Below are 288,358 nucleotides of genomic sequence, written 5' to 3'. Positions count from 1 at the left end.
GTCTGTACGTTGAGTATGGAGCTGGAGCCAGAAGGATATTAGCCTAGCTTAGCATAAAAAAAACTGTAACAACATTTTCTTAAAGGTGCTCTATATGATATCTAGAGCATTAATATAGCAGCAAACAACTATTGTCTATGTAAAGATATAGAGGAGTAATGTCTACCTGAGCAGAGAATGAAGTCACTCTCCCTCTGTGTGTGTTGTAATCAGAGCTTCTCCCTCCTTCTCCAATTACATCGGCACTAGAAATGCTACCAATCTCACATTTATTACCTTTAAACATGTTGAACTATTTCTCTGAGCTAAGTCTTTCCCTTTGCTTCTAGTCTTCATGCTAAGCTAGCGAGGCTAGCCTGCTGTATTAAGCTCAGTACTCAAAGCACAGACATGAGAGAGGCGTCGATCTTCTCATCTAACATTTGGATATCAAGCAAACAAAAGCATTTCCATAAATGTTGAACTATTCCATTAACAACGACTGGTAAAAGGGAACCCATAATGCCCCTGTGGAGTTGTGTAACATCGATGGAAGTGAGACTCAGACCCCCAACCCCCCCCCCTCCAATGAAATGCATCACTATAACTACTAACCTCTGTGTATAAATCCATTATGAGGGGAGAATGAGTACATTATATAAGCTGTGGCATTTTATCAGCACGTCTTTCACATTTTTCTTTCACATTTTTTGGCGTTTACTCTTCTGCATACATTCAATACCTACACTGTCTAACATCTCTTAAAAGCCATTATCCCTCTCTTTGTGTCAAGATGACGACTTGCGTTCATACTGCACTTTTGTCCGCATGGTAATAGTGGTTGCTTTGCTCCTTTGCCACCTTGCATGTCGTGAAGTAGCGTGTTACAGTCCAGCCATTAACATCTCACTTACTAATACTGACGTCGCTGCAGCCGGATCGCTTTCCTTGCCGTCGGAGGACACCTGCTTGTTGCAAACAGCCTAAATCACACCATTTAAGGTCAAAACAAAAGGCTGAGTTTTGGTCAGAAAAAAAAAAGAAAATCAGCATTTGGATTGGAAAGAAATGCCTGGTTTGAGCTCACATTTGTTTCTTGTAGTTTTTCTGTACTAATATGAGGTGAGGCTGCCAAGCTGGGTCTCACTACTATTACAGACCAGTAACACCAGGACAGTATATTCGTCTGCACGCATTTGAAGTGGCACATTTACACAAGGACCAAAGGTGTGTTTTTTTTTTTTTTTTTTCTAAATCATTCCTTCCTATCACATTCCCCAAAATAATTCCTGTCATGGATGGAGATCAACAAACCGGTCCCAGTGAACCGTCGGGCCCTTCCTGTGCCGCGGCGGGGCTTTGCGTCCCGCCGGGTTGCGTCCTGGGCTACGCCGTGCTGCTGCTGGAGCAGGGGGTGCTTTGCGTGCTGCCGATACTGTGGGCCGCGCTGCTGTTCTCTGAGGCCGGCAGGGTCTTCTGGACCTGCTGTGTGCCAGCTGTCTCACCTAGAGGGAGGGAGGAGGGGATTGGACCAAAGGGAGATAAAAAAAAAAATGTATATATATTACAGAAAGGCAGCAGGAACATGACAAATCGGTTTGGTTAACATTACAAATTGCACTCCTCTGAGATGCTGGAACCTCCATTGTTCCTCCGTGCTCTTACATTTTAAAAGAAAAGAAAAAGTACTGTTTAATCTCCTGCTGTTTACTATGACTGTCACTACTTGACATAAACCTTACACTTTAGTTAAAATAAAAGTCTTTGTCCCGTTGTTTTGTGTGTGGATTCACACATTCTTACTCTCGGGAAAAAAAAGAAGTTTTCAGTAGAAAGCACTTGACAAATGTGCACAGTAATGCAAGAAGAACTCTGGACTTCATTTGCGCTTAACTTTCTCCATTTTACAGCGTAATCTGCCACAGATTCACAGTGTGTTCAACTGCGGGGGCCCAAGACATGTCACCTCAGTGAGCCCAGAAACAAGCGGTCACATCCTATCTGACAGATGACATTTTGAACCAAAATAGAAGAGGGAGGATTCGCGTTCACGGAGTTCATTTCTTTAGCTATCTGGATTCAATTAGCCTGGCTTTAGTAGATAAAGCAGAACAAACATAGGACAGGGCCTTCTGACTCGAGCTCAAACCACTGACTGGTTTATTGTTCTATGTCTAAATAAGCATCGCATTTTGTTAGACTGTCTGGATCCGACGCTTCAGATGAAGAGGCAAATAAAAGTGCTTACATTTTGTTTAGAAAAAACGTCTCTGAAAGACAATGAGCAGCTTTTGCAATCAAGCCAAGTCTGTGTTTAATTTGAGTATTTGGCGCGGTTATTACTGCAGTCTTTTCCCTGTTTGCTTCCAAGCTTTATTCCTCCCTGACAATTGGAGAGCACACAATAAGATGTTCTCTCTTTTAGACACAAGTTTTCCAATCGATAGTTTAGTTCGTACTAAAAGTTGTGCTTGCACGTATGACAGGCATATGCATCCGCAGGCGATCTTGCATCCCGCTCCCTCTTTGGGGCCCCTTCGTTCTGCTAATGTTTACCAGAGCAGAGCTGCCAGCGGTCTTTCTTTCACAGGACCGAGAGCTCTACAAAACAAAGGGATTCACCTCATCTGTTTGAGGAAATATAAATTTCCAAGTCCAATATTATCTTTCTAGATGGGAGAGATAAAGGCTGCTTTTATGTCACAGAAACATACTGTGTATGAAAACTCTGCATGCAGTTGTTGCAAAAGATGTCTGACTCAGGAACAAGAAGGCTGACTTAAGCATATTCTCAGCCTCTCTTGGCACAGTCAACACTCCAAAGTCTTAATGTGTTGTGAAAAAATGTATATGTGTGTGAGTTTATTAACCCTAAATAAGACTGGAAACATTCATATCTCCTGTGTGCAGTGTGGACGAGCAGCATCAGATTGTCACGCTTAAATAAAAAATGAATCCATTACTACATGGCTCGAGGAATACAATAGCAGAAATCTGGACTTCAGGAACAAATACAGAGACGACTAGAGTGTTATCAGGCCATTAAATATCGTTATCGGTCGCTATAAGCACCATAGATGTGCCATAGCGGATTTCAGAGCAGATCATGTGTGAAATGTCTCCTTGTGTGATTTATTCAGCCTGTTTTCACAATGGGTTAGAAGTTTTCATTCGTATGTTATTTCACCATTGGAGCAGAGGTGAAGAGCAGATCTCTTGGCAGACGTGACGGCAGCCCTGGCAGAATGCAGACCTACTGTACTGTACATGCCAAGGTAATGAGCAAAATGTCAAATAGTATATTGTGGGGTGATTTTTGAAGCATTTATACTTCTAATTGCCTTATATGGAATTAAACTGTCATGGATACAAAACCTCAAATATAGTGCCAATGGGTATGTAACTTAAAAAAAGTTTCTTCTTCCAAAGGCCGGGAACATTGTCTCAGACCCTGAGGGGATGGACCCAAATCGGTTTTCATGTTTCATCACTCCAGTACTTAAAATACACCCTGAACTGATATTTTTGGTGGTTGTTTTTCGGGGATCTACATGACTTGGGGGTTTACATGGAACCGCCAATATTGCCATGTAAGGTCATTTCAGCCAAGACGCCCAGCTCAGGCCTATTTTAATAACATCAACAGGAACATGTTGTGACCGTCTTTCCAGAACTTCTATCCTTACACCTGCTGCTCTGTACATGTTTCCTTCTAATATCTTTGGAAAAGCAGCAAAAAAGGCACTCTAGGAAACCCATAAAGTTGAAATAAAGTGGCTTTCTAAAGAGGAGCCAATACCAATATTGTGATAAAGATAAGGGCACTAAAATCTGACAGCTGGTCTTTTCTGCTACATGAAAATCCTGTTCAGTAAAAACTTATATACATATGTCACTTAGCATGACTGTAACAGTTTAGTTCTGACAAGTGTCCGGATCTTTGATACTTTTACAACTATGAGGGATGGCCATTTAAAGCTGGAGTAGGCAGGTTGGAGCAAACATGATTAAAAAAAGTTCTTTTTATAAAACGGCCACTATATCCTGACAGTAGTGCATGAATAATCTGACAAAAAAATCATGTGCCTCCGTGTCCTCTGGTGCTCCTAATGGCATCTGCAAGATTTTACAGACTGGAGGAAACCAACCAATCAGAGCCGAGCTGGAGCCTTGCCCTCTCTGAGCGGCTGTCAATCACTCACAAACTCTGATCAAACAGTCAAACTAGGCAGCGCTGGTCAAATATTGACAGCAGCCTCTGTCGAATGAACCACCAATAGGAACGCTCTCTCTCTGAAATGACCTGTGATTGGCCAAAGTCTCCCGTCACGGGCTAGATTTTTTTAAAGCCTGAAAACAGAGCCATGAGGAGGTGCAGAAGTCTAGTTTTCTCTCAGAACACTTGAATTACAATATGCTGAAAGGTTATTATGGAATTTTTGCCCAATGATGCCAAAAATATTCTGCCTACTGCAGCTTTAACGCTGCCCGACTGTGAGCTTCTTTCAAACTTGTCGTAAACTTAAACACTCACGTTGTTGTATTTTCTAAAAGCACTGACCTCTAAAGTCAAACATCCTCACCCCCTTTATGAAAGATGGTGAAAACATCAGCCACGGGGCAACAGGTCAATGGCATGGCGGATCACCATTCAAGCAGCAATGAGAACAGGGCAGCTCTATGCAAACGGTGAACTCAGAGGGCTGCTGGGAGCACACTTCCTCCCAGGGGTCGGCCGGGGTCGGCAGGCTGGGGACGATGGGGGAAGATCTTGGCATCTAATGGACAGATTGTGTGTCTTTTCCTGCGGGGCCCGCTGAACCCAACAAGGGGGATTTCCAACTCGTCTCCAGCCATTGTACCGAGAATATTCGCTGACCACCCCGCAGCTCCCAAAACAGTCAAAGGCAGGAAAGAGAAGAGCCCTCGCTGCTGACCAACAGGATATATTTACAGTAGAGGAGTCAATCTGTTATTGTGAACTGGCCTCTGTCAGCAGCAGGATGTTTGGCATTCCCAGCGGCACATTTCTGGCACCGAGGCGCTCGGACATTCCTCCGCATCTTATCTTTTCATTAATGTAGAGAGGTGAGCCGGGGCTGCGGAGCAGCAGGTAAAGGACCTACCTGTGTGCGAGTAGATAAACCACAGGGCTCCGGTCAACAGAGCCCCGATCACAAAGGCTGCGAAGGCGATCCCCACCACGGTCGGAGTGTCCAGCACGTACAGCGCATCTGAAACAAAGCAGCACACAGTTCATACATGATGACAACTTGGAAATATCTGTAAGCTTAACACAAAGCCTATGGAGCCCCAAAGTGTTCAATATCACATAAATAATAACATGAATAATGTCATGAATGTATGAATAATGAGACAAAAATTTGTTATGTAGGCGAATAATTAAAAAAATAGTACATTCACAGAGCTTTTACAAAGGTGCCGAATAAAAGTATGGCTTTTTTCTAAAAAATATTATGATTGTGAATTAATCATTTTAATAATTTTGACAGGTCCAGAATGTTTTGTTTATATTAGGGCTGTCAATCGATTCAAATATTTAATTGCGATTAAACGCATGATTGTCTGTAGTTAATTGCGATTAATCGCAAATTAATTGCAAATTAATTGCAAATTAATTGCAAATTAATTGCACATTTTTATATGTACAAAATGTACCTTAAACAGAGATTGTTCTAGTATTTAATATTCTTAACAACATGGGAGTGGGCAAATATGATTGCTCTATGCAAATGTATGTATATATTTAATATCTGAGATCAATTAACAACGCAAAACAATGACAAATATTGTCCCGAAACCCTCACATGGGGTTTGTATGCGACGATTTTCGAAAAATCATCGACTAGTTCCCAGTGATTATCGAATAGTATTTTTGCTTGGAATGCACATCCCTAATCAGAGGATAGTTAGACATGGGTGAACAAACAAACTAGCAATCACTTGTTGTGAAGTGAATGCAATGAATGAGGAGGGGGTGAATGCGATAATGTTATCAATAGCACCTTTAATACTGAACACTTTGAGGCTCCATATAATACACATACATAGACACACATGATGAGGACTACGACAGTGAGAATAATTGAGTATGAAACTTTTGTATAATAACTTACCCTCCTCAGGTCCCTTTGTGGGGTCGGCTGCTTTGTAAGAAGGAGTAACTGCAAAATAAAAACAAATAATGTCATTTTAATGTATGCTGACCATCATACGTACTGTACAGAGTGATGCACAGTATACACTATCAATTTTAATTATTCATAAAGTCAGCCCCAGGCCAGCGGATCAGCAGATTACTGATATTGTCCGCTGTTGATAAGCAATTCTCTGAGGAATGTGACACAGAAACCTGAACCGGGGAAACGCTGGAAGAGAGCAGCTATTCGTCCTAAAGGATGAACCTACTGACTCCCACTGACCAGTTTTATTTCGAGCCATCTGGAAGGCTTTCAAAAGTGAACTTTAGCTGTAATGATGTCTTAACAGACAATACAAAGGCGCTTGTGTACGGGCAAAACTCAAGAGGCCATCCTGGTACGTGTCCAAGACTCTGGCACAATGGGTGCTATTCTTGGACAGGACACCTTTGAGTTTTCATTTCGCATAATGGATGATGACAGGTCATCAGGGAGGACTTTAATTATTTCAGAGGGGACGATGGCCAGAGGACGTCCTCTCTGACACCCTCCACCCCCACCTCATCGCTGCAGTGTTATGTGTCCCGTGTGACTAAGACCGCAGAGATAAGGCTTTCAGTCGCACACGCGGACGAGAGAGGAAGAGCAGGCTGAACAGCAGAAGACAGTGGTGTGTGATGTTGTCTTGTAAACTTGACTTAAAGATTGTTGCATGTGGAGAACTTTACTCTCGTCTAGGAGCGCCCTATCAAGCTGAAGCCTCAATGTGCCTTTTCAAATAACGCCTTGATGTCTGTGGGGAACAATACCCTGCTGTCAGGTCTTGACTTTTGTCCACTATTTTAACAGAAACAGACAGCATCCCAGAAGTTCAACTCATGTTTGCAGCTTTAAGACGTTGCCAGAACCATTCAGATATCTCTATGAACGTCATTTATTTATACAAGTTGGCTTGCTATGGAATGAGAGAGCATGTTTTTGTTCAACTCTGACCTCTCCTCAGAAACCACTGATGTAAGACCCTTGACGCTGGTTGTCCGTACTTCTAAAGCCGAGTGCAGTTGAACTCAAGACAGTTCAAAGCCTGTCACAGCAATGAGCTTGGTCCATAAGGCCATTAGCACCATGTACAACTGATAAGATATAGTGGTTTTATATAGTTACACAGGGTTCTCTTAATGTATCTGCTCACACATCTTTCTCTTCAGTATACACTGTACTGAAAATGAAAACTGTAAAAATCTGAGGTGTGGATGATTTATATTTTGTTTTATGGCCACAATCTGCTGAGGCACGGATCCAATCTCATGTATAAGTAGAAGGTTTTCTTTTTCTTTTCAATTTTAAAACGATACGTTTTGAGTTTAATGATAAATTCATGATATTCACGTAAGCTTCTTGACATCCGGCCAGTGAATACAGTAGCCCATAAGAGAGAATTTAGCAGGTTTTAAGGTGATAAATCATTACAGATATCCATCACAAAAATCAGATGAGCGATCTAAGCACATTCACTTATAAACTATATTTACTATACTGCAGTTTCAGCCTGTCCAATACATTTTACCACAATAATAACCCTGATATTAAAAGTTTACATTCAATTCATTGTAATGTAAATAAACTAGGGCTGTCAATCGATTCAAATATTTAATCGTGATTAATCGCATGATTTACCTTAGTTAATTGTGATTAATCGCAAATTAATCACATTTTATATCTGTTCAAATCATACCTTAAAGAGAGATTTGTCAAGTATTTAATACTCTTATCAACATGGGAGAGGACAATTATGCTGCTTTATGCAAATGTATGTATATATTTAATATCTGAGATCAATTAACAACGCAAAACAATGACAAATATTGTCCCGAAACCCTCACAGGGGGTTTGTATGCGACGATTTTCGAAAAATCATCGACTAGTTCCCAGTGATTATCGAATAGTATTTTTGCTTGGAATGCACATCCCTAATCAGAGGATAGTTAGACATGGGTGAACAAACAAACTAGCAATCATTTGTTGTGAAGTGAATGCAATGAATGAGGAGGGGGTGAATGCGATAATGTTATCAATAGCACCTTTAATACTGAACACTTTGAGGCTCCATATAATACACATACATAGACACACATGACGAGGACTACGACAGTGAGAATAATTGAGTATGAAACTTTTGTATAATAACTTACCCTCCTCAGGTCTCTTTGTGGGGTCGGCTGCTTTGTAAGAAGGAGTAACTGCAAAATAAAAACAAATAATGTCATTTTAATGTATGCTGACCATCATACGTACTGTACAGAGTGATGCACAGTATACACTATCAATTTTAATTATTCATAAAGTCAGCCCCAGGCCAGCGGATCAGCAGATTACTGATATTGTCCGCTGTTGATAAGCAATTCTCTGAGGAATGTGACACAGAAACCTGAACCGGGGAAACGCTGGAAGAGAGCAGCTATTCGTCCTAAAGGATGAACCTACTGACTCCCACTGACCAGTTTTATTTCGAGCCATCTGGAAGGCTTTCAAAAGTGAACTTTAGCTGTAATGATGTCTTAACAGACAATACAAAGGCGCTTGTGTACGGGCAAAACTCAAGAGGCCATCCTGGTACGTGTCCAAGACTCTGGCACAATGGGTGCTATTCTTGGACAGGACACCTTTGAGTTTTCATTTCGCATAATGGATGATGACAGGTCATCAGGGAGGACTTTAATTATTTCAGAGGGGACGATGGCCAGAGGACGTCCTCTCTGACACCCTCCACCCCCACCTCATCGCTGCAGTGTTATGTGTCCCGTGTGACTAAGACCGCAGAGATAAGGCTTTCAGTCGCACACGCGGACGAAAGAGGAAGAGCAGGCTGAACAGCAGAAGACAGTGGTGTGTGATGTTGTCTTGTAAACTTGACTTAAAGATTGTTGCATGTGGAGAACTTTACTCTCGTCTAGGAGCGCCCTATCAAGCTGAAGCCTCAATGTGCCTTTTCAAATAACGCCTTGATGTCTGTGGGGAACAATACCCTGCTGTCAGGTCTTGACTTTTGTCCACTATTTTAACAGAAACAGACAGCATCCCAGAAGTTCAACTCATGTTTGCAGCTTTAAGACGTTGCCAGAACCATTCAGATATCTCTATGAACGTCATTTATTTATACAAGTTGGCTTGCTATGGAATGAGAGAGCATGTTTTTGTTCAACTCTGACCTCTCCTCAGAAACCACTGATGTAAGACCCTTGACGCTGGTTGTCCGTACTTCTAAAGCCGAGTGCAGTTGAACTCAAGACAGTTCAAAGCCTGTCACAGCAATGAGCTTGGTCCATAAGGCCATTAGCACCATGTACAACTGATAAGATATAGTGGTTTTATATAGTTACACAGGGTTCTCTTAATGTATCTGCTCACACATCTTTCTCTTCAGTATACACTGTACTGAAAATGAAAACTGTAAAAATCTGAGGTGTGAATGATTTATATTTTGTTTTATGGCCACAATCTGCTGAGGCACGGATCCAATCTCATGTATAAGTAGAAAGTTTTCTTTTTCTTTTCAATTTTAAAACGATACGTTTTGAGTTTAATGATAAATTCATGATATTCACGTAAGCTTCTTGACATCCGGCCAGTGAATACAGTAGCCCATAAGAGAGAATTTAGCAGGTTTTAAGGTGATAAATCATTACAGATATCCATCACAAAAATCAGATGAGCGATCTAAGCACATTCACTTATAAACTATATTTACTATACTGCAGTTTCAGCCTGTCCAATACATTTTACCACAATAATAACCCTGATATTAAAAGTTTACATTCAATTCATTGTAATGTAAATAAACTAGGGCTGTCAATCGATTCAAATATTTAATCGTGATTAATCGCATGATTTACCTTAGTTAATTGTGATTAATCGCAAATTAATCACATTTTATATCTGTTCAAATCATACCTTAAAGAGAGATTTGTCAAGTATTTAATACTCTTATCAACATGGGAGAGGACAATTATGCTGCTTTATGCAAATGTATGTATATATTTATTATTGGAAATCAATTAACAACACAAAACAGGACAAATATTGTCCAGAAACCCTCACAGGTACTGCATTTAGCATAAAAAATATGCTCAAATCACAACATGGCAAACTGCAGCCCAACAGGCAACAACAGCTGTCAGTGTGTCAGTGTGCTGACTTGACTATGACTTGCCCCAAACTGCATGTGATTATCATAAAGTGGGCATGTCTGTAAAGGGGAGACTCGTGGGTACCCATAGAACCCATTTTCATTCACATATCTTGAGGTCAGAGGTCAAGGGACCCCTTTGAAAATGGCCATGCAAGTTTTCCCTCTCCAAAATTGAGCAAAAGTTTGGAGCGTTAGTCACTTCCCAAGTATATTTTATACACAGCAGTTTCAGCCTGTCCACTAGATTTCACTAGAATAACCCTGATATTGAAAGTTTTATTTTGAAGCAGATTACATTCTATTCTTTGTAATGTAAATAAACCAAATTTATTATAGGATTTCTATCTTCTTCTTTTAGTCTTTTCAGACTATACTGAAGTAATACTGCTTGTACTGGTGTAATAATACAATCTGCACCGCCAACCTATCAAATAAATGATACTTTTCAAACTTTTCCTGAACGTTACCAGATTACAGTAAAATTTATTGTGAGGCTGTAAATCTACTTGCGATGGCAGGCCTTTGAGGCTGTTATGTTTTTCCGTGCACCAAGTTGGCCACAAGTGACCCTCTTTGATTTGTAGATTGAGTTTAGTTCTTTGGGATACTGTCCAGTTCAGAGCCGCGGCCCTTGAAAAGGCTGCTTGTTTTGTTTGCCATCCTAGCATAAGAGATGCCTTTGTGTTATAAAACACGGCCTTTGAAATTGAGGTGTGTTTTTTTCACTGTGTTTATTGCATATTTGTGTTTACTCAATGTGTTCCATGGAAATTAAACCCGCTGTACTGGCACAGTGGTGTGGGCAGTGCCTACTCTGGGCTGGTTTAGCTCACTCACTCATTACTGCATGTTTCAGAGTCTCTGGTCACCGACATCTTCAGCAGCAGCTTCTCTAACATCGACACTGGACCGTCTGTACTAAAGAGTGACTGCATCTGTATCTCTGCCCAGCTGGGAAACCCTGTGTCCAATTAAAATGTAATACTTCCACCCAATTCTGTTCAGCAATTTTCTGTATAACTTTGACTACTCACGCTAGAGCCAGACTGATACCAGATGTTTGAGGCCAATACTTACAGTATATCGATATTTGCAAGTTTAAAAAACAAAAATGTGAACAAATCTCTTTTTTTTAAGATAAAATATAAAATAAACATTTTGATAAAAAACTTCTTTAAATTTGGTTGAAGAGTTGTGGCCAATAGATCTCCAAAAATTAATCAATGAGTTGTCCACTATTGAATTAATCGCCGACTATTTTGAAAATCGATTTGTCAGGGGAACGGGGAGAGGGACGCAATTGCAGACCAAGGGAATATAAAAGTTAATCCCGAAGGTTAACGCAAGCGATTGAAAGGGAGAGGGGAAACACCAAATGAAAACAGGCCTAAAAGGAAGGCTCCCTACACTCAATATATCTTGAAAAGACTAAAACGAAAACGCAGCTGCCGAGCAGCTGACTAGACTATAAATGAAATAAAAGAACCAGCGAAGGCAGGCCACACACAGACCTAACCCACTCTAAGAGACTCCAGCTCTGAGAAGAAGCTAAATGGTGAGCAAATCCCGCAGATATATAGGTTCACGTGGTACTTCTGCAGATTCACACACCCCTATACAGATAGAGCACAAACAGGACAGCACTCTCACTACCTCTGACAAAGAGACAATGAGTCAGCACCTGAGCACTGAAACCAGGGGTAGATATACTGTAGGCTTCAACTACCTGATCCTCATCAGGGACAACTAGGCTCCACAGCTGCCTCTCCTCAGAGATAATGAACCCAACCAGCCTGCTGAGTGGCAAGTGACCCTCACGATTCATCGGTTTGAGCAAAACATTTTCTGATTCAGCTCTGAGTGGGATATTTTCCAGCTGAAAAATAAACTTGTCAGAATGGGCGGATCCAAGGGGTCAACCCTGGAATTGGATTGGTCATCCCAGATGCTACCTCAACATTTCTGGCACAAAATTGTCTCCTGCCTCCTCGCAGGGTGAGCGCTGAACCCTCGAGTTGTTCCTATTACCATCTTTCTATGGAACTCATTGGCTGAAATACAATCTGGGAAACTGCCGGCTATCGTCTGACGAGGATTTAGCTTTTCATTGGATTAAAATTAGCTTAACTAGCTAATGTTACTTGTGAAACAATCCAGTCGTTCACATTGTCTCAACTCCAGTCTCACGTCTCAAGTTGCTAATCGGACTTCAAACATGGAAATGGAAGTCTTGGCCGATAGCTGAGACCGATAACTGAGATTCAGATAGCTGAGAATCTACTTATCAGCCGGAGTACAAACCGATAAAACACATCCATAAGAAGCTTAAACATGCCGATATCGGCCATGCTGATATATCGGTCGGGCTCCAGCTCACACTGATTCAAATGATGCCATTTACTGTATATTAAACCCATGAGTCAATGAAGTTGACTTAAACTGACCACAGGTCTCTTGTTGATGTCATTGCTCAGAGGGGATGCTGATTTGAAAAGCTCTGGCGGTCCACCAGAGATCGGGCACTCATGATATCACCCCATCTCAGTTTAGGTCATAATTAGTAAAATGTGAGGCCTCCCTCCCCCCTCACATCTGCAAGCTGCTCCCTCCCTCTGATCACACTCACAAACCCCTGAGACTCCGCAACACAGCGAGTGAATGAACGAGCGGCTAAACAAGTGATGATGGAGGGGCCTTTGGGCTCTGGCTGGACTCCCAAAGCCAACAAGAGGACCTCCACTCCCCTCTCTCACACACACACACACACACACGCACACGCACACGCACACGCACACGCACACGCACACTCCTCCCTTCTCCCCCTCTCTAGTAGAAAGGAGAGGCGGCCACAGTGAAGGTCCTAAGTGAAAACAACTGGAGCTCGTGCTGTATGACTCCTCTTTTTCCACCTCTCCCTCAGCATGGACGGGTCCAGAGCAGCCGAACTGGGCCTCAGTGTTAGCAGCACACTCCCCTTTACTGCATTCAACCACATCCCAGTATGTACACACACACACACACACACACACACACACACGCACACACACACACGCACACACACACACACACACAGCCCAAAAACTTGTGTACAGACGTTAATGTAAACAGACACACGCCAAATGTGCATTCACGCGCACCTGCATACACACTGCATACACACTGCATACACACTGCAGTTAATGATGACCATATGTGGGGAAGTGATGTGCAGTGTTTTGCGGTTTTGGTCTAATCTCCAAGTATCGGACCTCAGACCCGCTTCTCTCCTTACTCCAGTTTCCTTGTCACACTTTATACACAAAACAATGGAAACCAGAGCATAATGCATCATGTGTAGCGCTGATAGAAACCGAAACACGGATGAGAGTCATGTTGAATTTCTGGCTTGAGGTCTATAAGTAGGCGTGAAACTAACTAACCTGTTTCCTCTGGTTTACCATCCACCACGACCAGCGGTTTGGTAGATATCTTGGTGTTCATCATTATCGCCATGATGCTGTCCGCAGAGAGAGAATCGCAGGTCTCGCCGGGTTGTAAGCACTGTGTGGACAAAATTGACCTTGATTTAATACTACAAAAAATGTACAGTGTCACTCTGTAAAAGGCTTTTCTGCTCTATGCAAAAAAAAATGTTTTGTTGAAGAAAAAGCAAACATTCACATTTCTCAAGCTCAAGTAAATGTCTTCTGTCATACCTGACACAAAGTAAATACTTGGACATTAGGGCTGTGTATTGGCAAGAATCTGGCGATATGATACGTATCATGATACAGGGGTTCAGTTCAATATATTGTAATATATTGCGATACAGTAAGCAAAGCGATATACTGCGATTTAGCCTCAACTTTAGCACTACTTTTTTGAGGTGAATAGGGGTCAAAAATGTTTTTAAAAAAAAGTAGAGTAAAGTGCTCGCAAGAGATTGTACGAGTTGGACAGATAACACAGTGAGAGAAAAATGAAAATGATGGCTAAGACAAATGATTATTTTGTTCTGCAGCTGGACACTTGGCAAACCTCACGTTGATTCATGTTTCCTGATACCGAATGGCTCGGGTCAGCCAGAGTAAAGATGGTGCACTGCCACTACACCGACTTCAAATCTTCTCAAACAAAAACAAGACTACATACCCCTGGAGAGACCAAATCATGCAACATGCAAAAGAACAAAAGCCATTTGGAGAAGGTTACACTGCATACCCGCGGTAGTAGATGGTTGCTCTGGCATCTCTTGGAGCACAGGGACATCTCGCAGTGCAGGAAAAGCAGGGCATTGTTGAGCTTTGAGTTGAAGGTGAAGCCGAAGCTTTTCCTCTCTGCCTGTGCGTAAGGGACAGGGAAGTGCCTCCGAGGATAGTACTTGACGGAGTCGTCTGTCGGGCACACCGTCTCGATGAGGGTGTAGTCTGAGGCCACTCTGGGGTTAGAGTTGGGAGAAATGAAGCACGATGCGATGGTGAACCCCAGCTCCGGATCGGATGCGGCTGATGTGACCTGAAGCGTGAGAGAGAAGAAAAACAGACAGAATTTTTCATTTGCAATGGAAAGCCTCTATGTGCAAGAAAGACTGAAGTCTTGATTGATGAGTGCAATTGTTTATTAATGAATAAGAATGCAGTGCTACTCTGATAAGCACAACACTATCATTTATACTGCTCTTATACTTCAGTTTACACTGAATATGAAAGTGGTATGAATCTTCTCGTCTAAATCTCAGCAAGAAAGCGAATAAGCTCATTTCCCAAATTGTCAAACTGTTCCTTTAAAGCTGCACTAATCAATATTTTATACAAATAATGGATCAAATGGCATTACTTAATGTGGAGGTGATTGTTCATGGTGACAAACCCAGTTTTCCCGTCAGCTCTACGAAGCTTTTAAGCATCTTTCAGCTCATTGATTTGGTTTTTACAGACGCAATTTTAATGCTCAGTTCCCTCGCATTGACCTGTGAAGCCCGAGCCCTTTCCCCCGGAAAAAAACGGCTAAAATAAGGAGAGTGAGTATTGGACTTTTTTCTTCATCAGGTGGAGACAAAAATGACTCAAAAAGAATGCTAATGTCTGTTGGATTGGAACCAATTGTTTGCTAACACATAAGTGATGTCAACGGCAAAAAAATTCTTTCAGTAGTATTTCAGTCAGGATGGTCGTAATATCTTTCCATCCATAACCATCCCTTGAGTTATTATTCCTCGTCTTTCCTTCTTTTTGAGTGATGGTATCCTCATTGAAAAGGTCTCGCACACACAGAAACCTTTTGTAACCAGCTGGCTCTGCGTTCAAGCTGTCAGCGGAGCACCTCCCGCTGATATCATCATAAATCATCTTGTCAAAGGACCTCAGAGTATGAGTCTTTGCCATCTCTTACATGACCTCCAGTAAATTGTGTTGTGAAACAAGGATTTTCGAGCCAGCCAGACAGGATACGGAGACACGTAGTGAGAAGATACGAAGAATATGAGGGGGGTGAGAGTGAGTATTAGCTTTTTAGCTCCGAACAGACAAAATACAAATTGACCTCATGGATGCTACACTAAGAGATCAGAGCAGGAAGAAGTTCCAGACGGAGAGCGCACTGAGCACAGTTTACTGCTATAATGCCGTTTTACACCAATCACAGACTTTCATCCGAAAAATTTGCATAGAAATTTTTTTTTTTTTAAATGATTTTGTTTGTCCTTATGAATGAAAAAAAAGTAATTAAACAAAAAAAAAGTATTTCTGATTCAGAAAAAATAATCGGACCTCGATTTCAGCAGATTTTCGCCTGCATAAATATATGTTTGACCAGTGAAATCCTTTGTCCCAACTGATCGCCATCATTCTGCATAATAATTAGCCATGTGCTTCTGTTTGTTGCACGGAGAGTGGGTATTTTCAGAACAATGGGCCTTGGAACAACAGAAGTTTGTTTTCGGGGTAACGGACTGTCAGACAAATGGGCTTTTTTCAGTCCAATGGGACATTTTTAGACTAATGGTGTTTTGGAATAACAATGGGCCGTCCCCTTCTCAACACCCAATAATGTACGACAAACACTACTACCTCAACAACCAAATGAAGGATAATAAATGGCTTGAGATGGCCCAGCAGCTGGGATACAATGGAGATGGTTATGTAGCTGATATGCACTTGCTAACATTGTTGGTCACAGAACGGGGTTAGCCACAACAGCTAACATTAGCATCACATTTGGGGTCCGATTAGTTTATGTATTGTTTAGTTAACGTTAGCCCCTTGTGGACACAGGCACTATTTAAGAGGAAACTCATTGGGCCTAATTAATGAAAATAGAACAAGGCAATAGTTTGCATAGTTGTCATGCAGAAAATTCGCACATGGATTTTCCGTATTCCCAAACCGCATTTTCACATCACACTGGTGAGAAACTAATTGCTTTTAAACTGCAAAACACACATGACATGTACTCTGAATTAATGTATTAGAAAGCATACCTCCACAAAGACTTGCTGCTTTTGTGCAACAGTGTAGAAGGCCTGTCGTGAAGGGTTGTTGAACGGCAGCGTGTCGTACAGCTCCATGTTAAACGTCATGTTGCTGTCCGGTTTCCTCCCCGGTCCCGGTACGATCCTGGGAATTGTTGCCGAGGTTTCCTGTTTCTTTCGGTACGTGCAATTGAACTAGGGAGGAGAATGAGACGAAAGCCAACACAAATATCAGACATCTGATTCCACTGCCGAGAACCCTCACCCTGCATGACTGTGTGTCAGCGTTTGACCACATTAAGATGAATCAGAAAATGGGGAAGAACATAAGAACACACTGTATGAACAAGAACAATAGGTGGGAGACGAGGGACGGATGAGACAAAAGGAAAATAAATCAGTAGAGGGGAGAAGATGGAGAAACATCAAAATGGAAAATGTCAGGTCAAGTTCATAAAACAGACATCATGGAGAGATTGCGAGATGAGTCTTTACGTGCACCAGGGGACTCTGGGAAATGGAGTTTCCCCAGAACTCTGCATGATTCACATAGAGATGGAGATTGGTCTTGTATTGTCAAACTTTCGCCCTGCATTGAGATGCAGCTCTCACAGGGACAGAACCACAATGATTCTACTGTCTTACCGCTATGACGGACTGGTGCTCCGTGGGCCCCGTAAAGGTCCTCTCTAACTCCGTCGGGTCCCTGGGGAACAGCACTTCTCCAGATTCCTGATCCTCATAATCCGAAGGCCCGCCACTCCCATCCTTAGCCTCAGAATGACTTATCAAAACCTGCAATCCACAGAGGAGTCCGTTAGTCACACAACCAAATCCACACCGGTTAGTAAATGAAAGGAAAAACCTTCACAAAAATCCTTTCCAGACTTTTAAAACAGATCCAGTTGTGAATATGTTGCTTAATTCCGTGTGTACAGTAAGCCAAAGTCACGGAGATTTGAATCTTTGAGAGGAGTTGCCAAAAAATCATTCTGCAACCAATGAGTTGGATTTAAAATGTGGGAATGTCCTGTGGCTTCAGCAGTGGGACTCATCCTGGACAGGAACATTGAAACATACTTTTCATTTCTCAGTAGAGCAGAAGAATGTCAGAGGTCCGACATGAGGACACGCTGCTTTAACAAAACTCAGATTTAACGAGGTGAGAGAACAATCTCGACGACACTAACAGTGTTTTTCTCGAGTCCGCACTAAATCAGCTAGTTGACCTGCTGTTGGTGCCGCGGCTGAATTAAATCAACATGTCACAGGACAGGAGAAACAACAGCCAAGACGGATTATCTTTGATGTGAAGGGAGCTAGACAATGACATTTTTCATCTCTTTTGACTAAGAGGTCAGAGGTTATCCCTGCATCCAAGTGCAAACACAAAAGACAACCTTGGACTTGTGCCCAGGTTCTCAATCTGCATTGGACAGAAAATGTGTTGTTCCAAATTTCCCCCACAAAAGATCTCAAAAGGTCGGGGAGGAAGTGATTCATCCTTGCTTGTTAGAACAAACACGCTGGATGAATGCATTCCATAATAATGAAGACAACTGAGGGGTGTCAGATGTGAAGGCCCATAAAAACACTCCCACACTGTTCACCATTACATGATAATGTACTTTAAATCGGTCATACTTTTCCGTTTTCTATTCATTCAAAAACAAGGTTAAAACTATTTGTGGGAAAAAAGCGTTTACGCTTGAAGCCTCTGAGTGGGCGCTTCCTATCAGCTGTTGACGTCTGATAGCCGACGTTGCTAGGAGACGTGTTGTCAACTTCCGTGATGCTCTACTGATTGGAGCACGTCCTTTCCCCCCCCCTCTTTTTCAGCAAGCCCACATAGCCTTGGTTATGCACAGTCAGCAATTTAAGATGTTTGTATTCCATTCGGAAAATGGAAGCTGGCCAGCTGTGCTAACTAGCTTCCACTCGGAAAACTGACTGTGTTGGAATTGAGGTGATATTCGTAATTATTGTTGGTGCCCACCCACTCAGACACTGCACCAATAGGTGACCAGATGAGTGTGAAATTCAGAACAGGGGAGTTGGGGTGGTCATGTGGCCACAGTGGGCGTGGCCTCCAGTGCATTACAATCAGTGTCAACAAACAGTAGTAATAATAATTGAGGTATTCTTTTCTGCAGACTTTGCAAAACGCTTTGTTTGGATCTTGTAAGGCAGCAATGATCCATGGGTACTTCCTTCCCCACTCTTCCCGGTACCTGCAGTAATGTGTTTGCACTTTGGCTGGATGTTCACTGTCAGTGATGGATGGTTTAATTTCCCTCCGTGAATGTTTCAATTCAACAACGTCATAGCTCTACGTCACCGCTATGCGTAGTTGTTTATCAATTTGCTGCACTACTGTGCATGACTAAAAAAAACACTACAACAGCCATAATTCATGTGGGCTACAGTGCACGTCTGTGGTCAACACCAAAATAATGTTTCACAATGATTGGTATTTAATGTTTTATGAGGCTATAATGACGCCTCACAGCAAGAGGGTTGCAGCTTTGAATCCGGCTTGCGGGCCTTCTGTGTGGAGTTTGCATGTTCTCCCCATGTTAGCGTGGGTTTTCTCCGGGGTTCTCCGGTTTCATCGCACAGTCCAAAGACATGCAGGTTAGGATAATTGTTGACTCTAAATTGCCCGTAGTTGTGAATGGTTGTCTGCCTCTATGTGTCAGACAACCATAGTCTGATAGTCTGGTGACCTGTGGTTGTACCCCGCCTTCGCCCAATGTCAGTTGGGATCAGCTCCAACCCCTCCACGACCCTGAACAGGATGGAAAGGCTATAACTAATCAAAACTCGGATTTAGTCTAATTTTCAGGACAAACAGGACAGTATTTGATTTTGGATTCTGGACAACTGCTCCAAATTCTTGATTTTCCTGAATTTTTTGGGACGTCTGCTCACCCTGTGCACCAATTATATTGCTGACATAGTCAATTGGAACCAAAAATTCACGCCCCATGGAGAAGAGTAGCGCTAATATAGAGGGTACTATCACTGCAGAAAAATACATAAAACTTCTCTAAATATCTTCCTTTTCCGTAATTACACATTTAACCAAATAAGTACACAAGTCAGAACACACACCGTGGATGCTGACTGCTTAAAAAGGAATATATTTTCATTTCAGTTTAACTTTAATAACAGTTTCTTTGTATTTACATGATATACTTCCCCTTTTCATGGTTCAGGTTTTAAACTAAAAGGTAATAATAGGTATTGTACTCACAGAGTTGATGTGAAGGGCCATTGAGCTACCCTGCATGGGAAACACGGTGGTCAGACAGCCGTTCAGAGGAGTTTCCAGTGTGTAGTGGGTGGCATTGACTGTTGCTTTGCAAGCTGGGTCTTGGAGCGTGAGGTTGGCATGAGCAAACCCTTTCTCCTGAGGAAATGTCAAAAAATGGCAACATTGGATGAAGATCAAAAAAACTTTTCCTTTATTAACTCATTTTCATAATTAAAAAAAAAAAAAAAAAAGGCAAAGCGGTTGTGTGAGACTTTGAGTTCCCAGGAATAAACAAATCCCACAAGGTGGTCTAGCTTCAGCACCAGCTTCTCCTAATTACAGTCTATGCCAGTTTCCATTCTGTGATGTGGGCTGACTGCGCAGTCCCCGTGTTCAGACGCCAAATGCTGGGAAACGGCCCGCTTGCTTCAATGTCAGCTTGTGTTTAACAGGCATTTAAATAAAAAGTCATAGAATAATGACAACATCTCTCATTGTACTTACCAGTATGTCTTGTTATTTTACTTTTGTTGACCTAAAACTTGAAGGCCGACACATAAGTGACCTTTAGTTTCGTCATTTCCTATCATAACCACACTGACCATTGTGGTATAATACATACGTGCACACTTGAGACACTTTTCAGATATCAAAAACCAACATGGAAGTTTATGTTGGCATTTTCTAAGACATTCATTCAGCTCCCTAATTGGTCCTGACAATATTATTCTCTTTGGGTGTCTTTCATGTTTGTTGTTTTCCGTTCTTCTTGTCACAGTTTATCACATCAAGTCTGTGTCGCAAGAGCAAATGTGACTGATCGTGAAACAATTTTCAGATGTGCATCTTGAATTGCATTTCAAATCATAGATGTCACTGGATTAAGTCTGGTTGGGAAACAAAACATTAGATTTTGTTCTTTGATGGAATAAAAGTATTATCAAGCATTAATTATGAGAATGTTATCTGTCTGTTATGTTTAACATTCGAGGGGATCATTCCTCAACTGTTTGCTTCTGTGCTATAACAACTTGTTGTTTAATCGATTAACTGATTGAATAAATAATAATTTAATAACAATTTTTCTAATAAAATACCTATAATTTGCTGGTTAGAGCTACATATGGTCTGATCTTCTTGATCTTCTCTGTTTCGCATCATTATGAAATGAATACAAAAATGAATAAATTAATAGTTTTGGTAGTAAATCCTTTTAGCTAATGAAAATATTTGATAAATAATTATTTTTTATGCCTAGTACCTTATGTTACATGATATATAAAATTGTTTGTCTGGGTTTCTGGTTTAGGTTTCCTGCATTTTTTTAATGTTATTTATGTATTATGTATTTGGACCTGTGCTATAATTATGATGAGAAAATACAATTACTAAACTATTGAAATCAGTGATTAGTACGTTTCTAGGCAGGATCCATGATGGATAAAATCATGCCGTCCACTCACTTCCAGGCTTTCTTTAGCGATGCTGATCACCATCCTGGTCTCCTCACACTGCACGCTGTGGCTGACACTCAGGACGCCCTGATGCTCCTCGGGCTCTTCGTTCTCCCAGGGCCGGTCGTCGAGGCCAGGGGGCAGAGGCAGGTAGGGCAGGTAGGACAGGCCGTCGGACGCAGGTGGAGGGAAGGGAAAGGGCAGACCGGAGCGTCGGGTCGCGGCTCCCGTTCTCGGATGAAGACTGGAGTCACGCAGGATGGAGAGCTCTGGAGGCAACATGCTCTCCAGAGGATCCACCACATCTGGAAGTCACACATTGTCAGAACCTCATGAGGCTGATTTTACAGGCAGGGAAATTACACAAGGCTACGACTATAAATCCATTTCACAATGTCACACTAGTTTCTTTATGAGGACTGAGAAATATGCAATGTTGTGTCACAAAAGTATTGCAGCAGCTGCTAAAATGTATGTCTTGCGTATAGTATTCTAGCTATAATTTAACTGAATACACTATTTCTATTTCTGCTTCTGCACAATATAAAGGTTATACTGATAACATTTTTATGTTGACAAATATATATAAAAAAATAATAATACATCCACAGAGCTTTTAGAAAGCTAAAAGTATGGCTTTTCCTAAAAACAATTATTATGATTGTGAATTCATAATTTTTAACATTTTGACAGGTCCAAAATGAATGTTTTGTTTATATCTGTGGAAGATATCTGAAGTTTGGTTCCCACCCAGGCTTGCAAGGCCGGCTCTAGCCCTTTTGGTTCCCCTACCCCCGCCGCTGCTCTACGGTTAGGGTTAGGGTTCAACCCCCCAGAACCTTAACCCTAACCCTGTCAAATGCAACGCACATCAGACAATCTGCACATCACAATGGCTCTTTAATTTACAAAAATTAAGATTTTTATTTTCATAAATAACTGTTTTTTTTTTTATATAAATAAACAATTGGTCTCTGATATTATTGGCTTAAAAGTGAGTAGTCAGTTTTGCTACAACAAGAGTTACAGGGGTGAAAAGTGTTCCTTCTTTCTTTTTCTATTTGTTAATTTGTTACCTCAATGCAAAAAATGAGGAAGGGCGCCCACTGGCATTTTTTAAATTTTTTATTTTTTTAATATATATATATATTTTTTGTTTTTTTTTAACTTTTTTTTTTAGATGGCGACCAGCTATGTGACCTATGCCCTAAGCTGGCCCTGAAGGCTTGTGAGCCAACAGTATAACAATGTTGGTATCACGTGGTATCAAGCGGTAATCAAGTGATTTGACGGTAAGTGCCTGGCAAACCACTTGTTGTGAAGTGAATGCAATGGAACGGGGGAGGGAGAATGCATCATCTAGTGGCTGAATGTTATCAATAGCACCTTTAATTCAGAGGATGTCTCTCCAGCTTACCTGGCTCTCTAAGTCGGACAATGAAGTGGTTAGCCACAGGAGTGCTGGTGTAAGACGTGACTGGACTGTAGCCATTCTCCCCTGCCCACTTGATCAAGGCTTGTGACCCAGATGGCAAGTGCTGCTTGGGGGATTTTGACACTCGTATCAGTCTCTCCGTAGTTGAGCTGAAACTCACGGTATCAGATGCCTTTGGAAAAGAAAGCAGAGGTGTAATTTACATTGTCTTATTGTATGTTTTCCATCAAAAAGAACAAGTTGTCATTTACGTGAGCTCCTTTAGGATCTTCAGAAACACATGATTTACGATTCCACAGATATTCAACTTCAAGTACAGTCCTGCTCGCGCTCTGTGTCAAGTGTGAATCGTGTATGAGTGGGAGGTGATGAGCGTGTCACCAATCAATCAACGCTGACAAACCGACACGTGAGTTTGCTCCTAAAATTCGTGTCCTGCCCTGCCACGTACACTCCCTGTGTGAGGGAGTTAACGATTCGTTCTCACAGCCATTTCCCACACATTCAAGTCTCTTGAGCAACGCTGAGGAGAAATCGCTTTGTGACAGAAGCAAGGCCTCGGTTTTTACGAGGCTATCATATCACATAAATAGTTGTCACTCTCCCAAACGCTGGTTGCACAAGCACAGCATCCTGTGTGCCACTACTGTCAAATACAAGTCAAGATGTCAGCTATTTGGGAACAAAGAAATGGCTCAGTGTTTAGACTGACCGTCCTTGTGTGGTTTAACATCGATGATAATGTGCGGCAGCTGCTAACCAACCATTTAAACACACATTCACCGTGTATTTTGGCACATGTACATGTATTAAATGTTGAAAAACTTCTGAGTTAAAATATAGTAGATGCTACAGAATAGAATTAGCATTGGTTTTAGGTGATTACCTTTCAGTTTGTGTCCCCATTTTTTTCCACATTAAACAGTGTCTTCCTTTGTTAAGTGTGCTTCCACCAAACTAAACCCTGATATGGACTCCCACACACTCTCAGCATGTTGCCAGGAAGTATGGTCTCTGTAGTGTACAACTGATGCCACAGATGCTGAATTGATGTAATTGGTTTTTGAAAAGTTTTCATGTTACAGAGCATGTAGAAATGAGAAATCTATAGTAAAAAAAAAAACATAGCTGATGTTTCCACGTTTCTCAAATATAAGAATTTTCTATGTTTAATATCATGGTAAATCAAATATCTTTGGGTTTTAAATAAAATAAAACACACAATTTGAAGATCTCATCCTGGGCTATGGAAACTTGGGCATTTGTCAATCCAGTAGTTGTTGAGATATATCAGTAAAAGACAAAAATGTCTGCCTCATCTTGGTGCTAGAAGTCAGCGGCTCACCAAAGTCAATAGGATTCATCCTCTGTGGACCATGAATGTCTGAACCAAAGTTTACACCAATCCATCTGATAGCTGTTGAGATATTACAGTCTGGACCAAAGTGGTGGCCAGACTGACTGGCAGACTGACATTGCCATCCATACAGCCATGCTAACAACGATCTTCATTCCTGACCCAAACTGCTTTATTGTTGTACAAGATCAAAAAGTGAATTGGGTATAAGAAAACAAAAATCTGTTATGACTATAGACTGTATATAAGAAGTGGATGTAGTCACCGTGACGTCAACCATTGGTTTGTGGACTGCCGTTTTGAAGCCTCTAGTTTGGCATTTTGGCCGTCGCCAACTTGCTTTTTTGCAACCAGAAGTGACACGAGAGGTTGGAGTACAACTTAACTCTGAATAACACATTTCTAGGCGACCAAAATGTTACAATTAACTTTCATGAACTGAAAACACACTGTGAAAGGGATAAAGTTGTAAGACGAAAACACGCACAAGCAGAACTCCCAGACCGGACAACGACGTGGTAGCGACCTGTCAATCACAAGGTAGCCACGCCCTAAAGCATCCCCTGCTTTATGGTCTATTTGACTCTAAATGGGACCATAATTTACTAAATGAACATCATGCTGTATTGAAAAAGACTTGAAACTAACGATTGAGTCCATAAACTCATCTTTACAATGTTTACTGAGGTAATAAATCAAGTGAGAAGTAGGGTCATTTTCTCATAGACTTCTATACAATCAGACTTCTTTTTGCAACCAGAGGAGTCGCCCCCTGCTGGCTATTAGAAACAATGCAAGTTTAAGGCACTTCTGCCTTGGCTTCACTTTTCAGAACCTTACAATCCATTAGTGTTGAAGTAAGTACCACAGGCTTTGACCTGGCATCACACTCGCACAACCTGACTGACTTACTGTACAGCAGTGACCAGGCAGCTGTACAAACACACCGCGCCTGTCAAAAGTGCAGTGTCATGGCTGCAGCAAGCCCTGTAGGAGTATCAGCATTACACAGTGAGGAAACACAGAACCCCTTGCACTCCTCCACTGAAATCAGGACGTAGCTTGCAACGGCAAACTGACGGGCAACGAGACTCCATCACACCGTAAATACCGAATGTCACCAGACAAATGAAATATTTTAAGAAATGCACAACAAGTTTTAATGCACTGAAGAAAGACAAGGTTTAAAATTCCATCCCTGGAGCAATTACGGTGGTTGGACGACTGCCAATTCCCCATCGACATGATCTACAGTTAAACTTCCAAAGTGTACATACTGTAGAGTGTCATATTCTTATCGTTCCTAAGGGTTCCTGAGAGACTTGAGTAACACTGATGAAGATTTAATATCAAAACTGTGTACTCGTACTTGGCGCTGATGTGTATAAAACCCTATTTCTATGTAAAGGGCATTCTGATATATTGCAGTAATTAGCCAGTGTTTGTCTTTTGTGTGTGGCGAGGAGGTCCTAACAGCTCGCAGTTTAAAAAAAGTGCCTAAAGCAAGCGCTGCTCGTATTTCATCTAGTGACTGATGGGAAGCAGCTCAGGCTCTATGTGCAGCTGAAGTACAGCACCAGCCTTGGCTCTGAAAATGTGTGATGATGCCCCCGCCAACTGCCGCCTGCCCCCGGCTCTCTGAATGTGATGACAATCCCCGGAGCTGCCACAATGAAATTTCACAGTTCTCCCGAACCTGTTATCCCCACCCTCTCCTGCAAGCGGGGGACCAGGCGCCGATTCAACACACATTCTGGTGTGAACAAGTTTTTGGTCATTGGTGCAAAGTGATGACATTTCTGTCTGCGACGTGACTCGCGAGCCACGAGTCTATAAAAGGAAAAACCTGAATGGAGAGCTTTTGTGTTTTTGTCACGCTGCTAGCTTACCACTACATCCAGCCTGCCGATCACACTGTGGGCCTTGATGACCCAGTTGACAGACTTGGCGCACTTGAGCAGCAAGACGACGTCGCGGTGCAGCGGGGCATCGTCCTCCAGAGGCCGTAGATCTACTATGACATCCACCTGGAAAGCACTGCGGAGAGGGATGGGGGGAGAAAAAGAATTTTGGACGGTTAGGTCTACGTAGTGTTATCGTGCCTCCTGTGTCTGGCCAACTAATTAAAGAGCTGGATGCATTCCCAGAAGAAAAAGCAGACATATGCGCTACAGACCAGATAGCAGTGGAGTGAGATACGGCGCAGTTACCAACACACAGATTTGCGGTCTTTAGGGCAAACAGAATAATCACTCCACTGGGGGAGTGAGGAGATTATCTGGCAACCTGGATGTTGAGACAGTGTTTTGAAATATCTTTCTCAAAAGAACACCACTAAGTGAACACCCCCCCCCCCCACCTGCTTTCATGTGAGTTCCCATCCAAAACAAACTCTACAGAGATTAGAGAGCGTCTTGACCTCAAAAATAAACTATGACAACACGTTTTCTCGGCTTCGGCCGCTCACCTGCTGGAGTTGGGGGCTTGGAGCTCAATGATGTGGACTTCTTGGTCCTTGTCGGGTCCAGACAGGACGCAACCCTTTGATGTCTGCGGCTCATCGTAGCCGCCCAGGTAGTTCAGAGACAGGAACTTGTTATCAATATTGCAGGTGTCAGAAAACAGTGGATCTGAAAGTGGAGAGATGTTTATGTTACTGGTTGGGGGGGGGGTTCTGTGAAGCTATTCTGATCCCTCAAAAGAGGCTTTTTGTTACCCCTCCACCACAGGGGAGGTCAGAGCACGAGGTCGGCTACAGAACAGCACCCCCTGCTTTCGGGAGGAGTTCAACGTCCTGCTCACGGAGACTTCAGTAGGGTGGATGTTTGCTTTGACCCGGTCGTTCCAGCTGAAATACAGTCTCCCTGCTCACCTCACCACACAGCGCTGCAGCTGGTATTCCCATTGTCTCAGCCCTAACTGTAAACCAGCCCTGTGTTGGAGGTTGTTGGTCGTGCTCTGCTTGGCATGACCTGTCTTCTTATCAACAGGGAAATTTCTCTTTTGGTTTTTACGTGAGAAAACTAAGCAATGTTTTTTTTTTTTTTACCAGAATTCCTCCAGAATAACAGGACAAAAATATTCATAAACACATTTTATCAAGTGCTTTTTCCTCCACTTTTACGGGTGTTCGAAAAAGTTGTTAATTGCTAAGAAAGTACCAAAGTTACACCCCTTCTCAGCACTCAGAGAAAACACAAGACAGCTGCTTCCTTATTTGGCAAACAGAACCTCGGACGCAGTGTAAACTGAAGGTTGGCACCTTCCTTTCCGGAGCTCTTGTGGCACTTGAAAGAGCTGAGGGGAGACCTTGAGTTAGGAGGCAGAAAGAGAATCTGTCCGTCTTAATGAAACACTACTGACGATGTGAAGGAGTGGAAATCTACAGCTCTTTGCTTGAAGTAAACATCATGGCACCCTGGGCTTTTGCCAAACCACAGCCCCCGTAATGACACAAGCCAAACGCTTGCAGGCTGAGCAACCACTCTGTTCTCCACAGCAACAAACAACATAGAGCAGAAAAAGGGAACTTATCACCGGCAGTAGTAGAGCCATTATTTCTCTCCAGACACGAGTTTTGTTTTATTTCCATGCGGTGAAAGATGCTCATTAAAGTCAAGACGTCCTGTCTGAGAGCTGATGCAACGTGAAGTTGGACGTGCAGTCTGTTCACTGTACGGACCGGCCGGTGGAGAATGAAGAATCGAAAGTCCACGATTCAAACATGTGTGAAGATTAATCATAGTGTCCCGGGAGAATCCCACAGTGCTTCCTCACTTCAACCCCCCCTCAACTTATTTATAGGAAAATGTAAAAGCGATGATCTATCTCCTGCTTACCTCTGCTTTTTTTCACATGTTGTTTGTTATCTTTTGTAACCTTGTCATATTAGTGAAAACTATGAAAGTAAAACCACTTGGCAAAAGAGACAGATCACAGACATTTCCAAGGATTTGTATCCAAGGAAAAGATATTGTCAGAGACTATCTGCCAATCTGTCTGAAACCAAATTCAAATGCCAAAGTCTTAAATAGCAACATGCCTAGTTTACAGGTTTTGTTCAAATCACGATCCTGGCTTCATATTTTAGTTTCTGTAACTTTGGCATATCTATTTGTCTCCCACTAAAAACCTTATCACACATGAAGTACAAAAATAAGTCCAAAAACTAAATCTCACAAACAGTTGGTCAATTAATTACAGATAATAATACTGATGATGTCATTCATTATGTTAAAGGTACTCTTCGTTTTGAGGAGTTTTTGACGTAAAAAAATTGTTATGGATGGAACAATGTTTTTTTCACGAATGGGTGCATCATGCATGCGCACAAAGACGGGACGCTTATTTCACGCTTTCTGGTGATTGACAGTTGGTAGCGATAACATGCAAATAAGCGTAGCAATGCTCCCGCGGAGGCAGTCAAGAAGAAGACAGCCAGTTATCAGACATGGACATAAATATTTAACCTGACGTGCCAGATGTTTTTTTTGGCACAGAACCATCTGAGAAGCCGTCATTGGAAACTGTTTGGAAAAGAGCAGGCACTTTCAAAAAAATGCTTAGCAGGTAATTGGATGAACCATTCATCAATCAAACTCTTGCTGAAGCCAGTCGGGAGAAGAGCGAAAACACCTTTCCCATGGAGAAAAGCCTTCAGTGCCGTTCTTTGCTCTTCTTTCAATGAAGAAATACTATTGCAGCATCTACGCTAACCTCTTCAGGAGCTCTGTGTCGTCTCACACACACCTAATCCACACCCGTAGTTGCCAGTAGCTCCTCACAGGACGCTGATTGGTCCGTGATCTGGCTTGCCGGACACAAATGCATTACTTGATTTTCGTATGATATGTGATTCCGTGATTCTCGCATGATCTTGTGATATCGTGAAAATCCAGCTGCTGTGCAAGGTAAATAAATATTGCACGATTTAAATATTCAAAAGATTGGCTTTGCTAGTGTCTTACAAGGAAGTAAATGCATTAAATATGTTTGTTAGATCTCAGGTATACACATAATGTGTTGTGTTGTGGCACCTTTAAGTAAGGCAGTAGTTAACATTTTTATGAATAACTTCGAATTACATTATTATTTTTGAACTCACTTTTTGTTATGCAGCAAGATGCTCCAATATCTAATACAGAAACCTGTGGTGTAAATATGAAGCATCTAATATGTTCAGTTCTGGTCTTTTCTCTTCATAAAAATGTGTCTAAACACAGATAAATGCCATGCAGTAAAATGTGACACACATATAAAAAGTAGCGCAGCGACTAAGTATTATTTTCATTATCGATTATCTGCCGAATATTTCGTCATTTAATCAATTAATCATTCGGTCTGTGTCCATCACAATTTCAAATTTTCCTGTTCAAAATGGCAGAAAATCCTCATCTGGGAAACTGGAACTACAATAAGGCATTTTTAGCATTGTGCTTGAGAAATGATCAATTTTGTGGGCTAAAGGTTGGAGAAGTGAGCTTGTGACCAGGAGGTCGTCAGTGCAATCCCTGGACCGGCAGGATAAATCTGTGTGGGGAAAGTGAAAAATCCAGCGCTTGCCCCTTCCTCATTACCACCACTGAGGTGCCTTTGAGCAAGGCCCTTTAACCCCAACCGCTCCAGTGGAGCTGCTCAGTGACCAGCAGATCAGACTGTGGTTGTACTGGACAGCTTCCAGCTGTGAAAGTGTGTAACTGTGTGAATGTGAGCAGGGCGTTCCTGCAAAAGAGAGGCTTCCTCTCAGTGAAACTTTCCCATATAAAACCTTTATTTATTTGGGAAAGGTTTTAAAAAAAATAAATAATAATAAATTAATGTTTTTAAAAAATAATAATTAATACAAAAATTAAAAAAATATCAAAATAGTTGAAGATCATTTAAAAAAATATATATATATTTATTTATTATTTTTTTAAAACCTTTCCCAAATAAATAGAGTTTTTAAAAATAATACTCATGATAATTATTATTATTATTATTATTAATAATAATAATAACTGTTTTTTTTGTAATTCAGCCAAAATACTCAAATATATATATATAATCTTTGAACTTTCTTTATATTTATGGGGTCCAATACTTCTTAAGGCTGTAAGAAACCACAGCTCAGAAGTACCGCAGGTAGCCTGTTAAATAGTGTGAAAGGGTGAATGCCCGTTGAGGGAAGGAAATTCTTTTCCCAGAGTAATGCATGTAAACCTTGAGCCAGGGTTCAAACACAAAAATCTAAGCAAAGTAGTGGGAGCTGAAGGGGAATGGGGAGGCGTGCCCGAGGGGCCGAGAGCTATGTTGGGAATTTTGGGAATCTAGCACACACCTTCTCCGACTTTGATGTAGATGTCTTGAGTCATCCTGAGCTCAGAGAAAGAGGTGACTGCCTTGTACTTCTTCTGGGCCCAGTTGAGGAGGTGCTCGTTGCCATGGGGAAGGGTCTCCTTCTGGATCTGGCAGGAGAGGGAGAAGTTTCCCGGCTGAAAGTGGACCTCCGAGCCCTCGGATACCTTGAGGAGGGGGAAAACACAAGAGCGTTAGAGGACAAAAGGGTTGCTGTGATGTGCTGTTATCTCACTTCTGTGATAGTCGAAATACAGGAGAGATAACTACATGTTCTCTATTCAGCTTTAGTGATAATAACTGACAATAATTGATCAAATATTCTGTATTTCACATAGCAGCTCAACATTTCAAGATTTCCGCCAACAGTGACCTCTCTGTTGAGAAGGATGTGCACATAAAAGTCAACCGCAGAAGAAGAACCTGCAGGCAGACTGAAGAAAAGAGCTTGGCCTTTCCAAAATTAAACCTGCTCTCTAAACATTGGTGAAATCCATCCTTCACACTCACATCCCAGCCGTTATTTCAAAGCTTCTACAAATATGCCCTGCGTATTTTTACACATGTTCCTCAACACAATAAGGTGTCTTGTTTCCAGTGTTTATACGGTGTGCTGCGTCGTAGTGCGTCATCGCAAATGTGTAGCTCTGAATGACCACAAGGGGATAAAAGAGAAGACACAAATACGTGACGCAGACAGGACGGCCAGTAGGTGCGCGCACACATTCATAAAATATAAACAGTCACAAAAAAAAAGACAAAAAATGAGAAGTCTTAAAAATATGGAGGGCACAGAAGTGCTGATTTGCGTTTGGCAGGAAATTGAGGAGGGACCACCCCTTTAGCACTTAATGGAGCTCGGCCCATATGCTTCATTTCACAGAGATAAACATTTGCATGTGCTGAAAAACCTACCGGACAACCGAAATGAGTCCAAGCAAACGGTCTAGACAGCCTACCTCATTTTATTTCCATGCTTGTTTTTCTTTCTCCCTAGGTATCCTATCTGTATGCATGAGCTGAGACAGTGCTGGCAGGCCCAATTAAAACATTAAATCCATTTGGATCCAAGAGGAATACGCAAGACCACTTCTTTGTGATGATGAAATGAAGCTGTCCCCTAACTTGCAATCATGCTCAAATGATAATAGAATAATATCCCTTTGGGGCATTTGGGTTTTTAAGACAGAACTGTTCAAAATTCCCTCATGCGCAACATCTGCCTGACCTTTGGACGCTCCTCTCGATGTTCCTGGCATCGTCATCAGAGGCGGTAAATACTGGGAGCCTAGGAGACGGACTCTGTCGAAGAAATTCAGGTTGATTTTTTATTTTTAGTGTGTTTACTACGGCGAGAAGGAACAGAAAGGAAGATGGCGAAGAGGTGGTACCCTGAGCCAATGAGGAGGGGCTGGGGTTTCTTCGCTAACCTTGCCAAGCTCAGCAGAGTTTATCAGTTTAATTGCGGGAATACGACTGTAATTAGTCGCAAAGAATTAGAGGGGAAAGCCTGAAAGCCAAATTAGCTCCAGGCCTTCCAGAGAACTGAAAACCTCAGGAATTCGAAACAGGGAAGTGAGGGACTCACTGTGGGCTTTAACAAACTCTCTCCCCTCTCTCTCTCTCTCTCTCCATCTCTCCATCTCTCCATCTCCTCTGTTGCATGCTCAGTTGACAGACCCAAAATACTCATGGCTCCATTTTCCTGCAGGGGCAAAGCCAGAGCAAGGGCAAACGCAGTGTTTATGCAATTTTCCTCGGTCTCAACTCTTTTGCATGTAACCCCCGTTTAGTCGTTTCCTGGAACTAAACAAACATTTGTGCCAAGATGGGAAGAGAGGTGCAGCCGAGGCTGTGTTATGCTGATTAGGTGGCGCGGTGGAATTTTGGAGATCATTTTGGCGCGAAACTGCATTTGGGTTAAAACCTGTTCAGACCACCTCTTATCGCAGACGCAGGGCGACTTTTAAAGGTTTTAGTTGGCAGAGGTACACGCACAGAGATAAATGAAAATTGGAGCAAATGTGGAAGTGCCTTAAACTTGCATTCTTTCTAATAGCCAACAGGGGGCGACTCCTCTGGTTACAAAAATAAGTCTGATTGTTTAGAAGTCAAGTCTTATTTCAACACAGCATGATGTTCATTTAGTAATTTCTGGTCCCATTGCCAATAGACAATAAAGCAGGGTATGCTTTAGGGCGTGGCTACCTTGTGATTGACAGGTCGCTACCAGTGTTGTCTGTTCCGTGTTTTCATCTTAGAACGTTAACCCTTTCTTGCCTGTGGTCACCAAAATTGCAAAGATTCGCTGGTCACGCCCGCTTGTGTTTGCGCCCTATATCAGGAAAATAGAGCCCTTAAAGTGCTAGAAAGCAAAGAACAATTTCTTTTCATGGGCTTAAGTGGAATAAATAAATATAAATAAGTAGAATATATAAATATAAATATACCATAGTACTTACTATTTACATAAACTGTCACTCAATACTGTTACTTTAGTTGCTAATGTACTCACATTAAGCAAAAAGGTCCAAGAGTAGAGTTCTTCTGAGCTGCAAGCAGCACCCCACAGCCAACTAAAGCATAACCTCACTCTGTGAAAACAGAGCTCATCTCTTATTAAGCAATCTGTTGCCATTACTGCCAGAAAGTGTCTTTAAGGTAGATTTTGTTAGCTGTGAAGAGCTTGTAATGTGTTCTGACGTTGAAATACATGAAAACTGGATCTAACCTCGACTTAAGAGGAATTCGGACTTGGCGGTTGAGTGCAAACAAAGAATGTAGCGGAGAACTTAGTCACATACCATGGGGACTGAGACTCATGCTTTCATGTCAGTGATGGTAGAAACTCATGTACTTGTGTTTGTAATGGCATTTGCAGGCAGTCACGTTATTTCAACAACTCAAATGTTAACTGTTGTCTTGACTAATATGAAAATAAGTTTCTTAGTTCAGTATTATATCTAGTTAAAGTACTACTCTGTCTTTTAAATTGTAAGATAACACCTCTATTCATTATATATTGTGATAGAAACACATCTGTCAGCACCCTTCATGGCCCAGAACATTTAGCAGTACACTTTCTGCCTGTAAGCATGAACATATTACGACCATATGAGCAGTAAAAAAAAAAAAAAGATGAAGGCATGCCAAATGTTTGAGATCAATTATCATAGAGCTGCAATCCTCCACTGAGCAACACCCTGAGCCTGGGAAATCGCAAAGGGCTGTTTAGAAATTATGAGGTGTTGCAAACAGACGAGGGGGGTGGAAAGTGCAGAAAGGGTCGATAGAGAATATGAGCGTGCAACAACTCTCTGGCGATATTAATGTGATAAATGCTTCTGTGGTTCATTTGATCTCGTCTTCACTTGATGACAATGCAAATGTGCAGCATCTTCCTGTGAACTGGCAGGCTCTTTTGTGGAGAAAACAACACCACATGTATCAGCGCCACTCGGGAGCGTCCCTCTGCCATTCCTGTATCCGGGATAAAAACCCGATAGTGGCTACCCATGGTTTCTATTAACAAATACACGAGGGAGTGCTCGTGTGTGAGAGCGAAAGAGCTCATACTTTGGGCCTTAATCTAACGAAAGAAACACTGGAGTGAAAAAGGCAAAGCTTGGCAAACAAACAATAGGCAACGCAAGCCAACAGCAAAACTTTACAGTGTTGTTCCATCCAGAGTTGTAAAGCATTTGATCCAGATCAAGCCTTCAGAGCAGAGATGCAACACAGCCCTCCCCCCCTAACCATGAAAAAGAAATATATACACTTGGCCACAAAGTCAACACAGCGCACTCTGCACATGTGTCTCACTTGGAATCCCAGTGTCCCTTGGTGAAATACAATTTGGCATGATTCCAATGTTCATATTCATATGTCATTTTAGACCCCTGATGATTCCTGCCTGCTGCTGATTGACAAGGAGTAGAGCGGAGAACATGTTTTACAACAAAACTCTGGATTCTGGCATTTTAAGAGGCGGCAGGGTCCGGCGGCCAACAGCAACAGTGTGCTCAGCGTCTCTGAAGCGTTTCCAGTCAGCCCATCTGTGTCCACGGAGCCCAGAGCACTGGGACCAGGAAACAAGGACTGGCAGGCCCAAATCAGAGTCCAATTAGCCCCAGGAAACTGCCTCTCCAATGGAAAGGCACAGTGAGGGAGGTCTGGCAGTGGCTTTCTGTTCTGAAGTGTTAAGCTCAAAACCAGTTCCTCTTGACTCTGTTACTGTTGGGATCTCACCACAGCAACTCCTCCACCTGAAGGGCACGGATCAGAGAGTGTGGGAATTGGCAAGGCCACTAATACACCCAGATTTCGGCATGTGTGGTCGTGGCACATACTTACTTTTAACTGACCGTTCGCTGAACGCCTCGCCCCCAAATGATTGTCCAATTATAGTTTAGCAACCGTAACTAGGCGGAAGTGCCAAGGTTTGGATTTCACCATATGTTGGAGCGGTGTGCAGAGACTCAAAAACAAGAGCAAAACTATCATGGAAGGAATGGATCAAAAAGTGTGCTTACTGGCCCTGACGTAACAACATTAACTAACTACATATGTCTTATTGATCACTGACTGGTAAGGATACTGACTTTTGCCTGAGACATAGCCTGGAGCCACGGCCTTTTAGCATGATATCATGTATAAATACCAATCAAGTGCATATGTCAGACCCCTTTCACATGGTTCTCATATTAGAACAAGACAGCTGGTAACACAAAAAAGTCACCCAGAGATGGTGTTTTAAACCATCTCATGCTGCTAATGCTAGCTTGATTAACTCTGTCTGAAACCAAGGAACCTCTGTTTTAAAAGTTACTATGAATTTGTGGTAAAAATACCCCCATTAGTATTATAAACTGCATATCTGCTGTGCAAGAACATGAAGAACGGAATTGCATTTCTAGGCAACCACTTGGGTCCATGTTTACTTCCTGTCAGCTAACGTCATTCACATTACGTTAGGTTACGTCCGAAATTCCATACTAACATGCTATTTATATACAGTATGTCAATATGTGAGATTTTTTAGTATGTCCGAAATCTTAGTATGAAACCGTTATAATGCAAACTGCATACTATTTCCGGTGAAATATTACAGTATGCAAACACTGGACAATACACCAGAATAAATATCCCACAATGCAGTGCAGTAGTAATGGTAGAGAGTTCTGTAACTTCAATAACACTTAGGTGTAAGATTTCACTTTGCTATCGCCGTAAGATAGTTTATTAGATTAGTTCAGACTTTATGATTCCCACAAATCATTGTTTGGTCACATGAGGCTGATACGAACTGGCCGTCTTTCTAAAAATCACGAGACATATCAATAGTAAAAATGAATTCCTTAAATTTTACTTTTATTTTAAGTTATTGTCTGAAAAGCGCCGCACGTGCAGCAGGTGCCTAGTTACAAAAATTCAGAGGTGCACAACCAAGTGTTGTGACAACTTGCGTAGCTGTCGCGCTTTACGCAAAATACGTGATGATGTCATTTTTAGGTTTGCGCACCTTTTGCGCCAGGGAAACTACGGCAAGCATAAACCAACTCTAGTGGATGTTCAATTGCATTTCTCATTGATGAAAAGAGCGAATCAGTGGAGAGAAGTTTGTTGTTTGTCGTTGTGGTATCTGAGTGGTGAGGCATGTTAAGGAGGTGTCACTGTGGAGGGAACCTGAGAACCTGGCTGGGACTCCTCTGGGCAGTCAGGCTGGTGGATAAGATAGCGACAGCTTGCGCTGCCAGAGGGCTCAGTGCTGTCACTCAAACACAAAATACTTAACACCTTATTCAGCGGGGGCCCCTGTAGTCAGTCAAAGCCATTAGCTCAGCTTTGTCTGGCTGCAGAGGCCTCCTTCTTCACTGCTGAGATTCCCTTTATCTCTCCTCGCCCCACTTCAAAATCATCATGTGTCAGACTAGTATCACACAGAGGGGCCGACAGAGAACGCTAATACCTCAGTTTTTCTCAGAAAATATGTCTTTGCTCCAGTCAGATTAATAGCTGAGCATGTGTAGCTACTGTAAATTATTACTGTAGAAGATACCCATTCGAGGAGAGATGTATCTCATCATGTAAAAAGTATATTCAGAGCAGCTTGTTTTCATTAAAAAGTAAAAACTCATTGCTCTGCAAAATCACTGATGTAGAACATCATTAGACACACAGCTACAGCTCTGCCTGGACTGTGGGCCTTAATGATGGTTGTCAGCTGTTTTCTGTCTGCCACCACTGACAAGGGGAGACATTTACTGTGATGCCGACCTGCTGCTCTCTACAGACACAGCCCTCTCACTGGCCACATATTATCACAGCTTAAGGAAATACAAGCAGGCCAGATGCACATCCATCTGCATGAAATGCTGCAGTTTCCTTTGACATGAGAGCATTTATTCCCATTACTACAGGAAATAATAATTAAAACGACTGCTTGGCACTCGGGCCTCATGTCTTCATGTACTTCTCTGAAAGCGATCCTACTCATGCACAAGAAAATTATTTTAAAAAAGGGGAACTCATCATTTCTTTAAATTAGGGCGGTCAAAGTTAACGCAATAATAACGCGTTAACGCCACAGATTTCTTTAACGCATTTATGCAACTTGCAATTTTTAGGTTGTAGAGCGCTCAGTTTTAAAGCTAGAGTGAAGATACTGGCATCATATGAAAAATCTAAGGAATCCATTGTCAACAATACTAGCTTGTCGTGAACGAGGCTAATTGACGTTAAATTTTGGCAAGGAAAAACTGCTATGGCCATTTTCAAAGAGGTCCTTTGACCTCTGACCTCAAGACATGTAAATGAAAATGGGTTCTATGGGTACCCACGAGTCTCCCCTTTACAGACATGCCCACTTTATGATAATCACATGCAGTTTTGGGGCAAGTCATAGTCAAGTCAGCACACTGACACACTGACAGCTGTTGTTGCCTGTTGGGCTGCAGTTTACCATGTTATGATTTGAGCATATTTTTTATGCTAAATGCAGTACCTGTAAGGGTTTCTGGATAATATCTGTCATTGTTTTGTGTTGTTAATTAATTTCCAATAATATTATTATGTATGTATATAATATACACTATACACTCATCTGCATAAAGTAAGCATATTCGTCTTCCGTCAAGGTACACTTTCAACAGATAAAAAATGCTAAAATTAATTTGCAATTAACTCTAGACAATCATGCGATTAATTGCGAATCAATATTTTAATCGATTGAAAGCCTGACTTTAAATGCAAAAAGTTTAGAACTGCAGATTTTCTAAATTTCTCTAAGAATCCTCTTAGAAGAAACATTTATTTGGATGCAAGATGAGTGAATGTTAGAATCCTCTCCTTTAATTATGCAACCCTTTTTAGTGTACAGTAATCAGTCTCATGCAGAGGGGGTGATTTATTAATATATCTGCTTCAGTCACATGTCAGATAAGCCTAAAAAAAGTTCCATATGGTCTAGATTGACGCATATTATTTCTCTGGCTGCTCTAAACGTCAAAGGGGCTGAGACAAACAGAATATGTAAGTGGAGCACAAGGCTCTTTATATAATAATAATAATATATATATGCGTGTGTGTGTGTGTGTGTGTGTGTGTGTGTCTGTGTGTCTGTCTGTCTGTGTGTGTGTGTGTGTGTGTGTGTGTCTGTGTGTAGATGAGCCGGTGCATAACACAAGGGTTTTGCAATCCGTGAATGTTTTTCTCCGTGTCACATTAGCTTTCACGGCAGGATGTTTTGCGCCTGAGAGGTAAGCAAGAAAACACTGGACCACATATGGAACTCATTTGTGTACCTGATACTGCATTCTTGGAGAATGCTGTGGTGTTAACATACAATTGAAAATGATTACTTCTGGGAAGCCAAAAATACAGAAAAGCCTTCAGAGCATATAAGGGCAAAGAAAAAAAAAGTTTTCATGGCAATATATACGGCAGTGTAGTTAAGCCAAGGCTGAGGCTTGTGGGTCTCATTTTGCTATGATTTTCTCATGTGATACATAAGCTTTGAACATGGGCACTGAAGCAGTCCATTTTTACATTTTTTATTAAGTTTCCCAGCGGCCCCCTGGTGCCTTTACTAAAAAAGGCAGGCTCTCCAGGGGACCTGGCTCCAACTACACTGAGCTATAATCCCTCCTCCTCCCCCATGTGTGCTCTGGTCCGAACTCTGTGGAGCTATTTTGATATTGTTGACAATTTTAAAGTGAGACAATGACTACGTTTACATGCACACTAGTATTCCACTATTATTCCGAATTTGACAATAATAAGGGTCATGTGAACAGCATATTTTGTTTGGATGTTCTGAATGATGCCTTATTCCGAATGGAGCACTTTTCGATTAAGACGAGTGGGATGTGCTGATATTATTCTGATCTTAGGAGTGTTCTTTGGACATGTATAGAGCGCATTTGGAATATGCGTCTTACTTGGGTTTGCGACACACGACCTCTCGCCTGTTTGCAGCCAGCTCTGTGCGTTGTACACAAACCAACTAGCCGAAAGTTTGCAGAGATGTATGCTCAAAAGAAAAGCCCACATTTCTGGTCGGGAGGAGAAACACACCTACTTTTAAACATTATGAAAGACTTGGATATCAACAGGTTTTTAGATATGTACAAATATCACAACAGCAAGCTTTTCAAGAAGGTTTCTAAAGGAATAAAATAGGGAGGCTGTGTTCGCACGGTCGTTCAAGTACGCCACCTGTTTCGTTAAACGGAGGCTGCACAGCTGAATGTAAACGGGAATATCAGTGGAATATTCATTTTCATTAACCATGTAAACAGTTTAGTAGGATTATTGTCTTTTTCGGAATAAGGGCAAAAGCCGTAATGTTTTGTGCATGTAAACGTAGTCATTGTAATTTTTAAAAGAAGAAAAAAAAGACTTTCTTTCTCTTACAAATGAACAGTTCAATTCACAGACAATAAAACACACAATTTCTCCAGTCAGTACTAATAAAGTGTTGCTGCTACAGCCTTAGGAGATTATGGCGGCTAATGTTAGTTTATGTTCATAAACTTGACCTTAATGAGTCAGTTAGCTGATTTTATGACTATTCTCTACAAGCTCATGGATTTGTCTCAATCGCGATGCTCTCCTCTCGTCCGTCCGTCTCGTCTAGTGCTCTGTTACTGACCGCGTTGTACACTACCTTTTGTATACTACAAAATGGCAAACTCACTATATAGTCCACTATAGTGAGTAGTGAGTGATTTCGGACGAAGCCATAGTCTCTCTAAGTCAGTGACGACAACTTCTTTTTCGAATGAGTGTCTTGCTGATGTTACACATCTGGATCAGTTTCACCTCAGATTGGAAACCAAATGCAACCATTAACATTATCATTATTAACAAACAAATTGGCAATATAATTCAGGATTTCAGCAAATATCAGAAGGTGAGGGATCAACTCCTCACTCAGCAAAGCTTTAGTGGTTTAGTGTTTGCTGCCACACATTCCCCGTTGTTAGGGTTTTTCGTGGTATACGGATACGCCCTGTCTGATTTGAACAGCTGCCAAGCTATCAACAGGACCGTTAAAGGGGGGAGGGTGAGGGGAGGGAGGGAGGGAGGCAGCGGGGATACGGCCCTGTGGTTATAGAGTGTGAATAATGCTGACGAAGCACGTTACATCTTTTCACATAAACACATTTTACACCACGATGTGAGGGAGTGATACTGTTTAGAGTTTGGTTAAAAAGTGAAAACTCTCACAGTAACATACTGAATCATTTGACATGAACAAACAGTATTCATATTAATGAAACTAGCACTAAACTAAAACTAGTTCCACAATTATCTTACTATCATAAAAGAAAGGAAACGCTAAGAATGCATCTGCACACTTCTGAGAAGAGTGCACATCTGTAGCTAAGTAAGCATGCACTGATGAAACTGATGTATGTGTATACAGATTAGAGATGAATGCCTCGCCACAATGCAACGTTATCATGGGAAGCTTCTTGTGGAGTGTGGAAAGGCCTCCTCTGCACATTTAATGTACATCACTTTCCCTCAGAGAAGGAAGGCTACTGAAATGGCGGTACGGTTTAGCCCGCGAGGAAATTAATACACAGTTTTAGGAAGTAGGATTTAAAGGCTTTTGGTGATGCTGGACTCACATGAAAGGTACGTTGAACGCCCAGGGCCAGGTTCTCCGCCTTGATCTTCCAGATCAGTGGTTGGGGGGAGTTGAGCACTAAAACCAGCGGCTTCTGGTGGCGCAGCAGAGACTGGATCGGCTTCAGATGCAGCTCAACCTGGTACGGCAAAAGAAAGGGATTGTAGTCACATAAAGGAACAACACACACAAAGTGTAAACTGAGGAAGAGATAAAATTCACAACACGTCACGTGATCCCATTTCACGCAGCCACACCGTGCAAATGTCAAAGCTTTGATTTTTCTCATGTTCACTGAAACATACAGTTACTATCCCGGTGTAATTGCAGTGCTGTAGATTGTTCTTCTTTATCAGGCTTTGTGGTTGTTTATGTACTCACTCTGTTGATAAACTCACAAAGACGGCGCGCTGTGTTCTCCCTAAAAGGCACTTGCTTAGCTCTGATATGTAGCCTCAGCGGGATCTGAACTTTCACACAGTGGAGTCTTTGTTAGCGGAGGGAAAAAATAGTAAGGGTCCCTGTTACCATCTCTACAGCATGCAACCATGCCGTTGGTTCTCAGACTGCCATTAAAACTGATTTTCACAGTCTGGTTGTGAGACGGGGAAAACAAACTTAATGTTTTGGGACCTAAAATGTTGTTTTCTTGTTTTCCAGTTTTAGACTTGTCTGGACCATTTGGGCCAAATCTAGTCAGGTGGTTCATGACCAGAGCGTGAACTGAGCTCAAACTCATCTCAGGAAAGGATCTGGCTTTCCATCGTGCTCTTTGCAGATAAGCACAACTTCACTTAATTGCTAACATTCCCATTACGCAAGAGATGTTAAAAACTCTCAATTGTTCTCTCTTGCCTTGATGAGAAGTGATACTAGATGGTATGGTGGTCTGTCTGACACTCTTCTTTAAACCTCCTCGACTCTGTATTCCCAGACTAATCATATTAGCCCCATCCTGTGTGTCAGCACTAAAAGCCTGTAAATCACTAATTCAACCCATAAGGATTCACATTAGATGTTAAAACAACCCCTACGGTAACTTAATCAAACACAGCTCGCAAAAATATTGGCCCTCCGCTTTTATTCAACAAATACAATAAAGCCTTTAGGGTTCCACTGAAGCTAATAATGGAACAAACGATCTGTAATTATGATGGTGATTGTTAAAATGCGCTGACAGTTTCATATTAGGAGTATTTGAACCATAGAGAACATTCAAGCCGATAATTTGTTTGGATGTAGTTGAGGCGTGTATATTATCAAGATGAAGATCTACATCGTTATGGAAACCATTACCATTTTTCTGGTGCGATGCTTTTTTACACTCTTACTCTCTTTATTTCAGTCAATACAAAACAACAATCAATAATCAACAAACTATATAGTACTCTTTTAGACTGAAGGGTAAACCATTTATGTAATAGTCTGGATCAGTGCAATTTTCAAATAGGCTCTATACCAAATTAATAACAATAACCTAACAAGTAGGAGAGGGGAAAAAAAATCTATACAGCATAGTATCGCAATATTTTGCATGACAATATTGTATTGATACGGACGTCATTTATCAATCTTAGATTATATAAACTATTAACCTCTTAGCAGTCCGACGGTCCGCTGGTGGGCCCGGCCGCTATTCTGTCTTTCAGAGATTGTAGCGGGAAGAACGCTACATAACGCTCCAAAGTTACACTAAACTTTGCCGAGGAAAAACTGGTATGGCCATTTTCAAAGGGGTCCCTTGACCTCTGACCTCAAGATATGTGAATGAAAACTCTGAGATGAGCGGAGTGAAAACTGTATCTTATTAAGAAATATGTTGACAAACCGCATAATTTGCAGTTGAAGAAATGTAATAAATTACCTTTCCAAGATTTTGAACCCAAACAAACCCACCCCAGTATGTTGTTCAGTGCTTCTAGGATGCAGACCATAAATACAGGCCTTCAGTTTTAATTCATAGACAATAATCACCATTCAAATTTCCATATTGGTCAGAAAAATTGCAATTATCTTGTCAGTAGGCAAGTTATGAAAAATACAGCTCTGTAAATCTCTCTCTCTCTCTCTGCAAGCCGACTGTACGCCAGACTCCTGTCTCCCTTAGAACAGATCTATTCTTTCCAGTAATGTGTGATTTTTATCTCCTGGCAGATACGCTGCGTTCAAAGACTTGTCACTGTGATGCTGCATGAAGCCGTTTAACAAGAGACACCGACAGCACCGGCAGAGTGAACACGAAGCATCAAAGCCTAATTATCAGTCCTCCGCAGATGTGAGCCCTGGAGGAGAGCAACACACACGAGTATTTAGCGATGCGGTCTGTGAAAGTGCTGCACAAATCATTAAAAAGTCCCTAGGAGAGAAGAAAGTGGAAGAAATTACGGAACGGTTATCTATGAGGCAAACTGGATGGTGATCCAAACAAACAGATCAGAGACTCACTGCTCTCTTTTTTTTTTTTTTGCATATTTGCTTCCCCCTTTGGTCCAGACTGTGGAAAAAGCGCATGCATCGCTCCTCTGAGAATAACAACAACCAAGATATAATCATACCTGGCTTGGCTTTGAGGCCCTGGCGGCTTTGAGAGATGGAAGAGAGAGGTTAGAAGAAGGATGAGAGTGAGAGAGAGAGAGTTGTAAAAGAAAGAGGAATTTTAAACCCAGACAGAAACACTTCCAGAAGACGTGAGTCACCTGAAAACGCAGGCATAAACAGAGCGCTGAAGTGAGGAAGCGCCAAGAGGCACTGATGGCGAAAAAGAGAAAACGGTGGTAATTATTATCTGCTGTTATTCAAGTTTAGCAAGTAAACAGTGATAAGCTAGATCAGTTCTGACCAGAGCTGGGTTGCACAATGCAAGCGATGATCAGCACTCAGCAGCAGCTGGCGTGCATCTGCCCACGGAGTTGCCGTCAGGAGGTTTGGTAAGACTGGCAACAGACCCTGTCACACAGCCAGGGTGTGGAGAGAAGAAGTGCAGAAACACCAGGCATCCAAGTGCCTCTCATAATGGTGTTCGCAAGGATCAGGTGACGCTGAGTTGTCCCTCTTGCAGCTACCTTCATGGGACCCTGCGGAGCTGGGTCTGCCGGGAACAGGAGGCCACGCCTGATTGATTATCAGGAGGCTGGCACAGGGATTTGGATGTCCAGTGTCCATTACAGTTACTGGACGCATTTGCCAGCAGCCACGGATGGAGGCTTGTCTAGACCTATCGCGTTACTGAAATTACACTCCACACAAGGGACGACAGCTGTAGCGGGAGGCCCGTCACTGGGCATACCAGTAGTGGTGATGGTAGCGTGTGTAAACAATGGAAATGTTAAAAAAGAAACAATACAACTCTAAATCAGCTTCGACAACAAAAATAGCGCCAACTGGAACCCGAATGATGAATCACACACCATCCTTTATTGTATAACAAAGCCACATGGTTAGATTTAGAACGCACTGATGTCCGTGACACTGTAATTAAAACGGGTGATTTGTTTGTCCTGTCTCGAGCATGTGGTTGCAATTGCATGACCTTTTCAAGCCAACTAAATCACAGTGAGTTTTTCAAGTGCGCTTCTTAAACACCGTGCATCAACGTTGCAATGCAATACTTTCACAATATTGCGGCCCCGACAGTGTATCCAGCCCTGCAGTCAGGGCTCAGTATCAGCTCGGCTCAGTGTCCTTGCAGTTTCCTTTATTGACAGAGCTGATTAAGCGCCTGATGATCCCTGTTGATTCAGAGAAAACCCAAAACATCCTTTAATTAGGCAAAAAAGTAGTCTAATCTAGGAACACACTCTCCCTCCCAGGAAATAATAATGAAAGAAAGCACAGTGTATTATGACATGAAACAGAGACATGCTGAACAATGTCAGAATAACAACTTGCATATTTTAAAGCCCCCCTTCAGTGTATTTTGGCTTTTCTGTGATATTTCATATTTATTTGAATGATTTCCTGACAATGTTGATGAGCCACACTGCCAACATTTTTTTGACAAATAACTTAATTTTGTGCTCTGTATGTCTGTATGTCTGTCTTTCTGTTTGTCTTTCAAGTTAGTTAGCTAATTTAATTAGGTGTAGTTAGACAGCCTCACATATTGCATTATCTAACTGCAGGTTTTCATTTTATTTTCTAGTTTCCTCCACCTTAGTTTAGTGTGTTATTCATTTTCACAATGGCATATGTGTGTGCAATCAGCGCATTGGATTACACGAAATCCCACCGGCAGGATCAAATAGCACAACGTACTGTCTCTCTCACTGGCTCTCTTCTTTACCGTCTCCTACTGGAAGTAAATTAACAGAAAGCAGCCGATGCCGTACGCCAGTGTTGTGTCCGGCCACAGCGCACCACATGACGGATCATAGACACGCTGCTCGCCATTTGAAATGCAGTTTCGGGATGTTTTGGAGGTTTGTCGGCCTCTAACGGGTCCGGACGCCGGGGAGCGAACAACTTTCAGGCCAAGAGAAAACAAGAGAAAAGTCCCGTTAGAGAAATAAACAAATCACAGTGCAGCCTGGTGCGGCCTGGTGCGGCCCGGTGCAGCCCGGTGCGGTGTTGGTGCTGGGAGCTGAGGCGAGAGCAGCCGGTGCTGGTGGACGGTGCACCTCTGAAACGTTCCGAAACTGCATTTCAAATGGCGTCTTGTGGTGCACTGTGGCCAGCGTGCGGTGGTGCGGCACCTCGGTGCAGCAGCAGCGGCCGCCTCGCCAGGAGGAGAAGATGGTAAAGAAGAGAACGAGTGACAGGGAGTCGGTGTGTTGTGCTAATTCTTGTCTTATTTGTGGTCTGATAAACAATAAATTCATCAGATTCAGTGCCATATAGCTAGCTGTTTTCCAAGCTATTGTAGCCGGCTTCATCTAAACTTGGTTGAAAAACGATGCAATCTGGTCGGTTTCTCTGTTTGAGAAAGAAACGAAAAACAGGAAGTAACACTGGCTGGAGGGCGGCTTTAAATAGGAGACATTTAAAATAGATCAATATCCAAAATTATAACAATAAACAACACTAAACTGGATAGATAAACTTCTGCATGCTAAACCCTGGAACACTGCAAAAGTTGAAAACAAAGAGCTCTACAAAGAGCTGAAAAGTCACGGCTCCAAGAGGAGAACGGCACACTGCCTGGGACCAATCCTACTGTGTTATCTGATGCGTGTGTGTATGTGCGTGTGTGTTGTCTATCTGGATCTTGGTTCTTTCTGGATCACTGAGGGTGTACAGAGGGAAGGGGGGAGCAGGACCAAAACCTGTTGACCGCTCTTATCAGCGCCACCCACATATTTGAGTGCGATGGGGATGCTACCTGGAGCCTGATGGTAATCAGTCTGCACTCAGCTCAACGCCGAACTGCAAGAACGGCAGCCTGGAAAGACGTCAGAGTGAGGCGGGACCTCTGGATAGCAATCTCTGAGTGATATGGCAGAGTGGCAGGACATGCTGAGGAGAATAATACGGCGTCGAGGCAGGGGGGGACGGGGTCAGGAGGACAGATCACGATAATCCTCTGATTAGATTAAAGTCAAACGGAAATTAAAACACATTTTTGCAAATTTATTATTAACCCCTGATGATCCGCCAAGTTCCTCGCCAATAACTACATTTTACAATATTATACTTGAACACATCATGATAACGTTATAATTTACCTTCTCCCAATCATTTTTACTGACTAGAGCTTGATCGCATCATAATGTAACTCGATGCAGCTTCCGTTAACATTAACTGTTAGCTCCGTTATTTACCCAAGCAGGACTGTGGTGCCCACCGGCTGCTAACAGCTAACGTTACTGGCTCTCCACCTGTCAACACAGATTTGTTGTTCGCAATGAAGCATAATCAGGGACATTTTCTATCGTCACCGGTACCTACGGTGCCTCTACTGTACTGTTAAAAAAAACGAGTATCATCACGTTTTTAAGAATTTTGGCATCGACTTGGTACCGAAGTATCGCTTCTCGTGACATCCGTACTCCAGAGTGAGAATATTTGGTTCCAACTGACGATGTCGGTACTGTGATTTCATTGGTAATATCTGTGTACGCAGGCACAAATAATGGTTTGTAACATCACTTAAATTTAAAATGCCACACAGCCAGTTCATTTGCTGATGTTTTTATACCTTGCTAAGTCCCATTTGTGATTTAAGCACTTCCTATGTTGCTATGTGACTTTGGATGTTCCACCTTTATCAGTAGAACTCCCAGGAAAAAAAAAAATTGTCCTAGTGAACAAAAAGTGTATGACTGTTATGACATTCGATAAGCCTCAAAAGCAAGTTTAAATAAAAACATTGCTCGCTTCGTGTGTGCAGTTTGTCTCATGTGTGAGCTCTCCTCTTATCTGACGCTGTGCTCTCGCCAGCTGTTTGTGCCCGGTGAGCTCCTCCAGCCAGTCACTCATACAGTCAAAGATATCTGCAAATTCCAGCTGATAAAACAATCATCTGCTCTGCCTCACCCTGATTCAGAGCCAGTGGCTGTGTTTGATGTTTGCCTTTGGTAAACTGATTAGAGAAAGATGGCAGATTGCAGATATCACCGGCCCCTTATGTTTATTTTCTACCCTATCACCCGACTGTACCCAGACGGGCCTCTTGTTTTGAGCTGCCTGCTTTTTGCTCCACAGTTTGCAGTGACTGGGGAACTACTGGGTGACTGCCATAGTGCCGAGCTCTGCGGCAACGCACATGTGGTGGAGGTGATTTGTTCGCAGGGTGCAAAAGGCCACTTTAACATGTGACAGAAGGAACATGTGGAAAAATGTTCAAACTTGATACCTACACCGTTGAACCAAAGCTGGGGGAGCAGAAAAGAACACCTCAGTATGAGGTCATTGTTTTGGTAGAACTAAAGTGGCAAAACACCAACACCTTCAGGTCAACGGTCAACCGACAAAAAGATATTTGGCCTCAAAATCCCGAGGGGTTTAAAGCTGGGATGGAATTTCAGCAGCAAGTCTAGTCTACGCACAGCTTCCTCGGACTGTAACTCTCATTTGTCCTCTTGCTCTAGAAGATTACATGTTTCTTATATAACCTAATTGAAATTTGTGAAAATGATTCTACCATTATTAAAAACAAAGCCCCAACCTGGCACTACATGCTTTACTGTTACTTGCCAGCCCAGAACAGTCACTTTACTAGTCCCTCTTCCAGCATACTGGCTCTCAGCCTGGCCTGTCTTTTATTTAGAGGCCCACATGGGTATTAGAGAGAAAAGGGGCTTCTGTTACTTTGATCAGGACCACTGGAGCTGAGGAAATCATCACTCTTTTTTCAGACAAATGTGAATAACACTTTAATAGAAAAAAAAAAGATTGTCCAGGCGAGCCAGTGTCAGTCTCAGTACTGGTCATTTTATGGAAAGGGAGAGTTAGGAATCTATGAAACAAACAGCCCACTGTCTAAAAGAATCGTTGAGTAAAAATCCAGAGTATGTATGATAGAAAAATTGTTGGTTTGAAATTGCAAACCGACCAAATAAAGCCAGTCGACAAATCTCCCTCATTGTGGTCTGGCAATGCTTAGTGGGCATTGTCTGGGGTGGGTGACATTTCAAGATTTAAAAAAGAACGGACAAGTGCCCTCAGTTCTTGACGCAAAAGGACCAATGCACCAAGAAAAACTCTTCTGGAAACATTACGTTGCTCCTGAACTACACAGTTTCTCAAATCAAGACAAATGTTCTAGCAAGAGTCTGCAGCCCAGCTAGCTGCTCTGTCATGCTGTAATTAGGCTTTGAGCTAAATGCTAATGTCGGCATGCTAACATGCTCACATAGACAACAAAAAAAGTATATTGCCAAGAAGTGAAAGTCAATTGTTCGTTTCATTGCACAAGTCCACTTAGCGTTGGTAAGCCGTCTGTCCTTTTAGAACATTCAACATTTGGCAAGCTAGGCTAACTAGTGTCCACAAAGTACGTATATTGCCAAGAAGTGAAAGTCAATTGTTATTTCCACTGCAACATCAGCGACCAGCAGCAAAGCTACGCTTCCGCCATTTTGGACTGAAAGCGACTACTGGACGCCAGTAAAACGTCCACCTAAAAAGTTCCGTACAAAAGTAAAACAAAATTATTTCTTTTTTTTTCGTCATATTTTACCGAAATGGCCTGTGTTGAACAATAAAATATTATAAATATAATAAGTGTTTTCAGTCCAAAATGGCGGCAGTGGCTGTTGTCAAGAAAACACTGGAGTTTTGTCTCTTTGCTTCTATACTCTTTGATGACTCTGCTAACGTGCTGATGTCAAGCAAGTGTAATGTTTACCATGTTCACTTCCTTAGTCTAGCATGTTAGCAGCTGAGGCCGATGGGAATGTCATACATTTCTCAAGTATTTGGTCGTAAAGCAAACTATTTGACCAGCTGAATTGAGATATTGGTAAAAATGTACATGAAATAACGGCGAGTATACTGTAGTAGAGGCAAAAGTAAAAGCAGACTGAACCCATCATGACCATTACAAATGATGATGTCAATTTCTGACTTTATCAGGGTTTTGCATCATCAAACTGATTGTTCAGGAGACGAAACCAATTTACAATTTCATTATGTCATGTTGATACAAGAGCCTAACAGCTGTTTGTTATTTTAAATCAGCAGCACCTGTATTAAATGCAAGTGGTTCTAAACATCACACTTTTATTATGGATACATCCAGAACAATAAAAGGAAATTCAATCATACGGCATTAAACTTCTTTCAATCAACCATGGGCTGCTACACTTTCACCTCAGCAGATCTGAGCACATGGCTCGCACATCACTAGAATACTATCCAAAATATTATTGTGGGTATTTCAAGCTTCAGGCTACTTGAATGAATGATTAGCATATTTTCTCCTTCTGTTGTGTTATTCTACGCTGACTGCCAGCCCTGTGAATGTGAGCAGACGGAGCACTATGCGCAGTCACTACTGAGGTGTTCTGTTGCACTTAATAACTCAGCTGTGGTGTGTGTAGATTGGCCGGGAGCCAGAGTGTGTATTCTGAGTCAGGTCCAGCTGTGCATTTCTTTCTGTGGATAACAGTTCATAGCCCTTTAGTTAATACCCATACTGAATGGGTTCACTGGTGCAGACAGGAAACAATTCATTGCTCTCACGTCTTCACTGGAAATATGGACAAACTGCGAGCCGCGACTTTCACACGTGGATGTGAAAGAGATGTGAAGCAGGCCTCACACGTCGTACTGTAGCTGCAGGATGTGTGTGTGCCTGTGTGTTAAAAATGTCTCAAATAGACCATGTGATCCCCTTTGTCCGCATTAGTCCACATACACACCATGTGCAACGGCACAGTTATTGCCTTACCTGGTCAAGGCTTGGCTTTGCGGATACTTAGTAAGGAGTCACTGGGGCACAGCGTGTTCTCCAGCAGCCCCCTCAACCCAGACAGCCAGTCCAGCACAGCCAAAGCTCAGCCACAGGCACCTCTTGTGCTGCAGGCCATCGTTCCAAACATCCAAATACAGTCTGTTCTGTGGGCCAGACACCACTTCCTCTCCCCCATCAGCAGAGGTGAGGAGGAGAAAATCTACATACTCACAGACTGACCAGGCACCTCTCTGCTGACTTTGGAAATAACTAAGCAAAGGATGCAAACACGGAAAAAGAGCCATCACTGAGAGTGAACTCAATTTGGACGCTTCCAAATCTGACAGCTAAAAAATTAAAGGAATAATTCAAAATTTTGGAAAATACAAAACAAAAATGTTTTTTGAAATGACTGACACATGCGTCATGTGTTGCTGGACATTCGTAGGAAAACGCAACAAAGAGGAATAACTTTTTTGTAAGATATCATATGAACAAGCCCCCAGGAAGTGTGCCGGTCGACATACGGACTTTCGTAGTGACCAAACGGCGGTACTGCAGCTTCCGTGTCAGTCACGTGATGCCATTGGGCCCAAAAATACTTTTTCCCATAGACTTACATTGGGAAAGAGACGTCTGTAAATCAGCGGAACATTTTTTTGAAGTGAATCAACTTCCCAGTACGAACACTCTAATAGCATTTATTTCAAAAATTTAGTTTTTAAAGTTGTAGAATGCACTAATAGCTGAATCCAGAGTCATTTCCCTTCCTCCGTTCATGTGAGTGAGACCCAGACCGAGGCTGGAGCGCCAAGCCGTGACGACGGCGTGACGTTGGGACCCCGTGACCGAGTCATGTGTCCGAGCAGACGCTACTGCGCTTGTCCTTGCCCAAGATCTGCAAAGATACGGGTACTTTTCCAGACGGAAGTGGAGCCATTTAGGCTTCATGCGCCAATAAGCAACTCTCATTGGAATGACCGGGGCCCCGCCTCCAACGCTGTATCCAGTTCTTTTAATACATCCATGCATACGAACCGTTGAATGAGGATACATTGTATTTTTAACATGTTTTTGTATGGATAAAAACGGAAATAATATTATGTTGTTAACTAGTGAGCTTCAGAGGTGCTGGTATTGGAGGGGCTGTTACCTTTGCACTGAACCAGGGTAGCTGTTTCAAGTTTTTGTGCTAAACAGACACGAGAGTGATATCAATCTTCTCATCTAACTCTTGACAACAGCAGTGTATAAAAAAAAATCCCAAAATGTAAAACTATCCCTTTAAGAAGGTGCCCTTTGAAGGCCTCAGAGGCTAACTTCAATTTAACATTCAAGTTTGAATTCATTACATTCACCAAAGAGGTTACTCCTTATGATCTCTGGCCCACTTTACCAAAAACATCTAAAGCCTAAAACAACAAAATACACACTGGCAACAAATTCAGCTGTATACATAGGAGCAAAAATAGGAGTGACTTGCACAAACTGAGCATACAGATGGACAGAGGAGAAGTGATTATCCTGCAAGAGTGGTTTGAGAATTTTATGTGGGTTCATGTTTCACCATGAAACTGGTGTGCTGTTGGAATCCACTGTAACTCTTGTAACTTTTCCTATGCAAAGGAACAAGCTATAAACTTTTCAGAGCCACCTTTCAAGCCTAAAGGTGTTACTATTTGATATTCAAAACTCATTTTAAATGGATTATCCCTTTAAAGAGAAGTGGTTGTGGAGGTTTACGGTTTGTTTTTTAGGAAGTAAGCTCAAGAAACCTTCCACTGGAAAAAATCAACGTCCTTACTTCCAACTGGAATTGCTTTCACTTTGATTCAGAAATGAGGAATATGTTTCCTGCTTTAGGCTGGAACTGGTCAAGGATAAACAATAAAAAGCACTGTGGTCCTTTTTCACAGCCTCTTTGGTGAGAGCATCCTTGCCCAAATGTGGCCAAGGATGTTAATCATTTTAAGATCGACTCTGTTTTAAGTTGTAATTCCTTTTTTCCACTGGATTATCACCTCCTCCTGTCACGAAAGATCACAGATCAGGTTCAGATTGTGTCAACGAGACCGCAGTCTGACGCACCGTGTGCCCTCCAACGCAGTCTTGTTGAAGGCTAAGCACTTGTGTCCGAACAGGCCAATCTGTGCCCACGATCCAGGTGCAAATGCAATCAAGGACCAGAGTGGGAGTGGTGATGTTATCTCATCACTCACGGAGCGAGCTTCTGCCGGGCCACCTAATCTCCACCAGAGCTGGAGTGACCTTCAGCAGCCAAGGCTGTAGGCAGAAGAACAGACAGCTGGATGTCTGCCTCCTCCGCAAAAGTCCTCACTTGACCATGGAGGTGACGGGTTACCAACAGCTGGATAAATTGACGTGAAGAGATGGATTTCACAGAAGGTTTTACTGGACTATCTATTACAGCTATGCTGTGAGTGGTCACTTACAGAGCTAATTATTCTATACATCTGGTAAGAAAGAATACAATTAACAATGTAAAATGAATGCATGTCCAAATTTGTTTAATTTCACTCACGCACGTTTCCCTCTGCTTTAAATCCTAATAAATAAACTCTGTAGAAGACTGAAAAATATTAAATTTGGACAAAATAAACATACAAGAATCCCTTTTACAATCAGTCTCTGTCAGTTGACTGTGTTGTTGAACCATTATTTGCTCCATCACTACCAGCAGAAGGGTCTCTTGAGAGCAAGTGAAAATAAGATTTAGACAGCCAGTCTCAAGGGTTGTTACAGCTTCAACAAAAAATATGGTTAAGATTGTTTGACTTTCTGAAGTGTCCTTGTTGGAACAAGTTGAAAAACAGAAAAAAAATTCTTTACGTCAAAAACCTGTACTGTATGGACTTTGTCTTGCACTCAACAGTCTGTCCCATAAAAGGCAACTGGTTACTCAATGTGCAGACAGCATGCAAAAGCAGAAACCAGCAGGGCAAAATGGTTTAAACATTGGGCCTAATTTGCCTTATTACTAGGACTGTCAATCGATTAAAATATTTAATCGTGATTAATCACATGATTGTCCATAGTTGATCGCAATTCATCGCAAATTAATCACATATTTTGTATCTGTTCAAAATGTACCTTAAAGGGAGATTTGTCAAGACTTTAATACTCTTATCAACATGGGAGTGGACAAGTATTTGCTTTATGAAAATGTATATAACTGGAAATCAATGAACAACACAATAAATGACAAATATTGCCCAGAAACCCTCACAAAAATATGCTCAAATCATAACATGGCAAACTGCAGCCCAACAGGCAACAGCAGCTGTCAGTGTGTCAGTGTGCTGACTTGACTATGACTTGCCCCAAACTTCATGTGATTATCATAAAGTGGGCATGTCTGTAAAGGGGAGACTCGTGGGTACCCATAAAACCCATTTACATTCACATATCTAGAGGTCAGAGGTTCAAGGACCCCTTTGAAAATGGCCATGCCAGTTTTTCCTCGCCACAATTTAGTGTAAGTTTGGAGCGTTATTTAACCTCCTCAACAAGCTGGTATGACATTGTTGGATGTGTGTTGGATTGCAATGTGTCTTTTGTAATAGGATGAATCCATCGTGATGTCAATGCTGAAACAACCTCCTCCTCAGTCCTACATAATGTCAAAGATTGTAATCAAAACATCTGTCAAATCTCAAATGTAAAAGAAGCCCTGTAACTGCTTTAACTCCTCATCACATCACATTGTGTGGAGCAAACACGAGATATTACAACAAAAGACAAATCCTTCTCATTGTTATGACCACAGAACACTACCATTTAAGTTCATAAGCTCAGCCACAGAAACCAGAGAGTCATTTCGTTATTAACCTGCTGATGCAGCATACTCGCACACACTGTGCTTCTGTATATTTGACCTTGGCAACAATTAAGCCTACATCAGCAGCGAAACTGCAATGGCAAGTCTATACATGCTGCTTTTCACACTGCTGTGACTGAGGGGGGATGGGAACGTGGGACAGCGTTTTCGAAGGCCGTGGGCCCGTGATTCATCTTTAAACTATGGCTATACTCTGAGGAGTCTTGCCGTGAGACAAGCTATACAGCACCTGAGGACAGGGAGTGGTTTAGAAACCGCTATCACCCTTTGGAACACTATCAGGAGATGTGCTGACAGTTTGATGAAGCGGTTGGAAAATCCCTCTGTGCAGACATTTAAATGACTGACTAATCACTGTCTTGTTTTTCACTCTCTAGAAAGTTGTGTGTTAGCTAAGGTAAGCCCATCTGATCATGAGGTTTAGAACAAGTTTATTTAACCAGAGCCTCCAATGACAATAGCCATGTTTCCGTTCAATTGTTAAGTGAATTTTAAGAGGATTTTTGAAATGTCGGAAAATAGAAATATGAATTAGGCACGTTTCCATCTACTGGGTTGGAGAAAATGATGTAGGCTGCGTAGTAAGTTGGCGCTATAGGCTACGCATGGCTGTAATCTGCCAGTAAACAGAGTATAAGAAGTAGTAGAGGTCGCGAACCAAAAACAAAACAAGTCGGCTTGGCCATCTATACCATGTGCGATAGAAAAATGGAGAGAAGTCTTCAGGAATTTGTTTCAATTGGGCAAGTTTTACTTGTTCTTTCAAGTCAGCTAGTACTGGCCATGTTTCATGTTGCCCGAAGGCAAAGAAATATATATCCGGGAAGACGCCAGACAGCAGAAACAGCTGATCAGTCATGTGAGTAAAATGTTCGGTACGTCATAATTTATTTGGCAAATGCATTTCCATATTCCATTAAGTGCATCAACTCTTTTTCGACAAAGACAAAAACCACCTCAAGCGAGTGTAAAAACTTTTTTGCGCAATCGAGGAAGTTTTATCAAATTTCGCCGTTTCCATACAGCTTAATCCAAAATCGAAATGCACATAAAAATAGATGAATGGAAACATGGCTATAGACGCCTAAAAATGAAATCCAACTGATATTTATTATGCCTGGTCACACAAGCATTTAAAACAGCAAAGGTTTTCACCAAAATCAATGAATTTGCCTGCGGGGTCGTGTAAATCTGTACATATTTGTCACGTCAAGTTCAACTTTGGTGAATTTTGAAATGCAAATTTGCACCGTTGACCATTAGCAAGCCGTCTTGACAGTGCTACCTTTGAGGGAATAGAGTTGAGGGTAGAGTTCAAAATGGAGGAGAGTGTCACAGCTTAATAAACTGTGTTGCACCATTCACTTTTATTTACTTAATCCTCATCTGTTAGAGTATTAACTGCTCCACAAAAGAGGCAGTTAAGAGACAGGAGTCCATGGTGCAAATACCAACTTATTGTCCCATTAGAGACCGCAACATTGAGTTTGCAAAATAAACAGTCAGAAAGCTTGCTAGCTCAGAGGGCTTTTATTGTCCTGAAAACCAAAATGCCAGGGGGAGTAAACGGGGCAGTATAGAGAAAATAGAAAGAATCTTGGAACAGACATTAGCATGTTCCTGTCTTGCAAGCAAATAATTTACCTATTAACCCTGCGATAATCCAAAATCAACAAGCCTCTAGTGCCGCCTATTTTGTGGATGAACTTCACTGGGCCACTCTAGTGTGACGGGCGTTTACCACCTAGCTTTGTGGCACGTAGCTTCCTCTAAGCAGACGGGAAAAGGACTAGCAGCCATTATCAGAGTCACTGGTTAAAAATAGAGCAAACAAGGGCAGTGGAAATAGCAAGTGCAGCAGCAGATCTTTATCAGGCTGAACAATAAAGTCCTCAGAAGATGAGACGAGGTGGAAGGCAGATCATGTCTCACTGGGCTATATTAGTAATGTTGAAAAAGCAATAAAAGCTGTCTGCCTATACTGATAGTAAATATGGGTTTAGAGAATTGTTGAATGCTTCCCTGTGAACTATTTCGGTTTAAAGAGTAATCTTGACTGTTTTTATTGAAGAGTTAATTATGGTGGTAGACAATATGAGTTTCACTCAGTATGACTCACTTCAGCCGGGGTGTTGTCTGGTCCCTCTGCAACATGTCCTCTCAGGTTGATGATGTGGACCTCCTGTGGGAGGCTGGTGGTGCCTCTACTCGCGCAGCCTGACAGGGCGGTGAAGCTCCTCGACGTGGCCTGCACCGGGTGTCCCATCCCCACCGGCAGCAGCTCACATGGGCTGCGAGACAACGGCCCTGCGGTGAAGAGAAGAATGCTGTATGAATCAAAATGCTACAGTAATGCACAGGGATTCAAAAGTCATGTCTCACATGATGTGGACTTATTTATGTAAATCATGTATGGGCTCTTTCTTAGTGTACACAGTAACGTCCCATGGTCGTAATGATCTACTCCAGATAAGAGTCATTTGTCTTCTTTTCAACACGTAGAACTTGGAAAAACATGTATGTACAGTATGTATGTTGTAAGTTCAGGAAGTCCTCATTCTGGAAAGCAACTAGTACCACCACATTATACATAAACAGAAACATTCAGCAAATGCACTTTTTCTCAGTCCTCTATAATAAAGGTTTTTTCCTCTGGACAATGTAGCGTGTCTCAGTCTGACCACCTTTAAGCTGAGTAACATGTGAGACATATAATCAACACACGGCAGTCCAATTATAATTCTCTTCAGGCAATTTCAACCATTTTTACTTTCCTTGAATGTTCAAATTTGACCTTCTTTAATGACTTCGGAGGAGAACCAGACTTTACATTCTCGGTCTTGTAAAGATTGGAACCAACCATAAGCTTTAGCCTTTACTAGTTGCCTTGGCGATGTGACAAGATCCTGGACAAAGCATGTTCAACACTACAGTAATGATCCAGTTCACACTGTCCAACTCTCTATATGTCATACGGTACAGAGCATCACAGTGTATCTGATTGGTATCACAAAACTTAAATGAGCAAAAACGGCCATTGCAAACGGGCTCTAAAAAGGTCACATGTCAGAGGTTCTTTGTTGCAACAAACGTCAGAAGTCCTTTTTGTCTTTCTGGTCACATGGACATGAGCTGACGTGGAATCGTGATGAGGAAATGTTTGAATCTTTTATACTGCGTGCGTGTTTCTCCTTGCTGCAAATAGACATTCTCAAAATTCTCCATTTTCTCCACCCATCCGAGTCCTTCTAGTTAAAAAAAAAATGTATGTTCATGGACAGGCAAAAACCTGCCGCATGGAACCCCCGTAAAACGCTGCGTCTGATTGTGTGACGTCACTTTGGCTGCATAAATCTAGCAAAAACTCTTTAGCCTCCTCATCTCTGCTCGAGGCCAGAGACTCAAGGCTCTACATTAGCTGCTACTATCATAACACACCTCAAATCTCCAACCGGACTGTCGGCAGTCCCGTTGCATTGTGGGTAATGTAGGCGCCAGATTTTGACAAGGAAGAGGAATGCGTGGAATAAAGAAGACAGTCTGACAATGTTAAATAAATGAAACGCTAAACTGGTGCAGAGAAGAAAAAATAAAGAACAATGTCTGTGAAAAATGTCTTTCTTCATGATAACTACAACTTGTTTTCAAAAACTGTATTGACGCTGGGAATTGGCAATTGTATGAGTTATGTTATCGGTAACTGTTAATTATTAATTAATTAATTAATTAATTAATTAATTAGTTAGTTAATCTCTCATTCACTCTATAGAGCTGTAACGATTAATGGATTAGTTGTCAGTCAACTATTAAATGAATCACTAACTATTTTGATATTTGATTAATCGGTTTGACTATTTAAAAAAAAAAGTAAAAATTCTCTGAACCCAGCTTCTTAAATGTGAATATTTTCTGGTTTCTTTACTCCATTGTGACATTGAACTGAATATCTTTGTGTTGTGGTGGATAAAACAAGACATTTGAAGACATCATCTTTGGCTTTCGGAAACACTGATTGACATTTTTCACCATTTTCTGACATTTTATAGACCAAACAACTAGTTGATTTATCGAGAAAACAATCAACGGATTAATTGACAATGAAAATAATCGTTAGTTGCAGTCCTACTCTCTAGTAGGTGTTCTCATTTCAATCACAGCAGCTACGACTGCAAAAAAACAGTAACTGAACCTGGTCGATCAAGCAAAGCAGCACTCAGCAGGGTGTGCGGACACTGAAGCTCAGTCAGTCGGCTCTCTGTCAGTGTTTTGTCTACGGCACAGTGAGCTGCAATGAACAGTTCAGTGATCTGTGAACGTTTGGGCTACTTGACTTCAACAAAGATTCACCGATGTTTACAGGATGGCACTTAACATCCACATTTGCTCTTGCGTGATACGGAACTTCCCTCTCAGCCACAAGCTTTCAGGTGGTTAGCAAGCTATGGTGTAAACTTCCTTTACGTTTTAATATCTGCATGACCCACTTAATCACATCCAGGGTGTAACTCGCAAATACACAAGATGAAGTCAGGGTGGCACAATAGCCCAGATCTGAGGTTTTGTGCAAGGCACCGAACAGCTCGTTTCCATTAGGGTGTCATGTAGACGATGAGAACATCCATGGCCAGCCAGGTTTTTTCTCGGGGTCAGACCTTGTGTTTTTACCCCACAGCCTTGTGCCAGCCAAGGCCTGCTCACATTTCAAACACATCGGGCTAAACACGCAAATGCTGCCAATGGCAATCAGATGGAACATTTGGAAATCATTAAAGTCTGAGTGAAAGACAGTTAGATAACAACGTTCAACTGACTCCAAAAACACGGTGCCTCAACAGCGGGGTACAGCTAGGGGGAAAACTTTTTTTTTGCTCAGAACACATAGCTATTGTTTTCTCTTTCCGTGCTATCCAATAAGCCTATGTTCCATCAGCATAAAGCCAGAGATTATGTATGGCATAGCTAACCTCTTCTTGTTGTGAGAGAAAAAAAAAAAACCATAGGCTTTATTGTTACCATATTTGTCTCTTGAGATAAATCCCGAGCCTTTGACAGATGTCTCAACCTGAGCTTTCTGCTGTCTCTTGTTGCTTGTGAATCACTCCAAGCCCCAGATAGATTAACTCTTATTGGGAGCATACATATTTTAAAGCATGGCAAGGTCTTTCTATGGCGATAAAAGGACCAGGCTTAATGGCAAAAACCTGTGGTGCATCAATATTTCAACCCCCGCTTAAACCCCTCCTCCCTCTTCCTCCCAAAGGACTGAAGCCTAACCATGTCATCAAAACCTCACTCCCACAAACACGTCTGAGGGCACTCCAACTCACTTTTTCCCCTCACACATGGAGAATAACAAACAACTGCCAGACAAACAAAGAAAAATGTAGTTCTTTCTGGGAGACTGCCAAAAGATTACACTACACGTTGGGCAATGGTCTGATTTTTTTTTAAATTGCTTAAAAATACAACAGAAAAGGAGGACGTGGGGAAAAAAAGGTACCATATGGATAGAAAAGTAGGGCATTCAAAGATTCATGCTTTTGTTTTTGCTGAGCCTAAGAGAGGTAAGTCTGTCTGCTACTTTGCTCCAGAGCAAGAAATCTCAACAAATACCGGCTATAGGCTTCTTTTATGATATTTTTCATAGCTTCTCATTGTCCACAGAAGACGATTCCAGACGATTTTGATGACTTCCCTTCCCCATGACTACCACTGAGCACTATGTTGCGGACAAGAGGAAGAAGAAAACAGCCCTTCTGATTTTTATGATGCTGTGGTCGTTCCTCTGGTGCCATTCTTACCACCATATAAAATGGTGCTTTTGTGCGATTCTTTGTAGAGAAACTCAAATTTACAGATCTGTCGAATGAGTGTTGGTCGACTAAGCATTTCTTGGGTCTAGGGCAGCCATAGAGCTGAGGGAAACTACAGAGTTTTATGCTAATACATAGTCATTTGAGCCATTGTTATAATAAAAATATTGATTATAGCAGCTTTAACTACAGGTAATTCCATAAGAATATCACAGTATTTGGTTCGGTCCATCCAATTATTCAGGATTGTGTGGTGTAGTGAACACTGCAGCCTGTAGGAGCAAATAAAGTGAGGATTTAGACTTTTATTTTTTATATATATTTGGTGTTTTGTCAAATAATCTTTTAGAATCAATAAATTAACTAATTTATGTTTACTTTATTAGATCAGGTTGAGAGAGGTTTCACACACAACTTTCACTGCAAATGACTCAATCATGAGCTATGAGGACAAAAAGTTGTTTCACTATGATAATCTAAATCTATGAACCTGTAGCATAACCTATAAACCTTTCAAATTAACCGTTAAGATGACACATAGCAGACAAAGGCCTTCATCACTCATTCAATTGTTCTTCTAATTCCATCACATATGCTTTTACCATCAGCTGACGCCATCATCGGACAGAAAAAGGTTTCAGGAGAAAAAAAGCTGCTGTTGGCCCAGCCTGCCACAGCTTTGTGTCTTCTGTCACCTTGTCTGTCTGCCTGTCTCCCCCCTGCTCCTGTCTCCCCCTCCTCTCCAGCCATGTTCCCTCGGTCATCGATGGAGTACAGAGTATGTCCTGTCCAGCTGCTACTAGTGCCTTTTAGCCGGCCAGGCCAAACGCCCACAGCAGAGGAATGAGAGAAGCTGTTGTTCAATCTGCCTGAAAAACAAGTCCAGCCAGACACTCTGCAGACTATACCACAAATAACCGCCTTAACCCAACAGATACAGCAAAATCTGATACTCCAGCTGTAACAGTGATCTCTAAAATTTATTGAAGGTCTTCAGACAGATGAGAGCACCGACCGTAAAAGATGAACGGCAGAGAGTGTAACCCTAACTACAGTGGAGAGCGCAAAAAAACTCAAAATCTGTTGTGTCCATCTAGACCCCTTTGTAGCCTGCAGCTTTGGTACCTCAATACCAAATTATTGTGGTAAACTGTAACTGTACAACTGTATTGTGGTAAGCTACAAACTAATATATCCAAACCTCAGCTAATTACATGAAAATGATCTATTACCAAGACATAATTGCAGTGCACTTTTTGGGCTTGACATTAATTTTGAAAACACTGGAAGGAAGCGGTGAGATGCTTCATTTCCCCAAGATCGGGCAAAATCTGATCCGTGATTTCCTAGTACTGTTCGTGGCATAAAGATGAATGATCCTATACCTTTATTATACCGTACATCAATCTCAATCCAGTCAATACTGACCCTGCAGCCAAACTACAGTAAACAGCAGGAGAGCCATACCAACCAATGTCTTAACTTTGAATCCTGACGATTCATTTTGTTAACATTCTTGGGACGGGAGCCTGGTTCTCATAGAACTATGTGTCATGTTAAATCAGCAACAGCGAGGCTTTAGGAAAAGCTAACATGGACAGGACAGCCAGATCCTGATCCGACCCAAAAGACTCAACATCAACAATCTCATCATCGCCCCAATCCCACCCCCCAGCCCAGCTGTGAGGTCAAGCTACATTCACAATTCATATAAATGTAACTATGATTTGAACGGTTACATTAGATTTTGACTCATGTAAAAAAAAAAAAATTAAAAAAGGATTTCAAAGCTTTAAAGTTGGAACTGAATGTCAGTAAATATCTGTTTTGTTGAGATTCAAGACACTCCTCTCAAATGTTAGCTGCTCTTTCAGCTTTGCATGCTGGGATTTTTGCCACTTTTAACCGGGGAGAGAGCTGAAAGGAGGAAAGGAGGAAAAAAAACAATCTGAACTAGACACTTTAGGAGATGTAACAGAGCTAAGTGGGGCGTTTCTGATAGATGGCATAGCTGCAGCATCAAACAAAGGATCAGAAATCGATCAGACTTTATTTAGCCAACAGGGCCTTTACAGTAACAAAAGATGCTTGTTATCTGCCGCTATCCAGAAGCCTGCAGATCAGCTCGGGGCATCTCTGCGTGTCCACAATCAAACTAAAAGGTGCCTTGAACTTTAAAGTTGCTCTTACAAAGAGCGAGGACTGTCTTCATTGAAGTCAGCAGACAGGCAGCATTTAAAAATCTCTCTGACAAATGTCACAGGTGTAAAAACCACATGTAGGAGTGTAGGAGGAGTTTGTGGTTTTAGCTGTGAAAGTGAGAAGTTTAGAGGGAGATTTCTGAGTGGAAAAATGGAATTTCATCACCACTTTCAGTTTCCACTACAGTTTGCCCAAACCACTTTATCTTAATCGTATCTCTTTATCCTAATACAACGTACTGGTTACCATGATATACATAAATATTTTGCTAAAACATATTATACGTCAAATAATAGCTGTTTGACGAAAGTTTTTTTTACCAGATACTGAGTAAGTATTGAATCCTGTCACACATTGTTACAAAAGACCCTACTGTATAATAATTCCACATTTTATCAGGCTTATTGTGCCACATAGATGGCTATCAATTGCTAGAATTAGGCATTATAGTGAATAGCAGCTTGATGTGGATATCTGATCAGGAATAAATAAACTGGGAAATGCTAAATTTCTGTGTGCCTGCTGCTGAAAATTGGCAGTTGAAACATTTGAAATAGTTGAAAAACTGCAAAATGTTGAAGCAGGAGTGGAAGTTAAGTGCTGTAAGAAGCTGAAGTTTCAATATATGTGGAAGCACTGAATAAAGTTGGAGTATTATTTAAAGTGAAGGTGCCGAAAAATAATTGAAGACTCGGTTGAAGTTCAAGAAATGGAAGTGTCAGTGAAGTGTAATCACTGAAATCAGATGATAGTTAAAGACTAAGGGATGAAATCAGTTAAGGTTGGGTGATATGACAGTATATACCGTGCGACGGTATAGAAATGTGTCCACGGGTAGAGAATCGTCATTCAACCGCGGTAGCAATTCCTCGCCAATCCAGTTGCCCCGCAAGGTAATTTGGGCAGACATGGAGGAGGAGAGTGAAGATGAACCAAGATGAGAAGAACTCTGGTTACATGATTACCAGACAGTTCCACGCTGTAGTTTAATTTTGACACTGATTGAAATCTGGCTGGTATTTACTTGTATCTGATAACCTTAAAACCTGTAACACTGAAATTACTGTTCTCAGGAACCTTAAAGCTTCCGTTTTGAAAGTACGAGTCTTTTGTTTAACAGTTTCTGGTTTTTAATTCAAGTGTTGTCTCGTGTGAAGCAGTTATTATTATTTAGTTATTACACGGCTGTGATGATGCTCTGATTGGTCAATCACGGTGTTCTGCGGTCTGTAGTTTCTATATAACAGACCGTTGCTATGGGCGCAGTTCTGATGTCGGACTCTGGCGGACCGTTTTTGTGTCAAAATATTGATTTGTTCAGTAAGTAGCCGTGTAATAAGCGGGATAATTCAGGGCGATAAGAGACCCCTACAGGGGATTCTTTCACCGCAATGACCGGCTCACTGTACATTATCCCTTACTTATAATAATTATTTTATTTGTTATAAAATTACATACTGTATAATGTGATAGAAGATTTGGCCATAAAGCCCACCCCTAAAATCAGTCAAGCTGTCAGTTGAGACATGTACTGTTGAAAGCAATTAAAATGCCATTTGAAGAGTAAGATGAAAGCAGTGGAAATATCAGTTGAAGAGTAAGAGATGAAAGCAGTTGACACGTTAGGTGACGTGTAAGTGGTAAAGGTAGTTGAAATTTCATTCGAGGTGGGCGCACTGGAGACTCTTTCAATATGTACACTGTAAGCAGTTGAAGTGTAAGATCTGATAACTTCAAATTAAAATTCACCTTGCAATATGCACATAGGTTTTAATTTCTTGAGAAAACAGTGGCACTATATCCGTTACATTTTCTTTATTGGTGGTTCATCTATGCACAGGTCATGACCTGGGTTCCCCGCAGTGTGACTCATTCCACGCAAGAGACTTAAAGGACATGAACATGAAAGAGTAACACTTGTGACTGGCATGTACCTTCATCTACCTCTTTCCCCCCTAACCACCCACAGTTAAATGTTTATTTCTTCAGTTACGCCTTTTTGGTGGACTAGCACTAGATATACACAGACTGGTTCTAAGAGCAACACGGGATATGGCACTACGAGACCATGTGCAAGAGGGATTTATTTTCTGTAAAAAGATACTAATTATAGTCTTATTATTTTACATTGCCGACAGTGCATTTAGGCTCGACTGTGATAGTGTTGGAGGTAAGACAGGAAGTGAAGATAAATCCAAGTTAAGGAGAGAGAGACTGTATAAATACTCACATTTGATATATTTAAACAATGTGAGGTCCAGAGAGTGATGTCACTAGACACTTTTCACATTCTTTGGCAGGCTCCTTTTGGACTATAACCTCTTTTATGATTGAATATCTCTTTCTGATTTGTTGTATTCCAGACTATCATAATATGTGATCAAATGAAGGTGATTAAAAGTCTTGCTTTCATTTTTACACCTTTCACCTGACTACAAGCTCTTCAAAGTGCAACCACGTTTTATTTCAAGGGAAGAAACCAATCACTATGTAAATTGACATTATGCAGACTACCGGTGGTCTTGCAGTTCTTGAAAATGATCAGTCTGAACCAGTTATTTTCAACAATTGTGAAATTAGATGAGACAAGAATTACAAGAACTTTGGGGAATGGGAATAGAGAAGTAGGGGGGCCTGGAGCCGGAAAAGAAATAATGCTGTAATGAATTTGTAATTTTGTGTTTTTTTTGTGTTCTGTGTTTGTACTTCCACTGAATATATCCATATGAGCACTAACACTATTCTTTCAAAAATTGAGTAAGTATCTATTTGGACACACTGAGTTGTAATTTAGCCCGTCACTTCCTGAGAGCCTCCCTGCCGTTTTGAGACGCGTAACCATGGTAACCCGTGCCAACCTCATATCACCAAACAATGATTTGTGAGAATCCTAAAGTCTGAACTAATTTTAAAACTCTGTTACGCCTAGCAAAGTGAAATCTTATACTTACACTTAAATTGAAACATTATTGACGTTACAGAGCTGTCCGCCAACGTCTGTTATGAACATTATCACTGCATTGTGGGATATTTATGCCGCTGTAGTGTCCAACATTTGTGCAATGTAATATTTCGCCAGAAATAGTATGCAATTCACGTACTATTGGTTTCATACTAAGGTTTCAGACATACTAAAAAATCTCACATACTGTTTTTGCGTATTAAATAGCATGTTAGTATGGAATTTCAGATGCAACCACTGTATCATCAAAGCTTCTATCAGTTTCAAAGTTCTGGTTGAACACCAACTTTACTACTTCATACTTTATTCAGGACATAAAACTGGAAAGTGGACCATGTATATGTATCTTTAAATTTCAAATTGAAAGACTATAGGACCCTCCCTGTTAGGTGCTTTTATCAGTACAGTCTTCTCCTATCTCACTAGAGATAAACGCCTCTGTTTCCAAAGAAAGCACTTTGTTGCCGTCCACACTGCGGCACTGAGCCAAGACTTGGGTACGGGAAGTGATGTCAGTCTGTGTGCCAGTTAGGGACAAATCTGATATTCCCACAAAGCCATTTCCGAACATAAACAAACAGAACCTCCTCCCTGTGTGTGTGTATACACATCCTCGTAGTTCCCAGTGTTAGCATGCAGGCTAAATGTGTTTCTCCAGATGCACAAGAAGGTCAGACAGTGAAGATTACCTCGCACATGTCAACACACAAAACTATATCATAATTCCCTTTCAGAAAAAACAATGGAGAAAAGGAAGACAATAATGAAACTTAATGCATTTTCAATACAGTTGTCCAATAATGCAAAGCTATAATAAGGCCATTTTAATTATAATAAATATATAATAGCACAAAGGGGCCTCTTTGTTTCTATATACCTCCTATCTACCTACCTAAGATATCCCAGTTCCCATATGAACTACAGGATTAAATGAATCCTCTGGTCTCCTTTGTTTTTCACTGCAGGGCATGATTCCCATGGACCATGAACTATGCAAACCCGTTTAGGGAACATAATATTCTGCCCGCTTTTGTTTTCCTAAGGGGCTTTGGACTACAGAATCACTAGCTCTGCAGTGTTGACATTAGCGCAGCCCACTAACCCCTGAACCTTGAGCCACTACTACAGGAAGTGAGTAAAGCTTTTCATAAGGGTGGTGTAGGTTCATTTCATTGGCCTGCCTATGAAAAGGATTTATCTCTTGAAGGCATAAGAGGAGGAAGCTGGAATGGGATGAAGGGAGGAGGCGTGTAGGGGTGAGCCCAAACTCCATTAGGGAAGTCGTAAACTCCCCCATCAAAGTGTGAAATCTGAAGACACGTATCCTGCAAACCTCTCTGGAACTCAATATCAACCCAAAACACACTTTATTGGTCATCGACCATAATTTTGTCGGCTGGCAAATAATTGAAATAACAGCTAAAAGGCAGGAGTTTGAATGGATTATATTTTATCTATATGCAGGCAAAGCTTTTTACAGTTTGTAAGTATATTAACAGGTGTTTAGACAATAAATTACGTCGCTGTGGATGTAAAAACTTCAGCAACAGTGAAGGCACTGAACACAAAGAAAACAGAGGGCCATTAAAATGCATCTCGCTCATTTGCAAGGGCGTAGGTTTAGGGCTGTGTATCAGCAAGAGTCTGGCGATACGATACGTATCATGATACAGGGGTAACGATTTAATATATTGCGATAATGTAAGCAAGGCGATATATTGGGATTTTTGAAATTTAATTTTAGGAAAACTGTCGTAGTATAAAGAACACACCCGAAATAAACCAATTTAGAATAGGCAAAAATAACACCTTTATACTGCATGCAAAGAAAAAACTGCATAGTTTTTGCCCCAAACTGCATGTGATTATCATAAAGTGGGCATGTCTGTAAAGGGGAGACTCGTGGATACCCATAGAACCCATTTTCCTTCACATATCTTGAGGTCAGAGGTCAAGGCACCCCTTTGAAACGTGAATACTCTTTCCTGCATTGCATTCCTGGTATACTGTGATATGAATTGCTAAATTGCCTGCTTTGTTTCATTACCCCTGTTTTTTACATGTTTAACCTAAACACTTTTCTGTTACTGACAGTGAACCTGGTTATTATTCATCAGCCCTGACAGATAAAGTGGGCACCTGTTGGTAAACCATCACCATTAGTTGAAAAGAAATACTTGACCAATTACGAGCGGCGTCAGAAGCCAGAGGCAAGCGGAGGAGATGGAAGTGAGTATATTTCTCTCTACGTCTAAATGCAGACATAAATCAGAGAGCTTTGAAGACATGGATGACAAGGCTAATTCCCAGAGGAACACAGGAGCCACTGTGTAAAGTGAGACAGCTGAGCATGTGTGCATATCACTAAAGACTTTACTGGCTGTGCTGCCACTGTACGTCTTTACTGATGGGTGCTGACATGTGCTGTCTGGACCTATAATATCAAAGAAGAAAAAAGTTGTCAGCACAGTCGCGAAACAAGAACCGGCTGTTCGAGTATCTAAAAAGTAGTAAATGGTTAAGACCAAGTATCTATGTCCAGTATTAGTAAACTAAAGCAGTATGTTTCTATTAGTTAAAACTACTTCGAGGAACTTTTATTTTGTGTTGATTTGGCGGTCCCTGTGGACAAAAGCGGTAGTGTTTACGAGCACCAGACTCCCTTTAGAAAACCCCTAATTTTACTCCAATAGGGTCTGACAGTCTGCCCAGCGCAGTCCTGGTTCTGGTTCTCCCGTGCCCTTTCTAGTGAACCTGCATGATTTCGTCTGATTTCGCTGGAATCCGACACGGTGGCACCTATGACAAGCATTAAGAATAGCTATATAGAAATATCCAATCTTCTTGCTGATGGTCTTGTTTACTTTTGTAGGTCATAAGGAGGCATCAGTATTAAATTGACACTGTTTGATAACCAGTTAAAAATTCCTCACAGTAACTTTAAGAACGTGAAATATATGTTTTCATAATTCTTCATGAGGGAGCGCTCTCAGATACTATTGAATTATTGTCACACCCTGAGTAAAACCGAAACAACTGAAGGCTTCGTTGGTAATGACAAAGGTCAGAGTGTAAATTGTAGCTCCCACAGTGTAGTAGCATTATTACACAGTGGTTAAGGTTTTGACCAGACATGACTTTGTTGAGATACCATAAGTGGACTGCATCAGCCATCAGCTCACCCTGCACATTGTAGGCAGTACTTAAAGTACCCGAGCAGAAGTGCCTTTCCTGGCTAAACGGGCCGATGGAGAGGAATGTCTGTCCTGCTGCTCCAAGGGCATCTCACTCATCAATCATAGATGCCTGCAAAAGCCATGTTCTCTGACAGCAGCTTGGTGGGGGTTTGGGAGCAGCCGCTTAATCTGCATTCACAGAGATTCGAACCCAGTAGGGGATGTTGAGAGGCGTGCCCTGGGGTCACTTGTGTTGTCCAACTTGATATCAGCCTCATTTCATTTGTGTTGGATCATCTGCCTTGTCAGAAATCCTCAGCGTACAGTATTTAATATCATCCACCAGCAGCGATGGAAAGTCAATATGTCGGACAGGCCGGGGTAAAAGGTTAGTTGAAAGCTTGAAGGACGATTGTTGAGCTACTGTCTTTAAGTCCGGAAATTCCAAAAGCCGTAGCATGTAAAGATGTTTGAAAACATGTTGCAGAGCCTACACAACACTGTAAATCACAATGCACTTACATTTGCAGTTACACTTGCACATTGTCATGTTTGAGGCTGTTCTCTGTTTATAGCTGTACCTACGAAAAGTGATGCACTGTCATTCGTATATATCCCACGAAGTATAAAGTGCAACAAATGCCGCGTAGGGAGGAGGTTGGGGTGGATTGGGCGGGTCAAAAAACACCAGGCTTCCGCCCAGGAGACCGGTGAGAAACCAGAAGTCAACGTTGAATTGTTTGTTGTATCTTCCATACTTAAGTTACACCACTTCTGGTATTATTTTAACCACAAACCAAGATCTTTTCCTAAACGTAACTAAGTAGTTTTGTTGCCTAAACTTAACCAAGCTGTTTCCTGTGAAGACGAAAGTTTATTTTGAAAAGACGGAGCGGAAATGCCACGAGCGTCACGTTGCTGGAAAACGCACATAAAATGAGGAATAACTTTTCATAAGATATCATATGAACTGTGATATAAGATATCATATGAACTGTTGCATGAAGATACGTTGCATCAAGTTTCAACTGGATGATCAAATGATATTGTTTCTGGGTATCAGAAAGAGCCATATTTAGCCTTATTTGTTCTAATTTAACATCCAAATTGAGATACACCAAAGTCAACGTTGATTTATTTGTTGTAACTTCCGTACTTTAGTTACACCACTTCCAAAGTTATTTGAACCCAAACCACAATATTTTCCTAAACCTAACTAAGTAGTTTTGTTGCCTTAACCAAACCATGCTGTTTCCTGTGAAGACAAATTTTATTTTGAAAAGACTGGAGCGGAAATTGACACATGCGTCGCGTGTTGCTGGACATTCATAGGAAAACACACGAAAAATGAGGAACAACTTTTCGTAAGATAACATACAGACCATTATATGACAGTACCTTGCATGTCTCAACTGGATGATCTAAAGCAATTTAATATTTCTGGGTACCAGAAAGAGACATATTTAGCTTTATCTGTTCTAATTTAACATCCAAATTGAGATACACAGACACGCAAACCCTTCCATACCCATAAGTTTGGGCACACTGATTTGTTTAGGGGCATGTGGGAAGGATTTTGCTAAATCAATAACACCAAGCACATTTGGTGCATTGATGTTTTTTCTTCAAACATCAATCAAATAGCATCTCAAAACGATGTCCTTCCTGTGATCCTGTGATATTTTACAAAAACATCATCACTCAGATGCAATAATGGGGGCCTTTGAGAAGCAGCAGGTTGCCATCATCAAAAAGCAAAGAGTGAGACAATGCTGGGCCTTTGTGCCAGTGTGTGAGCCCAGTGTGAAGGAGCCAGAGAGGTGAGAGAGGGCAAGGCAGACACACAAGCTGGAGGGGACTACATTCCTCCGGGGTTCTTCATCTTCAGGAAAGGGAGGGCAGAAGAGAAGAATGACTTGTCAAATGCCATGCTGCCTCGTGTTTTAACACGTACAAAGGATGCTGGGAAGGCCTCTTTACTGGACAGTTCACGAACGGAAAGAGTGATGAATAATAGGTTTGTTTGAACAGTAACCAGGCAATAAATACACTATGAATAGAAGCTCAGTAAAAAAATACATAGATAACAGATGACTTACATGATGTTGAGGTAATGCTACAATGTGCAACACTACTAAATAGTCATTTATATGAGAGGATTTTTGTTAGTTTCTTTTATTGTGCAGATGCTTAAAATAATGACAGGGCTATATTTCAGCTACTATAACAGCCTATTACAGTGCTTTTTAACCACTGTAGCTAATGGTTATTTTATTCCTACAACAAACAGACCACAACTACTGTCTCTATTATCTGAAATCATATTTTGAAAAACAAGTGGAAAAAGAGAGCATTTCCAAGTGTGTGTGTGTGTGTGTTTGTGATCTAATCCAAATATCTAGGGGCAAAAACAGGGCAAAGTAAAGAGCCTGCTGTCATTTTTTGGACAGACAATCCTGTTTTCCAAAGGGCCTTTCCAAAATTGGGACATGGTCTTTCAGCAGGACTCATCTGGTGGAAAAAGGAGTAGGGAAGGTGAGGCCCCAGGAGGGGCTGCTCTGATGAAAGACACCACCTGGAAGCCTTCAGCTAGAATCCCATATTAGGACTTTATTTTGCAGATAAAGAGTCACGCAATCAAAAGTTGGCAACTTTGCAACATGATTATGCAACTAAAGTTCTAATAGACTCACACTGGTTATGGCTGAAAAGTAGAGCTGTCAAAGTTAACGCAATAATAACACAAGTTCAAGTACTAACTTCTTTAACACATTAATGCAATCGATATTTCGGAGGTTGTCTCTAGAGTGAAGATCCTGCTATCATATGAAACTAGAAAACCTAAGGGATCCATTAACCATGTCATATTAGCTTGTCACGAAGGAAGTTAAATACCAATCCAAACTTACACCACATTTTGGCAAGAAAAAACTGGCATGGCCATTTTCAAAGGGGTCCCTTGACCTCTGACCTCAAGATATGTGAATGAAAATGGGTTCTATGGGTACCCACGAGTCTCCCCTTTACAGACATGCCCACTTTGTGATAATCACATGCAGTTTGGGGCAAGTCATAGTCAAGTCAGCACACTGACACACTGACAGCTGTTGTTGCCTGTTGGGCTGCAGTTTGCCATGTTATGATTTGAGCATATTTCTTTATGCTAAATGCAGTACCTGTGAAAGTTTCTTGACAATATCTGTCATTGTTTTGTGTTGTTAATTAATTTCCAATAATAAATATACATACATTTGCATAAAGCAAGCATATTTGTCCACTCCCATGTTGATAAGAGTGTTTAATGCTTGACAAACTCCCTTTAAGGTACATTTTGAACAGATATAAAATGTGCGATTCATTTTTGTTTTTTTAAACTATGGACAATCTTGCGATTAATCGTGATTAAATATTTGAATCAACTGACAGCCGGACTGAAAAATAAAAACTACATCTCAATCAATACAACGTGACAGCACAACATTGTTTTTTCTCGCTGCTTCCGAAGGTTATCTGAACAGAGGGAGTCCATATTTTGGACAGTTACTCTCTCTTTCTTCAATGAAGTCACACTCTGCATAACTCTCTTAATCCAACTCTCCCCAGCTCAACTGACTTATGTTTTTTTTTTTTTTACATATGGCTGTGGAACACAATGGAAAACGCATGATCGCCCCAGCTGTCTCCCATTACTGGCTTTGACCGAAATTATTTACACGCCTGCTTACTGGAACTATGGAGAGAGAGAGAGAGAGAGAGAGAGAGAGAGAGAGAGAGAGAGAGAGAGAGAGAGAGAGAGAGAGAGAGAGAGAGAGAGAGGGGGGAGGGGGCGGGATTCGGTTTACTCCTTCACATTTGCGTAAGCGTCCTCTTATGATGGAGTGAGCTGGACGAAGACACGAGTCTATCCGTAAAGACCCGTCTGCTGCAGTTCGTTCAGTTGCTTTTCCTTGTGTGAGTAAAAGCGAGTCACAGACAGAGTCAGAGAGTCAGAGAGTGAGTAAATATTCCACAATCTGTTTTCTACACTGCTGTTAATTAAACGGGGGTAATAGGGTAACCTTTATCCAATAAGAAAAAAAGATATAAACAGGGCCAGCATGGCCGTCTCCTCCTTGACAGCGCTGTTAAGATAAAGGCCTCGCCATGGGGGAGAGCAGACCTGTAATTAGACACAAACGGGACTCCCGTTGCTATGTAAACATCCCAACCACTGTGCCTAGCAGCACACTGCCTCTTGTGCTGTGCCGTGCTGCGCTGCTCCGGCTCCTCGCATGAATCACAGGGCAACATCTGGTTTAGCGCGCTGGAAGGGACTCTGTCGGTTTGGCACGCTGTACGTGTGTGGAGTGTGTCGATTTGGACCAGACGACCCACGCCTGCGCCTGCCTGCCTGCCTCTTTCTCTCTCTCCTCCCCCTGGCTACCCCGCCTCTCAGATTACAGCGGTTGCACAATGCCTTTTGGCAGTCCCCCCTCTTGCTGGCCCTATGAAAAAAGCATTGTGGATATAAAGACGAAGCTTTTGCTCAACTGCGGGGGGAAAAAACAATAAAACCGCTTTTGGCATCACGGTGACTGCTGTCTGCCAAAGAGTATACAAAAATGCAGACATGGAGAAAGTTGTTTACTTTACTGTAACAAGTTATGCGCTGTGAATATGAGCACAATTCAGTTCCCTTTTCCAGTTATTGTCTTATTTAACAATACCGTTGTAGGACTACGTGGTTCCAGAATGAGCAGCCAAAGACAGATTCCCACTAATAGCTCCATCGTTCATCAAGTAAAATCAGGAGAGTACTTCTGCAATCAATGATGCTGGTGTGTTTTTCAGTGAGTCACCAGCCTGGCGTTGTGCTTCCAGTATAACCACCATCCTGCCGGCGCTGTTTCTGGCAAGTGCCTCAAATTAATATCTGGCGCGGCTCCTGCACGACTCTATTTCACAGTGAAACCCAAACTCAGCCCAAATGTCCGCGATATATCCTTCACAAAATAACTGTTTTGGCAAGCTGAGGAGACACAACCACAAAATGGTAGTAAGTAAGGATGTGGAAGAAAAAGTTATAAACAGCGAAAAAAAAATAAAGCAACAGAGTGAAGCAGCAGAACTGAGCCTTAAAATATGGACGTCAAGGTGCTCTCGGTCTGACTTTTAAGAGTTATGGGAGGCCCAGATCCTGGATAGCATTACGCTGAGAGAAGACTCATTGCAGACTAATCTAAACATTACGTAAGAGCTCTCCTGACAAGTTTAGAGGGCAGATGTGACTGTTTACACAGATGCTGCGAGATGATAGAAAAAGAGAGAGAGAGGTGAAAGATAGGCTGAAGTGGTGGTGTAAAAAAAAAGATAAGCTTACCACAGAAAGGGAAAAAGTTAATTTGGCCAAATGGAGGTGGAAGAATGTCTTATAATTTTGAAAATGTGTTTATTGGATGGCCTTTTACCTTTTCAAAAATCAACTCAAGAGCATCTGAAGGTTTGTCCGTAAATCACTGAGTGCACTCACTGCCAATGCACTTTGGGGGAAAGGGCATGTGGTTGTCCAACTGTAAATATCTGTCCCTTGTGACACAGTAAAACAATGCGTTGTGCCGTACGAGGAAGAATTTAGAGGAAAACTTACGTGACTGCATTGTGTCGGAGATCCTGGCATTGTGGGAGAAATGATGTTTGCTCTACCCACAGCACATACTGTAACTGACTACACCGCTATTGTTTCAGTAAAAGTCAGCTCTCTGGAGTGTAGTTCAATCCTCCAGAGAATAGAGAAGAACTTTAGAAATAATAACCTATGGCGGCAATCAGACTGAGAGCAGGCAAAACGCGAACACTGTTTTGGAAGCGCTGGCGATGTGGTGTGCTTCCTACCGGGTAATTATTCCTGCGCTGTACCGCGGAAAAACAACATGGGATGTTGCAGAATGAAGCTGGAGTGAGTTCAAGTCCGAAAGGCGTACATTGTGAAAGCAGCCTCTGTAAACAGGACATCTTGATTTGAAAAAGAGGAATGTACACCAGATTCTCAGTGTGGTTCATGACAGATCGTTGCCAACTTGACAGATTTTGGGTCAGTTAATTGAATATTTTGGTCAGGCGATGAAAACCGCTGCTGAGTTTTGAAGCCAATGTGGAAAACAGTAACGATTCCTCTAATTAATAGTGGCCAGCTCCACAACAACTCGAAAACTCCACCCACTTCTGGACAGATATGACCCCAACTTCTCACTAGAAACAGAACATTTATTTCTGCAAATAAGAAATTAAATGTGCATTTTTAAATAACCGTCATCAAGTATTGGGAAAAAATGTTGAATGATCATTTTCAAGTGGCTGGCAGGAAGTGGATACTGTTGAAATCTAATTGGCCAATCTTGGTGTTCATCGTTGGCAGTTTGCCTGATGCAATGAATTTCCCTGATTTCTTGCATTTTTATTATCATGCCAAACACGTTATTATGTTAAAGCAATAATCTGTTACATATTTATATTGTTTTTTGCCACTCTAGCAGCAGGGCTCTATGGCAATGTTTGTTGGTTAGTCAGCCAACTATCATTATTATTATTATTACAGATATTATTGGTCACCAGAGGATGCGTCCTAATGACTTTGGTGATCCCCTGACATTTCATCCAGCTCCGCCAACAGGCTGACATTTTTGGTTTGGCTTGAAAGGCTTGCTTTAAAATGTTGTACAAACATTCACGGTCCCCAGATGATGCATCCTAATTCAATCTAGCGTCACAAACATTTTCGGTTCAGAGTGGAAAGTATCCACGATTATTAGATTGCCATAAAATTCAGGTCCCCCAAAGGATGAATTGTAATGACTTCGGTGATCCTCTGACATTTCATCTGGTGCTATCATCAGGTCAAAATTTCAATTTGACCAAAATTGTTTGTTTAGGCTTCAGATTCAGCTGTACTTTTGCAGACCTACTACTGCAGACTCCTAAAGCCTTGATTATTCTCCCAGACGGACGCATACATGGACAGCTGCGGACACATTAGTAGTTCTGTTAATACTGTCCGCTTGGAGGACGCTTTCCACACATGCACACTAGATCACTACACTACCATTTGTAGTGTAACTAGTAGTAGTAAGTAAGTATAACTTCAGCTTTAGTCATGTCTCCCTGTGTGGCAGAGGACATTTCCAGGTGTAATAGTCCTGGTGTTAGAAGCAGCAACTTTAAAAGCTATAATAAAGTGAGTTGAATCACTATTTAATTGTATTAAATTATGTATTTTTATGAGCATTATTATTGGATTAGATTATTTCATGAATGATTTCTCTCTTAGCGCAGTGACATCAAAATCAGTCATTGCCTCCTGCATCTCAGCAATGAACAGAAACAAGGAGAGCAATCTAAAGAGGACAGGTGTGACTGTGACAAGTTAAATAATTGATAAGGTATCACAAGTCTAAGCACTCTATTGCTCATATTCACAAGTACCTATTGGAAACGTCCTTAAGTAGCATGCACACCTCTCAAAGTGAGAGGCACAGTATTACTCATCAGTTGGTTCATATGGGGTGAGTTGTGGCAGTTAAGTGACATCATCCAGAGCCTGGCATTAATTGATATGACACACTGATAACGTAGATACATTTCCTGTGTTCACCTTTGCAGCAGTCTACTCGGTTATTTTCTATCTCTCTCTCTTGACAGTTTAAAGGCTGTAAATTACAAGGTATTTGGCAGTATCTGAGCCTCATCCCAGTCAATCTGACAGATACATGTAGGCCCGCTGAGTGTTTGTATTCTGAGATTGAACTTGTCAGCACTTTCTTAAATGTAAATCCCCCTTACTCACGACTCTGACAAGCACTGTCTAGAAAGGCATGCTGGGAGAAACAGTGGAAAATCCCAGGGTTGTCTGACAACGCAGCGCTGCAAGGCTTGGTGCTTAGTCAATATCTTTTTATTCCTGATACCAGAGTTGCATGGGTTTGGCTTTGGCTCCCACCAATGAGAATTAAATTATCTAAAAGCACACAACAGTCTTGTATCTGATAGCTCTATTAGTTTAGCTAAGCAATGAGAGAAACTTACCTGCAGATGCCAGGCAGCATATTGTAAGAAGTAGCAAAGGAATTGGGGATCTTCTAGCCATCCTGCAGCTTCCAGTATGAAGTGTTCCCTCTCTATGTCAGGTGTACAGGAAGTCAGCTTCAGGCCCCAGCTGCAAAGTGAACAAAAGTAGAAAAAGTCAACCACAGGTTGCATTGAGCGTGGACAAACAGCAGGGAACTGGGCTCTGCTTAATACACCCTGTGGGAGTGATGAGATGAGACAAGAGGAGCAGCAGTTTGGAGACCGGGGGATTAATCCGGGAGGGTTAATTGGGGGTCATGCATGCTTCAAAAGGCCGTGCTGCACACACCTTCCCGTGCCCACGGCCAGTCAGAGTGTGTGAGGAGTGAGGGACGGCTGACTGGCTCGCTGGGTGTGAAACACTTCGGAACCTGCCACAGGTTATTAACGTACTTTAATTGAGAGCACCAGGAAACAGTGAATGCTCCACTGGGGTCTTGAGTAAGCAGCTTAATACCGCCGCGCTAATCAGCATGATCTCGCCTAAAGCTTTAACTTTAGTAATTTAACCTCAAACACTGACGCGGCGATAAGTTCATGTGCACTACACTAAGGATGTCCAACATTTTTTGGACTCAAAGGAGTTCCTCTTGATCAAAAAAAACTAAAGAAGTCAAATAAATGTGACATGTCACTTTATGAATTAAAGTCAAACTGAAATGAAAATGTAGTTTTGCTAAGAAATGAGTATACACATATATCCTCTGTGTTTGTTTTGCCTTTTGCACTTATTTGATCAGAGTTGTAATCACCAAAAGAAAGAAATTGAAGTGTAATTTTTCTTGTTACAGCACCCCTGAATATTTTGTTCCAACCGACAAATTACATTAGGCTTACTACAGTTATTTCATTAGTCCAATATTATATATTATTCTGTATCGTGATTCAAATCACTGGGTAATGTGGGAGTGCTGGGGTTGCAGGACTACTTGTTCCTGGAGTTCTGACAGTTTGATCATTTGACATCACCACATCCGGAACCATGAATGAACCATGAGTGAGACAGTTAATGCTAGCTAGACCCCCTCCTTTATAGAGCCAACACAACACGGAGCATTGTGAGAGCTACCAGTGATTCAGCAGGTGTTGAAATAAACATAAACATGAACGCAAAAGTAACGTCAAGTGGGAATCAGTTAGCAAGCTAGGCTAACTAGCTTCCACTTTCCAAATGGACACTAGTTAGCCTGGCTTGTTAACTTCTACTTTCCAAATGGACACCAAAGAGTATAGAAGCAAAGAGACAAAACTCTGTTGTTGTTGTTGTTGTTTTTTGACAACAGCTGCTGCCGCCATTTTGGACTGAATACACATATTATATTTATAATATTTAATTGTTCAACACAGGCCATTTCGGTAGAATACAACAATAGAATAGATATTATTTTGTTTTACTTTTGTGCAGAACTTTTTAAGGCGGATGTTTTGCTGGCGTTCTGTAGTCACTTTCAGTCCAAAATGGCGGAAGTGTAGTTTTGCTGCTGCGCGCTGATGATGCAATGGAACAAACAACTGACTTTCACTTCTTGGCAATATACGTTCTTTGTGGACACTAGTTAGCCTAACTTGCTAACTTCCACTTTCCAAATGGACACCAAAGAGTATAGAAGCAAAGAGACGAAACTCCATTGTTTTTTTTGACAACAGCTGCTGCCGCCATTTTGGACTGAAAACGCTTATTATATTCATAATATTTTATTGTTCAACACAGGCCATTTTGTTAGAATGAGAAAATATATTAGAAACAATTTTGTTTTACTTTTATGCAGCACTTTTTAAGGCGGATGTTTTACTGGCGTCCAGTAGTCGCTTTCAGTCCAAAATGGCAGAAGTGTAGTTTTGCTGCTGGGCGCTGATGTTGCAATGGAACGAACAACTGACTTTCACTTCTTGGTAAGTGAAAGTCTTTGTGCATACTAGTTAGCCGAGCATGCTCGCTTCTACTTTCAGAATGCAATACAAACTGTGTAGCTCGATGCGATGGATCCTCCCAAATGTTGAATGTTCTAAAAGGACAGACGGCTTACCAACGCTAAGTGGACTTGTTCAAAAGGGGGTAAAAATGTCTATTGACATTCTGTCAGGCTGTATAAGGCTATGACATGCTCCAGTCAGTAGCGCACCACGGAAGCTGTCAGTGCGTCTCCTAGTAACACCGCCCCTCAGATGTCAGTCAGCTGCTGCCGTGGGAAAAACCCACCCAGAGGTTGACGCCTAGATGCTGGTTCCACAAATATGTCTAAAGTGGTTTTATCCTCTTTTGACAAATGGGAAAATGTGCACAAAAGCTGCAGTATCATTATCATTTATATTTCCTTACAGAAAAGGTTTGGTCTATGCAATTTTTTTAGTTCAACTTGAATAGTAACTTCATTCTAGTGAAAGTATAAAATGTAGCAACCAGGTTTCATGTTGATGTTTGCCATTTATACACCATTCTATAAAGAGGTCATTTGGATTGGATGAGTTGGATTTGCAAATTAGTTATTCTTGATTTGCAATTTGACCATTAGAAATGAATCATGAATCTTTAAAAAGAAGACAGTAGGTCACTTGTTTAAAGCTGCTAAACAACCTAAATAAAAATAAATACAATATATTAATTTAATTTTCTTGGCTTAACTTAAAAAAGCTTTACAGCAAAGAGGAAAGACATCAGACAGAAAGATATAATTGCATTGCATCAAAGTAGGGCTGGGCGATATGACAATATATATCGACAAAATGATATAAAAATGTCTATCGTACATATTTTTCTGAATCGTTTCTATCGCAATATAGGCCAGGCCTATATACATATTTTTTTCTTTATAATTTCACTTAAAACTGTCTTCAGAAGGCAGAATGGGAACATATACATTCTGACAAATAAGTTTGTATGACCGAAATTTCAGGCCTATTATATCCAAAATAATGTAAGCGCTTCTCCATTCCAATCATCTAGGCCCATATTTTTTTTGCATGTTGAATAAAAGCTCAAAGGAGGATAATTGAAGGATTAAATTGGTACGAATTTATTCTGAAGAATCATTTTAAACAGTGTTTTGTGCTCTGACTGATTCTACATTGTTACAGTAAATAACATCTGACCACATTAGAAAGGTGCGACAACAAATCTGTAACTGTAACTCGAGTCGAATGTCAAACCCGTGTGGTAAAGATGCTTTGACAAGAATTGCACCCGTTCACAGTTTAAAGGCAGCGTATGTGACTTACACGCTACCGCGTGGAAGAAACGTGTGGGCACCCTATTTGACTCTGTGGTGAACCATAAGAGGGTATATGAGAAGTGATGCACAAAGCACTAAGGTGCATCGCTCTGCAGCGCAAGCAGCCTGCACAGGACAAAAGAGCCTTTCAGTGTGTGGCAGCTGCAGGGGCAGGGAAGTCATTTTGGAAGATCATGACAAATATTACACTTTCAGCTAGTCAAGGAGAGCCAGGGGCTTCTGTTTGATTTATGGCTCCCCTTGACCTTCATCTCCTCTCTGACTAAACGAAGGTAAACTGTGCTGCAATACCTTCTGCGAGGCAAAGACCAAATCAAAGGAAAGCGGCATTCAGGACTGAAAGAAAGCAGTATTTCACTCTGTAGGTTAAGACTGGGGTTGGAGATTAAAAGATCTGATGTGAAAGGTGTTTTTATGCTGAGAGATCACATAGGATTTTGAAAAGATTTTATCACAATTTTAACTACCTGTTAAAGTTTAAATTTATGGCAACAAAGCTTACCTTTTTCTAACTTGTTTTGGGTTGAGTGTACAGGTTTTAACTCCATACCACGGTGCTGGTTTTGTTGCAGCAACAACGCAAATCACCTCATGTGACTTCTCTTCAACCCTGACCGTCTAAGCCGAGCAACTATTTCACCCCGGGAAGATCTGGAAAGTACATCAGAACATGCAGACGACCCCAGACTGGACGTACTGCACATTGCCGAAAAACCAAGCCACATACCTGTGGTGACTTCAATGTTAAAGGGTTGGCTTATATCTGTGTCATCACGTATGCATACGCTGCGGTTAAGTGTTGTTAGGTCCACAGGGCATATATGTTCCCGTAATCACAAAGCCATAAGTGAAGAGAGCAGCAGCACAAAAGGCTGAGGCGCTGTGAGTGTGTGTTACATGCTGGTACATGAGTAAGATTTTAAGACTTACTAATCTGACACTATTTGCGTCATAAGTCATCTTGGCGTTCATGTGGTCCTATGACTTGGTGAATGAACCTTACATGAGCTCTTCTATTAGAAGCTCAGGACAAACAAACCACCAAAACTCCCACTCCTTCCTTCACAAAAGCACCTCTCTAACTGACTGACTACAACTCTTTATCACAGCCTTATTTCTAACACAGCTAGAGACCCTGTGCCCACACACTTCAGTACACTAAAACACCATGCCGTATGACATTGTGGACTTGAGTTTACACCCCCTGACACACCGGTGCATGATGTGCACATTTGCCAACTGAGTCACCATGCAGACAGATCCTTTACACTTGCAGTAGTTATAATACTTCATGCATGTGACTTTAAAGTATTAGTATTGATATCCAATGTCTTAAATTAGAGCTGAAATGATTAGTATATTGAGAGAAAATTAACATGCAATTATTTTCAGAATCATTTAAAGGAGCAGTGTGTGTGATTTAGTGTCATCTAGTGGTGAGGTTGCAAATTGCAACCCCTCTGCTTCCCCAAGCGTGTCGGAGAACTACGTGGTCTTCAGGTAATGTAAAAAATGCAAAAGAGACTCTCTAGAACCAGTGTTTGGTTTGTCCGTTCTAGGCTACTGTAAAAACATGGTGGAGCAACATTGTGGACCCGCTCCCTATGTAGATATGAAGAGCTCATTCTAAGCTAACGAAAACACAATTCTTAGTTTCAGGTGATACACTAATGAAAACATAGTTATGAATATTATTTTCAATTTCCGCCAATAGATCTCCCTAAATTCTAAACACTGGTCCTTTAAAGGTACAGTGTGCAGGATTTGGTGGCATCTAGAGATGTGGTTGCAGATTGCAACCAACTGAGCACCCCCCTGCTCACTCTTCCCTTTCCCCAAGACTGTGGTAACGTGAGCCGCCGAGTGCAAATCCGTGGTAACGCCGTTCACCTCGCTCAAATGCCATCCTTACCATAATAACACAACTTTAGGAGCAACAGAAGTCAGACAGCATGCTGGCGGTACCACGGTTTTCCCCTCTGCGGCTCACCTTACTGCAGTTTCACAAGCGTGTCGGAGAACTACGGTGGCCTTCAGGTAATGTAAAAACGTGAAAGGCTCTCTCTAGAGCCAATGTTTGGTTTGTCTGTTCTGGGCTACTGTAGAAACATGGCGGAGCAATGTGGATCACGGACTCCGTGAAGAGGACCCGCTCCCTACGTAGATGTGAAGGGCTCATTCTAAGCTAATGAGAACATGATTCTTTTAGATCCAGGTGATTATTCACTAATGAAAACATAGTTATGAATATTATAATCCATTTTTGCTAATAGAGCTACCTAAAATCTAAACACTGGTCCCTTTAATTGTTGCAGAATTTTTTTTTTTTTTGCAAAAATTACACATTTGCTTCTCAAATGAGAGGATCAGCTGTTAAGCAATTTGACAACATCGCCTTGGGCTTTTTTCATTGTTTTCTGACATTTCAGACTAAACAATTCATCAATTCATCCGATCAATCAATCAATCGATAAATACTTAGCATACTAATTTATATGTATATAATAATTGTTACTTGCAGCTCTGTATTAAATACAATGTATTGGTTAAGAATGTGGCTTCCAAAAGTTTCTTCCTAAATACCCCTGGACTGGCCACTCAGATTTGATAAAATATCCAATACACATGCATCAATATCCTACAGTGTTGATTCCTTTAGTGCAACACACATCAGCTAGTTAACATTGTTAGAAGAAGTGCTGCTGCTTCTCCAGAGTCCAAAACAACTACCAACATGATCCTCTGTCACACAACTCAATTCGTGGTTGTAAATACACAGCAAAAGTCACCTCAACACCTTAACTGCAGCCGGTAGTTTCCACTGTCATGTGCAAATAAACCAATTCCTGTTGACTTGTCCTGCTTTAATCTAAAAACATTACAAGCTGTCAGTCGTCAGCAGCTGGAGCAGCCCTGACCGAGAGAGAGCATGCTGTTCTCTATGTGTGGAGGGAACACCTCTGGAAACCACTGGATACACGTACTGTACACACTCTGTTTACCTGGGAGCTTCATGTTCCTATTCTCTAATAAAACGACACCAAAACAGTAGAAAAAGTGGATATAAACATGATCAACTATAAGTATAACAGCCTTTAGCTTCAAGAAGGTAAAAGCAAGAAGCTGCTTGTCAACGCGTTCATGAGACAGATGTTCAGCTGGATTTATGGGCGGAGAAGTAAACACAGCTAGCTGGAAAACATTATTCTTATTTTTGTAAAGTATTCACAGACACCGTGTACACAATGACAGTCTTCTGATAAACCACACTGTTCCAGAAACGAGCGATCTAACTACCGACAGCGTTTAGCTTGGAGAACTTACCATGCAGAGTCTCCAGATAAATGCACAAGTCAACTTGGTTGAAGTTTAAAGTTGCTCCGGTCCGGTGGATGCGGATACTAAAGTGGTTCTTCTCTCGGCTGGACAGTCACAACATGCCGGTATTTTCGGGGAGAAACGGCTGTGAAGAAGCTGACGTGATAGCTTATATTAGTAAAGTGTGCATCAACAGCCCCTCTCGCTGCTAGTTTCAACCAGTTTACTACTATCTGTCCTACAGTATGAGTCTCTTACTGGGGGCTTCATGTGGAGGCGGAGCGTAGAGGAGGAGGCTGAGCTGCTGCTGCTGCTGCAGGGCTCCTCAAAGCGGGGTGCACGGGCTCCTCAGGGGTCCCTGCAGGATTGTCAGCAGGTCCTCCACTCACTTCTTCTTCTTCTTATTATACATTTCTAGTCCAGGGGTTCTCAACCTTTTGTTACTTGGTTTACATGGTTTTTCCTATTCAAGGTAATATAAGGTGATGTAAAAATGTTCATTTATGCACAAATTCAATTTATAGACTATTGTGAATTGGATCACGATTCGTTTGTCATTTTAAAAAAGTGGGTACTCATGTCATGACCTCTCCAAAAATGATATTGTGACCCCCCCCCCCCACCCCCCCCAGGGTCTCCAGGAAAATTGTATTAGTATTTTAAAGCAACTGTATCAATATCACAAATAAAAAGAGCAGCCTACCCCCTTTGTATTGTGTTAGTGATACTGTGAGGGGCTGTGGGGGAAATCTATTTAGCAACATTTACTTTTGAAAATAAGTTATATCAGTTGTAGCTGTTATTTACAATTACAATGAAAAACATGGCCAACAGTGGCATAAATACAGTGTAGATTCCATCAAGTATTAATGAAAATATGGCATATTTTCTTAACACTATTCACTCATCTTACTAAATGTGCAACAAAACTCAAACATTCTAACCACTATCACGCAGATTAAGAAGTTTTGCCATTTCCATTTAATTATCAGAGGCGTATTTTTAAAGTGTTCAGTATTTCAATGGAGATAAATCATATCATGACCTCACCAAAAGTGATATGGTTTACAATTTACAATTGTTTATTATGTTAGATATATAAAGTCTTCCATTTGTGCATGAAAAGATTTCTTAAAAAGAAAGGAAGAGGAAAAAAATACAGGTGTGAACAGATTCACGTAAATGTACTTCAACGTTCAAGTAAAATAGTGATAATGATATATGAAACAAAAAAAATGCATGCGTATAAATATGCACATACGGAGTGAATGCACCAGACTTAAACAACAGTGAAAATACAGAATAATACATATTTCTAATGACATATTTAGTTTTCATTTGTGGCAAAGAGCCCGTTTGAAAGCCTGCACACTGGGACAGCATTGAGGCCCACTTCTGATAAATAAACAATTTCCAAGGACCACCTTCCCAAATAAATGATAAACTGGGCTATGAATATGTGTTATGCTACTGTCAGGTGTAATGACCCACATAAATGTTCAGCTTACCCTCACCCATCACTGCCTGCCACTATGAATCCAACGTATTCAAGGTCATATTTCCTCACCACACGCTGTGGAGCTTTTACTGGAGCAAGGTTTGTTTCCAATATCACTTTTTAGTTTAAAAAACACTCCATTTTGTGTCACAGCATCCAAGAACGTTATGTCTGTAAAGAGGAGACTCGTGGGTACCCATAGAACCCATTTTCATTCACATATCTTGAGGTCAGAGGTCAAGGGACCCCTTTGAAAATGGCCATGCCCGTTTTTCTTTGCCAAAATGTAGCGTAACTTTGGAGCATTGTTTTCGTGCTCTTCCCGACAAGCTAGTATGACATGTTAGTCTAGTTTCATATGATACCAGTATCTAAACTCTAGCTTTAAAACTGAGCCCGCTACAACCTCTGAAAGACAGAATAGCGGCCGTCAGATTTTGAAGAGTTAATTTAACCATTTGGAAGTACCTCCGTGGCCCACTATATGGCACTCTGAAGCCCACCAGTGGGTCCCGGCCCAGTGGTTGAGAATAGCTGTTTTAGTCCACTGTTAAGAACGCATGACTGTGTCCTGTCTTAGCATTCATTTACAGTGCAGACAGATGTGCAACTCTATACAAAACTTCCAACATGTTATTGTGTAGGGGTGCTGCAGGTCACTCTTATCACAAGAGGGGCCCATGGAGTGATCTCTATCTATATGGGGGTCCTTGATGCCAGATTATGGGAATGTCTGGCTCTTGTTACTAATCATTGCACACTTATCGTGTCAGCTGAGCACTGGAGCATCTATCGCTGCAGAGAGAGGGCTTAAATATCTCAAGCTTTGTTGGAAAAATTATAATAGGGAATGTAGGGCGATAAGTCTGCATGGAAAATATAGAATTCTGGTATTCATTTTCATTACACCATTTTATTACAAATATATGGGGCTTTTACGTGACTGGAGTATTTATCAATCAATCAATCAATCAATCAATCAATCAATCAATCAATCAGACCCCCCCCCCCCCCCCCCATTCAATAATAACAGCATTCAATTTAAAAAACAAAATAGAAACAGGAACTGATGAAAAACTTGCATAAATCTCATCAATTTACTGTGAGAAACACCAGAGGCAGGGTGAAGACTCTAACTTGGTATACCAACATATTACAATCAGCTAAACAGACTAGAAATACATGAATAGATAAATACATAAAGTTCAATTAAAGGCCAGCCTTAAAAGGTGAAATACAATAAATAAATAAATAAATAAATAAATAAATAAATAAATAAACAAATAAATAAAGCTAAGTTAAAAGCCAGACTAGAAAGATGTAAAATACAATAGATAATTAGACTGATGAATAAATAAAGCTCAATTAAAAGCCAGACTAAATTTATGCTACTTTACACGTCTTCTCCTCTACTGTACTGCATTTATTTGACAGCAGTATTTACAGATTAGTTCATGAAATACAAAGCAAAATGTTTCCAAACAGTATGACTTGAGTACAGGACAAAAGTGCCCCAAGATATATTTTCTATTTGTTTACTGTACATTTTTAATGATGTTTACACCTCTTCAAAAACAGTGCAACATTTACTGAACTACATTTTTATATTACATTTTCAGAATTGAAAATGAAAATTGACATCATAAAAACCCTGTTATTGGATTGGTGGGGTACCATAGACAAAAACAAATCACTATGAAAGAATGCTGTCATTAAAAAAAAGTTAAACTAAAGTATATTAAAGTTGTTAAAATTAGTGCCACATACCAAATTCAACATTAAAATGCTGCGTACACAATAATGCATCACTAATAATATAATAATCATGATAATATAACACTGTGAGAATAATGACTCTTTAACTTTTGATACTTGAGTACATTTCGCTGATATTTTTACATAAGATTTGGAATGCAGAACTTTAACTCATAGTGTGGTGTTTTTACAATGTGGTGGTATTTATTTAGGACCAGACACTTTGTGTGTATTGTGTGTGAACAGGTATGAGTGCAGTGCTTTGCTTAGGGATACAACTGTTGGTGTAAAGAACACCGACTGCTGCAGGGAGCCAACCTGAAAATGTTAGGTTGAAGATGTAGCGAACTTTAACTCCCAGCTATCTCTTGGCAGCTGGACTTTATCCATCCAGACAGTATTCATATCCATTGAGAATATACATTTTTGTTAGCCTATCCCCAGTATTTTAATGCAACAGTATCAATATCACAAATAAAAAGAGCAGCCTGCTGCATACTGCACTTTGTATTGTGGTGGTGATACTGTGAGGGGCTGTGGGGGAAATCTATTAAGCAACATTTACATCTGAAAAGAAGTTATATCAGTTTTAGCTGTTAATTACAATTACAATGATGAACATGGTCGACAGTGGCATAAATACAGTGTAGATTCCATCAAATATTAATGAAAATATGGCATATTTTCCTAACACTAATCACTCATCTTACTAAATGTGCAACAAAACTCAAACATTCTAACCACTGTAGGGCAGATTAATAAGTTTTGCCATTTCCATTTAATTATCAGAGGCATATTTTTTAAAGTGTTCAGTATTTCAATAGAGATAAATCATATCATGATCTCTCCAAAAGTGATATTGTGACCCCTACCCTGATCTCCTCAGGGTCTCAAGGAAAATTTTATTAAACATTTGTTTTTGTTTGTTTATGGAATAATTTGTTAGTTTTCTTGATTGACCTGATTCTGCTTTTTTACGGGGTAATGACCTTATTCCAACATACAATGGCCAAAGGCAGGGATAGAGTCACTAAACCATCACAAGGGCTAAAACAGAAAGACAATCATACTACGAGACAGTTTGGAGCTTCTAATCTACCTGATGTGAACACTTTTGGAATGTGAATATGCACATACGGAGTGAATGCACCAGATGTAAACAGCTGTGAAAATACAGAATAATGCAATATTTCTAATGACATATTTAGTTTTAATTTGTGGCAAAGAGCCCGTTTCAAAGCCTGCACACTGGGACAGCATTCATCATGTATTAGGAATTTCTGGCTCAAATGGCCAGTAAATAAAGCACAACCAACCAATCTGAAAGTCATGTTTCCATATGGAGATTGTTATGGATTTAGTTATTTCACTGTTTAGGTTATGTTTGGCTTCGGAGAAGGGGAAAGCACTTGCCTGGGTTACATTACATTCATTTGGCAGATGCTTAGTTATGCTCCAAGCAACTTACAATGAATTAATTTAAACCTCCATAATACGTGCACTCCACCTCCTATGTGATATATAAATATTATACATTTCCTTTTGTACATTACTGCTTTTGATTTTAGTCAAAGAGGAGTTTTTCATTGTGATCAGATTAGCAAAAGGACAGACATTATTAGGTATGTAATCAAAACAAACATCAGTTGCATATTTGGCTTCTCCCATATTTAAATTTTGGGTGGCTTCTAATATTCTATTATTATCTATATTATATACAGCTCTCTCAAGACATTTTTGTCACCACCCCACAACCCCAATCACAAGCACTAAACTGTATGCAGAATGATTTCCGAGTGTGAACCCAGTTGATTGCATGAGCTGTCAAGACCAACAATGCTTCATCAGAGGTGTCACGCTGCAGTCAGTGAACACGCCACCAAGTAAAACTGCATGGAATAACAAATGATCTCAGTATTACAGCCAATATACTGCATTTTTAGACAATATAGGCTTATATATAAGACTTCTCGTAATGAATGCATGATGGAAAGTAGTAAGAAAATCAAACTTAGAAACTGTAATGTGACCATATTTAAAGGTAGGTACAGGCTGAAAGTCCATTGGACTGAACTCTTGCTGAGTCAGAATAAAAAAAGGAAGTGTGGGCATAAAGAAAACATTAAATTCGACCATTGACTCATATTGGCAGGGTCATTTTATTTGTATAGCGCCTTTCAAATGCAGAGCAAGTGTTTTACATAAAGCAAAGAAATGCATTAAAACCACATTTTAATAAAATAATATGTTTTAAAGGGAACATTTAATTAAAAACTCACTTTTCCAGTGCTTGCGCAAATACATTTGGGTATTTGGAGTGCCTACCAACCCACAAACTGTGAAATAAGACATCCCAGTCAGTTTTTTGTGGCCTGCCTGGATAAGAAAACATGTGATGCAACAGATTTGGCTCCCCTTCCTATGTCACATGCAGGCTCATTAGAATATACTGCCCACGGCTTTAGAACTATCTTTGCAAAGGTTATAGACTGCATATAAGAAGTGGACATACATAGTCACCGTGACGTCACCCATTGGTTTGTGGTGGACTGCCATTTGGCATTTTGGCCGTCGCCATCTTGTTTTTTTTTTTTAACCAGAAGTGACACGAGAGGGCAGAGCTATGTAGAACCGAATGCTGAATAAGACATATTCAGGCCACCAAAAAGGTTATAATTAACTTTCATGAACTCACAAGGTAGCCATGCCCTAAAGCATCCCCTGCTTTATGGTCTATTTGACTGTAAATGGGACCATAATTTACTAAATGAACATCATGCTGTATTGAAGAAGACTTGAAACTAGCGATTGAGACCATAAACTCATATTCACAATGTTTACTGATGTAATAAATCAAGTGAGCAGTACGCTCATTTTCTCATAGACTTCTATACAATCAGACTTCTTTTTGCAACCAGAGGAGTCGCCCCCTGCTGGCTATTAGAAAGAATGCAAGTTTAAGGGACTTCTGCATTGGCTTCACTTTTCAGACCCTGGAGTTGCCCACTGGCTAAGGTGCACCATGAGCCAATCAGACCAGACTGGGCTTTTCGGGAAGGAGTCTTAAAGAGACAGGCGCTAAAACGGAGCGTTTCATACTAAAAATGAATACAGATATATTCAGACAGACAGTATGAGAAAAATACAGCATGTAAATATGTCCTAGTAGAAACCCAAAGTGAACATGAAAATGACCATGATATGTCTCCTTTAATACAAATTTAGAGCACAGTTTCATATAAAGTTGTTCAAAGTGCTTTACAGACTGATAAAACAGTAGAACGTAAGTTATAACAAAGATACAGGCAGAATAAGATAACAATAGGCAAAAAAAAGTAGAATAACTAGTCATCAGTGTGAGAATCCCCTCCTCTTTGTCTCTGTTCCAGCATCGTCTTTGGGAGACTCTAAATATTTGACTTGGGCAGGGATTGTTTTTGGACTGCTGCTGACTGGAGCTGCAGGGAGTTATCAGACGGCCAGAGCGGAGAGGGATCTGCTGCCTCATACTTTCTCAATCACATAAAAAGAGAAATATCCAGTGTTAAAACTTTACTCCAGCTGGCTCTCGGTACTACACTATGACTTTGAATGTTTCTCACTTTGATTTAAAATACCCATCAGTAGCAGGAAAGATAAGATGATTTTCATTGTTGCACATTTTGTAATACTGCAGTTTTTATGTCCTAAATCAAAAAAGAGACACACCTGAATTATGTTCAATTGCAGACTTTCCTTTTAAATCATTTAAAAACCAAACATGCTACTAGACCTCTCCAAACATCTTTAGTTATTTAAACAGACTCCCCATCTTTTACTAACAACATATGGGGCACATTAAGAATAACCTTAGATAGAAAGCCAGCTAATAACAAGCATGCTGCCCCTGTCTATTTCAGCTCTATAGTCAATTTTGAAAATAAGTTTTGATCAATCTGTCAGCATTCCTCCCACCTGCTCACTATGTGTGTATACTTAACAAAGTGTGTGGAATGTACTCACATGTTACAAGCGGTTACGGATAATGAATGAATGAATGAATAATACAATATTCATGCCGGACAACCACACCATGTAATGTAATCATTTGGTAAATATGTGGTTTCTGTTGCCCTCTTATGGATGATGTAGACCAAGGTAATCCTCAGATTATATTTCTTAGAGGTCATCTTTACTGAAGGATAACTAAAAATGTACATATTAGTAGTAGAAGTAGTAGCATTAGTAATAGCAGCAGTGTTGGAAGAAGTGTGTTCCCTTACTTAAAGTGGCAATCTCGAAGATTTTCATTTAAATAAATGTCTGTTAAGTCACTATCTACAAGTAACACAAAGTCGACTGAGCCTGTGACCCACTGATGCAAGTATTGCAATATTTCAACTAGGGCTGTCAATCGATTAAAATATTGTATCGCATTTAATCGCATGATTTTCTATAGTTAATTGTGATTAATCGCAAAAATAATCACACATTTTTTATTCAAAATGAACCGTAAAGGGGATTTTGTCAAGTATTTAATACTCTTATCAACATAGGAGTGGGCAAATATGCTGCTTAATGCAATGTATGTATATATTTATTACTGGAAATCAATCAACAACACAAAACAATGACAAATATTGTCCAGAAACCCTCACAGGTACTGCATTTAGCATAAAATATATTGCTTGCCCAAAACTGTATGTGATTATCATAAAGTGGGCATGTCTGTAAAGGGGAGACTTGTGGGTACCCATAGAACCCATTTTCATTCACATATCTTGAGGTCAGAGGTCAAGGGATCCCTTTGGATATGGCCTAAGCAGTTTTTCCTCGCCAAAATTCAGTGTAAGTTAGGAGCATTTGCCTCCTTCGCGACAATCTAGTATGACATGAATTCCAATGAATTCCTCAGGTTTTCTAGTTCCATATGATGCCAGTATCTTCACTCTAGTTTGGAAACTGAGCCCGGTACAACCTAAAAATCGCAAGTTACGTTAACGCGTTAAAGATATTATCCATCTATCCATCCATCATCTGCTATGATGATGGCGTTAAAGATATTAGTGACGTTAAAACGAATTTGCGTTAACGTGATATTATTGCATTAACTTTGAAAGCCCTAATTATTACATATCCCATTCCTGGATTAATTATTACTAACGTGTTACTGTCTACAGCATTTTGAAGTTGGAGCTGTTTGAGTTGGAGCTAATTCTAATTTACTTACACAGTTGGGTTGTTTAAGCTACAAAAAGGCATCAGATTTTACAAGATCATTGTCGGCTTTATATGTATAATCTTATAGATTGTCTAAATCTGAAAAGCACAGAACATAAAGTAACATACAACTGAAATACTCAATACGAAGTACAGTATTTTAAAATCATCTTGTATACTTGTACATGAGTAAATGTACTTGGTAACCCTCTACCACGGAGTAGCGGAATGTGTAAACCATAGATTTAAAACAGTTGCTGTTTTGTATCTATGGTGTAAACTTTGCTTGTTCCATCACTTGGTTTGAGGAGTTTATATTTATTCTTTCAAAAACAAATAGCTGTTGTTACTCCTCACATTTGAAACATCAGGGGGCAGAGCCTTTTCCTATTTGACCTCCTCCCTCCTGAACAAGCTTCCTGTCATTGTCGGGGGAACAGACACTGTGTCAGTATTTACGGTCCGATTCTAAACTCATTTAGGAAATCTGACAATGTGACTTACCGCCCATTCCTTTCACTTTCTAAATCCCCCTGCCCTTTGTCTTTTATTTACTGTGCTAGTCTTGTGGACTGCCATGATGCATATGTGTCCTCAAATATATCATTAGTGCTCTCATCCTAGAGTTATGGGGGCTATTGCTGACTGACTGTATAAAAATGAATGATATACAGTTTACAAATCTTCAGGCTGCTCAGATGAATTACATCATTTCCTTTGAACATGCAAAGATGTACAGACTAAACCCTTCATAACAGAGTCTGCACAGTCTGTTTCCCTTCGGGAGTGAAATAACATTACGTCACATCACAATGAAATTTCTCTTGTCAATTCAAAACTGCTAATATTTCCAGTCAACCACTTTTGGGTATCAAAACCACAAACCACAACTTTCCACAGGCTTCTGCCATCAAACCTCTTTCGCAGGATATTTTAAACCCCACATTTTTGCCCATGGCGCCATCTTGTGGACAAAAGGTGTAAATGTGTAAAAATGTTATTAGTTTAAAGTCCTGTGATTTATGAGCTAAAATAATGGGTGTTTCAAAAGTGCAATGTTTTCCAAGCCTCTTTGTTTTATCAGTTTGTTTAGTTGTGGTCACAGAAAAACGTTTGAAGCAGTCATGCCCCATTGCTGGAAATAATATTCCCAACACCCCTGATCTTTAAAGTTAAAGATAATAATTTTTTTTTTTAAAGGGACTGTTTGTAACTTTCTAAGCGTATAAATCTACCAGGTCGGGATCCCATGCGCGCTCGCGTGTGGCTGGAGTCCCCGCTCAACTGCCTGCCTGCCTTCACTCACACACCGCGCGCGTTCTCGCTGTCTCGCTCCACCTCTAGACGTGCATGCGCGCATACTCCACACTGCAGAAGAGTTAGTTTAGCTCTGAGAATATCTAGTGAATGTACAGTAGATGTTTGTGCAGAAATAAATGCAGCAGCTCCTCCAGACCAACAGAGGTTTCCCGTGTCTTGTGAAGTGACGGAGCTCCGCAGCGAGAAACGTTACCGTCTCTGACCGGGTACCGGTGTCTATCCTCCGGGCGCAGTCGGGAGGCGATAACCTTTCTCTTCCTGCTTCAGCCCCGGCACCGACCCGCTTTTCCTGCTTCGGCCCCGGAGGCTGAGGCAGGAAAAGCCAACACTAGGATCAGCATTGATTCATGGAGAGACCTCCGTCTGGTCAGCTAACATTACTGCCAAGCAGGTGAAATATAGAGTGATATTGTTGTTTTAGCTGACGTGCGTCACCTCACTATTTTGAGCGATGCTCGTTCACGTCTATGTAGAGCGAGCAAGCACGAGCCCGACGCTGACTTTCGTTGACTTAACAGCCACAGGTGTCGCTGTTAACAAGCATTTCTGAAAGTTACAAATAGTCCCTTTAAATTCTAAAATGTGTTGAACAATGAGGGGACAGTGTCAAACATTTTAGAGACCACTGCATTGATGTTAAGGCTACAACTAGCCTATTAGTCTAAATATGTTGAAATTATATTTTCACTTTTAATTGATGGCAAAGCTACAAGGTCCAAGAAACCAAAATTCGGATTTAAATGTCTATTGTTACAGAATTGAATCAATGGAGGGATTGGATTTATCCTCATCAAATATGTATTTTTCATTATAGCTGGTTTTACCAATCCTTATAGACATATTGTGACAAGTATATCACAGTTAGTAATTCCAGTCAAGTATCCACACCATCATGGGTGAATAGTTATATTAGTTGGAAAGTTGGAAAAAAATAAATTCCATCATGGGCACAGTAAAAGTACTTCGATTTCATTGTTCAGATCATGGATGTATTGAGAGAAACAGTACAAATACCATAATAATACATCCATGAGTTGTATTATTGTAGTATTTCCAGCTCACAGGAAGTAAACTCATGCCTAGTTCAAAGTACTCTGGTAAAATCCAAACACACCCCACGTATTCTAATACTCTGAACTCTCAATTATATTCTAAGAAAACTAATTCTTCAAACTTTTGTGCTTTTACATGTTGGTCATATTGATTACATCGTTTCACATCTCCCGTCTTAATAGTACCGAAAAAAAAAACATTTATAAAAAGGCAGTTATCTTTGAAGCCAGGGGGAGGTGTTACACAATGTGTTTTTATTGCTTACAATTTTTAGTTTTTTTATAACCTGCAAAAAAAGGAAACATATTCAAGGCATATCTCACAATTATCATCGTAAATGCTGGTTTACAAAGCACTAAATGGTTTAGGGGCCAAAATACATTTCTGATCTTCTGCTATGTTCAGAACCATCCAGACCTCTCAGGTCATCTGGATCAGGTCTGCTTAGTGTCCCCAGAATCAAAACTAAACATGCAGAAGCAGTGTTCAGTTTTTATGCACCAGATATTTGGAACAAGCTCCCAGAAACCTGCAGGACCAACTCCAACTCTGGGTTATTTTAAATCAAAGCTTCAAACTTTCCTGTTTGCTGCTGCCTTTTATTAAACCAGATAATTATCTTATATACTGCACTAGAGCTTTTACTCTTGTGTGTTATACTCTATTTTAACTTATATCCTTTATTTTAAACTTGTTTTTATTTTCTAATTTATAATGTTTTAATATTTTTATAACTGTTTTAACTATGTCTTAATGTTCTTTTGCACTTTGTCGCAATGTTCTTGAATGTTTATGTGAAGCCCGTTGAATTGCCCTGTTGCTGAAATGTGCTCTACAAATAAAGCTGCCTTGCCTAACTGTCCTAGTTTATAGGGGTTGGTAGCTTTTGTGTGGTAATTGAAAGCAAGTTTTCCGATTCTGGGTCTCAGCACACGAATGCACCACTCCGCCCAGATCCCGGTCTTCCGGTCCTGTCGGTGCACACAGACACACATTACCTCCTCCGCTGGTAGTCGGAGGAACACCGACTGCCTGTACGGGGCAGACACCCACACTATTGAATGAACAGGAGGGTTGATGACTTTGCACCGATCAGTCAGTGGTCGAATCAATCCATAACACTCCTTCAGTGACACCGCGTTGCCATGTGGTTTTAGAACTCAACAAACATGTTAACCTTTAAAAACCCGAGTAGCTGCACATATCCAGGAGACAGTGGGGTTTTTTTTGCATGAAAGAAAAAATGTTTCGAGCGCCTTTTTTTGTGCAGAAATGCATAAAGTCTTAAAACTAGTATAACATTAGTTACTGCTTTGACCAATCAGTCGTAGAGCCTCGAGCAGGCAGACGGTATAAAGGTGAGGCGGTTGCCGTAGCGACGTCTGCAGCAACCGGAGAGTTGAACGCAAGAGCACCGTGATATCTCGTCAGGTAATGCTAGCACGGGGACATCAATGCTTGCTAAATGACATGTTTTACAAGCGCAGACTTATAGTATGGTAGCTGATGTGATCCTAACAGGGAGGGGAACATTTCATCTGCTGTCATTAGTTGGCGTGGAGCCAAACATCTTCACATCTTCACTGCTAGCTGCTTAGCTACCGGCATGCTAGCTAGATGCTAGAGTGATTGTTGAGTGAAAATGCACCCGATAAGCCGCACTGGCCTTATTGTGGTAGATAAAACAAACCGTGGAAAGATGGGAAATATCTAGTTATTGACAAGGAACCAGTGATAATATAAACAAAATGACTAACGCAGTACCAGCTAGCTAGCTAGCTAGCATGCAGGCTAAAGTGGCTACAGTCGCCCGGGCAACGCTAGCTAGCATTGTTCAGCTTGTTTCATTTCAAACGGTAGCTAACGCGAGCTGTTGTGACTGCATAGGTCACCATGCCGTCATTCACATAATTCGTCGGACGAATTTGAATCTCCAGATTACTAAACTAGCTTCTAGCTTCATTGCCCTGTCATGAGTTAGCTAGCTAACGCTAAGGTGGCTTTAACTACCCGGTGGGCGTGGTGGTGCCTTCACGTGTTGGCCTGAGCACTGTCAACAGCACAGCATGCATGCAGCCATGCTCTCTGCACAACACCATACGTAACATGTGAACAACATATGAGAGAAACCCTTAAATTCAAGCCAAGCTTGCAACACCTGACGCATCTCATTGTATGATTAATGTATTAATTAAGGCTAGCTAAAGGTTTAAGATACTGCTATCACAAATTAACGTTTTTTTTTTGAGGCAGGTGAAGTGATGGTTCACTTTCATGGTCTGTAACATGACAAGGGCACTGACAAATTGATTTAAATGCAACCAATCACACAATGTGTGTATTTGAGGTAATGATGTTATTGTGAGGGTTTGGTAGCTGGACACATTTTTAAAGACAGCCACATATAAGATCAGATATTCCTTTATTATTCCCGCAGTGGGGGAACTTGCAGTGTGCAGCAGCAAAGGGGATAGTGCAAAAAAAACAAGAAGCATCAGCTAACACAGTAAAAACAAGAGTTAAACAAAGTGTAACAAAATATGAACCATTTAAATAGAAGGAAGTGTAAAAATAGGAGCAGCATATACAGTATTGACAATAAACAGACTATTAACAAAATTACACAAGTGGGAAGTGATATTGCAGAGTGAGAATGAATGAATGAAATTCCACCTGTAAATATCAGTTTATTGTCAGTTTTATGAGATAAACCCTTAAATCCAGCCAAACTTGCAACACACTACCGCATCTCATTGTTAGATTGATGTATTCATTAACGCTAGCTAAAGGTTTAAGATACTGGTATCACAAATGAACGTTTATTTGAGGCAGGTGATATGATGGTTCACTTTCATGGTTTGTAACATGACAAGTAGTGATGGGAATTCCGGCTCTTTTTAGTGAGCCAGATCATTTGGCTCAGCTCACCAAGAAGAGCCGGCTCTTTCGGCTCCCAAACGGCTCTTCGTTTTACCACTTCTGCCTTTTCATAATTCAGCCAAATTTAGCGCTGTTTTGACCTATGATTAGTATGTGTGCAGATATATCACTTAAATTATTCAATATAATTATACTAAACCTTATAATTTCCAGAATACGATAATTTTACATGCTGCTTCGTTTCCGACTGTCACTTATCTTGTCTACTATTTGCGCACCACACTCCTCTCTCTTTCTCGCCTCCTCTCCCTCCTGCTCTGTACCTGTATAGACCGTCAGCGCGCCGTGCACCCCCGCCCCTCCCTGCTTGATGGTATGATCCTTGTCTGTCAATACCTGATTGGTCGCACGGACATCATTAACACAACATTCAGTCACCGTCAATGCACGGAGTGCCCGTGGCGTGGAGAAAATTGTCATATCATTCTGCCTTGAATTAATAGGGGGGAAAAAAATAAACAGGTCTCGGATGGGAGCCGGCTCTTATCGTTCACTTAAAAGAGCCGGCTCGTTCGTGACCAACACATCACTAATGACAAGGGCACTGACAAATTGATTTAAATGCAACCAATCACACAATGTGTGTATTTGCAGTAATGGATGTTATTGTGAGGGTTTGGTAGCTGGACACATTTTTAAAGACAGTCCCATATACTTGGGTTTCTTCTAATCTCCATCCTAGTTTTTAATTTAAATGTTAATTCAGATGATTTAGATTTGTGTTGACATGCAGGACCAGGTTTTGTCAGCTGTTAGTGGTTTCGATGATGGAATGCAACAGTTTATACCTTTGTGTTTTCAAATGGCCAAACAACAGAACCAGTGTTTTTTTGGTTTGTCTATAATTAAGTGTTTACCGTGCGGGGGTTGTCTGTTGGTTGGGGTCAAGACAGCTGCCACAGATGTTTTCATAATTTTGGCATGATATCCTATTTAATGGCAGATATGCTGACATTTCCATTTTCTTTGCTTAATTTGTGCATTGCCCTCAGTACTCATGTTCATGAGTGTCAATCACTGATCTAAATGTGCTGAAGCTTACCACATTTACTACAATATCCCTGATGATTTTTTTTATAGCAAAGCGTTTTCATAACTACTTTTTTGTCTGCTAATTGGTAATTTACTTGTCCAGAGTCTGCTGAAGCCTACCTCCTGACTACAACAAATATTTTGTGACAGTCATCATGATGTGTACCAAAGAAGATTACCTCATCATCACAATCATTTTTTGTTGTTTGTTTATTTGTTTCTACCAATAGTTTTAATTAACTGATTTATCATTTAGTTTATGCCCTTCACATTTATTGCTGTTGGTGCCCCAAATTATGGCAAATTGCTTACCCGACCAATAGTCAGGGAACTGATGTTTTCCTTACAGCGATATGACATGCATAAAAGCAGAAAATCCTTTCATGTTAGAAGCTGGTACCAGTAAACTCATTGCAATGTTACCTGATAAATTTAATGACTTAAACTGATTATTAAAATTAGTGAGTGTGAGTACTTCTCTGTCAAATTAATTGACAAAGTGTTTTAGCTGTGGTATGTCCAAAACATGACTGCCTTGTCATAACGCTTTCTGTATGAAATAACTGTGAACGTCAAATAGCATTCGACTCCCAATCTTGCAAATGCATAAAAAAAACTCATCACCAGGTCATTGGGACAGCAAGGCGTAGGTGACTGTGAGGAGCTCGACATTTAGTCGCTGAAGTGTGGATCATGTGCTACTTGAAATTCACTTTGCACCTACATACACCCAACAAAAGGACAAAAACATGATGGGCTGGGCTTCACTGGATTTATACATGTTTCAAAGTATTGTCTTAATTTTTCCTCTTTTTAAAAAAATAAATAAAATGGAAATAAGAAACAGAACTTGCAATGTAAAATTATTTGGGTTGGGTATCAAAGAAAAATAATGTGTTTGTTTGTTTGTTTGACTTGCAGAAGATGGCAGAATGGCACTTCAGTCTTAAATATAAATCTTTTTTTCCTTTTTTTTTTTTTACAGCCCCACCTTTTTAACCTGCTTGGCTACTTGGATCCTTAACCTTTTTATATATAGTTTAGGTGCTTTTAGAAAGGGCTTATGAGAACAAACTCTTGGGCTTTTTCATCAATCTCAAAACTCTTTGTTGAACAATAAACCTCAATTTCCAGAAGGCAGGAGTATTATATATTCTATTATAAGTTTATTCCAAAATGTTACATGTTTCCTCTTGCAACTGCTCAGCAAGTTTTAAAGAAGTGTATGCAAAACATCCTCCAGACTTTTATTGTGACATTAGCTTACGTAATTAAACCGCACAGACAAGTGTTTATGGGACGTCGGTTAATAGGGCTTTTGTTACTGGTACTCCAAGTGCTTGTTAGAAACATGGATCTACAACGGTTCAATGTTTTTGCTGAGCTAAAATGCTGAATGGAACAATGTCTGAGAGATACTCTAGGTGGCACAATTACCCATGTTTAGAAGGAAAGATGCTCCTGAGCATCCACTGTACTCTGTGAGTGTTGCTAATCCACTGGCATTTAAAATATACTATTTATACTGTACTGTGATTTCTTTAGTTTTTCACAGGGAGCAATTAAGTGCACAGACCCAATTAAGGCACATCCAGTCAACAAAATAATGTGTTCAGATTAAATGAATAAGAGAATTGTTGAGTGCAAACTTTAACTTTCTGTTGGTACTTGTTGGTTATTTATGTCGTAGAATCAAACATCGGTTTGAGTGAATAAATCGTGGCTTTTTTAATTTCATAGCCAGTAAGAAATATTGAGCATGCTCTGGCGTACTGTCTTTTTCTTCTTTTTTTAATTGATTTGTTCCAAGTAGATTAAAACCTGCCAGTAGGCATTTTGGACTGTTGTTGCAGGATACATATATGCAGGTGGTCACATCCCACCTCCTGTCATTTATCCTCGTTGCCGGCAACAGCCCTGGATTGAATAGATAGATTTTGGTGGTCAAGGTCACTGTGACCTCACGTCAGTCCCATTCTTGTGAACGTGATATCTCTGGAACGCCTTCAAGGAATTTATTCAAATTTGGCACGAACGTCCACTTGGACTCAAGGATGAACTGATCGGATTTTGGTGGTCGAAGGTCAAGGTCACTACGACCTCATAAGAGGAGAATTCATATGCTAACTGACATTTTCACACAAATGTCTAGTAGGATGAATTGATGACATGGATGTAAACTGCAACATTACTGGTTGACGGAGGCATACAACCGTGAGGTGGTAATTCTAGTTAATTTTAAACTTAAAATAACATTGATGCAGCAGCTATGAATCTCTTTTTCTTATAACTATACTAAAGTATAAAGCAGGCATTCTATATTTTTATGTTGTCAACAAACCCTATCACCAAAAAAAACAACAACTTCCCGATTTCCCTACCCTGTCTGTTGTACTCCGCTCCATCCAATTTGCTCCTATTGGAAACCTGTAAAATAAATGAGTCACAAATAAACTCTTATTTAAATTGATGAGTCATTTCCTAAGACAGCTGGGCATTGTTTTGTTTTTTTGTTTGTTTGTTTTCAGCAAACTTTAAAACGGCAGTAAATAGTGCATTTGTTAGGGACTATTTTCTGCTGTGGATTGATACACATTTGATGCTATACAAACAATAATTGTTATTGGCATCGATAAGCACTATAATTGCTGATCTTGGTCTTTTTCATGGGATTAGTTGGCAATAAGATATTATGCTTGAGGCTACATTAGCTGCTACTAGCGTAACATCTGAATGTTGGACTTGAACGGTTGGCTGTCAAGTTGCATTGTGGGTAATGTAGGCACCAGGTTTAAGAATGTTCGATTTAAGGCAGAATAGGTTTCAGCACTGATGCAGTATAAAGGATAGACTGTAACTGAATTTTTCGGTTTGTTTTTTTCAAAATGTCATCCCCAATATCCATTTTTTACTGAAGCACTGTAAACTACTCTTCCCTCCTTGTTTAGGAAAACGTGTGATGAACACCAAGTTGCAGCAAAGCATACGACAGAACGATTCCCCCTTCATGGCCTTTGGACAGCACAATGTCTGATGTGAAAGTGTGTCCCACTGTGAGTGGAAATCCCCCTCCGCCGGAGGTCATAAATCCCAAGAGCCCTGGACGTGTAACCAATCAGCTGCTGTACCTAGAGAAAGTGGTGATCAAAACTTTATGGAAGCATAACTTTTCGTGGCCCTTTCGCCAGCCAGTTGATGCTGTGGCACTGCGTCTCCCAGTAAGTAATAAGACTGCATCACTCACAGCCCATCTCTAACATGTGGTGTTGTTGAGTTTTTTTTCTCATTCTCAGTTAATCGATAGTATTTCAGCGTTTCAGCCTAAAATTAGGTGCATCCAGACTCTGTCTTGGTGGATAAGTTCCATTAGATTTACTTTTTTTTTAATTTTCAATCAGATTTTGGTGTATTCATGCCAGTGTAATTTTTTGTCTTTCAGGATTATTATTCAATTATTACAAAGCCTATGGATCTGAGCACTATTAAGAAGCGCCTTCAGAACAAATACTACTGGCAAGCACTTGACTGTATACAAGACTTCAATGCCATGTTCACCAACTGCTATGTGTACAATCGGGTAAGAGAATACTATTTGTGATGCTGTCTGACACAACAACATGTACGTACAACTGTAATGCAAAAGTATGTCTGTGAACTGATATAATGTTCACTAATCCCTATTGCTGTTCTGTCATACTGTAATGCAAATGAGCTGGTTCACACTCAGAATTAAGTTTTTTTTAGGCTATTACAGTGCTGAAGATTATTTCTAACGGTTCAGTCGGGATTGGCATAAGAGTACATGCTACATTGAGTGTTTTTATTTTATTGTAATATATACATTTTCTTTCCACAGCCTGGAGATGACATTGTTTTTATGGCACAGACCCTGGAGAAGCTTTTTTTGCAGAAAGTGTCCCAAATGGAAAAGGAAGAGCGTGACGTTTCAGCAATCACTGTAAAGGAACCGGTGAAAGGGAGGAAGACGAATGCAGGTATCTTACACAACAACAGTTCCTTAAGATGTGGTCCAACTTTACTTTTTAATTTTTTTTAATTAGTATGTCATATTGTTGGTCCACACTGTGTAACTGGAAAGTTTGCTCCAGCCAGTGGGCGGTGCTTGGTTTTGGCTCGACTGTAAATGACTGACTATAAAATCTAAAAACATTTGAGGTGAGAAATATGCATTACAGTAACCAAATCTGGATTCATATTTGATCAGCGCTCCCTAGTTTGACAGTTTGATCAGAGTTTGCGAGTTTCGCGAGCAGTGATGACAGCTGCTTAGAGACTGCTCGGCTCTGATTGGTTGTTTCCCTTTGGCACGGTGAAATCTTGCAAATGCCATTAGAGCACAGGAGGACACATATTATCTGTCTCATGCACAACTGTCAGGATATAGTGACTGTTTTATAAAAATAACTTTTTTATCATATTTGCTCAAAGTTACCAACTGCAGCTTTAAATGCCCCAAACACCCGCGAATATTGCCATGTTAGAACTTTGTAGTAACGTCCTCCGGACACTAATTGTGCTGCCTAATTAAACCATTTTAAAATGGTATCTGATTCTTGTGCATGTATTCACTTTACCTTGTGTCGTGCAGGTGCAATAAAGCAGAGATCCCTTGTGTCAGAAGTTGTTCTCCAGCAGACTGTGACAGTCATTCCACCCGATGTGCCTCAATTCATGCCACCCATCCAGCTCTCTGCACAAATTGATGCAACAGTGAGTATTTTATTGCTTTGCAAGCAACTAGCACAGTATACATACTGACTCTAAACCATGAAATAGACTGTAGAGGTGTGAAAACATGCAGAAAAGAGGTTGTTTGTCTTATTGTTACTATGATTGGGTATCATAGAGTTTACCACTCGGTTCTGATGCTTGGCTTGTTATTGCAGTAAGAAAAGAAACCAAAATATATTGACATTAAAATTTAGTTGAATATGATTTTTTGTCATAAATACATACATACATGTTTTCTCCATTGTTATCAAAAGGTAAGATAAATGTTTTTACACTGGAATCGAATGCACCACCAGTAGTAGCTCATTCTGTGGTGGCTGCAATAAATGTTTTTTCATGTAAGACAGACTTTCTCGTTGAGTTTCACAAACTTGAATTGTTCACATGACCAATTACTAATGTTAAAGGATAACTTTCAACCCCTATTTTCCCGTCTTTCTGTCTAAGTGATTAATGGGGACAACACTTTTTTGAAATTGGTCCAGTACTGAGGGAGAATGCTGCAGCTTCCATTAGCTAAACAAGCTCTAATGTAATAATTTGGGGCAACCTGGCACCGTCAGTTTACGCACACTAAAAGTGCTTGTTTTTGCACCCGAGAGGCTCGGATAGTTATTATAAGTGTCACTCACGTTTCCACCGTTGTCTCTTCCGGCAACAAGTCACATGACATAATGACAAACGGAAAGCGGTCCTTTCTATAATGCTAGCACTTTTAGTGGACGTAAACTGATGTTGCCAGGTTGCCCCAAATCATTACATTACAGCTTTAGTGGCTGGCGGTTGCAGCGTTCTCCCTCAATTCTGGACCAATTTAAAAAATAGTTTTCCCCATTAGTCACTTAGACACACAAACATGGAAAACAGGGTACCGAAGTTATCCTTTAAATCACATTGCAGATTCCATAGCCTGTGTTTGTGCTTTGAACCAAACTTTTAAATGTCAAAGTGCTAAACAAATTGTAAATTCTTTGCTGTTTTTGTGTGACCTTTTTCTGAACATCCAGATTAAAAAAGGCTTTAAGAGGAAAGCAGACTCCACAGCCTCCACCACCGCCGTCATCACCAGTTGTGAGGTATCCCCCGCTGAGGATCCTTCAGCACCCTGTTCATTATTCTCCAGGAGAGGCAGTGGAAGGCCCATCAAAGCTCCAAAGAAAGACTTGCCTACCTCTGAGGTCAAGAAGGTCAGACTGTCTGAGCAGCTCAGGTACTGTAATGATATCCTGAGGGAGATGTTCTCAAAGAGACACTATGCGTATGCATGGCCCTTCTATACCCCCGTTGATGCGGTTGCCTTCGGTTTGCACGATTACCACGACATCATCAAGCAGCCTATGGACCTGGGCTCCATCAAGGTAAGATGGTTATGATGATGAGGAGTATATTACATTATTATTAATATAAGTCAGATCAGTTTTATCAGTAAGTGTTATTTCCTCAGAAACAAATGGATCAACGAGAATATGCGAATGCAAAAGAATTTGCCGCTGATGTCCGACTGATGTTCTCCAACTGTTACAAATACAATCCACCTTCGCATGAGGTGGTCTACATGGCAAGAAAACTGCAGGTAAAGATTTTTTTTTTGTTCTATCAGATCTGTATGTTAATACTGAAACATACCAGCTTTTTGGAAAACAGTTGTGTTTTATATTAACTGTTTCCCACCAAATGCATTCTGCGTATCCTCAATGCCTGATAAATGTGTTGAATGTATTTTCCTCTTCATACATCATTTGCAGAATGTTTGGAAGAATTTGAAACCTACATTGTTTACATCCATGTGTGCTTGCTAGCAGGCTTCTTCCTCCTCATTTTTGTTTGCACATTCCTGGCATGTTACCACCACCAACTGTTGATCAGTGGAATAGTGTGAAACCATCTGCCGACTGTTTATCACTTTATCCACATGCACGACATACTAACAAAATTGGGACCCACGCCTATAGTCTTTGCTCCATAGCGCTACTAGTGGTCAAAAACTCCATATGGTACCTTAAAGGGTAACTTCGGTATCTTTCAACGTGGACCCTATTTTCCCATGTGTTTGTTTCTAAGTGACTAATGGGGACAAACATTTTAGAAATCGGTCCAGTAATGAGATATAACGCTGTAACCGGCAGCCGTGAAACGAGCTGCGAGGGCAAGTGAGCAGCGTCAATGTAACGTTACGTACTCCGATTAGTATTGTAAGCATCTGACAGCATTAAGGCCGCCGTCTACAGCACAATTTCAGAAATTGTTGTCTGACCTCAAGTTATGTGAATGAAAATGGGTTCTATAGGAACCCACAAGTCTCCCCTTTAAATAAATATTTGAATCGATTGACAGCCCTAGTAATTAAAACTGGTAAATGCACTGTACAGACTGTAAAGATTGACCTAGGCCCTCCCTAATTTGAAGCATTAGCATCCGTGTTATAATTTCTATTACTACTATAAAAAAACATTTGTGTTTGTATCAACAGGAAGTTTTTGAGGCCCGATATCTGAGGGTTCCCCAAGAAGAGGGTTGTCCCATACCTCATCAGCGAGCTGACAAGGGAAAAGGAGACCGAGTTGAAAGTGTGCCAACCTCAGCGAGTTCTGAAAGCGAAAGCTCCTCAGAGGCAGAGAGTTCATCAGAAGAGGTGTCCATGCAGCTGGCCCATCTAGAGGAGCAGGTTGGTATACACATGCCAGAAGAGAAGTCATTCACTTCAGTGCATTTGACCTAATTGGCTCATTAATGGCTGGCTTTTCAGTTGAAAATTGTCCGTGATGAGCTGGAGAGACTTACGCAAGAGCCTAAGAAGAAAGACAAGTTGAAAAAGGAAAAAAGAGCCAAAGAAAAGGACATCGCTAGACTAAAGCACAAATCCTCGAAATACAAATCGATTGTAGAAAAAATGGCCAACCGGAAGAGCTCTGCTGTGTAAGTTAGCCCCTCCTGATCTTTTCATTAATATGATTTATATTTTATTCTTGTGACAAGTAATGTTGAACTGAGTATTCCACATGTGCCAACATCAGATGTTTTGTATGTATGTGTAGGCATGGCAACAGGCACAATGTTCATGGAGTACCTTTAACATGTGAGGATGAGGTCCCGTCATTACCAGTGACTTACCAGGAGAAGAAGCAGTTGAAACTGGACATCGACAAGCTGCCCGGTGACAAGCTGGGCAAGCTGGTGAACATCATTCATGCCAGGGAGTCCTGCCTGCGAGATTCCACTCTGGAGGAGATTGAGGTTGACTTTGAAATGCTCAAGCCCTCCACGCTAAGAGCCCTGCAGAGGTTTGTTGCAGCATGTCTGAAGAAATGCAACAAAAACGTTTGCAGTAAGTACAGCTCAGTCCTGCTCTGCTTAAAGGGCATTATTATTATTATTTTTAGGTTTTTATATAATTCATTGGCTTCCCAGTGGGGTTCCTTGTGTATTCAAATCTGAACATTCAAATTTTGGTCGAAGTATGTATGTTTTGTTGTGAAAATGCTATTTTCCCACGCTCATCTCTAAAAAAAAAAAAATACCCGCATAACCTGACATAGGTTTTTGCATGATGACGCTGCTACATGTACAGTATATATACATCCATAGTCAGTGTATTAACGTTACATACAATAACTTCCTGTTTGGAGATCGGACAGGTGTACCGGCACAGAAGCTAAGCAATGTACTGCTATTTGGACGCCACGTTGGTTCGGATCCTAAAGTCACAAAGTAACACAAACAAACTAACCGATTAATGCAGCGGTAGACTAGTAACTCACATGTTCTGTGGGGTAAAATGTTTTGTGAATGGAGTCTGGTCTAGCTGCTTTGAAGACCGCGATATGAAGACTGCTTCCATTCCCCGTCAGAAAGGGCTGTGTGACGACAAGGTAAAGCTGTGAAAATACTATAAATATTGTTTTTCTGCTGCCCTTTCCAACGCGAAACTGAAGCAGTTATATCGCTCTCTTCAAAACCACCAGACTACATTAAAAAAAGCAGTAATTTTAACTCACAGAACTCGGGAGTATACATACAACCCCACTTCAAAAAATCCGAACTAACCCTTTCAGTTATTTCCAAACTTAGCCCAGCTAGCTTTGACTCAGCTAGTGCTAGCGTTCACATTATTCATAACCTTATTGATTAGCTTACTTTGGGAACCTACATTGCTGCTTTTTGCTACGGCTGTGTCGGCGTTTTCATTTGGAAAAAAAAAAACGGAACAGAATGTAGATGGGCCCGCCCCTTTAGCTTTGCTCTGTCAGCAAATACACCTTTTTTATTATTGGATTTAATTTGTAAAATGTGCTATTATCATCTCCTCTGTTCTGCAGAAAAAAAGCTGGTGAAGCTCACAGGAGGAGTGCAGACTGGGAAACTAAAGGATGCTGGGACTTCTCAGGTTGCCAGTAAACAGCAGCACTTGATTAAGAAAAAAAAGCCACAAGGTAAGGTCTGAATTTGATCAACAATGTAATCGTCACAGTTGTTTCCATGTGAGGCATTGATTGTAAAAACCTCAACCTTTTTTGTTGTTGTTGTTGTTGTTAACAGCTAAAGTCGTGGCGGCTCCTGACCTTGGCTGCCCTTCACGCCTCAGTGCAAGCAGCAGCAGCAGCTCGTCGTCATCCAGCTCTGACAGCAGCAGCACCAGCAGCCATTCTAGCACTTCTGATAGCAGTGACTCTGAATCAGGTTAGCTGCTCCCCCCGCAGCACTCTGCCCTCCACCTACCTTTGGTTTACCCTTCCCTTCTCTCCTGTCTTAAAGTAAGATACAAGCAATGGGCATAATTCACCTGGGTGCCTTACTACTGCGTTTCCAACCCTTCTCTTGGTTGCAAACTAAATATTAAATTGTTTTGTATTTTTGCACATTCATCTGGTGTTTTCTCTTTGTGTTTATTTCACTCACACTTTAATTTGTCTACATGAAGCACACTCAATGACATCTGAGGCTATTGCAGTGAAACATTTGATAGAGCAGCTGTTTTATTGTAGCGGACATTCATTTATGTCTGATATGCTGAGTCAATGCCACTGATAAGTTAATGACATTGGATAACTCCAGGCAAAATCTAAAGAGTAAATTAAAAGCAGCACTGTTTCACTCATAGAAATAGAATTAGGAGTAGAACGGACATTCCCATTCAATCAACGTAGCAGGATGGTCAGAGTGGCGGACATTTTTATATGTACTGTCGCAATAGCGACCGCTGTAGCGGGCTGACTTCCACATAAACTAAACCAACTTGCGGCATGTCGCGCGCAACAAAGCAGAAACATTGCAAAATGTTTTATTTTTGATATAACAGTTTTGAGAGGACAAAAGGTATGATGCCTGACTCTGTAGACTGTGAATTATTCATGTACATGTCTTTCAGTGCCAAAAACAAAGAAGCCGAAAAGTAAAGACTCTTGCCAGAAAGTTAAGACGAAGGTAAATACAATTCAGTGTTTGCTTACTGTAATCTATTGAGATTCATTGCTGGTTACATTGAAAAGTAAGAATGTCATTTCTTTCTTAAGTCAAAGGTGACTGGTGCTGCCTGTGGCAAGCAGATATCGGAGACAAAAGATTCGACAAAAGCCCCGGTCAAGACTCGTCAGCCTCCTCCTGCTGTGCAGCCCTCGGTAGAAGAAACCAAAGGTCACCCAACACACCGAAACGCAGACGAGACCTGTGATGAGCTGCCTCTATCACCTCCAGGTACTGCTCACATTTGTCCTTTTTGTCCCTCAACTCAAAAAATGCACATTCATTTCACTTATAACAATTTACAGGATCTTTATTTTTAAATTAGTGATTTTTTTTTTGTTTGTTTGGGTTTGTTTTTTTAGTGAAAATGGAAGTCCGTAAGCCTTGGGCATGGAAAAACAAAAGCTGATGCAGCTGTCCATTGTTTTGTTTAATTCGACGTTGCTTTAAAATGACTGCTCCGATGCAAGGATGTCTCATTTTGTTAAATGCCTGTTGCCTCGACTCGTCTCTCCTCGTGTCTCTTCCTCTCCTCCTCCGCTCGCATCTTAGGTGGGAGGGACTATGATGCGAGGAGAGGAGGCGAAGAAAGGGATTGAGGATGTACAAACTGAGAAATAAGAAGAGCCACTTGTGCCAGACAAGCATCAATACCTCCCAACAACTCTGTACTCACAGATCAGCGTTGTCAGCTCCTTTAACAAATACCTCCCATTAAGATTCCTTATTCCTCCTTCACTGATGTAGCTCCACATCAAGTGAACCTTCCTCCTCCAACGTATATTCATCTTTATTTGTCCTATATGCTCAGTGTTCCTCAGAAACCGAAGTTCAGGAAGTGAAAACTGGCTCACTTACTCAGTTCTAATAGGGCTGAACAGGAAACTAATGGTCCAGTCAATTACCGCCCCTATTGCTTTCCATCTCATGCTGCCTTCAGCTGATTTTACTGTACACTAGTTCTCGCTGTAAGTTTGTATGAACACACAGTAGCTCCTTGCCTCTCACATGGTTATATAATGTGTTGAAGATCAATATCTGTCCTTTACTGTTTGACAGATTTGTCTGCCCTCTTATCCCCCATGGCGTCTCCAGGAGTGTTGCTGGACTGGGCTGCCACCAGATTTGAGGTACTTCTGATGAAACGGCAACAAACACTGTTGGCTTTGATTGTTAAAAAGACAACTTTTTTTAATTCCTGTGACACAAACTTCTTGTGATGACTCTCATTATGGGCCGTCACCTCTGAACTGTAACTTTTTAACCACGGATACATGGAATTGCAATGTTTCGGAACCAAAAAAGTTTCATAAATACATTACATATCAGCCTCATATCACGCTTACAGAAACGCACAATGCCACGTGGTTAACGTTGTGAACGATCGGTTAGGTTTAGGCAACAAAACTACTAGGTTAAGGTTATAAAAAGATCATGGTTTGTGTTCAAATAATAGTGTAACAACATAACAGTGCAACAAAGCCACTGTAGTTATGTTTGGGAAATAACTACATGGCTTAAAACCACTACGTTTGTACAGTGAAAATGACACTGAATGTTGTGAACACGGGGCACGAACGATCGGCTGATCGCAAAGTGACTTACGGAACACGAACAGCGTCCTCTTAGATGAAAGCCTTGTATTTGTTGGACCCATCCGCCTCCCCTCCCGCCCGTCCGCTCGGCTATTTAAACTTCGTCACTTGCTCTGACCAAATGCAAAAACGTTGCAAAACAAGTTTATTTAGTGGTAAAGGTTCTATGTGTAATTTCTGCCTCACTGCTAGCCTATTGTATCATTTTGCACTGTGATTAATCTACATGTTAAATTCATGTTGTGTCATACACTAGACCAAGTTGCATTTACATCGGATTTTAAAGGACACCCCTGGCTGTACTTAAAGAGCAATGAAAAAAGACAGCATCAGCCCATTTATTCATTGTTTTACAGTAGATCAGCAGAAATCTCCCTATCAGGTGCATCACAGTTGCTTTATATTAAATAGAGCTCAGCAGAAACACTACACATATAATCTTAAATGGTCTGAATCATAGACTGTATATAAAGATGGATGACGTGACAGCTCCCCAAAGGCCAAAAGAGACGCGTTGTCCATCTATATATACAGTCTATGGTCTGAATCAAAAGTGTTGCCATAACCACACAAAAACTTCTGCTTAAACGCATAAATTGCCTCCGTATTGCCTTATTGCCAATATGTCTACAAATCCTTGACATGTATCTCGGTATACACTCATTATTCAGTTTATTTTAACAACACATAATTAAGTAATTGTACATTTTCAATGCTCCGTGGCAGTTTTTCATAATTGTAAGAAAAGTATTCAAGGTCTATCAGGACGTCAAAGGAAAATATCCAAAAGCAACATGACCTATATAATAGTAGCAGTTCCCTATATACCATGTTATCCTCGCTATGTTATATCAGGGATATTTTTATGTGTAGTGTGTTACACTCATTGTAATTCTGTCTTTTTGGGCTTGAATATTTGGTCGTTGGCTACTTTGCTGTTTTTAAGATTTTAAATGTTCAATCTAAATCTGACCTTTCAGCAGGGCCAAGTGCTGTCCCCTCTGAGAGACAGCCCACTGCAGCCCAAAGAAGAGACCGGGTCCAGTAAGTCACTAGAAGACCCTTACTTTGACATCACCAATTCTTTTTAATTCCTAACCCTTTAGCAGAACACTTGTTTCTAAAGTGATTATGCCAGATTTCAGATACCCTGAGGATTTTCCTGACAGTCAGCTGACTAATGTGCCTTACGCCAACACAGCAAGTAAATCTGCTGAAGAGGGGAAAACCCAAATCCCCAAAAAGGTTAGCATTGTTTAACTGAGTTAACTATGTACAAGTGTTAACATCTCGGGGTGCATTCACATGGTCCTCGGATAGTCCCGTTTCCCCAAGTAGGGAAGTCGTTCTTCTGACTCATTAATAGCTGCTTCCAGTATTTATGTGAGTAAAGGAACTGGCTCAGCAGTACATTCCCTAAAACCACTAAAATATTTCTTTACCTTACTTGTTATCAGTGTTAATGCTAATAAATAACTTTTCTAACTAATCCAGTCAACTCGGCAAGTCGTGTAGCAAAATATTTGCCGCCTTTCCGAGTTGTTGTTCCAGACTGACGTGAATTTTCACAGTTTGGAACTAATTTTTCAGATTATTCCGACACCACATGAATGCAGCATTTTTCCTGAACTGTTGAATGATTGATTCTGCAGCTCAGGATGCAGAGGGTGGGTTGCACCAATAAGGATTGTGTCTGTCTGCACCAAACGGCAGATGGACACAAAGGTTAAGACATTAGCTTATTTAGATTTTGATTTCTGCCGTTTAGTGGCCAGAAACCAAATAATGCAGCTTCAAACCTGATCCTTGTTGGTGCGAGTAATTCGAAATAGATAAATAAACGTGGTGATTTGTCTCGTTTAGGACATTGTTCTGAAAAATGCAGAGTCTTGGGCAAAACTGGTGAGGCAGTCGGTCACTGCAACTGCAATCAAGTCCTCCAAGGAGAGCTTCCAGCAGTTCCGTAAGGCTGCCATAAAAAAGGAAGAACATGAAAAAGCACTGAAGTCACTGAAGAATCTGATGGAAGACAACACGGAGAGGGAGGAGGCTCCTGAAAAGAGCAGGTATTCAGCAAATGCATCAGATTGGCTTCTAAATGAATATTTCAGCATAATTCAGAGTGTCCAAATCCCAGTTTTTGAAAGAGTGCTGATAAACTAAAGGAGTATTTTTCTGTAAAAGCTTGGTGGATGGTATAAAGGAACAGTGTGTAACATTTTGGGGGATCTATTGGCAGAAATGGAATATATAAGATTCATAACTGTTTTCATTCGTGTATAATCATCTGAAACTGAGAATCGTTGTGTTTTCGTTAGCTTAGAGTGAGCCCTTCATATCTACATATGGAGCGGGTATTCTTCACAGTCAACCATGTTTCTACAGTAGCCCAGAAGGGACAAACCAAACACTGGCTCCAGAGAGAGCCTTTTGCATTTCTACGTTACCTGAAGGCCACCGTAGTTCTCCGACACGCTTGTGAAACTGCGGTAACGTGAGCCGCAGAGTGCAAAACCGTGGTATCGCCAGCCGCCGTCTGACTTCCGTTGCTCCTAAAGTAGTGTTATTATGGTGAGGATGGCCTCTGAGTGAGGTGAACGGCGTTACTACGGTTTTACACTCGGCGGCTCACGTTACCTCAGTCTTGGAAAAGGAGTAGTGAGCGGAGGGGAGACTCAGTTGGTTGCAATCTGCAACCACACCACTAGATACCGCCAAATCCTTCATACTGTACCTTTTTAAAAGCCGTTTCACACCAAGCAAGGATTTTCGCTCAAAAAATTCACACGGATATTTTTGATTTTGTGGGTTCTTATAAATGCTTGCACTCCCCTGCGCAACATTCGTGTGGGGGGAAAAAATATTTCGGACGGACTTCGACTTCAGCAAATTTCCAACTGCGGAAAATATGTTTGACTGATGAAATCCTTTGTTCCAACTGATCTCTGTCGTTCTGCATAATAAATAGCCATGTGCTTCTGTTTGTTGCACGGAAAGTGTGTATTTTCGGGGCCTTGGAACAAATGGGCTTTTTTTTCGGTCCAATGGGCCATTTTTGGGACAATTGGTGTTTCGGAATACCAATGGGCCGTCCCCTTCTCAACAACCAATAATGTACGACGAACACTACTACCTCAACAACCAAATAAAGGACAATATATATGGCTTTAGATCGCCCAGCAGCTGGGATACGATGAAGATGGTTATGTAGCTGATATGCACTTGCTAACGTTATGTGTTAGTCACTGAACGGGGCTAGCCTCAACAGCTAACGTTAGAGTTAGCATCTCATTTGGGGTCCAATTTATGTATGTTTTATGTATTCTGCTCTTAATGCAAGCCCCTCAGACATTCTCTGTCTGAATAGGTTTTTGTTGTTTAGAGTAGACACGGCACTATTTAGGAGGAAACTCATTGCAAAAATGGAACGCAGCAACGTGGATAGTTCGCACCAGACCCGATGTGTGTAGTTGTCAATGCGGAAGTGAGAAACGGCATCAAAGAGCGCTACTTCCAATTAAAATGGACATTCTCCTTCTAGTTTGCTGGGCCCATGTCAACCAGAAACAACTCCACAACCTATCAAGAAGGATCCTGATTCACCGGAGAACATTTGTACAGAAGCTACCCCAGACGCTCCTAAAGATGTTGAGCAGCAAGAGCCAAAGTCTCCCACAGAAACAGAACCTCCAACCCCACAGTCGTCGGTGGAAAGAGAGATCGCCCGCAGAAAGGAGCAAGAGCGTCGCAGGCGAGAGGCTGTGAGTACCATCATCCATGTCCATGTGGTATTTAGGTGTTCTGATATTGGTCAAATGGCATTTTTAATAACTGTTGTGTGGTTTATTTTTCTCTCTTTATAGATACCTGTTATTGACATGTCTAGGCAGCGGGACATCATGACTACATTTGAGCTTAACCTGGACTAAAAACAAACTGGGATTTACTTGAAAAAATATAGCACTCTGTGCAAGACCTCTAGGTGTCGTCTCAGTGAATGATTTGAGCTGCTGGTTCTTTCTCGGGCACAAAAGACAACTTCACATCAATGTTCTTGAGACTAGAAAAATAAAATGTTAATTGTAAAAAAACAAACATTCTATAAAATATAAATGGGTGTTGCCCTTAATTTGCATTTGAAATGGATGATGTCTGCACTGTTGGGTGTCACAATTCAAACCTGAATGTAATCTTTAGTGCGTGTTTTTCTGTTCTTTTCACATTCGGACGAGTCCTCCAATCAGCTGACAGTTGTGTATGACCAGCTAATTCAGTACATTCATACACTTCAGTTCAAATGCCACCTTGTCTTGTTTGCTGAAATGTGCAGTGTTATTTAGTTCTTCTGTTAAGTTATCCCGTTTGATGAACCCTTACCACCTTTTTCAGTTTATCCTGACTCAACAATACACTTATTATAGACAAAACAACATACAAAACATTCTTGCACAAAAGTAAATAAAATCTTTGAACAAAGGTTGGTAGGTCCTCGTCAAAGTTCCCAGTGTGGAATTGAAGTTAATAATCGCAGTTCCTTATTTGCTTGACTACTTGAAAATGCCATACATGTGTTACTGTACTGTACCGTACACGCACTGCACTTTGTTGTTCATACAGTTCTGGCTGTTCCAAAGTTGCTATTGGAGATTATAAACATGTTCTGTATGTTACAGTTTGTATATGCTAAATAAATAATAATTTCTTTCTTCTTTTTTTTTTTTTTTTTTTTTTTTACTCAAAATAATAAAGCTATTTTCACTAAGCGACTTGCATCACTTCATCACTTCATCTACTTATAATGGCAAGGTAGTGTAGACCACAACAACCCATCTGATGCAGATGTTCCCCACAGCCCCATCTAAGAATTGTGCATAAGGCCATGGTTTTCTCCTACAAGGTGGATGGATATGGAAGATGGAACCTGCCAAAATACAAAAAAATGAATGAATAAATAAATAAATGACTCTATAAATAAATGTCATTAAATGTAGCAAAAACATTTTTAAATGTAGCCATTAATTAATTGATCAAATATGACATAAATTGATATTTACGTTTTAATGTGCTTCTTTATCTTTGTATTAATTACCTTTTTTATTTACTCTTTTGTTTAATTTTCCCTTTTATGTATTTATGTTTCATCATTTTCAAAATGAGGCAGAAATGTAAAAAAAAAAAAAAATGTATGAAGAAGAGAATACAGAAATGTTTGGGAAAAAGGGTGAAATGCAAAGGGAAATCGTGCACAAATAGATAAATGCATAAATACAGTAAAATAAATACATTTAAAAATAAATGAATAAATAAGAAATAAATGCAAATATAAACAAATAAATATATTTAAACTAAATTTAAAAATGAATAAAAAATAAATACATGCATAAATAAAAGGGAAAATTAAACAGAAGAGTTAATGAATAATGGAATTAATACAAAGATAAATAAATAAAGAATCAGATTAATACAGAAATACCAATGTCACATTTTATCAATTAATTAATGGCTATTATTTTTGCTACATTTAATGACATTTATTTATCAAGTCATTTATTGATTAATTTATTTTTTATTTTGGCAGGTTCCGTCCTCCATAGCTGCCTGGATTATATATATATATATATATATATATACATACAGTTTATCCCCAAATGCTATTCTGCTATCTGTATTACTGGTTTTGATGGTACAAGGGAAAGTATAAAACTCTCTTTTTACACTCCATTTTAATTATTTAAGTAACAGTATTGCTCATTAATGAATTGAGTCATATTTGTGCTTCATTTGGTCAGTGTTTGGACTCCATATTTCGGTGCTGAATAGTACATAGGTCTTAATCTATTACATGACCAGTCAGTCACGTGAGGGAGATTAGGCTAATCTGAAATTGTTTAACTGGTTTATTGTGTGTGTGTAATCTTGTCTCTATCTGTGTTTCCTAACTAAACCATCAACCTGCTCTCCTCTGTGTCTGCTTCACGGTGCCTGATAAAAGCGCACCTGTGACCGCATCACGCCTGATTAAGATATGAATGCGCTGCCAGTCATAGGATAGTCCACCTGCTAATTAAGTCGCGTTGGCAGGTTTATTGTTCAAGAACTGAATGGTGAGACAATTGAAATTACCTAGAGGGACATTTCATTCATTATAATAATAATAATGAGCACGTGTATGCTGTCTTTTGTTGCCATAACAGCAGCGTGCATCCTCCGGTGCTCTGCAGCGATGCTCGGTCTCTCTCTCTGCCGATAACAGCGCCTCTTAGCTGGGCTCAGATCACTGTAAAATCACCGCACCGGTCCGGGTGGCTCATTGCTTCATGTCGGACTTGCCTTGTATAGTCAACAACACCCTCCTGCTGCTAAAACAACCACTGCTGTCACACGCAAGCGTGAAATCTGACGTGATGCTCTCGCTGCCACCGTCCCATTCAGCCTCCTGTCTGTCGGGATCCTCCCTTCAGACAGTCAGTCGTGCGGACGGACGCGCTGGTGTAACAACACATTGGCACATTGGGCATTGTCAGAGGAGCAGTGTGTTTAAACCAGACACAGATCAATAAGGAACTTGATCCGGATCGATTTCCTGCGGCAATGTGAAAAGATGGCGAGAGTGCTCCACAACTTGCTGCTGTTTCTCATCAGACTCGCGCTGCAGATCAGAGTTCTGGGTTATTGGTCGTTGATCTACGGTTATTGCTCGCTCTGCACCATCGTAGCTCTGCTGAAACTTTGGTGGAACATCATCTTGAGGCCGACGACCACCCTCCAGTGGGTGGTCCGTGAGACTCCTCCGGCTTGTCTGAATGACACGTCCTTGGGAACCCACTGTTATGTCCGGATCAAGGTAAGGAAGACAATGATGAGAGGTGTGTGTGTTGGTGCCTGTTAAACCCATTGTGTGTGTGTGTGTGTGTGTGTGTGTGCAGCCTACACTTCTCTCTCTCTTGCATGCTGTAGGATGTTTGAAATGCTGCAACACCTTGGCTGCCGTGTCGCGTCGTGCAGAGACAAACAGGCCCCTGATCTTTGAGCATGATCTGTTTATTTCTGAGACGTGTTTTTCGGTGGATTGGGTTTTGCAGCGCTGCGCTCAGGTGGTGCTGAAAGAACAGCTCCTCCTCCTCCTCCTCCTCCTCCTCCTCCTCCTCACGGCTCTACATGCTGCTGCCAGCCTCTCACTACCTGGGTGTTCAACATTATGTAATTAAATACCACAAGGCATGTCTGTCACAAAACATAAATCCTATAGTGTCAGTGATGGAGGAATCATTCATATCAGTCAGCTACTTAAGGAACTACTACAATATAAACATGTAAAAGTACAGGAGGATTGTCTGCATGATGTATTTAAAGTAGCAAAAATATATGTTCCCTGACAGTTTGTATAATTGGACTATTGATTATTGCATTAAATGCATTTTAATGTTGTAGCTGATCCAGGGTGAGCTCATTTTAATTACTGTATACTCAGTTTAATCTATGACAGTGCATCATATCTAATAAACTGATCATATGTAAAATCTTAGTTTGCAAAATAACTACTTTACTATAGCTGTTGGATAAATGTAATACAGTCATGAGTACAATGTATTCCTCTAAAATGCTGTTAAGTACAAGAACAAAGTAGCAGAAAAAAAAAAAAATATTCAAGTGATGTAGAAGTTCCTCAAAATCAACCAACCCCATCAATTCAGTTCAAGTTCTCATAAGAGCAATAAATCATGTCTATAGCCTTTGTTTGATTTGATGTTACATGATGCAGATGGAACTATAAGACAGAGATGACTTGTAGAAAGTTGTCTCAGAGACTTGAGTTTGTTTTTTTGAGGACAGAATAAGAATAAGCACAGTCAGACAGAGAAAAGAGAAGGAAAAAAAAAAAGGTTGCCATAGTAGCAATGTGTCCAAGATATGCTGCATCTCCAGAGCCCGTATAGCTGCCTCAAAGGACATGTCCAAGCAGGCTGAAAATCGTCCGTACAGTGGCACAGTCTGGCCATGGTAACTGAGGCAGTTTGAACATGCGCTCATAAATAAACGTGCATTACTAAATTGCAGCCAAGTCTATATTTACCCCAAGTCTTAAAACATTCACAGTGTGAGTCAGAAAAATAATCATATCATTGAGCCAAAAGAGGTAGGGGAGGTTGATATCCATTCAAACTCAAAATAACCTTAAAATAAGCACATTTTTCTGTTTGATTGGCTTTGTTTATCGATCTACGAAACACACCCATTCAAGGAATAACTAGTTTATTGATTTTTTTCCTGTAAAGATTATATTGGGCACAAATTATAATACAAAGCAGGGTATATTATATGTCTGCAAACATTTCTGGAAGGGGTCTTTAAGTTTACTGGAACTCTTAGATAATATTCTAGCAGCAACAAGAGAGTGACACGTCCAATATGTACGGTGTTGTAAGGTTGTGATACACTGTTAAGTACTGGTGGACTCAGAGGGGGGCAAGCTGCCTCCCTTGGTGCCCCTATGTAAAAAAAAAAAAAAAACGCAGCAAAAGTGCCCCCTTGGATGCTCCTGTGGTAGATAAAAAAAAACATGATAAAGTGCCCTCCAGGATGCACTTCCAATATGGTAAAGTGCCCTTTAAGGTGCCCTTCCAGTGGAGAAAACATGGTGAAGGGCTATATAGGGTGCCGTTCCAGTGGAAAAACATGTTAATGTGCCCTCTTGGGTACCCTTAAATCGAGAAAACATGATAAAGTGCCCACTAGAGTGCTCGAGAGAAAATGGGATGAAATGCCCTATAGGGTGGCCTTAAAATGAAGAAAACATGATGTAGTACCATATAGGTTTCTCTGCATAGAAAACTTTCTGCGTGCCCTATCCTCAGACAGCCTGAGTCCGCCACTGCTGTTATGTGTTCATTCAGAAGTAAATAAGCTACTCCTGTATTGTTTTCCTGATAATTACATTATTGTGCAGTTATTTCCATACGGCCATACTCTCAGTAATAGTCATTTAAAAATGCTGACTTGTTTCCTATTGTTTCCACTAAGTGGTCTTTAGTTGATGTGTTAATGCCTGAATGTGTGTTTTTCTTTCCACCAGGAGTCCGGCCTTAGGTTCCACTATGTCGCTGCTGGAGAGAGAGGAAAGCCACTCATGCTGTTTTTACACGGCTTCCCTGAGTTCTGGTAGGTCAAAGAAAAAGAAGAAATCAGGGGTGTGGTGTGGGGGGTGTGGGTGGGGGGGAAGTTGCGGCAACAGTAGCAGTTCCACTTCACTGAACAGCTGCAGCAACCCGACTGTAAGGTTATGTTTGTTCAGTTGCTCGGTGTTTGTTACAACGGTCACCTCTCTGAAATTTCCCCTGACTATAACAAATTCTCGAGCTCTAACATTTCAGCTGTACTGTTAAATCTCTCTCTCCACGGGGCTGCAGACACAAATCCACGCCAGCGATGAGTCCTCATTCACAGACATGATTTGCCATCGGCGGGAGGGGGGGGGGGGGACGGGTCCAAAGCATTCAAGATCTCTTCCTCCTGATATGAAATGAAAAATGGTGTTGAGCGTGGCTTCTGGATTGGGGCCAAAGAGGTTGTCAAGAGCTATAAGCCTGTCCATATCTCTAACATAGCATCTAAGCTGCTGACAGGTCAGGGATTAATTAACGGGAGGAAGAGGGCAGCGCTTTCTGCTTCACTTCCCGTATTCTTCACGAGAATGATGAACTGTGCTGAGAGTGACACGATTGGAGGGAGAACTCTTCACACTTTCAGAAAATGTGCTAATTCCCGCTCAGAAATGAGAAAGAGGAGAGTGTATGCGTGTGTCAGAGGGAGGGTGAAGAGGTCTGAGGGGCTTACTTTACTTTAAACCTCATCTTTATTCTAAGATCTGAGGGTTCAGAGTCGGGATCTTATACTGACTCATCAGAATCACAGTCAGGGCTCCGCATCTAGCTTCCCCTCGCCCGGTGGAGGAGGAGGAGGAGGAGAGGAGGAGGAGGGGGATTTCAGCCCTGATGAGGAGCCTTTACAGCAGACAAGATCTTCAATTAGGAAGTCATCCCAGTCCACATGATCAGTGGGCGGATTAGAATCTAAAACAGCTTCTATTATACTGAGATGACCTTCACGCAGCTGGAAAGAAAGCTGAGTGCTAGTTTTAAAAAAAAAGTTTGTGAAGTTAGTTTGTAACTATCTCAAATGAGTACAGCATACGAGTTTAAAGGGGCACTCCACTGATTTTGCACATCATAGTCAGATTGATCGTCCTGGGGAGTACTACTCAGCCTGTGAAAACAGATATATAATGTGTTGTGTGGCTCTAAAGAGAGATTTCTAAAGTCTGAAAATATACCTCTTCAGTATGATGTCATCAGGGTTATCTGGGTTTGGGCTTGGAGACTCCAAAATGTGCACCCGATTCCACTGTTATCAGGCCATTAAATAGGCGTTATCGGTCGCTATAAGCACCATAGATGTGGGTCATTAGGGGTCTACTATGCCTACTGTGTTGTAAAAGTGAAAGCGAAACTTAAAAGCATCACATTCTAACTTGTTGTAAAACGGAATGAAACATTACATTTTGAACACAAACGAAAAAGGCTTCTTTAAGTTTCGGCAACGAAGCTACAACTTCTTTAGGTTTAAGTAACAAAAAAACGTAGTTGTGTTTTGGTTTAAAATAACTGTTTCAAAGGTGAAAGTGAAACTTAAGGCTTTTGAACACAAAGACAACTACACATTGTTGCTTTCACACGGGATGCGAAAAGTCTCCTGGGTGAAAACCCTGTGTTTTGTGTCACATCCATCACCCCTTACCGCCACCCGATATGGAGTTTCATGCTGTCTATAACTACAGCACCTGACTTCCGCTTCTGCTCCTGTCAAAATTACTACAGACGCTAGCGGTCGCTGTTGTGTTCTTTTATACCTTCTTTCAGTGATCTACCATGAGAATAGATGATAAAAACCTATTAGTGGGTGTAATAGGCCCCTATTAACCCACATCTATGGGGCTTATAGCGACTGATAACGCCTATTTAATAGCCTGACATGAGTCTAATCGGCTGTAATGTTGAACAGAAAGCCTGTGTTAAAAACTGGGTGGTAGGAGTTGGAAAGACATGCAGATTTAACCGGCTGGGAGGAATAAATAAAAGACACTGTTGAATTGCATTATGGGGAATGTAGGAACCAGTGTTTTGGGGGCTTGACCCCCAATTCTTTTTTTAATCGGTCTCTTTAAAAGCATAAGGAGTGTCTGTCTCTTCAAGTATGAAAGTAATCTGTTTGCATCTGTCTGTGTGCCTCAGGTTCTCCTGGCGCTACCAGCTGCGTGAGTTTAAGAGTGAATTCCGCGTGGTGGCCATCGACATGCGAGGCTACGGGGAGTCCGACATGCCGCTCTCCAATGAAAGTTACCGCTTCGACTCCCTGGTTACCGACGTCAAGGACATCGTGGAGTACTTAGGTGAGGCGGGAACACGGGAGGAACTGTGTGTCTCTAATCTTAAAATAAATCCAAGGGAGTGGACACTGTTTTGACAGCATCTCAAGTCTAAAATAAACTTGTTTATCAGTCTTAAGCTGTGGACGGCTCTCAGGCGCATGTATGGCATGACAAACGTCCTGTGATTCATTCTTACTGAACATGGGACATTGTGCAGATACAGAGCCAGCTGACTGCATGATAACACTAGCAGGAAACTATAGCCTGAGGCTGTCTGCACACACCAGCATCCACTAATGATTATCTGGCCAGAGTGACATTTTCTGCTCTTTAACTGGCCAGCATATCTCAGTTTAAAAATAACATGTCTTAGCATTGAAATGTCAGTACAAAATCTCTGCGTAGGGGTTAAATCAGCAGCAACTGGGCTTGGTTTAGATTTCTTGAAGACGTATACACTTCTCATCCAAGAAGCTTCTTCAGTTCTGACTGAATGGACACTCTTTCTTTCATCACCTTTCATTTCATTACACACAGTCATTTGATCCATTGTTACTATAAAATGTATTGAGTAGTGCAGCTTTAAATAATGCCACAACAAGTCTATATGTTTCGTAATGTTAACCCAGTGAAAGTCCAGCCCAGAGGAACCATAATGTCCTGTTAATATTATCAAGCGGTTTTTGAACACATTCCTTATTAAATATTTACATTCTCTGAGGAAGTGCTTTAGAGAGAGGTCTTATAGTTAATGTTTTGTAGCTCCTTAAGTTGTTCTAGCTGTCTATGGTTAATTTCTTAACAGGCTTTTCAGAAGCTAAGCACTCAATAATGCATATAGCCGTGCAAATGATTCACTCAACGGTCATTTGAGTGGAAGCGGGAGGCTTGCATTGATCAACTACTGTACTCTGATCTGTGATTGGACTACGGAGCTCTTTTTACACCAGCTGTTATAGATCCACATTACAGCCAGCTTATGTTGCTATACGCCTATCGGAGGTTTGGCTTTCGACCATGCATGGCAAGTAGCATTGCCCTTTTCATTGCCCAGCAAGTATCAGTGCTCAAATGGTGCAAGCAAAGGTAAGAGGATTAGTTTGGAACGGTAATGTGATCAGAATCCCTCAGACGGATGCCCAGACCTTGATCTGCATTTGGCTGTATGTCACGAAATACATCCGTTCGATGGGTGTAAATGTCCTCTGAGGGAGGAAGACAGCAATAAAGAAGTGAGAACAGTATTGATTTTTTCAGGCACTGACATGCTTTAATAAACAGACCCTTCTGCTTCAATAACAAAAGCTCTGTTCATTTGCGTTTTCCTCCAAGGATACAACAGATGCTGCCTTGTCGGCCACGACTGGGGCGGGACCATAGCGTGGCTGTTCGCTATTAACTACCCAGAGATGGTGACCAAACTGATCGTCCTGAACAGCCCCCATCCTTCTGTGTTCACAGGTAGGATTTCACTATGTGCAAAACGAAACGGATCCCCAGATCTTTGTGTTGTGGAAGAAAACCAATTTCCTTCATACTAATTAGAGAGACTGTGGTTGGGCTCTTGGATCATTACCTTAATTATCACCATTAATTAGGAAGTATTATTACTTCAATTCCATGTTTGCGTCCATCTGGCAAATCCTCTTCTGCCTTAAGGGGGAAGACGATAAGAAGCTAATTAGAGGAGTCTAATGTGGAGCTGGAACAGCTGGTTTTACTGGTGCAAACAGAGAGGCAAAGTCATTGACAGTTATCACGTCCAGGATCCCGCAGCCAGCGTGTGCAAACTTGGCCTTTAATTACCATCCAACAACTGAACTCCTCTCTTCTCCTCTCCTCTCCTCTCCTCCAGATTACGCTCTGCGCCACCCGAGCCAGCTGCTGAAATCCAGTCATTTCTTCTTCTTCCAGCTGCCCCGCTTCCCGGAGCTCATGCTCTCCATCAATGATTTCAAGGTGGTCTGTTATGTGTGGGCTGAAGCCGTTTCAAGGTCAAGGTTGTGGCGTTTGTGTGTGTGTGTGTGTGTGTGTGTTGTGTGTGCATGCATGTGGTGTACAGTATGGTGCATGTTATTACAGTGTCAGGCTATTTTTAGGGTATGCATCAGTGTGACTAAACACGTCCTGCTGTGAAAGAGGTTAGTTGTAGTCAACAAAAGGATCAGCTGATATGTGAAATTATACATTATTACCAAATCATATGCTAAACTAGTTAAGGGCATTTTGTCATCAATTAGGTACTCCTGTTGATTTTTTTAAATCTGAACTTTATTGTTCATTGTAAAATGTGCCCTTAAAATCCAGTAATATCCTTTATGATATTGAGATTTAATTACCTCAGGTTTTGGTTTTGAAAATGCAAAGATTAGGTTTTAGTGTTTTTTAGCTCTTGGGTACAAATAAAATAATTTGTTTTTCGACATTTTGGGTAATGTGCTAATTTGCTTTCCTGCCGAGACTTAGATGAGAAAACTGATACCAATCAGTGGGTCACGGATGGCTGCTTAGTGTGGAGGGATGCCGTAAAATATTGATATTAGCATATAATGACAAGTATCTGAGTGACCATATATCTTGACACAATACCAACCTTGATGACGCAGTGTTAAATTATTTTAAAAACACAAGTGTTTTTTCACTTCCTGAAACATTTACCATTACCATGCAAGGTTTCTGCCAACTGCAACAATTTATAGTTTCATATGAGAGTAAATAAGCGTATTTCCCAAAATGTTGAACGTTTCCTTTAATATTCATAAATCTTAAAGATGTGTAGTAATAACGACTTGCAAGGCATTTTTAAATGTCATCTAAGTATTGCGGTAGTTTATATATTTGCTAATTAAATGTACGATTGGATAATGTTCCTTTATGCCTGGGTTGGAGTTTTCAGAAATAAAAGCACAGCATGTAATGTTGTCGAGCCAGCAGTAAGTCAGAGCGCCAGAACTGTGACCCAAGGTCATGAGGAGAACTGTTCTCACCACTGAAGTACCTTTTCTGACTCACAGTACATGGACGTCCTTCTGTAAATGTTCTCTAGTTCAAATTGTACCAGTCCCATAAATTCACCGTAGTGTTTGCTGCTGTCTCTGCTGTATAGGCTCTGAAGGCCTTGTTCACCAGCCGCAGCACTGGGATCGGGAGGAAAGGACGGTGGCTCACTGCAGAGGACCTGGAGGCCTATCTGTACGCACTGTCACAGCCGGGAGCTCTGACCGGAGCCCTCAACTACTACAGGAATGTCTTCAGGTGGGGAATAGTTCACTCACCAAAACATGGATCATGTCCAAGATTTTTCAGAAATAATATATTATAAGTATGTATTATACGTAGTTTTTGGAAGATGTATTCCTATCTTTATCTTAAGTAATGCTATGCTTTATTTTCAGTAATGCTATAAACAATCATGTCATACTAACTTGTCGGGAAGGAGGTTAAATAACGCTCCAAACTTCCGCTAAATTTTGACAAGGAAAAACTGTCAGAGACATTTTCAAAGGGGTCCCTTGACCTCTGACCTCAAGATATGTGATTGAAAATGGGCTCTATGGGTACCCACGAGTCTCCCCTTTACAGACATGCCCACTTTATGATAATCACATGCAGTTTAGGGGCAAGTCATAGTCAAGACAGCACACTGACACACTGACAGCTGTTGTTGCCTGTTGGGCTGCAGTTTGCCAGGTTATGATTTGAGCATATTTCTTATGTTAAATGCAGTACCTGTGAGGGTTTCTGGACAATATTTGTCATAGTTTTGTGTTGTTAATTGATTTCCAATAGTAAAGTATTAAATAGAGTTTTAAATACTTGACAAATCTCGCTTTAAGATACATTTTGAACAGATAGCAGTGGGATTAATTTGCTATGGACAATCATGCGATTAATCACGATTAAATCTTTTAATCGATTGACTGCCCCAATCAAAAGCAGAAGTACTTATAATGCAGAGAAATGATTATTGGATATTAGATTATAATCACTGATACATTAAGTAGAACTGTACTGTTGCAGTTTGAGCTAATTTTAACTATCCTATATACTGTTGTGTAGATTTAATCTGTAACTGTGCATCATATAAGACAAGCATTATACAGTAGCTACAGGAGCAGGTATGCTGTTGCCATAGGAGACCACTTCAGTGTTATTGCAGTACTTTGAGAAGCTTTTCAGTCAGTATCAGTGTTTGGTCATGGTTGGTTATTGTACACTTTAAGTCTATATGATGATTAGTTCTCAAAAACGTTATATATATATATATATTAAGTGTTGTGCATATAGAGACCCTATATAATGTTCTTGTTTAATGCAAACTTAGTAGCGCCATCTACTGTCCGAGCTCTGAAGGGGCAGAGAAGTAAACCTCTCCGACTGTCAAATAAAGTTACATTTACATGCGCCTTCATTCTTACATGTTAAGACTGACTAGCTGGCTAACAAACCAGATCAAAGAAAATATCAGCGCGTGTATTTTTGACATGTGAACTGCACATGCATGGCTGAGCGCGCCATCTGCTCCCTTCTCAAGCAATGAGTTATCTCAGAATAGCTTTTATATGCTTACGTAAAAGAGATACCACTGACCCATGGCCAATTAGTCTCTCCACACGCGCATACGGTACCTAAGCAGCACCAAGGATACAAATACATGAACACACGGCACCATCCATCCATCCATTCATCCATTCATCCATCCATCCATCCATCCATCCATCCATCCACCCATCCATCCATCCATCCATCCATCCATCCATCCATTTTATGTGTCCGCTTGGACAACAGGCTGGAGCATATAATTCCAGCACATTTTGGGTGAGACATAAAGCAACATGAATTCATAATGTAAAATACCCATTATAGTGGGAACTCTTTCAGAAACTTGTGAAGTAATTTAATAGAAACTATAGTGCAGTGCCCATTTGGAACATGTGCCCGTCCAGAAAGGGCCGAAGTTCTGCTTGCAGCGTTGTGGAGAACCGTGGTATGGCTGCTTTGGAAGTGTGAAGTTGATTGGATGAACGATTCTTGAAATATGCCTCATACATACATACACAGACAGAGAATTTGTCCGTTATAGTTAGATGCTGCTGCTACAGCACCACCTATTGGCCAAATGGCACCAAATTTGCACTAAATATCTACACATATCCACCAAATGTGATCGCAAAAGCACAACGCGCTCAGGAGATATGACATTTTTTGTAATATAAGCCCTTGTCCCCATCATTTAAGCTCACTTTGATGGTCAGCTATAGCAAAACTGTTCGGAACATCAACAATACAAAAAAAGTAACTTTTCCCGGCTTGGTCCAGAGATGTTCTGTAACAAATTTGGTGACGATTGCTCAAAAGTTGTAGGAGGAGTAGCGCGAAATCAGATTTGGACAAAATTCAAAATGGTAGGAAATGAATCTAGATGCAAATGGGAGTGGCTTATATGGATAGATTTGTCTGGGCCCACAGAACCCAGAATATAGCCTCCTTCCCAACAAGCTAGCGGGTCCCAGAGGGTTAAAATCTCTCACACAATAACATTTTGTATGCATGACTCAGGTTTTCCCTTTGTCTCCTTAGCGACCTCCCTCTGAGCCACAATCACGTCAAGTCTCCGGTGCTGCTGCTGTGGGGCGAGCGGGATGCCTTCTTGGAGCAGGAAATGGCCGAGGCATGCCGCCTCTACATCCGGAATCATTTCCGTCTCAACATCATATCTGGTGCCAGCCACTGGCTGCAGCAGGACCAGCCTGATATCGTGAACACCCTCATATGGACCTTCCTGAAGGAGGGAGAGGGACGCAAGAGCTACAGGAACTAAATCCACAGCGAGGCCTCCTCCAGCCTCTCCCCCCCCCTTCTCCCCTTTCTCGCTTGCCACACCTGGAAGCCTGGAATATGCCTGTGACACCAAGCAACATAGTGATAATGCAATCATTCTTTAAATCTTTCACATTTCAAATATTTTTTAAAGATGTAGAGGGAAAGAATTAAAGCACACTTCACCGGAGAGGACACTGAGCAGCAGTACGTGGTGTGACACACATTCAAGATGTTTTTTGCACATGACATCCGCCTTAAAGTTTGTCAGTTACAGCATTACAAATGTGCAGCAGAATCTCCCTGTGACTTGTATTGTGTGGTGCCTTTTAACTTCGGAGTGTAGAGATGTCCTGAGAGACTGGGATGTGGCGTTGTCTGCTATACTTTATGTACGTTTCACCGGGTCGCTCCACTCTTCTTCTTCTTTGGGCACAGTCCTTTGGGAGCTATAACTCTCCCACTCCCTTTATCAGGTAGTGTTGTCTGAAGGACTTTTCTTTTTTTTTGTATTTTTTTCCTCAGAGATGATCAAGTGTAGAGAATGTTGTTATCTTGATCTTCCTGTTTAGAAATGTCAGTGTTGGTTGACTATTGTACTCTTTTGTATCTATTCCTACACACTGCATTTTGAAAATTCACTGAGCCAGGTCTACACCGTTTGATTTTATAAATAAACTAAGTGTCAATCTGTTGGACTACATTGCTCTTTATCATTTCCGCACCTGTTTTAAGATAATAATAACCGTGGTGGTGTATTTGAGGCTGTGCCTAATGCCCTCATGTACTCGCTGCTGTCTCTGAACAGTCACTCCAAGCTTTTACACAGAAGAGATGAAAAACATCAGAAATAGTAACAGATGCACTGTTAAATATAGCACAGAGCGGAGTGACACAGCAGTTGATGTTGGTTATTTTGGATCTCAAATGTTTCGATGTTTTTTTCACATTCATATTCCTTTCTGACGTGGTTATATGCCAACAGAAATGTTGATGTGGAATTACACTGAGGTGTGTATTCATCAGTCTTACATAAACAGGTTTTAGTGCTGTGCCAGCACACACACACACACATTCACTGCTGAGCTATTCAGAGATGAGATCATTCAGGCAATGCATGACTTTGTCTGTTTCAAACCAGCAAAAACAATATAAACCATTGTATAATATTGTCCTTATTAGTGGCTTATTGTTTATAATTTATAAAGCTTGAACAAATTATTTATCAACCATTAACAAACCCATTAGTTTCAACTTAATCCTAAGTAAGTGTGCCTTTAGAAAGTTGAACAAATATTGCACCAAATGTCTCTGCAGTAGATCTCACTGTCCAACCAGATTTGACATCTTTTGTGTTTCTTTAATGCTGATTCAAACATTTACAGTTACATTTGCACTGACATCATAGGTGAGGAATAATGCTAGAGGAGAGGCCAATGACATCAACGCCAGTCAGGGGCAAGCTCTTTTGCTGCCTTCATGGGCAGTCGGATATATTAATACTAGCACATATTTTTCAGGTTAGCACTTTTATAACCCTTTTTTGAAGAAAAGAAATGAATATCACACAGATTGGATTGTAAAGATGATTTTCCCTTAATTAGCAATACTAATATTAGCATTAGTTTTCTAATAGATTGCATGTTTTGTTCCATTCAAAGAGGAATGAATGAGACTGAAACGTAAGCTTATGTGACACAGTATATATCAAAATACTTTTTAGTTGTCTATTTTCAGTTTAGATTTTTCACATCCAAACATCCATTATCTGCAACCGCTTATCCTATTCAGGGTCGCGGGGAGGCTGGAGCCGATCCCAGCTGACATTGGGCGAAGGCGGGGTACACCCTGGACAGGTCTCCAGACTATCACAGGGCTGAAACAGGGACAAACAGTCACATTCACACCTACAGGCAATTTAGAGTCAATAATTAACCTACATGTCTTTGGACTGTGGAAGGAAGCCAGAGAACACCTACGCTAACATGAGAACATGCAAACTCCACACAGAAGGGCCCCAAGCCAGGTTTGAACCTGCAACCCTCTGTGTGTGATTTAAAAAAAAAATACACCAAGTTGAATCCAAATCTAACCTCAAAAATAGGCCTACTGGTAGATTCAGATCTGAGTGGCATTGCTCCCCTGATAGAAGAATGTAGACTGAGTTGTAATGTAAGTAAGTAAGTAAGTAAGTATGTGTTTTAAAAGGTGCTATATAAATAAAGCTTTACTTATATAGCACCTTTTAAAACACACCATTACAAAGTGCTTCACACACAAGAAGAAACATTAAACAATGAAAAAAACAAGGAAAAATGACAATATGACACACGGAAACAATGAGAAACAGATCAAACAAAAACAGACAAACACACATGTGGATGAGGCCTATAGAAAGGCTTGCCTATAGAGATGGGTTTTTAGAAGCTGCTTAAAACAGTTCAGAGATTCAGCAGCTCTAATAGACTGGGGGAGGTGATTCCAGAGAGTTGAGGCTAAGAAAAGGCCCGATCACCTTTTGTTTTGCAGTTTGAGCGGGGGATGGATAAAAGGCCGAGATCAGAGGATCGAAGTGTTCGACAGGTCGAATAAGGAACAAGGAGATCAGCAATGTAACTGGGGGCGAGGTCATGCAGTGCCTTAAATGTAATTAGCAAGATCTTAAAGTTGATTCTGAATGTTACAGGGGGCCAATGGAGGGATGCCAGAACAGGGGTGATGTGAGACCGACGGCTAGTTCTGGTTAATAACCTGGCCGCTGAATTTTGAACCACCTGCAGGCGATTTAAAGCAGATTGCAGGTGTAGAGGAAATTACAATAGTCTAATAATAATAGTCTATAATGTGAGGCGTTCCTCTGTGTTCAACCACCAAAGGGCACCTATATCACATAACCTTCCCATTATCACCGAGCAAACCAGTAGAGTTTATTTTGAAAGTAGGAATTTCGAGGTTAGGCGCAGTACCTGAAAGCGTCACTTGAGGCACTTTCTCCGTTCGCACTGCGCATGTGCAGCAGCTTCTGGGGCTGTGATGACATGTCCTCTCCTTCTCCCTTTTGTCCAACCCTGTCCTAGTGTCCTATAGTGGGTGGAGAGCAGCGTGCAGCGGTGATGTCAACAACATCGGTCAGTGGGTCAGCCCGGTAATGAAGGTACTAAAGCTTGTTACCGAGCCTCAGACTAACAGACGAGTATCGGCTGCAAGTCATTTCTACCGGTCTATTGTTCACCACGAGGCGGTGAAGGGTTTAATGGTGAAGAAGAGAACTAGCTCCATAGTAACGGTAGCCCGGGTTACCTAGCTAGAGCTAGAGCTAGCATGCTGCTAGCCAGGAGAGGAGCATCAGAGTGATGTTACTGAGCTCACAGCCCGGAGCAGGTCGGCAGAGAGAGATAATACATGTGTAAGCACAGGTATGTGTGTGTGTGTTACTGGGTGTGTTAAACTTGTTTTAAAATAGAGGGAAGCTGGTTGTTCTTGGTGATGTTATCAGTGGAAGCTAACAGAAGCCGGTGTGTTATCATTGTGGTGTTGACAGTAACGTTGCAGGTAAATATAATGCTCTTGATCACACAATAGTTTGTGCTTTTGTGTCGGGTTGTCGTGGTCATGTCTTCCCATTTTAACTGGTTTTCTTCACACTGGTGAGCAGCAGCGCCTCTCTGGGCTTCAGTGCTGGTAAACGTAGAGTCAGTCTGTGTGGTGAGAGATGGTGCTGCGCTGCTGACAGCAGAGTCTGTCACCTGCTGTAGGGGAGTCAGGTGAAGTTGCATCATAAATATTAAAGCATAGAGTTGCATCATACGTGGCTTGTTGTATTCAAGCAATGTGTATTTATTTTGTAGACGATCTGTCTCTCTGGGCTTCCTCAGACTGTCCCCCACAGCATGCCACTGGGTTTTATCCATCCATCTTCTACTGGAGCTGCTTAACACATTCACAGGCTGATGTCTTTGCATCATAAGTAAACTGGGGGAAAAAAGGTTTGGAAATTTGTGTTTGGTGGATTATTTCTCTGTTGTTACAATGCTAATTGGCATTGTATTTTTACATCGTTGGAAAGCCTGTTTATTTACCTTCACAATGATGTAAATGAATAAAGTGTAAAATAGTCAATATGTCTTGTTTGTTCCTTGTTACTGAAAGAGAGTTCAATCATCCAATCCACCAAACAACTCAAAACAAGAGTCAATTCCAACAGGAGGATACACTGTTTACCCTTGGCAGAGCATTTTGGCAAATTTTTCTTGGGCGCTACCCACATAATCAGCTGTGCTGCTCATCCCACAAATGCATGATCCTTACAAGTTGGACATCATTGTGAAGGTAAATAAACAGGCTTTCCAACGATGTGAAATACAATGCAAATTAGCATTGTAACAACAGAGAAATAATCCACCAAACACAAGTTTCTGAACTTTTTTCCCCCAGTTTATTAAAGCATAGAATTGCATCATACGTGACTTGTTGTATTGCAGCAATATCTATTTATTTTGTAGACGATCTGTCTCTCTGGGCTTCCTCAGACTGTCCCCACAGCATGCCACTGTGTTTTATCCAGTCCTCTTCTGGAGCTGCTTAACACATTCACAGGCTGATGTCTCTGTCTTGTCTCTGTCTTGTCTCTGTCTTGTCTCTGTCTTGTCTCTGTCTTAGAGAACCTAATGAACCATGATCACCACAGAGGCTGCGAGGGAGTTCCAGGCCAAAGAGCGCAAACACAAAGAGCAGCTGAAGAGATGTTTATCATCTGCTTTATCTGCAGACCTGGACAGGTAAGGCATGTGACAGTATGCACTGAACTGCAAAAGGCCTGGGTTAAACGTTGATCATTGGCAAATGTCAATATACCAAAGATACCGGTGTCTTAAAGCTTTCCAACTGCAGTCAAAGCAATACAGGGCTGTAGAATGGAAACAACTCTGATTGTGTCTGCAGCTTCTCTTAGACGCACGTAAATGGTCTGCAATCATCCACTCAGTAAGAGTGAACTTATTTAAAGAACCTGCTGGTAGATCCAGTTTAATCAGGATGATTGCTGTCATGTAAAACATGTTTAAATATAGTTTGACAAATAAATCTTAACTCAAGGACCAATTTTAACCTTTTAATGGTTAAATAATCACATTTGTCAACAATGAAAATAATCGTTGGTTGCCGCCCTAGTTTTGTTACGTGTAATAGTAGTAGAATGGCCAAGGGTGGGGTTTTTCCCTCAGATAATAGGATCAGTGGATCTTTTACAGTTTCACTTCACCGATGACTGGAAGCTCCCAAGAAACAAGCTCACATGGATCCGTTCGGTTCATTGGCTTTTAGTTGATACGGATGGGAGTCTTCCTCTTGCACTAGTGCTTCATCAGTGTAGGCTCTTTTCATCAGAGGTTTACAGTAATGGACATAGTAGCAACATTTGAACCTCATACCGCCCTACTGGCCTTCAGCTGACTGCTTTCTGGGTCACCTAGATCAGTCATTGAGGCGGGACGAGAGATAATGATGGTGAAGAAGAAATGCCTGCCTCAGGACTGTGCTTGTGTTACTGCGAAGTGGAAAAATAGGCCATCAGATTAATCTTAGATATTAGAGGTTGGCCAAGAAGACCTTTGTTTATTGTCTTTTTTCTATGTTGGCTTTTAAATGTACTTTTAATATGAATATTTTGCCAAATTGGCTCTAGGGTTGGGTATAAAAAATCTGTTACGATGCCAATACTGGTACCCTTGAAGTGATACCAATAGAGTACTTCATTCAATACCCATTATGTGAATGAAAGCTGTGTGTGTTTCCCACTGGCTAGCTCACGGAGCTGTTCGTTCCCTCTGCTCCCCGGCGGCTCCAGGCCGTTCTACTCACTACTAATTCTGGCTGTAGGCTATTGAATGTCTTTTTTTTTTCTTTTTTTTTTACATTCAAAGCTTCTATTGAGGTTTTCGGATGAAGCTTCGTATGTCTGTCGTCATATTTTATGATGACGTCACCCTAAAAAAAATCCTCAAACAAAATTCTCAATTTGAATAAAGTGATTCATCAGTCAGTGTTTTTAAATAAACTTAAACCAACTTTTTTTAAAAATCCGCTCTGCGCCCCATCCAATATCCTTCCACTCACGCTCCCCGCTCGCTCGCGCTCCACTCTGCTCACACGCTCTGACAAATAGTACAATTTTTTTCAAGATCTGTGCTCAAAAAGGATTGATTGCAGGTATCGTTTGACTGGAGACGTTTCCGTAGACCTACTACTTGGTACTGGGTTTTGTCAGTCGATACCTTGAAAGTATCGGGTCGGGATTCCCAAACCTACTTGGCTACAACCATAGTTTGTTTGTATTGTTTTTTCTAGTCAATTCACACTGATGCCATGTATGTACATCTTTTTTCTTTAATCACTTAGTAAAGGGTGATTTTGAGGGAACTGCCGCTGATAAAGTGTTGTAATGCATTTCCCCAGGTTGCTGCAGGAGGAGCTGGAGGCTGATGTTTCTCTGTATGCTGGGTCAGGCTCGCTCCGAGCACACAGAGCCGTACTGTTGGCCAGAGCTCCTCATGTCCTTCAGGGACAGACGCACAAAGATCCCACCATCATCCATCTCTCTGGCTATGAGCTGTCTGGATTGAAAGATTTCCTCAGGTAGGCTCAAGTGATTGCTGATTTGCTCATTGCAGCTTCTATTTGCCCCTATAGAAGAATAAAGAAGAAAAGCTTTAATGGCTTTTCTGAATACCACTCATGAAGCCAAAACGCTACATCTGCTTTCTAGTAGGCGATCACCATTTATCCCTCTCTGTTAATGTTACAGTTTCACAGACAGAGGGCGCCATGCACACCACCTTTAATCTGCAGGATTTGCTGGTGTTTGTATGTTTGTTTCTAGGAGCATTGCAAACGCTGCAGCTATTCAATAATAAATCACACATCACACTTTCATGTCGGTGTCGAAACACAAATCCCAAAGTGTTTCTAATCATCTGTAAGTTTCTAGTGTAGCGGTTTCCTTCAAGGCTTTTGCAGTGTGAGTCTTTGATCCACTGATTTGTGTTTGTGTCTCATTAGCAGTTTATAATTAGGACTAGAAGAAAGAGTCTGTCTTGTTTGGTTACACTGTCATGGAGTCTAAAAGTTAGTTCAAAGCTCTTTTACACATGGCAGATGCAACGTTGCTGAGTTCAGGTATTCAGGTAAGACGGGGATGTTTGGTATGCACAGACATATCCTTTTAAAAATGCATGCGTTAAGTTAGTCAGTTTTTAGTCAATCACTAGAAAATTCATTGGCAACTATTTTTATAATAAGTTGATTGTTTGAGTAACTTTTCAAGCCAAAATTGCTTTGCTGCTGGTAATGGGATCCTTTCTGCTTTTCTCTGTTTTATATGATCACGAATTGAATATCTTTGGGTTTTGGACTGTTGGTCGGAAAAGCAATCTGAATCCACTTATTCTCCGGAAGATTTTCTGACACGTTAATGACAAAACGATTGATCAATTAATTGTGAAAAAAATCAACAGATTAATTAATTGATTGTTTTAAACCCACTGCCTCTATATACTGAGAAAGATACTGAAAGTTTGGGCATGTAGTAAGGTCATCTCCAGGCTACGGTTGGGTATCATTGGAAATATGATAAAGGTGCCAGTAACGATACCAGTCAAATTCGGCACCAATATTAAAACAATGCTCTTTTCAATTCCTTGGTTTGAGGAATAGAAACATGTTTTTCTACAAAAAAAAAACGTTCTATATGAAAATATATGCCAAATATCTCATTGCAGTAGCGTTAAGTATATTTTTTTAAGAATATTTTGTATTAGATAGTGAAAGTAGAGGAAAGAGAGAGAGAGATGGGGAATGACATGCAACAAAAATCATTGGCGGGACTTGAACTGGGAATGTTGTGGTTTCATAGTCGGGGCCGTAGACTGTATATAAAGATGGACGAAATGACAGCTCCCCCGAAAAGTGAAGCCAAAACATCTGGATCGCCCCCCTGGTTGCTGGCTGCAGTATAGGTCATAAATCTTGCCCACTTCATGTTAGCGGATGGGACATGGGCCAAACTAAAAATTCAAAGTACACGTCAAATACATATTTCCCAAAGAAGATTTCTGTCATTTTAGGTAGTTCTTATCACGCTGATGTATGTGTTTGATTTGGTTTTAATTATTTGATGCTATAAAAGAGGATGAGACGTCATGATTGAGGAAATTACGATTGATTGGGAATTGTACAAGAGAGGAGATGTAACTTTAACTTTCCATAACCATTATGAGTCTGTGTAATAAAACATGTGTCAATTTATAAATGTAGTTATAGATATATTATGGTTAGTTGTTGTGTCTGTCTAGCCAAACAGCTACCGTGGTGCTATCATGGCAGCTAGGTGGCTCACGCTAGCAAGCTGGGGATGTGTGGATGGGACCTCGATACCGCGGCTCCAGCCCCCCAGATCACTACTGTGCAGACCAAGTGCACTTTTGTACAGTGGGAAGTCAGTCCATGGTCGGGGCCTTAACCCCTGGGTTGCATTAATGCAACTAAGTCACTTGCTTAACACACTTGGCGGAAATAGCCAGGATGCTACAGCATATTACAGATGTCAAGTAGTTAGGGCTAATGAACTATAACAAGTTGTAATTAACTTCATAAGGTTGCCAGTCACTTTATTAAATGCCTCACTGAGGAAAAACAGCAAATCCTGCGCCTGGGCTTCTGTATCACTGAAGTCACACTGCATCAAATGAGATTGTAATTTAAATAAGTGTGAAAGGCCTAGTTTTAATTAACCTTTAGAGTTCCCCCCCCACCCCCTGCAGGCGACTGTACACAGCAGACCAGAGCATGCGCTCGCCTGAAATAATCCCAGACACGGAGGGCTCAGTGCCAGACAGTACTCCGCCTGTTCCCGACCCCGCAGACCTTCATAGTTCCACTGACTCAGGTAAACAGATGAACACACTCTTCCATGGAGGGTTTTTTCTAGGTTATGTAGGTTATGAGGCTCTTCAGCTGCCCCCCCCTCCTTCCGTCCCTCTTCTTCTCATCATGTTATCTCAGTCATAATCCATTTAACAGCTAATCTCATTTGGATCCCTGTTGTTGTTAGTGCTAATTGCAGCATGGCCATGCTGCGGATACTTTTTTTATTTATTTATTTATTCTTTTACCTTTTTTCACTATTAACAGTATTTTTATTAACCCTCTGAGACCCACAATAGACCTGTTTTTGTCTTTTTTAGGGAGGTACAGGGGGACTTTAGGGGGCGATAGCAGGTCAGCAGTAGATGTCACATAGAAGTGGTGAACATCATCTGAAAGCTGGGAACCTGAAAAATAACTTGACATGCAGCTCAGCACTGTGTGTCAAGTTGCTATAGTCATACATCAGAAATAGACATGAATTCTATGCAGCAATTTTTGGGATGATACCGTTTGTTGTTACACAGATTTGGTCCTAAATTATTTTCTTTTGCCACTTAAGAATTGATAAAATGACCAATAATCCCTTCAAAATACCACATTAAGACACTAAGACCTTGAGGAACACCATAGAAAAAGCCATGCTGGGATTTAGTATCAAAAACTTTTGACATTTGGAGATTTCTGCAAGAATTGCATTTTTTTGGCAGCTGTATGGCAAACACTACTGTTCTGGAAACCCCCTTATTGTCAACATACCTAGGAAAGCCATCCATCCTCTGAATGCTCTAGGTCTCTAGTTTGTGGTTGTAAAGTTTCAGTAAAGAGTTAAGTTAAGGGGCTCAGCTTTACAGTAATACCTAATTTATGCAATTCCAAGACTGTTTAGGGACCCCAGTATGCAGAAATATTAAAATAACATTTTAGAATAGGCGAAAAATAACATATTTATACTGCATTCAAAAAACGGCATGGTTTTTGCCCAACTTTGCATGTGATTATCATAAAGTGGGCATGTCTGTAAAGGGGAGACTCGTGGGTACTTGTTATTTGTCCCAGCCTTTCTCTTCATCACTCTCTTCCTCCCGCCCTTCCTCATTATCCATCTCAACTTCCCTCCAGACACTGTTCTCTTGCCAGCCTCGGGCCTCGGAGCTGACCTGCTGGATCTGTACCAGAGGGGAGAGCAGTGTGACATCACCATCCAAGTAGCGGAGCAGGTCTTCTGCTGCCACAGGTAGAGCTGTTCGTGGTGGCTTCCCTTATTCATACATCTGGAATCCAAAAGCACTGTTTTTTTTTTTGTTTTTATTAAGACTACCATCATAGGTGGCATGAGAGCATGTTAACCGCAGCCACATCGACCAGATGTAAAACACTACAGAGGTCGCACATCTGCTGTTGACTCCTGCCAGTGTGGAGCAGGGGTGGGTGGTCATTCCAGTGATGCAGAGGTAGTAGTAGCAGATGGTAACCATGGAGACAGGTTTCTCCCAGCTCATGCTCAGGGGAGCAGCCAACCAGCCAGCCAGCCAGCGAGAGCTCGTCAGAGAGATGAAGCTGGGCTATTTTTTGGTTGCTCTGCAGCAGTGATCTGTAGTACAGCTCAGTGTTAGCTGCTGCAGTTCCCACCCAGAGGGTTTGAACGCCTGGTGGGAAGGCAGTGTTTCCAAATAACGCTATTGGTTAAGATTTTTGTGAATGGTATCCCTGCCCTCAAACAAAGCAGAACAGGCAGCCTGATATAGCAGTCTAGAGGTGTTGATCATGCTAGCGATCTAACAGGCACCTACTCATGAACAGGTGACATTCATCAGGCTATAAAGAGCAATTTATGACAAATGCAAGTATGTGACGTGAAAATTACAGTGTTAATCGCACATTAATCGCACATTTTTCATCTGTTCAAAATGTACCTTAAAGGAAGATTTGTCACGTATTTAATACTCTTCTCAACATGGGAGTGGATAAATATGCTGCTTAATGCAAATGTATGTATATATTTATTATTGGAAATCAATTAACAACATAAAACAACAACAAATATTGTCCAGAAACCCTCACAGGTACTGCATTTAGCATAAAAAATATACTCAAATCATATCAGGCAAACTCAAGCCAGACAGGTAACAACAGCTGTCAGTGTGTCAGTGTGCTGACTTGATTATGACTTGCCCCAAACTGCATGTGATTATCATAAAGTGGGCATGTCTGTAAAGGGGAGACTCGTGGGTACCCATAGAACCCATTTTCATTCACATACAGTATCTTGAGGTCTTTGAAAATGGCCATGACACTTTTTCCTCGCCATAATTTAGCACAAGTTTTGGAGCATTATTTAACCTCCTTAGTTATTAATTTATGAATAGTTTCTCAGTTGCATTACACTGAAATGTATTTAAAGATAAGGCTGGCATTATTCTGCGTCTCACCGTACTTTCTGTCTGTGGCACTCAGCCTCAAGTCCACTATATTAATTTCAAAGACTGCATTTATATACTGCTTTTCTAGCCTTAGCGACCACTCCAAAGCGCTGTACAACTCAAGCCATCATTCACCCATTCACACACCCATTCACACACCCATTCACACACCCATTCACACACCCATTCACACACCCATTCATACACTGGTGGCAGAGGTTACCATACAAGGTGTCACCTGTTCATCAGGAGCGATAAACATTCACACATACACTCGCACACCGATGGCACAGCCTTCGGGAGAATTTAGTTCAGTATCTTGCCCAAGGACACTTCGACATGTAGACTGCAGGGGCCACAACCCCACCTTAAATAAGTAATTTCCTAAAAAGAGATTGGCACTGCAATTTTTAGTAAACTTACTCAAACAGGATGAAATAGTGCATTTGTTGGGGACTATTATCAGCTGCAGATTAATACACATTTGGCATGCTGGTAAGTATGTATGTGGTAAACTACAGTGTCATATTTATGTAACCCAGTGCAACGGTGAGGCTCATTGAGTGTTTAATAGTTTTTGGAAAACAATGGAGCTTTATGGTACAGAAGAATAAGATACGTCAGGCTTTGATATATACACATTCATACTTTTTTTGTCTTTTCATGGAATTTAGAATTTCACCAGCTTTATCCTTTATTGGAGCTAATTAAGGACTATAAACACTATATTTCTGTGACAGTACAATCTTCAGAGGCCAGGGATAATAAAAACACTTGTCTCCAGAGACTACAGAACACATGCTAAATTTTTTTTGTCCTCCTACTTGTCACTTCAAAGCCACTTAAGCACACACGCAGGCCCGCCAGATGACATGCGAAATATTAAAACGGTGGGTGGATCTGACATGCCACTGCCTGCTTTGTTGGGTTTTCTAGGGCGATCCTGTGCGCGCGGTCTCAGTACTTCCGAGCCATGCTGAGCGGCAGTTGGATGGAGAGCTCCAGACAGTGCATCACCCTGCAAGGGTAAGACCGGCGGCATCAGCAGCATCATCTTGCAGCAGATCACGGGGATCAATAATACACCTCCACTCCTGGTCTAACAATTCTACATTTCATTCCTGACCAATACAGCCGAATTACTGCATATGCTGCATTAATTATTCAGGCTGTGCAACAGAAGTGGCTCTGTTCAGTATGGGGTTTCACGCACAATGCCATGTTTTAACTCCAGCCACCCACTGCTAGAGGAATCTCTGATGGCTCGCTCAGATTTCTACCAAGCAGTGCTTGAAGTGGAAAAGAATAAGTGCCAGTACTCTTCTTATTCACATGTTGGCGTGTGTGTCGGCCTGTATCAGCAATGTCTTGTGACTTATTCCTACTTAGTCATTATCTCTTTAAGCATGTTATACTGTGTCATAATCAGCTGGGATTTTATTGGTATATTCTTATACTTGGGCTGTGCATCTTCTATAGTAGGCCTATAATACTCCAATAATATTCCAACTGGAACATTTTAGTGTTAAGGTGGTGTGTTTAGTGTTAATAGTTAATGTGCTTTCCTGTGTTATTTGTAGCCTATAGTAGGTATCATTCAGTTTTTAGGGACAAAGTCCCAGTCAGGATGCTCCTACATATTATACAGCAGGTTAAAGAGACACATTCTGAATTTCTACAGTGAATAAAAGATACTAGGAGATATTGGATTTGGGGGTCCTCTCCCAAGAAAATTAAATTTTTTTTGTCATTTTGGACCATTATTATTACCAGTTAAATGATTATTTTATTATTTACACATATCACAGCCTTCGTCTGAACATTTAATTCTCTGGAAATGGTTGCCCTAAAAGAGCAGATTCAGAAAACTTAAAAAAAAAAGAAGTTATTCCGAACAGTTCACTAATTATTTTACAAAAACGACGTGAACATTGTATTGATAAATTACAGCACCCTCGTTTGCTCCCCCCCCCCCGTCACCCGTGCTTTGCGTCATCTCGTCCAGATTCTCCCCTCATAGTTTTTATGTTCATATGGCTGATGAGGCGGGGCGCAAAAACGCTGACGCTGCACCGTACCGTTATGAAACGCAGTGATCAATCTCCCAGAGAACCTGATATAGAGAGGGCAGAAAAGAGTACCGGCAGCTTGTGAGAAGGGCTGGTGTGAAAGAAATAGTCACGGTACGCCAAAGAGTAAAATGAAGAAGTGCCGGTAATGCATACCGGTGAGTAACGGCCCACTTGGAGTACTTGGTAGCAAGCAAGGTTGCAACATTTCCTCTATGAGGCACATAAATGTCTTCTCATCCACTGCCTGCTGGAGAGCCCTCCCCCATCACCACCACCACCAGCCTCGCAGTCTCTTTTCAGAGCGGGGAAAAGCAAATGAAGCCCATTTTTTTCCTCCAGGGAGGGACGTGTCAGTCGCCTCAGCATTACTGATCTGAGGGTAACGGGGGAAGATGTGGCTGTCAGAACGGGGAGCTGCTGCGTTGACGTGCGGGGGGGAGAACCTGTGAAGTGGCCCTCGGGCTGCAGTCACGTGGATTGAGTGCTGCATGATATATGGATTGTGTTAACAGTTGTGTTTGTTGTATTAACAGAACTAATACATTTACACAGTGTGCCTGGATTCACAAAGATAATATTAGATTGTGATTGGGGATAATTCTGTATGTTAACTTTAGAAATATAGCTTCTAAACCCATTATTTTGTTAACCGTTCCAGCTTAGGGCCAGATGAGATGGAGATCCTGCTCCAGTTCATGTATGGGGCCATTGTGGATCTGCCACCTGGAGCCAGTGCCAGGTACTGTATGTGAACAGAGTGTTCAAAACTAGAATACAGAAGGCCAAGAAAACAAGCTGACCTGTATTTTGTGTCTCCTGTCCCACAGTCAGGTGATGCTGGCAGCAGACATGTTGGGTTTAGAGGGGCTGAAAGACGTGGTGGAGATGGTTCTGACCCGAGACTACTGCCGCTTCTTCCCCAAGGTCAGCTATACACCAGAAAAACTAGTGATTACAAGAGATGAAAAGATAGATTTCATAATGTATTACCTATATATATGTACTGTGTGTGTGATTTTTCAAATATGTTGAATTTAGGGCTGCACAAATATGATTATCATTATGTGATTTCAGTGCCTACACTCCACCGGATTATTCTTATTCTTACATCTTTGAAAATAAATATGTCAACAAAATTTGAACCTTAGAAATTGATACGCATCCTTCACCTTCATATTGTACTTTGTAAACATATGAATACAACTTTGAATGTACAATCTTTCAAATCAAAATAAGGCTTTCTCCACATCAAATAAGTGTGCCTCCTTAAACATAAATAAAATTTGACTTGATAGGCCACCATGGCATGTAACCAGATGAAAAGATCTAATACCTACATAAACAATGCACCTGCAGCAGGGGTCTCCAACCTTTTTTTCCTCTGATAGCTAATTTCACGGAACAAAAGTGGCCGAGAGCTATCTTTCCGTCACGTATCGGCCAGGGCAGGGGAGATTCAAGGTGGCTGTATCTGTATTCATTGCACCAAGTTGTACATTGCCAATAGCAGACATGATTTCTGTCTTACTTTTATGGTCCTTTAATAACGTTTCAGCCACCGCAGTCATTGCCTCCATTACAATCCCGCCATAGGCGAAGGGCTTTTTTATGTTTCATTAGGATGTGCGCCACTAAACGTAGCCTCTGCTGTGTGTATTGGCCTTCTTCCTCAGTTTGGTAAACAGAGATGTTTGTCTTTTAAAGGGACTATTTGTAACTTTCAGAAATGCTTCTTAACAGCGACACCTGTGGCCGTGAAATCAACGAAAGTCAGCGTCGGGCTCGCGCTTGCTCGCTCTCAATATACCTGAACGAGCATCACTCAAAACAGTGAGGCGACACAAGTCAGCTAAAACCACAATATCACTCTATATTTCAGCTGCTTGGCAGTAATGTTAGCTGACCAGACCAAGGTCTCTCCATGAACATGATTTAGATCTGATCCTAGTGTTGGCTTTTCCTGCCTAAGTGCAGGCTGAGGCAGCGGGGCTCTGCAGCGTGTCTCCCTGCTCTCTCCGCCCGCAGCCGGAGAGAGCAGAGGAGACACCGGCACCCGGTCGGTAACGAGAAGACAACGTAAATCTCTGTAGAGCTCCGTTACTTCCCAAGACACGGAAAACCTCTGTTGGTCTGGAGGAGCTGCAGCAGTTATTTCTGCACAAACGTCCCCTGTGCATTCGCTAGATATTCTCAGAGCTAAACTAACTCTTCTGCAGTGTGGAGTGAGCGCGCGTTCACGTCTAGAGGCGGAGCAAATAGTCCCTTTAAGAGTTATTTCAGCTCCTTTACCTTCTCTGTTCGTAGACTGCTACCGGCCGAAAAAGTCCCAAGAAAAGTTTCTGTGGACTTTGGTGACGTTACATCTTTTACCAACTGCCACGCTCGCACTGCAAATGAGACGCACACATTAGTGAAAAAAGACTCTTGTTACATTCCTAATTTTATTGGCCTGGCAATTTTTGTGGTCATTATCAAATCTGGTGTGTGCTTGCTTGTCTGCTAACATTGCATAATGTTACAGAGGTACTGATGTAACCAAACCTGAAAGCAGCGAAACTCATTTGATTGACAGCTGATTGGCAAATAATCATTTTGTGTGAGAAGGGGGCGGGATGTCTGTGAATTTGATTGAATAGTAATTTAGACAGGTTTACAAAGTGACTCTTTGTTATCAAATTTATGTACATATTATTTTAACCTTTAGCGAGTCACTCAGAAACGCAGAAAAGCTACTGGTAGTTCGCGAGCTACTCGTTGGGGACCCCTGACCTACACATTACATGTTTCCTGTGCACTGGAAGATCTGTTCCCTGTACTCACAGTTGAGTTTGTGAATGCAAACACAGGTTCATCCCAGTCTGCTTGAAGTTAGGGATCTACTGTCTGTGCCAATGCTGACCTTATTAAGTGGATCGGCTATCTGCCATGATGTGACTGATCCAGTTTTGTTGTCAATGTCATTAAAAATTCAGTATTTCCACTGAATCAGTTTAGTCACGGCAGGCCACAGAATCAGTTATTAGCACCACCGCAATCACTGGCCTCAAGTTACCTTACATAAAAGTTGTTCCAATGAGTTTCTTGTACTGAGGTATACAGATTTTAAATCTGGTAAAACAGAGCACTGGTATTGGATCACTACTCGGTATTGGCAGATGCCCTGAGTTTAGGTAATGGAATCAGTATCAGAGAGATAAAGTTGGATCATTGCATCCCGACTTGAAAGGCTGATTAGTCACCTGTCAATAGAGATTGCTTGATGTGATCCACAAAGCATGCACTCTGAATGCTGAAGTGTCATTATTGCACCCAATCAAATGTTATTGATTCAAAATTGTGGTTAGAATTTTTCTACTTTAAGTCTGCATTTGTAGTTAATCGTATATCAGTGTAGTGATCCCTTGTAGTGCAAAACAACAGTGATATAGCAGAATGTGGAGTATCACAGCTGAAAACACAGACAACAAATCCCATTTTTATTCTTTTGGCTTTACACTTGTTGCCTCTGTGTCAATAATAATGCTGTTTCATTCCCTTTTAACCATGTGTTAGTTATATGGTATGCCTTTCTCACTCCACAGCCCTCAGAGCATCACAAATTACTGTACTGAGTATAAATAGCCCTTTTTCTTTTCTTCCCTTCATGTGTCAGCAGCCGATTGACGGGGTTCAGAGAACAGTTCTGGAGTGTCTGTCCCTCACACACGCCTTGGGCCTTCAAAACCTCCACATGCTGTGTAAGAGGTGAGTGTGAGCTTGGAAATTAAAATACATTATCTACATAGCATTTGCAAAAGTCACTACATTTGAATTATTGGCTCTAAATTTGTTTTGCTTTTGTTTTATTTACCCAAGTTTCATCTAAAAATCCCACACTTACATGCTATTTAGTACGCTAAAACAGTATGTGAAATTTTTTTAGTATGTCCGAAACCTTAGTATGAAACCAGTAGTATGTAAATTGCTGAATATTTATAACGCTGGACACTACGCTGCCATAAATATCCCACAATGCGATGCGGCAGTAACCACAGCATTCAGACATTGACGGACGGCTCTGTAACGATTTCACTTTGTTGGGTGTAATATCGTTTTTGAATTAGTTCAGACTTTATATTTCTCAGAAATCATTGTTTGGACACATGAGGTTGATGCGGGTTACCATGGTTACGCGTCTCCATCCGGCACGGAGGCTCTCAAGTGACGTGGTAATTACAATTCAGTGCGTCAAGAAAGCTACATAATACTGTTTATTCACACACACGTATGTTGAACAATAGTACACGTATTGAGTATGTACTGCAGAGTTTGTGATTTTGGACGCAGCACCAGTTTCTTTTTTTTTTTGTGTGTGTGTGACTTTCTAGCAACGCATTCCTACCTGTCACCAGTCTTGCCACTGCAAGTTACATCAGCATCTTGTTGCTAGGTAACCAGCATGTGGGTTCATACTTCTGTGTTATTAAGTAGCCTGGGGTTGAGGTTCGTTGTATAATGCAATTTGCTTTAATGTGATTAAAATGTAATAGTTATTTATGATCCTTTAAATTAATTATTCATTAGGCAAAAGGAATAAATCTACAGGAGACACATTTCACATTTCTTGACAGATTTTTTAAATTTTTTTTATCTTAAATAACCTTAATTTAAATGAATGAATGATCAATGTGTAGGCATTTCTAAAGATTCAGTATAAGACACTCCATAGCCACTAGCATATGGCATTTCATTGAGAAGCTTGCTCGTGCATTTGGATCAGATTTAACTGGTAACCTATACGCTGTCATGTCTCTATATTTCATTATGCTGCACAGCTTTTATCCCTTTTCTTTTCTATTCATTTGTGTGCACACAAACTCTCCTGTAGTTGATTCTTCTGCAGGCTAACTGTGTTCTTGCTCTACTGCAGTGAGAGGGCAAAAAGTGTGTGAATGTAGGTCGGGGTGATAGGATGTGTCGAGCGATGTGTGTGCGTGAGCTGGTTCTGAGTTGAAGTGTTGTGCGTGTGGGGGGGACGAGGGCTTGCCGTGTTGTCTCTGCTGAGTCTTGATGAGTCACGCGAGTGTGACGGCGAATGGAGCTGCGCTGCTCTGTGCAGCAGTGCGTTACTGACCTTCTCATCCTCACTCACTGCGTTGTTCCCTCAAGCAAAGCTCTGCCCACCGCTGCTTCGAGCCTCAGAGCCTGAGAATCCTCTGGGTTACACTGCAGAAACGTGGGAAAGGGCTGGGACGATACACCTATCTCCCGATTCGATACTATCATGATACTTGAGTGGAGATTTGATAGTTATTACGATTTTTAAGTATTGCGACTCTACAAGTATCGCAATTTGATATTATGATTTATTGCGATTTGAGTTGAAAGTTGAATCATACACTTCTAAGGACTTTTACTTTGGAAAAATATCTAAATTAATACATTAAAAATGTTTGATTTTCAGCATGTATGTAGTCAGAGATGTCCTGAAGTCAAATATATCAGGATCATTGTCAGGAATTATTTATTGAATTTTTTCCAGCAACCAAAAAGGTCAAAGAATAAAGACATTTCCCTCACAAATTAGTGGTATTTTCTTCTTAATTTGTAGGGACATGTAATGTTTTATACTTCTGGTGAATATAATCCAATCAATCTTATTCCCATATATATATTTTGTATATACAGTTCCCTTTGTTAACACCTTATTTTGAAAACCAGATGTAGTCACCCATACTATACTGTATATACTTCTGCTAACTTTGCCAAGTCCGTCGCTAGTTCTCCCGTCAGCTCCGTTCTCTTTATACATCCATGGTCAGCTCCATCGGGGGCGTTTGAATGCATTTAACATAAATGTCAGTAAATGGGTGCTCTACAGTTGTAGCGTCGGCCGATTTGACCACGGAGATGAGAGTGACGGCCGGCTTAACCACACGTTGCCGCAATACGATAATGTTTCCTCTCCATGACAGAGTTAGCATGCAGCTTTAGCCGTGATGTCTAGCTGTGCTTTTCCTGGCAATGTGAGAAATCCAAAGTGTTTCCATACTTTACTGTATGTGTCGTGTTTACCACGTTGGATTTAACGTGTGAGGGTGCAGGTCGTATCCACGCAGACCCTCTGCCATTTTCTACTTTCTTGTTTCGGCTCACTGCAGTTTGTTTTGGTTGACGGATACGGAACAGATATAACATCACGTTACTCAGACTACAACAATAAAAGCGGTAACTTCCTTCTACCTCCGCATAGACTCAAATTAAGCAAATATATTGATTCTGGCATTAAAAAAACGATTTTAAAATCGTAAAAAAAAAAAAAAAATCGGGATACATAGGTGAATCGATTTTTTTTTTTCCGACCCCTAGGAACTGTCCTGTTGTAATGACCTTAAAGCATGTGATCTACAGCTATTCTATGATGTGTATTTCCAGGTGGGTTGCTGATCATTATGTGAAGACGTGGTGCGAGAGAAACTTTTCCCTCCTGTCCCCTGAGCTCCACGCGGCCTGTTTAACGGCTGTAACCGAAACCATGGTGAGTTCATCCCACCCAGAGTCATCAGCCGTACTCCATTCATGTAATTGCACCAATATCATCAACCCATTCTCCAGTGTTTTTTCCACAGGAAGGAAATTCAAACGTAATCTAATCAAACATGACCTTTATTAAATTCTCAGTTATTAAAGACGGACTCATTTAGGAGTATGATGTGGATGCAGACAGATGGGGAGTGATCCTGCCTTGTAATTGATAATTGAATCTCGAGTCTGTCTTTCATCACATCAAAGAGGTGGAGTGCACTCTGCGAGGAAAGCAAGACAAATGTGCTATTGTTCACTCTTGGCAAGAATTGAGAATTAGAGGCGGCCAAGAACCATTACACGATTCTGGGACTCCCTCCACTGATCAATAGGTGCCGGGCAGGGATCACACGGTGCTTTTCTACAGGACCGTGTTCATTCAACTTTATCTTGTGTTCTCAGTTAGAGAGTTTCTTTAGCTGATAGATGTTTCCATTCAGACCGTGCAGAACGCAGTGACCATGCTGTGTGGCACCGAGCAGTTGCTTGGCAGCCTCCCAGAAGTCAAGTGGGCCCAACAGGTGAGGAGCCTCGCCACGGAGCTGCAGGAGGAGAGCCTGCACGTCATTGTCCAGCATCTCCCCAAAGTCATCTGCACCCAGGCCTTCCAGGAGCTTTGCAGGGTAACGCTAATGCTAATGCACTCTCCCTTTTACTGTGATGACATTATTGGGACACATTCAGCTTTATGTTTTTTTCTCAGTGTCTGGTACCTTGCCGTTACAGAGGGAAGAGTTCACCCGCGAGCCCACGTTGTTGAAGAAGCTGTGTTCAGCCATCAGAGAGGGTGTGTCCGTGGACAACTGCTGTGATCTTTTCGACGCTGTGTACTGTCTATGTGGAGATGACATGGAAGAGGGTTCTCTCCTGGAGCAGGGAAGGAAAAAACGAGAGGAGGTGAAATGAAGCACACTCTCTGTACTGAACCCCTTTTTCTTTTTCTTTACAAAAACTAACTAACAACTCTCATACTGAGACCGTGAGGCTGTGCTCACACCTCATCTGTGTAGTGCTTTTCCCCATTTAGTCCTGTCCATTAAGGCCAGTGAAAATGCTGCCAATCAAACCTGAATACTGACCAAACAACTGCACTAAGCCCTGGTCAGACATAGCGCGTTTTTGCAGCCTGGTGCGTTTTTTTGTCATTGTTTTCAATGAGAGTGACGTGTTTTGCGTTGCAGAGCGCCTCGCGTCTTAGCAGGAGTGCCCTGAACGCCCGCGGGAAAGCGCCCGATATCATTCGAGTTTTTTCTCATTCTAGTGGCATGATACCTGGAGCTTTATGACTTTACCAGTCGTAGTTACCATGATCTGAACCGAAAACAGCAGGTCTGTAGACTGTTGCTGGATACCCGGAGCTACTGTATTTGAGTTTATCAACCGTAGTTACCATGATCTGAACAGAAAACAGCAGGAGGCAAATTAGTGCGGTACTTGAGATTTCAGGTAAGTTGTTTTCATTAATTTAAACTGTACTATTAACTATAAGGTAAGTTCATGGTTTATGTTACGCTAACGTTAGCACTCAATCGGAACTCAATAACAAAAAAGAGTTGTATCACTGCAGAACACGCTCTGACTGATCAGGCCCTAAGAAAAAGTGACTTTTGGTCTGCTTCTAAGCAAACTCTGTTACAATTTGACAAAATCTTATATCAATCAACAAATCAATGTCCACTTACTAGCTTGTGTCAGAGCTTTCAACTGCTGCTCCTGATCTTCTTCAATGGTTGAAGTTTGGTCTAACTAACTCTTCAACTATCTAACTTGAGTCAGAGATTAGAGAGTTGGATCAACAGTGGTGGGATTCAGAGAGAACCTAACTTCTAAATATCTAACTCTGCAGAGGAAGACTATAAGATGCATTTAACACCCCTCTAAAAAAACTAGCAAGTGGACCTTGAGTTATGATTTTTTTTTGTATCCTCCTGTTGTCATTTAAGACAGATAAAATCCAGATCATTTTTGAGTAATGCTCATATCAGCAAAGAGAAAGAGAAATAAATCTCCCAGGCACAGTGTAGAGTAACTGCATCAGTCATTGGAATCATATTTATGATTCACCGAAACTATCCAACTAAATAAGTTACCTTTATACTTATACATATACAGTACGTATACATGTAACTTAAAGAGAAAAGTTGCCTTTTATGTGGATGTCCAGTCAGTGTTGATGGTAATTATAGTTAATTGAAGCAATAAATTCCTCAGTGCGTGCTATATTGGCCCGGAAAGCTGAGTTTTCCTGCTTGCAGAGCCGTGCCAGCAGTGCCTACATGTACAGTACCATGTACATGTAGCTTCTGATGCCCCAAGGGTCCCCGCAGGCCATATCCTCTTGCACGGCCAAAGCACCCGCTGCCTCTGCCTCTCTCCACTGCATTTCTTCGGCCGTTTATCCAAGTCAGCTAAAACACTGTAAAATGAGTCCTCGTCCATAACATCCTCTGCACTCTTATTATGGGATGCCATTTTCACTGTTGGAAACGTAGCTAGTTTACAATACATGCGAAAAGAACAAGGAAGTTCTGTTTTGAGTGGCATCTAGAGCACGCCCCTTGGTAACCCAGATCGAAGCTGAAATAACCTGTAGTTCGCCCTTCCATCCAACTACATCACTATGGTAAACTCAGCTTTCTCAGTCAATAAAGCACGCACTGAGGAATTTGTTGCTTCAATTGACTACATTTACCATCAACACTGATCGGACTTCCACATAAAAGGTGGCAAATGTTCCCTTTAAGTTTGTACTAAGTCAGTTTGAACCCTAAACAGACTCAAAGGCAACAAGTTTTTCTCCTTATTGTTGTCTGGGCCAAATGAACCAAAGGTGTGAACACAGCTTTACCTTTCTGCTAGAAATGTTTGCTCTCTGTCAGTTTGTCTCTCTCCTTCAACTAGAATTACTCCAAAACCCTTTTCTAACTACCTTTATGTGCTTTCATGTTCATTACTGTATCATTGTGTGCTTTACTTCATTCTGGATGCAGGGTAACATACAGCTTTGGAAGCGCAAACTCCACATTTACTTGGCATTTCAGACCACAGCAAAGACCTCTGGGTCAGTATGTGTTTATGGTTGGTCTGAATGGGTCAGCATGAGTTGTCCAACGTGGCTTTGTAACCCTGCTCCTAACCAGGATGTGATATGGGTCTGACGCTGCTCGGCTTCGGTATGAAAGGGTGAATCAGGGTTTCTATAATGACTATCGAGGTATTATAAGACATTTATAACCCTATGATAGTTAGTGGTGGTGGTTCTTTGGGCTTCCGGCCATACATTCATTTGCTCTAAATTACACAGTTACACCGAACATTATCATCAGTATACGTTATATATTGTTGTATACTGTGAGTTGTGGAATTAATGTCTCATAAGGTGAGAAAATTAGGAAAATTCAGCTTTTCCAAGTTGTACATCAAACAACTTCCTGCTCCTGTCTAAATTTAAAGGTACCCTGTGGAGTTTTCTCGTAAACAAACAAAAGAAATGTTTACGTTCAGTGTCGCTCGCCAAAATGCATTGTGTGTATCCTTGAGCTCTAACAAATGTGTTACATGCATTTCCTTCCTCATAAGACATTTGCAAAGCCAATCAAATCCAGCAAGGTTTACATCCATGTTTACTTGCTTGCAGTCTTCTTCTTCTTCCCTGCCTGTGCTGGCAGCATATCTTGGCGCGTTACCAGCACTTACACATCAGTGGAAAAGTGTGAAACCATTGGCAGAACTGTGTATCATGTCACCTGCATGTGGGCGTGCACAAGATAAACTAAACGGGGACACACTCATCCAAAAATTACTTCATAGCGCCAGTAGAGGTAAAAAAAAAAAAGCTCCACAGGTTACCTTTAACGACACGTGACATAAGTGATGCAGCCGCCCTTTTAGCCAGTGAGTAACAAGAACATCATCCCAAGTTTCAATTTGACCTGTTGCAGTTATTGTTATTCAGAAATGTTGGCCTTTGGTTATAGCAAGTTTGTTTATTTAAAGGTGCTAAATGCGAGATTGGGAGCATTTCTGTTGCCTCCGCTCGGATTTTCACATGGCGACAGCTGAGCTGGCAGGCTCGTAGCTAATGGTGCTAACAGACAGAGCGAACAATGTTAACCTGGAGGGGAACCGGAGGGTGGGTGCTACGCTTCTGCGCCGGCGCAGTTAGTCGGGACGTCGTTACCAGCTGTAACTGCCGTAGGAGCGCAGTGCAGAGCGGCGGCTGTGAGCTAGTCAGTGGGGCATGCTCACATGCACTAACACGCACTGAAAGTGTGCGTGGCCGGCCCGGCTATGTCAACAAAGCACAGAGAAGCTCTGATTACAACACACACAGAGGGAGAGCGACTTCATTCTCTGCTCAGGTAGACATTACTTATCTATATCTTTAAATAGCAAATAGTTGTTTGATGCTATACTAAAGGACCAATATGTAATATAATTACTGTATTAAATCATAAACCCTAAAATTGCGAAAACGTGCGCTAATTGCTATCGGTCACGCCGGATGAGCTGACGGGCCATGGCTCCAATGTTTTGAATTTAGACTGCTGTTTAACCATTTTAAAACGCCAGCTGTCAACTCTACATATTGCTCCTTTAATGCTCTGGATATCGTATAGAGCACCTTTAAATGTCAGAATGCATCATTTCTCCAATCCAACTCCATGCTTCACCATAGATATAATTTGACTTTATTGTGATTTATGAGTTGATGCACCAACAAGTATTGAAATATTATACACCGATCAGCCATAACATTATGACAGCATGGCTACCCTGACCGGTCTGCGGCTACGCAGACCCATACGCAACAAACAGCGATGCACTGTGTGTTCTGACACCTTTCTATCAGAACCAGCATTAACTTTTTCAGCAATTTGAGCTCCAGTAGCTCTTCTATTGGATTGGACAACACGGGGGCCAGCCTTCGCTCCCCACTTGCATCAATGAGCCTCGGGTCTGACCCTGTTGCTGGTTCACCGGTTTTCCTTCCACTTTTAGTAGGTCCTGACCACTGCAGGCCGGGAACATCCTACCTGCAGTTTTGGAGATGCTCTGACCCAGTCGTCTAGCCATCACAATTTGGCCCTTGTCAAAGTCGCTCACATCTGTACGCTTGCCCATTTTTTCTGCTCCCAACACAAAGTTCAAAATGTTCACTTGCTGTCTAATATATCCCCCCCCACTGCCAGGTGCCATTGTAACGAGATAATCAATGTAATTCACTTCACCTCTCAGTAGTCTTAATGTTATGGCTGATCGGAGTATAATAGTATTGAAATGTTGGCATATGGTAGTTAAGTATCTGTGAAACGGTTAAGAGATTACCGACCAACAAAATGTATTGTGCGAGCCAGCAGGTTAAGCTGGTGAGATGACTTCCAGAGGAAAGTGACCTGGCTGCATGAGTTAAAGCGCATAACCCCTGTAAATACCGTACAGTATGGCAGAATGGATTAGGCCGAGGGACACTGTGACGTGTGCCAGCGGCCGTCACTAATCTGGCTGCGTATCTGCTGGCTGAGGGGTGTGTGTGTGTGGTCAGTGCAGTGGAGGAGGTAGTCATGGCTCCTCCCTGCCTTCCAGCCCTGTTTTTATAATCAGGCGTGGAAACAGGAGAGTGGGCATCAGCCGCTGACATCACTGCTTTCGCTCGAGGGAGCTCAAGTGGATTCTGCAATGGAGACAGAGGGGGGAGGGAGGGACAGAGAAAGGGAGGGAGGGGTATTTGTTGCCATGGTGAAAGGTTCTTCAAGCAGCTGCTGATTCGCTTGTGCTGTAGCGCACCCCTTTCCATTCTTCTCCTCCCTCTCTCTCTCTCTCCTCTGTGTTGCCACCAGCCGTTCAGGCAGGAGATTTGTACGCTGCGTGGTCGGCTGTGGACCTTTCTGCTTCAGACTTTTTACGCGGTCCGCCACACGCAGGGATGGGAGACCCTGTCTTCCAAACACAGAGAGAGGATACTGGCAGGTAAGGATGGAAATCCTTGATCTTCTAGTCACACACAGTGGGATAATCATGCTGCGGTGTGTGTGTGGATGTTTTTTTTTCCCTCCCTAGCACTGAAGCAGTGGCAGTGCAACATTGGAGATGAACCGAAGCCCTTGGAGCATATGCTGCTGGCTGATTTAATACTTAATGGCTTCTCCCTACACAGCTGCCTGGCCTCTACTAACCTCTGCTTATACATTTTTTTGCTTCATGTGAGCTACCTTTTTAACCTGTCTTTGGGCAGATGAGTGTCCGCTAACATGGTAAATGCACCAGACGCGCCATGCTTGTTTTAATGGGTGGGAGTGAAAAGGCTGGATTCCTGTCTTTGTGGGTCTGCACATGATATGAAGCTTCCACAAAAGACAAATAATATTCTGTTTCCTCACTAGTAATGTGTTGAAATGCACTGCATGAATAATTCATTGGGCTGGTACCAGTGCGTGCCTATTACTGGTACATTTCTCACCAGTGAAAGCGGATTCCAGGTCTCGCATGCAAACATAACAAAAGTACAAAAATGTCCCCCCATTTGCTTTTGATTAAATAAAATGAATCATGAATTATTCTTGTATTAAGTTGAGAAATGGCTGTGCTTTGTTTGGAATGGTCCTTGTCTGACTGATCAATCCATTGATTTAATGTTTGTTTCCTGATGGTCAGAGAGTAAACACAGGGTGGGGATGTGAGAATTTGTGAATGAAAAGAATAGCTCCTCTAGCTCACATAAAAAGAAAAGGACCTAGTAGGCAGCGTGATGAGAAAAGAAATGGTGCAGCCCTTTTCATGTGTGTTATTCTTGGATTTGAATAGTCTGTTTTGCATTCTAACTGGATATCTAATGCTCTTCGGCCTTTCTTTTATCCTTTTTTAACAGATGCTATTGATAAAGGGGACAATCGAAGACTTGGCAAAAAGCCTGTATTCACTAGCTCACAGGTAATATCACCATCCAACCATGCATTAACATTTATTCTTTTATTCAAAGTGTTATTTTTTGATCCAGAAACAAAAAAGGGTTTTATTTGTAAATCAGACTTTGACTTAGCTTGATGATGTGAACTTATGAGGCTGTTTTAGCTGTGTAATCTCTGACAGTGATTACAGTTCATGGCCATCTGATGCCATATGTCATAAATGCCCCACCCTCACAGCAACGGGATACAGTATAAAAGTAGCAGCAGGGCCTCTCTAAACAGATGTATAGCTAAGATAAGCCCGGCTGAGGTGATCCAGAGAGGGATTGCCAACATGTTAGGCATGAGTGGTTAAGAGCAGTGGAGCTCATACAGATCTCTAAGGGAAGTGGTTTGATGAACAAGAACTTTGCTGCTGATTCTCTGAACCTGCAAGACAAAAATTCACTGATGTAATTGTTCCACTGACACTAGATGACAATTATGAGTTCCCAGTTTTTATTTTTTTAGTTAATTTGCAAAAGTTCAAAAAATGACTAGGGCTGTCAAAGTTAATGCGATAATAACGCGTCAACGCAAATTCATTTTAACGCCACTAATTTCTTTAACGCATTAACGCAACTTGTGATTTTATGATTGTAGTATCATATGAAACTTGAAAACCTAAGGAATCCAAAGGTACCAACCATTTCATAATAGCTTTTCGGGAAGGAGGTTAAATAACGCTCCAAACTTGCGCTAAATTTTGGCGAGGAAAAACTGGCACAGCCATTTTCAAAGGGGTCCCTTGACCTCCGACCTCAAGATATGTGAATGAAAATGGGTTCTATGGGTACCCACGAGTCTTCCCTTTACAGACATGCGTGATAATCACATGCAGTTTGGGGTCAAGTCATAGTCAAGTCAGCACACTGACACACTGACAGCTGTTGTTGCCTGTTGGGCTGCAGTTTGCATGTTATGATTTGAGCATATTCTTATTCTAAATGCAGTACCTGTGAGGGTTTCTGGACAATATTTGTCATTGTTTTGTTTTGTTAATTGATTTCCAATAATAAATATACACATACATTTGCCTAAAGCAAGAATATTTGCCCACTCCCATGTTGATAAGAGTATTTAATGCTTGACAAATCTCCCTTTAAGGTACATTTTGAACAGATAAAAAACGTGTAATTTGAGATTAAAATCCGATTAAATACTTTAAACGTTTGACAGCCCTAAATATGACAGGAAGTAGAAAGAAAGAGGCACTATTTGTTCCTATTAACTTCTGCTAAAAAGTTGAAAGTGAGAAATCAACTGTTAGACAAGTCGAGAACACAACAGGATATATGATTAGCACAGACCTCAATAGACCGTGTGTAGATGTTCAGGTGATGTTAGTCAGCGTTTTTTCTAGTCGTGTGCTCCAGTGGTTTGTGGTAATCTCCAGTAATGTTATTCAGTTTCATATGACCACACTATGCTGATTAATCCTGTCTCACAGTTACGTGACTAGTGTGGTTATTTTTTTTCCCCCTGCAGTCGAGGGCTGTAAAATGCCCTTCATCTGCACCTGAGAGTCCTCCTGTGCTCAGGACCCAGAGAGCGTCCGAAAACACCACTCCTTCCTCCCGTAGTGCTGCATCAGCCATGAAGTCTGATGGACTGGGGACAGCTAACAAAGCGGGAGACGGTCCCACATCTAAGGCGAAGAATGCAAAGAAGCCAGGAGACCGGAGCGTAGCAACGAAAGCAAAGGCGGCATCAGCTGGCACGCCAGTTGTCAACGGCACGGGAGCGGCGGGGGCCAGGCGGGATGTAGCCAGCGCCAATGGCCCCAGAAGCTCTCATGGTGCGAGGGAGCAAGAAAAGAAGCCCAACCCAGGTGCACGGCCTAAAACATCTCCACCGAGCTGCACGTCTACGAGCCAGACGAAGGCTCAAAAGAGCTCAACGGGAAGGTCTGACAGCACTGCTGGCACCACCCAAGCTCAGCCAAGCGCTTCATCCACATCAGGCAGCGCCTCGCCAGAGAACGGTGCCAGCAGCCCTCGCAACAACACCCACTCCGTCCCAGGTTTACTCTCTTTATTGACTCCTTTACATTTCATCATTGCAACTGACACCAATTACAATGCAGGACATCGCCGTAGCCGAGCTGAAGTGTCGGCAAGTCGGCTCCAGGTGTAATACTGTAGCTGGAATATGAAAGGACCTGCAGACTAATTAGTATGATGAATGTTGCGTCATGGCCAAGAGGGCTTTTTGGAAGACAAGGGCAGTGTCGTGTGAATGTTGATTTATCAGGAAACAAAGCGCACGCGGCTGTCCTTGGCAGCCTGCTGGTATCAGTGTAGAGGCTCTCAGCGAAACAGCAGAGGTCAAAGCCTATACAGCTGTCCCACAGGGGGATGGGAGGGGGGGTTGACTGATCACTTTGAGCTTTGATATTAGTGTTTTATGGCTAAAGTGGGCCTCAGCTTCCTGTCCTGCCAGTATAAGTGCAGCATGTTTCTCTATACCCCACCCTGAAAGTGAGATGTGATTATTTGGTTTATTCTTGAGTAAATCGAGGGTTATATGTATCGGTACTCTTGGTTGATTAATCTCAAAGCTATCTGCCCTGACATACTTCTATTAACAGTTGTGCATGTGGTTCATTTTCTGTGTTTTAGGTGCCAAGCCCAAACACCAGGCTAAGGCGGTGAACAAATCCCCGCTGACAAAAGCTCCTCAGAAATCAGATACAACGAAGATCGGCAGGTGAGCTTCACCCCTATAACTTGCATATTAATGTGCTTTCTCATCGCTCCTTGTGTATTCAGTGAAATGCTGGGTGCCATCTCGGAACCCATCGGCTATCGGTCTGACGACGATAAGCCTCAGGGGGCAAGGGGCTATATTTCTGGGTTTCTGGTATAGCCAGTGGATATCCGGTTCAAGAGACTTCCTTTTCCATGCGCTGCTCATTGTTTACAGTCCGATTAGCAACTTGAGACTTGAGACTGGATTTGGAGTTGAGAGACGACGTGTACGACCGGATTATTTCACAAGTAGCCAGGTGACAAGTTCAATTTAAACCACTGAAAAAGCTAAGTCATTGTCAGACGATAGCCGGTGGATTCCTAGATTGCATTTCAGCCAATGCGTTCCACCTCTTTTGCTCGCCACACGGACTGTTTACCTGCATTCAACCAAAGCCTGCTTGAACGTGATTTGTCAATATTACTTAGACTACAAAGGAAACTAGAATGCCTCCGATGCCAAAATCTTTGGCACAAGCCAACATTAATTAAAGAGCATTGTACAACTGTAAATAAACAATACTCTGGAAATAACTTGAGATATTTCTCATTTCTGAGACAGATAAACTCTGTTTTACCACTCTGACTCTGCATAGCATTCCACAATAATCTATATGTATATGTCAGTTCTACAGTGCCCAAAGTACCAAGGGGCAGTGGAAAAGGCTGTGTTAAAGAGTAACTTCAATATTTTGAACCCTGGACCCTATTTTCCTGTGTTTTTGTGACTAATGGGGACAACAATTTCTGAAATTGGTCAAATATTGAGAGGGAACGCTGCCACCAGCTGCGAAACAAGCGGCGAGGGCAAGTGAGCAGCGTCAGTGTAACGTTACATTCACTAAAAGTGCTTGTTTTTGCCACTGACAGACTCAAATTGGTATTATAAGTGTCTGATAACATTATGGAAAGGACTCCACAGAGAAATAAAAATTTTTTAACCTTTCGCTTAATCCGGTCTGTTATTGTGTGTAAGTCTGTATTCTGTGGCTCAAATAAATACAGGCAGCCATCGAATTCAAAGACCTCATCCACATTGTGGAAATCAACTAAATATTCAGCCATTACATTGAAAATCTGTTAGATAACACTAAGCTCTGTACTCCAACACAACAAACTCTGCCTGGCTGCCCCTCACGTTTCCACCATGGATGTATTCCACATTTCCACCGTTGTCTTCCGGCAACACGTCACCTCACCAGATTTCACAACGAGACTTCTCCTTAAACCAGACTTTTTCCTATCATGTTGTCAGACATTTATAATAACAATCAGAGCTTGTCATGGCAAAGACAAGCACTTTTATTGGACGGAAATGACGGTGACAGCTTGCCCCAATAGGATTACATTGCAGCTGGTGAGCAGCTGCCGGTGAGCAGCTGCCGTTAACAGTGCTCTCCCTCAATACTAGACCAATTTCAGAAATTGTTGTCCTCATTAGGCAGTTAGACACAAAAACATGGGAAAAATCAGAAAAATACACAAGTTGTGGCAAAATGTTGCCCATAATAACGTATAATAAGGTTGGATAAGGGGCCAGGAACTTGGACTTGTAACTTGCAAAATACAGAAGATATATATCAGAAGGACAAAAAAGTTTGAGTTACCCAAAGAGAGATCATGAGAATCCAAATGCTGAAGTATAGCTGATACATTTCTGTTATCCAGACAGATTGTGAAAAACATTTTACTCTTGTTATACTAATACTGTTTGTATTACACTGCAGCCTATACAGCTGAATTTGAGTTTAGTCTGAGTGCCATGCATCCTCACTGCAGTTTGAACATGGCCAGGCCAAGTTGCAATATGAGCTCAATGCCGATATACCCAACTCCATTAGCCTAAAGTATTCAGAGCTTAGGAAGCAAAACAAACATACCTTAGGCTACATGTTCAGTAATGTAAATGTAGATGATGAGTGTTGCAGCACAGTTATCACCTGGTTGTTTTTTTAGGCCACACGTGGCTGTCAGGAGGTGAAAAGCAGCTGTGTAGCGTTTTCTGACAATCCTCTTATCTGTCTTTCAAAGATGTTAAAAATAGCCATTTTACAGTCTGCATCATCCAAACTCCATCTGTCCTGGGAGCTCATCAATATTTAACAGTCTCCCTGGAAGGCAACCATGGAAGTTAGCCAGTAAATAGCTGTGAGCCTAAAAACACATATTTTGATAGCATCTTTGGATTGCTGTTGTTTGTAAAGGAACAGATGGTACAGGTAACTGTTCATCTGTGTAGTATCCAGGGGTGAGACCAAGTCATTGTTTTGCAAGTCCCAAGTCAAGACTGACAAGTTCCAGGTCAAGTTACAAGTTAAAACTGACAAGTCCCAAGTCAGAGTTTGGAGTCCTAAACAAGTCATAATGCGCTCGTCACCAGATGTAATGCTATTTGCATCTTTGTCTGTAATTTTCGACCCGCACATTTTGCATACTGTAATTAGTTTTTTGTTGACCACCAATACTACATACGTAGTATTTGTACGCAAATTAAATTATCTTTGGTATAATTTTTTTCCGGGCTGCACGGCGGTGCAGTGGTTAACACTGTCGCCTCACAGCAAGAGGGTTGCAGGTTCAAAGCGTGGGTTTTCTCCGGGTTCTCCGGCTTCCTCCCACGGTCCAAAGGCATGCATGTTAGGTTAATTGTTGACTCTAAATTGCCCGTAGGTGTGAATATGAGCATGAATGGTTGTCTGTCTCTATGTGTCAGCCCTGTGATAGACTGGCGACCCATCCAGGGTGTATAGCCCACCTTCGTGAAATGTCACCTGGGATCGGCTGAATAGGATAAGCGTTTACAGATAATGGATGGATCATTTTTCAGTGATGTAACGTTGAATGCAACTTGACTTGATGCTGTCATTGGTTAAAAAAAAGCAGATCTGGGGATTTAAGCGTTGACTTACTGGGAATGAACAGTGTTAACGTCAGTTGATTCAGGAAATAAAAGGAAATGAATTGATTCGTGGCACACTTTTGTAATGACATACTTGTAATCTTTGGGCTTGGGAAGTTATCAAGTATTTCAAGTCAAAAGGCTCGAGCCCAAGTGATGGTGCAAGTCTTTTTTGATTTTGTTAAGTTGAGTCTAAAGTCATCAAATTTGTGCACACCTCTGGTATTATCCAAATTTAATTTTACTGGATTTGTGTGATGTTAGCTGTATACACAGAATGAAGAGGCTCTGGGAGAGAAGTTAACATTGAACTCTCCTCGAACCTCAATTTAAGTAGCTAGACTAATCATTTGTACATTATTTATTTTTTAAAACCTAACCTGTGATATTATCAACTACCCTTACAATCGAATGTAGATTGTATAAAACTGTACTGAATAAACTCACTAAGAAAATCCATCAACCTTGGGCACACAGCAAATCTCAAACTGTAAAAATGTGCTCTCTGTTCTCTAACTCCTACAGTTAGGTTTTGTTAATAACCAGGGTTGAACATCCTTCACAAGGACACAAGTAACAACTTGAAATTCTTTGCATTGATAATCAGCTCATGTCTCAAAGGCTTGCCCTTGACAAAATGGGAGGAAAAAAACACTTTGCTGCCCCCCTCTGGTGTTTAATTTACTTTCCCTGCGATTCTTTCATGAATATTTTTTAATGGTGATGTGAACCAGAGGTATTAATTATTTGGGTAAAAACATCTGTGGTCACTTTGTTGTTTTTTTACGTTTCAACCAATCACAGCCCCACCAATAAGTCAAGTGGCAAAGTCAAGACTGGTGCAGCAGAGAAAGCGTCTACTGGAGTGACGGCAGCAAAAGCAGACACCAAGGGAAGAGGCACACCAGACCACCATGGTGAGATGTTCACAGTCTGCTTGATTTAAATGTCTGTCAGTATACTGTAGCGATGTATTAATACCCTGTTCTGTCTTTGGGTTAGTCTCCAAGCATGGATCCTCCATGAAAAAGCTAGCTTCCCCCAGGAAGGAAGACAGCAAGGACGGCTTGAAATCCTCAGCACCGGACAAAGCAGGCAGTGAAGCTCATAAAAAGAAGATCACAAAACCCACCTCGGCGTCTGGAGCCTCGGCTAAATCGAGTGCTAAAACACCAAAAGCCTCTTCGGCCTCCTCCAAGCAATCTTCAGCAGTGGCTGCCAAGTCTGGACCGAAGCCGAAAAGTACTACTGAATTATCGATGGAGAAAGCTTCTCCAAAAGCTGGAGGAACTTCCAAAACCTCAGCTGCCTCCAGGAAATCGGGAACTAAAGGAAAAGAGGCAGCAAATGGAAAAAATTCAGACTGTCAAACTGAGCTTGCTCCGCCTGAAAACACTGGTGATGTTGCGGAGGTAGCGCTCTCTGACCAGCCTGCAGCACGCAGTACACAGCCAACGAGCCAGAGCGGAGGGGATTCATCCAGCCTTCAACTAGAATCGAGCCCTAAGCGGAGTCTCCGGAAGACTGAAATACAGCCAGAAAACACTAACAGTGCGCCAGCAGCTAACAAACACCCCCATGTCAAATCTGCTAACGGAGACACTTGCAAACAGACTGAAGGGAGTAAAGCAAAACATTCTCCAAGCAGCGTCATCCGCGGAGGGCAAGCTCACGAGGTCAGCTCCCCGAATTCTCCGAGAGACGCTGAACGCCCCGCAGACACCCCCTGCAGCATGGGAAGCACCGACACTAACTTAGAGGACTCCTGGAGCGGCATCCACCATCAGGTCAGCCCGGAGTCCGAGACCGGCAGCACGCACACCACCTCCTCCGACGACATCAAGCCCCGCTCGGAGGACTACGACGCGGGAGGCTCGCAAGACGACGACTGCTCCAACGACAGAGGCGTCTCCAAGTGCGGCACCATGCGCTGTCACGACTTCTTGGGTCGCAGCAGCAGCGACACGAGCACCCCGGAGGAGTTAAAGATGTACGAAGGCGGGGCGGGGTTGAGAGTGGAGGTGCGGGTGCGCGGACGAGAGGCGGAGACCACCAGCGAGGAGGAAGGAGCGAGACAGCGTCCTCGTTCCTGGTTGCACAGAGATGAGGTTCATGTAGAGGAGGAGCACTCAGAGGTGGAGGCCACCGTGACTGTAAAAAGCGTGCCCGACCACCAGCTCTTCTCCTCTGAGGAGGAGGAGGAAGAGGAAGACGAAGATGAAGAAGCGACGGAAGATGAGAGATCTGAAGTTGAGGTGATTCCAGGTCAGGCCCCGCCGCCGCCAACTGACCCCTCGCCACACTTTCAGGGCATTGTCAACCTAGCTTTTGACGACGACGGCGTGGACCAGGAGAACGACCAGCCCGACTACCAGTCGTCTTCCAACTTCCGTCGCTCCGTGTTGCTCTCTGTCGACGAGTGTGAGGAGTTGGCCTCAGAAGAGGGCGGCGCCCAGACTCCACCTCAACAGCCCGATGACGCTGCGACTCCCTGTGACGTTTTTGAGTGTGACTCTACAGCTCCTCAGTCCAACTGCGCCCCTACCGGTGACCAACAGAACCACCTGTCAGGCCATCTTGAAAGTGAAAGCATGGAGCACAAAAAACACGACAAAGAGGAGCAGGAAGAAGAATCCTCTATATTCCTCACAGAGATCCAGGAGCCCGGGCAGGAGGAGAGTAACGGAGTGAAGTCCAGTGGTCCTCTCCTGGATGCTGACAATAGAGACCTCCCTCCCCAGGAGCGCCCGTGCCACCTGGATCTGCGGCACACAGAACAATACAACGGAGGGCTGCGCAAAAATCACACCAATCCCTCAGAAAGCAAGAAAGCCGATTTACATCTAGACTTAAATGAGCCTCAGCTGACAGGGGACTCTCCTGTACATGTTGCACAATCTCCAGCAGGTAATGTATGATCTACGGACCCTTCCTAGACCCCAAAGCCATCTCTTATCCCCAAACTCCATCAGTGAAGGTTTAGTTTATCCCTGCAAGATCCATCCTCCTCTGCTCTGATTCCTAGACCTTACCTACATCCAACCTATCCCTCTTTCAGAAAAAAAAAGGATATAGTGTAGAAACTAATTAAATATACAAGTTCAAATTCAAATAAAATCATCATATTTCCATAGCTAAAAGCTTCCTCTCATTTCAACCCATTGATTGTGTAGCTGTTGTAAATTTGAATTTGCAACTTCAATATCCTTTTAGAGATGGGAGATTGGTCTCATTTTACCAAATAACCCAAACTGTACATTTGAAAACAACTGAACTACCTTCAGTCAGAGGCGTTTAGGCCTCGGTAACTCAGTTTACACAAAAAAAAGGGGAAAGCAGTTTACATTTCACTAAGACTGATCATAGAATTGTATCTGTCAAAAAGAATCTGCCTTGTGACAAGGCCTGTGACATAGTTATACCAATGCACTTTGATGTACATAAGAATAAGATTTTGGATTATTTTTGTCATTTCTTTTATGCAGTGGAACAGTCTTTGGCCCTTTTTTCAAGCCATAGATAATTTGACATAGTTGAAGGTGCTTTAAATATAATGTTAACATCAATGTATCATTGCCAAATTAATAGGCCCTTTTCACAGCGGCCATTTTGACATGTCATAGCAGGTGTTAACACAGGTGTAATTAATAACATTAGTTATGGCCTTGTTCCATTTAGGCTCTGGTATAGACCCCTTTTCTGTTAGTAAACAGGTTGATGTATTTCTGTGGAAGGAGCATAGGTGGAGGCAGAATAATTCTCTGAACGCGTTCGCTAACGCTAGCTAGCAAGTTTTGTCGGCTTGTTTTTTAACAATGGCTGAAGAAAAAACAAGTTTTTCTGAATATGTACAGTCACTCACTCTCAGGGACCACAAGAGTGTTAGTGTTAAGACAGACTTTTCAAAAAGAGAGTCTGGCAATGGCAAAGCAAATCAGAGATGGAGAGAAAATGTTGCTAACAGTTTAGCTACAGCTAACCGCAGCCAAAAGCTCACGGCTGCGGCTACGGTTAGCTGAAGGCTAAACTATTAGCAACATTTTCTCTCCATCTCGCTAATAGTTTAGCCTCCTGTGTGAGCGGTGAGCTCACCGCTGCGACGCAGCAGCCGTGACGGCTAATTACGGTTAACAGAACGTTTTCACTCCATATCTGAAGAGCTTCACCGATACTGTAGCTCGCTAGAGCCTCACAGTTTGCCGTCCCGAATGTATGCAATGTCAATTGTGGCACCCAACAACACAGCAAGATGACATTTTCCTCCAGCTAACACCGTGTTGAATTATGACGTCGAATGTAAAAGGGTCCATTGTGCATGTTGGCTCACTGGAATGGCTGTGACACACAAATTAGAATGGGGCCATAATTAATTTGATCAATTCCACCTGTGTTTACCCTGCTATGACATGTCAAAATGGCTGCTGTGAAAAGGGCCTGTAGTGGTTTGTTGGTAAAATTACTATTGCCGTGACCATCGTTGAGGTACTTTAATGTCAAGCTTGTGTTTCTTAAAAATTTAGACTACATTTCCCATAAACCCCATCGCTCAGAAGATGTTGCTACGAGCCCTGCTTTTTCTTTTTGCTTTATTGTAAAGCACTATTGTGTTTGGCTTGTCATTCATTAAACCATTGCCATTTTGAGAAACACAAACTTCTGACTCCAGAAGCTCTTCTTCTTCTAATGAATCTGGACTGTGTGGTACACAATGTCAATGGCTTCTCAGCGATCGTCTTTTTGTTTACAGTAAACATACCAGCATCTCAAAATGATTTTTCAAAGATGTTTTGATGTTAAACTGCTATATGTAGCACCTTTTTAAAATTGTGTTCAGGTAAATTACAAGCAAGTAATGATTTTTGGGGAATTTCTGTTGAGTGACTGCCTGACATCAAGGTAGAGTACAAAATAGATGACACTAAACTGCCACTGCTTCTCAGAAAAGTGTGTTATACTGGGGAACTTTTTCCCTTGCATCTCCTTGCTGTTTATTTTTATTTCTATTCGAGAATGTACCTGTTCCTGAGTTTTGTTTGATTTTATTTGTTTTTATTTTTTGCACTGCACACATGCATGCTACATTAAAATTAATTTGTCATTCCCCTCTACCATCAATCATTTTTGTGTGTTTTTTTTTTTAATCCATTACCTTTTGTCATACCCAGTAGACTTATGTCTAGATACATAGGCATCTACTTTTAAAGAAGACTGTGTTTTGTTGTCAGTAGGTTGGTGTAGTGTCAGTAGCCTCCTCTGTAAAGTCTGTGGTGTCTCTCTAGAGCAGCTGTCATGGTCCTGCCATGTCTCTCTTTTTTCACTCTCATATTCAGAAAAAGAAACCCTGCTGCACCATTACCGAGGGTCTATCCCGACGCAAACATGTAAATTATTTTGTGATCAATCACTTCATCTTTTGCCTTTTTGGAAATTGTTAAAAATAGAAAACACAAAGAATGTCAAAAGAAACTTGGTGGTGTGCCATAAATCTTTTGTGCTACTAAGTAAAGCACTGTTTGCTTGCATTTTAGTTTTTTTGTGACAGTATTTAAGTCTGGTTATTAGGTCTGCCCGTTCAAAGACCTGCACGTAAATCTCAAAACATATCACTGTTAATTACTGACACATGTAAAGTTCACTGGTGCTGGCAATGCATGGCTTACTTTGTTTGAACAGGTGGATAAAGAGATGCATTTAGATTAGCGTTCCTCTGTGCGTTACCTTTAAGGCAACTGTATAACCTTGACATCCATATGTGAAGTGTATTTTGAACTAATGAATTTAAAATTGACTGTCAAAGTTCCATACTGTGCTTTCCTCACCTAACTTCTCTATGGAATATCCTTTAAAGGACACAGTTGCATTAAGGGTAAACATTCAGTAATCAGTGTTTTATTGTAATAGGCAGTGACTATAGTCTCTGAAATGAAAAAAAACAACTGTGGAGGAGTGAATCAGTTTGTCATTTTGCAGTATTGTCAATTGTTTTTAGGGGACAATGGTTGTGACAGATTGGATCAAACCTGCAAACATGACCACCGACCATCCAAAGCCCTCTCTCCCATTTACGAGATGGATGTGGGAGAAGCCTTCGAGCACTGCTCGGACAAGGACAGGAATGTTAAACTGAAGGCAGAGGAAGAAAAGCAGAGAGTGGACGATGACAAAAGCAACGAGTTTGCGGAGCGGGACTGGAGCCTGCTCAGACAGCTCCTCTCGGACCACGAGTCCAACCTGGGCGTCATAAACCCCGTGCCTGAGGAGCTCAACCTGGCCCAGTACCTTATCAAGCAGACACTGTCCCTGTCACGGGACTGCCTGGACTCGCAGGCCTTCCTGTCCCCAGAGAAGGAGACTTTCAAACGCTGGGCGGAGCTCATCTCGCCCATGGAGGACTCCTCCACCAGCATCACAGTAACCAGCTTCTCCCCAGAAGATGCTGCGTCTCCGCAGGGGGAGTGGACCATCGTGGAATTGGAAACACATCACTGACTATACAGAGGAGAGAGCCTGCCGGACAGTTGACACCTCTGTGAACGTCTTTACATCAACTTTGTCTTAATTTATTATAATTTATGATCATATTCCGTCTCTCTCTTTTTGACATGTCTTTTTTTTCTGGACTCTGCAGAACTCTGGACTTTGCAGCAGCTTTAATTTGCATTCCCCATTATGCCCTCAGTGGGCCGTTTCTCGACACAAATGGGCTGTTATGCATGCTGATATTTTTGTATGTCTGACTGTTTAATTGATGTTGCTTCAAAGCTCTAGAAAAGAATAGAGTAAGAAAAAAAAGAATTTCTTTCTCATGACAGTCTTCTGATAATATGGTTGACTGAAGTTTCTTAAAGAAAAAATAATATTGGCCTACTGGCTTGCATTTAATGTCATTGAAAATAAAGGTTTGTGTTTCTTGAAAAAATGAAAAATGTTCCTCATGTGCACTGATTTGGGTTCAGTTATTTAGTTTGACAATTTTATCTGGCTGCACAGGTGTAATTAATAACATTAATGAACATCCACTCACTGGTTTGGCTTGATGAGACAGGTGTGGAGGCTTTAAATGTCATTATTTACACCTGTGATTATCCTGCTGTGACGCATTCAAATACAGTGTAAAAGGTCAGATATTTCATCATACAAAAAACAAAGCTGCTGTAAATTAGCATAACTCGTACACTTCTGTCCACAACTAAACAACTATATTAATCAAAGAAATACAACAAATATAAGGTCCATTCCAGGCTTTTACCATTGGTTTTGTTATTTCTATCCACGAAAACGTTAGAGAAGCCATAAAGTGTTGTTAGATAGATAACACCGCAGCGCCCTCCCGTGGCTAACTGTTACCATGACAACGCTGACCTCCGTGCTGCGTTCAAGGTCCAGAGCACGGAGGCTGCTGTTTCGAGCGAATTAGTGATGGGAATTCCGTCTCTTTTTAGTGAGCCAGATCATTTGGCTCAGCTCACCAAAGAAGAGCCGGCTCTTTCGGCTCCCAAACGGCTCTTCGTTTTTACCACTTCTGCATTTTATAATTCAGCCAAATTTAGCGCAGTTTTGACCTATGATTAGTATGTGTGCACATATATCACTTACATTATTCAATATAATTATACTAAACCTTATAATTTCCAGAATACCATAATTTTACATGCTGCTTTGTTTCCGACTGTCACTCATCTTGTCTGCTATTTGCGCACCGCACTCCTCTCTCTCTTTCTCTCCTCCTCTCCCTCCTGCTCTGTACCTGTAGACTGTCAGCACGTCGCGCACCTCCGCCCCTCCCTGCTTGATGGTATGATCCTTGTCTGTCATCACCTGACTGGTTGTACGGACGTCATTAACACAACATTTAGTCACAGTCAATGCATGGAGTGCCCGTGATGCGTAGAAGGTTGTCCTATCATTCTGCCTTGAATTTATATATAAAAAAAAAAAAGTCTCTCCTCTCGGATGGGAGCCGGCTCTTATCGTTCACTTAAAAGAGCCAGCTCAAAGAGCCGACTCGTTCGTGACGACACATCACTAGAGTGAATGCACCAAAATAACTATTTTTCAGGTTTCTTTATAAGAACTGCGCTAATAATAATTTACCTTTCAGCCGGCAGTAAGTAATGGCAACATACAAAGAAACGACCCCTCAGTGGAAAACAACAATTATAGTCAGCACATCACTCCAGGTAAGTTATGGTTTAACTCTTTAATTGGTTTCAGTTGTCTGGTAACGTTAAATAAATAAATATGGGTTTGCTGACTTAGCTAGCTGTCTAATTTAGCTAATTGTTATCTAGCTTAACGCAATACCACCAAAACAAAACCTAAAATGTGTGTTAAGGTTAATAACAGTTGCTGGAATATTACTCATTTTCAACTCTGTGTGTCTTTTAACCAAATTTACAAGCTATGTTTATTTCTTCTTCTTTGGTGTTTATTGGCAAACATTACCGCCACCTACTGGACTACTGGAGTGGAGCAGTAGATTGGCAGGAAGAAAAAAAACGTATAAAAAAAAGTATAATAATAAAATAAATAAATAATAAAAAATAATAATAACAATAATAATAATAATTAAATTCTCTCCATTATTCCTGTTGCCCTTAAGTAATTAATTAGAAGATTGTGTACTTTCTTAGATGTCTTTCCTAGCAGATTGTAATATTTCCATCATCTACTCCTGATAGCAATTCCCTTCTTTCTTTGTCATACATGTTACAGTCTATAAGAACATGCTTGACAGTTTACGGTTTATTACAGTGCGTGCATAGTCCAGTTGGGTGCTTGCCTATTCTCTGGAGTGTTTGGTTTAATCCTGTATGTCCTATTTTCAGACGGGTAATGACCATCTCTTCCCTTGGGCTCCCGCTCCGTAGCTATGTTTATTTAATTATCTCTATTTGTTGTACCAGAACCACGACACTAACAGGATGCTCAGTGCTCAGCAGCACCGGATCAGATCTTCAGACAGCGTTGAGTCAGGAGCCTTTATTTTCCCTCTGTCAGGTAAACCTGCTGTACTTTCTGCTGTTAGATAACCCCATTATATTTAATATACCACCAACCCCATAGAACCCTCTCCAACACACTTGCCTTACATTTTTAAACCCAGTATACAACATTAACTTTGCACTAACACAGTAGTTACTGTGATACACTGCTATTGGATCCTTATCCAGACCACACATATTCTTTATAATCTGTAAAATGAATGTTGTGGCCAAAGACTCACAGTATACAAGTAATGTGATTTTGTGTTTAGGTGAATATGTATGAAAGTTTTAACTTGTGTTATTTACTTTCCTATAGGTACTGCATTTCTGTTGGTTGACCCTCAAGACCTCCTGGAGCCTTTTGAGGAATCTGGACTCATTGAGAGGATTAAGACTTTTGTGCAAGTGCACCGTAACAGCTTTCTACTATTATTTGCCCCCTTCAATGGGAAAAAGGAATTGGAAATCTTGTCGGTGATTCAACACAGGTAGATAAATGGCTGTTATGTCTTTAGTTGTTAAACCAGGGTGTTCGCCCCTTGATTTGCTTGACTGACACTAATCTAACCAGGATTCTGGTTACATAGACCGGGGGTTCTCAAACGTTTTGGGGCCAGGGAGCCCTTAAAGGGGATAAAACTTTCCAAGGACCCCCTCATAATCATAACACCAATTAAGCATTATGCTTACTACCATTTGTACTCTCAGATGCTTAACGTGTGTATTCTAAAACTTTTCACCCCAAATACTTCAGACCTGTTTCATAGTGACACACAGAAACACATTTCAATTTGAATCATGTTATGATAAACTTAGATAATTATTTATTAGTCCTACAGCGGGGACATTTGCAATTTTATTGAATATTAATACCACCTATATACTTTTTTAAACAGTGGGTGATTTTATTCACATTGCATTTGGACTCATCTTGGCAGCATTTCTGAACTACATTTCAAGTAATTGATCTTAAAAGCTTTCAGGAAATGAACAGTAGCAAGACTGACATAGTCCTAATAATAAATCCAGATATTTAAACAGTCTAAAGCTAACTTTCAGTAAGGGGCTTCGATTTAAAAATAATGAACTTATTGATGTTTGTCACCATTATATAATTTGTATTGGCCCAAAGCTAACGTGAGTGGGAGTAATGGACACAATATGTTTTGTTTTATTGGTGCAAATGGTCCCCATCTGTAGATATGCACTTTTTAATGATACAGCACAATTTTATCATTTATAGCCAATTATTTTGCGGACCCCCTAAGATTTATATTATTTGTCTTTCTCTCTTTCAGATTCTTTGGCAGCAACCTCAGGATCCTGCCTGTGCGAAACAACGCAGAGATCGTCAAAGGGATGTTGACCATTGCCAAGGTAAAGATAGAGGCAGTGCACAAGAGTTATTTGGTAATTCTGGATGATAAATTAGACATGCTGTTGTTCCCTTGTGATAATCTGAAGTTAGCCAAGGCTCATTTGTCTGCAGGCCACCAGTAAGCCCCATGTAGACAGCATCCGCGACCGGATGTCTCTGGCTCGGGCTCACATCATTGAAAGCAGTCCTGTGTGGGAGATGCTAAGAGACGTTCTATAAAGCTCAGCATACGATCCAGCATTTTTTTTCCACACACTTAACACTTGTGTTGTTTTATTTGATGCTAACCAGAACAAGCCTTACTTGGTGAATGTACAAAAGCAAATTTAAAAGATGTATTTCAATATATTAGCACAGTTTGTTCTATTGTTTTTTTACATTTTTTTTACAATAGCTTTTGTTTAGAAAAAAAATATTCAATGCATGTTTTTTGTATTGGTCAAACAGAGCAAGTAAAATAAAACAGTGTTAATAAAAATAACCCCTCAATTTAGTTTGGGTTTAGTTAGGTTTGGATCTTCAGCTTCTCCTCTGTGATCTCTTCGATGCGGAATATAAGACTCTCCATCAGGTCAAATGTCACCAAAGCGCTCTGCAACACCTGTGACACATGAGACTAGTCAGCTTGCTGGTCCCACAGAGGCTAAAATCAAAATGATAATGAATAGGAAAGAAAGTGCCTGTACCTGATGCTGCTCCTCTGGGGACATATTGGACACTTTCTCACGTTTCACTGTTATTCTTTTGACTAATCTGGTGGATCTGGCGGCCTCTCTGGCTTCTGGGGAGGAAAATAGAAACAGAGTTCACGGTACCGCCATCTGTTCAAGGTTATTTCAATGTCATTAGCAGTTAATGCCTACCTTTTGCTTTTAGCTTTTGATCCTGCTTGAGCGCCTTCAGTTCAGCGGAATAATGTCCTCTTGATATGCTGATACACACACGCAGCATTTTGAGGTATTGGTCTTTGATCCTGCACAGCTCTTCCCACACATAGGTCTGAAGATAGGAGGAGTAGAGCATCAGCTGTGTGCATTAACCAGGATGGCAGTGAAAGTATTGACTTAGACTTACAGTGCTCCTCAGGTCTTTGTCTCTGATGAGGAGGTAGCGTAGAAGATTCAGACTCTCCATTATCCTGGATAAACAAAGACAGGGCGTCGCTTAAAGGTTCAGTCTGGATCAAGTGTCTCAGTTCTCACAAGTACAGACCTTTTGACTTTAAATCTATGTTGGAAAGCCGAATTGCGACGAGGTTGAGATTGATTTGCAAGTAGCCACAGAGGTCTGTAACTTAATTACATCTGAAGTTGATTGGGTCACACATATTTTTACATCTGTACATTAATTAATTATCTATCTGTCTATCTATCTATCTATCTATCTATGTTTTACTAATGCAAAAACAAAACAGCAGTTACTTGACATGATACATAACAAACCAATTAAACAAAACAAACAACTTAACCAAAAAAAAGGATGAAATAGACATAATAATTGTAGTAATAAAACCTTAAATAAATAAAAAAAGAAAATAATAGTAAATGTTTTTGAAAAAATAATTAAATAATTAGGTGGTAATAATAAGGAAGTAATTAAGAATAAATAAATAAATAAAAGAGTATTTTGATATTTAGAAGTGTCAGCTATTGTAGTAAAAAGGGACCTGACAGGGCTTGAGAACTGTTTGTTGAGGTATGTGGTGCTGGGGACTGTCACTGGCAGTAGGGGAGGTTTTTACTGGGGTGAGGAGGAGGATGTGTCCGTGTGTGTTTGTATGTACAATGATTTATGTTAAACGGGTAGGTGAGTAATATTAATGAATGGGGCCTAACATCTGAAGTGAAATTAATCTATTTGGTTGTTTTTTAATTGCTATTTGTCTGTCTGTTGAAATTTACTTGGATAGTATAAGGTGCCATTGGGATGTTGAGAGGTTATTTCTGTCTTTCTAGTTTAGTAATATTGTTATTTTAGCAATTGTTTTGAGTCCCATTGTGTCAGGTGAACTCTGTAGAATTTTGTATTGAATAAATTGCAGTTTGGAGCTATGGGTCATTGAGATGGAGCTTTAGCTTAATTTTAGTTGTAGATTATGTTTTCCTTTTTTTTTTTCACGTAGGCCAATACATACTGGAGATATATATGTAGAGCTTGTATCTCTTATATACCCGTATACGTTTGTGACTTGACCAAATAAAGACCCCTATGTGTAGGTTTTGAAAAACTTCTGATTTGGGTGTCTGTGTCTCAGATAGCCAGACTGCATCACCTCCAGTCTGGCAAAAAGTTGTGGCATGTTTTCACAATAGTAAATCTATGTTATCTGTAGTTAACGGATTATCGCTATTGTAGACTTAAAAGTAAAAAAAAGGAGCAGGCCTGTCTGTATGTTAAACCATTGGTTAAACCACCAACCACTCACCTGTCCATGCTGTTGAGCAAATCTGTCTCGGCGCCTTGTGGAAAACAGAACACCAGTCCCAACAACGAGAGAAACTCCTCCCCCAGGAACCATTTATTGGCATTACCCGGCTGGAGGAGAATTAACACAGATTAAACAACTTCAAATAAAATCACCAGATCAAACACCACCTAAGTAATCAAGACTAAGGTCAAATACAGAGGCAGGATCTTCTAAATTCTTATAAAACATGGTAACATGACATAAGTAAGTCTTCTTTTATCTCACCTCCATAGAAAATTCCACTTGCTTCCTGATGTTCTTTACTATGTAACTCTCTACTCCCGCGTGGTTGCTGGTTTTTAACATGCACCTGCAACAGAAAATAGGACTTTTGTTAATAGACTTCAGACCAGTATAAGATAAGATGTAAGAATACAGCAAAGAAAAATAGAACATAAATTGAAATATAGTTAAATCTCTGTATTATGTGCAACAGTTTAACTCTGGAGCACATTAACTGTGATGTATTGTTAAAAGTAGGAAAAAGTCTGGATTAGGGCGCAATCGAGTGGAAAGCAACAGCTGTAGTTTAAACTCGGAAGAATGTTTTCAAGATACGATATGAAAATCTACCAAAAATGTGAGTATTCAGTATTATTAGATAACCTACAAACATAAATATATGGTAGATATTAAACACATTTGACAGTGGACCAAGTGCCATCGACACACATGAACGTTTGGTTTGGTATTTTCTTCCTTCTCTGATGATTCTCTCACCTGAAGAACTTGTGCTTTGCTTCAGCATCTAATTTTTTGATGAAGAGCTGTAAAACCTGAAGTCCCGATTCTCTCTGGGGAAGCAATGATCACACAGAAAAGAACAACAGATTGGTGTGTTTCACAATAGTACAGATGTAGAATACATTCCTCTCATAAAGCATATTTGTATACTCACCAAATGCTGCATCGGGCAGTCAGTAAGAACTTGTCGCAGGTTCTGTGAATTTCAGCAAACCACAGGTCACTGATTGGTCAAAAATACTAATATAGTTGATTAATTTGAATCAGCTACATCTGTAGATCAGCATGCCGGCTGGCCCACAGTGCTAACTGATATTTTAGAACAATTTTTGTTGTAGTAGAAATTTATTGCTTTACATTTTATTATAAATATTATATTTTTTAAAATGTTAAAGGTCCAGTGTGTAGCATTTCGGGGGACCTATTAGCAGAAATGGAATATAGTATTGATAACCGTTTTCATGTAAGGGATAATATACAGCGAGCTGGTCATTGTTAAATAAACCCTGACAGGGCAATGCGGCACCCTGATGCGGAGAGGAGTGGTGCCACATCGCCCTGTCTTGCATCGCCCTGAAGGGGCGCAACACTACTACTTACTTAAGAAATCAATAATTTGAAAAAAACGGTCCGCCAGAGTCCGACATCAGAACTGCGCCCATAGCAACAGTCTGCTATAAAGAAATAACAGACCGTAGAATGCTGTGATTGACCAATGAGAATCGAGTCGTGTAATAATCACGTGAAACTAAGAATCGTTGTGTTTTTGTTAGCTTAGAATGAGCCCTTCATATCTACATTGGGAGCGGGTCCTCCTCACGGAGCTGCAGAGTGCAAAACTGTGGTACCACCAGCCGCCATCTGACTTCCGTTGCTCCTAAAGTAGAGTTATTATGGAAAGGATGGCCTCTGAGCGAGGAGAACAGCATTACCACGGATTTGCACTCGTCGGCTCATGTGACCGCAGTCTCGGAAAGGGAGGAGTGAGCGGTGGAGTGCTCAGTTGCAATCTGCAATCACACCACTAGATGCCGCCAAATCCTACACACTGTACCTACATATCTAATCCCACAACCGATCTATGGTTTAAATATGATCAACCAGTTTAAGTCAGAAGTCTCCCTGCCAGACCTCCGCAGATAAACTGCTCATTTTGTGATATATGACTGTAAAATTCTTAAAGCAGCTTTTAAAACCGATGCTGATGGCATGCTCGTCTCACCTGTGGTACACTGTAGAAGCTCTTCAATTCCAGTAGACTCACTGGGAGGCTGTTGTCCTGCACACTCTCCAAGCTTTTTGCATACAGCGCCTGAGTGAAAATACATAATTATGCCCAAGAAAAGTTACCTTAGCTTTCTGCTTTCATACTTTTGTCTTATCACATCTCCAAGACTTGCTCTGTACATTGATGTGGCCTTACCAGTCCTTTGAGCAAGTGTGATTCCTTTTTGCTGTCAAAGAAACAAGATTACAGATTACACCAAGAAATCAATCATTTTACAAGGAGAACTTCTATTCAGTTCATATTGTACTGACAGCATACCTACTGAGTAGTTGATTGATGTATTCCATGTTGCACTGAAGAACAAATACAGGACTGGAACAGCAGGAAAAAGTATAATGTAAATTATTTGTCACAGGGCAGTAAAAAATGAGCTCCGTCTCCGCTGTGTTTCAGTCTGACCACATTTATTGTTTTTCAGTATTTCACCTGAATACTGCCGGGAAGCTGTCGATGGTGATGAGCTGGACAAACAGCAGATAAGCCAGACAAGCTCTCGACTCCTTGGACTGACTGATGTCTGTCTGGGTGCTTTTCCTCAGAGGGCTGAAGAACAGGAGCTCTGGCAGAGACTCTTGGATTGCAGGTAGCGTGACCTAGTGATGCACAGTGACATTGTTAAAGTAAAGATTGAAACACCATCCATTTTTCGACTGCTTTTCCATTGATAGAAAAGTAAGAAAAACTCACTCTTACCATTATCTCTGTTGCAAAGAGCCACATTGAGGATTTTCTGTTTCGGTTCAGATGAGCCTCGAGCAAGGGCTCCCTCAAGCTCCTCATGCAGCTGCAGATAATCATAACCAAGCCTATTACAATTGTTTTGTCATTAGTGCTTCTACTCCACGATTCTTATTTCAACCTCATCCTAAAATGAAAAGTGATATCCAGGTTTTGTTTTAGCTTTCCTACAGCTAGAAGAAAAACTGAAAAAAAAACTGCACTAAAATGTAAAATTGAACAGAGATTGACACATACATGAATACTGATAAAGTACATAGAAAAAACTATTACTACTAAGTGAAAAATCTGAAATAATAATTGAATAACTTCCCAGACAAACATAGAGACAAAAAACCTACAACTTGAGAAGCTCAGTCCTCAGCTCGTCATCCTCAGAAATGGAAGCGTAGTTCCCATTTCTCCTCTTCACCTCCTCTATGAACGGCTTCATGAACACAGCCAAGGCGCTGTAGCAGCGACACAGACCGTGCTCATCAGCCTCCTCCTGTTGCCGGGTGTAAGGCACAGGCAGCCGGGACAGCTGCTTCTGCAGGGCGGTCAGAGCCAAGCCCACACAGGCTGCCTTTCTGTCATCCAGCTGAAGCAGCACTGTTCAAGACATGAGGTTGTTGTTAGCATTAATGTACAGCAGGGGGAGCCAAACTCCATGTTTTTTTTTTTTTGTTTTTTTTTTAAAGTTATTTTTTTGGGGGCATTTTCCATTTTTATTGACAGGACAGTGGATAGAGTCTTGGAAAGGGGGGAGAGAGAGAGGGAGTGGATGCGGAAAGGGCCACAGGCCGTATTCGAACCTGGGCCGCCGCGGTCAGGACTGAGCCTTGTTACATGGGCGCCCGCTCTACCAACTGAGCTAGCCAGGCGCCCCCAAACTCCATGTTTTGAAACAGCTTGATTACCAGTAAACCATCCATGAATACATCTAAAGGTAGTAAGACTTTCACTCAATTACCAGTTTATTAGCTACAAACTAAGTCCAAACTAATGCAGTCTAATACAACAGTCCTGCAATAAGTCCTTTCTCCATGAAGGTTATAATGTCAAGGTGTTGATTCAATTTTATTGCATTATACTGACAGGTGTCTCTATTATTCTGTCCACCCCATTTATATCATCGAGGGTAATAGAAACACATTTCCTCTACCTGATAAACTGGCAACTGAGAACTACAACTACCACGCATCCATTGAGCTGCATGATTACTAATGTTCCCAGACTGATTTGTTGCGCATATTTTGCACAAAGGTGGCACACGTTAAACAGTAATATCAAGGAATGAATCGTTTTTGTAAAGGGAATATTAGTATTAAGGGTTAAAGCACTTGCATTATGTATTATAAGAGCTGCTATAGGCCTTCATATAATGCATCATGTCTCTTTGTCTTCAGGAAATAAAAGTGTGATACTTTTTGCCTACTGAATGTCCTAAGGGGTTCTCAAAGTGGGGGTCGTGGCACTCTGCCAGGAGGTCCGCAAAATAATTTGCAATACATTATAAAATTGTGCTGTATCATTTAAAAGTACATATCTACGAATTGGGACCATTCACAGAAATCAAACAAGAATATTGTGTCCATTACTCCCACCAACATTAGCTTGGCTTATTAGCTAGCTAGCTGTTGAGCATGGAGAAATAGTTGAGTGAGTCCACATCGTCAAGCAACGTTAAGCCCAAACTAGCTAAATTGAGAAAATATGGCAACCGTTATATCGAGTTTGGCTTTATTGAGAACAGCGATGGGTGACCAAAATGCAGCATGTGTCTTCAGGTGCTAGTGACCGAAGCCATGAAGCCGGTCAATCTAAAGCGACAGCTGATTACAAAGCACCCGGAAGGGAAAAACAAAGTGGCATTAACATGATTCACATTGAAATGTTTCTGTTTAACACTATCAAACGGGTCTGAAGTATTTAGGTTGAAAAGTTTTGGAATACAAATAATTCCAATGGCATCTAAGAATACAAATGGTAGTAAGCATTATGTTTAATTGGTGTTATGATTATGACGGGGTCCCTGGCCCCAAAACGTTTGAGAACCCCTACTTTACACATCATGGACACTATGAGCCAATGTAATATTTGGCCTTATCAATTATTATTATTATTGGCATAATGCCTATTATTAGGACACCATAAAGCATTATACAGGCTTATCAAACTCTTTTCATACATTATGCAAGAGTTACAGTTGTCATAGACAGTGTTACTGCGGTGCTTTATTTCTCTGCGGGTTGAGGATGTGTGAGTAGGTAATAGCATCGCATCAAGAGTCGTGTTACCTGTTTGAAGGTGTGGAACGAGGACTAAGACGGTCTCAGAAATGTCCCCAGGATCAATGTCTTCAATGAGTTCAAGCAAGCAATGCAGGAGTTCATCTGGGCTGCAAGTCTAGACAACAGAACAGACATTAAACCTAGTGTATAGGAAGCATGTCTCGTTGTATAGATGAATTGTTCGTACCTACCCTGGTCAGATGTGTGATGGCAGCCTGGCAGTGGTCAAGGCTCTTCTCTTTTTTAACTACTTCTTTTACAAGAGGTGCCATGAGAACACAACCCATAGACTTCACAATGCCCTAAGTGCAAAAGAAAACAATCATTATTACCTATGTACGTAATCATGGGTAACACTTTAATTTTCCAATAATTTCCAAAAAGTTGTCTGGAAGGAATTATGTAATTTGGTACGAAGGAAAATACAAATGCCGTTAACAGAAAAACTCAATTTAAACCAAAGTAAATATTCATTCATCACACATTTATTATTGGAAACTTAATTATTCATATTCGAAAAACTATAGGTTACACAAGTAATTAATAAGAAGTAGGGCTGTCAATCAATTAAAATATGTAATGGTGATTATTCACATGATTGTCCATAGTTAATGGCGATTAATTGCAAATTAATCCAATTTTTTTATCTGTTCAAAATGTATCTTAAAGGGAGATTAGTCAAGTATTTAATATTCTTATCAACATGGGAGTGGGCAAATAATCTTGCTTTATGCAAATGTATGTATATATTTATTATTGGAAATCAATTAACAACACAAAACAATGACATTTATTGTCCAGAAACCCTCACAGGTTCTGCATTTAGCATAAAAAATATGCTCAAATCATAACATGGCAAACTGCAGCCCAACAGGCAACAACAGCTGTCAGTGTGTCAGTGTGCTGACTTGACTATGACTTGCCCCAAACTGCATGTGATTATCATAAAGTGGGCATGTCTGTAAAGGGGAGACTCGTGGGTACCCAGAGAACCCATTTTCATTCACATATCTTGAGGTCAGAGGTCAAGGGGCCCCTTTGAAAATGGCCATGCCAGTTTTTCCTCGCTAAAATGCCAAAGTTTGGAGCGTTATTTAACCTCCTTTGTGACACGCTAGTATGACATGGGGGGTATCAATGGATTCTTTAGGTTTTCTAGTTTAATATGAGGCCTTCACTCTAGCTTTAATACTGATACCGCTATAACTTAAAATCACAAGTTGCATCAATGTGTATAAGAAATTAGTGGCATTAAAACAAATTTGTGTTAATGCGTTATTATTGCGTTAACTTTGAAAGCCCGATTTTGGCATTTATCAATTAGAAATGTACCAACTGAACACTGTCTAGTTTAATCTCTACATTTTAAGAGGCTCCAATGGAAAGAAAAGTTAGAGCCACAGATATCATGGACATATAGTTTTTATTAGACGCTCTGGCTTTCTAAAGTATCTGCCTCTATGACCAACTTTTATTCTCTATGTCCATGTTCAAAGCCAGGGATTTTTTTATCCATTCTGATAATCAATCATTTGAACCCCTTGAGGAAAGAGGAAGGAGTACGAAATGACGCACGCTTCTAAAAGTAACGCTACACACGACTGCGTGAAGCGTGGAGAGATGGGACAACCAAGGGCACTTAGAAGAGTGCTGTATTGAGGAGGGTTATCAGTGGAGCGAGAAATCTGACTGAATATCTGCTTGTTTCCTCCTCCACACCTCCAGGTCAAGAGGCCAGCAGGCACAGAGTGGCGGCTGCATGTTAATGTTTAGCATAGCTTTGTGCTGTAGAAGGGAAGTGGCTGCTGCTGCTGTTCGTTTCAGTAGCTGTTGTTGCTCAGGAGGCTGCAGTGTGACCGTGTCTGTGCTTTTAGGGCTGTGTGACAGATTAACACTGTCACTGTCACTTCATATGTGTAAGGATAGCCAGGATCGAGCAAATCTGTCAGTTGTGTTGGTGGCGGAGGAGAAATACCTGGTTTTTCTCATCCTGAAGGAATTTCAGTAGTTGTTCACCGTCACCGTCGGCGAGACAGGCAGATCCCAAGTTCTTGAACTGTTGGTAGTCCTCTGGCTTCAGATGGTCTTCTGGAGTATTTTGCTAAATACAAGATGGAGGCAGTTATCATCAGATGTCAGCTTAAAGCCTCAGTATAAACTATAAAAAACACATATTTAATTAAGTAGGTTATAGTCATGACATCTTTTTTTATTTTGATAGTGAATACGGAGGATGGCATGACATACAATGCAGACTGCCAGCAACTAATGTGTCAAAGTGGGTTTGTTATTTGATCGATATCTTAAATGTCCACACAAAATTTCCCCTCGCTTGAAGGTCACACTCCACGGTTTGATTATAATAGGTGATAATGAAGTATGATTGCCTCAGCTAAATTGTATTACAGCGATACAATACTGTTGACTTACCCATCTCTGGATTATGTCATTCACCTGATCTTCATTCATCATCAGCAGCGTCTCCTCTCAACCCTCGCAGGCAATCCTATTATCAATATGTCTTTATTCAACGCTCCACAATAGACGCTGTGGCAGCCAGAAGATCCAGTGTCAGCACCAGTATCAAAATAACCAAATGTGTATAGCTCTCCTGGTGTCTCGAGGGAGAGCGAGAGAGAGAGATTCAGTCTGTGAGGAACCCCAATGTAAACCTCTTATCTCCCTTTGTGCTTGACGTGTAATAGGATTAAACCAGAGCACGTCTGTGTGGTCACAGAAAACATGGAAGTGTCTGGAAGGATCCAGTTGAGTAATACTTTCAGTTCTGTAAAATAAATAGTGCAAGAGATGGTCACGCTATGGAAGGAGCCTAAACATATAACATCAGAGACCGCTCTGTGAATAGCTTTGTAATACACTGAAAGCCCTCTGAACGTGTTTGTGCTTATCTAGCATGCTCTGCTACCCACTTACACATTCACTCTTTGAACTATTTGCCTAATTTCCTGCGCTGTAGGTGGGGACATGCCACTAAACAGTCTGTGATCAAAATAGCAATTCTTCTTTAACATGGTATGCAGCTATCTTACCCTACAATAAGTTTGTCTTTGCCTTTCAAGGAAAATACTAACTTTTTTTAAAATAATGTTTTAGCACAAATGCATTACTGCTAACCATTCTTCAAAGCATTGCGTAGATGTTAGGACTGGGCAATATGGCCAAAATCTTCAATCACGATATCGGTCATTTCATATCTAGATAACAATATATATCATGATATAGCATGTTTTCTGGTAATTCAATAAATAAATAGCCTATATGAAATAAGCACATGGTAAAGCCTATTTTTGTGTACTCCTGTATGAATTAAATACTTAACAAATGAAAAGCACTCATGAGTATTTTCTCATTTATATATGAACTTGAGTGCAAAATGAACATAACACAGTTTTAAGTGGAATTATGGAGAAAAAATGAATAAACATAGGCCTAGCCTATATCACGATAGAAACAATATAGAAAAATATTTACGATAGAAATGTTTATATTGTTTTGACGATAGACCTAGTAGGTGCTATTGATTGTTGAATTGTGTTTTCACGACATTTCCAGCAGCTATTGGTTTCCATTCAATTTACTGGGATATTTAAATCAAATTGTGCAGACTTGTGTCTTTCATCACAATGGAATGAATGAAAAAGGAAAATTGGGCTGGGCGATAATTCAATATGATGATTTATTGTCTTTGAATGGAATCGTATCATGATGAAATTATATATAGCGATATCATAATACACAATTATGTTGTCTGAATTGATAATAACAAGCACATATTAACTCAGATTTCTCAGAAAATCGATACGGAGTCTGCTTATGGGAATGACTCAGTTTAGTTAATTCAAACTATTGTCTTAATCTGATGAGTCTGTATTTGTGTGTGCATGCATGTAAACATAGTCAGTACTGTTGTTCGTCTTTCAGCTGCTCCCATTAGGGGTCCGCCACAGCGGATCATCTGTTGCCATCTTGTTGGTAACCCAGCTTAACTTTCTTAAAGGAACACCCCAGTTTGTCTCCACGTTCTACCTGTTCACATACAGTAGTTCATACAACAGGTTTAACACTTCGGAGACTTTAAAATGTAGCTGCACAGGCGTGGTACCTGCTGCCTGTTTTCAAAGGTAGGGGGCACCCAGAGTTGAACTGGGGACCTCTTGATCTGCAGTCAAATGCTCTACCACTGAGCTATACCCCCTATGACAAGTGTGTATTCTGGGGAGAACATCCAAACTCCACGCAGAAAGGCAACCGTTCATTTTGCACTTATTTAATTCTTATGTAAATGAGAAAATACTCTACTAGTACTTTTGATTTGTCAAGTGTTTAATTCATACAGTAGTATACAAAAATAGGCTTTACCATATTGTTATTTCATATAGACTATTTATTTATTGAAATACCAGAAAACATGCTATGTTGGGATAGAAGATTTTGGCCATATCGCCCAGCCCTACGTGAACATCAGGTCTGCTTTCGTTATTGTGAAATATATATCTGCACAGATGTAGGCTACCTAATAGACTGGCATCTTATTGTACATTCAAACGGTAAGATCTGGGAAAAGGTTAACAATAATGCGCTGTATGATTTGTAGTTACTGCGGTAAAACAACAGTTGTGTTCCTCTAAATTTGATTTTATGACCGAGGAAACATTTGTTTAGCCTCTATTAACATGAGCAGCACTGGTCTGAGCCTCATTGTGATTTGACAGTATATAATAGACAAATAAATCCACCTGGGATGCATGCTGACGTTTCTCCCTAATTAAATGGAAGAGCCTGTTGTACAGAAAAGCACACGGATTAGGAATGCCTCTCCATGATTGCTTAATGACAGCATATTGCTCCTCTCTGTAAAGCACAAAGGACTTCAAAGGCCCGGATCATCTTTTCCCCCCCAGCGTTCACGTGTGTGTGTAATATAATAGAAGTACAATCACTGACTTCCTGCTCCGACTAGACAGCTTCAGTAAAGAAACAGCTCAAGTCCTGATTTTAGATGAATAGGGAGAGAAGCGTGTTTGAACGGTCGGATTTAGCCGACATCTGCCGCTCAGGTTTACTCTCTGTATTGCTGTGTGATGAAAGCCTCAGACAAAAGCCACAAAGCAAACACAGGACACACCGTGGCTCACTCCATGTTTGTCCCTGATTTTGTCATTCTTAATTGCTGGCTGATGAGGTTTTGTTTTGACAGTGGATCCTGGGTGCAGGTAATAGAAAAGTAAATAACATCTAGGAGCAGGATGCGTCTATGGTATTGTGATGTCTTCTTATACTTTCGATTGCTGAAATACAGCAGGTCGTCTAATACAGCAAATCAAATTAATGATTTTGTAATAGGAAATAGAAATACAAATTATTTTTAATTACATTTTTGCTCATTGAACTTACTAAGCTAGTAAGTGGGCCTTGAGTTTATTTATTTATTTTTTTTAAATCATGTTTTAAGAATTAACGTTCATGCTCAAATTAATTTCCATTATTATAATTCATCACTTTGAAAGCAACTGTGTGTCAATAGGACCCTCAATTTTGATGTACATCTACAGTAAATGACCGTTGCGACCTAAAGTGAATCATTTTCATAGGAATGGAACTCCTGCTGCTTTTATAGTCGTTTGTACAAAATACTGAAAACAAGCCCTTAAAAAAGTGAAAATTAATTCAGCTTAATGAAAAAAATCAATGCTCCATATTAGTAAAGGTATTTGTCTCCTTGATTTGCTGATTTATATTTTGTACTACACAGAATCCAAATGCCCAGATGAGTGAGTAAAAGCAGTGACTACTTTCTAACTCAGGAGGGCACTGTTTGTCTGGAGGGCTGTATCTGTGAATCTGCGGATTCAACACCATTTGGATACATAGACAGTAGTGAAAGAAGTGTTCAGATTTTATACTTAAGTAGAAGTAGACATACCACGATGTAAATATACTCCATTATGAATAAAAGTCCTGCATTCAAAATATACTAAATTGAAAGCAGAGGAATTATGAGCAAAATTGTTTTTGAATGATTTGATTGGCAGTGACCGAACAACCCACCAGCTGTCATCAGATTCTGATTCATATGTCGCTAAATTCTGATTGGTGCATGGAAGTATGTGAAATAACCAAGGGTGTAATTCACGGGGGGACACGGGGGACATGTCCTCCCCACATTTTCAGAAGGCGGTATCAGACCCCTCCCCTTTTTATAGTCCGAAAACTAACGTTATATTAAAAAAAACGCTCTAAAACCACACAGAAACACCGCCCGCTCAAGCTACCAGTCACCTTGTAATTGTGCTGTCATTCAAACCAATTCAAACAGCCAGCCAGCAGCTCAGCAGAAAATTAACATTAGCAATATCCAGATCCCCCCATCGACCCGCTACATTTATACGCTTACAAAGTTACAAATAGTCCCTTTAAACCAACATGTTTGAATACTGGCTGTAGTAATTTTATTGTACTGGAGAAACATCCCTGTTAGTCTCCCCATTTTAAATGTTCACCTACAGTAGGTGATGACTTAGTTTAGTACTTCCAAGACTTGGAACATACTGTAGCAAAGTTGTGGTACAACCTGCAGGTTGTATAGAGGGGGCACCCAGAGTTGAACTGGGGACCTCTTGATCTGCAGTCAAATGCTCTACCACTGAGCTATACCCCCTATAACAGGTGCTTACAGTGTCTAATTGATAGAATGGTAATTAATCTCTTGAATAAAAAAGATATGAATATCTTACAAAGAAAATAGCACAGATGGTACATTTATTTGTAAACTTAAGAGTTTTGCTATTAAACCAGCATGTTTGAATACTGGCTGTATGAGCACGGAGGATTGGCAGCTCAACTTCATTGAAACCTTGAACAATTTAATAGTAATGCAGAAACATCCCAGTTAGTCTCCACATTCTACCTGTTCACATTCAGTAGTTGATGACTTTAAAAAGTTCATACAGCAGGTTTAACACTCAAACAACTTTAAATGTAGCTACACAGGTGAGGTACCTGCTGCATGTTTTATAGAGGGGGCACCCAGAGTTGAACTGGGGACCTCTTGATCTGCAGTCAAATGCTCTACCACTGAGCTATACCCCCACATAGCAACTACCAGTTATTGATGGTCTAAAAAATTACAATATGGATAAAAATGTTTATAACTCACACATAAAATACCGTGAGAGTGACACATAAGATATGAAGGCAGTAATTCAGGACTAGTAAACACTGAATAACTATCCATACCACTCCGACAATACAGGTTTTCAAACATAGGTGTATTGGTTTTGCAAATCCTGCATGTTCTATAGAGGGGGCACCCAGAGCTGAACTGGGGACCTCTTGATCTGCAGTCAAATGCTCTACCACTGAGCTATACCCTCACATAGCAACAGTTGGTTATTGATGGTCTAGTAAAATAACACAGAGAATACATTTATATATGAACTCATGTGTCAGATTGAATTCCCCTCTGGCTTTCAGGCTTCTCTCCTTTGACAAATATAAAGTCAGTAACTGTGAACTTGTAATTGCTGCACTGTTGCCGTTTAGCACCCTATCTCACCAAGGACATATAGGGAAGAAAAGTTTTGCTATTAAACCAGCATGTTTGAATACTGGCTGTAGTAATTTAATTTGTAATAGAGAAACATCCCTGTTAGTCTCCCCATTTTACCTGTTCACATAGTAGCTGATGACTTTAGAAAGGTACAGCGCTCCAAAGACTTGAAACGTAGCTGCAAAGTTGTTGTACAACCTGCAGGTTGTATAGAGGGGGCACGCAGAGTTGAACTGGGGACCTCTTGATCTGCAGTCAAATGCTCTACCACTGAGCTATACCCCCTTTAACAACTATCACTTATATATGGATGAAAATGTTAATGACTAGCACGTAAAATACCGTAAGAGAGTTCACATCCTTATATGTTTAGTCTGGTTTGTTCTCCTTCACATGAAGTATGAAGGCAAAAATTCTGAATGAGTAAACAGTCAATAACTATCTATGCCACTCCAAAGATACAGATTTTTAAACATAGATGCATATTGGTTTCAGTCATCTTGCAGGTTTTCAGAGGTAGGGGGCACCCAGAGTTGAACTGGGGACCTCTTGATCTGCAGTCAAATGCTCTACCACTGAGCTATACCCCCACAGAGCAACTGTTGGTTATTGATGGTCTAGTAAAATAACACAGAGAATACATTTATATATAAACTCATGTGTCAGATTGAATTACCCTCTGGCTTTCAGGCTTCTCTCCTTTGACAAATATAAAGTCAGTAACTGTGAGCTTGTAATTGCTGCAGTGTTGCCGTTTAGCACCTATCTCACCAAGGACATATAGGAAAGAAGAGTTTTGCTATTAAGCCAGCATGTTCGAATACTGGCTGTAGTATTTTAATTTGTAATGGAGAAATATCCCTGTTAGTCTCCCCATTTTACCTGTTCACATACAGTAGATGATGACTTTGGAAAGGTTCAGTGCTCCAAAGACTTGAAACGTAGCTGCAAAGTTGTTGTTCAACCTGCAGGTTGTATAGAGGGGGCACCCAGAGTTGAACTGGGGACCTCTTGATCTGCAGTCAAATGCTCTACCACTGAGCTATACCCCCTTTAAATACTATTACTTATATATGGATGAAAATGTTAATGACTAACACGTAAAATACCGTAAGAGAGTTCATATCCTTATATGTTTAGTCTGGTTTGTTCTCCTTCACATGAAATATGAAGGCAAAATTCAGGATGAGTAAAAAGTCAATAACTATCTATGCCACTCCAAAGATACAGATTTTCAAATATAGATGTGTATTGGTTTCACTCATCCTGCATGTTTTCATAGAGGGGGCACCCAGAGTTGAACTGGGGACCTCTTGATCTGCAGTCAAATGCTCTACCACTGAGCTATACCCCCACATAGTAACTACTGATTATTGATGGTCTAAAAAATAATAATATGGATAAAAATGTTTATAACTAACACATAAAAAACTATGAGAGTGACACATAAGATATGAAGGCAATAATTCAGGACTAGTAAACAACTATCTATGCCACTCTGACAATACAGGTTTGTAAACATAGATGTATTGGTTTTGCAGATCCTGCATGTTCTATAGAGGGGGCACCCAGAGTTGAACTGGGGACCTCTTGATCTGCAGTCAAATGCTCTACCACTGAGCTATACCCCCACACAGCAATTATCAATTATTGATGGTCTAGTAAAATAGCACATAGAATACATTTATATATAAACTCATGTCAGATTGAATTCCATTCTGGCTTTCAGGCTTCTCTCCTTTGACAAATGTAAAGTCTGTAAGTTTGAACTTGTAATTGCTGCCGTTTTGCACCTATAGGAAAGAGGAGTTTTGCTATTAAACCAGCATGTTGAATACCGGCTGTAGTAATTTAATCTGTAATGGAAATACATCCCTGTTAGTCTTCCCATTTTACCTGTTCACATACAGTAGCTGATGACTTTAGAAAGGTACAGCGCTCCAAAGACTTGAAACGTAGCTGCAAAGTTGTTGTACAACCCGCAGGTTGTATAGAGGGGGCACCCAGAGTTGAACTGGGGACCTCTTGATCTGCAGTCAAATGCTCTACCACTGAGCTATACCCCCTATAACAAATTCTACTTATATATGGATGAAAATGTTTATGACTAACACGTAAAATACCGTAAGAGAATTCACGTCCTTATATGTCTAGTCTAGTTTGTTCTCATTCACATGAAATATGAAGGCAAAAATTCACGATGAGTAAACAGTTAATATCTATGCCACTCCAAAGATACAGATTTTCAAACATAGATGTGTATTGGTTTCACTCATCTTGCATGTTTTCAAAAAAACACAGCAGGTTTAACACTCCATCAACTTTAAATGTAGCTACACAGGTGTGGTACCTGCTGCATGTTTTATAGAGGGGGCACCCAGAGTTGAACTGGGGACCTCTTGATCTGCAGTCAAATGCTCTACTACTGAGCTATACCCCCACAGAGCAACTGTTGGTTATTGATGGTCTAGTAAAATAACACAGAGAATACATTTATATATAAACTCATGTGTCAGATTGAATTCCCCTCTGGCTTTCAGGCTTCTCTCCTTTGACAAATATAAAGTCAGTAACTGTGAACTTGTAATTGCTGCAGTGTTGCCGTTTAGCACCTATCTCACCAAGGACATATAGGGAAGAAGAGTTTTGCTATTAAACCAGCATGTTTGAATACTGGCTGTAGTAATTTAATCTGTAATAGAGAAACATCCCTGTTAGTCTCCCCATTTTACTTGTTCACATACAGTAGCTGATGACTTTAGAAAAGTTCAGCGCTCCAAAGACTTGAAACGTAGCTGCAAAGTTGTTGTACAACCTGCTGCATGTTCTATATAGGGGACACCCAGAGTTGAACTGGGGACCTCTTGATCTGCAGTCAAATGCTCTACCACTGAGCTATACCCCCTATAACAGGTGCCTACAGTGTCTTATTGATGGACTGGTAATTAATGTTTTGAATAAAAAAGATGTGAATATCTTACAAAGAAAATAGCACAGATGGTACATTTATATGTAAACTCAAGAGTTTTGTTATTAAACCAGCATGTTTGAATACTGGCTGTATGAGCACGGAAGATTGGCAGCTCAACTTCATTAAAACCTTGAACAATTTAATAGTAATGCAGAAACATCCCAGTTAGTCTCCACATTCTACCTGTTCACATTCAGTAGTTGATGACTTTATAAAGTTCGTACAGCAGGTTTAACACTCAAACAACTTTAAATGTAGTTACACAGGTGTGGTACCTGCTGCATGTTGTATAGAGGGGGCACCCAGAGTTGAACTGGGGACCTCTTGATCTGCAGTCAAATGCTCTACCACTGAGCTATACCCCCTACAGTAATTTGTTTTCATGGATGGCCACTTAATGAACCACATAACACCTATTCTAAATTGATTATTGATTATCTGGTAAATGGCCAAATGGATAAAATGTTTTAAAATAACTCTAATACATAAAATAAGAGAGTGCATTCACTTATATGTTTATTTGGTTTGTTCCCATTTATATTAAATATTAAGGCAAAAATGCAGGAACATCCCAGTTAGTCTCCACAGTCTACCTGTTCACATTGGTGATGACTTTAAAATGTACATACAACAGATTCAACAATTCAAGGACTTTAGATGTAGCTGCACAGGTATGGTACATGTTGCATGTTTTCAAAGGTAGGGGGCACCCAGAGTTGAACTGGGGACCTCTTGATCTGCAGTCAAATGCTCTACCACTGAGCTATACCCCCTATAGCAACACTTCAATATTGATGGTCCTGTAAATGACCATATGAATAAAAATATGTATAAATATCTTACATATAAAATAGTACAGACGATACAGTTATATATAAACAGATCGTTTCAGAGTGTTTCAGGTTGAATTCCATTCTGGTGTGAAAGCTTCTCTCCATAAAGTCAGTAACTGTGAACTTGTAGTTGCCGTTTAGCACCTATCTCACCAAGGACATATAAGAAAGAAGGGTTTTGCTATTAAACCAGCATGTTTGAATACTGGCTATATGAGCACAGTTTATTCCTAGCATCACTCTCCAGTCAGGTTGATACTGAAGGAGGGATATAATGATCTGTCTAATAGCAGTAATGAATGTTTGTGTACCTGTTTCCTCAGTGCTAAGAGCAGACAAGAGGCACTGGATATGGCTCAAGACGGCAATGGCCACACTGATCTTCTATGAGTTCATCTCAGAGAGAAGGACGACCATCACAAACAGCATCGAACGCTGCCTCAAAAAAAGGTACCTTGACTCGCATACAGTACACAGCTATGTCGAGCGAGGCGCTACATCCTACCACATATACATACATATACATACGAATGAAAAGAAAATTCAGTTACTGAGTACGAGTATACAGACTGATGGCAAATGTTTTCTCTTAGATTTGGTTTGGTTTGACAATTTAATGACATGCAACAGTGGCTAATGGCATACGGTGAGGCTATTAATGTATATTGCTGCTACCTGTATCATTGTGTCAGGAGATAAAATGTTCCGGTGTGAAATGTGACCCACAGTCTGCTGCTTTACACCTGCAATTTATCTTAGAGTAGGTAGTACATTTATTTGGAAGCCCCGACTAAAGTATCCATTTCGATGAATGAATATCCTGAGTAATCTTCAGGTCAGGTGAAGATACTGTATGGCCGTGTGTGTGCTGTCTAGGCATGTGGGGAGCGGTCGGCAGTGTTCAGAGGCATACATGTATCTCAGGTCACTGATATCACATTTCCATTTATATTTAATTCGCTGGACTACAACAACACAGTTTGTGTAACAAGGTGTGTAGAGGATGGTCTTGTGTACGTCCCAGCTCCAGTAGATGAGCTTAGGATCAAGTTTTATTCAATTTTAAATGTACTTTTCTCTGATTAAATTTAAAGGTACAATATGTGTTTTTGTGGTTGTAGCTCAAGGTTTATTATACATGTCAATATATCCCGATAGAACACAAGATACAGTGACGTTAGTTTGTTCTTTGATTGAAAGAAAAAAAGCAGGAATGAACAAGATTGACTATCATTTCAGTCGTACGGCAGATAGCGCAGTATTTATTTATGGGGCAGTCTAGTGTACAAACAAGCAGCAATCCTATGAGAGCGAGATAAAGCCTCTCCATTTTCTCTTTCCATCCCATATTTCCTTGGTGACCTCTTAGAGAGCAAGAGGTTCTAAGTGAAGTATTTATCCAGTCGGCTTCCCCCGGAGGCCTCCGCAGACTGCTGCAAGCTCTCCTCCTGTCTGCCCAAAACCTCCCCAGGCCCCGCTGTGCTTGTCAAGAAAAGCTGCCATGTTCAGGGCCTCTCCCACGGGTCCTGCTTCAGCTCCACTGCTGCTTTCTGAGTCAGCCACATGAATTTGATTTGAAGATATTTTTTTTATATAGTCCAGATTTGCTTTGTGATTGCTGCTTTAGTATTTGATCTAAAGGATCTCAAATGAATTCCAAATCACTAAGAAAGCATGTTTTTCTCATTTAACCGTGGTGGTATCCAGCCACAGGCAAAGAGCTGTTCATTAAACGCTGGGAAATGTACATTTACAGGAAGAAATTACAGAAAAAACACTAGATGATATTTCATTATTCAAGCCATCTGGGTGTTATGTTGTAAGTGTATATATATCCAAAAGCAGTAGTGGAAGAAGGAATCAGATTCAGTAGCAATACCACACTATGTAAATACTCCATTACAATAAAACGCCTGCATACAAAATCGTACTTAAAGAAACATGTTTCTACAGTAGCCCAGAACGCATGAACCAAACACTGGCTCTAGCGAGAGCCTTTTGCGTTTTTATGTTACCTGAAGGCCACCGTAGTTCTCCGACCCTCTTGTGAAACTGTGGTAAAATGAGAGTGAAAAAAAACGTGGTACCACCAGATGCCATCTGACTTCTGTTGCTATTTTATTCTTAATTTATATTCTGTGTTATAATGGTAAGGATGTCCTCTGAGCGAGGCGAACAGCATTTCCACGGTTTTCACTTTATGAAAATGGAAAGGGAGGAGTGAGCGGAGGGGTACTCAGTTGGTTGCAATCTGCAACCGCACCATTAGATGCCTCCAAATCCTACACACTGTCCCTTTAACAACACACTGTTGGATAATTTAATTTATGCCTTTGCATCATATGTTTAAGTGTAAAGTTGCAATAAATGGAAATACTTGTTAAACTGCAAGTACCTCAAGTACTGTTCTCTACTTACATGCAGTACTTGAGTGGACATATTTTCTACCACCGTCTACGCATTCATATCTCTCATTTTCCTGAAGATCCTTGCCTGATGTCGACAGATCTAATGTTTAATATTCTGAATTTTTCATGTTTTCGCAATTTGAAGGTTACCTTCTAGACACGACCCGTGAAGAGGACCCGCGCCGTATGAACTGTAGATATAAATTGCTCAATCTAAGGTAATGAAAACACAGCGATTCGTATTTTCAGGTGATTATACACTAAAGAAAACATACTTATTAATATTATATTCCATTTCTGCCAATAGATCCCCCTAAATGCTACACACTGTTCCTTTAAATGGGTTCTCCTGCCTCTTTGCTAGTTAAGTGGCTTCTGTGCTGCATATAGTTGTGACACTAATGAAGGCAGGATGACTGTTTTGTCTTCTTCTTGTGTAAATAACTCAACAACTGTGTTTTACATTGAATGGCTTCCATGTAAAAGAACTGTATCAGGGTTGTAGCAGTAATCTGAAGACAGACATCTCAGAACCTCAGCAGATTAAACTGAAACTATGTGCGTACCACCGGAGTAAGTGGAAAATCTGTGTGCTAGAGACGTGGAGGTCAATTTACATAAGGCATTTGTCTGCTTTTTCTTTTTCTTCTTCTCGCCGATGGTGCTAGTCTAGAGGTAGAATATATCTTTAGGGGGACAGAGATACCCCAGTGAACTGAGAGCTAATGGAGGTGGTGGTCTCACAAGGGAAAATCTTGACCTTGGCCCCTTTTTGTAAAAGCTTTGCCCCTGTAGCACACGATTGCAGGGAGGGGCTGCGTGGGTGCAGTCTCAGTGTGTGAGCGTGTTTAGTGAACGTTTCGTTTGTGCTCTGGCAAAAGGCTGTCGCTGTAATGTGCTCCAGTCTTTCAACATGGCGTAAAGTTACTTTATGTACCAGTGTACTATGAGGCGAAAGCTCCCGAGGTGAGACAAAGGCCCAGGCCGGCCGGGACGCCTCAGTGTTTCCTGAGCTGCAGCATCCGTCTGGTGTCGAGCACCGCTGGGAGAACTGCATCAACAAATCCATACCGCCCGGACCATGCAGACTTCACCACCGCCTGCTCAACCTTTTGTAAATCGGCATTTTGATGACAATTCCCTGTGTCGAGTTGTTCCCAATCAATACACACAGAGCGGACGCCTTAATAGACACAGATAACTGCTGCTTGCCTTGCTGTATCTCTGGGCTGCGGAGACTGACACCCTGTCTGACTCTGATCAATAAGTGGCGCGGTGCACAAGCTCAGCCCGGCCCACTCTGCTATCACACACGGGGGCTTGGTTTCCCCCGGCAACTGCCCAGCAACTCCCCAAGGTGGATGAATCGGAGATGTTACATGTGAACTGGCTGTCAAAACGATTTTGTCATCCCCCCTTCTCTCCGGTGTTTAAAGATGCTGACACACTGTGTTTGGGGTACCAATGTCTTGTTTGGAAGTGATGGAGGCTTTTAGCCTTTTTTTTTTTTTTTTTTAAACTCCCTTTATCCGTTTAAGTGTTCACTCAAGTGTTAAAATTTCTATTTCACCTGCCACAGATGTCTCCTGGCACACTCACAGCTTCCTTTCAGGTCACCTGATCTGGACCCTTCTTTGAATTTACACACTTTACAACTTTATATGGAATCTTCTCTTTCACTACTAGTTATGAAAGTCAGGTTTGTTTGTTTTTTAGATATTATGAATTTATATTATTTGTAATGATTTTTGATGCAACTACTCAAAAATACCTTTATATTTATTTTAGATGATTTTAAAGATAGTGTTGGTAATGTTGAGAAACTACTAAGAGTACACTAGATTTAAAAAAATAATCCAACCGAAAAATCCAGCCCAGTGTTGCCATCTCATTTCCAATGAAAGTAACTAACAGCACTAGCTCCAAAAGTCCCTAAATCATTACGACATAAACATATCATAATGAACGGAAACAATGAACACGGCTATTGTTAGTACTCACAGCTGTCAAGCTAGCAGCTTGTAGAAGACTCCGGCAGGCCAATCCTGTCTCCAACAAAATTGCGTTCCCATACAACTAAACTGTATAACCAAAATACATTTTGAGGGAAGCATATTTTTTCCCAGATTACGGTCGCAGTTTTTAAACCGTTTTAAACACATGATTAACGTTGAAAATTGAAACAAAAACAAAACAAAAACGCAACAAAACTACTCAGTTAGGTAAAAATCATTATGGTCTGGCCTAAAATTACTGTTTCAAACAGGACACGGACAGCGGTCTCCTGGGGCAAGGTCCGATGTTTGTTGGACCCATACACCTCCCCAACCTCCCACTCACCAGTAGTGGACTTTCTCGCTTGTTATACTCGTTATTATTCAATAACATCATTACGTAACGTAATTTATGAGACAGGGCTGGGTGGGCAGATAGGTGGGCCATTCAATCAATACTTTTGGGTCGAATGAAATGATACTTTACTACTTACTTTACTTTATTTAAGTCCTGCATCAGCCACAGATACCGGATTGTTTTTTTATTTTTCTTGTCATAACATTTGATTTATTGATTGCCGTCGGGATGTAATGAGAATTTCAACAAATATAACAAAAAAATGTTTTAGAAAATCTTTACCTACCCTACCTTTAAATGAATATTATCAGTGGGCAGACAGTTCTGAGTAAATGTAAAACACTGAGTAAAGAAGGCCAGATCAGATTCAGCTTGGGGTCATTAATGTTTCAGAGGATGCCAGAGGGAGAATGGGAGAGTCACTGCACTGCCGGGATCCATTTCCTTTGACTGTGGCTTTGTCATTTTGGATCAATCCCACCGAATGCGGGGCCTTTTGTAAAGTGGCTCTTCTCTAATGGAGTGATTGGCAACACACTGGCACGTGATGAAAAGATTTAGAGATATTGGGTTAATGTTATGCTTTAAAGATGATGCAGTGTCGCCTTTCATTTTGATAAATGAACATTTAATTTGTGGAAAAAATAGGAGGGAATTAACTAAAAAAATACTTTTCCTCCTGCAGGATATTTCAACAAAGACAACGTATTAATATAGTAATTATTTCCCCCCCTTTCTCTCTTCATCCTCCCGAGCCGTGGCCCAGTGTAGGCCTCTGGGGCTGTGGAAGTACTTACCATCCTACTCCTCTATGCTGCGATCCCCACAATGTCATTACTCTGCTTTGATCCTGCTGCAGTCTGACACATGACCACACAGACCCCTGAATGGGCATTAGCGCAGGCTTCAGCAAACCCAACATCTGTGCCTCCCAGCACTGCCACCGCTCAAATCATTCATTAAATCAGAACACAAAAAGTAACTTTACTTGAATGCCTCAGCATAAATATTTGATCGTGGCTGAGAATAAATCTTTGTCATTTTGTACTCCTTCCTCCGGCTGCGGGCTCCTCTTATAGATTCTTCCTCGCCTCGCTCTCTCTTTGCTATTCGGATACAGGCACACGCTTGGCTCGGTCATTTGTGAAACGGATCTTATGAATTTTTTAGAAAGATTCACAGCTGCAATCAGGCCCGGTTGAGGCTGTATCACAAAAACAACATGTTGTGCTGCCATGCTCACTCATAAATCATATGCTGTTTGCAGAGATAATATAGGCTGAAAGAGGTTTCATGTGTTTATTTGATACAGGTCCTCTGTTACTACTTCATTAACATTGTGGCTACACAACGGTGGGTTGTACTCTACATGGTTTGTTTATTTATGCATAGAGTCCCTATAAAAGAATTCTCTCATTCATTTAGAAGCTTTTTTGTGGAATCAAAGTAAATTTAATAAATTAAATAACGCTCCAAACTTGTGCTAAATTTTGGCGAGGAAAAACTAAACAAAACATTTTTTAAAGGGGTCCCTTGACCTCTGACCTCAAGATATGTGAATGAAAATGGGTTCTATGGGTACCCACGAGTCTCCCCTTTACAGACATGCCCACTTTATGATAATCACATGCAGTTTGGGGCAAGTCATAGTCAAGTCAGCACACTGACACACTGACAGCTGTTGTTGCCTGTTGGGCTGCAGTTTGCCATGTTATGATTTCAGCATATTTTTTATGCTAAATGCAGTACCTGTGAGGGTTTCTGGACTATATTTATCATTTTTTTGTTTTGTTAATTGATTTACAATAATAAATATATACATACATTTACATAAAGCAGCATATTTGCCCACTCCATTGTTGATAAGAGTATTAAATACTTGACAAATATCACTTTAAGGTACATTTTGAACAGATAAAAATGTGCAATTAATTTGCGATTAATCGCCATTAACTATGGACAAACATTTGATTAATTGTGATTAAATATTTGAATCGATTGACAGCCCTATTACTTCCATTTTTTCCCTTAATAAAAGAAGCTTCTCTGATGAAAGAATAAGTAAATGAAAGGGAATATCTGAGCAAAAAATGTTTGCCCACCTTGATATGTGACGTTTTATTTTAATACTCAGTGCTATGGACAAGTTTCCATCATTACCAAAAAAAGTATTGAGGTTCAATCTCTTCTCGTATTTTACTGCACAATTAACAACCCGGTCTTTTTCTCGCATTAACTGCATGCAAGGATTTGTGCATGGATCTTTACATAACACAAATCCAATTCCCGACGATGTAAAACCTTTTACAAGCGAAGAAGACTATCAACTACACACTAAAAGGCTACGGAGCTCTCTTTCTTGTCACTTGTGTGTCAGAAAATTTCCTTTTCTCGTGTTTTCTTTCCCCTGAAGAGGGAGAGAATCTTTTGTTATCAAGCCTTTTAGCCAGAGTGGACCCTTTTAATGTCACCTTCAGGATTCATACGTTATTAGACATGTCTTCAGATTAGACGACGAAACCAAGCCAACAAGGCGAGAGCGTGGTTTAGGAGCAGAAGCAGTAAAAGGATTGAACACAGGTTCTTTTTGTACAGCTACAGAATATAAGATGATATGTGTAAAACCACCCAGAGAGCCGGGGAGTGTGACACAGACACACGTTCTAACAGAGCAGCCCTTTTTTGTTCCTGAGTGACAGCTCACATCCAAATTGTCTAGTGATATGTAATGCTTAATGAACCGGAAAAACATGTCTTTAAATACCAGTCTCCCCCCCTCTTTTATGAAACCGGTGGTTCCCCATCCCATCTCCACACACACACCACCACCACCAGTCCCCCATGGACTCATGCTGTTCAGGGCCCCAGACCCTCCGAACAGAGCCCGGCTAATGGAAAGCTTTCAAGGCGGCTGGAGAAAAAATGTCGGCTCTCATTTGGCCTCCACCATTTTCTGATATCACTGATGTGTGTGTGAGTGTGTGTGTGTGGTCAAGCCTTTAGAATCACACACACGCACAAACACCTTGGGACACGCCATTATAAACAGGCCTGAAAACTGAAAACAACAACACTGTCCACCCCCACCCCCTCCACACACACACACACACACACACACACACACACACACACACACTCCCCCCTGCATTGGCCTGCATGAATGTGTCATATTATGTTGGCCTAAAAATATTATTAAAAATAAATATATCAGTAAATAAATAAATAGATACATAGATAAATGAATAAATAAATAAATAAATAGCAATATTGATATTATTATTATTACTGTAAAAGTAGCAATAGTAGTAATTATGATAAACTTAATTTATAGAGCACTTTTCTAGACAAAAGTTCTTTGCAACATAATTAAAGGCAAAACCGACAACCACAACAATGAAATACAAAATAAAAATCGAATATAAAAGACAAAACAAAAATGGACAGAAATGACTGGATGAAATGGGTAAAATAAGAGGAGGCCGAAATGACTAAAATCAGGGTAAACTGAAAAAATGTGATTTCAGAGGGCATTTAAAAGAGGTTTGTATAGTTCAATGGTGTAATTAGTTGCCTGGCCATGCAACGCTTTAAACGTTAGCAATCAATTTTTTTTTAAATCATCTCTAAATTGAACAGACAGCCGGTGTAAAGATGCTGGAGCAGGTGTAATATAATCCCGTCTCTTAGTTAAAAGCCTGAATTTTGTACAATCTGGCAGTACCTCATCAGACATATGTCGAGGGGTAATTATATCTGTCTTGTTCAGATTTAACTGAAAAAAATTGGTTGCCATCCAGTTTTTGATGTCAGTTACAGTTCTGTATATAATATAATGAGTGCTGCACACCAAGAAATCTCACCAGGTGGGCTTAAATACAGAGAAAATAAAATGGGAAGCTGGCAGCTAGCAGCTAATGGAGCTAATAGCGCTAGCAATTTCCCAATTACATCTATACAAAACGTATATTTGGGCCCAATGGTATCCCTTGACGGACACAGAAGTTGTAATCCCACCATTTGGCCACAACATGAAATTTGTTTCAAAGCTCGGTGCACTTCCTTGGGGCTACGGAGGAACAGGAGGGTAGGTCCTAGCTTCCGCAACAATGGCGTTATCAGCTGTAACTGCCGTATGAGAGCGGTGCAGAGTGGCGGCCGTGAGCTAGCCAGTCGGGCACGCTCACATTCACAAACATGCACTAAAAGGCACGCGCAGCCTGCCTGGCTATATGTCATTAAAGCACAGAGCAGCTTGGATTACAGCAAGAGCGACTTCATTCTCTGCTCAGGTAGACATTACTCCTCTATATCTTTACTTAACGAAATTATTTTTTAAACTTAAAATAAACTGCTTCCTGGCATAAAAATCTAAAACAATATGAAAGTCACCAGCAAACCCTGCAAAAGTCCGCATGGTGTGTGGAGGCGGTCCAGGGGAAGTGTGGCGTAGCCGCCGCCGGCTGCGGAAGCTTGTCAGCCCCGGAGAGGCCGTCTCTCCCCACACGTGTTCAGCCTGTCAGCTGCCTCGCTGGTGTCTCTTGTTATTATTTTCCTCTCATTCTGCTGCCTTTTCTTTGCGGAGTCATGAATAATTTGTGTCTACGCCTTGTTGCTCGATGACAGCTGTGCAGTTGGTTTGCAGTCTGTTTTTCAGATCAGGTGAATAATGAATAAGCCTCTGCAACAAAAGAGCTATGTCCTATATGTGCCCTGCCTCTCTTCATCTGTCCCAGCTTAGCTGGCGTGTCAAACACTGGGGAGGTGAGAGGGGAGGGGGGGGGGACAGGTGAGCAGGAAAGTCTCTCTGATGCAGAAAGTTGAAGTTTTATTTCATATCTGTTCATCTTCTGAGAACTTTTTGAACAACATTTCCTGTACCAGAGCACATTAATCAGTGCTTTTTCTCCGAAGCTTGCTGCTAGGAATCCCGTATCTCTCTCAGGTTATCTCTCTTTGTAACTCGTCAAACCTGTGTGGAATCTGTTGATCAGAGCGTGAGAGCAAATACCACACTATTATTACAATATACACAACAGGTCTACCCGCCCTCAGGGAAGCAATCACATTTGCTCCCTCTTCATGGTGTCTTCCCTTTCTGCTCTCTCATGAAAAGTACATTGTATGAATCTGACCAGTCGCCAGATGTTGCGCATTCTAGATGTTAAGCTGCGTGTTTTGGATCTTTTTACTATCTATGAGGTATTGCATGTTATGCTTTAATCACATTGTTATCTTTAGTGCTGTGCATCAGGCTGAGTATCACAGTTTGTAAATCAGGAGATGTGGTCTGGTTTCAAAAGTTGTGCTAACATCTCCCCTACAGCTGTTTATGTCTCATTTCAAGAGTCTTGTGTCTTTCCATGTTATTTGTAAAAACTCTTTCCTACAGTCTATCTGACAATAAAACCCATAATAGATTGAGTCAACATTGAGAATTCATCCATCTAGTTCAAACAGTAGAAGATGCATTTAAAAAAAAAAATCAAAATCAAGCAGCAAAGTGTGTCTCTGAAATCTCTCTTTTATAATTCATGTTTAATTTGACATTAATAATGAATCCTCCAAAAACCACAAAACCCCGACACTGAACTTTCTAATTGCGCAACTATGTCTGTCAAGAAAAATTAATCCAGTCATACCTCTGGGTGTATGCATGTGTGGTTGTGTGCACTTACGGACCAAGGTGGTGCAGGCCTAGAATTTGAGCCTTTAGACTGCAGTGCTCTGATTACTGGCCCACTCTTATCGATTGAGCCATCTTCTATTCATATTTGATATGCCTCGGGGCAGTGGGGTAATGCTTTAAAAAAAAATCCACCAGTGCCCCTTGGAGGAAATCTGGTCAGCCTAATGGCTCGTTTGAAGATGTTTTGCTTGGAGAGCTTCTGTCCGTGATTGTGCTTGAGGAGGAATCAGGGGGAATCATGCAGTAGGCCTACCTTCTGATTGGGTTTCTAAATAAAAATCTGCTCTCAGCTTAAAGTTAGGGTTGGTAATGTTGAGAAATTCGCAAGAGTACCTATTACAAAAGGATATCGAACCAAAAAAACCCAGCCCAGTGTTGCCATCTCTTTTCCAATGAAAGTAGCTAGCAGCACTAGCTCCAGAAGTCCCTAAATCTAGAGAGAAAGTCGCCAGGTCGGCAACACTGACAGTCCGTCTCTTCAGGCCTCCCTCCAAAACCACTCCCCCAAAACGATCATCATGAACGTACACAAAGAACATCGCTGTTGTTAGTTCTCACAGCTTTCCAGCTAGCAGCTTGTGGAAGACTGTGGTGACAAGCAATGAGTGCACAGGCAGAGTGCGCGCAGGTAGGTAGGTTAGAGTGCGACGGGTAGGTAGGTAGACAGGCAGGTAGACCGTCCAATCATTTCATTCGGGGCCGAATGAAATGATTGGACGAGCTTATTACAGTCCTGCGACAGTCCAGTCCGTTCTCATTCCGAACAGAAGGCATTCATCGCATACATCAGACCGGCACATACGAGTACGTCGCAAAAAGTCAAGGCCAAGTCCCCTTTTGGTGGAAAGAAAACCGAAGATCCCGTAGACTTCAATTGCAATCTGACGTGTGTTTAAATTGTAATTCTTATACATACGTTGTTTTATACACATGTCTAATAGTTATTTTGCAACCTTGCTTAAACCTGAGCGTTCGAGATACCTTAGCAAATCAACCTTGATCGCCGTCATGTCCCTTCAGTCTTCCCCCGTCCAACACAGGGGCCGGATATCGCTTATCCAGACATCTGTACATATTTGATTGAATCGCGTTACGTTAAGTGTTTTCTGTAAATAACCAAGGTGTTAATAACCAACTGTTTGATCTATATGCTGAGAGATTTACCTGGAGACGACAGTCTGATGCTGCTATAACGTTAATGTATGACTGTATTACTACAGCAGCCTCCCACTCAAGCTATAGTTAGCTAGCCATGCTAGTCACTGTCACCAGCATCATTTGGCCATTTACCACACTGACAGTGAATAGTCACGTATCGTATGCGCCTCAAATCTCAATGTGAAAGCCTCGGTTAACCCACTTAACCACAGCTTTTCGTGATTTTCTCTCCTGCATTCTCGGCGATGACACCATGCTGGTTTGGTCTATAGCTTGGAGCCACAAAGTCCCTCAATTATATATTTTTTTAGGACATGACAGGGGAACAAATCTGAGATCAGCGTTTTGGGATTTATTGTTGGTGCAACCAACTACACAGCAACTCTTGCGTGAGCTTAGCGGTATTTATTATTACCGGTTTGTTTGAAGTAGAAGTTTGGAGTTTCAACTTCTTCTGTTTACTCTGTTACCATCAATGAAGGACATAAGATTGTTTTCCCCAAAAGGGGGCGTGGTCATGAGGGCCTACTCTGGATGACCATATTGCCGGTCTGATGTATGTCTTACCTTTCACTTTCACTTTACCATATGTCAAGTCCCATTTTTTCCCCCTAAACCTAATTAAGTGGTTTTGTTGCCTAATCTTAAGCAATTGTTTTTGTTTAATTCACAACATTAAGTTAAACACTTCCCCGTGACGTCAGAGGGTGGTGGTCAGACTGGTGGCTGGAGGCTGCCTCAGAGTACAACTTGTTTCCAACAGGAGAATGTTTACCTGCAGAGCCAACATCAGTCATTGTGCCCTTCTCAGAAAGCAGCATCTGTGATGATCTGGTGATTTTATCTGTGACGCTTTAGTGATTTCCTTTATAAAACTGCACATTTCCTGTGAAGTGAGCCACTCTCTTGTAAACAGAGCTTTTAACATGTCATTTTAATATTGGTGATGCGAGGTAGTTAAAGTTTAATTTCACTTTAAGAGAATAAATGACGTGGCTATGGTTCACAGCTCCATTAAGTCTCCCTTTAAATGATATTCCCTGTTCTCCTTTCCTCTGTTCATCTCAAGGCTTTAAAATATTCAGTATTTTCGCAGGCCTGGATGTTGTACGATTTTTGAGGGGAAGTGAGGCATAAAAAAAAAATCCTTGTGAGTCAGTGATTTCAATCAATGTTGAAGGAAGACGACTAACTGATTGTTCCTCTTTTTGACTCAGAGTTAGAGAAGATGAGATAGTGAAAGGATCAAATGATGTGTATAAACTCACCTAACCGGTAGTTTTATGATGGAAACATGAACATGAGGGAGGTTAGATGAAAATAGTGGTATCTGGAGGTGAAATGCTTTCCCGAAAATGTGATAAATTTGGTTTCATATTTATGGTTTATACCATCTGATGATGACTGAATGGAAGTCATTCTTATCCAGCTTTCTTTAATTTGTTTAACTTTATTGCCAGTGTCTTAATATGATTTATTATTGCCCAATTTCAAACTGATGTCCCTGTAATCCACCCAGATGCCTCAGATTAAATCAATTTATTGCTCATCAATTATAACAGAATTCAAATAAACTATTTCAAACTCCATCCAGCAGCAGTGGATCACAGCTGCTGCTGCTGCTGCTGCATGTGGTGCCTTCCTCTGCCAGCTTCCTGCCAAAACTTGTTTTTTTTCTTCTTATTTTTAAATAACAGCCATGAGGGTAAAACGCATCTGGTTAACGGTTAAATCTGCTCAGACTGTTTGGTGTTCAAACACACAGCTACAGAGTCAAAACAAACAGGAGCCAGGATATAGCCTCTGGGCAAATCCCAATCACAGCAGCAACACGGTTAAATGTCCTGCTGTTTGTCAGCATATACTGGAGCTTTAATTCACCTCAACACTCGCAAAGTTAAAGATTAAAATAAAGCAGATAAATAGGCTATAGCGCATTATATATCCTGGGGACTTTTGCTATAATTTTGGGGGGTGAAACCTGACTTAAATGACCGGTTTTAAATAATTGTATTCAATCTGGAGATTTACCCATATCTCTCATTTGGAGAAAAGGTTTCATTTTTAGATTTTATAGCTTTTTAAATTAAAAAAAAACAAAACAAAGAAACAGAAAATAAAGTCTGGAAAAAAATATTTTTATTCGTAAACGACAATAAAAGTTCATTCTGACCATAAAATGTGCAAAATGGAAACCTTGGAGATGACAGCTTCGTGAGTATAAGGCAGCAACCCTCCTGTTTATTAAATCACACAGTCTGTTTTGCCAGCATGTCTCCACAATGACAACACACAAAGCCTCGGCTCTTTGGAGGAGCGCAGATTTCCATCTCTGTTATCGTCGATCCGGTTCTTTAAGTGGGAGTACAAATATTTTGGGTTCAATGCCCCACTAATACTGAAGCTGATTCATACAAAAACATGATACATTTATTCGATCATGCTTCATCATATCTGCATTTCTCTCACAGTTCATAGCTTATCTCTGGTTTTCTGGACCTTTATTATAACAATCTGCAGTGGGATGGAAAAATAATGGAACAATTAGTGTTGATGATGTGCGTCAGAAGAAGTCGTTTTGTTCAAGTCTTATACGTTTTCTTTATTAAAATAAATAAATAATCTGAGATAATTATATATATATTTCCAATGCACTTTCACATGAAAACAGCTAGAATTGGAATCAAAGTGAATCTTGATCCAAGAAATGTCCTCAAGCTGCAGCGATTGGGAAAAACAAAAATGTCTTTTGTCAGATGTCCTCACTCGTTTTCAAGAAGAATGATTTAAAGTCAGATTATATTGTTGGATATAATGTGTTGCAGCGATCGCATCATTTCAGTCCGTGCTGCGTCTCTTTGTGTCTCCTCAGATCCACTTTCCTCTGGAAACCTTTGCCGCAGAGGTCGCAGCCAAAAGGTTTGTAGCCTGTGTGTTTCCTGCTGTGTGTGATGAGGTTGGAGCTCTGGCTGAACGCTTTCCCACACACCTGGCATTTGTGTGGCTTCTCACCTAAAAAAAAACACATTTAGGAAACTTATTAGTTGGAGTTATTTTATTTAACCTATAACTATATTGTGAAAATGAAGACAATTTCGGACTTTTACGCACAAATTAAGGATGTCTAGTGTTCCTTAAAGAATGTGTGCGTAACTTGTGCGTAAAAGTCTGACATCTCCATGATGTCCACACTGTAAACAATTGCTGTTAATTTGCAGCAGGATTTCAACAGAATTAACCTGTTATTGCTAAAAACAGTGCTTTACTGTTTATACAAAAGAAAACCTGTTAAATTTCGCTCATAGGCCGTTTTTTAACTGAACTATAATGCATTCTTAAAAAACATCACTTTACTGCTGATCAACTGTCTAAAGTATCATCAGTAACAGTTTCATGCAGTATTTTTTTAATTCTGGGACCTGATCTGCACATGTGAGGCTTGTACATTGTACATGATTGTAAAATCAGTGAATTAGCTTTATTGTTCTTCACTCACTTATTGTTATGGTTTGCATTCTGTGCTTGTAGCCAGCTATAGACAGACATTTTTGGGAAAAGTGTCAACAAGTCTATTATAGCCTTTTTCCTAACAAGTGCCTTTAATTGTATTTAGTGTGACTATTCCTATGTCTGTAACCTGCTAAGTCTATTCATCTAGGCAAAAAATAATGTTATTAAAATGTATGTAAAAAAATACAACCTAAATAGTGCATTAAAACAAATCAGTAAGATAATGTAAAAGAAAGCTGAAAAACAGCTATAGAATGTATCTTTAAACAGTAAATTAACTGTAAAATACTGTGTAATTAATAAAAAAAAAAACAGTTCAAACTGTATTTTTTCATTAACAGTACAAAGCTGTAAATTTCAGCGACAGTATAATAATGTTAATTTTACAGTAACATAAAGGCAATCCTGCTGCCAGTTCTTTACTGTTATTTTACTGGGAAATTCGTAACAGTGTATTCTTTTGTTATTATACTGTTTGACTTGCACCAACAAAACCAAAGCAAATTCCTAGTGTATACCTCTTACACCTGGCAATAAACACGATTCTGATTATGAAAATGAAAATGAAGAAAATTTCGGACTTTTACGCACAAATTACGCACAGGTTCATTAAGGATGTCTCCTTAAAGAATATGTGCGTAACTTGTGCGTAAAAGTCTGACATTTCCTTGATGTCCACGATATCATTTGGTTTAATAGCAACACTTTAACTTGTGTGTTGCATTCCAATCTGATTTTCTCTTAATTTTACCTGTGTGGATGAAAGTGTGCTTCTTCATGTCGGATTTCTGGTGGAACCTCTTCCCGCAGTACTGGCACGGGTACGGCCGCGTGTCGGAGTGGATGAGCAGGTGAGTCGACAGCGTGGACGACCTCTTGAAACTTTTACCGCATATTTTGCAGTCGAAACTTCTTTCCTGAAACAGAAGCGAGGTTGATTTTAAGTAAGCAACACTCATCACTCATCCTGACAACAACGTGCAGACCAGAGGAAGGTGCGAGCTGCAGGATGCGGTTTTTAAAGTGTGTGAAGTCACCTGAGAGTGCACGGCTTTGTGTTGCTCGAGGCTCACTGCGTGTCCGAAGGTTTTGCCGCAGATGTCACAACCAAACGGTCTGGTGCCGCTGTGCGATCTGCGGACGTGGACCTCCAAACCGTGTGGAGTGGAAAACACCTGGTGGAAGAGAAAGAAAGAAATAAGTCATGTGAGTGTTTGAAAATAAGAATTAAGTTGAGCTGAACATAGAAATAATTTGTGTTTAATATTGTTAAAGCCTTTTAAGGAGGTCAAAGATCAAACAGTGTCTTAAAGTCACATGAACCACTGGGATCATTTGACTTGCAACATTTTTTTTATTATTATTATTGTAAGGCAGGCTTCTCGCTGCCTTACAATAAACTCACTTGTTACTTAATGAAACTACTGTAGGGCTGTGGGTAAAGCAAGAGCTCCGTCTGTGCAACAGGATCTACTTTAATGCCTCAACTCAACTGTGGGACAATTGAACACCCATAACCAAAAAAGGTGGCACATCACTTCACACTTCATATCACTCCACCAATCTTAATCATCACTCACCTTACAAGCAAGTAAGGTGCGCCATATTATATAGATCCAGATCAAACTTAAGGAGCAAAATACCATATGTATACTGTATAAAATAAATCTTTACAAAAATAAATCTAATCTCACATTATTATTATTATTATTTGAGATGACCTCCAACCTGCATCCATTTATTCATCCCCCACAAAGCAGATGATGATGTGCATCCATCTCTCAGTCCTCACCTTGCTGCACTTGATGCACTTGAAAGCCCCGTTGAGGATGAGACTGGAGCACTGGAGCAGGTTTGACTGGGTCTGGGCCTTCACATTGTGGGCTTTCCCGTGCAGGCCTCCGTCAGGAAACAGCATCGCAGCAGCAGCAGCAGCAGCGTGCCTCCGGTAGTCTCCGTACGTCTCCTCCGCGTAAAGGGCCGGATGGGTGCTCCGGTTGTCCCCGTAGAAGGACAAAGCCGCCGGGCCCCTGTCCCCTGGCTCCAAGCCGGGATGGAGGCTCTGCTGCACCGGGGGCCTCAGCCCAGGACCCGGGTAGCTGCTGCTCCAGGCGTACGGCCGGAAGGGGATGGAGAAGGGCTGAGTCTCATCCACCAGAGGAGACAGGGATTTCTCTGAATCAACTGGAGAGGGGAACAGATGAAATGTTAATGAAAGCAGGTTAGAAGAGGGGCGTTTCCAGGACCTCCACAGAACCCCACAGGACCAGGAGTCATGCAATGTTCTCTAGGAGAAGTCACACATGATGACCGCCAGTGGAAACCAGTAATATCAGATGTAAAATGGAGAGGATGCATTATGATAAAGTTATTTCAACACACTTTTAATATTTTGGGTATCAATGCCCCACTAACACTGAAGCTGATTCATACAAAAACATGATACATTTATTCGATTACGCTTCATCATATTTGCATTTCTCTCACAGTTCACAGCTTATCTCTGGGTTTCTGGACCTTTATTATAACAATCTGCAGTGGGGTAATGGAATAATGGAACAATTAGTGTTGATGATGTGCGTCAGAAGAAGTCGTTTTGTTCAAGTCTTATACGTTTTCTTTATTAAAATAAATAAATATCTGAGATAATTATATATATTTCCAATGCACTTTCACATGAAAACAGCTAGAATTGGATCAAAGTGAATCTTGATCCAAGAAATGTCCTCAAGCTGCAGCGATTGGAAAAAACAATGTCTTTGTCAGCTATAATAAAGTTATTTCAACACACTTTTATAGGCCTATATACATTTATAAATAAAAACAAGGTAAACTTCATGTGATAAAAGTAGCTAAAAAGTAGCCTAATTACAATGGGCCAGCAGTTTTACATAAAATCATACATAAAACATGTTGATAGCACAAAACATGTAGCCTATAAAGTCTTTATTCTGCCCTAAATGCCCCTAAATATGTTTTTGTAAGGGAATTTATCCATATGTGATTATCTTAATTCACCAAACAAGTATTAATTAAAGTATTGTGGTTTCCAGAATGTGCTGAAAAATGAGACTAACTGTGTGTGTGTGTGTTTACCCGGTGATGCAGATGGAGACGGAGGCCTCCAGTAGTCCTCATAGTCCGGAGAGCGACCGCACAGACTGTCGGAGCAGCTCAGAGGAGACTTCGGGGAGAAATCAGCGGCGTCGGCCCGCTGGGGGTCCGGAGAGAGGCCGTACCGGTCCACCGACACGTCGGTGTCATCCTGGAGCTTATCTGCTTCTGGGAGGACACACGGAGGACAGTCAGCATCTCAACCAAACGGAAGTAAGGAAATTCTAATGTTTTTAAATTCAGTGCACAACTTTAATCTCATTCAATGTTATAGATTATTATTGGAGATTTTAAAAAACATAATAAATCATAATGAAGGTCACTGTGTGGCACTATAGGAGAATTGGTAAAAGATACCAGGATTATTAAGTGTGCAAAATTACAAAATAGTAAAAACCAATATTACCTAATTAATTAGCAATATTCTGTAATGTAATATGAAAAAACACAATATAATGTTTAAATGTACTCAAGGAAGTGATTTTTCGTTAACGTGAAATCTCAGTACGATGTACCAGAAATATATAAACATCAGAAATCCCACTTTAATTTACGTTTCAGCATTTTTTAGAAAAAAAAGAACTGCCACCCCTTTAAACTGTAAAATCAGTGATGCTTGTACTCAATATGCATTTAACCATATTAATTCTCCTGTAACATAATCAGAATTATTGCCATGAAAAATGTAGTTTTAAAAAAAAAAAAAAATGAAATGAGATTAAAAATGTAAAAACCGTGAAGACACATTTTACGCAGTAAAGAAAAATGAATAATTAGTGCACACACCTGAGCATATGTGCGCCAGTATGGTGTCCAGCCTGCTGTAGTCATCCTCCAGGCTCCTGGGCTGGTGGTAGCTGTGCGCCTTCTTACTCTTCACCATGAAGGAGCGAGGCATCTCTGACCTGAGAGCAGACAAACCAGTGACAAGTAATCCAGCTGCTGTGGAGAGGAGAGGACGTCGCTCTGAACCCTGCACACAGGTCTACTCTGGTTGTGGAGCTGCTGGTCCAAGTGCTTTAAGAGACTCCAACCTGAGGACGGAGCATGCGCACACCGTCCCGTGCCGTCCCGTCTGCCAGGTGTCGCGCGGACAGGTGTCACTGCAGAGACGCCTCCAGCCCGATGCGCTGCAAAAAATATATCCGCCTGTTGTGTTTTTAGTCAGCGCGTATAGTACGGTCATCACAGCTATTAGGAAAATAGTCTGCCGCGGGGGCGACGTCTTTTCACTTCAATGTAAATCATCTCATAGACGTCACTACTAGACAACACATGACGGAGCGGTTTTGACTTTTGTTTCAGGAAACACCCCGTGTGGAATTAATCAGTTGATTTTATTAGACAATAAGTGACTTTTTAATGGTGACTTTTTTGCAGCGTTGGGTGCTGAAGATCAGCCTGCAGCTCGCGTCTCCTGGAGGAGCTCGTTGCAATCAGGAGAAGTGATAGAGGCCTTATCAGCTTCTTACTCAATCTAACAGGAGGGAGAGGAAGCGAGGAGGCACCCCAGGGTGTCTGTAGCAGGAGGAAATAAAAGAGGGGGAACTCTGAACCGACAGTGTCCTCTTATGCTTAATATAGATCATAATCACTTAGAATATTATTAGAGCTTGGGTTATAGGTTTGTCAGAAGTGTGTTTGGTGGATTTTTTTTAATTTTTTTTTTTTTTAAACTTAGCATATATGATAACAAAATAACAGTAGTCACAATTGTGATGAATACAAGTGAATACAATTAAATTAAAAAAAAGGAGAAAGTAAAAAAAATAATAATAGAAAAGGAAGAAAGAACATATATATCCATATATATATATATATACATATACATACACATATAAATAAGTAAAAATAAGTGGATTTTTTTTCTTGAAGCACAATGTAATAAGAGAATAGTAGCACATGCACTAATTGTTCATAATTCAGTATAAATCCTCACATTAAATGCTCATTAATTGTTTAAATCTCGGGGCTAGCACACATGAACAAGTTTTAGTGGAGCTTCGTCCAGGTCTGGTGGTCCCGTTGGGCCGTATATATATAGGCTGTTATTATGTGACAGACAGTCTCCGTCCTCACGCCTGCGGTGACAGTTTCACATTACCCTGGGCATTATGCTCCAAAGGAAGAAAAGCCCCAAAACAGACAATTTGCTTTCTGTTTGGAGCGCAACGTTAAGCGTCATTACGCACCGAACAATAGGACGGAGTCGTGCGTCCTCCTGGAGCCTTTCATGCTGATGGCAGGTGCAATAAGGGAATCCCAAAACTGTTACAGTGAAGCAGCATAAGGGGAACTTTGATTATCACATGAACCATCAAATGAATGAAGTCATTAATATTTGATGTTACGGATCAGCATTGTCTTATTTTTGCGTTTAAGTTAATTTTTTCTTTTAAGATTGAACAGTTTGGGGTGTCACAATTTAGATTTTTTTGTTTTTCGATCACAGAGCTGCATTTGACTCACTGTATGAATTCAACATCTTCTAAACCCACATGTACTTATCAATACATCAAGTCAAATCTTCCATAACTAAAGATTTTCTTCCACTAAAACACAACATTGGAGACCCAGATTGGTAACATCTGGAGGACATGATGTTATATAGGCTCTAACAGGCTCTAACAGCTACAGGTCGCTCTGTTGTTCACTATCAGAAGGACTTTTGGGCTAAAGGCAGAGCAGCCTATCAGTGAATGAAGGGCAGGAAATCAAAGCGCCACATGTCCCGGCTCGATTAGACTCCGTTGTGTGTGTTGGTGAAGATATGAAGCCTGAACCGATTAAAGTATCAGCTCGCTGCTGCCTGGAGCCGATAGGCCGACAGACAGAGAGAACGGTCTATAGCTACCAACTGGGACATCCTGCCATGACTATGTGAAATACAATAATACCATAATAATAATTATTAAATAAACGTCATTTAAAAAATAAATAACAATAAAAGGCTGCTAATAATAATAATGATATTTGTAAATTTAATTTTATTATATGTTGCTCTGCAGAAGCCAGAGTTTGTCTGAGAGGAGAATAGATTTTTGTGGTTTGTTTTAACGCCGCATAGATTACATTTTCCTTCTGCATAATGTAGTCATATCCTTTCCATTGAAATTCAACCTCAAAGACGCCTCTACATGTACCAAAAATACCAAATGATTAATGCCCTCCACACTGCACCACAACCTGATTTTAATGCCTTACAATTTGGACAAATATAAGGTTAGTAAAAAAAAAAAAAAAAAAAATACATAAATAAAGCTGTAATATTAACACCTATACTGAGCCATTTAATCTTAAATTCAGGTAATGTTGTAAATCAAAAATGATGACCTAAAAAAAATATTTATGTGGCAACAGAATCAGGGAAACATCTGTTTGGCAGCAGGTACAAAAATGAGTTGAACTGAAGTTGTTCTCTTGCAGTGTTGAGGTTTTACAACCAGCCTTTTGATAAACGGTCACCGCACCATGAAATGCATATTCAAAATCTCAAGCATCATCAATCACTGCAATATAAAATATATATATAATTACACTGAGCTCACAGTACTTTGACCATCACAACTAGACTGTACCTGTATGTCTAATAAATAAACACATCATAAGCAGCATTTGGCCATAAAAGACTACAAACCTGGTGAATGTTTCAGGGTGCCCGGAGAGAAATGCTCTTTTAAAATGTGGTTTTCTGCATGAAATGATTGGTAGTTGAGGCTGAGCTCTGAAAACCGCGAGAAATCACTTCCTGAAAGCACTCAATCTAAGCAAGAATCTTCACAGAGGAAGGCAGCGCTGAGACACAACATCCCCCCCATGTGCTCACAGTCATCTCAACACACGTCAGTCTGCCTGAGGAGGTTGGAGGTTAAAAGAAGAGACACCAGTCAAGGGGTTTATCAAACGTTTTTTATTGTGAACTCATCACACACACACACACACAACAATCTCATTTAGTCTCCAGAGTGTGCTGACTGCTTTCCATAGTGTTGTGTGTCCTTACTGCACTGCAGACTCCAAAAAGTGCCATAACGTGTTCTTCTCCCATCAAACAACACTTGTTCATCAAAGGGACTTTATCATCGCCGACCTCAAAAGTCTGAATCTTTGTCGGTTTCCTGGACACGACAGCTGCGTTCACTTCCACTGAACACGGGAGTTAGTGTTCAATACAGACATTCAGAGAAATTCTTACACATCCAGGTCATGAAATGGAGTGGAACTGGCCTGTGGATGAGCACAATACAGAATATAGTGCTTACTTTGGTAACACTTGACAACTCCCGATTCCTCCGCAGATTGGGTTAGAAAGTGTACTGCGTTGTGTGTTATCTCCCAGTTTAAGTTTCCTATAGGACCGTCATCCATTTCCGTGCAAATTTTGTGATACACAAAACTTCTGATACTCATGTTTGACTTGTCAGGAAAGTTGGGATGCTCTCAGAGAAGTCAGTACAACAGCAACAGTAGTTAAAAAATAAATCTGTCCCCTTTTCTGCGCTGAGAACTGCTCTGAAAACCGCGAGCTCAAGTCTTCTAATGAGTCAAGATCAGCTGTTTGTTTTTTCTCTTAACAGGATGTTACTCGTGTTACCATATTAAACTCACGTCCCTTTTTTTCTGAATTTTACAATATATTCTAAACATCAGATATGCAATAGATACATATTTTCAAGTTCAAAAGGAATTGAGAAAAAAAACAACATAATAACACATTTACATATCTACAAGTATGCAGATGACACTGTCATTGACCTCGTGGTACACCAGCCCTGGTGAAAGGCATGCGGCATGTGCTAAGGCCAAAAAAGGTCGACATTACGTCGAGCCAGCGCTGGCTGACGCGAGCGGGCTTTGATACCGGCCGCTGACCGAGCTCATCAAGACAATAGATATATATATACACACACACACAGCACTTGTACTTTTCTGCCTCTGCATGATGGACACTTAGTAGTAACGGCATCAATACGTGTTTGATGTTCTTTTATAAAATGCTTTAAAAATATAAAAACACATTGGATGAAGTGTGTAATATAGATATATTTATAGCATAAAAGGTTTTATTGCACAGTCTCTTTGTCTGTGTTGTACCTACAGGAGGGGACCCCTCCCCTCCCCGTTGAGGCCCGGTAGAGTTTGATACGCTCCACATTGTTTCATACACTGCTTCTGTCCGTGGTGCTCAGACAGACAGGAGTTTGCTGCCCTCTGGAAGAAAACTACAAAAGGGGAGGTAAACAAAACAAACTAAATCCGTAAGTGTGATTCTCGTGATATGAAATGATGATGCATTTCCTTTCTGAAATTCAGAACTCCAGATCCAGTCTTCTCCTCTGAAATGGCTGCTTGAAACGCCTCCTCTTCCCTCAGCGAGAGCCGACGGCCTCATTCCCAACTCGGCTCGTCACACGACGGTGGACTTCTGGCTCTGAGGTACGGTGAGTCGCAGGGCCTCGTCGTCATCGTCGTCGTCGTCGTCGTCGTCATCCTCCTCCTCGCTGTCGGTGTCCCCGAGGTTGGGGCGCAGTCTGATACGGCCCCCGCTCCTCAGCTGGCTGTCCTGGAGGCTGGGGCCCTTCACTCCATCTTCATCTGAAGACTGGTAAGACCCGTCGTTCCCCGCGTAGTGATTGACGATGTGGATCCCATCAAAAGTGGGCTGATTGGCCAAGCCCCTCTGTCCTTTTAAACAGCAAATCTATGAGAGGAAGCACGATGAGTGTTAGCAGCAACACAAAAACAGTTTAATCCTGCATTCAAAGATGAGCCAGACACATACATGTAACCTCTGAGGGACGAAACAATGACTGACAGATATGACATGTACAAACTGATTAACACAATAGAGTCAAATCTTTGGCAGTCAGTGATATTCAAACAGAATTACTGGAACAAATAAAAAGGAGATACAAATCTAACATGCAGGCAGCAGTTCAACCAAAATGGAACATATAATTTTGATATGACTTTTGTCCCAATACTACATACCAATACAGGCTTTTTCTCATACTCCGTCCATAGCTATACCTACGAAAAGTAATGCACTGGATTTTGTATAAATTCCTCAAATTAATTCGTATGTAATCCAGCTCAGGGTGGATGGGTGGGTCAAAATACACCGGACTTTCGCCCAGGAGACTACTACTGGTATCCCGTGTGAAACCAGAAGTCAACGTTGATTTATTTGTCAGGTAACTTCCGTACTTAAGTTACGGCACTTCCAGAGTTATTTTAGCCCAAACCACGATATTTTCTTAAACCTTACTAACTAGTTTTGTTGCCTAAACCTCACCAAACTGTTTTCCTGTGAAGACAGAAGTTTATTTTTAAAAAACTGGAGCGGAAATTGACACGTATTGCTGGACATTCGTAGGAAAATGCATGAAAAATGAGGAATAACTTTTCGTAAGATACGAATCGTTGTGTGAGAATACGTTGACCAATAATATACAATAGGTGCTGCATACTTTGCATAGCATACCGTTTCTGCAGCTAGTATACGAGAAATCAATATCTTTCATCATTCTGCACTAACAGTAAATGAAACAAGAAGTGCACCAAGTGTCTTTTTTTTTTGTAAAGATTCAGTACTTTATATTTTAAGTTTTCATCCAGCCATGAGTAGGTCTGCCATTTCCTTTGTACATTACATGGTGGGACAATAGTGTCCATCAACTGCACACTGACATCTTTGGAGAGTCATTTTTCCAGTGTATACGCGCTCAGAAACATACTTAGAATCAGTATGTAGTATGGATTTGGGACAAAGCTGTTGTAGAGTTGTTTCATGGATGAGGGGGATAGCTCCATTTGGGACTGTGTGGGAGACAGTCCTGACAGCTTCAGAGAAGTGGCTGCTGGCTGCTGTTTAGCAGAGGTGGAAGTTAACCCTACGTATATTTGTCAAACCAACCAGTTAGTCCTCATCCTGTAAGTCTTTTCTCTTTTGATGAGGCACATGTCTGTTGAACTGCAGGTGTGTTCGGTGTTTTTCCCCCTCCATCAGCTACAAAGGGGAGCAATGAGACTATTCTGGCTGCACTCACAAAAACAAACTTCGACAAACATTACAATGATGAGATTTAGTGTTTTCTAACAGTACGTTTGGGTTTCACAAGTGAAAAGGATGAGGACTAAGGGTTGTCTCCCCAACCTCCAGTTTAGAGCAGCGCACCATCACTTCTCTAAACCCTTCTATGGAAGCATCCAGGACCGCCTCCCACACTGTGAATTAAAGTGGGGCTAGGGTGGGAGGGCTAAACGATGGTCAGGGTTCAAACCACTGGAATTAACATACCACATTTGTACCTACTCACCTGCGTCTGCCTGCCACGCAGCAGCCAGACATGTAGGAAGAGACGCATTCAGAGGCCAGTTCAGACCACAATCAACAAAACAACAAAAACAAGCCCACGTTTACCTGCACCTCTCTAAATTTTAAAGTCTGCCTTCCTGTTGTCGTCATGCAAAAAGGAAATTGTGATCTAATCAACACCTTAGGTGAAATTTCCAGCTCTATGATGCAGGTTTTAAATCTAATTGTGAGGGAGGAGGATGGTGGGCCTTGAGCCACTCTCTACTTTCAGGTTTGCTCACTGCATACACTTCAGTTAGCATGATTCATAGCATACCACTGTTAACCCAACGTGACCACAAGTTAATACCAAGTGAGAGAGGAAATGACTGTGACTGCACTGCCTTGATATATCCAGTTTAACCAACTGCATCAGTCAAGTTGTTTGTTCTTGCTTGTTTTGATACAGTTACGGCCACAGATGTCAAGATCTGATATTCTTCCTGTGAATAACTGATCTGCTGGGAGATCAATAAGAATCAATATTGTTATTATTCTTATTGCCAATCAATAAGTTGAAACTTATCATCAGATTTTCAACCCGTGACATTGGACCTTCTTGCATCATAAACAATAAGGACTAAACAAAATATAATGGTGAATGTCTATTCATTATCAAACCTTCATTTATCATTTTTAAGCTCTAAATTAGGGATTTAAATGGGCACCGGTGATAAATGATTACAGACCGGAGTATTGATAAGCTCCGACATTATTGGTTCTTTTATCGTAAACAAGGTGAAGTGAAGATAACTACAACAACTACGCTTGTTACTGTAAGCGCAATAAAACCATTGCAAATAAAAAAAACAATACTTTATCAATACACTTGTTCAACAAGCATGAACATGATGTGAACACAAAAACTATATATTAATCTGCTCCGTCCACAGTCTCTCATCAACCGTTTGTAGTCTGACCGTTTAGCTGTTTGCCACGTATCTTAAAATTCTGATGAATTCTGCTGGCTGAGACAGCAGCCCCTCCTCCTCCCTCTACCAGCCGTAACGTTACCTGCAGGTGAATCACATCAGCAGACGGAGGAGGACAGAGGACAGGAGGAAAGACTGACTGATGTCTGTGTTCTTCATTATTTCTTAACTTCACTTAGGAATTATTTTCTTGACATTTTAGATTTGTTTCCAGTGAGATTATTGAGTTTATATAGTGACTTTGCTTTTGCTGCTCTAAAACAACATTTAGTTATATTTCAAATATAAATAGATTCTAATCCTATTCTGAAATTATTTATTTTCTAAAGAAATAAATTCATTTAATTTAAATAAATAGTATATTAAAAAGCAATTATTTAGTTATGAAAAAAACCTGATAAGAATATTAATAAAGAAGTGAACCGATTAGGAGTATCAACGAGAGAAGTAGTATTGATAAAATCCTAACGATGCCCATCCCTACTCTAAATGCACATTGTTATCTATCATGGCTCTACTCTGTGATCAGCTCGGTAAAAACCCTCTTGTAGAAACATCTGTCGGTTGTGTCTGAAGATATCTGCAGGAGGTGTGCAGTGTCAACTCTGCACAGGAAGTCTCTGGGTGTAGTTAACACTTCTACTTAATCTGTTAGCCTCAAAGAGAAACCATATCTGAGGGAATGTTGTGAAACCTTCTGAAACGCTAGATCAAACAAATGGCAACAACAAAATCTGAATCTCTACGAGAAAAAAACAAAACAAGGTAGTGCGATTACTAAAATCTCACCTCGTGTTTTAGCTCTGCTATCTGGTCTTTGAGGTCGTGGATGTACTGACTCGAGTCTGTGTGGTTCAGCTGGCCTTGGACCTTTCCTTCTTCTTTCTGTTAGAGACATGAGTTTTCAAAATAAGATACAGTGATACATGTGGCTTTCCTAAAAAACTGAGGAAGGTGAAGACATATTTTAGCATCTGCAGAGCGAAGTGGTTAAACTTGGAACAAAATGATACACATGTTAAAAAAAAAAAAACAAGGATTAAATGTTGTGAACTTCTGCACAAGCAGGACAAACACTGGCAGATACTTAGAGCCCCGCTACTATAAAAGCAGCATCACAAAGTGACAGATGTCAGGGGAAACAAAAAACAGTGTCATTTGTGTTTGATTTCCTCCCGGGGCCCTAGGGATGAGGTTGGTTGTTAGCTTTAACAGTTAAACAGCCCATGTGATGTTTACCGTCCTCAGTGAAGACATCTGCAGGCATTGGAGACAAACACATACTCTATTTCAAACCTCAATCACACCCTTGAACCTGACAGTTTTTATAGTGAGACCAGTGAAGAATGCACATAGGAGTCCAAACCACAGACTGTAGCACGTGAACACTGAGACAAAAAAAAAAGGGAAGATGTGTACATAGCACACAGCAGGGGTGGGGTGTCGAGATAAAGAGGTGAGAGGTGAGAGGTGAGTTTCTCTAGTTGGCCAACACCCCAAAATACAGATAGGCTTTTTTTGATTCCTGTGGTAAGGGGAGGTTGAATATGGCGGGTCCCAGTAGGCTTTTTTTTTCTCGCGCAAAAAGTCTAAACAAGTGAGATTATTCCAAGAATCGATTGTTTTTGAGGTTTCGCCGCTCCAAAACACTGCAACGATAAGGGGCAGGCAGTTAATGAGACTTCCTCGTGTTCAGCTGTGTGAATCACCAGGTGTCAGGCTGCGGCCGGGGACGTCAAACGTCTCACAAAAATGTCTTCTTCGTGTTACTGCACCCTCAAAGTCTGTTTGTTTAGTTCTAACAGAAGGGGAATAGAAGGAAGGGGAAATGGGTTTTCTCTGTGAAAAAATTATCTATGTATAGTGACATGAATGAATGACAAATGTACGGCAAGTTAAATTTGTTTACTGTACCAACAGCAGGGAACTTAGAAGCTGATATTCTGGCAAATCACTCTTTGATCATAACAAACATCATTATCCAACATATCCTCATACAACAGTTTGTGTGATGTCTTACGAAAAGTATATATTTGTTATTTTTCATGCGTCTTCTACGAATGTCCAGCAACACTGTTGCAACGCTGTGCAAGTTTTAAGGCCTTAACACACCAGGGGCGTGACGAATAAACGAAACAAAAATGTGAAATACTTGCCTGCAAATATTATATGTCTAAGGCTTTTATTGTGAAAGGTAAGAATGGAAGGAGTGGATCTGGTCTACGATGATTTTGTCAAGGTTGAAAGAAGTTCTAAAGTTTGCCGTCTTGGTTAGGAGAAAAAAAAAAAATGCTGCCAGTGTGTCACAGCCTTTAGGCATCAACACTACTTGGTTAGGTTTAGGAAAAGATTGTGGTTTGGGTTCAAATAAGTACGTTTGTGACGTAAAAAAAATTATGTTTGTTACGTAAATTGCGTAGGTGGCGTTAGTTAAGTATGCAAGTTACAAAACAGTAGTATGGTAGAGTAAAATAAGTTAAAGTTGACTTTTGGTTTCACACGGGACACGGACAGCGGTCTCCTGGGTGAAAGTCCTGTGTTTGTTTTACCCGTCCATCCACCACAACCTCCTCCCTACACAGCCTTTGTCGCACTTTATACTACAGAACTTCACCGGACTTCATGAGAGGCAGCCCCGCACGTCCTGGCTTACGATTACGTGGGTTATTTACAAATTATAATGCATCACTTTTCATAGGTATAAGTAAGTATAACAGTCAATGAGAACAGCCTTCTTTATCATCACATCTTGAGCAAAAGGAAGTGGGCAAAATCATGGCTCATAAAAGAAATTGCCATGAAATGCACTAGATCATACGTATGTGTTGTTTCAGTCAGCACGGTCACAGTATTTTTTTTTACACTTTCTGTGCATTTCCGTTGTTGTGGCAACAACGAATATCTTATTTTGAATCTGCAAAGACGTCTGTGAAGGATGTGTGAAAATGTATGATCAAAGTCACATTTTTACTATGATTAAACAATTAGCTGCCTCTCAGTAAAGAACAGATACGATTTGCTTGAAATGACTCTTCCAAGTGACATGATACTGAAGAATCTTAGAGTTTGCTTCTTTTTTTTTTATGAGATTAATAATGATACGGATACATTTTCCCCCATTACTTGACAAATACAGAGTAAACATGAGAATGTCCTTTACAGGGAAAAACATTTAGTGTAATTCTATGAGCATGTCAAAGAAACCTCAAAATAAACCATGCATGTCACGTTTGGTAGAGTCTCTGCTTCAAGATGAGAAACCACTTCCTATCAGCCCAGAGTCAGTGGGGGCTGTGGCGTTTAACAGAGGCCGCCATGGCTGTGATAGTGAAAGAGTCCTACACATTAACCTCTAGTTTCAGTGACAATGATTTCCATCATTACTCAGTGGTTGTTATCATTATTTTTTATCTCCTCATTAAATCTCTGCAGGATCTCCTTAATGTTCAACTGACTCTTCATTGATATCTGCCTCTGCTCTGTATTTTCTTAACTCAGGCGAAGCTAATCTGATCATACGGTGACATCTCACATCATAAAGCAAGCTGCGAATTGTCACCACCAACATGCGTCACACCATCTCTGACGAGGAAGGCAAGAATCTGATTTTTTTTTAACCTTTTCTTGTAATTGAAGCTGTTTTCAGCCACAACTTATAGAGCAAGTAACCAAACCACAGACCGAGAAGTTAACACTGGCACAGTGATTTCAGCTCACACAGAAGTTACATTTGTGTAAGCGCCTATGCAACACTTTGCTGATCATAAAAGAAAAGGAAAATAGGGTGTAAATGAAGTGTAATGCTTCTGGAAGTGCGATATGCAGATTCTAAAAAGCATGAGGGCGGCAGTGGTAAATTTTGGTGTTGCATGTTGTTGCTCTATCACTTAGTAACAAAACCTCAGACCACACTGTGTGATTGGGCTCCTGTGAAGGGGAAGAGGGGGAGTTTTTTTTGTAGGTGTCGTACTTATAAATAGTCCAAGTCGGGTTAAACTATCTTTGCAAAGCCTACTCAATAGACCCAAAGTCACTGTTTCCAGCAGAGCTGTCCACAACTCATGTCAAAGTTGACCAGAGCCAATGCACAATATGTAATGTCTACCGCTAGGAGTCTCTCAATCTAAACCATAGCCTGCTTATTTAGATGGACGACGCGTCCACCCTGTACAAAAGTGAAGCCAAAATATCCCAGATACGGGAGTGTCCATCTTGAGATTTTGACGTCATTTGGAGCCAGAGTCTGCGCAGCAGTGATCGGACGGGGGGGCTGGAGCTGCGGTATCGAGGTCCCGCCCTCACACCCGCCGGAGACAATCACGGGCCGAGCGCGGTCGAAGCTTGTTAGAGTGAGCCACCTAGCTGTTACGTTAGCACCACGGTAGCTGTTTGGCTAGAAAGACACAACAACTAACCATAATATCTCTAGAACTACATTCATGATCAAATTCACACATGTTCTATTACACAGACTATTGACGGTTATGGAAGTTGTGACTTCAGCTGCGCGACTACTTCACTCAGAGCAGCTGTCAAATACAGCTGTCCGTCATGACTAGAGGCTACAAAAGCTGCACCGGTTAAAATAGAAACGCTCCGTCTTGCATCGCCCTGAAGGGGTTTATTTCACAACAATGACCCGCTGGCTGTACATTATCCCGCTTAATACATGGTTACTTATTTAAGAAATCAATAATTTGACACAAAAACAGTCCGCCAGAGTCTGACATCAGAACTGCGCCCATAGCAACGGTCTGTTTTACATAGCAACGGTCTGCTATAAAGAAAGAACAGACTGTAGAACGCCGTGATCGATCAATCAGAATAGAGTATTCAACAAAGCCGTGTAATAATTCTCAATAGTTTATCGGATATAGATCCGATATATATCGTATATCACGATATAGCCCAGAAATATCGAGATATTATTTTTAAGCCATGCATATACATGCTAAATAGAGGGACAAAAAGTGTTACAACTGAATCAATCAATGTAAGCAATGAATACTAGTCACACTATATATTTATCAATTTTAGCAATAGTGTTGATATTAAAACTATATCAGTGTGAAAGGGTTCCTAGTACTGCTGCCAGCTGAGAATCTATTTGCAGCTTTTGGACACTTTGATTGTTTGGCTGATTTCAACAGTCTTCACTGGCCAGCACACACACACACACACACACAACCACAAAAGGTGCAAACTAGAGGAGGACAGCCAAAGCAAATGGGCAGATAGAGCAACCAAAACACACCATAACATTATCTGCCGTTTGCTGCACAGCTTTACTCATTTCGAAAGTGTGTTGATCCAAGTGTTGAGCCCGCAGACAAACTACTTATGATTATTTGTTTTATCTGTTGTCAATCAGAGCGGCTGAGTGTCGGCAGTGTAAGAACAGGCCTGTATTTGTTTTAGTCACCCTTGTTGTGTGTAGCGTTACATTTGTTTGGGGATAAATAATACTGGTTTCTTCACTCTTGCTAGTTGAGACTGGTTCATACAAGGACTAAGTTTATGTGTTAGTCTGACCAACTTCATTAAATGTCATGACAGTGACAGTTCAAAAAAATAAGCTGCATTTACATCTCGAATTTGCACAAAAAGAAAAAAGGAGGTAAATCATTTCCAGCTCTGAAATACATTGAAATGAAAAACGAAAATAATAGAATCCCATTTTTTCATAGAGCAGCTTGAGACAATCTTTCTTGATGACATCACATATTACATAATTTGTCATCCAGATTTAAGGTTTGGAAAACTCTGATTTGAGGTGGATTTATTAGATTTGTTAAAACAGACAATACAAATCTGTACTGAACTCTCTATCCTACCATGCATGTGTGACGTCGGTGCCTTAAAGCACCTGAACACTTTACATCTTCATGACTGAATAAACAACAGTCAAAGTTAGAAAAACAACATGAAAAACACTCAGCTACTCTGCGTCATCCGGACTGCGTGGGTTTGGTTTGATCAGATTTTGATTGACACTGGTGTTGCCTTGGTAACATAAGCAAACAACACATCAACTGCTCTCAGATTCAGATTCGTATCTTGGGAAATTCTGTCATGTGAAACAACCACTGTAGTTCTAACTTACATAATGATATGTAGGGAGCTCATCACTCACAGTAAGCCGATAACTGAACATACTGACCGACCGTCTTCCTCCCATCAATAAAAATAAGAATAGAACTCATACACACATATCCTTGAATGTCTGAGGGAAGTTTAAATATGTCAAATGTGGTTTGCGAAGGAGTTGAAGGGAATCCAAAGCTTGATGCAGAGGCAGCAGTGTGAGATTACAGACAAAGATAGCAGGGAGAGAGTTGGGACTTTACCTGAATCTCAAGTTCTGAGATCTGTTGCTGGAGTTCAGCCATAGCAGCAATGTTGTCAGCTTCCCGCAGCCTCACTGCCATCACCTCTTCCTTGCTCTGCAGAAAAACAAAAAAAAAGCTAAAGACAGTTCTGCCAAAGCCCAGGGGAGGGGTGATGCTGAATGGCCAGTATAAAAACAGGTATTCTACAACATTGGAGTATTATCTATTTGTATATGGGTGAATCTTGCAGGGGGAAATTCCAGAGAGATGGGGAGTGTCACTGCTGCGCAACAGAGAGCAGGATAACAGAAATCTAGCAGCATCTGAAGAGGATGAATCCCTATCAGACAAAACTGATTATATAACAAGACAACTCAAGCATTAAAAGATACATTATAGCTAAATCAAGCTCAGGATACACAACATGCACAACTTGAACGGCAAAAAACTAAATCAATAATATCCACCAATTTTTACATGTTAACACAAACTTTGATTCATTTTGAATATGTCACAACAGATCTGTGGTGGTTTGTCCCCGTGCATACTGAATGACGATTGTTGCAGATCGGGCAGCAGAGTCGTACCTTGCACTCGATCTCAGCTCGTCTCCGCTTGATCTCTTGCAGTTGCACATTCAGGTCTTTATTTTGCACCGTCAGTGTTTGCACACTCTGCTGGAGACAGCGACTCTCCTGCTCCGCCCGCCGCAGATGGTTACTGTGGATCTGATTCTGTGTGAGCAACAGGTAATACATTTAAAATAAAACCATATTTTTACTTTGATAAACGATCAATTAAATCCAAATAAATCTTAATTACAAAATTGGATGATGAGAACTGCCTGCACTCTTGAGTCTTTTGTTGGAACAGATTACTGCTGCCCTCTGAAGGACAGTGTGTGACAATGCAGGTAGAGAATTCACTTCTTTTGCATCTCATTGACTGTTAATTAGACAAATTGTAGATTCACCGTACTTACTAAAGTCTCCATACTACAGTATATACCTTTAATTTCTATGATTAATTGGCATCATAAGTACAGAAAAGCTAGGAATCTGAAAATGCAAGACAAACAGTAATGAAAAGAATAAAGCAGCTCCATGAGGTTAATGTGGTTATTAAGCTGATGTGACATCTGACCTGCGTCTCCAGCTCCAGCATCCTCTGCCGTGTCTCTCGCAGCTCTGCATTGGCCTCGGCCTCGCGTAGCCTCACGGTCATCAGCTCGTCCTGCAGCTCGCTCAGGGTGTTCTTCTTGGGGCTGTCCTTCCAGCGAGCAGTGGTGCGTGCCAAGTGACGCTGAGCAGAGGGGTTACAGTCCGTCACATTTCCATCACTTATTAAAGAGGAACGAAAACACCAGAGTTTTGGCTGAAGTGCCTCTACCCTGGTAATATAAAGAAATGTCTCTAGAACGTGAAAAAGGGTATCAACATGAGGAGGGCTGGGAGGGGAAGAGGGGCTAAGACAAGCCCAGTTGCATCTATCGTCGACGGCTTGTTTTCCGTAACAAGTGTATCATTACAATCACAGCACAGCACAAGTCTTTTCTCTCTTTACTGTGGACTTGAAATTAAGCCATCAGCACATTACAAAATCTGGTGAATCAGTGTTAATGATTGATGATCTTGGCAATAACAATATACTTCCCTACACTGTGACAAGAGTGTGCGGATGATGTGGATTTTACACATTCAGCAGCTGGCTAGTTAGCTAGCTAGGTCACTAATTCCGCCATGCTTTCATGCTGGGCTTGGTCTACGTTAAATTAGCATTTAGCCGTACTTTACTGTTTTTAAATTACAGTTGATGTTAGCCGTTACCCTTTCAATCAGCTTATGCTAATGGTTAATGCTAACCGCTAACATTCTGACTATTGTTGTGATTACGGATAGGTAAGGGTGATGTAAAAAGGGACTGTTATTGTGACAATATACAGTATAATCCCTTAAACATTTGTGAATTTGAGTTTACATGCAAGGCTAGGATATATGCATGCTAGCAATTAGCATAGGTGATTCACAATCACTATCATCAGGCTAATTGAAAGGGTAATGGCTACTGTTTTCTACTACTCCTCTCTCCTCAGTCTGCAGAGTCTGGAGGTGTTGGTTTTATAGGAGGGACAGGGAGGAGGGGGTTGATTGGTGACGTAAGCTGCCTCCATATATGTCAACCTGCTTCTAGATCAGCCAATATCAAAATTGAATTGCACTAGCCTGGTTTCAACCAGTAGAGGGCAATCACAATGCATATTCATAACACAATAGAATTCAAATGCTTTGCACTAAAAGATTCAATACTACTAAATACCCATATACATCGGTTTTCAGCTGAAAAACGTGGTTTGGGGGTTCTTTAAATGAATAAACTGACATTAAATCTTTCCTTTCCCATTTCACAGACATGTGTATTTTGCACATTTGAAAAAATATTGACTGAGTGAGATAATGCATTGACATGTTGGTTCTCACCTGCCAGTGCTCCTCCAGGCCTCGGACTTGCTGTCTCAGCTCTTTCAGGCCGGTCACAGCCTCCACCTCTCTCAGCTTCACCCCGATCAGCTCGTCTTGAAGACGCGCCACGTTGGTGTCATCTGGCAGCGATGTGTTCCTCTAAGGAAGGTGTGTAACAAAAACAATTAGACGTACAGTGATACAGCCAGGTCATATGACACTATTGTATGTTCGCCAAGACTAATTAGGTGGTACAACAGGTTCTGAAGCAACACACCTGTTCCATATCCAGGATCTTGTCTTGCATCTCCTTGAGAGCGCACTGAGACTCTGCCTCCTTCAGCCGGGCCTGCACCAGCTCTCTCTCCAGCTGAAGGACGGACTCCTCCGAATACCGAGGGGCTCCCTTCTACAAACAGGACACGTGAGTGAACACCGACAGCAAAGCAGAGCAAATGTTGATGCCTGTGTGTCCTCAATGTTGGCATTTAACGAAGACAAAACTATTCCAACATCCAGTAGTGTAAACCAAAAAATACACCTCAATGCCTCTCCACTACAAAGAATTCAACCTTAATTGCAGCTGACACCAACCATTTTGCCTTTCACTTTCACATCAATAATTCACCACTGCTCAGTGAGAAGCAAGATAGCAAATTATGTAAAACATTGTAATGCTTGCACATCATCATCTGGAATCTGCAACCATCAATAATTAAGAGCGTTGGGTCAATAGATATGCAACGACAGGACTCTGTGAACAGGGTGCCATGTGTGAAATCTACCAGCCTGTGAGAACAACTGCTTACAAATTCATGAATGAATTTCTGAGAATTGCAGAGAGACTGTAAACGGTGGCTGAAAGTGTGTAGTGCTCCGTGTCCCAATTTGAATTCATGCATGCCAAAACAGATCATTACCCAAAGCCGATGTGCAAAGTGAGAAAAAGACCTGTTCTGCCGCTGCTTGGGTGTTGTTGCTAGGCAATATGTGTCAACAGGTGACACATCTGAACTGTAGTAAAACACATGTTTACTGGCCCAGGTGTCAGCTCTAGCACACCACATAATCTTGAAATGGTCAGCCTGAGCTTTCAGTACTGCACAGCACAAACTGATCCCAGTCTCAACGTCACAGACTGGGCAGGATCTGAGCCAACCTGCCAGCTGGGGACTCTGTGGCCCTCCTTACCGCATGCGGCTGCTGCTGCTGCTGGAGCTGCCCGATGGTGGTCTTGGCCTGCTCCAGCTGAGCACTGGCCTCCTCGCTCTGCTGTTTGACCGTGGCCAGCTCCCGTTTGACCAGGTAGTTCTCCTCGGCCTCCTGAGCCCGCGTCACTTGTCCCTTGGGACATAACCAACCGAGGAGCGTGAGCACGACAAGAGGTGAAAACGAGAGGGCGGAATGGGTGGGCGAGTCAGAGGAGAAAATTGGGTTTTCTAAGGACATGCTTAACGTTAGCAACGTGTCATTTCTATTCTAATTCCTCTGCTTTCTTCAGCACGATTTGTGATTCTCTTACTTTGTCTGACATGCCACAATGTGCTATTTCATGCACTTATTCAATTATCAGTTAGCATAATCTGACTTAGTTCTTAATTCAGAGAATCATCACAGTTCATTAGATTCTGAATTATTACCGTGCCTTTCATTCAATCATAAGCATGCAATGCTAAAGAGAGAGAAGGAAGAAGGAAGGTGCAACATGAATAATAGGAGGTAAAGAGAAAATTTAGGAATATACCTGGATCAATCTATCTGCCAAGGAAGCACTTTCCTACAAAACAGAAATATCGACAAGAGACAGCAGAGAGAGAGAGACAATCCGGAGGACAGTTTAAAAGCACACACACAAAAAAAAAAGAACAATTGATTGTTTAAGAGAAGAAATGCAATGTTCATTTCCCATCCAGAAATATGTATTTACAGACTGCAGAATGGTGTTTACATTCAGGGGTAGAAAAGGAACATTGCATGCAGGTGTGGTGAAAAAAGCCGGGCAAATAAGCTGGTGGTGACAAAGTGAAAAATGAGGCGGTGCTGATAACAGCGACAGGTTTCAGACAGGAAGAAGCGCGGGGCAGCTCTAGTAATAGCGGAGAGTGAACAACAGCACAATAATGTAGTTAAGGATCTATGTGTTGTTTAACTGAACAGGGCGTTGATGTGCTTTTGAACAGTTTCAGTTAGTGAAGAGTTAAAAAAGGTCCAGGGAGTTACGTGACAGAGAGCAGCAGCCTCGAACTGGCTGTAAATAACGGACTCATTTAGACCAAAGTGTTCCATCCCTGCAGGCAAACGCGGCATAGCCCTCGCTATCCGTGGCAGACCTCATGCATGGTGCCTTTACCTGGCAGCGGTAGCGCTCATTCAAAGAGACACAAACAGTGCAATTTGGCATGCAGTGCTTTGTATCGACTGCAGCATCAAGCAGCAGAGCTTGTTACGGGCTCTGCTTCAGTTAGTGTCTGTTATTTGAGCCACGCGGACAGTCACCATGACACCAAGGCAACTTCAACTTCTGTCTGCGATCAGAAAATGTACCACATTGTACCAGCCAACCAGTGATGGTGTATCATGTAAATGCACTTTCAAACTAACAGAGCCCAGTTAGTGAAAGACAAGACTCCTTCATTAAGAAGAGATGCATGATGTACAGTATGAGCAGCTGGATGGGGTTAATGTATGTAATGTTGATGGGTAGAGAGCGTCGTCTGACTGGTTAGTCTGGTGACGGAGCACCTGGCTTTGACAGACACCGCTGCACTCACTTTTTCTAGTGTGTCTATCCTCTGCTTCAGGAGCCTGTTCTCTGTCCGCAACCTCTGCAAAAAAAAAAAATAGAAATTACAAAAACACATGAAACAAAATAAGCACAGTGGAGATGATAGAAGATTTCTTTTAACACCCAACAGACACCTTTATCTCCACCTGCTCCTCCAGTTCTTTTGATTTGATTGTAGTGTATTCTTTCTCTAACCTGAAAAAAATTCACAGTGAAGACAAGAATATTAGTGTCGCTCACAAAATGAAGACATAATCAAATTTGTCTAGCGTGGGCTAGGGTACCGGAACAAATAGCAGTAATAAAGACAGGGCCAAATATCATAAAAATTCTGCAAGAAATGAGATCTGCAAATTTGTTTTCCACATCATAATAACAAGAGAATAAGATAAGAAATAAGTTTATTAGTTTTGTTGCAATAATTAAAAGGTGAATCCATTATTTTATTTATATTTATATCATTCTGTGATCAATCTTTGGTTAGTTCGGATTCACCAAAGTCATACAATAACACAAACAAACTAACCGATCGATGCAGCGGTGGACCAGCAAACTCCCGTGCTCTGTGAGGTAAAATAACTGTTTTTGTGAATGGAGTCTGGTCTGGTAGCTTTGAAGACCGCGATGCAACGACTTCAGTTCCCCCTTCAGGAAGGGCTGTCTGATGGCGAGGTGAAACGGTGAAAATATTCTAAATGTTGGGTATACTTAAACTGATACTGATTTTTTTTAGGTGGCTAAAATAAGTTTTTCTGCTGCTCCCGTCCAGAGCTGCTTTACCTCACCGTCAGATGGCCCTTTCTGACGGGAACTGAAGCCGCTCTCCTAAAAAAGCCACCAGACTCCATTCACAAAAGCAGTCATTTTACCTTGCAGACCACGGGAGTATACAACTTGACGCAGCTAGTGCTAGCGTTCACATCATTCATAACCTTATTGATTAGCTTCAACTAGCTTACGTTGGGAACATACGTCACTGCTTTTTGCAACAGCTGAGTCGGCGCTTCTATTTGAAAAAAACAGAACAAAACGCAGATGTGCCCGCCCTTTAAGAGTTACAGTGACTGAAAACAAAGCCAAGCAGGATAAAATACAGTCTCAAATATACATCTTCAAACATCACAAAATCAGGAGAGGCTGCTGTACAAATCATTTCAGTCATGGCTGAACATTTTGCACAAAGTTATGAAATAGTTACAGAAAAATTTAGGACTTTAATTGTTAAGTGGACGAGGGAACCCAGAACAATAAAGATCCATGAGTTGCGGTGAGATGGGCCTACCAAAATGTGATTTCCCCTGGGTCTATAAATGAATGCATAAGCAAAAAAGGCGTGGTTGGTAGATGCACTGAGAGTTGTGCTTACTTTTTCATCTTCTTGGTGTTGTATTTAACTTGATAAGCAGCCGCGATGACCTTGTCTGGTCCGCTGTCCAGCTGGTGTGGGATGACCCTCTGAAAGTGCTGGAGCACATACAGGAAAAAGAGTCAGGATAAGTGCCACGCTCACGTACAGTAAACCAGCCACTTTCCAACAACTATGCACCCTGATGTCTTGGTCAGGCCTCAGATCACTACATCAAACGTCAGCATGTTCACAGCAGGTACAGGCTTGGTAGACACATGTACTGTATCAATTATCTGGGCGTGGTGGAGGTTCCTCCCTCGAGGGTGCTGCACAGTTTAGACCAGAAATCTGAGCTGCTTGAATGACAAGTTATGTGGAGGTCACGGTTAATATACCTGTAACATTCCCTCCATGTCGAGCTGGATGAGTTCAGCCTGGTTCATCTGAAGGATGGCCATTCCTACACGGAAAACTATCTCCAGGCCCTGAAGAAAGAGATCACTGCTAATCATTTTTTGAAAGAAAAAATATATATATATATTCAGTGTGAAATGTCTTTAAAGTGGATTGAGGATTTAAGATTTGTTACAGCGGATCTCAAGGGAGTGATGAAACAACTCACAGTAACTATTAAATGTGGACTGTAGTGTTTTGGTTTTTCTCCAACAGGTGGTGCTAATGGATAACTTTTCCATGACTTCATGTCATCTACAAATGTAGTCATTGTCAAAGCAACAGAACAAATGTTAACCTCATATAGTTTCTAAGTGGAATCACTTTAGTAAAAGGGTTTACTGTTCCTTTTTTTTTTTACATCTGAATTCTTTTAGCCACACTGACATACAGTAAGTGCAACGTTAGAACCATCAGATCATAAAAATTAGAGAAAGTAAAAAAAGACAAACACGAAGCCCTGAGAGTATTTCTTCTAGAGAGTGAACACAAGAGTAAAATGCAAGTTCAATAAACAGCATGACAAATATGTAAAGATATTAATCATTTACAGACTGATGACTGACATGTAATTACATGATATCATTCACAGCAGGCGATAGCTCCTGACAACAGCCCCAGTTCCTTTTAACTGACCTCGCACATGAAGATGTCGAAGATCCTCGTGGCGACGGGCAGAGGGAAGGAGGTGAGGAAGATGGTGAGGAACCAGGAGGAGGCGTACATGGACGTGTGAAAGCTCTGAGCCTGGAAGTGCATGTACAGATCCGGGAGAAACTCCTACAAGGGAAAAAAAAAAACATGGATTCACAACCATTAGCACTGTACATGACTACATTTTGACAACCAAGTGAGAGGTCGGCATCTACCTGGATCATAACCTCAAACTGGTACATGCAGAGTCCCAGCTCAGCCATACTGGGTTTGAAGAGCTCTCGTAATCTGTAGTCTTGCATCAGCTTCACAAACACACAGAAAGCCTCCTCTTCTGGCATCTGGAGAAAAAATAACAGGATGAACTCAAAACCTCAAATCTGTCTGTTATTCACTAAAACATGAATCAGTGTGGTTGTGTGTGGTGAAGATTGGATTATTACCTGCATGAGTAGCAGTCCTACAATGAATGCACTCCCTTGACAATAACCAACTTCTCGGTCAACCAGAGAATATGCCTGAGGTAACAGATTAGCTTTGGGTGAGTCTCAGTGATGGTTGAACACAGTTCATTATGGATTTACTCTACTCACAGTTTTTAACCCTGAAGCTACTTGTTCAATTCCTCTTTTTGCTATCTGTACACACAATTATCAGGTTCCTCAATCACAAATGGAGAACCTGCCTTCATGACGTTGAAGAGCACCTCCTGGCCCAAGCTGTCCTTCTCCTTGAAGAATTCGTGTTCGGGATAAGTGCGGGCGATGTCTCTGCGAATCAGCTTCTCGCAGGGGGACGTCATCTTCAGGAGTTCGGAGTACTGATCCTTGATGGGCATATTCTGGGCGTTGCACAGCAGCTGCCACACTATCGCCCGAAAATGGTGAGGAATCCCTCTTCTGACAAGATCCTGTGGAAAAAGAAAGGAATAGATACTTTGTGAGATTTTATGTTAAAAGACATTCATGAGGTATTTAAATTAGCATTTTGGGGGTTGTCTTTGTTCATTTTTGAATGTGGACAACAGTGTAAAGGCCTTTGCACACCAAGTCTGTATTTTTTGTCCTCACGCTGTGTCATATTTACAAACCGACTTCGAAACTTTCGTCCGTCATTAAAGTTTTTGGAACAGGTTTGATTTTCTGCGTTTTTTTGCATCCATCAAAAGCCAAAAGAGGGTTGTTTGACCACTCAGAGCCACCATCCGAGCAAACATCATCATCTGATAAACATTCAATTTGTATCCCAGCACAAAGCACTACTATAAAGAAATACACAGTGGCAGGTGATTGCAGAACAGCTTGGAATCGAGGATGGTTGCAAAACAAAGAATACAGGAAAGATTAGACAGTGCTGATTGTGAACTAGGCAGCTAAACGATAGCTTCTTGCTAAAGTGATTCATTCATTATTTATTCTGATTGGTCAATCATGGCTTTCTACGGTCTGTTATTTCTTTATAGCAGACCGTTGCTATGTATAACAGACCGTTGCTATGGCCACAGTTCTGATCTCGGACTCTGGCGGACCGTTTTTGTGTCAAATAATTGATTTCTTCAGTAAGTAGCCGTGTAAGAAGCGGGATAATGTACAGCTAGCAGGTCGTTGTTGTGAAATAAACCCTTTCAGGGCGATGCAAGACATCGGTGCCGCATCGCCGTGTCGGGGTTTATTTCACAACAATGACCGGCTCGCTGTACATTATCCCTTACTTGTCTCGTATTGCAAATTTTTGCAACAAACAGAATAATAAAACGGACTCTGTGTGCAAGGTTTTGTATCAGATGATGATTAAAAAAAAGACAAATACAGACTTGGTGTGCAAAGACCTTAAGAGAGTGGAGAAAACACATCGGCTTCCTTCGGAGAAAAAGAACAGACCCTTGCATTTCTTACAACAGGATACAGCCATGGGTAATGCTTTGTACTCTAGTATATATTTTCCCATTTCAGCACAGAGTGCATCCCATAATAATACCATTTCCACTGACAAATGTAATCTTGTCAGTGGGGCACTTTGCACTGTGATTTGTTTCCATATATTACTGCTGATACAATTTGATTAAGCAATTTCCTGTGCTGACAGGGAACACTGGTCTTTCCTGCTGTGCTGTGCTGTGATGGGATCGTGCGAGTGTGTCTGTGTGTGTGTGTGTGTGTGCATCTGGTCAGTCCAGGGTGCATCTGGAGCAGAGGTCCACCCACACAGGCTTTCAGCAGGGGATCCCTCTCCCCGCTCAGAGGTCAGACAAGACAAACCAAGCTTTGTACTGGAACAATGCACCGTCTCATATCTTGACCGTGTCTGAACGAAAGCTGCTTTCTGAGGCTCACCACAACGTTAACTACCCTTTTGTATTCAAGTTAATGCTCTGTGACAGGCTCCAACATAGATAACATGAAAACTCATCAATGATTTCAATGTTCTGTGCTTTTCAGAACTTATTTGGTATAGATGTGCAGGAAAAATGTCAACATTACATTTAACCAGATATCCCTCAAACTAAATATATCTCTCTTCAGCAGTAGTAGGTCTCGATGAAATATAAAGTATAGAGCTGCAACGATTAATCGATTAACTACTCAACTATTAAATGAATTGCCAACTATTTTTGATAATCGATTTATCAGTTTGAGTAATTTTTTAAGGAAAAAAAAGTCAAAATTCTCTGATTCCAGCTTCTTAAATGTGAATATTTCCTGTTTTCTTTACTCCTCTATGACAGTAAACTGAATATCTTTGAGTTGTGGACAAAACAAGACATTTTAGGACGTCATGTTGGGCTTTGGGAAACATTATTCAAGAAAATAATCAACATAATTTGTTAGTTGCAGCCCTAGTAAAGTATTGGAAACATGAACACATCAGGAGTTTTGCTGACAAGGACAGAAAAGTCACGTTTCCTTCCTTTACGCAACAGAAACTGGGTTTCTCTGTAAGCCAAGGGGAAGAAAACGTAGATTTTGTGGAGGCCTCAGCAGTTATGATTAACATCCCGGCATAGTTGCAACCATCTGGTCATTACTACTTCTGTTAAATTACATAATAACACACCCATGCATGTTCACAAGTCCTTTGCAACACTTCCCTATTGACACACACTTGCGTGGCAAGAAAAACAGAAACCCTGCCAATTCAGAAGATGTTCCAAACAATTTGCATACCATATGTGTGGCTTCATCAACAGGTTCATGCAACATTAACTCCGCGTCCACACTTGTTTGTTGCATGTGAACAGATTACTGACAACAGGCTTGACCAACAAGTGTGACCGACTATTAGAAAAGCATAATCATGGCTGTTGATGACACAGTTTTAGGTGTCACCGTGACTGTTGAGCTGCTGGGCTGCAATTTGAAAGCCGAGCAATGAATGGACCAAAAGCAGGGGTAAAAGTAGATTGAAGTTCTTGCCGGTACTACTAGGCTACCCAAACCGCAAATCGCTTGATATTGTTCTCCTCCCATGCATCTCTGAACACAATATTCAATGCTTTTATGGTGTAGAAAGAAATGAGAAACACTCGATATATTATATAATATATATAATTTCAACCAGTCGGGAACTCGTATTTCCTATTATTCAGACGCCACATGAATGCAGCACAAATGCCCTGTCTCGCAATGTTAATGAAAGTGAAACAGCATTGCCATGTGTGTCAACAAATTGAGCTGTGATTAGGGATATTTCATACAACACACCGGCAGTATGTATGTACCGGCAGGGATACATTGCCTACAGTAGTGCACAGATGCCGTTTCCATGGTTGCCACTCATAGTGCCTGGCGTTTACTTGCGGAGCACTTGTCTGCGTGAGGAGCACAGTCAGACCCCGCGGATCCGAGCTAGTACGCAGGCGGAGTGTTGCTCCCCGTCTGAAAAGACCTTAAAGCTTCAGTAGGCAATCATTTTTTGGCATCATTGGGCAAAAATTCCATAATAACCTTTCAGCATATTATAATTCAAGTGTTCTGAGAGAAAACTAGACTTCTGCACCTCCTCATGGCTCTGTTTTCAGGCTTTAAAAAAATCTAGTAATGCCCGTGATGGAAGACTTTAATCAATCGCAGGTCATTTCAGAGAGAGAGTGTTCCTATTGGCTGTGCTCCAGCCATGTGAGTGGTGCTTGGTATTTCCTCAAGAGATCCCAACATGGCTGCTGGGTCACAAACATTTTACAGCTAAACAGTACAGTACAAGATGTTTCTGAATACATTTGTGGAGAGAAATAGTCATTACGGTAACATAATATTGATTCATATTTGATCAGCGCTGCTTAGTTTGACCGTTTGATCAGAGTTTGCGAGTGATTGATTTGTGGCTCTCATAAACTGTAGCTGGCCGGCAGACTCCAGATCAGCTCTGACTGGTTGTTTTCCTCCGGTCTGTGAAATCTTGCAGATGCCATTAATAACAACGGAGGACACCGGAGGACACCGGAGGACACAGAGACACATGATTTTTTTTCAGATTAGCTGTGTCATGCACTACTGTCACGATATAGCGACCGCTTTATAAAAATAACTATTTTTAAATCATATTTGCTCCAATCTTGCCTACTTCAGCTTTAATGTGTGTACAAACAAACCAAATACAAATACAAACCAAACCAGACCAATCCATAACCTGCTTGGCGTAGGAAAGTAACTGTATGTTGACGTAATGTTAGCAGATGTGTTTTCTTGTGGGTTTTGGCAGGCAGCTGCTGTCCACTCTTCCCGGTACTGCTTACCGGCAATAAATCTTTTAGTGGTACGGAGTACCGGACCGTATCGGCCTACTTTCACCCCTGACCAAAAGCATGCTCCTTGTTAAGGGTGCAAGAATCATGAAGGAAAGGTTTGACGTGATGTTAATGACCTGGTCATAGTTGCACGGAGCAGTTATAGAGTACATAAGGAAAGTACAGGTTCCTTGCTGAGTCACTGCCATGACTTTTGCCTGTTATCAGAATGTTATCCAACAAAGTACTTAACGGGGTTTTCTATTTTTCCACTGTACGTGTGCGGTTTAAATTAAACTGCCGCTGACAGTGACGGGGCAAAGGGTTATCACAAGACCTCAGAGAGTAACCGCTGAAACAAGCAACCTAATATTAGCTTCAAATGTCAAGAACTAAAATAACAAGTTCAAGCATAACACTACAGTGTCACCTAGAACAAAGATAGCCTTAGGAATTATTTCTGGACTGAGTAAACATTCAAACAGATATGGCCATTGTAGCAATCAAGATGGAGCCTGATACAAATGCCTGTGAAACATGTGTATCAAGAGAGTGACCGTGTAGCCCAGATATGAATTCTATCAAAGAGTTTAAAGCCACTTCCGACCAAAAACAGTGTCATTGGTGCTCCTGTCTCTTTCTTTGGGATCTGGAATGCATTTATAAAATGACAGCTCTATGATTGCTTTCACCTTGTTTTCATTAGACGGGCCAAACGTGTCTCAGTAAGCTCTTAATGCAGTCGTGTTTCAGTAAGCTCTTAAGCAGGGCTGCACAAGACTCGGCTGCTTCCTCACAGGTAGTCCCGGCGTGCACTAGTCTCACCTTAAGCTGCTTCTCCTTCTTCTTGCGCACGTCCTCCCACTCATTGACGATTCGTCCCCACAGGATCCACGAGTCCTCTTCGAGGTGGGAGAGGTTGGAGGAGGCAGAGGAGCTGGACACAAGGGAGGAGGCACTGTTTCGCCTGGAGCCGTTCATGGAGCGCAGCGACTTGCTGTCCGTCTCTAGCAGCCTGTAGTGAAGGTAAGAGGTGGGATGTACGGTTAACACTGTATGCAGCAGACACTACAACATTTCTTTTCAATCTTTAAGTCCACTACCAAGAAATCAGTCATTTATCAAAATCTAATTGTCTAAACCTAAATGTCTCTTCCCAACTTACACTATTCAAGAATACATAGTTAAAGGCCCAGACCCACCAAACCAACATCAAAGAACTAGCGGCGACGAAGGCCGACCATTGCGTCACCTCACGTCGCCTGTATCTTCGCCCAAAAAGCTGCAGTCAACCACACCACAAAGACTACAGCACACGGCCAACTACCACATACGGTCTGCGCCTGCGTGAGATGAAATGACTCTCCCTACCAGCAGGTGGCGGTAGACTGTATTCGTCATTCAAAAACGGAAACCTGAAAACCGAGGATGGTAGATATAGAAGCCGTTGTTATGATAAGTACATAAAAAAAAAAAGGCTTTTACCGACCATTTTCACATCACTCTCACTCACCACTAATAGCTTCATTCCAGATGGCCATGTCGTTGTGAAAATATCTGTTTATTGGAACGATCAGATGAGACGAAGATGAAAAATTAGAACAGCTTCTGTGTGTGCCCTCTTGACTTTACTCGTTGGATTGCTTTCCTCACTTCCGTTTCTCTTCTCGTGCACTGACACGTTTAAGCTGACATCCAATCAGAGTGATTTCTCTCACCGACGAACTCCGCCCCTGATTCAACATGCTGAATCGGCCAAAAAGCCACCAACATGGGCAGACTAGAGCCGATGATGCGGGACACACCGCAAAAACTAGGCCACGAGATTCTCACCGACGGCCAGAAATTGATCTGAATGTCTTGACACACAAGTTTTTGCTTGAGTAACACATGTAGGCTCCTAATGTGAAGTGTAAATTGTTTTATCAACTACAAAATAGTGACTAAGGTAATATGTTGCTGTATTATTGTCCCTGATGGTGCTTTGAAATGTCAGTATCAGTATAAATTTAAGTCAAATTCAACCAATGCAAGAACAGGCAGACCACACATTCTGAAGACCAGTATGTCAAACTAACATCTTTGTGAAACAAGCATGTTTATTTCCGATGCAAAGCCATCTCAACAAAAAAACTCTCCCTGTTTCCTGCTCTCAATTGTCCAACAAAGGCAAAAATAGCATAATCTTTTTTTTTTTTTAAAGAAAGTTACTGAAAATACAGTAACAACAATAAGTGTACTGGCAAACAGCAGCCTTAATGGCAACGTAGCTTTACCCCTCAAAACACTTTCAATGACAAAACAAGTTGAGTTTAGCAGGAGCCAAAGTACCAAACATTTCATGTGTTTACAGATGAATCAAAGTTTGACCTTTGGTGACATATAAAGCAAGACTTAGAAAAAGATTACAGTCAAAACATGGAAGGGGAAATATCCAGGTGCAGCAGTGTTCCTCCCCTAATCTGGAGTTGGTAACTTGCTACAGCTACACACTGAGCGAGGAGAATCACCACTCTATTACGGTTTAGCGATGTGTAGAAAAGAAATTATTTTTCAGGACAACAATTACACATCCAGGTTGTGCCTAGCCTGTTTGACATCCGAACAAGAGCAAGTACTACTGATTGCATTGCTTTCCCCTCACCAATGTTCAGACAAAAACATACTGTACATCAGACAAACATGGATGTGCGGTCTTCAAATTCAGACAATTTGCAAGCTGCAATCTGCAGCAAACAGACAAACCACATCCAGTGTTGATATTAGAACCGCCTACATTTCCACCTTATTTTAAAAGCCATTTGCGGCTCGCACTGATGTATTATAGCTTTGTGACTGTTAAATAACCCAATCTATCACAGTGACCGATAATCAGCAGTCAATTAGCAAAAAATTCCCCTCTCCAGATGAGTCAGTCAATTTTAAAGTTCACATCTGATTGAAGAATTGCTCAGAAGCAGAATAAACGACACCATCACTGGTAAAACTATGAAACAGCTGTCCCACTTATCTAGCGCAGCCATCAGCAGTCAGTGGTTATAAAGAGGAGGAATTAAAGTACATTTTAACTAGCGGGTTAAAAGCCGTTTCACAGCAAGCCAGATTTTCATCCGAAAAAAATTTGAACAGAAACTTATGAAGACTGATTTTGTGGGTTCTTATGAATGCTTTCACTCTCCTGCGGAACATCTGTGTGGGAAAAAAATATTTGGATGGACATTGATTTCAAGCCGATTTCAGCCTGCTCAAATAAATGTTTGACCAATGAAATCCTTTGTTCCAACTGATCGCCGTCATTCTGCATAATAATCAGTCGTGCTTCTGTTTGTTGCACGGAGAGTGTGTATTTCCGGAGCAATGGGCCTAGGAACCATGGGCGTTTGTTTTCGAGGTAATGGACAGTCAGACAAATGGGCTTTTTTTTTTTCCAGTCCAATGGGACATTTTTCACTATTTGTGTTTTGGAATAACAATAGGCCGTCCCCTTCTCAACACCCAATAATGTATGACAAAAACTACTACCTCAACAACCAAATAAAGGACAATATATGGTTTGAGATGGCCCAGCAGCTGGGATACGATGAAGATGGTAATGTCGCTAATATGAAAATTTGCACACGGATTTTCCATATACCTGCACAGGTGAGAAACGGCTTAAATACTGCCATTAAAAACAACATACTTGCATTGAATGACTGCACAAAAGGGATATAAAACACTTGGTGCTCATTTAAATTCTACTGGCAACAGCTTTGAGTGGCTGAAAAAACTATAACAGGTCTGTTATAAAAGCAACAATGAATATTGGAGGTCAGTAAAATATTAATTTCGTTCACGGTCAGCATTTGAAGTGCATTGTGGGGGATGAAAGGCTCAAGCAATGTGTTTGTCGGCAGGTTAATCTTGTACTGTATCACTCTTATCAGTTTGTCGCTGGAGTGACTGACAGAGTGACCCAATCAAGGATCAGTGTGCAGAGAAAAGAAGCTGCGACTGCCAACCTGTGCGGCTCCGTGGAGCTCATGACAGACGCACAAAGGCTCAGACACCTGATCTCGGAAAAAAGCCTGGGCCTCTACACTGGAGCCCGCGACGTCACCGAGGGTGCTCCCAGAATGGTTAGGGTTACAGACAAATTTGGGTCGCGTGGGGAGGGAGTGAAATGGAACGACCAACCTGCAACAGAGCTTCTTCGCTTGTATTCAGCGCTGACGTAGAGCTAAAAAGTGAATAAAAAGGAACATCTTGTAGCTAGGATTTGGCAGGAATTTCCATTTTTTCAGTTAAGACCGTTGCAAACGTTCATACACACTGCAGCAACAGGCTGTGTTACACATGAACCTGAACATACTTGCACCTCTGCTAATAATTCACCAGTGGTCAAACACAAGTCTGAGGCTTTACAAATACAAAATACGAAGACGCTACAGAGAATTCGTTATAGTCAGGCAATATCTGCAATGATTAAAGGAAACTTTTGAATACAATTTTGAACTAGGACGAAAAGCCAAACAATTAGAGGTACATACCATACACTTCTTGACTGTTACAATGTCATGACTTGACAATTTGCAGTTCATTGCAGCAGGAGAACAAGCCTAAAATACTATAAACCTTACCAAGACAAATTCATGATGCACTCCTCATGTCTCTGGTTTCTAGGAATTCCAGAGAATCGGCCTGTCTGATTTACAGATTGTAGCAGTCAGCGTGGGACTTCCTTGTCCGTGTGACGCTATTGAACGAATGCTCGTGCCTTTTATCTGCTCTGTAGGGTACAAAGGCCTCACCAAACACACAAACACTAGGTAAGCAAGCGCAGGACGCATCACAGTATCTGTAGTATACATATGAATACCAAAGTCCTCCCTCCTGTTGTTGCACCCGTCTTGTAAACACATTTGTTGACAATATGATAAAATCAGCGTGTTTGCATGGTATCAGTATATTTAGAAAGAGGAGACTGCATTGTCAGTCAGAGGCAAAGCGTGGCAGCGGAGAAATGTCTTGTGAAAGGGGGCCCAGCTGTGTATTGGGGTGGAGGCAGGGGTCAAAGGGCAGATGAACTATGAGCCCCTCGACACCGTGACTTCTGTTCACCAGATGGCAGTCCGCTCGGAGCTTCATGAAGGAAAATTGGGGAGAAAATGAAACATTTCCCTTGCTAGTTTTGATCTGCCCTAATGAGGGAAAGCATCACAAGTGTCACTTGGCATTCTGGAGCCGTAGCTGTTGTGGGCGTACCGATGAGTCACCGACCTCTGCATTCAACAGAGCGTTGCTGTCTTCTCTTCTCTGGAGTTAACTGTGACACGATCCCGAACTCTGAGCTGCGCGCTCGGTTTCCATGCTGACACAGAGTGCACTAGCCATGGGTGAGAGTCACAGCGGAGGAAGAATTCACAAAGTTGGCAATAGAGGGGTGTTGCGTCACCCTCTAACAGTACTTTAATCTGATGTGAACAATGAGCACCTCGGGGACAGCACACAGAATACAACTTAGTTTACAAAAGATTTGTACTGTACAGTTTGTGGCTATTGTTACCAATTACGGCCAATAATCAGATAATCCTTTCTATTTGTAGTAAGATATACATAGTACAGAGTCACATGACATCTGCAGAAATTAAGAGCTCTGGTACAACTGAACTCCAACAAGTTCTGGCTCGTGTTCTAAGAGGCAGGTTTACGGACTTCTCTGGTCAACTTGCAGGAGGAAAACCAGGAGACGTGTCAAATCTGGACCTGTTTGTGGTTTTAAATAGCACACTTCACACAGTAAAAGCTCTTCTTGGAACAGGGGCCTAGAATTAAACTCTGCCATGGGTTGCCAAGACTATCGGTGGGAATCACCAGAGTTTTCATTCACATATCTTGAGGTGAGAGGTCAGGGGGCCACTTTGAAAATGGCATCCCAGTTTAGCGTAGTTTTGGAGCGTTATTTCGCGTTCTTCCTGACAAGCTAACATTACATAGTTGGTATCAATGGATTCCTTAGGTTTTCTGGTTTCATATGACACCAGTATCTTCACTCTAGCTTTAAGACTGACTCTGAAAGACAGAATAGCGGCCGTCAGATTGTTAAGAGGTTAGTTTATAGTATAAAAGATCAATACTTGACATCTGTGTATCGATACAATATTGCCACTCAAAATATCATGATGCAATGCTATGCTATCTCGATTTTTTGCCCACCACTAGCCAAGACACATCTTGCGTGAATATAACCAACATGCAAGCACATCTGGCTTGACATCATACAGAGTTAAACGCTGAGGAAGAAGAAAGGAACCAAACTTCTTAACTTCTTACAAATTTTAGACTTCTATCGGATACCCTTCCAAATATCAATCCACACGTCTGCATACATAGTCCGGTATACTGTATATTAAAAAAGTAACCAGATATCAAAAGTACAATCACAATTGCTCAAAATCACAATGCATAACGAATTAGCACCTTAAGAATCAACAGGAGGTTCATACCAATTCTGGCCCCTATTAGAGATGTGATTATTTTATCTTTCACTTCCTCTCTAAAAGCTGCTGGGAGTGCAGTCTACCACCCACATTTTAACCTTTGTACTGTATATCTTGTCCCAGGTACTGCTAAGACAGTGGATGAGACAGTCTCAAACGAGGCTATAGCCAAATGAGCCACAGAGAACATCTTCAAACCATTCCATCTGGGTCGACACACAAACAGGGTTAAACACCCTTAAACCACAAACCAGCAAATAACTGATGGACAAAGATATTTCAATTTGCCGTTATGTGAGGAGCACATAATGACAAAAAGCAGACAAACCCCCAAAGAACAAAAACTCAAAATCTCAACCAACTAGTGAAACCCCCAAAGACCAAAATCCTCCAGAACCTGACAAACTAGTGTTCAATTTTCTTCCAAAGATAATATACTCTCTCCCGTTAGCTAGATGGCATGTTACGACCTGTTGGAGGTTCACTCTCTATCCCTATGTGTGTGTGTGTGTATCAGGAGGGGGATGGTGGGGATGTGCAGAATGATTCTACAGCAGTCCGAGTGGTGCAGATGTGGTAAGAAAACAATCACAAATACAAAGGTTTGAATACCGACTTGAAAATTTGAATAAAAATGTAATAAAACAGTATTCAAATATTTGAGGCCAATGTTTACATAGCTTTATATGAAAGTAATAAAATATTGTTTTAATATTTTAGAAGCATGTGAATGAATAATGAATTAATAAACAAATAGTTTAACAGTTAATGAAAATATCACTGTCGCCTGCACACCAGGCCAGCAGCAATTGTACTTCCTGAGGAAGTTTATCACATTTCTGAGCATGGTAATCTGTCTACTGCTGACAAGAACAAGCTGCACGGCATAATGAGAGTCCAGTTATATCACAGGCCATAACCTGTCTCACATTTTTAAGCAGGAGGGTGAGTGTTCACTCTATCCTCCGCGTGTACAGACTGAGCTTCCTCCCTCAGGCTATCATGGGCCAGGTCAAACAGGGTCAAATTGTTATGTCCTGTGCCATCAACTTGTTAGATTCTCCCTCACTAGTTGAGGACTGCTGCATAGAAAACAAGATTTAACTTCTGCACTAATGATGAGGTAGATGGTCATGCTGAGTATGGAGTAGTGATGATGTGTTAACTGGTAGCCTTTATGTACAATATATTTCATATTCTAAATCTATATTATTTCATTAAACATCTGCAGGTAGAGTTTCCCTTCACGAGAAATTTAGTAAAAAGTTGATAAACGTTGTTTTTTATTGCCATGTTAATGAAGCCAACTTAGTGAGAGGCTGTTGTAGTTCAATGGGTTTGCTAATCAGGGACAGCTTCAAATATCAATATATCTCGTCTAAGCAACAAAAAGAAATATTCAACATTTTTCCTACATATTGTGGAAATGGACTTACTGTAATATGTAATGTTTTAAACAGTCCAAAAAACAGCTCTTATGATTGTCTGCCAATCAGCCAGACTGTGTCCTCCATCCCTGTGTAACTAACTACTGAACACAGGGTATCGAACTGGTCGAAACCACAAATCAAAAACTGTTAACTTGATGAGCAGGAGAAGCTTAAGAGACAGACTGCTCACCTGTTCTGCTCTTCGAGCTTGGCAAGCAGCTCCACATCGTCGGGAGTGAGCGCCGCCGGTGAGGATGGCGAGAGGGCGGGTGAGGACAGAGACGTGGAAGAGGAGGTGGCGGTGGTCGGCAGGGACGTGGGCGTGGCCACCTGGCTAGCCATCTGACTGACCGTGTGGGACACCGAGTTCTTCACCCATGAGAGAGTAGAACTCAGCTTACCAGCAACCTTGTCTGTCGCCACCTGCAGAGGACAAAGAATAACCCTTAATTTGTCTTCATTTCTAGCAAAAGGCTTAAGTAAACATTATCCACCCCCCTCACAGGTCAGTCTAACATGAGAACTTCTCAACATCTCTCCCGGTCAATTATGTGGTGCTTATTAGCACAACTTGTGATTTAGTCCAGCAACTTTTCAAACTTGACAAATCTCCCTTCAAGGTACATTTTGAACAGATAAAAAATGTGTGATTAATTTGTGATTAATCGCTATTAACCATGGACAATCATGTGATTAAATATTTTAATCGATTGACAGCCCTAATTTAAACATCATTCCTGACAGAACTATGAAAGAAAAAGCTCCATCATTTTTATCTTATAGCTACTGAACATCATTACACGCAACACCCTTTAGTGCTACATTATCAGGTTTGGTAGAGCTGCACCGGTAGCATAGATCCAGCAGTCAGTATTGGCTGGATCGATACAGTTGATTCGTTTTCAAACTTCACATTAGTAAATCCATTTGTCCCTTTTCTGATACCAAAATCAATACCTTAAATGACTTGCTTGTTTTTTCAAATGTTTTGAGTATGGATTGAATGACAATCATTTGTCAATTCATTAAATTTAAAAAATAAGATGCTCTATGCAGATGTTTATCCTATTTGATTGACACATTTCTTTATCTGTAACTTTTACCAGAGCACTGCAGAAGTACAGTCCAGTGTTTTCTGTCCCATGCAACATTTTATAGAGGAAGAGCTTGTTGTGCACAACAGGTCACACCACCACCATACACCACAACAAATCACAGTGCACTCTGTTACAATGGTACAACAACCTACTGCTGACACATACAGTAACGTAAGTTTTACATTTCGTGGTACACTGCTGACAACAGCACGAAAAAGTACTTGGATCAGTGCTCAGCAATGACCAATCTACTGTCATCAAACAGAGAAACTACAGAGAGGATGTGAGTACCAGATGCACAACTAACCAACTGAAAACTGAATGCATTTTTTCTTCTATACATTCCTACCTGCTATTCCAAATTATCCAAAATCATTGGCTTTCAGCTGCTTACAAACTCCTTGAGGAAATCCAGTATGTACTCCTTAACACCACAAAAAGAAAAAACGATTAAATTGAAATGTCAGTAACTCGTTCTATCCTGACGGTAATCCACTCCTCTGAACCTTCGACCGATTTAATGACATACTGCCCTGCAGTCATATGATCACACTGTCAGGACGGGTCAAAGTGCTCCACTAAAGATTATAGGACTTCTTAAAGTCTCCTGCTGAAATCAGTGTCGAACAGGTCGGGCAGTGGACCTCTGCACTCAGCAAAAAACTAATTCTGAAATTCACCTTGTACCTGAGAAAAAAAAGAATTTGACTTTGGTTTCAACCCAACAGGAAGTCTGGATACTGCCACCAGGCAGGAAACCAATCATTTCATGCATCTTACTCTGTAACATGATGAGTCATTTCTCTGTGAGTAGCGGAGAAGGAGAGAAAAAACGAAGGAGGTGGACGAAAAGATTGTGGTGAATGTGGTGATAGGAATGTGCTATAGTAGGGACTGCAACTATGTTAGCCAAGGTTGTTATACCCTCCTGTACACAGACAGAAACACTGAATGACTTTACTGTTACCACACCGCACAGAGATGGATGTTAACTCAACATTATAGTTGAGTATCTTTCAATACAATATTATTATGAAATAATGTGAAGTTCTTGTGTTTTGAACACTGATAACATGGGACTTTTTCCACATGGACAGATTCACCAGATACTCCTGTCGAGACTGTAATATTTCAGTCTTGACCCATATTTTCTTGTCATTACACAGCAGAGCTTTAAATTCAAAGCATTCAAACTTGACACAAATTTGCAAGAAATCCTGCATGTCTGCAACCCTCCTCGAACCAAAAAGCCAGGAAATCATGTTCTGGATGATGATGAAAATTGATAGAGATGCTTCAATTTCCTCAAAATGTTGAGAAATGTGTGTATGAAGAATAGGCAACAGGAAAAATAATGACATATTCTTTTCGTCTACAGGGCGTCCTGGTGGCCCAGTGATTATGACACATATGAGATAAAAGCAGCATCCCAGGTTTAATTCCAACCGAGGACCACGTTTGCATGACATTCCCCTCTCCCCACATTTCCTGTCTGCATCTTCACTGTGATCCATCTATTATTAAAAAAAAGGTATAACAAATATATATATTTAAAATTAGAGAAAACATAGTTTTGCCAATTATGAATACACTGTAGTGCAAATCTTAACTTAAGAACATTTTACATGATGTATCATAAACGCTACTGTTATTACATTACACGTTGTACCTCAGGTTGGTATTGCCTGTGCCAGGTCTATTCTGAAATGGAGATAAACAGGAAGCTGGTACACCAAACTTGTACTGTTTTCTTAACAACACCCTGTTCCTGAGCTTTCACTGTTGGGGGCATATTTACTGACCTTCATCAACAATATGACTATAAAGCTAAACTAACAGATCCACATCCTGTAGATCCTACAGGATGGCTGAGTTAAATCAGCCTGGATGGATGATACCATGACACCTAACCTAAGCTATAGAAGGCAGCACTCACCCTGTAGAAAAAAAATGAAAAGCTACGCAGAGTAAGTGCACTAGTGTACATGTAGATTTATTTAAAAATTAATTTACCAAAATTCAATGAATCTCTTAATAAATTATTTTCTTGTTCAATATATCAAGAATTCAAATGAGCGTTTGGCTGGGCAGAATCACAGTATCAGCTGTTATAGATCCCTGTAATAGTATTGTGGGATTTTATTGTATATTTTTGCAATACAAAGAAATAAGTGGGCCAAATTTCTCCCTTCATTACTTCTGAAAATGTTCAGTTCCAGTTTGACTTGCCAATACCATGTGGATCACTGTCTTGCATAGGGATGCAACTTACAATTATTTTCATTGTCGATTAATCTGTTGATTATTTTCTTGATTAATCGATTGGTTGTTTATAAAAATGTCATAAAATGATGAAAGATATCGATCAGTGTTTCCCAACGCCAGAGATGATGTCCTCAAATGTCTTGTTTTGTTCACAACACAAAGATATTCAGTTTACTGTCATAGAGGAGTAAAGAAACCAGAAAATATTCACATTTAAGAAACTAGAATCAGAGAATTCAGAGAAATCAGAGAATGAACCGATTCATTGATTGTCAAAATAGTTGGCGATTAATTTAATAGTTGACGGCTAATTGATTAATTGTTGCAGCTCTAGACAGTGACACTACTATAAATTCGACAATTAATAGAGTGATTTATCCATATGAAAAATGACATCTGTCTATATCACTGTGATAGTTATACAGGAAAATACCATACAACCCTGTTCTCTTCTCACACAAACAATGATTCTGTAATTACAGGTTGCATTCATCCACTGCGACTGTCATTAAAAAAATTACAGACATATTCTGCTCACAGAGCCAGAATATTCAATGGGTGTCTGCAGTGCAAACTGACTCAAATGTTGATCAGCACATTGTTCCACTTCAACAGCAGAAAAGAAAAAGCATATGCTGTAGTCCAATTAATTTATAAATTCCATTCATTTACATTACAAAGAATTGACAGAGTCATGCTGTGACTAAATTCAACTGAATGGCACAGTAAATACAGGACATCTAACCTTCATTACAGCCACATTAATCCAGTTATAGTAACTCAATTATTATATTTTAAAGCGATATCAAAAATGTATTACATTTGCTGTGTGAAAAGAATCAGCAATGCTAGTAATATGGGAACATTTAAAAAAACAGCTGATCCTAAAAAAACTGCACTTCCCAATTTTGAACATGATTGTTTCTTTTCACCCTAAGTCTTTTTTTTTTGTACCAGTGAGCCAGGCAAACATTGTGTCTGTAATCCTTCTCTTTGAGAGCAAAGAACAAAATGTATGGGCATGTGGTTTCTTCACAGACTGACTCCCAATGTGGGACGCCATGCAGAACTAACTGGGGAGAGAAAATATGAACCAAGTGGAGGTAAGGTTTGTCCATTGTTTCTGTGTGCTTTTACAAGGTCTGAATAATAATCAATCTCATCAATAATGAACCTTATTAGTTGATTTCCTAATTTATAAAACCTTGAAAAAAAAAGTAATGCCAGAGTACCTCATTGCAGTTTTTTAAAGCAGACTAAGAACGACCTGAACACCATATTCAGGAAGCAAAATATGATCAGACCTAAAATCAGCTCAGTCAGGAGGACAGGGGAAAGCCTTGCTTTGAGAGACGCCAACATCCAGGTGGCCTTAGAATAAAATTCCTTCTAGCAAGCCCAGCCAACTGAGGCAAGGCTCCCCTATAAATCCTGGATACAGAGATTGTTTCTGCTTTTGTTTGCCAAAGAACTCAAAGGGGCCCTGAGATGCAGCGTGCATAGCTAATGAAACCCACAGCAAAGCGAGAAGAAAGCCTCAGCGCAACAACTTTAAGACAATTGGGGAACTGCAAAAGACCAAAGGCAGAACAGAGAAGCATTTCCTTTCTCCTAATTCAAAATGCACGACACCCAACAGATACCTCACAGCGCTGTAAAACAGACCAGGCAAAAAGACCGTCACAAACTCTTGATCAAGGACAAATGCAAAAGTCTAAAAGGTGTTTTTAAAGTCGTCATCTGAGGTGAAAAGATAAGAATTTATCTTGCCTTTCTCCCTTTTTACCTCTCTTTCATCGCATGACATTTCTAGAATAAGAACTAAATTGTCCGGCCCAGCGGGAGAGAGCATGGCTATCTTCAGGGAAACATGCCGTCCATGTGCTGCTGTGTGAGGGTATTAAAGCACAGGCCCAACTTACAATAACACACTCACACACAGGGGGGAAGCTCACACTTTCCCAGTGTACAATCAGCATTTCAATGGTCTTGCTGAAGGCTATTCTTCATTATGCAGCCGCATAATGAGAGCTACAGCCTTATAGTAGTGTAGGAAATGACATGTTTCAATCAATAACACCAACACATAAATATCGCAGCTAGCTGCAACAATTTATCAAATAGTTGTCAACTATTGAATGAATCGCCAACTATTTTGATTATCGATTCATTGAGTAATTTATTAAGAAAATAATTCTTAAATATGAATATTTTCTGGTTTCTTTACTCCTATATGACAGTGAACGGACTGTTTTGGACAAAACAAGAAATTTGAGGACGTCATCTTGGTCTTTGGGAAACACTGATCGACATTTTTCACCATTTTCTGACATTTTATAGACCAAACAACTAATCGATTAATTGAGAAAACTATCGACATATTAATCGACAATGGAAATAATCGTAAATTGCAGCCCTAATGTCAGCCTTGGCTAGATTATTCTGTGGGAGTGACAGATGGTCAATCTAACACACCAACTACTAAACATTCTGCTGTGAAGGTGTGTGCAGTCTCCATTGTCTACATCAGTGACTGGCATATGGTCTTCCACAGACTACTGCGATATGCCCATATGTGGTATTACATGAAAAGCTCACTTACTTTCACAGATGTCACTACAGCTTCCTAAAGTCACTCAACTGTTTCTTCTCTATTTACTGTTCATCTATTCTCACTGAAACTTTTTATGTGTGTAATAATTCCAAAAGTAATACTACTAATAAGTAGATACAAAGCAAACAACATATACATGCACATTTTTTGCTCCTTTCTTAGTCCCTAAAGATGTATTATAACTTCCTAGTGTATTGTGCTGTATGTTGGGTCAGAGTAAGTTTGTGAAGCTCCACATCTACATGGCCATCTCTAGTTTCACAGATACAACTTGCAAAAAAGTGAAGGGAAGTTCGGTGTTAGTTTCAGAAGCATCTGGCCATGATCTCCCAGGAAACTCATTTTACACTCATAAGTGTCCCTATACCTGCTAATTTAAGCACCGTGAGTGAATTCTGACAACAGAAATGCATTCAACTGAAATCATCCAGGTTTAATTAGAGTTGCAGAGGTGTATTGACACTGAATGCATTTAGTCAAATGGTGAGCTGAATACATTTAGAAGCACTAGTAGGCTACTTTACATGAGCGTTATCCGCTTGGCAAGACTTAAAGTGGCAATCCCAAAGATTTTCATTTAAATACATGTCTGTTAAATCACTATCTATCGCTATATCATGAGGTAACACAATGGTGATTGAGCCTATGGCCCACTGGTGAAAGTATTGTAATATTTATATATTTGCAGTATTATGAACTGGGTGTCTGTGGTGACATTCCCAGAAAAAAATGCTGTTGTATACACACACAAAAAAGGGAAATATGCACACAATTCTGAAAACTTGAAGTTCATGTATATAGAAACAGATTTTTTTCTATTCTATTTCTATGCTCATGTACCAACAAAAAGACTCCAGACTGCTAAACTCTGAGCATATTTCCATTGTGGGAAATATCTATCTTATCCATCTATCGTCAAATATTATAGACCTGAAAAGGACTAGTTAGAGTTATTTGAAGACCTCAAATCTACTTAACTGTTTATTCTATTCCAAATTTTAAAATATGGGTTAGATCGTATCAGACAATGTGTTCAGGAAACAGGAGGCAAGAAAAGGGAGCATCTTAGCATTTTAGCCAGATTACTGTTAGTCATTCTATCACCATGTATATGATAACATATCACTGCACTTTGAGATTTATTCAAGTAACAGTAAAGTTCTTATCATCTTTTGTGTTTCAGCTCAGTACATAAAGTCAAAGGAAAGAATATATAATTCTATTTCTATGCTCATGTACCAACAAAAAGACTCCAGACTGCTAAACTCTGAGCACATTTCCATTGTTTTCACTCAGATAGAAATCCTAAATCAACCAGGACTGAAATCTTAAGGATTGCCACTTTAATACTTAAACAATAAAATGTTGTATTACATCACTTTTATCTATTAGCTCTATTCATAAGCCACAGCACAATGTTTTACACTTCTGAGCTCAAAGAATATTATGCTTTGTTTGAGGTGAGCAGTTTAGCAATGTAATACATTTAATGGATTAGCACACAGTCATGGTTGGTTGTGGTTTCCCTCTGCCTATTAATAGCCTACATCAGAATATTCCCAGTTTACTGGATCAACATGCTGTGTCATGGTCATCAAGTTAAACAACAAACCTATTCCACAATAGCATCGGCCTGCGTTGTGTCCTTTATCCTCATATAGTTATCAGACCTGACATTGTTTTACTGTAATAATGTCTGACAGTCGAGTAAGTAGTACTTTCTGTACTTTTAAAGCTGTTACATTTTGGGTTATCATTAGAGAACTGGTATGATGTGATTCATGAAATATTTGTAATGGAAATAATTACTTTCTCAATGAGGCTTCAAGAAACTAAATTTGAGCAAATTTGGAAGGAGTGGAAAAAGTATATTTCCCCAAAACGCCCTTCTTTTGTTAAATTTTTCTTTTTTTCTAAATGTAATTGTTGTAATTATTTATTTACTTTTATCTTATTTCACATGAAAGGCACCCCATGTTCTATCTGTGTGTTCTATAATTTCATTGTAAAAAGTGGAAAAGTTGGTTCACTTCATATTTGTATCTAATTAAGTATGTTTATGTAAATGTCTGAGTAAAACCAAATAAAGGAAAAACAAAATGAAAAATAAATAAACTTTGGGTTGATCGTCCACTACATCTCTGGCCACAGAGCCGCCTTGTTGTTGTTGTTGTTGTAACTTGCAAAGTCACTTCTCCACAGTTTGAGTTAAATATATCCTTGGCTTGAGACACAGCCAGTTTAAATACTCTTAGGTCAGAAACATGTTGGTTTACAGGCAGTGAACAGAGGAGCAATGCATTATACACACAGAGAGGAACAGAGGAGAGGTCTCTGCTCCTTTTATGGCTCGCTGCTGTGTTGGGAGCTGAAATGGAGATCTAGCATCAAATGCAACAGTATACAGTCAGTGTCTTTCTTCCAGAAAGCTCTAACGAGGATTACAGCAGTGTTAAATAGTTACATCGATAGGCTAATATCGACATAGTCAAGCAGAACAAAATGTCATCCACTATTAAATTAATTTCCAGGCGATAGCTGTAGCCCTCAGCAAGCCAATTAAACTAGTTTTTCCAACACTGAGCTGAGCTTTCGCTGACAGGGCTGACAACCAGAGATAAAAGCTAATAAAGCGACTAAACAAACGCAAGAGTTCAGTGTTAACACCGTGTACTTGTTTAAATGTTATGACATACCATTCACATGAGCTGATAGTGATAACTTCCAAGTGGTTTTATGAGTTTCAATCCAGAAGTTAGTCAGAGCCCGAACAAACCCAGAGCCTCCTTCATACCTTGAAGCGTTTCTAAGCAGCCGCAGCAACCGTCGTCTGCTTCCCATGCACCAAAGTGTATAGTCCCACTCTTAGAAGAAACACACCGGCTTTCCGACACTTTACCCGGATACATTAGCTTTCAAAGTTAGCATAGCTTTGTTTCCACTTGAAAAGCTAGCCCGTGTTGAGTTAGCTAGCTAGTTCCCATTGAGTCCTGGTCCAGCCCCATGCAGCCTGTAATACGTGTACACACTGATGTCTGCAGAGCTCAGCTCAGCGCAGACAGACGGCGGCGGCCTACAACATGTTTACATCCACGGAGCATGCGCCCTCAGCTCACACCTGACACAACACTGACACCAGGTGTTCATAATGAGGAACTGCACCTTTAAAGGTCCCATATCATAAAAAACTGAGATTTTCATGTTTGTTTTTTTTATCATAACGCAGGATTAAGTCCTGTATAAATACTGTGAAAGTATCGACACGCTCAATCCACAGGGAAACACACACACAGCCCGTTTTCAGAAACTGTGCATTTGAAACAAGCTGTCAGGATTTCTGTCTATTTGTGATGTTACAAATATACAATATTTAGAAAATTACACGGTTTTAAACGTAAACATTCCAAATGTGTCCCAGTTTATTTCCTGTTGCAGTGTATGTAAATAACATCAGCTGACAGGAAGTAAACATGGACCCAAACTGTTGCCCAGCAACGCAATTCCGTTGCAATTCCGTTGAAATGCACTAAAACGGAGCGTTTCAGACAGAGGGTATATACAGGTATATTCAGGCAGACAGTATGAGGAAAATAAAGTTTTTTTTGAACATTAAAGCATGTAAATATGTTCTAGTAGAAACCCAAAATACAAACATGAACCTGAAAATGAGCATGATATGTCCCCTTTAAAGACTTTTACTATTTCCTTTCAGTCATTCATTCAGAAAGAGCAATGTCTACACCAGGGGTCAGCAACCTTTGCTATCAAAAGAGCCATTTTAGGCAAAACAAAAAAAAATAATCCGTCTGGAGCCGCAAAACAGTTGAGCATTGTGATGAAGGCAACACAGTTTATAGTCTTACTATATATATCTAATACAGTGAGGGCCAAAGTGCAAATGTACTACAGAGTATTAGGGCCACATTGAGGGCAAAAAACATCTGATTTCGAGAATAAAGTCCAAATATTACGAGAAAAAAGTCGTAATATTACGAGAATAAAGTCATACTAATACGAGAAAAAAAAGTCAGAAGTTTACGAGAAAAATAGAAAATAACACGTCAAATTACTACATTATAATATTATAACTTTATTCTCATAATATTACGACTTTTTTTCTCTTAAACTTATGACTTTATTCTCATAATATTACGACTTTTTTCTCTTAAACTTGTGACTTTATTCTCATAATAATACAACTTTTTTCTTGTAAACCTATGACTTTATTCTCGTAATATTACGACTTTATTCTCGAAATCTCAGATTTATTTTTTTCCCTCAATGTAGCCCTAATACTGTACCGTCGTACCATAGACCTACAACAATGATAAATAAAAATGAACATGTAAACAAAAAACAGTTATTTATTTCCTTTTCAAAAATCCACAGGGAGCCACTGGAGAGGGGCTAAAGAGCCACATGTGGCTCCGGAGACGCAGGTTGCAGACCCCTGGACTACACACTGTATCTACACACTGTATTTCCAAATATTATTTGGGATGTGGGATAGGGTCAAGGGTGGAAGGAGAAGTAGAAGCACAATTATTTATCTTAGATTACTTGTGTTGCAAACCTCTTACTATACAACACAATTTGCCTTGTGGTGGATAGTAAATAATCTAATGTGGGGTCAAGCAAGTCATCCTGGCTGGACCATAACAGCATCACTGTAGGCTACTCTGTAATACTAGTCTTTCAAAACTAGTTGAGTACTATACTATATCTAAAATCTGGTTTAGTCAAAACAGATTTACTTTTATTAAAGCATACTTTACAAACACATTAACCTACTCAGTTACTATAACAGGAGCACTTTCATTTGGAGGGGACTGCTAGACTGTATGTCATAGGGTCATACAGGGGGCATGTCAGCCAGCATGTCCCATTACACACATTTATTTAATTTATGGCCACAGCACCTCCTGCAGGCTAGAACTCACACCAGTTCTTAACACTGATGAGAACAATATTCACTTTCACTGCCCTGCCTGACCTTTAACCCTACTGGCTTTTCACCTTGGTACAATTTTACATTATATGGAATAGATTGTTGAAAAGATGACCAGATGAATGGATGGTACGTAGATTAGATGACATCAGTTAGATGGATAAATTCTAGGGCTATCAATCAATTAAAATATTTAATTGCTATTAATCACATGATTCTTCATGATTAATCACGATTGATCACAAATGAATCACACATTTTTATCTGTTCAAAATGTACCTTAAATGGAGATTTGTCAAGTATTTAATGCTCTTATCAACATGGGAGTGGGCAAATATGATTGTTTTATGCAAATGTATGTATATATTTATTATTGGAAATCAATTAACAACACCACACAATGACAAATATTGTCCAGAAACCAGACAATGTATTCAGGAAACAGGAGGCAAGAAAAGGGAGCATCTTAGCATCTTATCCAGATCACTGTTAGTCATTCTATCACCATGTACAGTATATGATTACATATCACCGCACTTTGAGATTTATTCAATTAACAGTGAAGTTCTTATCATCCTTTGTGTTTCAGCTCAGTACATAAAGTCAAAGAAAAGAAAATCTGATCTTCAATAACTTACCAGAAGTTCATTGCTGAGAGGTAAAATACTTCCGATTGAGGAGGCCAGAGGCTTGAACACTGTTGTCTCAGTACTCTTTCAGTTAAGGCATGTTGTCTTCATAGTAGAATCAGAAAATACCCTTGATCAATTTATGAAAACTCGGGTCTTACTTCGAGGTAGGTCCTCAGAAAATAAAACTATAAACCTAAATTATGTAAACGATGATAACTAGAAACTGACTGAACTGCTTGTCTTTTGTCGTTTGATAGATTCACACAGCCGGCTTTCACTGAAAGAGAGCTGTCAATAGAAACTGATGATGAAGTAACCAACAAATGTGAGTAAGCAGACTCCCTCAATTCACATACCAAACAGTCCTGAAGCCTACTTTTCAGGTTTTGCACGGGAGTAAGTGACGCATATCTATTGTCGTGCCTTAGACACTCCTCTGCTCATTGAAGGAGCTGAAAAGCAGCTGACGTTGTAGGTTCAACTTGGCAACGCCATGGAGACTGCTAGGCCACTGAATCTGATACACTGTCACAACCATCAAGTCTCAGTCTGTCAGGCATAAATAACTACATAGCTATGAACACAGGGTGGAATAGTAATTCTCAGTAATGAGGTAAAATCACTAAGCCCCTAAAAGAATTCAAAAGGAATGAAAGCAAATGCGTCAAAAATATGAACACTAGAAAGACAAGTTCGCTTTTTAGGAATAATTCAACTTTGATGATCTGTGTTACAGTAGCTGTGTGTTGGTTGAGCTAACAAAGGTCAAAATCATGACGTGGCATTAGATATTAAATTGACTGTGACGCTGTTGGTATTGTTTGCGGTCACACCCATCTCCAGAAAACACTCCACTAAATGCACCTTTTTATCCTACTGAGTAATGGCTAAAAACAGTCTGATGCAGAACTACATAATTCACCTCTACTGAAATGCTGGATTTCTGCTACTGCAATAGGCAATACCTGACTGAGCCTGGTGACCTCTGAAGACTTAGTGGTAGATACTATCTTTAAATATCACCAATGAAACTGCCTACCAGATTCCACTATTAGTGGGTGGTTACATTTTTTTTTTTTTAATCTTTTAAGGAATGAAAGTCACCAAGATCAACTCTTTATTTCAGTTCTGGGCACCTAAAACCAAGATACAAGCTTCATATCGAAAGCACCTACTTAAAGGTACAGTGTGTAGGATTTGGCAGTATCTAGTGGTGTGGTTGCAGATTGCAACCAACTGAATACCCCTCTGCTCACTCTTCCCTTTCTGGGACTACTGTAACGTGAGCCGCCAAGTGCAAAACCGTGGTAACGCCGTTCGCCTCGCTCTGAGGCCATCCTTACCATAATAACACTTTTAGGAGCAACGGAAGTCAGATGGCGGCTGGTGGTACCGCGGTTTTGCACTCTGTGGCTCACGTTACCGCAGTTTCACAGCATGTCGGAGAACTACGGTGGCCTTCAGGTAACGTCAAAACGTGAAAGGCTGTCACTAGAGCCAGAGTTTGTCCATTCTGGGCAAATGTGGAAACGTGGAGGAGCAACATGGCAGACTCCGTGAAGAGGACCCGCTCCCTATGTAGCTATGAAGGGCTCATTTTAAGCTAACGAAAACACAATGAATAAAACCATAGTTATGAATATTATATTCCATTTCTGCTAATAGATCCCTGAAATGCTACACACTGTACCTTTAAGTAATGAAAGTCACCAAGATCAACTCTTGATTTCAGTTCTGGGCACCTAAAACCAAGATAAAAGCTTCATATCGAAGACACCTACAAAACACAAGAAAAAATTTGATTTTAGCTTTCATTTGCAAAATGTAACAACGACGTGCACTGTAACATATACCGACATGAATTAATCTGCAACTCAGTTATTGACAAATAGGCTGAGTGCATTCAGTTATGCTGAGGAATGTTGTTTTTGCCCTTTTCATACTGTATATCTGGCTATCAAACTCTGTATATTTATAATCAATACCAGAGAGTGCATTTTCTGTAGAAAGTGTGGCGTGATTGCCAGGAGCTGAAAGTCGATGCATGAAAAATCCGCATAAGAAGGAGAAGCAGAAAGTCTATGAACAGCTGAAAGAGTAGGAGTGTTATAAGTTCTTAAAGAAAGCAAAAGAAAGAATTAAGAAACGAAGAACTTAGTGAAGAACACACTAAATTAGGTTTGGGTGATATCTAAATTTTTACTGTTAGACAGTTAGAGAGAAATTTTGATATACCATTTATGCCATGGTAACCATCCCTTTAATATTTCTATGTTATTTACAATATTTTAAATCTAGGATGGGGATTTGTTTTATGGCAATTTTGTAACAATGTCAAGTATTTAATTTGCTGTATTAGTTTCTCAATTGTTTTCAAAGAAAATGTACAATGACTTACCCTATATAGATAACACGATATAAAAGAACATATACCATGCGGGAGGATTGTATCCATATCACTTACAGACGTAGGCAAAGTTGTTGGTAACGTTCCGTTAAAGAGAGAAAAACCCACAATGGTCACTGAAATAACTTGAAACTGACAAAAGTAATAATAAATAAAAATTCACTGAAAATTAACTAATGAAAATCAGATATTGTTTTTGAATTATGGTTCAGCAGAATCATTTAAAAAAACAAACTAATGAAACTGGCCTAGACAAAAATGATGGTAACATTAACTTAATATTTTGTTGCACAACCTTTTGAGGCAATCACTGCAATCAAGTGATTTCTGTAACTCTCAATGAGACTTCTGCACCTGTCGACAGGTATGTTGGCCCACTCCTCGTGAGCAAACTGCTCCAGCTGTCTCAGGTTTGAAGGGTGCCTTCTCCAGACTGCATGTTTCAGCTCCTTCCACAGATGTTCAATAGGATTTAGATCAGGGCTCATAGAAGGCCACTTCAGAATAGTCCAATGTTTTGTTCTTAGCCATTCTTGGGTGTTTTTAGCTGTGTTTTGGGTCATTATCCTGTTTGAGGACCCATGACCTGCAACTGAGACCAAGCTTTCTGACACTGAGCAGCACATTTCGCTCCAGAATGCCTTGATAGTCTTGAGATTTCATTGCACCCTGCACAGATTCAAGACACCCTGTGCCAGATGCAACAAAGCAGCCCCATAACATAACCGAGCCTCCTCCATGTTTCACATTAGGTACAGTGTTCTTTTCTTTGGATGCTTCATTTTTGCGTCTGTGAACATAGAGCTGATGTGACTTGCCAAAAAGCTCCAGTTTTGTCTCATCTGTCCAAAGGACATTCTCCCAGAAGCTTTGTGGCTTGTCAATATGCATTTTGGAAAATTCCAGTCTCGCTTTTTTATGATTTGGTGTCCTCCTGGGTCGTCTTGCATTAAGTCCACTTTGGCTCAAACAGTGACGGATGGTGCGATCTGACACTGATGTACCTTGACCTTGGAGTTCACCTCTAATCTCTTTGGAAGTTGTTCTGGGCTCTTTGGTTACCATTCGTATTATCCGTCTCTTCAATATGTCATCAATTTTCCCCTTGCGGCCACGTCCAGGGAGGTTGGCTACAGTCCCATGGACCTTAAACTTCTGAATAATATGTGGAGCTGTAGTCACAGGAACATCAAGCTGCTTGGAGATGGTCTTATAGCCTTTACCTTTAACATGAAGGTCTATAATGTTCTTTCTGATCTCCTGAGACAACTCTCTCCTTAGCTTTCTGTGGTCCATGTTCAGTGTGGTACACACCATAATGCCAAACAGCACAGTGACTACTTTTCACCCTTTAAATAGGCAGACTGACTGATTACAAGTTTGAAGACACCTGTGATGCTAATTACAGGACACACCTTAGTTTAACATGTCCCTATGGTCACATTATTTTACATCTTTTCTAGGAGTACCATCATTTTTGTCCTGGCCAGTTTCATTAGTTTGTTTTTTAAAATGATTCTGTTGAACCACAATTCAAAAACAATATCTGATTTTCATTAGTTCATTTTCAGTAAATTTTTATTTATTATTACTTTTGTCAGTTTCAAGTTATTTCAGTGACCATTGTGGGTTTTTCTCTCTTTAACGGAACGTTACCAACAACTTTGCCTACGTCTGTATCCATATAATAGTCAACCTTTCCTATTGTTCCGTATTGTAACACTGAAGTGGAGAAAAAAATAAATTATAAACCATCACTCATAGTTTTCTCATTACTTAAACCACTTGAATGCCAAGCACATTGTGTACTTGACCTTCTATGTTGAAAATTAAATGTCACAAGTTCCATTTTGAAGGTATTTTTAGTGCCGTCTGTTCTTTTCCTGATCTGACAAGTAAAAATGTAAAAAAGACAGGTCAGCATGTACCTCTGTGAGAAATGATTTGGAACAGTTCCTCTGAGAAGAGAAATGGGACATTTAACCTTCAAACAATTCAGCCGTCAACCTTTTTTATTTTTTATACCTACATGTCAAACTGTCTCCCATGAAAAGGGCCTATTGTTCATAATGCAAGAGGCTTTTCTGAAGATGTTTATATAATAAATATGCACACAATAGCAGTTGGTTAAAAAGTTTCTCCATTTTTGGTTTTGCCAAAGGAACTTGGTGTCAGGTAGCAATGGAGGGAGGCAGCAAACCCTTCGCTTTGAGGGCCATAAATGGAAAACTAAGCTCACTATAACCCAGTAATATGAACACAATGTTCATGAAAAAAATGTGAAAACTTGAAAGTATAATCTATGGTCTATTAAAAAAGGGTAGCCTATTGAAAAAGCTTAAATACGTGTAGGCTACAAAATGACCAGTTTAATGTTTGAATGAAGTTATGAATGAGTATGTGGATGAAATCTCCCCACACATTCTGCCCCCATCATTTATGAAATAGTTCATAAAATGTTGAATATTTTAAACCAATATGAAGGTAATGAATAGCCACATGTCCTAAACATTTGTCATTTTAACGAAATAAGTTGATGTAAGTGCAAAAAACACCGAAACCAAAAATGGTATTAAGACTAAAATAAGAGACATTGGCCAGATTTCAATCACAATCAGACTTTTTCTCAGTTAAAGGAAGATAGAAGAGTCTTTTAACAATTTTCTGCAGATTAAATTCACATAATTAATTTGATTAACATCTTAGCAAAATTGTATATCCATAAAATGATATGGCTTACAAGACTACCCTCCTTTTATAACTTTAAAGATACTGATTTCAAAACATATTTGACATATATTTTAAATTTATTCCAACCATTGAACAGACCCCAATTATTTTTTTCTTTTTCTTTTTATTCATCTTCTTTTCCTTTCCTCACTTTTTATTTGGTGTATAATTTATTTTATTTTTATATTATTTTTATACTGTGAAATATATTTACTGGATTTTTTTGTAATGCAAAATATGATCAGGTACTTTATGTAACTACTGTATTGAACTTTCCAAATAAAGTATTGAGATTGGTATTATGACTAAAATGAGAGACCTTGGCCAGATTTGGATCACAATCAGACTTTTTCTTGGTTAAAAAGAAGATAGGAGAGTCTTTTAACAATCCCTGTTTTTCTGCAGATTAAATTCACATAATTAATTTGATTAATATCTTAGCAAAATATTATATCCATAAAATGATATGGCTTAAAAGACTACCCTCCTTTTTATAACTTTAAAGATACTGATTTTAAAACATATTTGTCTACGATTTAGACATTTCAAATTAATTCCAACTTTTGAACAGACCCCAATTATTATTATTATTATTTTTTTTCATCTTCTTTTCCTTTCCTTACATTTTATTTGTTGTATAATTTATTTTATTTTTATATTATTTTTATACTGTGAACTATATGTATTGGATTTTTTTGTAATGCAAAATATGATTCAAGATTCAAGATTCAAGATTCGAGATGTTTATTGTCACGCCGGTTATACAGGTACAATCGTGTGAAATGCTTTTTGCTGCGAAGCTCCATTAAAATATTAAGTTATATTGCAATTATTAAAGGAAATACTTTGTACAAGGGCATATTAAGAACATATACAGGCATCATATACAGGCATCATATTCAGCCACAGACTCATCCCCCCTCGGCACAACACAAAGCGCCTGGGTCAGTCCTTCATGCTGGTAGCCATCAGGCTCCACAACCAAGGCTGACCCCCATATGAGAACTATGAGGACTTTAAGAAGTTTAAACACAAACTATATCTGCAACCATCTTGGAATCTAACCACTGGCGCACTTTACACTTACTTTACACTATATATCCTATATACCACTTTATAGACTGCACATATGTACATATTACATTTATTTATTGTACATACTACATTTATTTATTGACGGACTGTACACACTATGTTCGTCCATTCACTCTGTATCTTTTATATCTCTATTATTGTTTTTATAATTGTTGTATACCTTTACCTCTCCTGTGTTTCACTCTGTTTGCTGATGTTGCTGCTTTGACATCTGAATTTCCCTTCGGGGATTAATAAAGGTTCATCTTATCTTATCATATCTTATCTTATATTAAGATCATACACATTAAGAACATATACAGTGTATACAGTATAAGATATATTTTTGTGTGAGAAGGTGTCGTATGAATGATCTATTTAATTTAGATCAGGTACTTTATGTAACTACTGTATTGAACTTTCCAAATAAAGTATTGAGAGAGAGAAAAAGGAAGCTAGAGGAGTGCTGTTATTATAGGGTGAGTGCTCCAGCTCGCTAGGGGGCAGCGTGGTGAAACGTCACAGCATGGCGTCATCCTGTGACACGCTATTTACTGCGCATGCGCATGGAGGCCCTTCCTTTTTCCCGTGCAGCGGAGTCTCGCCCCAGTCTGTGGCTCCGGGCTCCTTCATAAGGAGACAAAAACACTGCAGAAATGGTTTGTAAATCCTCCCAATATGTGACTCCGTGCATACCTAACACATCCATGATGTACTGTGTGTTGTCAGAGGTTTAAAAACATAATGCTGAGGTCCAGATGAAGATAGATTGAGTCCTGCTAAAGCTTCACTCTGCTCTGTCTAAACGTGGCCTGATGGCTGCTCTCACTAACTCACTGCTGCCTCTCTCCTGTAGACCTCTTTACTGGGATAGCTCCCTCAGTGTGTGACCAGTCTAACCTTAACTTCACCTCCCCTTCATTTACCTTTTTATTTAGCCTCTTAGCTTAGCGTTCGTGCTAACACTCCTGGTTCATTCCCATTAGCCCAGCCGGCTACATGCTAGCCGGCTCTAACGGTACCCAGGTGACAGTGACAGCCCAGCTACTGTGAGCAATATAGTAAACTACTGTGAAGCTATAGCTGTAGTGACTCTGTGTTTAGTACCTGATGCTAAAGTCGGTGCATGTCCTCTTGCAGGGTTTTGTTAAAGTGGTGAAGAACAAGGCCTACTTCAAGAGGTACCAGGTCAAATTCAGGAGGAGGAGAGGTAAGACACCCTGTGACAATCACTTTACTCTTTCACCCCACTCATAATGCACAGTATCATTTTAACATTGTGTTTCTCTTCCAGAGGGAAAGACTGACTTCTTTGCTCGTAAGCGCCTGGTCGTACAAGATAAGAACAAGTACAACACACCCAAGTACCGGATGATTGTCCGTTTCTCTAACAGGGACGTCTGCTGCCAGGTGAGCGTACACTGAGATTACACTGTTTATATCCACAGGGACAGTTTTTTTTACCTGTTGACATCTTTGAACAGACAGGGATGTGTTTATATGGACTGCAATATAAACATTAAGATAATTGTATGAAAGAAATTGTAAACATCCTTTTTTGACGAATTTAAAGTGGCAGTAGGCTAGGGATGTCACGGTACCAGAGATTAGTAGTCGTTACCAATACCAGTGAATTTCCACGATTCTCTATACCAAATTCGATACCACGGTCAAAACAAAACAATAAATCCCATGTAATTCAACACATACTCTTTTATTAAAAACATTTGAACATTACAAAAAACAGGCATGTAACCTTTAAGTAATAAATAAAAATAATTGACCCATTTTGTTCATTTTGGCGTATCAGCGGCATTTTATGAATCGATTGTCAGACGACGGACACTACATACTGGCCGTGAACGCATCTGGTCCGTCAGCTCAGAGTAGGATAAGGAGGCAGAGGATTTGTTGTCGAAGTGAAAAGCAAACGCACCTATTTGGCAATATTTCACGTTTAATCCCAACGCTATAAGGGAAACATAACGTTAATGAGGTAATCGCCGCGAGGTGGATGGAGCCGTCACAGCCGGTGTGCACGGAGCAGCGGTGCCAGGTAGACCCCCGCAGCAAAAGCTACCGGAGAGGCCAGACACACCGCCACCCGACAGTACAGATCAGAGTCAGCGCTCTGCACATGTTGACCATAATCTTTCTTGTAAAATGTCCGGTGTAATCGGTAACACCGGTGTTGTCATAAGTTTATTAACCGGTGGGAAAATTGTACTCACTGTCAGATCAATGACCGTTACAGGCATCGTACGGTACCTTCGGTACTGTAGAAAGAGTGAGTCACTTTTTTAGAATTTTGGCATCGACTTGGTACCGAAGTATCGGTTCTCGTGACATCCCTACAGTGGGCAGAATATTTTTTGCAACATTGGGCAAAAATTCCATAATAACCTTTCAGCATATTGTAATTCAAGTGTTCTGAGAGAAAACTAGACTTCTGTACCTCCTCATGGCTCTGATTTCAGGCTTTAAAAAAATGTATGCCCGTGACGGCAGACTTTGACCAATCACAGGTCATTTTAGAGAGAGAGCGTTCCTATTGGTGGTTCATTCAAAGGAGGCAGCTGTCAATCACTCAAATGTTCAAACTAGGCAGCACTGATCAAAATGTTTAAACATTGTAAAATGTTTTTAGAAATCTGAAAATGTTAATGTACTGTTGAGCTGTAAAATGAGTTTGCTCCGGCTCGTGGGTGGTGCTTGCTATTTCCTCAACTGCTCTCAACATGGCAGCTGGGTCACAAACTTTCTCATTTTAAAGTTAAACAGTACACTACAAGATGTTTCTAAAAACATTTTATGTGAGAAATGGGAATTACAGTAACAGAATATTGATTCATATTTAAACAGGGCTGCCTAGTTTGACCATTTGATCAGAGTTTGCGAGTGAATGATTCAGAGACAGCAAGGTTCCAGCTCGGCTCTGGTTGGTTGTTTTCCTCCGTTCTGTGAAATCTTATAGATGCCATTAGGAGCACCAGAGGACACAGAGGAGCATGATTTTTTTCTCAGATTACCTGTCTGATGCACTACTGTCAGGATATAGTGACTGTTTTATAAATATAAGTTTCTTTTAATCATATTGGCTCCAACCTGCCTACTCCAGCTTTAAACATTGTACAACATGTGGAATTATTGTTGGATGTTTCTGCTCATATCATGGAATGCTGGTACATTACATTATCATCAATCTGATGAATGTGCAGTAAATTAATGATTACTTGTGATTGTGTTTCAGATTGCCTATGCCAAGATTGAGGGTGACATGATTGTGTGTGCGGCCTACTCTCACGAGCTGCCAAAATACGGAATCACCGTGGGCTTGACGAATTACGCAGCATCCTACTGCACTGGTCTGCTGCTGGCCCGTAGAGTACGTATCAACTTGGTTTTACATGCTGCTCCTCTTCCTCATATTGGCCACAAATTGTGGAGTTAACTTAGTGGGTGAATGGCCTTTTGTTTAATCATGGTTAACCTTTTCAAGATAAGAGATGTTCTCAGCTGTAACTGGGGTCATTGTGAACTCAAATAATTGGCCACAGAAAAAGAGAATGTGGTTTTACATGGCAAACATACTGTAGTAAACAAAATAACAGTTGGTTGCTGAACCAGATGTTGATTTTGAATTGATTTCCTGTCCTCAGCTGCTGCACAAGTTTGGCCTGGATAAGGTGTACGAAGGCCAGGTGGAGGTAACAGGCGACGAGTTCAACGTGGAGAGCGTCGATGGTCAGCCAGGCGCTTTCACCTGCTACCTGGATGCCGGGCTCGCTAGAACCACCACAGGCAACAAGGTGTTCGGTGCCCTGAAGGGGGCTGTGGATGGAGGCCTGTCCATCCCACACAGGTAACCTCAGATCCCACTTCCTGTCACACACATGTTGGGTTTGATGCTGTGCTTGGCAATGTGAGAAAAATACGGTTTTGTTCCAGGATGAGTTTTGCTTCTTTGGTGGGAATGATGCACGTCTTTTTAAAGTGACACCTTGAATGCAACGTGGTGTCATCTGGAATCCTAAAACTTCTAGAGCTGAATTCAAGTCTGTAAATGATAAATTCAGTGTTTACGTCTTAAATCATGGAAATATTCAGTGTTGCTTCTTAGTGCTTTGGTCCTCTGGTGAGTTTTTTATTCATGGAATGAAGTCATTTAGGACACTTAAATAGAACAGAGCCATTGTTAGTGTTATTAGAAACACCTGTGTTTTCAAAGTGTCTTGTGAAAAAAAAGGCTTATTTATGCTTTTCCTTTCAGTCAAATAGATATATTTTTTGTATTCTAAATGGCACTCGAGAGCTCTTAAATTGAAGTGTGCAGGCCACCTGTCATCATGCAAATGGCACAGGGACCCTGAGGTTTGCTATTAGAACTGTAGTGTGGTGAATGAAACGGTTGTATTACCTCTTATCATCTGTCAAGGTGATGTAAATGTAATTCAAGGCATGTGCTGAGACTCCTTTTGTGCTTAAACAATCCTTTTTTTTACATGAATATCTAAATATGGGCTTTCAAGTAATCACAGTAAACGCTTGAAGTCACAGTTGTCTATTAGCTCACACTCCATTCAGCCCCCTCCTGACCACTGTTGCTCAGGCAATGCTGGTCATACTGTCAGATGTGTCTTCTCGCAGGAGATTTTAAAAAGTTAAAACGAAAATGCACAGTTTACATGTTTTCCACATCTGTGCAGTTTACGATGAATGAAATATCTGTCGTTGCACTTAATCTCACTCACTTGGCACCCACAGATCTGGTTGTGTACTGGCAGCACTGAGAAGACATTCAACGAGTAAATTTATTGAGCAAAAATGTCAAGGAAACGATACTAAAACATGTTTTCACTCAGTTGTGAAACTGCTAGTTGTTTGGTTACAAAAAGATCCATATAGCAGGTTCTGCTTCCACCTAGCATTAAAATGCAACCTGTACCTGAACACAGGACGCATTTCAGTTGCAGTGTAGTGGAAGTCTGGCTCGTGTGGAAATCGAGTTTAAATGCCGTCTGTACAGTTGGTTGCATTCAGGAGACAGCCTGCTTGAATGCATAGGACGTGATGAGCTGTTGTAATGATGGTGTAGATGGGGTCCATATGGAATTTATTGCTACGCTATTTTGATAATGCATAAGAAAAGATTAGTTGTACACACCCTTCAGTGCTTTATTCATTAATGCCTTGACAAAAAGTGGAAGTTCTGCTTGGATATTTTGAATATTGTCATGTAAATGTTTCACTGAGAGTCACCTTATTTTATTTTTCCCCCCAGCACCAAGCGCTTCCCTGGGTACGATCCAGAGAGCAAGGAGTTCAACGCTGAGGTTCACCGCAAGCACATCCTGGGCATCAACGTGTCCGAGTACATGAGCTACCTGATGGAGGAGGACGAGGACGCTTACAAGAAGCAGTTCTCCCGCTTCATCAAGAATGGAGTCGCCCCTGATCAGGCAAGTCCTCTTTATGCACTGTTAAATTGCCTGTCCACACTGTTGCATCAGGAGGTAGAGTTCTAGGTTGGACTCATAGAAATTTGTGATGTTTTGAGACGTGCCCTTGTGTGAACTTATGGTCTTAAGAGCTTCTATCCAAAATCCAAATTTCACACATGGCTATTAGTAATTCCTCATGAGAAAGATCTAACTTATTGTGCAGTGATCCCAGCAGGTCACTCAGGAAAACAGATGAGCACTAAATAATCAATCTGAATTTGGTCAAATCAATGTGTGTAATGGATAATGTGTCTTGTGCCATTTTGGACATTAAAATCTGCTTTAATTCGAGCATAGCTCCCGTCTAATTGAGCAGTGGCTCCTATTGTCCCAGTAATTCATATTTATGAACTTAAGAATGATGAACATCATAATCTGACAGAACGAGGTTGATCTTCTCTCTCATTGCATTTGAATACATTCAGACAATTGTGATCCTCCCCTCAGCAGCATCAGAATTGCCTCTTACAGATTGCACGGCACATGTTTACTAATAAGTTGTGGACTAGATCAGTCATTCCCAAAGACTGGGTCACGACCCCCAGGTAGGTCGCAGGAGACTTTATTAGGGTCACCAAATACATTTGCAGAATTTCTGCCATAGAGTTTTATTTAACGTTTATATCTGCAGTACACCTTTGAGCCACTTGAGGGAGCCTGAATGTTTGTATTCTGATAATTGTAGCCTATTTAAACATTGAATCTAATCTAAAGGCTAGCGTACAGTGTTTGTTTAACTGATGAGAGGAAAAAAACAAGAGCCTGTTAACGCCGCCTAAATGCTTTTATTTGGTCTCATTGTGTATACGTTTTCAATAACACATGCATAAAACAAAGTTGTGATTTATAAAACGTACATCTCTTCAAAATGGCTGGTTTACCTATTAAGGATAACATGAGGTGATGCCGGAATGGCAGTAAAAATTGTTGAACGTTCATTTACATGCAAATTTGCTCTTCTCACAATTTGTAGATGAGGCCTATTGTGAATTGGGTCGCGACGGTTTTGTCATTTTTAAAAAGTGGTTCCTCAGAAAAAACGTTTGGTAAACACTAGATCAGATGGTGCATAAATCCACTGATCAATCACCGTAATCCATGTCTTATTAATTACTACATAAAAGGCAGATCATTTGCCCAAACAATTCTTCGTGGATATGAAACTTAAAATATTTGGATCTTAAGAATTTGAACTGCAGAAACACAGTGTTTTATTTAGCACAGCTAGTGTCGGTGAAGAATGAATTGAACCCAGAAATCAGACGTGAAGTAAACTTCTGGACGCGAGTTTGACTGGTCGTCTTTCTTTCAGATCGAGGAAATGTACAAAAAGGCTCATGCTACCATCCGCGAGAACCCAGTCCATGAAAAGAAGCCTGCCAAAGAAGTCAAGAAGAAGAGGTGAGAAATGCTGATGGTTTTAAAATGTTTTATTAGGTTTATTCTAAGGTCTCAGAAAAAGGTTTGTTAAAAGTTGGGAGTAAAGGTCCAGACACACCAAGCCGACATCAAAGAACTAGCAGCGATGAAGGCTGACTGTGCGTAACTTCACGTCGCCTTCGTCTTGGCCGACAAGTTGCACTTGGACAAACCACGGAGACTACAGCCGACGTCCAACTATCACGGACGTTCTGCGCCTGCGTGAGATGAAAGAACTCTCGCAGTAGTCTGTATTCGTCATTCAAAAAGGGAAACCGGAAGACTGAGGACAGTGGATATACAAGCTGTTATGATGCGTACATGAATCAAATGCCGACCATTTTCACACCACTCTCACTCATCACTTAGCTTCATTCCAGATGGCCATGTTGTCGTGAAAATATCTGTGAATTGGAATGATCAGATGAGATGAAGATGAATGAGAAGAGCCTTCTGTGTTTGCCATCTTGACTTTACTTGTTGGCTTGCTTTCCTCTCTTCCGTTTCTCTTCTTGTGCACTGATTCGTTTAAGCTGAACATCCAATCAGAGCGATTTCTCTCACTGACGGGCTCCGCCGCTGATTCAACATGCTGAAGCGGCCAAAAATCCTCCGACACGGGCAGACTAGAGCCGACGGTGCGGGAAACACTGCAAAAAAACGTCCGACTGTCTGCTTGGTGTGTCAGGGCTTTAAAGTAGCCACTGAGGTTGTGGGTTATATACATGCAGTCTGTGACTTCTGACTGTCCAGAGGCAATATGGCAAATCATGCACATGGCCATAGTGTAGTACAATTTGGAATGCAAGTTAGGCCTATTGAGACACTGGAAGGTAGAAAGACTTGCAACTATTCCCAAAAAAAAAAAAAAACTGCAAATGGTAATTGTGCTGGTTTTGTGACCCAGGTGGAACCGTGCCAAGCTTTCTCTGGCCCAGAGGAAAGACCGCGTCGCCCAGAAGAAGGCCAGCTACCTTCGGGCTCAGGAACAGGAGGAAGCAGACTGAGGCGTCGGTCTGCAACGTTCCCCACGTGGAAATTTGTTCTAATAAATCTATCGAAAAAGAGCCAAATCCTCTTGTGTATTTTTTCATATATTGTATCCTTTGTTAGCAGTGTCGGGGGCTTCTTGATCCCCTTTTTATTTGGGGATTTTTATAGGGTAGTTTTGTGTAATTCAACCACTCAATGGCAATGGAGTCATGCAATGGAATCATTTCTGCAAACAGACATACCCTCTAGACCAGCGGTTCCCAACCTTTTTTCTTAGGGGACTCCTTTTCTATCGCCGAGTAAACTTTTGTGGATATTTCATATTATCTTCAGTACAGAACAACTGATAAACTGTGCTTTTAACCCAAAGAATGAACACAATAACTGCAGAAAGTTTGTGTAAAATTAAGAGATTTGAATGAATTTTGAGCATATACTTTCCTGTGAGTGTCGTATCAGAGATGAGTTTTCCTGTTATTTTTAGCAACTTTTAATACAATTCTCTGTATTATGTTTTTTTTTAATTTTAACAATCATTCATACTTTATAGGCTTCTTTTTTTGACATTCAGCGTTTTCTTCACCCTGACACTCGGCCATTTTTCTATTAGCTCTTTGGTTGTTTTACTTTTCTGACACAGGACAAGGCAGTTCAACAGAGAGGGAAGTCTCTGAATATAGCTTGTGTTCAGGTCTTCACTGTGCCCTTAGGAGTTTCTTTTGCAAGTTTATATCTTAAATAATAATCCAAACATTAAAAATTAAAATTCAATTTATTCTTGTCACAGAAATTAATTCTAAGATATAGGCCAAGTTACATTTTTCTTAAAAAGTTGTCTATACTGTTTGAAATCAAGAAGGTCTTGCATCCCCCCATGAAGCTTTGGCGACCTCTAGTGGAGGTCAGGACCACCAGGTTGGGTACCAATGGTCTAGACTAAAAAGTTGTCTTTTGAGTGAGTTGAATCAAAAAGTAAAAACTACTAAATGATGCATTGAAAAGGGTTTAGCAAACACACTACTCAGGCTTATACAGTTGCTTAAGTCAAACTTATTGATTTCCCTTAGTCCGACTCAAAAAAAAATTGCACTTGCTCATTTGGCTCCAGTTTATTAAAGTTTACTTATGACTTAATATGAAAGTGACATTCTTTGACAAAACGTATCAGTTACACATGTCAAGATGAATATAAGGGGAATCGTATACTTCTGTTTCTACAGTGAAAAGTGAGTCCTATATTTGATTTAAAAACTTTAAGGGACAGGAATCGGTCTTTGTGCCTCTCTGAACGCTTGCCTATTTATTAGGAGTCTTTTGTATGAGAGATTTTCTTCCATAACAAAGTCTTGAGATTGTTCAGAACTAGCGAGTGCTCGATCTCCATCTGTTCAGTTAAACCTTTCAGTGCGATGCAAGCGTAGAGCTGCTTCTCGAGCTCCTCCCTGACGTCGGACGGGGCGCCTCTCAGAATATAGTCCTTGAGTGCCTCGCAGGCTTTGGCTAAGTTGGGCCTGGCGACCTCGGGTGTGCAGCGGTGCTTGGTGAGGTCACAGGAAGTGAGGCAGTCAGCCCCGTAGAGACAATCCTCGTCCACGTCACAGCGCTGCTGCCTAATGATTTCTTGGAAGATGGCTTCAGGGACAATGTACCGCGCGTCCATCACCTTCAGGTCATGGCGATCGTTGTAGCCAAAACTGGTGGCGCTCACGTCGCACATGAGGAAGCTGCCGAAAGTGCCGTGGAAAACGTCCTCGACCAGTTCCAGCAGGCCGATGGAGATCTTGGCTTTGTGCGGCCAGGAGGGGGTGAACCATTGGTCCATGCTGCGGCGCAGACCGGCGGGAATCCACACCTCGATGATCCAGGGTAGACTGATCCCGTACAGGGGAGAATACGGCACCTTCTCCATCACGTACAGGTCTCCACAGAAGCCCAGTAACTTGGGCGTGTGCTCTCTGTCTTGCAGGACTAACGCTAACAGGAACTCATTGAGCTGCAGCAGAGCCCACGTGGAGCGAGCCTCGGGCAGCGAGATGTGACCGTCTTTGTTGGCATCTGTTATAGACAACACTTGGGTCGCCAGATCTGCAAGGTTGGCCTGATCGCCCACTTTAGCCTGGAAAGAAAGAAAGAAAACCAAAGACTTTTAAAGCAGACTGGATGTTGGATTTTATTTGATCGAGTGTTTAATGAGGACTTCCTGACCTTAAGATGGTTGAGGATCATCTCTCTGAATTTTTCCACTGAGGTCCCCTTGGTGGGCTTGTTGAAGGCCGCGGCCTCCTTCCTGGGCTCCATCTCACTTCCCAAATCGTAATGAGGAGCCTCCTCCATCTGGCACTTAATGACTCCCTCCAGGTCTCCCCAGGTCCCAGAGTACACCTAAAATAAACAGAGTTGCAGCCGGATTAAAGCGATGGTAGGCAGTATATTTTTGGCATCATTGGGCAAAAAATCCATAATAACCTTTCAGCATATTGTAATTCAAGTGTTCTGAGAGAAAACTAAACTTCTGTACCTCCTCATGGCTCTGTTTACAGGATTTAGAAAAATCTAGCCCGTGACGGGAGACTTTGGCCAATCACAGGTCATTTCAGAGAGAGAACGTATCTATCGGCTGTTTATTCAACGGAGGCAGCTGTCAATCACTCGCCAACTCCGATCAAACGGTCAAACTAGGCAGCGCTGATCAAATATGAATTAATATTCTATTATTGTAATGCCTATTTCTCGCCTAAAATGTTTTCAGAAACATTTGATCAGAGTTTGTGAGTGATTGACAGCTGCTCAGAGACGGCAAGGCTCCAACTCGGCTCTGATTGGTTGTTTTCTTCCGGTCTATGAAATCTTGTAGATGCCATTAGGAGCACTGGAGGACACAGAGGAGCATGATTTTTTTCTCAGATTACCTGTCTGATGCAATGTACTGTCAGGATATAGTGATCGTTTTGTAAAAATAACTCCAATTCTACCTACTGCAGCTTTAACAACAAGCAACCTGGAGAGGAGAGTTTGATTTAAAGAAAACAAACCGACCTGGCTTTTGGGCTTGGCAGTGAAGCACTTCCTCAGGTAAAGCGTGTCTTTCTCACATAAGCTGCTGCAGGCTGAGCCGTCAATGACTCCTTTCCTGTATTTGTCACACTGAAAAAAATCCAATGGAAATATTGGTAAACTGCACAAAGGGAACTGGAAAAAAAAGAACAATTTTATCAGGAGTCAACAATATAAGACATTCAGTATGTAGGACAAGGTCTGGATGGGTCGATGCATATGCATACTCACTATTGAATTTTTGCAGTCGTGCCCACGACACAGCTCTGTGTAGGAAGAGTACTCTACATACACTATCCAGCTCCCCACAAACACCGCCAGCCAGGAAAAGAACAGGTACTTCATGTGTAGGTAGGAGAATTTGGCCTGTCGGAAAAATATTTCAAAGATTAAAAGCTTATAAATGACATAAACCGTTCACAATTCAGTAAGCTCTTATATTAAAGTTCAGTGAGTGTTCTAAATAGAAAACTGCATCCAATTCTCACTCATTAAAATGATGTGCAGTGTGGATGTTTTAGTACATTAAACTGGCCGGCGTGATCTGAGGCCAGCCTGATGAAATGGATTTTTCAGATGACATCATAATGGAGATTAATGAGAGGATGAGAGTCATGCTTGTTGTTCATCAGCCCCGTCTTTCATGTGGAGAGCGGACAGCGTGCCCTTACCATGAAATTAAAAAAATGTTCTCGCAAAGCAGTGACCTTTGCATTAACCTGAATATTCTATAAGCAATGTTAAGTCTGGAGACTTGCATAATACAAGACTGGGAAATAATAAAGTATCGAATTTGTTGTTCCACATATTTTTAAGATAAAATCACTGCACTAACACCGATATTGCCTTATATCACCTTATAAAGTTGCTATGGCGACATTACAAACATGCAGAAACATCAGTCTTGCCTCTGGCCACACAACAAATGTAAGGCCAATATTCACTCTTGTTTTAGCTCTGTTTGTATGGAAGCCCTGAGAGGCAAAAACAAATTCTGGTGATCCATTTTCTTTCTTTTTTTCTTGACATTTTAAGAATTTTTATATTTATAGAACATGAAACAAAATAGAATGAGATAAAAATATTTTCTACATCTGATCTAAATTGTTTTCTCTCCTGTATCGATGACTTAAGAACTGGTGAAAAAAATGTTTGTTGTTGTAATACTTATTTAATCATCATTGGTATCAATCTGCCGAGCATCAGTGATACCGGTGAGGTGAGGTGCCTGCGCATCGCCCAAATGATAGATAATCCCCACCCCAGTAACAGACTGTTCACCCTGCTACCATCTGGCAAACGATACAGACTACGGAGCAGCCTCTTTCCTCAGCCTGTAGACTCCTCAACTCTTTGTTTTGTATTTTCATGTAGAACAAAGAGACTACAACTTGCATTTCATTGCGCAAACCTGTGTTGGGAAATGGCAAAATGGAGAACTTTGGCCAACGTCTTGGGATTATTATTAATTAAATGGAAGATATACAGTATGTGCTCAGTATGTGGTCTGTCAACCTCACAAAACAAACATTAAAACTTTTAGAGATTAAAATATAAAAGTCAATATAGTAATCTTAATTTATGTTTACAATAAAGTAATTTGGCCTATGAGTTTAGGGAATAGGTGGAACACAAATTAGCTCCAAACTGAGTTGTATCACAGAGTACATCATTAATGCAAGTGCCTCTAAATAGGTGCTCCGTAATTAACAGTAAATGCTGTTTGTGGTCTGGAACATTTAGAGCGACTCCAGACTCATTAGCTTGTCTTTTGATTTTCTTTCTAATTCCCCAGCTGATAAATACAGTCTGCTCCGATCAATAATGGCATTGCTCCAATTGGAGAACATGAGTTTTTAGCGGCGCTACTTTTAATGATTCTTGCACTCAGTGCTTGACAGAGATGGACTCCCCCTGCTTCCACCATCTGCCCCTTTCACTTCCAATAGTCTTTATTGGGATAGGTCTCTCTATCTCCCTCCTCCTTCTACTTTTTCCTTTCTGTAACACTCTGTGCTCCATCTTCCTCCGGGATCTGTCTGACCCAACTTTACAGTTTAACGGAAAATAGCTTAACGGTCACTCTGCTCTTTCCCCATACACTCAGTCTAATATAACTCCATACTACATTTGTTATCTGTCTCTAAATGGATCTTCCATCCATTTTCTTCTTTCGACACCACAGATAATACATAAATCAAGCTTTCAGACAGCCTCTATATGTCACTGTAATCTAATTTCTCTCCATGCAGTGGCCTTTAAACTCATGTTAGTCTATATTATCTTCTTGTTTTGACGAAAAAGCATGACAGTATATTTCTCTGCCAGTGCCACCAGGGCAGTAGCTACGGGTGAGGACATCAAGGTAATGTTTTGTAGTCTGTAGTTACACAGGATTATATTAGAAGGCTAATTCTGATCATTTTAAGACTAAATATCTCTTAACCTGCATTAATTGATTTATTTGGCCACTTCGGGGCAGCACCACAAGCTGTAAACACAATACTGACATTATCACCATATAAAGTTGGTGAACGTGTTAGCAAACAGTTACTAATTTACACATCTAGCAGATATGGAACAACATTTGGAGTCGTGTTTCTGGTCACCTGATCACATAAATCCAATATCCACTCTCCTTTTAGCTTTGTTTTAGTCTCCTCCAACTCCTGAGCTAAGTATCTGGCTCTTTAGCTGCTAAATGCTATACTATGTTTACCAGATAGTCACTAACGTGGATGAGAGCTGTGAGACTGAATCGAAACAATAACGTTGTGGGTCACAAAACCGAAACAACGAACTCAAAGAAGCTAAAATGTTCCGTAGAGAAGAGAGAAACAACAGTTTTGTGATAATTCGCTGTGGGTTCATCACTACAAGTGACACCTTTCACATTATACGTAGCGATTTGATCAATTGTTAATATAAGATTTTAAGGATTTTGTATTTCTCAACTGGAATTATATTCTGGAAGTGTGGAGAAGACCTTGAAACAGCATTTAAGTATAATTCAAAGAATGTACAGAAAATGTGATTTAAAGGTCCCATGTCATGCTCATTTTCAGGTTCATACCTGTATTTTGGGTTTCTACTAGAACATGTTTACATGCTTTAATGTTCAAGAAATACACTATTTTTCTCATACTGTGTGTCTGAATATACCTGTATTCACCCTCTGTCTGAAACGCTCCGTTTTAGCGCCTGTCTCTTTAAGACCCTCTCCCAAAAAAGCCCAGTCTTCTCTAATTGGCCTACGAAAAACATAAGCCGTTTTCCATACTATGTCCCCGTTAACAGTTAAATTAAGGAATCCAATTATTAAAAATAATAATCATAACATTCCATAGGCTTTTTGAGTCGCATTGGGGTGATTTTAACTCATGATCTCAGTATTATAATTTGTAGCCTTTATACATTATTATTATAATGTATAATTGTATATATAGTACAGTTGTGATTACCACTCACATCTTCGATTTCATACATACACTTAATACGTTTTTAATTACTTTCTTACTGCTGATCTTATTGCTGTTAATGAAATAAGTCCCATTGACAGATGCTTATATGCACACACAAGTCATCTCACAAGCACCCCTCAGAAATCGTCAATGATCCAATTATCAATGACAAGCTATTTAACTCGTGCTATTTAAATATGATTTCTGCTGCTTTATTTATCGACCAGTTTACTTACAAATCTGACCGTGCATGCCCACAGCAGATGTAACAGCAGTGACCACACTAGTGCTGCCGGTATACCTCCTATTGATCTTTCCGTAGCTGAAATGCATCAACAGCAAAAGCATTATGGAAATAACACTCGACGGGGGAAACAAATGTATGGTTGGCCTTCATCTAATCGATAGATTGTGGCTTCCATTTCAACTCTGGCCGATGCATTTCTATCTCTGGGATTGTGTATTGACCCCTTTGTGAAGGGAGAGAGTTACACAAACATGGCTAATGAGGTGATATTGATTGTGGCTGCTGTGACAGCTATTAATTAGAGGCTGGCTGGGAACTGTGGCCATGTGCTGAGGTGGGCGGAAAGAAACGGTCAGCCTTGATCTGGTTGAACTCCTTCCTCTATACTCCCACAGCCCTGTTAGGGAGTCTGCGTGTTCAAACCATTTTAACCCTGAAAGTTCTGTCACATACAGAGAATCAAGTACATACTGTACTGTTCCAAAGTGCTATCTGATGTTGAACTACTGAGGCAGAGAGGAGATTAAAGCTGATCAAGAGCAGCACATTACTGTTCTGACACTTGTTTTTTTTGCAGCCTGCACACCATTCATCCATTATGTATGATTATAAATCCATCCCTCAGAGGTTGCCGGTTAATGGGCTGCTGTGCAGAGCCGAGAAAGACATGACAACAGAGAAAGAAAAGATGGACGGGGCTGGAGGAATGAATAACAGCATATCCATGATGACAAATACTGTAAGAAAAAAAACCCGGTATGTGCATAAAAGGTTGAAGCCAAGGATCACTTCAGAGAGTTCATCATTCCTCTCCACTTGTCACAGACTCTCTGAAGGAATGAAAGGATGCCATACTGTCTGCACAGACACTATACAAAGATCTGACTCATCACAGTCCAGACAGCAGGCAACCCCCCGCCACACACACCACCACCAACACCAACCCCACCCCCTCCACCTCCGCCTCCACCCACACACTCACACAAAGTACACATTTCCATGCTGACTCAATACTGCGACATTAACACATGTGAACAGTACTTTAGCAGCAGTTGTTCTGTCTGTCATGATGCTGTAAATGTAACATCGAGAGCATGGTGTGCACGCATAATAAATACAGACGTGTTATTCCTGCGAGGGTTGCAGCTCCCTACCCCCCCTCACCCCCCCCACCCCCCACACTCTCCCTCGCCTCGCCCCCAACTCCTCCCCGCCCCAATATCTGAACCAACAAGTTAGTTATAAAGCCTCAAAATCATTGCTGAAATCACTCACATTGAATATTGACCATTGTTCATTTTCATAACCCAAGTACTTTGCTGCCTGTGATGTGGAACGCATGTCAGTGTTTTTGTTGCATTAAAGGTGCAATATTCAAAATTCAGAACATCAATATAGCAGCAAACCACTATTGTCTATGTAAAGATATAGAGGATTAATGTCTACCTGAGCAGAGAATGAAGTCTCTCTCCCTCTGTGCGTGTTGTAATCAGAGCTTCTCTGTGCTTTGTTTTAAATAGCCGGTCCGGCTGCACGTGTAAGTTAGTGCATGTGAGTCCTTGTTTGCACAGGCTGGCTAATCACCACTCTACACTGCGGTCATACGGCGGTAAACACTGATAACGCCGTCCCGATCCACGGCACCGTTGTGGAAGTGTTGCGCCCACCCTCTGCTTTCCCCTCAGGTAAACTCTGTCAGCACTTTTGCCATTATTTGCACTGTTTGCGCTGTTCGCACCGTTAGCTGCTAGCCGCCGACTCAGCCGTCTCCATGTTGAGAACCGTGCGGAAGCAATCCCTCAATGAAGAGGTTGTAATCAGGGGGCAACCTCCGTGTCTGAAAAGTGAAGCCAATGCGGAAGTGCCTTAAACTTGCATTCTTTCTCAAAGCCAGCAGGGGGCGACTTCTCTGATTGCAAAAAGAAGTCGGATTGTATAGCATAAGTCTATGAGAAAATGAGCCTACTTCTCTCTTGATTTATTACCTCAGTAAACATTGTAAACATGAGTTTATGGTCTCAATCGCTAGTTTCAAGTCTTCATCAAGACAGCATGATATTCATTTAGTAAATTACGGTCCCATTTAGAGTCAAATAGACCATAAAGCAGGGGGTGCTTTAGGGCGTGGCTACCTTGTGAGTGACATGTCGCTACTGGTGTTGTCTGGTCTGGGAGTTGTCCGTGTTTTTGTCTTAGAACTTTAACCCTTTCACATTGTGTTTTCAGTTCATTGGAGTTAATCTGACATTTTGGTCAACTAAAAATATCTTATTCAGGGTTCGGATGTACTTATCTCCACTCTCTCTTGTCACTTCCGGTTCCAAAAATCCAAGATGGAGACAGCCAAAATGCCAAACTCGAGGCTTCAAATCGGCAGTCCACAAACCAATGGGTGATGTCACGGTGACTACGTCCACTTCTTATAAACAATCTATGGTTGTAATAAGGCCAACAAAATGTCAACAATTGGCAGTTTGTGCAGCTTATTTATGACCAGGAATTAAAGTTAAAGATGCTATGCACTCACCTAAAGAGAACATATTCTTGACATCATGATAACTTCTGAATTGTTGAGATGCTTCATTTTGGAGACCTTTTTTTTTTTACTGGTATTCCAAAAAATGTACAACATTTTTTAAAATTCCTGTTAAATATAGGTGACTTTAAATGTAAAATGCAAAAGATTACCATATACAATTGAATCTATCACATGAATACAGAACACCAATAAAAAAAGATTTAAACAAGGAGCTTTTAAATAGAAATGTAATGATAAAGAAAAAAACGAATAATGTTAACATGGCTTGGTAATTTGTTGAAATCTTACCGTGTGTTCCAATACTCATACTACCATACTATTTATGCCAGAAATAGTACAATACATAGTATGTCAAATGCAGTATGCCAAAAATGCAGTATGCCAAAAATACCAGGATGTCCTAATACATCCGGTCACATTTCTGCAGTATGCAAGCCAGCATGCTTTTCTGGCTATTCTGACCCACAATCCTATGGGTCAAAGTTCAAGGCGCAATGATATGACAAAGTATTTTGTCCCACTTATATATGCATGCTGAATGCAACAGTGTACGTACTTTGTAAGGGCAGTATGTACGAAAAGTAAAAAGAAAAAGAATGAGATTTGGTACAAAAAGGTACATTTTCAGAACAAGCAAAGCTCAAAATGAAAATCAGTCTCAATAGATTTGACTATACTCAGCAACAACTTGACTCCATGGACATTAAAGTCTTCAATTGGCATTACATGCTTTTACACACTCCGTTTGACCTCTGCAGTATGACACGAAGACAGAGGAGACAAAATGATATTTGTATCACCCATGAAGGGAAAGAAGCACGAGGAGGAAATTGTGCTCGATGTAGCCTAATATCTGTACTAAAGAAAATAAACCAAAACAGAATGTGTATAAGAACAAGACCAACATTTCCAGCTTACAGGACTTGTCAGTTTTTGCATTTCAGTGGAAATAGCTTCTCTCTGAGGATCACTGAATGACACTTCTTAAGTTGTCACTGGAAGGCTGAGGTGGCCTAGAAAACGGAGCGATGCTGGTGGCTGTCCCTTGAGACTGGGCTGTTTCTCCCTCTATCCACTGCACTTGACAGCTTTTATCTCTAACATGCAAAGGGGGGCACGGGCAGGAAGCACACGACGGCAACAGCTGAGATATGTTCCACCAAAGACTAGTGAGGCAAATGGCCGAAATGTCTCAAAGAGAAATGCAATTAACAAAAATATTCAGAATAGGGAGGCACTTTTTCGCCAGGGAGTGTGTTCAAGTTGACTTTCTATGAATGATCTAATAACCTGGATCATGAATGTGGGTCCCTGAGACCTCCACACGTCCTTGAGGGGCTTCCCCTAGCAGCAGAGTTTAATTTTACTTATGAGGAATATGCCACTGTGGACTTCACCTAATTTCACTCACATCAAACATATATTACATAATGTTCTTCAACATCTTCCAAGAATGAGGATCAACCAGGGCAGCAGGTCTTTGATTTAATATTCATTTTTCAATGAATGTTTAATCCAAAGTGAATGATGAAAGCATTTCTTTAAGGAAATGAGTCATGCAATATAAGGTAATCATAAAGTTTTTGCAGCCCCCTTTTGCAGCTATAGATGCATCATGGACGCGCATGGTTGCTACAGCAACGGGGATGAGGAGGCTGAGCCGTCGAGCATCAAGTGACTTTATGATTCAGTCTGGAAAAACCTATACAGTCATGCAAATTACCACTAAGCCATAATGCAATATGAAGGTCAAATGATATCCAGTAGAATAATGGTAATGAGTCTTCATCATCGCAGCTTCTATCTACCGGTAACATCAACAGTATCTAGGCTGATGATCAGCCTGCATGCACAGAGCCGGCTGGATTCCCAGTTGGACAGCAGAGTGGAGAGCAGAGAGGGATTTCCCAGAAGCTTACCTGGATGTACAGAGGCTTTCTGAAGAGCCCCCATGGAAACAGACCTCTGGCCATGGCAAGATGAAGAACATCTCACACAGGCTGATGATGAAGGAGGGAATCCGGCTTCACACGGTGGTGTCGGGCAACGCCTACTGGATCAACCCTGGATGTATAATAAATATAAGACATTACTAATGTCTGTCTCCAGCACCGTGGATGATGCGGACGCGGCGGCGCGCGGCAGCAGACTGAGCTGCGCCGTCGAGCTGCAGCGAAGTGAGGCTCATGTTGGCCATGAGGAGCGCTTCTGGGGCGTTTGGACCAATTACAGAGAGGAGGAGGATGGGTAACACTGTTAGGAACATCCTGTGGTTCATGTACAAAATACTGCTTAGATTCTTAAAGCTGATTTCTGAATTGACAGAAAGTGTTGTCCCCGCTGAAGCTAAAATATGTTTGTTACATATATACCCTGAAGACTTTACAGTAAATGTAAGGAAACTTAAACTGATTAATTTCTGTTTGCTTCCAAAGCCCAAACGTGTCATAGCTTTAAAGTGGAAGAATATTCTGAGACCTAACACTAGTCAATGGATTAAAGAGATGTGTTGTAGTCTGGCATTAGAAAAACTGACTTTCATAGTAAGAGGTAAAGTTGAGGATTCTAATATGATGTGGAAACCTTTCATACATTTTATGAACGGCCTGACAAGGTAGGTTGTAATTTGTATCATTGCTGGAGCAGGATGATTGTGAATAAGGTGATAGAATAGGATGATAACTGAATTGTACACTGATTTTTTTTTTTAATTGATTATATGTACAGTATATGTGTTTTTGTATGTGTATATACTGCTTGTGCGTATATGTGTATGTATTTGTATGTATACAGTATATATACATATATAGTATGTATATATAAATATATTTTATTTTATTTTATTGTTTTAAATTTTATTTCTTTTACTTGTGTATATTCTTTTTACTTATATATCTATTGTTTGTATATAATATATTTTTCCTGTCTCTATACTGGCTTATTTTATATTAATATTAGGTTTATTAAGTTTCTTTGTACCGAGAATGTTATTATTGGGGACGTTCGTAAATGTTTGTTCTGTTGTTTTAAAATGAACATAAAAAACAATAAATATAATATTGAAAAAAAATAAATAATAAAAAATAGGCATGCACAACAATATGAGGCTTTAAGGGATGTTTTTTTTCCCATCAGCAACCTCCCAAATTTGTCTGAATGTGTTTTTGGCTCTGTTTATTTAGCTTTAATCACTCTGAAAGTGTGCGAAAACCACATGATCATTTCATTTCATTCTCACTGTGCAATATAATTTTCCACTTGACATTAATAGTCTGTTTATTGTCAATACTGTATATACTGCTCCTATTTTTATACTTCCTTTTATTTAAATGGTTCATATTCTGTTACACTTTGTTTAGCTCTTTTTTACTGTGTTAGCTGATGCATCTTGTTTTTTGCACTATCCCCTTTGCTGCTGTACACTGCAAATTTCCCCACTGCGGGACTAATAAAGGAATATCTTATCTTATCTTATCTTATCTTATGATGACATGACATTTGATATATATAGCGGTATGTGAAAATATATAAGATAAATACATAAATATAACCCTAACCCTATAGCCTTGGAAACCGCAGCATACAACATCAGACATCACAATGGTTTTCAGACAAAAATTCCAGTTTTAATTTTTATAAATAACTGTATTTATTATAATATAAATAAACAACTGGTCCCTGATATTGTTGGGTTAAATGTGTTTAGTCAGTTTCACAGTTTCACTACAATTTACACTTCATCATCACCGGGAAGATGAAAAGGTGTGAGAAAGACAGTTGCAGGCGTGAAAGGTGTTTTTCTTTCTTTATTTATTTATTTGTTACATCAATGCAGGGCGCCCATTCTTTTTTTATTTTAAACGTTTTTTAGAGGGCGACCAGTGCCGCCCTATAGGTGACCGCCTATATGGCCTATTATGCCTTAAGCCGGCCCTGGGTGAACTGCTTCATTCCAGTCTTTACAGCAAAACACGTTTTATTATACACTTAATTAAAACGCTGCACAAAGCCATCTTTTTGGGTCAACAATGGATCAAATGACTACATGTAATGTGAAAGGGGTCACTCATAGTGACAGAGTTATAGAGCATTATCACCAGACTCTGCTGGTCCTCTTTTTATCATCTTTCAGCTTATTGTTTTGCTTTTGTGGTCTGCAACTTTACTGTTTTAGTTCAGTCTCAAAGCTCTTATCAGCTGATTTCCTAGCTGTACTGTATACTGTATGCAACCTTTCCAGCACCAACCGGCAGACAGACAAAGTTAGCAACTAGCTGGTGAACATATGACCAATTTAGCAGATAAAGAAACAGATATTTTCCTCTGGAGGTGGTGGAGACCAAAACAGAGCTAAAAGTAGACAGGATATTGGACTCACATTCATGTAGTGGACAGAAACACGACTCCAAATTAAAGCTAATGTTGCTCAGTGTCTGCTGGATGTTTTATAGGCAATTACTAACATTCATCATGACAATTTTGTATGTTATAAAGTCATCAATGTGAAATGGCTGAACGCAGAGTTAAGGATCTTATGAAGTCTGACCACAGCTGTCTTACAAGATACAAATGTAATTTGGCATGATGTAAAGACATAAGGAAACCCATGAAAGGCAGACATACCAACATATTACAACAAATGGCTGACACTTGTTACCTCAGTTCCCAGGAAAACTGGCCTCAGGGAAGAATTATGCCTTAAAAATAACACAACAACAAAAAGTAATTTAAGGCAGACTATCGCGAATCATTGGGAGATGAGACGGATCTCTTGAGGCGTTCCTCGGGGACAAGTCTCACCGCTCAGAGGGAAAGCTTGTGTCAGGAGGAGGATAATAAACGCTACCAGCTCCATTACCCCAGCAGGATCATGAATCACGTCATCCTCGTTTTGATTTATATTTTATTGTACATTATATTTTACAGGGTTTAGCCTACATCCATATTAAATGCACATATTTTCTTCCGTCACTTAATCTTAACAGTGGGGGAGCAGAGGGAACAGGTGCAGAGCATCCTCTTCATTATGCGCTCAGCTAGAGATTTGCATAATTAATGTGACATATGGAAAGCATAAATATCAAATTAATGCACTGTCTATCATGTTGGACTGAAATTTGTAAGATGTCTAAAATTATTTGATTGGATTCTGCAGTGGGATGTGAGATCTCTTGCTGGCAGATACAAGACTGTAAGGCTGCGTCTCAAGGGAAACGCACCAGCAGAAGGTAATGGGCACTCTGTTATACAGCACATTATGATGTGCAGCATGTGCATTATCATCCATCAAAACAGACAAACAAACTTTCTGTGATTGCATTTCATGAAAAAAAGCATCGCCAAAATACAAATGCAATTTGTCTTCACAGTTAGAAATGATTTGCACAAGAGTAAAGAATGCACAATATAGCTGCATTGCTGAATTCTTCATAGAGAGAACATTAAAAAAGACAGAAACAGAGCTGGCGTCGATGCCCGGAATATTGGATTTGCTGGGAGAGCTCAGAGTTTAGAGTTATGTGAGTCTAGAGGACAGAAACTGGATGCAGATAAGGTATTTCCTGCGATTATGTAATGCTGATTACCTTGAGGCACTCTGAGTGGGCAGATAGAAAATTCTATTTCCATATAAGAACAAACAAACAACAACCTTGCCGATGCAGAGGCGAAGGCAGCAGTGGCACCACTGGAGTGCACCGAGAATATGGCAGAGACATACTGAGATAGATGGATCGGATGTAGTCCTCTTTGGATGCCTGATTGAAACAAGTATAGATAATTAAGCCTAACATGATGAAGGCCTTCTCCACAACCTTTCAGATTAATTAACACCGGAGATTTCCATGCCTGAATCCAGTTTACCTTTCATTAACAACAGTAATCCCTGTTTAGTCTTGCAGCCCACACCTGCTCATCACCTCGTCGTTCCGTTGACATCCATCACAAGCCAATAAGTAGCCGAGGTAACAGATGACAGGACGTTCTCTGTCACACAGCACCACCAGGAATAAATTCAACAGTTCTGATCTGGAACAATTTGTACCTGAGCTGCAATTATCATCGTGGGTGTTTGTGACAGTTGATCTGTGAGGTTGATTACTCATTTTTAAGTGGATATTAAAGCTGAAAATGATTCACGAAAGAGAATTTATTAAACCTGCTTTGTTGAGAGAGAGCCTACAGACTCGTGAGAAATAAGTGATGTTAGCCTTCCCCCCTATGGTAACACTCCTGTATTACAGTTTTACAGCCAGCTTTCTTAACTTGGGCACAAAAGACATGGATATTCAGAAAGTGTGGGAGTGGGTTCACTCTGAAAAATGGAACAAGCTAGAGGGATGCAAGAGGCCAAGCAAATCTTTTACAGCGATTCCTTTCTATTTAGCTGGTTTAGACAGATTTAGAGACACTTCTAACCTCAAGCGAGGAGGGAGGAGGTCCAGTGAAGAGCACAGTAAGATTTTCAGGCCTTTAAAGAGTCTGGTGACTTTCTATATTTAGACACATATTGTGTGTGTATCCAAAGCCTGATAATAATACTTGCTATATAGCTCCATTGTTGCCCAAAAACTGGTAAAAATACATGAATGAGCCACATTGTTGCACTAGCTGACATGCTCCTTCATTACACTGTAGTTCATTTTGAATTAAAGGTCCAGTGTGTTGCATTTTGGGGGATTTATTAGCAGAAATGGAATATAATATTAACTTTCATTAGTGTATAATCACCTGAATCCAAGAATTACTGTGTTTTCGTTAGCTTAGAATGAGCTATTCATATCTACATAAGGAGCGGGTCCTCTTCACGGAGTCCGCCATGTTGCTCCGCCATGTTTCTACAGTAGCCCAGAACGGACAAACCAAACACTGACTCTAAAGAGAGAGCCTTTCACATTTTTACTACAGTAACGTGAGCTGCAGAGGGCAAAACCGTGGTACCGCCAGCCGCCATCTCACTTCCGTTGCTCGTAAAGTAGTGTTGGTGTGGTAAGGATGGCCTCTGAGCGAGGCGAACAGCGTCACCACGGTTTTGCAATCGGTGGTTCACGTTACCACAGTCTTGGAAAGGGAGGAGTGAGCGGAGGGTAGTTGGTTGCAATCTGCAACCACACCAATAGATGCCACTACCATTATACCATACCATTTGTTACAAAGATTTTGTGTAAACCATTTTTTTACCACTTGAGAATTGTTCAAAATGATCAATAATCCCTCCAAAATACTACATTAAGACACCAAGACCTTGAGGAACACCATAGAAAAAGCCATGCTGGGATTTGGTATCAAAAAGTTCTGACATTTTGAGATTTCTGCAAGAATTGCATGTTACGGCATTTGGATGGCGAGCACTTCTGTTCTGGAAACTGCTCATAAACCCCCTTATTGTCAATCTAGCTAGGAAAGCCATACATCCCCTAAATGTTCTAGGTCTGTAGTTTGTGGCTGTAAAGTGTCATGAGCCTGTGATTATCCTAGAGGTCATCACAGGTCATTTTATACAGTGAGGTCAAATTTCAATAAATGGTCTCACTGCAATGAAATGGCTACTATGGGGACTAACATCATCACACATAAGCTCATTGGATCCACAAGAGTCACTGACAGTCTGACGTATATTTATGTGATGATTTAAAAATTGAGAGTTCCCTCAAAATATTTACACCACACCACATATGGAAAGATACATTTATTTATGGAACAGCATTACTGGAAATATGCTGTTCTCGCTTAAATTTATGTAACAGATGGTGTGCTTCACTTTGAGTGTGTCTTATGTAAATGTGATGACTCATGTTTTCATAATGAGCCTGTGGAAGGAGACAGTGAAATATTATGTAGAGTGACCCCTTTATATCCCCTGTAAAGTGATGGACTCTGGAGACCACAACTTGTGACAAATTGAACGGTTGAGAGCAGATTTAGGCTGCTGGTCATTAGGTAAGCGCTAATAATGAACTACTCCTGACCTTAAGTCTACTTTCGTTGTATCATTTTTAACCAACACCACAAATCTGAGAAACAATTTTTTTTTTGTGTGGGGGGGGGGTTTACATAACTTGTTTAATGTGTAACTAGCTGAGATTTTGGTGCCAGTCTCCTCCTGGTGACCAGATAGGTTTACTGCAGGCGGAGATGAGAAAACAGAGACCTCAGCTGGAGCTCCAGAGAGCCTGAAGACCTCAAACCTCACACCACAACACAGTGCAGCAGCCACAGGGCCAGCCTTCAGTTTCAAATATATGATCAACGATGCTCAATGCACTTTTTGGTCATGTGCATGTACGGGAATTCCTGGAACACAATCGCTTCGTTGTGGAGAAGTGTATCAAATGTCTAACACAGCAGCCTTTTATGGGTCGTTCCTCAAACTGGATTACCCCCAAGGGATCTAATTTGATCAACTGTTCTCTTTTAAAATGACATTGCTTACTTGCTCAAATAAGGAAAAATGGGACTGTGGCTAAACAAAATGTTATCAATTTTAATATTATAAGCTAGTGCTTCATTGTTTATGAGCTACATGGAAGAGAGGTTCACTTGGCAACAGCAGACACGTGAATGTTAGAGCAGTGGTTCCCAACCTTTTTCCTTAAGGGACCCCGTTTCTATCATTGAGTAAACCCCTGACTAAGTGACATATTTTATGGATATTTCATGTTATATCCAAATGCATAACAATAACGGCACAGAACAACTGATTAACTGTAAAATGAACCCACATAGTAAACACAATAACTGCAGGAAGATTATTTTATGTGAATATTGCATCAGAGATGAGATATACTGTTTTTTTTAGGAACGTATAATTATGGATGCACAGATACCGGATCGGATATCGAGCTGATACTGACTCAAATAACTGGATCGGGTATTGGTGACAAATGGGGCCAATCTATTGAATTCAATTTTATGTTTATATACTATATACATTATATACTAGAATTTTAATTCCTGCTGAAGTTTTGACCAATTTGTTGCTGCATTAAAAAGGTTTACACTTGAATTGTAATTCCTGTTAATTTTTGGAGATTTTTTACCAAGTTGCTGGTGTACTTGTGTCATTTTAAAAATAACAGTTCAGTAAATTTATTGTTATGTATTTATTTGCTACAGTTTGTTTTACAAAGTGAGAAAAACAAAGTTTAAGTCAGGCCTGATGTTGCCTTACACATAAAAGAATGATCCCAGTCACTTCCACACAGTGAGGCACACAGCTTATTAATTAAACACTGGTATCGGATCGGTACTCGGCATTGGCCGATACCCAAAGCCCAGGTATCGCTATCGGTATCGAGACGGAAAAAGTCGGATCCGTGCATCCCTACTTGTAAAACAAATCTCTGTCTTATTTATGTATTTATTTATTTATTAACAATAATACATACTTAACAGGCTTTTTTTCTTTTTTTTGTTGTTTTCTTCTCCCTGACGCTTGGCCATTGTTCAATTAGCTCTTCAGTTGTTTGCGTACTTCTCAAATTTGTATGTATATATTTTAAACAATAATCCAAACTTAAAAAATAACAATTTCATTTCAATTTCTTCACAGAAATGAATGCTGAGATAAAGGCCAACTGTATAAATGTTTTTTAAAAAGTTGTCATACGACCCTTAAAATCAAGAAGGCGTCGCGACCCCCCCGTGAGGTTTTGGCGACCCCCGCTAGGGACCCCCCAGGTTGGGAACCAGTGTGCTAGAGGACAAACCATTTAACATTCAGTGTCAAGTTAATAATTCAAGTTTGTTTACATGTAAGTGGCTTTACTCAGTAAAGATACTGCTGATGCCAAGCATGTCTGATCCTGATTCTCCTCAGATGCTGGCTGTACATTGTTTCATGCAGCTACATAAGGTTTGGGTTTAGGATTTAAAAATAAAAGTGATTTTGTTTTTGTCTGCATGTGGTCAGCCTGGAGGAAGGCGGTGGAGAGAGAGACAGTGCTAGTCACACTGCAGGAACAAGAAAAGAAGCCCAGGAGCTGAGTGACCTTCATGCAGGCTCATATGGCAATTAATAATAGCACAGGAAGTTGAGAGGTCACTCATTAAACTAGAATGTAATTAATCACCGATCAGCCTATACGTCTAATCACTGCAATCACATCGGCTTTGCTTGACACCATGATGTGTATAATATGTGCATACGACAGAGGGGGAGCTGAAGAAAGAGAAGAAAGTATAATGGGCACCAGCAACATGTTTTTTCCACCAGTCATGGTGCAACATAAGTGTGCAGCATGCACAGGATGCGACGGCTCTCTGTATTTGTGCAGTTAATCTTGACACCATAATTTCAGTGTGCAGCAAGATTGCTGGTGACACTTCCCCCCCCGCTGCTCCTCTCCTCCCACTGCAGCACACAGCTAAACAGCAAAACAGCAAACAGGCTCAAGCCAGAAAAATACTCACTGTGCCTCAGGACTAGATCCTCATGAGAATACAGCCTTACTGTTAGTAAAGAGAAGGGAAGAACATTAAAGGCACAAATTGTGAATAAAAGGGTCTGGACTAACACTAGACAATGATGGAATCTATGTTCTTGTTTGTTTACATTAATAATGTTTGTAACTATTGGAGTAAAACTGCAACGACTGAAATCTGAAATAAAAAGATTGCGTAATAAATAAACAGTCAATACACAAATGTAATTTGATACTTATGGTATAATAAGGCATAACTATACTCACTCTATTCATGTTTGATACAAAGTGTATTAATTAGGGCCATCAATTGATTAAAATGTACCTTAAAGGGAGATTTGTCAAGTGTTTAATACTCTTTTCAACATGGGAGTGGGCAAATATGCTTGCTTTATGCAAATGTATGTATTTATTTATTATTGGAAATCCATTAACAACACGAAACAATGACAAATATCATAAAAGAAAACGTTTTAGAACCCATTTTCATTCACATATCTTGAGGTCAAAGGTCAAGGAACCCCATTGAAAATGGCCATGGCAGTTTTTCCCCGCCAAAATTTAGCGTAAATTTGGAGCGTTATTTAGCCTCCTTCACGACAAGCCAGCCCGACATGATTGGTACCAAGATCCCTTAGGTTTTCTAGTTTCATATGATGCCAGTATCTTCACTTTAGCTTTAAAACTGAGCCTGCTACAACCTACGGAAGATTGATTGCCTTAAAGAAACTAGTGTCATCAAAACGAATTTGCGTTAACGCGTTATTATCTCGTTAACTTTGACAGCCCTAGTATTTACCTGTTTAATTCATCTGAACGACTCCTCCAATAGACAGTTCAACCATTTACTTTCTGGATCACCATTAACCAGCGGTGGAAGAAGTACTCAGATCTTTTACTTAAGTAAAAGTAGTAATACCACAGGGTAAAAATACTCTGTTATAAAAGTCCTGCATTCAAAATTTTACTTAAAGGTGCAGTGTGAAGGATTTGGCGGCATCTAAAGTGAAATCGCAGATTGCAACCAACTGAAACTTCTCCCATGTGCCAAGCATGTAGGAGAACTACGGCAGACGACGTGAAAATGTGAAAACACGATTAGCCCTCTCTAGAGCCAGTGTTCGTTTTGTCCGTTCTCGGCTACTGTAGAACATGGCCACCGGCTCCGTGAAGAGGACCTGCTCCCTATGTAGAAGGGCTCATTCTAAGCTAACAAAAACATGGTTCTTATTATCAGTTGATTAAAGAAAACATACTTATTAATATTATATTCCATTTCTGCCAATAGATCCCCCTAAATGTAACACTGGTTCTTTAAGTAAAAGTACAAAAGTGTTAACATCAAAATATTCTTAAAGTACCAAAA

The 288,358-nt window shown here is 40.8% G+C and overlaps 10 protein-coding genes, 1 long non-coding RNA gene and 14 other non-coding genes across 57 annotated transcripts; 6 read left to right on the top strand and 19 right to left on the bottom strand.

Annotated features, from left to right (window-relative positions):
- Window positions 1-1,202: 1,202 nt before the first annotated feature.
- Window positions 1,203-83,009, bottom strand: tgfbr3 (transforming growth factor, beta receptor III). 2 transcript variants are annotated; one of them, XM_037769812.1, is made up of 17 exons: window positions 82,748-83,009; window positions 76,152-76,281; window positions 56,060-56,247; window positions 40,752-40,889; window positions 30,599-30,782; window positions 26,747-26,909; window positions 26,169-26,316; window positions 22,905-23,094; window positions 21,497-21,792; window positions 20,034-20,189; window positions 17,423-17,572; window positions 16,787-16,972; window positions 14,530-14,823; window positions 13,749-13,869; window positions 6,117-6,164; window positions 5,106-5,213; window positions 1,203-1,484 (listed from the first exon to the last, which is right to left on the bottom strand). In XM_037769812.1, exons 2-17 carry the CDS (start codon window positions 76,210-76,212, stop codon window positions 1,366-1,368), a joined length of 2,550 nt encoding a protein of 849 aa, XP_037625740.1. In that variant the 5' UTR covers window positions 76,213-76,281; window positions 82,748-83,009; the 3' UTR covers window positions 1,203-1,365. The 2 variants fall into 2 exon arrangements, with proteins under 2 accessions (XP_037625740.1, XP_037625741.1); XM_037769813.1 differs by lacking the exon at window positions 6,117-6,164 and having other exon boundaries at window positions 82,748-83,008.
- An 11,582-nt stretch (window positions 83,010-94,591) lies between these two features.
- On the top strand, window positions 94,592-114,054 carry brdt (bromodomain, testis-specific). Of its 6 annotated transcripts, none has more exons than XM_037770777.1 (20): window positions 94,592-94,997; window positions 100,487-100,756; window positions 100,978-101,115; window positions 101,395-101,533; window positions 102,148-102,269; window positions 103,298-103,648; window positions 103,735-103,863; window positions 104,761-104,955; window positions 105,037-105,206; window positions 105,326-105,615; window positions 106,607-106,720; window positions 106,827-106,967; window positions 107,656-107,711; window positions 107,801-107,981; window positions 108,810-108,880; window positions 110,329-110,389; window positions 110,472-110,590; window positions 111,209-111,411; window positions 112,887-113,106; window positions 113,209-114,054. In XM_037770777.1, the coding sequence occupies exons 2-20, from the start codon at window positions 100,565-100,567 to the stop codon at window positions 113,272-113,274; spliced, it is 2,958 nt and encodes a 985-aa protein (XP_037626705.1). In that variant the 5' UTR covers window positions 94,592-94,997; window positions 100,487-100,564; the 3' UTR covers window positions 113,275-114,054. The 6 variants fall into 6 exon arrangements, with proteins under 6 accessions (XP_037626705.1, XP_037626707.1, XP_037626704.1 ...); XM_037770779.1 differs by having other exon boundaries at window positions 94,593-94,997; window positions 110,484-110,590; XM_037770776.1 differs by having other exon boundaries at window positions 94,593-94,997; window positions 110,326-110,389.
- Window positions 114,055-115,375: 1,321 nt separating this feature from the next.
- Window positions 115,376-127,293, top strand: ephx4 (epoxide hydrolase 4). Its single transcript, XM_037771184.1, has 7 exons — window positions 115,376-116,189; window positions 118,419-118,504; window positions 120,634-120,791; window positions 122,103-122,231; window positions 122,626-122,729; window positions 123,877-124,025; window positions 126,351-127,293. The coding sequence occupies exons 1-7, from the start codon at window positions 115,947-115,949 to the stop codon at window positions 126,589-126,591; spliced, it is 1,110 nt and encodes a 369-aa protein (XP_037627112.1). The 5' UTR covers window positions 115,376-115,946; the 3' UTR covers window positions 126,592-127,293.
- A 2,296-nt stretch (window positions 127,294-129,589) lies between these two features.
- On the top strand, window positions 129,590-166,090 carry btbd8 (BTB domain containing 8). 14 transcript variants are annotated; one of them, XM_037769581.1, is made up of 21 exons: window positions 129,728-129,744; window positions 130,246-130,354; window positions 130,439-130,536; window positions 131,250-131,368; window positions 133,044-133,223; window positions 135,407-135,531; window positions 136,632-136,746; window positions 138,869-138,958; window positions 140,663-140,743; window positions 140,832-140,928; window positions 143,660-143,748; window positions 146,419-146,521; window positions 147,009-147,191; window positions 147,295-147,465; window positions 152,409-152,538; window positions 153,437-153,498; window positions 155,004-155,538; window positions 156,137-156,224; window positions 159,969-160,081; window positions 160,167-162,071; window positions 165,154-166,090. In XM_037769581.1, the coding sequence occupies exons 4-21, from the start codon at window positions 131,265-131,267 to the stop codon at window positions 165,651-165,653; spliced, it is 4,671 nt and encodes a 1,556-aa protein (XP_037625509.1). In that variant the 5' UTR covers window positions 129,728-129,744; window positions 130,246-130,354; window positions 130,439-130,536; window positions 131,250-131,264; the 3' UTR covers window positions 165,654-166,090. The 14 variants fall into 14 exon arrangements, with proteins under 14 accessions (XP_037625505.1, XP_037625516.1, XP_037625509.1 ...); XM_037769586.1 differs by lacking the exon at window positions 129,728-129,744 and adding an exon at window positions 129,751-129,996 and having other exon boundaries at window positions 130,466-130,576; XM_037769578.1 differs by lacking the exon at window positions 129,728-129,744 and adding an exon at window positions 129,751-129,996.
- A 953-nt stretch (window positions 166,091-167,043) lies between these two features.
- On the top strand, window positions 167,044-188,850 carry LOC119487804 (uncharacterized protein C1orf146 homolog). Of its 3 annotated transcripts, XR_005206795.1 has the most exons (6): window positions 167,044-167,344; window positions 168,071-168,164; window positions 168,468-168,639; window positions 169,450-169,528; window positions 174,447-174,611; window positions 188,737-188,850. XR_005206795.1 is itself a non-coding variant. In XM_037768821.1 (5 exons), the coding sequence occupies exons 1-5, from the start codon at window positions 167,279-167,281 to the stop codon at window positions 174,456-174,458; spliced, it is 423 nt and encodes a 140-aa protein (XP_037624749.1). In that variant the 5' UTR covers window positions 167,044-167,278; the 3' UTR covers window positions 174,459-174,666. The 3 variants fall into 3 exon arrangements, 2 of the variants coding, with proteins under 2 accessions (XP_037624749.1, XP_037624748.1); XM_037768821.1 differs by lacking the exon at window positions 188,737-188,850 and having other exon boundaries at window positions 174,447-174,666; XM_037768820.1 differs by lacking the exons at window positions 174,447-174,611; window positions 188,737-188,850 and adding an exon at window positions 169,641-169,905 and having other exon boundaries at window positions 167,046-167,344.
- LOC119487803 (glomulin-like) lies at window positions 169,770-179,763 on the bottom strand. The gene is made up of 18 exons (XM_037768819.1): window positions 179,470-179,763; window positions 179,015-179,140; window positions 177,231-177,341; window positions 177,046-177,154; window positions 175,108-175,357; window positions 174,722-174,812; window positions 174,455-174,621; window positions 174,287-174,340; window positions 174,164-174,194; window positions 173,963-174,052; window positions 172,895-172,936; window positions 172,717-172,790; window positions 172,222-172,306; window positions 171,955-172,064; window positions 170,604-170,667; window positions 170,393-170,528; window positions 170,216-170,310; window positions 169,770-170,130 (listed from the first exon to the last, which is right to left on the bottom strand). Exons 1-18 carry the CDS (start codon window positions 179,509-179,511, stop codon window positions 170,035-170,037), a joined length of 1,773 nt encoding a protein of 590 aa, XP_037624747.1. The 5' UTR covers window positions 179,512-179,763; the 3' UTR covers window positions 169,770-170,034.
- trnac-gca lies at window positions 181,184-181,255 on the bottom strand. Its single transcript has one exon. It is a non-coding gene; the product is annotated as a tRNA-Cys (tRNA).
- trnac-gca lies at window positions 183,647-183,718 on the bottom strand. The gene has a single exon. It is a non-coding gene; the product is annotated as a tRNA-Cys (tRNA).
- trnac-gca lies at window positions 184,078-184,149 on the bottom strand. Its single transcript has one exon. It is a non-coding gene; the product is annotated as a tRNA-Cys (tRNA).
- Window positions 184,362-184,433, bottom strand: trnac-gca. The gene has a single exon. It is a non-coding gene; the product is annotated as a tRNA-Cys (tRNA).
- trnac-gca lies at window positions 184,823-184,894 on the bottom strand. Its single transcript has one exon. It is a non-coding gene; the product is annotated as a tRNA-Cys (tRNA).
- trnac-gca lies at window positions 185,128-185,199 on the bottom strand. The gene has a single exon. It is a non-coding gene; the product is annotated as a tRNA-Cys (tRNA).
- Window positions 185,590-185,661, bottom strand: trnac-gca. The gene has a single exon. It is a non-coding gene; the product is annotated as a tRNA-Cys (tRNA).
- On the bottom strand, window positions 185,892-185,963 carry trnac-gca. Its single transcript has one exon. It is a non-coding gene; the product is annotated as a tRNA-Cys (tRNA).
- Window positions 186,169-186,240, bottom strand: trnac-gca. The gene has a single exon. It is a non-coding gene; the product is annotated as a tRNA-Cys (tRNA).
- Window positions 186,604-186,675, bottom strand: trnac-gca. Its single transcript has one exon. It is a non-coding gene; the product is annotated as a tRNA-Cys (tRNA).
- trnac-gca lies at window positions 186,978-187,049 on the bottom strand. Its single transcript has one exon. It is a non-coding gene; the product is annotated as a tRNA-Cys (tRNA).
- Window positions 187,443-187,514, bottom strand: trnac-gca. The gene has a single exon. It is a non-coding gene; the product is annotated as a tRNA-Cys (tRNA).
- On the bottom strand, window positions 187,874-187,945 carry trnac-gca. The gene has a single exon. It is a non-coding gene; the product is annotated as a tRNA-Cys (tRNA).
- On the bottom strand, window positions 188,282-188,353 carry trnac-gca. The gene has a single exon. It is a non-coding gene; the product is annotated as a tRNA-Cys (tRNA).
- Window positions 188,851-202,003: 13,153 nt separating the features above from the next.
- Window positions 202,004-210,406, bottom strand: LOC119488097 (zinc finger protein Gfi-1-like). The gene is made up of 6 exons (XM_037769392.1): window positions 207,428-210,406; window positions 206,624-206,809; window positions 205,320-205,711; window positions 204,565-204,702; window positions 204,279-204,444; window positions 202,004-203,029 (listed from the first exon to the last, which is right to left on the bottom strand). Exons 1-6 carry the CDS (start codon window positions 207,537-207,539, stop codon window positions 202,851-202,853), a joined length of 1,173 nt encoding a protein of 390 aa, XP_037625320.1. The 5' UTR covers window positions 207,540-210,406; the 3' UTR covers window positions 202,004-202,850.
- Window positions 210,407-210,536: 130 nt separating this feature from the next.
- Window positions 210,537-250,670, bottom strand: evi5b (ecotropic viral integration site 5b). Of its 10 annotated transcripts, none has more exons than XM_037769383.1 (20): window positions 250,263-250,668; window positions 241,781-242,013; window positions 234,507-234,696; window positions 229,644-229,868; window positions 229,402-229,476; window positions 229,174-229,299; window positions 228,941-229,084; window positions 228,247-228,336; window positions 227,870-227,967; window positions 226,650-226,698; window positions 226,490-226,543; window positions 225,463-225,495; window positions 224,910-225,062; window positions 223,996-224,127; window positions 223,737-223,877; window positions 222,403-222,561; window positions 221,847-221,993; window positions 221,278-221,373; window positions 215,720-215,815; window positions 210,537-212,342 (listed from the first exon to the last, which is right to left on the bottom strand). In XM_037769383.1, the coding sequence occupies exons 1-20, from the start codon at window positions 250,263-250,265 to the stop codon at window positions 212,049-212,051; spliced, it is 2,538 nt and encodes an 845-aa protein (XP_037625311.1). In that variant the 5' UTR covers window positions 250,266-250,668; the 3' UTR covers window positions 210,537-212,048. The 10 variants fall into 10 exon arrangements, with proteins under 10 accessions (XP_037625311.1, XP_037625310.1, XP_037625312.1 ...); XM_037769382.1 differs by having other exon boundaries at window positions 226,638-226,698; window positions 250,263-250,667; XM_037769386.1 differs by having other exon boundaries at window positions 212,049-212,342; window positions 226,638-226,698; window positions 250,361-250,670.
- On the top strand, window positions 234,572-246,156 carry LOC119488098. Of its 2 annotated transcripts, XR_005206872.1 has the most exons (5): window positions 234,572-234,707; window positions 238,344-238,489; window positions 240,678-240,736; window positions 244,066-244,218; window positions 245,991-246,156. It is a non-coding gene; the product is annotated as an uncharacterized LOC119488098 (long non-coding RNA). The 2 variants fall into 2 exon arrangements; XR_005206871.1 differs by lacking the exon at window positions 245,991-246,156 and having other exon boundaries at window positions 244,066-245,403.
- A 9,201-nt stretch (window positions 250,671-259,871) lies between the features above and the next one.
- On the top strand, window positions 259,872-267,344 carry LOC119488558 (60S ribosomal protein L5). Its single transcript, XM_037770319.1, has 8 exons — window positions 259,872-260,016; window positions 260,498-260,567; window positions 260,652-260,767; window positions 262,608-262,742; window positions 263,017-263,219; window positions 264,639-264,816; window positions 266,171-266,259; window positions 267,185-267,344. The coding sequence occupies exons 1-8, from the start codon at window positions 260,014-260,016 to the stop codon at window positions 267,282-267,284; spliced, it is 894 nt and encodes a 297-aa protein (XP_037626247.1). The 5' UTR covers window positions 259,872-260,013; the 3' UTR covers window positions 267,285-267,344.
- Window positions 267,345-268,360: 1,016 nt separating this feature from the next.
- Window positions 268,361-278,774, bottom strand: LOC119488557 (divergent protein kinase domain 1A-like). 2 transcript variants are annotated; one of them, XM_037770317.1, is made up of 5 exons: window positions 278,491-278,774; window positions 270,556-270,690; window positions 270,307-270,414; window positions 269,476-269,652; window positions 268,361-269,386 (listed from the first exon to the last, which is right to left on the bottom strand). In XM_037770317.1, the coding sequence occupies exons 1-5, from the start codon at window positions 278,542-278,544 to the stop codon at window positions 268,574-268,576; spliced, it is 1,287 nt and encodes a 428-aa protein (XP_037626245.1). In that variant the 5' UTR covers window positions 278,545-278,774; the 3' UTR covers window positions 268,361-268,573. The 2 variants fall into 2 exon arrangements, with proteins under 2 accessions (XP_037626245.1, XP_037626246.1); XM_037770318.1 differs by lacking the exon at window positions 278,491-278,774 and adding an exon at window positions 274,022-275,153.
- Between the last annotated feature and the right edge of the window lie 9,584 nt (window positions 278,775-288,358).

The sequence above is a fragment of the Sebastes umbrosus genome, chromosome 5, assembly GCF_015220745.1.
Source record: "Sebastes umbrosus isolate fSebUmb1 chromosome 5, fSebUmb1.pri, whole genome shotgun sequence".
NCBI classification, from domain to species: domain Eukaryota; kingdom Metazoa; phylum Chordata; class Actinopteri; order Perciformes; family Sebastidae; genus Sebastes; species Sebastes umbrosus.
The sequence above is the reverse complement of the archived record's forward strand: the minus strand, read 5'-3'. Positions and strand labels throughout refer to the sequence as shown.

Bases quoted from the DNA above. Each gene is read 5' to 3' on its own strand.
- tgfbr3 (XM_037769812.1), bottom strand. From the start codon at position 76,212: ATGGCTAGAAGATCCCCAATTCCTTTGCTACTTCTTACAATATGCTGC. The intron at 16,973-17,422 runs GTAAGACAGTAG...TCTCCTCCCTAG, and splicing joins AGCACCAGTCCGTCATAGCG to TTCAATTGCACGTACCGAAA. The intron at 6,165-13,748 runs GTTAGTTAGTTT...TTTATTTTGCAG, and splicing joins TGGTAAACCAGAGGAAACAG to TTACTCCTTCTTACAAAGCA.
- btbd8 (XM_037769577.1), top strand. From the start codon at position 131,265: ATGATCACCACAGAGGCTGCGAGGGAGTTCCAGGCCAAAGAGCGCAAA. The intron at 138,959-140,662 runs GTAAGACCGGCG...TAACCGTTCCAG, and splicing joins CAGTGCATCACCCTGCAAGG to CTTAGGGCCAGATGAGATGG. The intron at 146,522-147,008 runs GTGAGTTCATCC...GTTTCCATTCAG, and splicing joins CGGCTGTAACCGAAACCATG to ACCGTGCAGAACGCAGTGAC.
- LOC119488557 (XM_037770317.1), bottom strand. From the start codon at position 278,544: ATGGCCAGAGGTCTGTTTCCATGGGGGCTCTTCAGAAAGCCTCTGTAC. The intron at 270,691-278,490 runs GTAAGCTTCTGG...TTTTTCCGACAG, and splicing joins GAAAGCCTCTGTACATCCAG to GCCAAATTCTCCTACCTACA. The intron at 269,653-270,306 runs GTCGGTTTGTTT...TGTTTATTTTAG, and splicing joins CTGCCAAGCCCAAAAGCCAG to GTGTACTCTGGGACCTGGGG.
- LOC119488558 (XM_037770319.1), top strand. The intron at 260,568-260,651 runs GTAAGACACCCT...TTTCTCTTCCAG, and splicing joins CAAATTCAGGAGGAGGAGAG to AGGGAAAGACTGACTTCTTT. The intron at 266,260-267,184 runs GTGAGAAATGCT...TTTGTGACCCAG, and splicing joins AAAGAAGTCAAGAAGAAGAG to GTGGAACCGTGCCAAGCTTT.
- LOC119488097 (XM_037769392.1), bottom strand. From the start codon at position 207,539: ATGCCTCGCTCCTTCATGGTGAAGAGTAAGAAGGCGCACAGCTACCAC. The intron at 206,810-207,427 runs GTGTGTGCACTA...GTGTCCTCCCAG, and splicing joins ACTGGCGCACATATGCTCAG to AAGCAGATAAGCTCCAGGAT. The intron at 203,030-204,278 runs GTAAAATTAAGA...GTTTTTTTTTAG, and splicing joins GCACACTTTCATCCACACAG to GTGAGAAGCCACACAAATGC.
- ephx4 (XM_037771184.1), top strand. From the start codon at position 115,947: ATGGCGAGAGTGCTCCACAACTTGCTGCTGTTTCTCATCAGACTCGCG. The intron at 120,792-122,102 runs GTGAGGCGGGAA...TTTTCCTCCAAG, and splicing joins GGACATCGTGGAGTACTTAG to GATACAACAGATGCTGCCTT. The intron at 122,232-122,625 runs GTAGGATTTCAC...CCTCTCCTCCAG, and splicing joins CCATCCTTCTGTGTTCACAG to ATTACGCTCTGCGCCACCCG.
- brdt (XM_037770776.1), top strand. From the start codon at position 100,565: ATGTCTGATGTGAAAGTGTGTCCCACTGTGAGTGGAAATCCCCCTCCG. The intron at 101,534-102,147 runs GTATCTTACACA...TGTGTCGTGCAG, and splicing joins AGGGAGGAAGACGAATGCAG to GTGCAATAAAGCAGAGATCC. The intron at 103,864-104,760 runs GTAAAGATTTTT...TTGTATCAACAG, and splicing joins ACATGGCAAGAAAACTGCAG to GAAGTTTTTGAGGCCCGATA.
- evi5b (XM_037769382.1), bottom strand. The intron at 234,697-241,780 runs GTGAGCAGTCTG...CCTTCACTACAG, and splicing joins AAGCTCGAAGAGCAGAACAG to GCTGCTAGAGACGGACAGCA. The intron at 229,085-229,173 runs GTAGATGCCGAC...TTTCCCTTGTAG, and splicing joins AGTTTGAGGTTATGATCCAG to GAGTTTCTCCCGGATCTGTA.
- LOC119487804 (XM_037768820.1), top strand. From the start codon at position 167,279: ATGGCAACATACAAAGAAACGACCCCTCAGTGGAAAACAACAATTATA. The intron at 167,345-168,070 runs GTAAGTTATGGT...TTGTTGTACCAG, and splicing joins TAGTCAGCACATCACTCCAG to AACCACGACACTAACAGGAT. The intron at 169,529-169,640 runs GTAAAGATAGAG...ATTTGTCTGCAG, and splicing joins GGATGTTGACCATTGCCAAG to GCCACCAGTAAGCCCCATGT.
- LOC119487803 (XM_037768819.1), bottom strand. From the start codon at position 179,511: ATGATGAATGAAGATCAGGTGAATGACATAATCCAGAGATGG. The intron at 179,141-179,469 runs GTAAGTCAACAG...TCTTGTATTTAG, and splicing joins ATGACATAATCCAGAGATGG to CAAAATACTCCAGAAGACCA. The intron at 175,358-177,045 runs GTAACACGACTC...TGTCTTGAACAG, and splicing joins CGTTCCACACCTTCAAACAG to TGCTGCTTCAGCTGGATGAC.